This window comes from Bubalus kerabau, chromosome 3, assembly GCF_029407905.1.
Source record: "Bubalus kerabau isolate K-KA32 ecotype Philippines breed swamp buffalo chromosome 3, PCC_UOA_SB_1v2, whole genome shotgun sequence".
NCBI lineage: Eukaryota > Metazoa > Chordata > Mammalia > Artiodactyla > Bovidae > Bubalus > Bubalus kerabau.
This window is the reverse complement of record NC_073626.1, coordinates 34,863,494-35,126,985: the sequence shown is the minus strand read 5'-3', so window position 1 is coordinate 35,126,985 and position 263,492 is coordinate 34,863,494. Positions and strand designations below refer to the sequence as shown.

Below are 263,492 nucleotides of genomic sequence, written 5' to 3'. Positions count from 1 at the left end.
GCGACCCCATGGACTGCGGGCTACCAGGCTCCTCCGTCCATGGGATTTTCCAGGCAAGAGTACTGGAGTGGGGTGCCATTGCCTTCTCTGTATGAGGGAATGAGTTATCAGCTAATGAATGAACGCTGTCAAATGCCAGTTATCCACATCTCAATCCAGTTCTGTTGTTTTCTTTTAACTGTGTAATGTGACAGTAAAGAGCTTTCTTTATTATTTTTTTTTAAAGAAAGCTCTTTACTGTCACATTAAAGAGCTTTCTTTAATGTGATTTCTCTGTGAAAAGAAAACTACCAGGATAGATGGTAGTAAAAGAAGTAAAAATAAAGCCATCTGAGAAAGTGATGGCTCTTAAGCAGAAAATATGAGTTATGTACAAGGTTTCTGAGCAGTCTAAACACATATTTCATAACATGTGCGACAGAGACCTGCAATCAAAGATTTAGATACACTAGCTCAGCAGGTAAAAGTCCTATCAGAGAAGGGTGACAGCCTCTGTAAGTGAGGCTGCCATGTAAAATGTCCTGGAAATTGGTGTTAGTCATCTGTGAATGGTAAAGAACCTGCCAATGCAGGAGATGCTGGAAATGCCAGTTTGATCCCTGTGTTGGGAAGATCTCCTGGAGGAGGAAATGGCAACCCACTCTAGTATATTCTTGCCCTACAGTTTGTTGGGTTGCAAACAGTCGGATGCAACTGGGTGACTGAGCACTCGTGCACCATATCTGGGGCTCCTCTCATGCTTAACACCAAAAAAAGAATGCTTCCTTCCCCATTTCAAAAAGGGGAGTCTTATGACTATTTCTAGTCACTACAGCTGTGAATGCAAGCACCTTGTATTGCCTCTGGGAAATCAAGAAAGAGTAGTTATAAAATGCTTTTTCTTTCCTTGCTGTGGAACTGAAAAAGCTACGTGCTCCAGAAGGTACAGCCTGTCAGCCTGGGTCCTAAGTGACTGTGTGGAGCAGAGTACCAATTAAAACTCTGCCAGAGGTGTACACTTGGTCTTTACTATTCTGTGTATGAATTTTGGTTACCCATTGCTTTTGGTGTGATCTAAGCAAATATGAATAAAATGTGAATAGGTGTTTATAGCTCATTGGAGTCGATATATGCTAAATCAGGGATAGGTACACTATCAATTTTTCCTCTTCAATCCTTCTCTAATATTGAATAATTACTTTTATCAGGGGAGCTGGCCCCCAGGGTTAATAATTGGAAAACTCCCTTGCTTCCTCTTCACACCTGCCCTAAATATAATTCAACTCTCAACTTCATTCGAGCTAAAGGTTTGCCCCTCCTCTAGCTTTTGCCTGCTTCACGTGTGAGTCTTGCTGTGTGCCAAGGTGTGCCAAGTTTCTCCACATTCCTGGGCTTTACTCATCAGAGTTTACTCCTGTCTTGCTGGCCAACTGCTATTTCTGAACCTCTCCCCCAGGGTTTGGTATAAGAGGAGAAGAGCTTAGGGGAAAGGGCCACAGCTTTTCCCACTTAGGGCAAGATGCTGTTATCTTCAAAAGTTGGTTCTCTGTGGACTTGGAGGACTCACAAAAGTTGGCTCTTTCTCTCTTGTGTGTGTCACTGTTGTGGGCTTTTTTTTTAAGCTCTCTTACTGGGACCTAGGCAATGCCTCTCCTCTGGTTAACTGCCTATGACTCCTCTCTCCCCGCCCCCAAGTTCATGGCCTTCTGCAGGTTCTGTAAAATATACTCTCCTGAAGTTCCTTTCCTCTCAGAGCATCCTTCATGGGAAGGACCTTTTTAATGACTCCAAGTCATTTCCTTCTAGGTATACTTGTCCACAGGACAACTCCTGCATCTTTGCCCTACTGGCAAGGGCAGTGCAGCTCACTCTCCATGCAACCCACCTTACTCACCATCCCAGGAAAGCTGGTCAGCCAGCATTTTGCATATGGACGTCCTCAGGTGGGAGTTAGGACGTGAGTCCCTGTGGACTTTCTAAATCCAGGAGATCTAAGCCAAACATTCTGCAAGGTGCTAGTGGAGGTCTCTATCTCACTTGGCTCTGTGTGTGTGTGTGTGTGTGTCCGTGTGTGTGTTAGTCACTCAGTCATGTCCAACTCTTTGTGACCCCATGGGCCATAGCCCACTAGGCTCCTCTGTCCTTGGAATTCTCCAGGCAAGAATACTGGAGTGGGTACCCATTCCCTTCTCCATGGGATCTTCCCAACCCAGGGGTCAAACCCAGGTCTCCCACATTACAGGCAGATTCTTCACAGTCTGAGCCACCAGGGAAGTCCCCACTTGGATTTAGGCAAAGGGGAAAACCCCCCCTCTACCTCCCCACAATTCTAATTCCCTTATATTGATTCAGTGTGGATAATTATTAATAGTAATGCTGGCAGATGGGTTCACAGTCTCATCCCATCTCCCTTTGAAGTGGATGGGAGAAGAGGTTGCCTGGCATCTATTGTGTTGCTTTCTGCCTTTGAGACCTTGGCTGAAACTCCAGAGACAACAGGGAGCATCTAACTAACATCCTGTCACAACTCCTGTCTGCCATCAATTCAAGAAACTCTTATTAGGACTTCCCTGATAGTCCAGAGTACATCATGAGAAACGCTGGACTGGAAGAAACACAAGCTGGAATCAAGATTGCCGGGAGAAATATCAATAACCTCAGATACGCAGATGACACCACCCTTATGGAAGAAAGTGAAGAGGAACTAAAAAGCCTCTTGATGAAAATGAAAGTGGAGAGTGAAAAAGTTGGCTTAAAGCTCAACATTTAGAAAACGAAGATCATGGCATCCGGTCACATCACTTCATGGTAAATAGATGGGGAAACAGTGGAAACAGCGGCAGACTTTATTTTGGGGGGCTCCAAAACCACTGCAGATGGTGACTGCAGCCATGAAATTAAAAGACGCTTACTCCTTGGAAGGAAAGTTATGACCAACCTAGATAGCATATTCAAAAGCAGAGACATGACTTTGCCAACAAAGGTCCGTCTAGTCAAGGCTATGGTTTTTCCTGTGGTCATGTATGGATGTAAGAGTTGGACTGTGAAGAAGGCTGAGTGCCTAAGAATTGATGCCTTTGAACTGTGGTGTTGGAGAAGACTCTTGAGAGTCCCTTGGACTGCAAGGAGATCCAACCAGTCCATTCTGAAGGAGATCAGCCGTGGGTTTTCTTTGGAAGGAATGATGCTAAAGCTGAAACTCCAGTACTTTGGCCAGCTCATGCGAAGAGTTGACTCATTGGAAAAGACTCTGATGCTGGGAGGGATTGGGGGCAGGAGGAAAAGGGGACGACAGAGGATGAGATGGCTGGATGGCATCACCGACTCGATGGACGTGAGTCTGAGTGAACTCCGGGAGTTGGTGCTGGACAGGGAGGCCTGGCATGCTGTGATTCATGGGGTCGCAAAGAGTCGGACACAACTGAGCAACTCAACAGAACTGAACGAATGGTCTAGTGGTTAAGACTCTGCACTTCCAATGTAGGGGGCACAGTTTCGATCCCTGGTTGGGAAACTAAGATCCACAAGTTGCATGGTGTGGCTAGAAAAAAAAGAGAGAAACTCTTACTAAACTCTTATTAGACAGATGAAAACAGGTTACAGCTTTTACACACACACACACACACACACGCACCCTGTAGCAGACATATAGCAATGATAGATAGAACTTGAAAAGAGTAAAGCAATCTAAGCTTTAAAACATCACCTCTGTGAATTTGCTAAAGTCATAGAGCCCATGGGCTCTGAAATAAGTCTGGAAGCAAGGGTAGCAGTCAGAGATTTGTGCCTCCCAGGAGGTGGGGGACCTGGGACGGATTTTCAGCTTGAAGCCAAGGACACCCTTGCAAGCTGAACAAAACTATTGTCAACCTTCTGCTTGGGGCTATAGCCTTATGAAAAGCTGTATGCTGAGAGGGTGGGACAAAAATGTTGACAGTCTTTAGATGAGAACTGAGCCTAGGCACTCCCTGTGAGTGGAATGGCAATAGTGTGATACTCTACATATCAGTAATAATGAAACAGAGCAGGACCCTACGGTCTTTGCCCCCCATGTCCTCTGCCTGCCTTTTGTCTGTGGAAAAACTTAGGCTAAGAGTAAGTTTAATCAGAGAAGTGAGTACATGCAGAAACAAAGGAAAGCAGTCAAAGAAGACCAAATAATAATAATGTACTAATTGAGCATAGTTAAGGACCTTTAGTTCCTCCTCAAGGGCTGTAGAGGAGAAGGCAATGGCAACCCACTCCAGTACTCTTGCTTGGAAAATCCCATGGACAGAGGAGCCTGGTAGGCTGCAGTCCATGGGGTCGCTACGAGTCGGACATGACTGAAGTGACTTAGCAGCAGTAGCAGCAGCAAGGGCTATAGATAATGCTCTGAGCCATATCTATATGGCTTATAGATGATCTGTCTTATAGATATTAAAACAAAAACCACCACAATATTGTAAAGTAATTAGCCTCCAATTAAAATAAATTAATTAATTAAAAAGAAAAACAGCAGGTGGAAGAAGCTAACTGCATGATAATTAGGCTGTACCCATGACATAAGCTGCTACAATTCCAAGAATTGGCTTCAAGAAATGGGAACAGATGAACCCTGGAACTGAAGATTAACTGTACCTAAAATAACCAAGATGATGCTGGTAAGACCACCAATGACCAATTTGAAGATGACTATCAGAGCTGACTGTGCTTTGTGTACGTAGCCCCCTCTCCGGGTCTGTAAAAGCTCTTACCCACTGCTTGTGGTGGAGGGAGGTGGGCAGTTTGCCTTTGACAGACGTCTGCCCTTCCCCAACAGTTGCTGGCATCTGAAATAAAGCAAACTTTCCCTTCCACCAGCTTGGCCTGTTTATTGGTTTTTGAGTGGGGAGCAGCTGACCCCACTTTTTGGTAATAATTGTAATTAGAAAGCATGATATTCTGTTAAATATGGTGGATTCAATTCATGCCTTTGTCACTATTAAGTCCCTAAACACCACTCAAGTGACTGTAAAGGATTTTGTTTCTTTTTTAAGATATAATCTCATATATGCAGTGTGGGAGTGTGAGAGATATTGCCCCGTGGGGTTGATTTTAGTCAATGGGAGACATATTATTAGAAATGTAAACTGCTTGCTAACACACAAATAATACAACTTGAGCTTCAAATTTCGTAAGATATAGTTTTGTCTTCTCTGTTTCTTTAGCCCTTTTTATTGTCTAAATGACCATATGAAAAGGTGCTAAACAGTTATCAGAGAAGTGAGAAAAGATACAAAAAAAATTTCTAAAATAATTAAAACTTAATTAAAATTAAAATTTAAGGGGCATATAGCCATGGGAACTATCATACAGGGTTGATAGGCATGTAAGTTACCATTGCCACTTTGAAACATTGGCAATAATTTTTTCTTTCTTTTTTTTCTCTATCATGCTGGGTCTTCATTGCTGTGTGGGTTTTCTCTAGTGGTGAATTGGGACTACTCTTTAGTTGCGGTGCATGGGTTTCTCATTGTGATGGCTTCTCTTGTTGCAGAGCATAGGCTCTGGGCTCTCAGGCTTCAGTAGTTGTGGCTCCTGGGCTCTAGAGCACAGGCTCAATAGCTGTGGCCCGTGGGATCTGCAGCATGTGGGATCTTCCCGGATCAGGGATCAAACCTGTGTCTCCTGCATTGGCAGGTGGATTCTTTACCACTGAGCCACCAGGGAAGCCTGGCAATATTTTTTAAAGTTGAACATATACAGTGTGATCCAGCATTTCCTAAGTATATACCCATGAGAAATACCCACATATGTGCATCAAAAAGATAAGAAAAAGTTCTGGAAATGAATTGTGGTTATAGTTGTACAATATTGTGAATGTACTTAATGCCACTGGATTTTATATTTAAAAATGAATAAAAGGGGAAATATGTATGTTTTACCACAATAAAAATGACACACAAAAGTGTTCTCATGGAATTATTTATAGTAGTAAATATTTCAACTGTAGAATGAATACTGTAGAATTTCAACTGTAGTAGATTCATACAATGGAATACCATATACCAGTGGAAACGAAGACTATCACTAGGTGCAGCTATATGGATTTCACAGATACAATGTTGTACTAAAGAAAGCCACACACAAAAATACAAATTATATGATTTTATTTGTACCAAGTTCAAAAAGTAAACAAAATGAATTATGGTGTTTGAAGTCCAGGTAGTGGTTACATGAGGGGAGTTTCTGGAACCTTTTCTATTTCTTGATTTAGATGTATTCATTTTGTGATAATTCATCAAGCTATACACTTAGGATTTTTGCAGTTTTCTGTATGTTCAGTTCAGTTCAGTCGCTCAGTAGTGTCCGACTCTTTGGGACCCCATGAATCGCAGCATGCCAGGCCTCCCTGTCCAGCACCAACTCCCAGAGTTCACTCAGACTCACGTCCATCGAGTCGGTGATGCCATCCAGCCATCTCATCCTCTGTCGTCCCCTTTTCCTCCTGCCCCCAATCCCTCCCAGCATCAGAGTCTTTTCCAATGAGTCAACTCTTCGCATGAGCTGGCCAAAGTACTGGAGTTTCAGCTTTAGCATCATTCCTTCCAAAGAAAACCCACGGCTGATCTCCTTCAGAATGGACTGGTTGGATCTCCTTGCAGTCCAAGGGACTCTCAAGAGTCTTCTCCAACACCACAGTTCAAAGGCATCAATTCTTAGGCACTCAGCCTTCTTCACAGTCCAACTCTCACATCCATACATGACCACAGGAAAAACCATAGCCTTGACTAGACGGACCTTTGTTGGCAAAGTCATGTCTCTGCTTTTGAATATGCTATCTAGGTTGGTCATAACTTTCCTTCCAAGGAGTAAGCGTCTTTTAATTTCATGGCTGCAGTCACCATCTGCAGTGATTTTGGAGCCCCCCAAAATAAAGTCTGCCGCTGTTTCCACTGTTTCCCCATCTATTTCCCATGAAGTGATGTGACCAGATGCCATGATCTTCGTTTTCTGAATGTTGAGATTTAAGCCAACTTTTTCACTCTCCTCTTTCACTTTCATCAAGAGGCTTTTTAGTTCCTCTTCACTTTCTGCCATAAGGTGTCATCTGCATATCTGAGGTTATTGATATTTCTCCCGGCAATCTTGATTTCAGCTTGTGCTTCTTTATGTATGTTAGGGAGAGGGATAGATTGGGTGTTTGAGGCTGGTAGATGCAAACTGTTGTATTTAGAATGGATAAACAAGTCCTAATGTATAGCACAGGGAACTATATTCAATATTCTGTGATAAACCATGATAGAAAAGAATATTAAATATGTATATATATATATATATATTTTTTTTTTTTTAAACTGAAATCTCTGGAGTCCATCTACCCTGACTTCTTCAGAGCGTGATTGTATGTTGATCCAACCCTCTTAACAACTGGTCTTCCAATGAACTTTCCTGATCCCATATTCTCCTTTGGTAGTATTTCAGCTAAGTATCAGAAAAATCCAACCAGGTTCACCATTCCTGTGACATATAAGGCTGGAGAAAACAATGAAACTGTCCTGCCCTCCCTCCTCAAGTTTACATATATGGAAAAGCACACAGATGAAGCTCCCCTCTAGGAAATACTCTCCCAGAAAAACCTAGAAATAAAGTTACTAGTTTTACAGGCAGATGAAAGCTTTTCTATAGTATGATTTTTAGCAATAGCGGTCCAGTAAAATTAAGTGAAATGGTAGATCAAATAGAAACTTGAAGACAAGAAGAAGAGCAGAAGCTGAAAAACAATTATTTTATGGTACTCCTATTACTATTCAAAATTTCTTAAGTTGGAAGGCCAAGTTTAATACAGAACTCTTGGAAATGTTTTTAAATGAATGAAAGTAAAGGAACAAGCAGGAAAAAGTAAATTAAGTGGGAAACAGCTGTTTGAAACAGATCATAATCCTGACACAGCTAATATCCAGTTCTTGGAGGATGCTGGATACAGCGTGGAGGTAGATGAGTCACTTGTCCAGAAATTAAATGACTTGGATCCAGAGGATAAGGAGGATGATCCAGACTACAATCCTGCTGACCAGAGAGTGACTTGACCAACTAGTAAACTATCCTCATCTTAAAGAGGCTTGACTGCCACAGCATCTATGTCTATGCTGAGGGTGTGTATTGATTTTCTTTTCTTTTTTTCATAAGAAAAAATAATTTTCAGGAAAAAAGTCTTCTGACAGCTTTTATCATTGAGCTTAATAAACCGACCTTAAAATTTCAATCAGTAAAAATAATAAACTCCAGGTAATGATATGCATGCTGAAATCTTTAAGAGTGAAATGTGCTAATATCTGTCATTTCCTTCCAAGTGAATAAAAAATAAGACCCTTGAAATCAATAGAAGAAAGGATGAATAAATGGAAAGTTGCACGATAAGGCAGATAAAGTAAAATCTTAACTGTAGAAATTAGGTGTTGAGCATTTGGGTATCACTGTACAATTCTTTCAACTTTTAAGTGTAAACATTTTCAGAATTAAGTAAAAGCCTCACCAGATTGTGAATCACCATATTGTACTTATAATATTGTACATCAACTATACTTCAATAAATAATGAGTATATAAACAATTCCTCTGTCCAAAACTTCATTAGATGCTGATAAAGTGATTTATAGAGAAAAATGTATAGTTCTAAATGTTTATATTACAAAAGAAAAGTTAAAAAAATTGCTCGGCTAAGTTTCCAGTTCAAAAACTAAAGAAAAAAACAAACACAATAACCTTGAAGAAAGAGGAAGAGTGGCAGTAATAAAAATGAAGGCAGAAATTAATTGAATACAACAGAGATGGTAAAAAGACAAAAGACGTTTCTTTAATCGTCTATACCCCAATACAAAATAACAAGTTTAAAATTTTTAAAAAGACAAAAGAAAGTTCTTTGAAATAAACAAATAAAACAAGCAAAACTAGCAGAATTGATTGATCAAGAGAAAAAAGACAGAGGGCAAGAAAACAATCTTTAAAAAGAGGGATTAAAAAAATGGAAAGATTAGCTCAGTTCAGTTCAGTCTCTCAGTCGTGTCCACCTCCTTGTGACCCCATGGACTGTATAGCCTGTTGGGTTCCTCTCTGTCCATGGGATTTACCAGGCAAAAATACAGGAGTGGGTAGCCACTCCCTTCTCCAGGGGATCTCCCCCACCCAGGGATTGAACCCCAGTTTCCTGTATTGCAGGCAGATTCTTTATTGTCTGAGCCACCAAGGATGATGGATAAGTTATAGCCTGGCTATCACTAACCCTCACAGTGCCTTTGTGAGAATTAGGAAAAGGTTTCGCCTGCAGGGCTTCTCTGATAGCTCAGTCGGTAAAGGATCCGCCTGCAATGCAGGGACCTGGGTTGGGAAGATCATGGGGTTGCAAAGAATCAGACACAACTGAGCGACTTTCACTTCGCCTGTGGGTGGCTGTAACCCTAACCTAGGGCTTGCCACTTGGACAGCTGGATGCAGGCTGCTCCCACTCACTCCTTGTCCAGATAAGCTCGTGCAGAAAACCACCTACACAACCATATTGTCCGTAGTGGATCAGTTTAAAAAGCTATGAAGCAATATGAAGAACTTTGTGCCAATTAATTTGACAATTTACACAAATGATTAGTTCCCATTAAAAATGCAATTTACCCAATTATATCAAGGAGACATAGACAACCTGAATAAACCTATAACCATTAAAGAAATTAAAGCGGTAGTTACAAGATCTGCTTATAAAAAGAGCGAAACTTTCCCCCCTATATTCTAGCATAATTAAACATCACTGGAATCATCTCTTTGCTAAAAGATAGATGTGATGCCGCTGTGAAACCATGTGGTTTTGGTGCTCTCTTTAAGGGTAAATTTGTAACAATCATCCTGATATCTTGGGTGATAACTTCTCTTTTCCTTTTCTGTTTCTTCATAGGTCAGTTTCAGTAACATTTTTTCTTTTGAAATATCCATTTCCTCTAGTTGTTCACATTTGTTGCCATATAGTTGCAAGTAACTTTCAACCTCGTTTGTGTTTGTGAGTGTATCTCTTTTCTTATTCCTAACCAGGATATTTTTGCTCTCTTTTTTTTTGCCCCCCCTAGCCAGCCTGGTGGGCTACAGTCCATGGGGTCACTAAGAGTCAGACACTACTGAGTGACTTCACTTTCACTTTTCACTTTCATGCATTGGAGAAGGAAATGGCAACCCACTCCAGTGTTCTTGCCTGGAGAATCCCAGGGACAGGGGAGCCTGGTGGGCTGCCGTCTATGGGGTCACACAGAGTCGGACACGACTGAAGCGACTTAGCAGCAGCAGCAGCAGCCTTTGACTGTGTGGATCACAATAAACTGTGGAAAATTCTTCAAGAGATGGGAATACCAGACCACCTGAACTGCCTCTTGAGAAACCTACATGCAGGTCAGGAAGCAACTGTTAGAACTGGACATGGAACAACAGACTGGTTCCAAATAGGAAAAGGAGTATGTCAAGACTGTATATTGTCACCCTGCTTATTTAACTTATATGCAGAGTACATCATGAGAAACGCTGGGCTGGAAGAGCACAAGAGGGGATCAAGATTGCCGGGAGAAATATCAATAACCTCAGATACACAGACGACACCACCCTTATGACAGAAAGTGAAGAGGAACTAAAAAGCCTCTTGATGAAAGTGAAAGAGGAGAGTGAAAAAGTTGGCTTAAAGCTCAACATTCAGAAAACGAAGATCATGGCATCCAGTCACATCACTTCATGGGAAATAGATGGGGAAACAGTGGAAACAGCGGCAGACTTTATTTTGGGGGGCTCCAAAACCACTGCAGATGGTGACTGCAGCCATGAAATTAAAAGACGCTTACTCCTTGGAAGGAAAGTTATGACCAACCTAGATAGCATATTGAGAAGCAGAGACATGACTTTGCCAACAAAGGTCCGTCTAGTCAAGGCTATGATTTTCCCAGTAGTCATGTATGGATGTGAGAGCTGGACTGTGAAGAAAGCTGAGTGCCGAAGAATTGATGCTTTTGAACTGTGGTGTTGGAGAAGACTCTTGAGAGTCCCCTGGACTGCAAGGAGATCCAACCAGTCCATTCTGAAGGAGATCAGCCGTGGGTTTTCTTTGGAAGGAATGATGCTAAAGCTGAAACTCCAGTACTTTGGCCAGCTCATGCGAAGAGTTGACTCATTGGAAAAGACTCTGATGCTGGGAGGGATTGGGGGCAGGAGGAGCAGGGGACGACAGAGGATGAGATGGCTGGATGGCATCACCGACTCGATGGACATGAGTTTGGGTGAACTCCGGGAGTTGGTGATGGACAGGGAGGCCTGGCGTACTGCGATTCATGGGGTCCCAAAGAGTCGGACACGACTGAGCAACTGAACTGAACTGAAAGTAACTTGATTTATATACACACGCACACACACACACATACACATATACACAAACATTCTCTAGACCTAACTGTCTTTTCTGTAACATCTCAGAAACCATGATGTGTTAAGAATAACAACATTAAACTAATTGTATGCACAGGAGTAAATAGGCCTGAAGGATCTCACCCTTGCAATAACAAAGAGTTTTCCTATAGAAATTCCAATTTAAAGTGTTATTCTGTCATTTAAATAAATCTTGATTTAAGACTGTAAACCTGAGTTAATCTAGCTTATTTTTTAGCACACTTGGTATCTATCCCAATAATAGACTAGCTATTTAGCCTAATAACAGATAGGTATTCCCTGAGGCTTCCTTCGTGGCCCAGCGGTAGAGGAAACTGCCTGCCAATGCAGGAGACGCAGGTTCCATCCCTGGGTCAGGAAAATCCCCTGGAGAAGGAAACAGCAGCCCACTCCGGTATTCTTGCCTGGGAAACCCCACGGACAGAGGAGCCTTGTGGGCTACAGTCCATGGGGTCGCAAGAGAGTTGGACACGACTTAGTGACTAAACAACAACAATTCACAACAATTCCCTGAGGCTAGCCATGTTTCCTAATTAATCCTCATTTCAATTTTTATTGCTTTTCTTCTTGTTGTTGGGTTTTTTTCTTATTTTGTATTTCTTACACATTTTTATTTTGGAAAAAAGTGAAAATTGTACAAATTGTAGAGCTTTTCCTGTTTTTGAGCAATTTGAGAGTAAATTGCTGTTACCCACCGCTCCTGAATACTTTAGCAGATGTTTTCCAAAATAAGGACATTCTCTTACATAACTCCAATTCAAAACAAATTAGCATTGATACATAAATACCATTTAATTCTCAGGCTCCTTTCCAGAGTCTCTAGTTATCCCCCAAAGATCCAGATCTCAATTATACATCATATTTTGTTGTCCTATCTCTTTAGTCTTATCCATCAAGAACAGTTCTTCAGTCTTTGCTTGACATTCCTAACCTTGACATTTTAAAAGATTACAAGTCTGTTATTTCATATCCATCAGTTTGGCTTTGCTGAAGTTTCCTCGTGATTGGGTTCAGATTATGCATCTTTGGATGGAACGGTATAAAAGGGACGAAGCATTTCTCTCATTGCATCCTCTCAGGTGGTGTAAGATTTCAAACATTCCCTCCCAGTACTGATAATGTCTGCTTCTGTTGCTTGATTAAGGTAGTGTCTACCAGGGATCTCCACTGCGAAGTTATTTTTTTTTTTTTTTAGTAATTAGTAAGCATTTTGTGGAGAGGTATTTGAAATTGTAAATATCCTATTCCTCATTGTACATTCAATTCATTTACATCACTATAGACTTGTGGTTTCCTATTCTATAGTCCATGAACAATAATCTGTTACTATCATTATCTCCATTAACTCATGAATGATTAAACAAGATGTAGTATACACATACAATAGAATGTTATTTGGCAATAAAAAGGAATGAAGTTTTGATATATGCCACAGCATGGATGAACTTTAAAAATATTATTTTATGAAATAACCCAGACACAAAAGGACATGTATTATATGATTCCATTTACTTTAAATGTCCAGAGTAGGCTGATCAATAGCAACATCAAGATTACTGATCATGAGAGACTGGGGAGGAGAAACAGGGAGTGACTACTATTAGGTTTATGGCTTCTTTTTAGGAGGATAAATGTCTCTGGAATTAGTGCTGATGTTTGCACAACTCTGTGGATATACTAAAACCATTGAACTGTAAACTTCAAAATAGGTGAATTTTACGGTATGTGAATTATATTTTGATAAAGTTGTTATTTTGAAAAATAAAGTAAATCTGCCCTTTTCCACAGGAGATTGTAAGGAAAACTGACTGTTTAAACTCTTACTGCTAAGCAGGAAAAAAAGTTCTTTTACTCAAAATTTATACCCTCAATCTTAGCCCTTTAATCTATAAAAAAAAAAAAAACACCTACAATTTGTTGGGAGAAAAATAAAGACCTCAGTAGAAAAATAAGCAAAATATATGAATGGGCAGTTCACAAAAGAGAAATATAATTGCCCCCAAAATGAATAAAACCACTAAAAGAAGATCATCAACACACATTGGATTGTGGTTTTGCGATCATTAAAAGAGACAAGCATTTTCAGTACAAGATTCCTTCCTGTCTTTATACTCATTTTCTCCATAATTCCCTATAATTGGCTTCTACCTCTCCACTTGACTGGAAATGCCCTTGGTCTCAAGACATCTCTCTCTATCTGAATACTGTACACTATTACTCTCCCTAGAACTTGCCACAGCTCTTGGCCTCCAGCCTTTCCTTCCTCAGGTGCTCCTCCCAGGCTTCTTCAAGTGTCATGCCTGCTGCCCTGGACCACTTCTTCATCTCTTAACTAACCAGCCCCTTCCTTTTTCTGCCCTCTAACTTCAGCCAACTGTAAGTGGACACTTCTATCGGGGCGGGTGGGTGAGTGAAGGCTGCTCAGCATCTGAGAATGTCCAATCTAATAAATCTTCTATGAAGCAGATCCTATGTTTCACTACAGAAGCTGAAAATGCCAGATACTTGCTCTCCCAGCCCCCTCTGGAAGCTGAGTGCTGGCCTTGACCTAGGCTGGGTCAAACAGACACAGCTATTTTAGACTTTGACTCTGGAGTTATTGGTGAAAAGCGGCAGAGTCAATGGAACAGAGTTCCTGGCAGCAGCAGCTTCCCGTTTCTACGGCAGTGGTGGCCACAGTGCCAAGCTCAGGTCCCTGCCTGACGGTGTCAACAGTGTGAGGTGCGACATCTAGTGGACAGTGGTGTCCTCACCAGACACCATTTACGGAGTGGTTTTGGCTGTGGTGATAGCTGTTTAGGCTCTGAGCCTGGTTTTCCAGCTTTCCCAGTGATTCTATGAGCTATTTTAGCTTAACTTAAAATCAGAGTCTATTTCCATTGCTTCCAACAGAGAACTCTGACAAATATAGCTTTTTAGAAAGCTGTCCTCGGTTCTCTCTTTTTCTATCCCACCTAAACCTACAGTTTTCTCTATATTTTCTAAGTTTCTATTGCATTATTAAAGAATCTGTGCAATTTAGCACATTATCATTTGCTGTACTTAAAATTTTCATTTTCACATGTTGTTTATGTATATTTATAAACCTTGTTGAGCCTTTAAATTAAGTTTCTCCAACCACATCATGAACCATGAGAACAATTAAAGGTGAATAATACTATAGCCTTACGTATTTGCTGATAGGAATGGGACAAACTGAAGATAGAGTGGTGAATGGCTGACAGGCCCAATGTTCTTGAGTAGTTGAAAGGGAAAGAGATCTTTCTTTCTTTTTTTATTTTTTGGACCACACCATTTTTCTGTGGGATCTTAGTTCCCCAACCAGCGATTGAACCAGGGCCCTCAGCAATGAAAGCAAGGAGTCCCAACCACAGGACCACCAGCGAATTCCCAAAATGAGATCTAGTACTCAAGTCAAGGGTTTGATCCCTGGGTCGGGAAGATCCTCTGGAGCTGGAAATAGCAACCTACTCCAGTATTTTTCCCTGGGAAATCCCACGGACAAAGGAGCCTGGTGGGCTACAGTCCATGGGGTCGCAGAAGAGTTGGACATGACCTAGCAACTAAACAACAATAGCTCGAGTCAAGGAGTTGGTCTTGGGAGCAGAGGAGGAGGGCAAGCAGAGTGTATGGGTATAGATGCTGTCAGTGGGTAGATGGCTGGTGGTTGCCTTCATTTTCTCTGTAGATTAGCAAGCAGTGCCATCAGCAGAGAATGAGAAGGGGAGAAAGTGTAGGAGGTTGGAGAAGTCACAGGACTGTCGTTCAGGATTGCAGTCTGGGGAATACGGCAACCTCTCAAGAGGTTCACAGTATGAATAATTTTAAGAGACTCAGTTTCCAGATGCTCAATTTACAAATGTTCTCTTCCTAAAATTGATCTGTTTTCTTAACCTTGAGGCTGAGAAAGACTGAGGGCAGAAGGAGAAGGGGGCAACAGAGTATGAGATGATTGGATGGCATCACTGACTCAACGGACTTGAGTCTGAGCAAACTCTGGGAGATAGTGAAGGACAGAGAAGCCTGGCGTGCTACAGTCCATGGGGTTGCAAACAGTCAGATACAACTTAGTGACTGAACCATAACAATAAGATGCCACCTGCCCTTCTTTCTGCCTCTTCTGATGTCTGTGTCAGAAGCTTTCTCTATCTCTTTTATACTTTAATAAAATTTTATTACACAAAAGCTCTGAACCATCAAGCCTCATCACTGGCCCCAGATTAAATTCTCCTCTGGAAGCCAAGAATCCTGGTGTCTTTTGTGGTTCAGCAGCAACCTTTCATCTTGGGGGCTTGTCCAGGATTCTTCAGAACAAGGTAAGGATGCTTGGAACTCTAGTTCTTCATTCTCCTAGTGAACATGTTTTCTGCTGTATTTCACTAACTCTACAGTGTGCTTGTGTGAATGTATGACACGCCCTGTGAGAAGCAAGTGAAGGAGCCCTGCTTTGCAGTTCCATGGTGACCTCATACGGCTTATGGCAGAAACCCTGTCAGGGGTTTATACCAACCTGCCAATGGGCTTCCCTGGTGGTTCAGATGGTAAAGTGTCTGTCTATAATGCGGAAGACCTGGGTTCAATCTCTGGGTCAGGAAGGTCTCTTGGAGAAGGAAATAGCAACCCACTCCAGTATTTTTGCCTGGAAAAGCCTATGGATGGAGGATCCTGGTGGGCTACAGTCCATGGGGTCACAAAGAGTCAGACACAACTGAGTGACTTCACTTTCTTTCTTTCTTTCTGCCCTTCCTCAACTGCCCTTCACCCATTTTACAGAACTCATACTTCTCACCGGCTCAAATCTCCCTATAGTTAGGCAGTGTAACACAGTGATTATGACTTCCAACTCTGGAGTCAGATTTCCTTGAGTTCAATCTCAGATCTGCTATTTATCAACTGTGGTAGCCAGTCTCCAAGACAGCTTGATTCCTGATATTCCTACCCTTGAGTTGTCCTGTACCTCACTGAATCAGGTCTGGTCCATGTGATTAATGTATGACTACGGAGGCTAGGTCATAAAAGGGCATTGCATCTTCTACCTTGCTCTTTTGAATGGCTTGCTCTTGGTAAAGCCAATGGAGTGATCATAAGGACACTCAAGCAGCCCTAGGAGAGGTCCATGTGGAGAGAAACTGAGACCTCTGGCTAACAGGCAGCACCCACTCACTCACGATGTGAGTGAACTGCCCTGCAAACAGAGTCCCTCATTCCAATAGAGCATTTAGCTACAAGAACCCCAGATAGTATCTGCCTGAAATCGAATAAACGACTCCCTAGGCAGAATCTCCCAGTCAAGCCATTCTTGAATTCCTGACTCACAGAAACTGTGGAAGATAATAAATATTTCTTGTTGTTTTAACTCACTACATTTGAGGGTAATTTTTTCCCTCTTTCTGGATTTTTTGTGGGGAGGAGGTTGTTGTTGTTGTTGTTGTTGTTTTGGCGCACCTAGGGAGGGAACTGGCATTTAGTTTAACCACTCAACCACAAGGACTAATTTTTACACAGCTGTAGGTAACTGTTGGTGGAGAAGGCAATGACACCCCACTCCAGTACTGTTGCCTGGAAAATCCCATGGATGGAGGAGCCTGGTGGGCTACAATCCATGGGGTCACTAAGAGTCGGACATGACTGAGCAACTTCACTTTCACTTTTCACTTCCATGCATTGGAGAAGGCAATGGCAACCCACTCCAGTGTTCTTGCCTGGAGAATCCCAGGGACGGGGGAGCCTGGTGGGCTGCCGTCTATGGGGTCGCACAGGTTGGGACACGACTGAAGCGGCTTAGCAGCAGCAGCAGCAGCAGCAGGTAACTGTTGGAGAAGGAAATGGCAACCCATTCGAGTATTCTTGCCTGGAAAATCCCATGGACAGAGGAGCCTGGTGGGCTACAGTCCATGGGGTTGCAAAGAGTCGGAGATAACTGAGCAACTTATCACAGATAACTGTAGGGCAGATTACTCGATCTCTTTGAGCCTCAGTTTCCTCATGTGTAAAATAAGAGTGATAACACAATAGAACCTGATTCAGGATTGTTATGAGTGTTAAATGAGCTAATATTTGTAAAGTGCTTAACACAAAAATATAAAATGTATAGATTTCTTAAGTTAAAATATATATAGTCTGTTCAACACAGTAATAATACTGGAAGATCTACATAGTTCAATAAGGCAAGAAAAGGAAGTAAAAGGTATACAGACAGGAAAAGAAGAAATAAAACTCTTTCTATTTGCAGATGACACAATATCTACATAGAAGATCTCAGGGAATCTACAAAAACCCCTAGAGCTAATAAGTGAATTCAGTGGTGTTTTAAGATATAAGGTAATTGCACAAAATTCTGTTGCACTTCTATAATCTAGCAATGAACATATAGAAACAAAATTTTAAATACAACACAATTTTCAATCACTCAAAAAAATTAAATAGGTGTAAGTCTAACATAACATGTATAGGACTTGTATGCTAAATACTCTAAAACACTGATGAAAGAGATCAAAGAAGATCTAAATGAATGGAAAGATGTACTGTTTTCATGGGTTGGAAGACTTAACATAGTAAAGATGTCAATTCTTCCCAAACTGGTATACAAGTTTAACATAATTCTCACCAAAAAGCAAATATTTTTTAATGTATACAAGAGTATTCTAAAACTCATATGGAAAGGCAAAGGAATTAGAATAGTTAAAATAATTTTGAAAAAGAATAAGTGGAAGGAATCACTCTACTTCAAGACTTATTATATAACCACAGTTATCAAGAATGTGTGGTATCAACAGGACAGTCTTTTTCTAAAGGCTTTCTTTTACTATATATTTATATATAGGAGAAGAAAATGGCAACCCACTTCAGTATTCTTGCCTGGAGAATTCCATGGACATTGGGGCCTGGAGGGCTACAGTTCATGGGGTTGCAAAGAATAAGACATGACTGAGCACAAGCGTAAGCACGCACACACACATATACATACATACATATATATATGTATATATTTTGGCCTTGCCAAGCAGCATGCAGGACTTTAGTTCCCTAACAAGGGACTGAGCCCACATCGCCCTGTAGTGGATTCACAGAGTCTTAACCACGGGACCACCAGGGAAGTCCAGAAGGACAGTCTCAACAAACGATGCTGGAGCAACTGGATATACATAGGAAAAAAAGTAAAAATTGAATCTCAATCTAAATCTCACACCTTAAACCAAAATTGACTCAAAATGTATCACAGATTTAAAGGTAGAACATGAAATTAATAAACTTTTAGAAGAAAGCACAGGAGAAAATCTTCGGGTCCTAGGGCCTGGAGAAGAGTTGTTAAACTTGATACCAAAAACATGCTCCGCAAAGAAAAAAGATCAATAAATTGGAATTCATCAATTTAAAAACTTTTGCTCTGTGAAAAGCCATCGAGAAAATGAGAAAACAAGCTGGGAGGAAATATTTGCAAACCATATATCTTACAAAAATACTACTATCTAAAATATATAACTATCTGACTCATTTGAAAAGACCCTGATGCTGGGAAAGATTGAAGGCGGGAGGAGAAGGGGACGACAGAGGATGAGATGGTTGGATGGCATCACTGACTCAATGGACATGGGTTTGAGTAAACTCCGGGAGTTGCTGATGGACAGGGAGGCCTGGAACGCTGCAGTCCATGGGGTCAGAAAGAGTCGGACATGAGTGCGTGACTGAATTGGACTGTACAGTAAAAAACAAATAACCCACTAGAAAGTGGGCAGAAAGCATGAAGAACTATTTCACCAAAGAGGATATACAGGTGACAAATAAGTATATCAGAAAAAATGTTCAACATCACTAGCCAACAAGGAAATGCAAATTAAGACTATAATGAGAGGAGAGGGAATTCCCTGGTGGTTCAGTGGTTAGGACTCCACCCTTCCACTGCAGGGGGCAAGGGTTCCTTGTTTAGGGAACTAAGATCCTCCAAGCCAGACAATGTGACAAAAAAAAAATTGGGCCTATTAAAACAGATAATGTTTTTAAATGATGATTCCTAACGCTAGTGATGATGCAGAGAAACTGAATTTCCAAATGTCTCATACATTGTTAATGAGAAAATAAAATGGTATAGTCACTCTGGAAAATAGTTTGGCATTTATTCAAAAAAACAAAGCATGTATTTACCATATAACAGAGGCTTCCCAGGTAGTGCAGTGGTAAAGAATTCACCTGCCAAAGCTGCAGACGCAGGAGACAAGGGTTTGATCCCTGGGTCAGGAAGATCCCCTGGAGTAGGCAATGGCAACCCACTGAAGTATTCTTGCTTGGAAAATTCCATGGACAGAGGAGTCTGGCAGGCTGCAGTCCACGGGGTCGCAGAGTGGGATACGACTAGCGACTGAACACACATGCATACACACACACACACCATACAATACAGCAATCACACTCCTATATGTTTATCCTTCTCAAATAGCAATTTTTACCCACGTAAAGCTGAGGCATGAACGTTCACAGCAGCTTCATTTGCAGTAGCCAAAAACTGAAAACAACTCAGATGTCCCCCTGTAGGCGAATGGTAAAACAAGCTATGGTATATCCATATCATGGAGTACTACTCAACATTAAAAAGGAACAAATGATACATAAAACAGCTTGGATGGATCTCAAGGGCATTATACTGAATGAAAAAGAAGACCATCTCAAAATGTCACATGATTTCATTTGTATAACATTCTCAAAATGACAAAATTACAGAGGTAGAAAGTTAATTACCAGAAATTAAGGACAGCAATTGGGGGTGCAGTGACTATAAAGAGTATCAGGAGAGAGATCTTTTTGGTAAGTAAGTAGTTTTGTATCTTGGTTGCAAAGCTGGTTACGCAAATCTACACTTGATAAAATGATATGAAACTTTATATGCATATAGTACCAATCTGTTTCCTGGTTTTGATATTGTACCATAGTTATGTAAAATGTAGCCATGGGGGTGGGAGAACTGAATGAAGGATACAGGGGATTTCTCTGTACATCCTTTGCAACGTCTTGTGAATCTATAATTATTTCAAAATAAAAAATTGAAAAAAATTCAACAGAAAAATGTGATTTAATTCCCTAGTGTGTAAAACTTTGTGGAACAAGAACAAAAGCATCCTGTTTACTCGGGGTTCTAGGTTGGACTTGCTGCCTCTTTCTGTCTTATACAGCAGGCGCTATGTATCCGCATATGCCAAACCCCAGATACAGACGGCCGAGGGCACAATGCCATTTTATACCAGGGACTTGGGCCTCCTTGGGTTTTAGAATCCATGGAGATCCTGGAACCAATGCCCTGCAGATGAGAGGGATGATTGTGTATGTTTCTGTCGTGGGCAAGCGTGATTACAAACAGGATATTTTGGCCCATGATGAGGTGTTCTAAATTCAGATATGTTGTGGAGTGTGGTTGCATGGATGGTAATTTTTACCCACCCATCTCCCCTCTTCTGCTTCCTGACTACCATCAGAGACCCTCCAGAGTGGAGGTCCTGTGAGAACAGAACAAAGAGAACGTAGGTAAGAAACACAGCAGATGACGTCACCTTATTTCATTCAAGAGTAAATTCATGGCAAGAGGGCATATATTCTCAATTTGTTTAGCATTAAACTTTGGAGTCCATCAAGGCTGTATATTGTCACCCTGCTTATTTAACGTCTATGCAGAGTACATCATGAGAAACACTGGGCTGGAAGAAGCACAAGCTGGAATCAAGATTGCTGGGAGAAATATCAATAACCTCAGATATGCAGATGACACCACCCTTATGGCAGAAAGTGAAGAGGAACTAAAAAGCCTCTTGATGGAAGTGAAAGAGGAGAGTGAAAAAGTTGGCTTAAAGCTCAACATTCAGAAAACGAAGATCATAGCATCCGGTCCCATCACTTTATGGCAAATAGATGGGGAAACAGTGGGAACAGTGGCAGACTTTATTTTTTTGGGCTCCAAAATCACTGCAGATGGTGACTGCAGCCATGAAATTAAAAGATGCTTATTCCTTGGAAGGAAAGTTATGACCAACCTAAATAGCATATTGAAAAGCAGAGTCATTACTTTGCCTAGAAAGGTCCGTCTAGTCAAGGCTATGGTTTTTCCAGTGGTCATGTATGGATGTGAGAGTTGGACTGTGAAGAAAGCTGAGTGCCAAAGAATTGATGCCTTTGAACTGTGGTGTTGGAGAAGACTCTTGAGAGTCCCTTGGACTGCAAGGAGATCCAACCAGTCCATTCTGAAGGAAATCAGCCGTGGGATTTCTTTGGAAGGAATGATGCTAAAGCTGAAACTCCAGTACTTTGGCCAGCTCATGCGAAGAGTTGACTCATTGGAAAAGACTCTGATGCTGGGAGGGATTGGGGGCAGGAGGAGAAGGGGATGACAGAGGATGAGATGGCTGGATGGCATCACCGACTCGATGGACGTGAGTCTGAGTGAGCTCCGGGAGTTGGTGCTGGACAGGGAGGCCTGGCGTGCTGCGGTTCATGGGGTCGTGAAGAGTTGGACACGACTGAGCGACTGAACTGAAACTTTGGAGTGAGGGTGTTGTCCTCACAGGGCCATTACTAATCTGTTTGTTTGTTTAAGATGCACTGATTTTTATTTATTCTATTTTTGGCTGTGCTGGATCTTCATTGCTGTGCTTGGGCTTTCTCTAGTTGGGGCGAGCTGGGGCTCCTCTCTAGCTGCAGTGTGGGGAGTTCTCAACGCGGTGGCTTCTCGTGCTGTGGAGCGTGAGCTCTAGGTGCCCAGGCTTCACTGGTGGCGGCTCATGGCTCTAGTGAGTGAGGGCGCAGTGGTTGCGGTGCACAGGCTTAGTTGCCCTTTCGGCATGTGGAGTCTTCCCGGACCAGGGACCCAGCCCGTGTCCCTGCATTGACAGGTGGATTTTTACCCACTGGACCACCAGCGAAGCCCAATTAACTTGCTTATTTTAATTGGAAGGTGAAGTATTTGACAAAGGGAACTGACTTTGCCAGTGTATTGAATGAGTTTAAAAGTACACTACAAGATCTGGACCCAAAAAAATGTATGTTTCAAATGTGTCAGGGAATTCCCCAGCGGTCCAGTGGTTAGGACTTCATGCATCCACTGCCAAGGACCCATATATAAAGATAAATATACATATATATATATATATGTATATAAAGATAAACACATTGTAATGTAAATCTTTAAATTGTTCAGTATATTATGATGACTTTACATCTTAAAAAAAAAAAGACTATCTTGCTGGGAGAAACTGCCCCAGCAAGATAACAACTTGCCTGGGCTTCCCTGGTGGCTCAGTGGTCACGAATTCACCTTCAATTCAGGAAACCCGGGTTCGATCCCTGGGTCAGGAAGATCCGCTGGAGAAGGAAATGGCAACCCACTCCAGTATTCTTGTCTTGGAAAATTCCATAGACAGAGGAACCTGGGAGGCCACAGTCCATGGGGTTGCAAAAGAGTCAGACGTGACTTGGCAACTAAACAACAACAAATAACTTGCTTACCAGCATGCCTTTCATGTGCAAACCAACTAATCCAGGGTTTATATCCTCAGTTACCTTCTTATCTAACTCTCACACACCAAAGCAATATTTCCCCTACCCTAAATCATGTCAGGTCTAAATGCCAGCTAACTGGAGACTAATCCTACAGCTTACAGCACACCAAAATTGTTCAAACTAGCCAATCTTAAACTGTTTCTCTTGCTCTTCCTTGCCTTGCCCATGCAAGTCCCTATAAGGGCCATGGATATGCTTGGCCCTCCCTCCTGTTCAACATTAGAGCCACCAGGGAAGCCCCCTATTATCCATCAGGGAAATGCAAATAAAACCGAAATGAGATACCATCTCACACCCATTAGTATGGGTAAAATAAAAAAAGAGAGAAAATAACAAACGTTGGCCAGGGTGTGAGGAAATAGGAAATCTTAGACACTAGGAATGTAAAATGGTACAGCAACTTTGGAAAACAATTTATCAGTTTTTTAAAAAGATAAACATAAATTTACCATAAGACTTAGCAATGTCATAATTAGGTATTTACCCTAGAGAAATGAAGGGTCTTCCCAGGTGGTAGTAGTGGTAAAAACACCCTCCTGCCAGTGCAGGAGACATAAGAGACCAGGGTTGGATCCCTGGGTCAGGAAGATCGCCTGAAGGAGGGCATGGCAACCCACTCCAGTATTCTTGCCCGGAGCATCCCATGGACAGAGGAGCCTGGCAGGCTACCGTCCATACGGTCATAGAGTCAGACACAACTGAAGTGACTTAGCACGCATGCAGACTAGAGAAATGAAAACCAATGTTCACAAAAACACTTTTACAGGAATATTTATATTAGTGTTATTCATAATAGCCAAAACTGGAAACAGCCCAGATTTCTTCCAGCAGATGAACAGATGTACAAAATGTGATCTATTCATTCAATGTAACACTATTCAGGAATCAAAAGGAAAGAACTGGGGTGCAAGATTGGTTCAATATCTGAAAATCAACTAATGTAATACATTCTACCAATAGAATAAAAAACAAAATTTACATGATCATCTCAATAGACTAAAGATGTATTTTACAAAACCCAACACCCTTTTGTCATAAAAAACTCAACAAATTAGGAATAGAAACTTCTTCAACCTGATAAGGGATATCTATGAGAAATAGACAGCTAACATCATACTTAATGGTGAAAGACTGAATGCTTTCCTCCTAAGATCAGGAAGAAGACAAGATATCTAATCTCACCACTTCTAGTTAATGTAGTAATGGAGGCTCTACCCAGGCTGATTTAGGCAAGAAAAAGAAATAAAAGGTGGGAGGCATAGTTCTTGAGGCGCTAGTCTGCTGTACTCCCCCTTTGCCTGAAAAAGAAATAGAACCACTGTTTCTTTCTCCTCCATAACTCTGTCTCCATATTTCTGTTTGGCATCGGAAGACAGAGAGCAAAGATTTTGACATCATTTTGCCTAATAGACCCCCGCCATCCTCTAAAGGAAAGCGACCTTGCAATAACAAACCTGCTTTTTGGTATAGCATAACTTCCTTGATCCACTTCATTTGGCCAATAAAAGTCTCATTTTGTACAGCCCCTCGGAGTGTGTTTCTGTCTGCTAGGTTGGATGCTGCCTGATTCATGAATTGTTGAATAAAGTCAGGAAGATATTTTTAAAAGAAAAAAAGGCATCCACATTGGAAAAGAAAAAAGCAACACTATTTCTATTTACAGATGACATCATCTTGTATATAAGAAATCCACTAGAAATTATTATAACTAATAAAAAGTTCAGCAAGGTTACAGGACACAAGATCACTATAAAAAATCAATTTTATTTTTATACTCCTGTACAGAACAATCCAGATGAAAGTAAATATCTATGAAAAAGTGAAATAGGCCAGTCTCAAAAAGACAAATATTGTATGATTCCACTTACATGAAATACCTAGACTAGTTAAATTCGTTGAAACAAAAAGAATGGTGGTTGCCAGGGTTTGGAGAGAGGGGTAGAATGAAGAGTTAATATTTAATGGGTCTAAAGTTTCAGTTTGAGAAGATGGAAAATGTACTGTCGCTGGTTAATGATTATGTAAGGGAATGTATTTAATACCCCTGAACTATACACTTAACACATGTAAAATGTTTTAACATAACTTTTATGTTGTGTTTATTTTATCACAATAAAAAGAAAAAAACGAATGAAGTACAGACACACGCTACAACTATTTGTAAACATTATGCTAAGCGAAAGAAACCAATCACAGAAGTCCACAGAGGAAGTTCCCTGGTGGTGCAGTGGTTAGGACTTGGTATTTTCACCACTGTGGCCCCGGGCTCAATCCCTGGATATGGAACCAAGATCCCACGAGCTGCATAGCCAAAAAACCCCCAAAGTCCACATATTATATGACTGCATTCACATGAAAATTCCCTGGTGACTCAGATGTTAAAGAATCTGCCTGTAATGCAGGAGACCTGGAAGTTGCCCTGGAGAAGGGCATGGCAACCCACTCCAGTATTCTTGACTGGAGAATTCCATGAACAGAGGAGCCTGGCAGGACACAGTCCATGGAGTTGCAAAGAGTCAGACACAGCTGAGTGACTAACACACACACATTCACATGGAAGGCTAAAATAAGGAAATCTACAGAGACAGGCTAGGACTAGAAATGAGGGGGGTGAGGGGAAATAAAAGACTGATAGCTAAGGGGCATACATGCTAAGTCACTTCAGTTGTGTCCAGCGCTGTGCTACCCTATGGACTGTCCCTCCAGACTCCTCTGTCCATGGGATTCTCCAGGCAAGAATACTGGAATGGGTTGCCATGCCCTCCTCCAAGGGGTCTTCTCCACCCAGGGATCCAACCTGAGGCTCTTACATTTCCTGTACTGGCAGGCAGGTTCTTTACTACTAGCGCCACTTGGGAAGCCCGATAGCTAAGGTACAAGGTTTCTTTCTTTTAACTGTGCTGGACAGCTTGCAGGATATTAGTTCCCTGACCAGGGATTGAACCTGGGGCCACCACCTGAGTGAAAGTGCCACTGGACCAGCAGGGAACTCCTACAAGGATTCTGTTTGAGGTGATGAACATATTTTAAAATTGACTATGATAATGGTTGAACATATCTATGAATACACACTAAATACCATTGAAGTGGGTGGATTATCTCTCACTAGAGCTGTTTTTAAGCCAACTTTTTCACTTTCCACTTTCACTTTCATCAAGAGGCTTTTTAGTTCCTCTTCACTTTCTGCCATAAAGAACTAAGATCATGGCATCTGGTCCCATCACTTCATGGGAAATAGATGGGGAAACAGTGGGAACAGTGGCAGACTTTACTTTTGGGGGCTCCAAAATCACTGCAGATGGTGACTGCAGCCATGAAATTAAAAGACGCTTACTCCTTCAAAGGAAAGTTATGACCAACCTAGATAGCATATTGAGAAGCAGAGACATGACTTTGCCTACAAAGGTCCGTCTAGTCAAGGCTATGGTTTTTCCAGTGGTCATGTATGGATGTGAGAGTTGGACTGTGAAGAAAGCTGAGCGCCAAAGAATTGATGCTTTTGAACTGTGGTGTTGGAGAAGACTCTTGAGAGTCCCTTGGACTGCAAGGAGATCCAACCAGTCCATTCTGAAGGAGATCAGCCCTAGGATTTCTTCGGAAGGACTGATGCTAAAGCTGAAACTCCAGTACTTTGGCCACCTCATGCGAAGAGCTGACTCATTGGAAAAGACTCTGATGCTGGGAGGGATTGGGGGCAGGAGGAGAAGGGGACAACAGAGGATGAGATGGCTGGATGGCATCACCGACTCGATGGACGTGAGTCTGAGTGAACTCCGGGAGTTGGTGATGGACAGGGAGGCCTGGCATGCTGCAGTTCATGGGGTCGTGAAGAGTCGGACACGACTGAGCGACTGAACTGAACTGAACTGAGAGCTATTTTTTAAAAAAAGAGAAACAAACTATTGATATATGCTACAACATTGGTGAATCTCAAAAACATTGTTCTAGGGACTTCTGTGGTGGCCCAGTGGCTAAGACTCTGGGCTCCCAATGCAGGGGGCCTGGGTTTGATCCCTGGTCAGGGAATTAGATTCCACGTGCTACAGCTAAAGATCCCACATGCCTTAGAGAAGCTTGAAGATCCCAAGTGCCACAACCAAGGCCCAGGGCAGCCAAATAAATAAATTAAAAATGAAACAAAACAAAAAAACATTGTGCTAGGTGAAAGAAGTCAGACAGAAAAGGCCACTTGTTGTATGACCCCATTTGTATGAAAGGTGGTTTTGGGGAAAGAAAAGCAGACGACAGGTTGTTTTGGAGAAAGAAAAGCAGATGACAGGTGGTGTGGGTAGGCCTAGTTCCTGTTCCCTTCCCAGCCTTAAGACTAGAACCGCTCCAGGGGACCACTCACACCGTGATCTGGCAGTGAGATGATGTGGGCAGAACAAAGCCTGGGTGTGTCCGGGGCCTTGCCCAGGTTCAGTCCTAACCACACTTGCCCCCTTGCCCTCCAGCAAATTTTCTTGCTTGCAAAGTGCAGGCAGAAAAGAGAAAGTGAGCCAAGAGGGGACTAGCAAGACCGAGCTTGGTGGTGGTGGTGGCGGTTTAGTCACTAAGTCATGTCTGACTCTTGTGACTCCACGGACTGGAGCCCACCAGGCTCCTCTGTCCATGGGATTTCCCAGGCCAGAATACTGGAGCAGACTGACATTTCCTTCTCCAGGGGATCTTCCCAACAGGGATTGAACCCAGGCCTCCTGTATTGCAGGCGCATTCTTTACCGACTGAGCCACCAGGGAAGCCCCCACAACAGAACCTACCGCCTTGGAAAATGAACACCTAGGAGAACTCTTCTTCACTCCTCAGAGCTCCTCCACTGCCCTCCTTTCCCTGCCCCCCTCCCGGGCACTCAGCTGCCTTTGCCCACCGCCACTCCCACCAGCTCCAGGAGGGTCTGGTGTGCTCAGCTTACATCAGTCTCAAAACTGAAGTCAGTTTTCAAAGTTGTAGAGTCTTTCTTTGGCTATTCAGGTCTCAGAAAAGTTGGTCATCCTTCCACTCTGTGGACTGCAAATCATCTAGTGACCAATGATTTCCTCCTCTCCCTCTTCAGCTCTCCTCTTGTTACCTAGCTGTTACTCCAACAGTTCCCCAAAGTGGAGGGAAGGGGACAAAATTGTACCTTTGGCCTCATTTCTAGAAACCATGGTGTAAAATTTCTCCAGAAAACTGGGTGGAAATAAGGGGCCACCCTTATAATTTCTTTTGGCTGTGCTAGGTCTTCGTTGCTGTGTGTGGGCTTTCTCTAGTTGCAGCAAGCAGAGACTATTCTCAGGTCGCCATGTGCCAGCTTCTCATTGCGGTGACTTCTCTTGTTGTGGAGCATGGGCTCTAGGGTGCACGGGCTCAATAGTTGTGGCAGATTCTTAACCACAGGGAAGTCTGCCAAACGATATTAATTGGAGGAATTATTGGTTTCAAATTATCTTTCCTTCTCTATCTGCTGCTGCTGCTAAGTCACTTCAGTCGTGTCCGACTCTGTGCGACCCCAAAGACAACCCACCAGGCTCCGCCGTCCCTGGGATTCTCCAGGCAAGAACACTGGAGTGGGTTGCCATTTCCTTCTCCAATGCATTAAAGTGGAAAGTGAAAGTGAAGTCACTCAGTCGTGTCCTACTCGTAGCAACCCCATGGGCTGCAGCCTACCAGGCTCCTCCATCCATGGGATTTTCCAGGCAAGAGTACTGGAGTGGGTGCCATTGCCTTCTTCATTCCTCCTCTATCTGGGAAAATGTAAATTGCTTGTTTGTGGCAGTCAGAAAGGATCCTATTGGTTGTATGACTCCTTGGCCAAAATTCTTACTGAAAATTAGGACCCTGGAGGGTTATGAAAATGAGGGGACTACACTCTGCACTACCTTCTCTGGATGGTCAGTGGGAACTAGAGCCTTTCAGATGTTCTTGAGCACCAAGCTGGCCATGGCTGGCAGTGGAAGGTGGTAAAGGAGGAGGAGTCATCTTTAACAGAAATGCCTCTAATGTTAACTGCCCCTCTATTCAGAAGTGGCCTCTCTAAACAGCCCTCCTGTCCTCTGATTCTTAGATTCCCCACAGTTAACTTCACACCAACCTGCTCATACCCATGCAATGAAAAACACTTACCTTTGTCTAGGATGACATATTTGTTTACAGTGACTAATGTAAACTTGCATGTAGCTCTGTAGTATTGTTTTGCTGTGTCCTGTATTTCTTGTAACTACATAATTAGAGTCCATGTCTTGATCAATTCAAGTTAAGATTTTTTTGGCAAAAATATTTTATTTTTGATAAGGAGGCACACAACTTCTGGGTATCTCTCCTTTTGTGAGTTAGCAGCCATTGATGATCAATGCCTAAATGATACATAAATTATTAGGGGGTGTGAAATGCACACCTTCACATCTTAATTTGTAAAAATAGGACCATTAATTTCACTTAAAATTTTTTTATTAATTTATAGTTGACTTACAGTGTTGTGTTAGGAGCATTAATTTCCGACATTAGAGATTCTAGGCTTCTCACTGAGATTAAAAGGGATAATCTTAGTTATCTGTTGAGCTACTTTTCTTTGGGTGCCGCACATACTTGTGTGAGGTGTTTACCAATACCATGCCCCTTAAGTGAAAGTCGCTGAGAAGTGTCCGACTCTTTGCCATCGGATGGACTATACAGTCCATGGAATTCTCTAGGCCAGAATACTGGAGTGGGTAGCCGTTCCCTTCTCCAGGGGATCTTCCCAACCCAAGGATCAAACCCAGGTCTCCCACATTGCAGGTGGCTTCTTTAACCAGCTGAGCCACCAGGGAATGCCCCTTAAACAAATCATAAAACTAAGATACAGAAGTAACCTGCCCAAGATCACTCTCCTAAAAGTTGGTGGGCTCAGGATTGAAGCTCAGGTCCGTTGAACTATCAAACGTATGTTTTTCCACTGCTTCCTTAAAAGATTCATTTCTTGTGTTACTACTCTAAGCAAGACACTTGCCCAGCAGCACTCTAAATTATTCAATTCTGTCAACAGTACTTTGGTAGTGATATTATTGCCCCCTTTTAATAATAAAGAAGCTGAGGTTCACAGAGGTTAGGTAACTTCCCAAAAGCCATCAGCCTTGGTGTAGGGAAGGAAATGGTTTAAGTGTCCCTAAGTGGCGCGGGTTCCATCCCTGTGTCTGGAAAATCCCCTGGGGAAGGAAATGGCAACCCACTCCAGTATTCTTGCCTGGGAAATCCCACGGACTGAGGGGCCTGGAGGGCTACAGTCCATAGTGTCGGGAAGAGTCGGACACGACTTAGGGACTAAACAACAACAAAAAGCGGCACGTAGCTCGCCCGTCTAGCTTCGCATAGCTGGAAGCTTTCAGAATTACTATGAAATGCATGTGCCTGCTTGTCAACAGTAAACATATGGGAGAGAGTACTCCAAGTGAGAGAGTATGGCTGACGCTGCGCTAGAGCTGAGATCAGTCCATTCGCAAGTGAGGCAGCAGAAGCGCACGTAAACAGCAGTACAACCGTGAGACCTGCATCAGTGCGCCTCGTTACAGAGAACCCCACAGAGAGCGGGGCGCACGCGCACAGAAGCCCTGAAAATGGGAAGGTCGGTGCGCACTTGGGAGGTCATCCCGCCTCTAGGGGGTGCCAAGCAAGCCTGCCCAGGGTCCCACGTCGGCCGCAGGCTCTTTCGCTTCCACCAGTGTTCGGGATTTCAGGATCCGGTGGAAAACAGCTTTCTCAAGTTAAACGTTCCGGATCTCTGGTGATGGGGACACAAGGAGTGGTGAAAAGCGGAACCCGGCTAGGGGACCAGTACAGAAAGCCGTCAGGTTCTGGGAGACAAAGCAACTCCCTTTCTACCGCTGAGGTAACGCAAGAACTGCCGGCGTCCAGATTCCGGGCTGAAGCAAGGGAAGGTCGCGGGGGTTCGTGGGCGGGGTTGGAGGCGGCGAGGTCCGTCAGGGGTCGCGCTGTCACTCTGGCTCCACCCCGCTTCCTGGTCGGCGTCCCGCCCCCTCGGGTGCAGGTTCCCAGCCTGAGCTGGGTCCTTGGGAACGTGGATTTCCCTCCTTCTGGAAGGGACCTTCCCTCCCTCCACCTTCTGCTTTCCCCGCAGGTGAGGCCTCGATGGAGAGGTTCCTGGCCCGGTTGTGCGGCACCAGCGCGTTGCAGCCGCTCCCGGTGTGGGAGGGGGACACCACCGGCCACTGCTTCACGCAGCTGGTGCTCAGCGCCCTGCCCCACGCGCTCCTGGCCGTGCTCAGTGCTTGCCACTGGGGCCACCCGAGGTGAGTAGAGACAGGTGCAGACATCTGTCCGTGTGTGCCTGCAGACTTCACTCGAAACCCACGTCTCCGCGGAAGTGTAACCGAAATAGTGAGGTTTCTAGGGAAAAAGGATTAAAATGTGGGCATTACCACTTTGCAGCATTGTGTCTGTTTGAGGGCAAGTTAACCTGTTTTCCCTGCGCCTCATAGCACTGTTAAGAAACTTAAATTAGATAATGCATTTAAGCATATAGTGCAGAGTCTGGCACATTTTTAAAGGCCCGATGCATGGTAGCAATCGTTACTCTTGTAGATTGTCAGATGCCCAACCACAGTTGTCATGAATTGGAGACGAAAGTGGGTGAACAGTGTTTTTAAGCCAAAAAGGTTAATGTGTGCTGAAGTTGTTGGACCAGTTTCTCACCCCTGCCATCTAGGAAACTTCAGTGTTTCTAGGCCAAGAAAAGCATAGGTATTCATCTGGAGAGGAAGTGGTAGGTAGAAGAGAAGAGCAAAATTAGAACCTTAATCCTTCCTCCATTTGGGGCTATAAGATGCAGGTGCCGAACTCACCTTGATTTTGTGCTTAGTTCCTGTATAGCTGGATATGGTAAAATTAATCTCACTCTGGCTACTGATAAGGCAGGAGGAAAGTCTAACTTGCCTAGTCTAACGGACAAATGCATCCTTACTTAACATGAGTTACAGGGATGGCGAATCCCTTCCTTGGGTAGCTTCAGATCTGCTTGGTCTTGGAGGAATCCTGATTTGTCCCTTATGCAGAGACAAAAGTCTGGAGATGGCACAGAGGGAGACCGACTGTGCTGAGACAAGTATCTTTTTAAAATGGGCATAGTCCCTTCAGAACTCACGGTGTAAGGAAAAGGCAAGAAAGACCAATATGTAATCCATAGAAATTATGTTTATCTCACTTCACTTAACAGACTCTTTGCAAGTTGCTCAAACGGGTAAGAGAGATCCAGAATCTCAGACGGAAAAGAATCTCAGAGGGCTTTGGGTCCAGACTCCTTACTGCTCACTGTGCTGATGAGAAAAATGAGATGCAGAGAAGAAGCGGCTTGCCCATGTTCATAAACCTGGTTAATGACCAGGCTTGGAGCCAGTGTACCAGCCTCCAAGGACTCACGATGTTTCTTATTCTGTCCCCGCATCTTAAGAAATAGAATTATGAAAGATTGACTTTTACTCAAATATAAACCCTTTTGTATAACTGTGATCACTGAACTTTTTAAAGGAAACTCCAAACATTTCACTCTACAATTAAAATTTTCAGTCACCCAGCCCTGCCAACAACAAAGGGAGTGTTTTTTAATGCAAATAGTTCACTCTTTTGTTTATTAAAAACATTTTTTGCAAGCCAAGAAGATACAGACAAAACTCAAAAGATGTTTTTCTTCAGCTAATGAGCTGCAAAAATGATCCACACCATTTTCTACAACCATTAGAGAGACAGAGAGTGGAGTATCTTGAGGCTTCAGCAAGTTTAAGCTATACTAATAGAGTATAGAGGCTGTGTGTAAGTCAAATTTTTATTCATCTAATAATGCTTCAGGTGAATTTAAGGGCTCTTTTTCAGTTTAGTTGAGTTGCTCAGTCATGTCTGACTCTTTGCGACCCAGGGACTGCGGCATGCCGGGCTTTCCTGTCCATCACCAACTCCTGGAGCTTGCTCAAACTCATGTCCATCAAGTCGGTGATGCCGTCCAACCATCTCATCCTCTGTCATCCCCTTCTCCTCCTGCCTTCAGTCTTTCCCAGCGTCAGGGTCTTTTCCAGTGAGTCGGCTCTTCGCATCAGGTGGCCAAAGTATTGGAGCTTCAGCGTCAGCATCAGTCCTTCCAATGAATATTCAGGACTGATTTCCTTAGGATGGACTGGTTTGATCCCCTTCTTGTCCCAGGGACTCTCAAGAGTCTTTTCCAACACCGCAGTTCAAAAGCATCAATTCTTTGGCACTCAGCTTTCTTCACAGTCCAACTCTCACATCCATACATGACTACTGGAAAAACCATAGCTTTGACTAGACAGACCTTTGTTGGCAAAGTGATATCTCTGCTTTTTTATACGTTGTCTAGGTTTGTCATAGTTTTTCTTCCAAGGAGCAAGTGTCTTTTAATTTCATGGCTGCAAAAGGGCTCTTTTGAGTATATACTTTTGTAAAAGTGAAAACTCACCCCATAGAGGTTATCTGTAGGAAATTTAGGTTGAGGTGAGGTTTGTGTGTGTTTTATTTGTTTGTTTTATAATTAGGGTCTTCATGTTCAGTACAACCTTAACTCAGAACTGTTTTTATTTCTGTGGTGAAAGAATGATCAGAAATGGTAGAGAAATGAGAAAATGGATTAGGTTAATCCAGGAAGATTTCCTGGGAGAAAAGACCATGAGTTCCAGGATAAAATGGGATGAAAATAAGGTATACAAGGCAGGAAAGGGAATTGATTCCCTCCGTGAGTGAGTTGCTGGAGGTCTCTCTGGGCCCTGAGTCAGCTGTGATGTGCCTTCTTTTCTCTTTCCCACCCATTGTCCCCAGGTATCCAGATTACACCCCACACTGCAGTCCTGGCTGGCGCCTTCGACTCGCAGCCTCTGTCCTGCTTGCCGTCTTTCCACTGCTCGACCTGCTTCCAGTCATTTTGCCACCAGGGGCAGGCCCAGGGCCCACAGGGCTTGAGGTGCTGGTAGGGGGCGTGGCGGCTGTGGCCTGGATCAGCCACAGCCTGGCCCTGTGGGTGTTGGCTCATGCCCCATATGGCCTCTCCCGGGGGCCCCTGGCCTTGGCTCTGGCTGCCTTCCTGCCAGCCCCGGCCCTGGTGCTGACCCTGCTGTGGCACTGCCAGCGAGGCACACTCCTGCCTCCACTTCTCGCAGGGCCCCTCTCCCGCCTGTGTCTCCTCATCCTGCAGCTGGCTGCTCTCTTGGCCTATGGACTGGGCTGGGCAGTCCCCGGGCGGCCATGGGAACCCTGGGCCCATGAGCCCCTCCTCTCTGAGGGCCAGGAGCCTGAGGTGGCTGAAGATGGGGAGAGCTGGCTGTCCCGCTTTTCCTACGCCTGGCTGGCACCGTTGCTGGCCCGCGGGGCCCGGGGAGAGCTCCGGCAGCCCCAGGACACTTGCCGCCTCCCCCGCAGGCTGCACCCAACCTACCTAGCCCGTGTCTTCCAGGTGCAATGGCAGGAGGGGGCCCGGCTGTGGAGGACCCTGCATGGGGCCTTTGGGCACTGCTACCTGGCTCTTGGGCTGCTCAAGCTGGTGGGGACCATGCTGGGGTTCTCAGGGCCCTTGTTGCTGTCCCTCCTGGTGGGCTTCCTGGAGGAGGGGCGAGAGCCACTAAGCCACGGCCTGCTATATGCCCTGGGGCTTACCGGAGGAGCTGTTCTGGGAGCCGTGCTGCAGAATCAGTATGGGTATGAGGTTCGGAAGGTGGCTCTTCAGGCACGGGGTGCTGTGCTGAACATCCTGTACCGAAAGGCTTTACAACTGGGGCCCAGACGCCCTCCTGCCGGAGAGGTCCTGAACTTATTAGGCACTGACTCTGAGCGGCTGCTCAACTTTGCTGGGAGCTTTCATGAGGCCTGGGGCCTGCCCCTGCAACTGGCCATCACCCTCTATCTGCTGCACCAGCAGGTGGGTGTGGCCTTCGTGGGTGGTCTGATCCTGGCGCTGCTGCTGGTACCCGTCAACAAAGTGATTGCCACCCGCATCATGGCCAGCAACCAGGAGATGCTACAGCACAAAGATGCACGGGTTAAGGTGAGGGGCTGCCTGGGGTCCCTCAGCCGTCCAGAGACCCCCCCCACCCCCAGCCTTCTGGTGCCCAGGTCTCCCATGCACAGTACCTGAAAGAGTGAGTGTGTGCTCTAAAAGTTAGGAGCTCAGACTAGAGAAAGACAGATGGGGTTCACATCCTGATTCTACCACTTACTAGTTCAATCACTTCAAACAAGTCACTTCACCTCGTTGAGACTCCCATTTCCTCATCTGTGAAATGAGGATAATCATAGCTTGCCTCATAGCACAGTTGGGAGGATCATGCAAGATGCTGCTCATCACAGTGCCAGTTACAAAGTAAACACTAAATTAATGTGGCCTGTTAGTAATATTATAGTATTAGCTTCTGCAGCCCTAATTGCAACCCTGAGAGAGGTGGGAACTGAGCTGTCTGGGCCCAAATGGGATTTTAGTGTTAGAGCCAGGATCCAAGTCTCCAGCCTCCTCCTCATCTCAGGTATGGAGTGCCCCATAGCCGCATGTGGAGGCCTAGGAGAACCCCAGCTGCCTCTTTGGGATGGGCTATGGGGAAAGGAGCAGCTGTCTTCCCTGCCTGGGCCAACTCTAGGTGTGAGGGTCTGGCTGAGTCAGTTCTGGAATGTACAGCGATTGTGGTACCTTTTCAGAGGGGATGGTGGGCTTTGGGTCCATATGGCATAGTTGTCCATCTCTCACTGGTATAGCTCCGAGTGCTAATGGTGAGGGGGTGTCCCTGATAGCTGGTATGGCATGGCCTTTCCCCCTACCCATGACAGCTACTGACCAGTCTCTAGGGCCCCCTGGAAAGGCTCCCAGTGCCTCCCTGGCTTGCAGTCTGGAGATGTTTGAATGTTAGGATCCAAGGAGCTTCTCTGGCCCTTGCCTATCTTACTTGTGTCTATCAGCCTGCCCAGCCCTGGGCTGTGGTGTGTACTCCTACAGGAATGGTTCCTATACCCAAGCTTTGGGGCCAAACTGGTGATCAGCCCCTGAAACCCACATCTTCTGGCTTTGGGAATGGTTCTTAGTCCCTCATCTAATGGATGGAGTGCTTTTACCCCAGTGTGGTGACCTCCCCCCACTGCCTCTGTGCTTTCCACCACTTCATCTTCTAAGAAGGTGGGGGGATTCCAGCTCCAGCCTGCCCCCAGCTGGGGCACAGGGGAGCTCCAAGTCCTTGACGTCCCATGCCAGGAGCCTGGGGGAGGCTGGGCAGAGGAGAACGCATGTGAGCAGCATCTCCACTTCTCACTGCTCTCTTGTCCCCGTCCCTAGCTCGTGACAGAGCTGTTGAGTGGCATGCGTGTCATCAAGTTCTTCGGGTGGGAGCAGGCGCTGGGGGCCCGCGTGGAGGCCTGCCGAGCTCGAGAGCTGGGGCGACTCCAGGTCATCAAGTACCTGGATGCGGCCTGTGTGTACCTGTGGGCTGCCCTGCCGGTCGTCATCTCCATTGTCATCTTTATCACCTATGTCCTCATGGGGCACCAGCTCACCGCCACCAAGGTGAGGACCAGGAATGGGGGGGTGGCTGCAGGGAGATGTGAGACAGGAGCAGAGGACCAGGAATGGGGGGATGGCTGCAGGGAGATGTGAGACGAAAGCAGAGGACCAGGAATGGGGGGATGGCTGCAGGGAGATGTGAGACGGAAGCAGCAGCAGAGAGACTGCAATGCAGTGGGGGGTGGGCCAGGGCCCTCGTGCTGCTGGGAAGGAGGAGAGGAGGGTCCCCGTCTGCCTTCTCCTTCCCCTACTGAAGGAAAGTTCTCTGAAGGGACCTTTCATCTGGGGCCTCGGATATATGACCCTTCCCTCTGCGAAGGAATTACTTCTTTTCCCCACCTCTTCCTCTCCAACTTCCGGTTAGGTCCCCTTAGCCTCATTCTGATGGCCCTGGGGGGAAAATTCATGATCCTGTGCAGGATGGATCAAATGCTGGGTCTAGCCAGGAGATGTTGCCCCTTAGAAATTCTGAGAAGGTCTCAGCTTGAGTTGGGCATGTGTGTTTATCAGGGAGTGACCTGGGTCCCTGGAGGATATCTGGGATTTCTGATATTCTTGGAGTGGCCACCTCTACCATCTGTAACCCAAATATCAGCCAGCTAAGCCCTCAGTTCTGTTGCTGCCTGTTCTCCCCTCCACAGACCTGTTTTCAGGGCCACCCATAGAGCAGGCCTTCAGATAATTCCTAAGCTTTAGGTGATGCTTCAACCCCTCCCCCCCACCTCTGACCCCACTTAGGTGTTCACCGCCCTGGCATTGGTGCGCATGCTCATTCTTCCCCTCAACAACTTCCCTTGGGTGATCAATGGCCTCCTTGAGGCCAAAGTGTCCCTGGACCGGATCCAGCGTTTCCTCGACCTTCCCAACCATGACCCCCAGGCCTACTACAGCCCAGGTAATGGGAAGCTAGCGGGCAGAACCTGGCACAGGGGAGCAGAGATCTGTAGCCCCTCGGTTGCGGTACACAGATGCTGCCAAGAGAAGCCAGAGGAGCAGAGTCTAGGTGGGGCAGGAGGTCATTTCCCTGGGGCGAATCCTCAGACCAAGACTGAGGCCAAACTATCCCTGGGCAGGTAGGTTGTGGACTAGAAGCCCAAGGTAAGTGGCTTCTTCCTTGTACAGATCCCCCAACAGAGCCATCTACAGCCCTGGAGCTACATGAAGCTCTGTTCTCCTGGGACCCAGTTGGAACCAGCCAGGAGACCTTTATCAGTCACCTCGAAGTGAAAAAGGTTCGTTGGTCCAATGCCCTAGGAGAGTCTCCAGACTAAAGAAAGACATGGAAGCTCAGTGACCGATAGACAAGGACAGAGCCAGTCATAGCAGCCAGCCCCTGTGGCTCTTATTACCAGGGGAAGACCAGAGAGGTTTTGGTGGGCAGGTTTGAATTGGAGAGGTGATGAGATTTTATCTCAAGATGGCACTTTTCTAACACCTAGCTGCTTCAGAGCAGTCACATCCATCCCTGGTCGCCAGACCGCTCATGTCCACCTAGTCCACACCAGCAATTGCATTTATCTCTCTCTGTCCTGCAGGGGCTGTCGAGTTCAGAACAGACCCCATAACTTGTCCAGCATCTTCCCCAGGCTGGGGAGCCCCAGCAGCCCCTTCTCAGAAGGATGTTGCAAATGGTTTAGATAATCCTCTGTTTAGCCTGGTGAAAAGGCATCACACCCTGTGACTCACACCGGGGCATACATCGTCAAAGGAGCACTTGTAAGAACGTTCCTGGCAAGACGGCAACTCCTGCTCACCAAGTCCTAAGATTTCACTCTCCCCTGACCTGTGTCCAACCCTTTGCCCCACAGCTCAACCCAGTGTTCTCCAGCGGTTCCTGAACCGCCTCAACCACATTTGGCTCACATTTCTGGCTTGGGCTACATGTTTTGTTTTTCGTCTTAGTTCAGGCAAGACAAGGCTGGAATTTTTCAAAGGAATTTTACTAACGTGTCAGTTGGGGCTTTTTTGGACTTAAGTCATAGAAACCCGCTGGAGCTAGCTTAAGCCAACAAAAATTAGTAAGATGGATATGGAGATGAATTGCAAAATCCACAGTCAAGCACCTGGGCAGATCTCGGCAGCAGCTCGGAGCCAGGCCTCGACTTGCCGGGCTGGTCCTTCTGTTCGCTCCTTCTAGATCTGCCTCCTTCTCTCTCTGTGGATCTGCTCTCCCCCAAACAGAAGTAGGCCTGCAGAGAGCCCTTCCACTTACAGGCCCTGGACAGAAGGAGGGAGGTTCCCAGGGATAGGTCTTAGATTGGTCTGGTACCCACTCAAAGACAGGCTCACCCTGGCTGCCAGGGTGGGGCATCACAGACAGCTGCTAGGATCCCGCCTTTTTCTAGAGAAGGAATTGTTTTCCTTTGTGAACCCACTCCAGTATTCTTGCCTGGGAAATCCCACGGACAGAGAAGCCTGGCAGGCTACAGTCCATGGGATCCCAAAGAGGGGGAGATGACTGAACATACAGACATACGCACAGATAGCTCCATGAATGTATGTTACAGCCAAGCAAGGAAGGGAGCACAGAAAATTTTAAACTGCAGGTCACAGAAATGGGCATCTGTGTAAACACTGCTTTTTGCCCTGAGCCTTTAGAAGTCTGGCTGCAGGTGGACTTAGCCAGCCCACTATGCAGGCCCCATAGTCTGCAGTCCTTCCTTCCCCTGTCCCCATCCTGAGTTGCCTGCCTCAGTGCTTTCCTGGAAAGTTCAAGGGCAATTTTCCTCCCATCTCTCTGGCACACTGTTCCTCTCCAGAGGCTCTTCACACAGTGAAACTGATGCTTCTCTGAGTGGAGAATAAAACACCCTGCTCCCCTGGGGCCAGCATTGCATCAATCACTGAGGCATACCTCAGTCTGTGGGCCGGGGAAATCTTTCCCCTCAGGCTTAACTGGGGCCTAGAGGGAAGCCTCCATGGGGTGACTGGCAGCCCAGGGCCTCTGGAGGGAGGCCTGACACTCATGCATATGGCTTCCTCGCAGGGAATGCTTGTGGGCATCGTGGGGAAGGTGGGCTGCGGGAAGAGCTCGCTGCTGGCCGCCATCACCGGGGAACTGCACAGGTAAGCAAGTGCCGGCACCCCCATCCTTAGTTCTGCCCTTCGCCAGCACCTCCCTGGCCCCCGCTACGTGGTAGACACTGTTTTAGGGGCCAGAGATGCCCAGATGAGCAAGACCTGGTCCCTTTCTTGGGAGAGTTTTCAGTCTGGAAAGGGAAAGGCAGTCAAGAGAGTGGGTTCTCATAACCATCACTGGAGAAGGCAATGGCAACCCACTCCAGTGTTCTTGCCTGGAGAATCCCAGGGACGGAGGAGCCTGGTGGGCTGCTGTCTATGGGGTCGCACAGTCAGACACGACTGAAGCGACTTAGCAGCAGCAGCAGCAGCAGCATAACCATCACTGCAGTGTTAGAAGTACTGTAACAGTGAGTGAAGGAATAAATGGAAACACCTGGCATCGGCTGCTCTCAGAGAGTGTGTAGGAAGGGATCCAGAGAGCAACAGGAGTGAGGGAGGGCCTACTTGTTTCACTGTGAGAGTGAACGCGTGCAGGGTGCTGGCCGCACTCTTTTCTGAGCACCTTGACCTTGACAGCTCTTTGACTGCAGTCAAAGAGCAATTTCTGCCCTACCGGTCCACAGGGGGCCTCCAGCCTCCTCAGGACCCCTCGACCTCAGTGACTGCCAATCCAGGGAGTCATGTGACATGAAGGGGGCCCCCGTGCAAAAGACAGCCATCAGAAGAAGCTTCTGAGAGGCAGGGGCTGGGCCGGGAGGGGACCAGCAGGGAGCCAGCCCCCCACACTGCTGGTCTTGGTCTCTGCAGGCTCCGAGGGCAGGTGGCAGTGTGGGGGCTGTCCAAAGGCTTCGGCCTGGCCACCCAGGAACCCTGGATCCAGTTTGCCACCATCCGAGACAACATTCTTTTTGGGAAGACGTTTGACGCCCAGCTGTACCAGGAAGTGCTGGAGGCCTGCGCTCTCGATGAGGACCTCAGTGTGAGTGCCTGGCCACCCGCTTCCCCATGTCCCGGACACCGCAGATCAGAGACTTGGTTCTTCGGGAAGGGGTTGCTTGTGCTCAGGCGTCATATACCCAGGACTGGCCGCCAGGCTATGGTCCTCGCAGAGTGACCCGTGTCTGCACAGCACCTGGCAAGGGTTGGGGCTGGTGACCAGGTGCTCCACACAGTAGCTGGGGAACTCTGAGGGTCTCTGAGACTAGGGGCGGGTTTCCCATGAGGTTTAGCTCTCTGTAGATCTGGCTTATGGTTCTGATTCAAGAGGCCTTCCCCCATCTCCTCCTGGAAGAGTCAAGGTCATTCTAGAGAAGTCTGGCAAGGCACTAGAATCCCTATATCCAGAATGCTGAATTTAGGGGGCATGAGAGTCCAGCTCTGTCCCTTGACTTTTCCCCGGCAGGACTGTGGTCAGCACCACCCTGTCCAGGTAGATGTGGAACATCCCTGGAAAGGAAGACCTTTGACTGACCGTGGGACATCCTCTGTCCACTTCTCATTTGCTTCTACCTCAGAGACATATCTCGCATGTCTCCTGGGTGCAGGGAACTGCTCTGAGCACTAAGAAAAAGAGGTGAATCACAAAGCTTTTCCCTCAGGGGAACCACTGTCTGGTGGACCACAAGTGCTTCCTCTGGCATGAGGATCCCTTAGCAAAGGAGACCACTCCCCAGGCCACAGGGAGGTTCGGGTACCTTCCTCCTCTAAAAGCCTAGGGAAGTTTCACTTTGAATTTGCCCATCTTCATCCTTGCCTGTGAAAAAGGCAGGGTAGTGAGTGTGACTACCTGTAGTCAGGGTAGTGGGTGTGGTTAAGAATCTGCATTCGTGTCCTGCCCTTTACTTGCTATGGAATGACCTTGGACAGTGTATGTACCCTGAGCTTTGGTCTTACCTGTGAAATGAGATAGAATCAACATCATAAGGTTGCTGTGGGGTTGGGTGAGAGGATGCATGTAAACTGCTCAGCACATAGAAGGTGTTCAACAGGGAGTTCCCTGGCTGTCCAGTGTTTAAGGCTCTGTGCTTCCACTGCAGGAGACACAGGTTCGATCCCTGGTTGGGGAACTAAGATCTCTCATGCCACAAGGGATGGCCAAAATAGAAAAATAGAAAGCGTCCAACAAATGCTTGTTGTTGCTGGAGTTGAGGTTTGCCCCCTCTGGCTCTGACACCCCAAATTTAAGTTCTGTCTCCTCAAACTCCCTGGCTCTCTCACCCCCACCATTTCTTCCCAATGGAGGGATGGGAAATGGGGCAGAAGGTACTGGGAGCTCACTGACCAACACTGGGAGGCCTGTCCTGTCAGATCCTGCCTGCTGGGGACCAGACGGAGGTGGGGGAGAAAGGCGTGACCCTCAGCGGGGGACAGCGGGCCCGCATTGCCCTGGCTCGTGCTGTCTACCAGGTGAGTTGAAGACAGAGGCGTCTGGAGCCTCAGGACTCAGAAGCTTGGCTGGGGGGTCAGGGGGTGGTGTGGAGATATTTCCATCAGCATCCGGTTTCTTCCCTCCCTCCTCCATGCTGCTAAGGTATTGGTCCTTTGGCCATCCCATCCTCCTTTTGCTGATTCAAGGCAGCATTAAAGACCCTTTGGAAAGCATTATGTGGCCTGAGGCACTAGAACCCAGCACAGTTGAGCATTTGGCCTCACTTTACTGGAGGCAAGTCCACCCTCTGGTCTCACTTCCTTCTTTACTGCTATAGGGGTAGCCCCTAGAGTTCCCCTCAACCCTCCTGCCTGACGGCCTCAAGATCACGTGCTTGGAGAGGTCTGGGTTCTGGCCAGAGGACCTGGCACCCAAGGTGTCCCCACCCCCCTCCCCAGGAAAAGGAGCTATACCTCCTCGACGACCCTCTGGCCGCCGTGGATGCAGACGTGGCCACCCATCTGCTGCACAGGTGCATCCTGGGAGCGCTGAGCCACACCACGCGGCTGCTGTGCACCCACCGCACCGAGTACCTGGAGCGGGCTGACATGGTGCTGCTGCTGGAGGCCGGGCGCCTCGTCCGGGCCGGTAACGTGGGCCAGCAGGCCGGGTGGGAGCCGGGCTGAGTGAGGGAGCCACCTGCCAGGGTGCGACAGATGGATCACCAAGGGGAGACTCGGCCACCCGCCCCATGTGTGTCCTGGGTCCCCCTCATCCTTCTGTCTGACGGGAGGCCCTCTCCTGCTGTCACAGAACTGGTGTGAAGGACAGAGAACAGGAGGGAAAGGAGCCGCGGATCTGGGACTGGGGGCTTGGGGAAACCTAGAGGCCCAGGGTCTCTGAGGGCAGTCTGATGTCCTCAGAGAAGAGAGTCAGGTTTAGAACAGTCATTTTATTTAAAAACAGATACCCGGAAACTCTGATGGGTTATTATCCAGAGGGACATGACCATCTGCAGGTTCACTAGATAGAAGCAGGAGGAAATGAAGCTCCAACAGTGTTAGGAGTTGCAGGAAGTATGAGGAGAAAGCCCAGCGGTAGTGAGAGGACTGGGTGCTCACAGGTGGCCATAACTCTCCTCCCAGGGGTGGACCTTTTCTGTCTCTGCTGATCCAGACACAGAGGGAGGGCCGAACTTGATGGTTCTGCTCAGGGTCTGAGGGTCCAGGGCAGAGGCCTGCTAGGGGAGGTCAGGTAGGGGTTCCAAAGAGCATGGAAGGTAGACTGGCTGACACATTTAGAAACACATAGACCCCTCCTAATCTCTCCTGCTGCCTTCCAGGGCCTCCCTCTGAGATCCTGCCGTTGGTACAAGCTGCCCCCAGAGCCTGGGCTAAGGATGGACAAGAGTCTGACCCAGGTATGGTCTGGGGGTGAGAGGAAAGGGCCTGCTCTTCACCACCACGCTTGTAGAGACAGGTTTCTAGGAGGCTTGCCTGTCCCTGAAAACACTGAGGTTTTCGGCTATCATCCTATAAGCTGAATTCCCCACCCCCACACACCCCGCCACTTCTCCGATCCTCGCAGCCACAGCCTTGTCCATGGAGAACCCAAAGAAGACAAAGGAGGGGCTGGAGGTGGAGGAGAGCGCATCTGGCCAGCTGCAGCAGGAGGAAAGCAAGAAGGAGGGCGCCGTGGCCTTCCACGTGTACCGCGTGTACTGGAGGGCCGTGGGCTGGGGCATGGCTCTTGCCATCCTCTTCTCTCTGCTCCTCATGCAAGGTAGGAGTAATCTCTGCAGGCCTTCATTCCCCTACCAGCCCTGTTGCCTAGGTCCCTGTCACTCCCCTCACCTTGTGCTAATCGTGACAAAGCCCAGAGGCTCACCAGGCGTGGGCAGCAGCTGGGACCAGAGGCACATCCCTAATTCTGAGAGGCCCGGTGACTGGCGAGGGGCAGGGAGGGTGGGCTCCGTAGCCATCTTCTGACCTGCCCGCAAGGCTGACTTCCCATTCTGCAGATTCAAGATCACACTCTCCCCAGAGCCGAAGGGTGACGGGCCCAGGAAAGACGCATGCACTAGGGAGGACACAGGGTGGTGGCAAGGTCGGGAGGGCTGGGGGCCAAGGAGGGTAGAAACCAGAGTCGAGGGCAGAAGAGGGTGTCTGAATGGAGCGAGGAAGGTGAGTCTGTCCGGCAGCTTTCTCTCTCCCATCCCCCAGCCACCAGGAACACAGCCGACTGGTGGCTCTCCCACTGGATCTCTGAGCTGAAGGCAGCCAAGAATAGCTCCCAGGAGGCGCTGGCCCCCACCAGGCTGGGCTCCGTGGGGCCGCTGTCCGCTCAGCTGCTCCTCTTCTCCCCCGGGAGCCTCTAGTGAGTGGCCGGGGCACAGATCTGGGGCTCTCGTTAGTTCCTGGGCAGGGAGTGAGCTGGGGGCTGGCGTTACAGGGCCTGTGTCTTCTGGAAGGTGGGGAGAGGTGGCGTGGGGGCAGGGAAGGGAACCCTGAGTGGCCCCACTTTTGGTTACCCACAGCCCCCTCCCCACCACCCAGCACCTCAGTGTTCCCACTGCCCAAAGCTGCCCCCAACGGCTCCTCAGACCTCCGTTTCTACCTCACCGTGTACGCGACCATCGCTGGTGTCAACTCCCTCTGCACCCTTCTCCGGGCCGTGCTCTTCGCGGCAGGCACCCTCCGAGCAGCTGCCACCCTGCATCGCCGCCTCCTGGGTCGAGTCCTCATGGTGAGGTGATGGGAGGGTGGAGGTGGCCTCAGGGGGGCCCTCCCAGTACCTGGGCTCTATCGGGGGTCCCGTCCCATCCCCCAGTCCTCAGGAGAAATCAGCTCCTCTCAGATGGGTGCAGCACTTGATACCTTGAGACCTGAAGAGACCAAGAGCAGAGCAGCTGCTGGGTTCAAACCCAGTTACTTAAGCCTATGGCTTTCTCCTCTGTAACATGAGGAGAAGAGACTCTCCCTGAGTCACTTCCAGTTGAACTTCAAGCTCAGAGGACTGAGTTAACTACCCCTTAGTTAACGTGAGGTCCCTTTTGCATTTTATTTATTGATCCATCTCTTTTTATCTGCAAACCTTGTTTCCATTTCCCCTCCTTTCCTTGATAAACAACCTTGTGAGGTATGTTTAGTATGTATCTTTTTGTTTGCCTTTTTACAAAATGGCTATATTTTGTGCCCAGGTAGTTTTATAAATGCCTGGAAAATCCCATGGGTGGAGGAGCCTGGTGGGCTGCAGTCCATGGGGTTGCTAAGAGTCAGACACAACTGGGAGACTTCACTTTCACTTTTCACTTTCATTCATTGGAGAAGGAAATGGCAACCCACTCCAGTGTTCTTGCCTGGGGAATCCCAGGGACGGGGGAGCCTGGTGGGCTGCCGTCTATGGGGTCACACAGAGTCGGACACGACTGACGCGACTTAGCAGCGGCAGCAACAGTTTTATAAATGACGTTCTTTTCTTACAGTTTTTATTTAGAGCTCATTTTAAGATCCATGCCTGTTGCTGTGTGTGTATATTGTCTGTTGCTTGCTCTATAGTACATTATGAGGATTCATCAGTACATGGAAAGTACTTAGCATAGTGCCTGGCATATACTGAGTGCTCAATTAGCAATTATTATTATTAACCATGTTGTTATTATTGCAAAGCTCTTTTTTTGTCTGGTATCTTATTAGGGCCTCCTTATAACCCTGTGAAATGAGTACTGTTATCCCCTTTCTACAGATGAGGAAACAGGCTCTGAGGGTGTATGTGATCGGGGCAAGCTAATCCTGTGACCTGGGCAAGTGAGTCCTGTGGCCATGAACCCAGGACTGTGTGGGTCTTTCCCTTGCCTCTCAGGGAGCAGCTGCCCACTGTCTGCCCACATCTTCAGGCTGTGAAGGAATTGATTTTATCATAAGCTGACATTAGGGGTGACATTCGCAAGTCCCTTTGACCTAGTTCCCTGCCTTAAGATAGGACTGTTCACCCAGTAAAGGCAGGGAGTTGGGAGACAGGGAAGGCAGGGAAAGGAAAAGGATTGTCTTTGAGACGGCACCTCCCAGTAATGAGTAGTCTAAATAGCTCCTGAGCCCCTGCTCCGTGAAAGGCAGACTCCCCTGAGCCTCTGACTGCTGTCTGTGCAGTCAGCTCCAGGATGTGTGCTTCCATTACCGTTCCCCTTTTGGAGATGAGGGATGGGGGCCTTGAGGAGAGGAAACCCCCTTGGCGGGGTCTCACATCTGGTAAGCAGCAGGGCTGGAATCAAGGAGCAGTCTGACTCCAAAGCCTGAGCCCTTGCCATGAGACAGCATTGACTTGACCGCTGTCCTCACCGCTCTGTCCAGCCACGAGCAGTCAGGGTGTTCCTCCTGACATCGAAATCGTACTCATGGCCTGAAGTCTCCATCTTCTGGAATGGGATTAGCTCCCTGCCCTCGAAAGCGGAGTAGGCATGTGTAGCACAGAGGTGGAGAAGGCAATGGCACCCCACTCCAGTCCTCTTGCCTGGAAAATCCCATGGACGGAGGAGCCTGGTAGGCTGCAGTCCATGAGGTTGCTAAGAATTGGACACGACTGAGTGACTTCACTTTCACTTTTCACTTCCATGCATTGGAGAAAGAAATGGCAACCCACTCTAGTATTCTTGCCTGGAGAATCCCAGGGACAGAGAAGCCTGGTAAGAGGCTGTCTGTGGGGTTGCACAGAGTTGGACACGACTGAAGCGACTTAGCAGCAGCGGCACAGAGGTAGGGGGTGGCCGGCCTGGGACACCAGCCAGAGGGACAGACAGCCTCAGGGTCCCCACCAGCCAGAGGGGCAGAGAGCCTCTATCATGCCCACCCTGGGGTATTGTTCTAAGCTCTTCCAGCCCCTCCTCAGTGCCCTGAACTCTGGGAACACTTTACCGCTTTCCTGTTCTCTACCTTGGGCCTTTCCCCCAAGCCCACCTTCCCCGGGGGCGGCCTCCGCGGCTTCTCTGCCTTGTCCTACCCTGGCCCAATCACATCTCTTCTCCCAGGCTCCGGTGACTTTCTTCGACTCCACGCCCACGGGCCGGGTCGTCAACCGCTTCTCCTCTGACGTGGCCTGTGCAGATGACAGCCTGCCCTTCATCCTCAACATCCTGCTGGCCAACGCGGCAGGCCTGCTGGGGCTCCTGGCTGTGCTGGGCTTCGGCCTGCCCTGGCTGCTGCTGCTGCTGCCGCCTCTGAGCATCATCTACTATCGCGTGCAGAGCCACTACAGGGCCTCCTCTCGGGAGCTGCGGCGCCTGGGCAGCCTCAGCCTGTCTCCCCTCTACACCCACCTGGCCGACACCTTGGCCGGCCTCCCTGTGCTCCGGGCCGCCGGGGCCACCTACAGGTGTGTGAGTGCCTCTTCCAGCCAGAGCCACAGGCGTGAGATGCTGGGATGGTCAGTGGGGGTGAAGTTGGGGTGGGGTGGCGGTGGATCTCAGGTCCCCTGAGAAGAGAAAGGTGGGTGATGGCACTAGGGGAGAGAGGAAGGAAACGGAAAAAACAGGTTAGTGAGGCCAAGAAGGCCCCCATGAAAGAGCACACTGGTTCCTCCGTAGCCCTGAGGCGAGGCCTGTGGGCATGCGGGTCAGCGCCAAGGAGGGGGTGTCCTGCAGGGAGGAAGTCTGGGCGGGCCAATGAAGCCACAGCATGGCCTCCTCCAGGTTTGAGAAGGAGAACCAGAGACTCCTGGAGCTCAACCAGAGGTGCCAGTTTGCTGCCAGTGCCACGATGCAATGGTTGGACATCCGGCTACAGCTCATGGGGGCCGCAGTGGTCAGCGCCATCGCGGGCATCGCTCTGGTGCAGCACCAGCAGGGCCTCGCCAACCCAGGTGCCATCCCAGGGCCCTGCAGTCTCACCTCAGAAGCCTGTTATTCCTCATCCCCCTCGACTACCATGACATCTCCCTTTACTGCCAAGGATTTTCACCTCTTGACCAGGGTTCCCTGTGAGGATATGTTGTCATTCTCAAGACCCCCATTTCAGAGTTGGGGACGCTGACTCTCGAGGAGTCCCTTGCCGGGTGGTGGTGGATCTGGGGCTAAACAGGTCTTCTAATCACCACCCGTGCCTGCTTGCCCCATCCTCAGCACCTAGTGCCCCACGCCAGTCCACCTGCCTTCTCCCTGTCCCCTGCGCAGCCTCCCCAGGCCCACCCACTGCCTTGCATCCAGCCTCCCGTGGGCCTGGCCTGGCTCCTGCATCTTCTTGCTTCAGTGCTAGCTTCCTTTACATGCCCGCAGTCCACAGCTTAGGGTTTGCCCATTCTGCCCACCCCCCTCCCTACACGCACCCCAGTGTCCAGGCCTCCCCTAGCGCTCTGTCCTCTGTCCCGTCCCCCAGGACTGGTGGGCCTGTCGCTGTCCTATGCCCTGTCCCTGACGGGCCTGCTCTCAGGGTTAGTGAGCAGCTTCACGCAGACAGAAGCCATGCTGGTGAGCGTCGAGCGGCTGGAGGAGTACTCCTGTGACCTGCCCCAGGAGCCCCGGGGCCAGCGGCCACAGGTAGCCCCAGCCTGGGTGCTGGCACCCTGAAGGCCCCCCAGTTCCTCTCCTTGTGCCCGTCACCAACTTTTCTCCACTTCTGTAGTGTCCCTTGTGATCTCCCCATTCTACACGCCTGTCCCCCATCCCTCCTAACTCTCCCCACCTCTCCTCTCACACCATCCGTCCCTCCCTTCCCCTCTCCAACCCATCCCTCCACCCTTCCCTGCATCTCACCCGTCTCCCACCCTCTCCCATGCATGGACCCCACCAGCTAGGCATCGGCTGGCTGAGCCAGGGGAGCGTGGAGTTCCAGGATGTGGTGCTGGTGTACCGGCCAGGGCTGCCCAACGCCCTGGATGGGGTGACCTTCCGCGTGCAGCCTGGAGAGAAGCTGGGCATCGTGGGCCGCACGGGCTCCGGCAAGTCTTCCCTGTTGTTGGTGCTTTTCCGGCTGCTGGAGCCCAGTTCTGGGCGAGTGCTGCTGGACGGCATGGACACCAGCCAGCTGGAGCTGGCCGAGCTCAGGTGTGGGGGAGTGAGAAGAGGGGACATGGCCACTGGCAGGGAGAGGAAGGCCCAGCCAGGAAGGCTTTAGATAAACACACAGCAGCCAGGGTGGATCAGGAGGTGAGACAGAGGGTGGGACAAGCAGGCTAGAATAGTGAGCTCCCTGCACTCAGGCCTGGATTCAAAGCTGCGGCCTTAAGGCTTTCACCTTCCCAGCTTCAGCTTGGACTTCCCAGCACACGATGCCTTCCACTTTAGACCACTGGTCACTATCTCCTGAATCAGAGCCTCCCAGGTGCCGTGCCCTGGGGCTTGGGACAGCTGGTGACCTGGGCCAGTAGCCCCTGGCCACAAGTGGCCTCATCTGGAGCCAAACATCCTCCCGACCAGATTACTCTTATCATTTTCTCTTAGTTCCATGACATGGGAAAAGGTAGGGGGAAGCGCTATCCTAAAGCAATTACTGACCCCAGGCCCTGGCCCTTCTCTCCTAACCTGTGCCGGCCTCCCCTTACGGCTTGACCAGAGAGCTCCTCAGGACCCGATTTCAGGCCTGCTTTCAACCTGGACGCGTGCCCTACCCAGTCACACTCTCTGGCCGTTCCTTGCCATCCACTGCTGTCCAACAACACGTGTCGGTGCCACACAGTTTGGCTTATGCATGTTCTGTTTTTGCCCCTCAGGCCTTTGGTTTCCTTGGTGTTCCTCATAGCACCAGCACAATCCTAGGTTCATGGCTGACCAAGCAGGGAGCAGGATGGGGGTTGTGATCAAGTCTTACCCCACGCTCTCCTGAAGGGCTGGACCTATAACTGAGACCTGTGCTGGGAGCAGAAGTGGTCACATCTCGAGCCTCAACCCCTGTCCCCCCAGATCCCAGCTGGCGATCATCCCCCAGGAGCCCTTTTTGTTCAGTGGGACCGTGCGGGAAAACCTGGACCCCCGGGGTCTGTATGAGGATGGGGCCCTATGGCAGGCGCTGGAGCAGTGCCACCTGAGTGAGGCGATCGAGTCCATGGGTGAGTGTCCTGTCCTTCGTGGTGGCGGGAGGAGTGAGCAGAGAGGGGCTGGAGGAGGCTTGGAACCCTGGGGTAAAGATGCTGTGCTTCACAGGTGGTCTGGATGGTGAGCTGGGCGAGGGGGGCCGGCGCTTATCTCTGGGGCAGAGGCAGCTGCTGTGTCTGGCCAGGGCTCTCCTCACAGATGCTAAGGTAAGCCAAGAGGGAGGGCCATTTGAGAGGGCCAGGAAGAAGGCAGGGGACAGGTGAGGGCTGAGGAAGTAGACTAGGAAGAGGTCTCAAGGGACCAAGTTCATTTTCCTTTTACAGCTGGAGGTGGGGAGCCATGGGCTGGCCTGGGCCAGACCAGGAGCTGGGGGCTGGAGGCTTGGGTAGCAGCCTCAGCTAACCCTCTTCTCCACTCTCCTCCCTAACCCTCCCCACACGCTCCAGATCTTGTGCATTGACGAGGCCACAGCAAGTGTGGACCAGAAGACAGACCAGCTGCTCCAGCAAACCATCAGCAAACGGTTTGCCAACAAGACAGTGCTGACCATCGCCCACAGGTGTGTGGCATCCAGAGTGAGAATCTAAATCAGGGGTGTCATGGATCCAGAGCCTCGCTTCCTTTCAGGGACCCCGGGAGTCAGGGCTCCGGAAATTCCAAGCCCTGTGACTCTCAGCTCCTCATTCTCTAGGCTCGCTCCTTGGAGTGCTCGGTCTCAGGGAACATGCAGCCCCTCCCCTAGCACAGAGCCCGCCGGGGGGCTGAAGCCTGTGGGGCAGGGGGGCGCTGTGCAGGTGGGAAGAGGAGGAAAAGGTCAGCCTTCTCTAGGGTGCTGTCTTCCATCCCCGCACTGACCACCCCCTCCCGTGCAGGCTCAACACGATCCTGAACTCCGACCGGGTGCTGGTGCTGCACGCAGGGAGGGTGGCGGAGCTGGGCTCCCCTGCCGCCCTGCGCACTCAGCCCCACTCGCTGTTCCAGCAGCTGCTGCAGAGCAGCCCTCGGGGAGTGCGCTCCTCCCCGTGAGGGCCCGGCCCCCACTGCCGATGGTTTACACTCCTCCATGCCTCTACCTCTCCCCCTCCTCCACAGAGGGGAAAGGGCGCCCTGGGCTCCTCTTCACAAGCCACTCCTTGTGCGGGCAGAGTCCTGTGGCTTCCCCAGAGGCAGGCCTCTGCTCTGGCGCTCTGGCATCTGGGACTCCAGGCGGACTTTTTCTGGCAAAGGAGCCCACGTACACGTCCATAGTTTTATTTGATAAAATTCCCATTTTTACATTCTGTGTATTAAAAAAATAATATTTGTGGCATGAGGCTGAGGTCCCTCAGTGTGTGTACCCCAGCTGAGGGGTGGCGAGAAAGGGCCACTCCAGTCCAAGCACCCTAGGAGGTGAAGGAGGGGCCCAGAAAGCTCCCACCTCCGTCACAGAGCGGTGGTCTTCCCAGGCTCGGGGGGCAGGTCAGGTGGCAGAGGGAGCCCCGCGGGCAGCATGCTAACCTGACACTCCTGGTCCTGGCGCGCTGGGGCGTAGTGTGGGGCAGGGTAGCAGCAGGGTCCAGGGGGGCAGAAGCCCCGGCGCCAGGCCCTCAGGGTCAGCAACACCGTGGACAGGACCAGGGCGGCAGTGACAGCCCCAAACACCACCACGGCCACCAGGCTGGGCTCGCCCAGCCCGGCCTCCTGCCGCCGCACCACCTCCTTCACGGAGATGCGCAGCAGGCCGGCGCCCACGCTGTGAGGGATGGGCCCCGTGGCGGGTACCAGCACAGCCAAGGTGGGCCCTGGGGGGCTGTCCGCTGTGGCGGCAGGACCCGGGACCGGTAAGACTAGCTCACAAGTCTTGCCACCATAGCCGCTGGGGCAGAGACAGTCAAAGTCATGGACCCGGTCCCGACAGCGGGCCCCTCTCTGGCAGGGGCGGCTGGCACAGTCGTCCAGGTTGATGGTGCAGAAGCGCCCGGTGAAGCCCTCGGGGCAGAGGCAGGAGAAGCGGTTGATGCCGTCCAGGCACGTGGCACCATTAGCACAGGGCCGCATCAGACAGTCATCCACGTTCACCTCACAGCGGGCACCCATGAAGCCCGCCAGGCAGCGGCAGGTGAAGTTGAGGGCAAAGCCCTGGTCATCCTGGCACTGCCCACCATTCCGGCACGGGGAGCTGGTGGGGGAGGCGGGGAGGGTGTTTTATCAACTGCCACCTGCAGGGTAGACCAGGTCGACATCCGGATCCCTGCTACCACCACCCCTCTCTAGCTGTGTCCCCTTGAGCCACTCTCTCTGAGCCTCAAATGCCTCCTTTAAAAATGGGATCAGAGCAGTACCCGGCTTCCCAGGTTGTGAGGGTTAAGTGAGATGGTCGAGGTCAAGCACGTAGCAGAGGGCCGGACCCAGAGTCAAGACCAAGGCGAGTGTACTGTTAGTGTCCTCTTAGACTCTTAGACCCGAGGCGGGAATGAGGACAAGTCCAGCCCCACAGGCTGTCTCCTCATTCACCATGAGGCCTAGGCTGCCGCGTGGGACAACTTCAGGGGCTGCACTCCAGCTTTCCTGGGAGGATGAGGGGGTCCTAGGCCCACAGCCTCCCCAACCAGGGAAGTCATGCAGTGATGTGTTACACCTCCAGCCCCTGTCAATTTTTGTCGTTGGAGAAATGGTTCAGATGGTGTCAAAAAAGCTTAGGAGCCCTTGGGATACTCTGGCAGACTGGGGTTTTATCCTCAAGTGTCCCCATGTGGTACGTTAGACCCTCAGCCCTAACACTGCCCCGCCACCCTCCTCCACAGTCCTCTCTCCTCCGTCGCCAGATTCTCACCTAACCAGGGGGCCAGCACTCACCCTGCCTGCTCACAGGGTCCGGCCTTGCGCTCACAATCACGCCCGTGGAAGCCTGGTGGGCACACACAGTGGTACTCACCGCCCCCGTCATACACGCACTGGCCTCCGTTCCGGCAGGGGGACTGCGTGGTACAGATGTGTTCATCTGCAGAGGAGACCGGGAGGGCTCTGGGACAGCCCCTCGCACGTGGCACCCAGACCTGCCCAGGCCCCACCCAGAGCTCTGTGGGGGTGGCTCATACCACAGTCCCAACCTGGGCGGAAAACAACACTGCATTTGGAGTCAGGAGGCGCCTAGTCCTAGCCCTGTCAGTCTGTCTCAACTTGCCTTTGGGTGAGTTGTATCTCATTTGTGGATCTCAGTTGCCTCATCTGTGATATGAGGACAGTTTCCTGCAGGTGTCTTACCTACCACAGAGGGTTGTGTTGAGGACCAGTTCAGATAACAGATAGCTATAAAGTCTACAACTATAAAATAGTACAGGCTTCCCTTGTGGCTCAGCTGGTAAAGAATCCACCTGCAATGCGGGAGACCTGGGTTCGATTCCTGGGTTGGGAAGATCCCCTGGAGAAGGGAAAGGCTACCTACTCCAGTATTCTGGCCTGGAGAATTCCATGGACTGTATATAAAATACTACATATTTGAGGGTTTGAGCCAGACACAAGAGGCACTCAATAAATAAGGATGGATGTTCCTCCCAAGACATGTGGGGCCCCCAGTCCAACAGCCGCCCTCTCTACTCCCCTACCTTTGTCACAGAACTTGCCTGCCCAGCCAGTGTGGCAGATGCACTGCCAGGGCTGGTGGCAGGTACCGTGCTGGCAGCCAGGCATTCTCACACAGCGCTCACAGTGCAGCCCCTCCCAGCCTGGGTCACACCTGACGGGGGGAAGCACAGGGTCAGGGCTCTGGGTAGAAGGAGGTGAAGACAGGGAGGAGGCAAGCTCAGAGCTTCCAGGAAACAGGAGACAAACAGGACAGCCCCTAAGGGAAAGCAGGCCTATCCTGGGTGGATAGAGAGCTGCGCCGGGTCGCCAGGCCACCAAGGCATCAGCGTTGCAGTTCTGGTTCTGCAGTCTGTCTAACCTTTCCAAGCCTCAGTTTTCTCATCTGTAACCTGGGGTGACACCTGGCAGGGATGGGTTGAAGAAGAAGATGAGGGACTTCCCTGGTGGTCCAGTGGTTAATCCACCTGCCAATGAAGGGGACACAGGTTCAATCCCTGGCCCAGGAAGATCCCACATGATGAGGAGCAACTAAGCCCATATGCCGCAAACTGAGCCCACGCACCCTAGAGCTTGTACTCCCTAGCAAGAGAAGACACCTCAATGAGAAGCCTAAGGACTGCGATGAAGAGTAGCCCCTACTTGAGGCAACTAGAGAAAGTCCATGTGCAGCCTGAAGACCCTGCACAGCCAACAACAAAAATAATCATTTTAAAAAAGAAAAGACATTAAGATGATGTCTGTTAAGTGCCCCTAGTACCATTTCTGGTATATCTGAGGTGCTTAGAAACATTTTCGAAAGAAGAGTGACCTTCAGAAGTCACCAGGACTATCTTCCTACCCTGATTCCAGGGCAAGGCCTGCTTCAGAGAGTCCCCAACACCCCCAGCCCCTCCAGCAGCTTGCCTGTCAGCTCATGTTTTTACATCCAGACACACTTTCCTCCTGCTGCAGAATTTACCCGACCCCTACCCCAGTGTGTCAGTTACTTAAATTCATCAAAGAAAGGCCCCCTTGAACAAGTGCATCTCCCCAGCAACCCTGGCAAAGCCTTTCTTTTCCAGGCTGAGCCAATTCTCCGTCTGTCTTATCTTTATCTCCTCCCCCTTGCCTCACGGCTCCCACTCTCCACTCTCCCTTAAGCTTCAGATCTTTCTCCTGGTATCTTGAAGAGGAAAGTTTTAGAGTTCCTGTATGAGACTTGGGAGAGTAAAGTGGGGAGCCGTAGTTAGAAGACACAAAGGAGAGGCAAGGCAAAGAGGAAGAGCTGCCCATCTGCCCTGTGTGCCACGGCTTTGAAGGGATGGGGAGGGCCGTAGACGTTCTGGGTCAAGCTTGGGGCTTGACTCGGTTGTGAGTATGGAGGCCTGGGAAATGGGGAGCAAAGGGTTTGGGACCACCGTGCTCCAAGGAGAGGTACCTGCAAGAGCCGTCAGGCGCGCAGCAGCCGTGAGCCAGGTCACAGAGGGAGCTGCAGTCATTGCCTACAAGAGATTGATGTGGGAGGGGTGAGCCCGGGGGTCAGGGTTCGGCTGCCTGAGATGCCGGGCCAGGGAAAGGACGCAGGGTCCCGGTAACTGGAGGGGCCCAGCTCTGGGGTAAGGTAGAACAAAGACTAATCGCATTCCAATGGGAAGTAAGTCCTGGGTGTCGCCAAGCCCGCGGTCGGAGCGGCTTGCATTGCCATCTCTGGCCGGCAGAGGTCAACGTGCGAGCGAGGGACGGCCGGACAGGGCCGCGACCACATCCCCCCGGGGGAGCGCTCACCTCTGGCAGGCTTTACGGGTGCCCCCAGGATGCACAACAGGCAAACGAGATGTAGGCAGCGGCAGCCGCTGGGCATGGTCAGCGCCGGCCCCGGGACGGACAGACGGATGGATCGCCGGACGTGTTGACACCTGTGGGATGGCATGGGCTGAGAGACGGCCGGACGTGGAGATAGCGGCAAGGATTCCGGTTCGGTTCCGAGTGACAGGAGCCGAGGGGGAGAGGGGCGTCCAGAAGGGAGAAAAAGGGTGGGGGAATAGTGCAGCGAAAGGGCGGGGGCGAGGAAGGTGTGAGCAGGCGAGGGGATTGGAGACAGAAACGCGGAGCCGGCTACGTGGGAAGGAGGTGAAGGATGGACAGCTCGAACGAGGTCAGGACGCAGGAAGGGCCGGGGCTGGGAACGCAATCGGCGACACGGGGACCCGGCGGCGCGCGGTCTCTGCCCCCGCCTCTGTCCCCCTCCTGTCTCCGCCGCGCTGGGCTCGGCCGCGGCGCGGGGCCTCGGATACTCAGCGCGCCCTCAGCCCGGCTTGTCCCGCGGTCCTCACCTCGGGCTGGGAGACTGAGCGCCTCGGGGCGCAGAGCGAGGCGGGATCCGACGGACTCCGCCGAAGGGCCAGACCGGGGCGCGGGGCCGCCCCTAGCGGGTTGCGTGGCCGGGCGCCCAGGCGGATGCCATGCGAGCCGAGCGCTGGGGAATCTGGGCCTCGAGGCGACCCGGAGCGGCTGCGGCGGCTCCTCGCACGCGCTCAGGCCGCCTGCCAGGGGCGGCGTGTGCCGGCGGAGCCCGCCTCTCCGCTCCGCTCCCAGGCTGCTGCCGCCTGCCCGCCCCCCACCCGCCCGCGCCCGGCGCCCCCACCCCCAGCGGTCACCCCTTCCTCGGGGCCTCGCGCTCCCCTGGGCCCCCGCCCACCGCAGTCACCCGACCTCTCCGAACCTCGCCCTCTCCGCTGAAAGGAGGAAATTACGGGAGGCTAAATGGGAGCCGACTGTAAAGGGTCGGCCAAGTGTGCGCAGCCTTTATTCTCCATCTCGCATCTCCGCCTTCGCGACCCGAGCAGCTCACCCCGCGCCCCACCTCTGCTCTCCCCAGTCCGCCGCCCATCACGCCTCTCAGATAAATCTCGCGCACGCTCAGGGCACACGACGCTCCCGGCCCTCCTCCTGTCACCAGCCCACGCCTCCTCCATTTGTAAATCCTACATCACCTGCTTAATCTGTCTGCTACTCTCCTCCTCCCCGCCGTCCGCTTCTTTCTCCCCTCGTGGCCATCAACAGCCTTACAGGGTTGATCCCTGCCTAGGTATTAGCGTGACCCACTCACCCACCCCTGCATCCCTCCTCCCGCCAGGTCTCTTTCCTATCTCTTTGCGTTCCGCTACCACTACTGGGAAGGTTCCGTGCACTGGGAACGTCCCCGGCTCTGTGTGCGCCCCAAGTTCCCTCCGCTGTACCCCGGACCACCCCCATTCTTGACCTCAAGCTGATCGTCGACTGCCCAAACCCAGAGCTAGACTGAGTGTTCTGTAGAGGGAGTGAGGAAGCTCTGTGTCTCCAGGCTAATGGCTCAGAGACCTCTGTCCCGGGAAAGGACAGGAAACCGTTTCTTGTTTGCCCAAGGCAAGAGAGCAGAGATCAGGACCACCTGTCCCCACCTCTAGTCCTTCAAATCAAGATTTGATTTCACCATCCTTAAATTCGTGGTAAGAAGTAGTCCCTAACCCGTGCAGAGCAGCTTTCTACAGACAACCCCCACAGGTCGGAGCCCCTGAACTAATTTTTCTTGCATTCTTCATTGAACGTAGCCACACCCACCCCATCTGCCTGGCCATCTTCCCCGAAACGCTGATCACTTCTTTCCTCCAGAGCTTTCTAAATTTGAGTTGAACAATGCCATAGCTCTGACCATATGTTTTACTATTTTTTTTTTTTACTGAAAAACTGCAAACAACCTATACTGTCCAAAATGATTGTAAACAAATTATGGTATACCAACACACTATGTGACTATTGAAAGTCACCTTTGGGAAATCTAAACACTTTTTTAAAATCTAAGAATAGATTAAGTGGAGGGAAAAAAGCAAGAAACAGAATGTGTCTCAATGTTGGCAGTGATTTTTTTCCCCCCAGATGATGGAATTACAGGTAATTTTTTCTTTCTTTTTTTTTTTCTAACTCATTCCATTTTATTGAAAGCAATTTCCGAGGAGCTTATCTGTTATGAAAATAACTTCATCCAAGCATTTATTTAATAGTTAATTAGCAGCATCTCTTTTTTTTTTTTGCTTCTATTTTTTATTTATTTATTATTTTTTATTTTTAAACTTTACAAAATTGTATTAGTTTTGCCAAATATCAAAATGAATCCGCCACAGGTATACATGTGTTCCCCATCCTGAACCCTCCTCCCTCCTCCCTCCCAATACCATCCCTCTGGGTCGTCCCAGTGCACTAGCCCCAAGCATCCAGTATCGTGCATTGAACCTGGACTGCCAACTCGTTTCATACATGATATTTTACATGTTTCAATGCCATTCTCCCAAATCTTCCCAGCCTCTCCCTCTCCCACAGAGTCCATAACACTGTTCTATACATCAGTGTCTCTTTTGCTGTCTTGTACACAGGGTTATTGTTACCATCTTTCTAAATTCCATATATATGCATTAGTATACTGTATTGGTGTTTTTCTTTCTGGCTTACTTCACTGTGTATAATAGGTAATTTTTTCTTATTGATGCTTTTCAACATTTCTCTTTTTCCCACAATGAGCATGTTTAACTTTTTCTTATTGTAAATGAAATTCAATAACATTAAAGAACTTTTAGAATAAAGTAAAAATTTGGGGAATTTCCTGGCGGTCCAGTGGTTAGGATTCGGCACTTTCACTGTCGTGTCCCCAGTTCAATCCCTGGTTGAGGAACTAAGATCCCACAAGCTTCTCTGTGCAGCCAAGAAATAAATGAATAAAATAAAAATTTAAAAGTCACCCATGATCCTATTTGCTTGATAAAACCACTGTTGTTGTTTGACTCCTTTTCCTATCCAGCTGTTTTTACCCAGAACCTGTAATGTTATATCCTGTTTTTTTTTTTTTTTTTTGACGCATCATATATCAATAGTTTTCAAAAGCTACACTATGGATACAATGTATAAAAATACAACTAATGAGAACCTACTTTACAGCACAGGGAACTCTACTCAGTGCTCTCTGGTGACTAACTGGAAAGGAAATCCAAAAAAGAGGGAATATGTGTGTAGCTGATTCACTTTGATGTACAACAGAAACAAACACAACATTTTAAGGCAACTATACGCCAATGAAAATTTTTTAAATAAATTAATTAAAAGCATAATTTTTATGGCTCCATGATAGCCTGTAAAATAGATACACACTAATTTATTTAATCTGGTATTCCCAGGTGGCGCAGTGGTAAGGAATCTGCCTGCCAATGCAGGAGACACAAGAGACACAGATTCAATCCCTGGGTCAGGAAGATCCCCTGGAGTAGGAAATGGCAACCTGCTCCAGTATTCTTGCCTGAAAAATTCCATGGACAGAGGAGCTTGGCGGGCTACAGTCCATGAGGTCGCAAAGAGTCAGACTCAACTGAGTGACTGAGCACACACAATTTATTTAACCTAGCCTTCATTACTAGATACTTAAGTTGTATTTACTTTTCACCATTATAGATTCTTTCAACAAATATTTACTGAGCACCTATCTGCTACTCGGAGAAGGCACTGGCACCCCACTCCAGTACTCTTGCCTGGAAAATCCCATGGATAGAGGAGCCTGGAAGGCTGCAGTCCATGGGGTCTCGAAGAGTCAGACACGACTGAAGCGACTTCACTTTCACTTTTCACTTTCATGCATTGGAGAAGGAAATGGCAACCCACTCCAGTGTTCTTGCCTGGAGAACCCCGGGGACGGGGGAGCCTGATTGGCTGCCGTCTATGGGGTCGCACAGAGTCGGACACGACTGAAGCGACTTAGCAGTAGCAGTAGCAGTATCTGCTACTAGAGAATCCCATGGACAGAGGATCCTGGCAGGCTACAATCCATAAGGTCGCAAAGAGTCAGACACAACTGAAGCGACTTAGCACACAGCACTCATGCAGCACGTATGTGTTACTACTCCATGCCAGACATCATCCTAGACACTGAGCTACAGCTCCAAGATAAAAAGTAGTGCTACAAATTTTCATATAGTTTTTTTCCATCTTTTAGATTCCTTCCTTAAGATGGAGTCTGAATTGATGAGTGACTGAGTCAAATAATTTGTGAAAAATAAAGAGTTGCTTTCCATGAATGAAATTCACTGGCAATCACTGATGAAACAATAAAGATATCTGAAGCTTTGGAAGTTGATGGCATCAGATTGTATCACTTACTACATGTTTTGAAGATTTTAGCACCTGGCATGTCACTCTCTTCACCCTTCCTTCTGCCAAATTCTTGGTGATTTTTTTAAAGACTTTTTTTTATGTGGATCATATTTAAAGTCTTTATTGAATTTGTTACACTACTGCTTCTGCTTTATGTTTTGGTTTTTTGGCCTTGAGGCATGTGGGATCTTAGCTCCCCAACCAGGGATCAAGCCTGTACTCCCTGCATTGGAAGATGAAGTCTTAGCCACTGGACCACTAGGGCAGTCCCTCTTGGTGATTCTTGATTCAGTACCACATAGACAAATTTTCCAATAAGCGTGATAGTCTATTTGCAAAGATGGCCACTACACTTCCTCCTGTCCCACATGACCTTTAGCAATGATTTTGCTGCTCCTCCCAGCAAAAGATGGAAGCCTATTTCTCAGGCTCTTGAATCTGAACTGGTCTTAGGACTTGTTTTGACTAATAGAATATGGTGGAAGTGACATTATGTGAGTCCCCAGAGTCTGGGTCCCAAAAACCGTTGCAGCTTCTGTTTGCTCCCTTAGAAAACTTCCAGTATCATGTAAAGAAGTTCAGTCTGGCATGCTGGAAGACAAGAAGCCCCATGAAGGAGACCTGAGATGCCCTGGTCAATATCCACAACACAGGCGGTCCTGTTAACTGCCTCAGTCAAGCTTCCAGATGATTCTAGCTCATGAATGAGCTCTGGCAAGACTAACAAGAACTGCTCAGCAGAGGCCAGCCATATTACCAGATAAACAGTGGATGAGCAATTAAATGGTGGGTGTTTTAAGCCACTCTGTTTTGGGATGTTGTTACTATAGCAATGCTGTTGTTCAGTCGCTCAGTCATGTCCAACTCTTTGTGACCCCATAGACTGCAGCACGCCAGGCTTCCCTGTCTTTCACCTTTTCCCAGAGCTTGTTCAAACTCATGTCCATTGAGTCGATGATACCATCCAACCACCTCATCCTCTATCGTCCCCTTCTCCTCCTGTCTTCAATCTTTCCCAGCAGCAGAGTCTTTTCCAAGGAGTCGACTCTTCACAACAGGTGGCCAAACTGATAAAACCAGCTTCCCATTTCCTTGATTTCTTCCTCTCCACCAATAAGAAGGATGTTCCCACCCAAATCTTGTTACTACCAATTGTTTCACACAGTCCATAATTTTAAGTATTACACTTTCCTATGACTAGATCCTCTCTTTTCAGCCCACAGTACCTGGACTCAAACAAGCACTTTTGATACTTAGGTTGTGTTTACTTTTTTTGCCATTATAAATGCATTCAACAGGGACTTCCCTGGTGGTCCAATGGTTAAGAATCCACCTACCAGTGCAGGGAACATGGGTTCAGTCCCTGGTCTAGGAAGATTCCACATGCCAGCAGGACAACTAAGCCCATGTGCCACAACTACGGGAGCCTTTGTGCTCTAGAGCCTGTGCTCTGCAATAAGAGAAGTCACTGCTATGAGAAGTTCGAGCACCGGAATGAAGAGTAGCCCCCACTCGCTGCAGCTAGAGAAAGCCCACTTGTAGCAACGAAGACCCAGTGCAGCCCCAAATAAATAAATTAATATTTTAAAAATACATGCATTCAACAAATATTGAATTTGGATCTATTGATTTGGGATCACTCATAAGGGCTACATTACAACTTTAGTGGGCCCTAAACACTTCGCCTGCATGAGCCTCTTCCTCCATGAGAGAATATTAAACGTTATATTTTATGATTGCCTTGGTATCAAGATAAATTTAATCCAGGCTGGATTCATTATTATATATTCATTTTTATTATATTCACTTTTTTCTTCTGATTTTACAGAAGAAAAATTAAATTAAAATATTTTGTGGGCTCCTGAAAGTATTGCAGGCCTTGGGCACTGTGCCTCCTGTGGATACGACTCAAGCGACTTAGCAGCAGCAGCAGCTCCTGTGGATAAGCTGGCCCTGTCTCTCATCCATTGATCTCATCTTCTTTTCAGCAGCCCCTACCCCCATCACAGCCGCCCTTCCCTCCTTACCCAGCTTTGATTCCATGATCTATCATGATAATCAGCGCCTTGTCTATACCAACTCTCTGGCCCCTCTCTCCCATCATATTCGTCTGGTAAAACCCCACTATGGTACATTCTACAGCCAACACCTGAGCGGCTGAATGTGGCTGAAAATAACACATATCTAGGCTGTCTGGTGTCACTTCATTTCATATCCTCAAGCACTCTTTGTGTTGAACACTCATGCTTCTGCTTTTCCCCAGTGCTGTGCACTCTCAGCCTCCTCGATGGTTATTTTTACTTTCTCATTTCTCCTCCAACTGCCAACCCCTCGGTTCCTCCTCCCCCTGCTGGTGGTCTCGCTTCCAACTTCACGAAGAAAATAGAAGCAGCCTGAAGAGAATTTCCACATGCTTCCTCCGCCTACCTGCATCTGTCTCCATATACTCACATCTGTTATCATTGATGCAATGCCAGTTCTCTTACACAGGTGAACCCCTCCCTCCACCTGGGCACTAGTTCCCCATACCTTCTTACCTGTGTTCCTCAGGGGCCCCAGCAGTTCTCCTCATCCCCTCTGCATCATCAGTCTGCTCTCTGTGAGCTCATTTTCATCATCCTGTTTCCCATCTTAAAATAAATGTTGTTGTTCAGCGACCAAGTCAAGTCCTACTCTTTTCGACCCCATGGACTGCAGCACTGCAGGCTTCCCCGTCCCTCGCCATCTCCCGAAGTTGGGCCAAGTTCACGTCCATTGAATTGGTGACGCCAACCAGCCATCTCATCTTCTGTTGCCCTCTTCTCCTGTTTTCTATCTCTCCCAGCATCAGGGTTTTTTTTCCAAAGAGTCAGCAACCTCCCTCCATTCCATATTCTCTTGCAGCTATGTTTTTTTTGGCTCCTCTTTACTGAAAATTCTTCAAAAACATTTGTCAACACCTACAGTCTTCACTTCATTTCCCCCCATTTTCTCTTGGACCCATGCTCTCCCCACCACTCCACCAGAATTCCCCTTGTCAAGGTCACCGATTCTATCGCCATTGTCAAACCCAATGGTTGCTTCTCAGTCCTCATCTTAGTGGCTCTGTGAGCTGCATTGAACATGGTGGTTCCCCGGGCCTCTAGGGTTGATCTCACAAGATTTTCTACCTACCGCAATGGCTGCCCCTCCTCAGTCTCCTTTGCTTCATCTTTCTAATTTCTTCCGCAGCCCCAGGGCTCCATCCTCAGACCTCTTCTCTTTTCCAGCTGCACCCACTCCTTTCATGATCTCATCCAGCCTAATGACTTTAAATACTAGCTGTAAGCTAATCACTCCCAAGTTTATATTTCCAACTTAAGATGTATCCTTAAAATCCAGACTCATGTATCCATCTGCCTACTCGATCGACATCTCCCGCTGGGATTCTCCAATAGGCAACTCAGAGTTAGCATGTCCAAAGACGGAGTCCTGATTTCAGCCCCAGATGGCTTCCTATGTCAGTCTCACCTGTATCAGTGAATGGCCAAGTGTTTTAGGCTAAAATCCTTGGCATCATACTTAACTCTCTTCATTCTCTCACATCCCACGTCCTGCAAATCCTGTTGACTCTGCCCTCAGCTGAGAATTTGTTCGCTTTCCACAATCTGACCTCTAACACTTGGGTCAAGCACCACTATTTACCGCCTGGATGGCTGCAACAGCTTCCTAATGGGTCTTCTATTATTGTGTAGCAGCCATGGTGATTCTGATAAAGTGGAAGCCGGCTAAATGCCATGTGGTTTCTAAATTGAATCTTGAAACAGAAAAACAAATCATTAGTGGAAAAACTGGGGAAGTCTGGATAAAGTCTGGAGTTTAGTTTGCACAAAGTACCAGTGCTGGCTTCATAATTTTTAAACAATAGTTTTGTTTATTTATTTTGGGCTGTCCTGGGTCTTCATTGCTGCACAGGCTTTTCTCTTGTTGCAGCCAGTGGGGCCTATTCTCTAGCTGTGGTGAGCAGGCTTCTCATTGTTGTGGCTTCTTTTGTATCAGAGCACAGGCTGCAGAGGTTGCAGGCTTCAGCAGCTGGGGCCTGTGGGCTCAGTAGTTGTGGCTCCCAGGCTCTAGAGCACAGGCTCAATAGCCGTGGTGCACAGGCTTAGTTGCCCTGCAGCTTGTGGGATCTTCCTGGACCAGGGATCAAACCTGTGTCTCCTGCACTGGCAGGGGGATTCTTCACCACTGAGCCACTGGGGAAGCCCTGACTTCATAGTTTTGACAAATGTACCACAATAATGTATAATGTTAATACTAGGATAAACTGGGTGAATGCTATATGGGAACTCGCTTTACAATTGTCCTGTAAATTGAAAATTACTCAAAATAAAAAGTTTGGGTTTTTTTGGTCATGTCCTGAAGCATGTGGGATCTTAGTTCCCCAACCAGATATTGAACCCACATCTCCCCTGCATTGGAAGTGTGGAGTCTTAACCATTGGACTGCCAGGGAAGTCCTTAAAAAGTTTATTTAAAAGGTAGAAGTCAGATTGTCACATCTCTGCTCAAACCCTTCCAATGGATCTCATCTGACCTTGTCCCCTACATTCCCCATCCTTGCTCTGCTCCAGCTAAATTGGCCTCTGTGTTGATCTTTGAACACATCAAGCATGTTCTCTGCCTCAGGACCTTTGCACTAGCTGTTCCTTCTGCCTGGAATGCTCTTACTCAGATATTTTCATAGTTCACTCCCTCATTTCATTCAGTCCTCTGTTCAAATTTCATTTTAGTAAAGAGGCCCTCCCCAGTTACACTATAGAATAACCCCGTTTCTACCCCAGGCATATTTCCATTCCCCTATTTAATTTTTCTCCATAATTCTTATCCCTACCTGGCCTATATATCTATTAGCATGTTTATATATTGGCTGGCTCTTTCCATTAGATTATAAACTCTGTGAGGGCAAGGGCTTTGATTTTCTTTTTTCTTTTTTGGCTGCACCTTGTGACATGTGGAATCTTAGTTCCCCAACCAGGGATTGAACCTGTGCTCCCTGCAGTGGAAGCATGGAGTCCTAACCATTGGACCACCAGGGAAGTCCATCACAGCCCTGCTCTTATCCTTGTGAAAACTGATTGGTATGGGCTATCTGGTGCTAATCAACTCTTGGCTTTGATTTCTGCTTCACAGTACAACTTAGTGGCTACTCTTTGGAAGACTTTGGGAACAGTTAGGCTAAAAAACGTGATGACTTTGGGGTTCTCCTAAGCCTGCCTGATTAGTGAGTGGCCTGTTTTAGAAGGGTGCCAGTAGACATCTGAGGTTCATTTCTGGCTTTGATCCCAGACCCTACCAGTAACTATTGCTTTAGAACACCCCAGTCTTCCAACCTTCTGGATTCCCCACTTTCCTGAGCATTTCCTTTCTGAGTACCAGCCAGTCAACCTCTCCTCCAGGGCCCCCAACCATGTGGATTCATCTTTCTTGGCCTTCCCACCTATCACTTTGGGGGCAGGTCCCCAAGTCCCCTTCCTCTCTCCCTAACCTCCTTTCAAACCAAAAGTTTTGTATATTACAAACACCAAATGAGGATGCAGAGACAAGAGAATGCGGAACAAGAGGAGAGCCTCATTTATTTGTACATTCATGGACCCACCCACAGATATTTCTCTTTCTTCCTGGCAGAGCCTAGCATGTGGTCAGGAGCTGGGAAAGGACCCCACACACTCAGTAAGCATCAGTCAAATGTGTGCATGAATTAATACGAATGAAAACAGATACTGGGCCTTGACCTCAAGTAACTGACAGTCTAGTAGGGCAGGCACACCCACTCACCACCCACACACTCCATGTAAACAGGGGTCTGGGTGCACCTGTACGGTTAAGACCTTGTGGAGGCCCAGGGGCATGCAGGCCTGACCCTTGTCCTCACCAGTTAAGGGACAATCATCTGCCTGCTTGTTCCGTCCTGCCACGGCTTCCCCAAGCCAGTTCTGGCCAGTCCACCGAGCTGGGGCTGCAGGGGGAAGCTGAGTTGGTGCAGGTAGGGAGTCAGGCGTGTTTGTGTAGTCCCACCCTTCGCTGGGGCTTTCTGCCAGCCCAGGGCCCTGCACAAATGCCCTCCCCCTCTGGCTGCTTCCTGTCCTCCACCCCTACCTCTCCCTCAGGAGAGGAGGAGTGGAGGCAGCTGCTCAAGGCCTGAAAACTAAACCAGCTATTGTGCCCCTCCTTTTGGCTTTGTTTGACTGTGGGGGAGGGGGAGGGGAGGGCTTATTATGTGCCTCAGGGGCTGGAGTGCCAAGACTCAGGCCCCAGATGCCATGCTTGGGGTATCTGGGATACCTGCTCAGGGAAAGGGAGGAAGCTGAACTAGGGTTGATGCTGACTGTGGGCTTCGGGGTTAGTTGAGAAGTGGCAGAGAGGGATGCTTTGCCTGCTGATGAGCCAAGTGCAGTCACAGGGCTCATGTCCACATGTCAAGAGAGGGGATGCCTCTATTTGGAGCCATGAGAGTGTGCAGTTCCTGTGCGCAAGTCTGGAAGGACAAGAGGCTCACCCACATCCAGAACTATGAGTGTAAAGCTCAGTGGCACCAAGTGTTCACACAGCACCCAGTGCCCATGAGGGGGTGGGGAAGATGACAGCCCAGGCAGGTCCTGCTCTAGCCCCTCCAGCAGCTGCTAAAGGAGCCATCCCCAGAGTTTTCCTTGAAGCCTCTGGGAGCTGGGCCCCTCTTTTCACATTTCATGTAGAAGCCCCAGTCACTTGATCTGTAGGACAGCATACACGTTCAAGGCCGAGTGTCAATGCACACCTGGGATGGATGGAAGCCCTTGTGATTTGGCAAAGAGACAGGGGGTGGTAGAACTATCCAGATGATGGGTCAGAGTGAAGTAGGGCCTAATGAGTGGGCCCCAGTGTGGTCCAGAAAGGGAGATAAGCTGTTGCTTCCACACCTTTTTGAGCTTCCCCAGGACTCAAAACCGAAGTCTGAGAAGGGAAGCATTTGCCTGAAGTCTGAATGTGGGAAATAAGCCCTGCCCTTAAGGAGTCCCAGCCTTAGAGCTGACTGTGGTGGGACTCCACCAGAAGCCAGAACACAAAACTCAGTATCATATAAAGATGTATGGGTTGTGTATTTAAAAATAACTTTTTACTAGAAATGTTTTTATTGTGGTAAAATATTTATGACATTTTCCACTTTAGCCAACTTTTTTTTTTAAAGATTAGTGGTTGGTTGCTGGTAGAAGTGGGAGTGGGGGAGATGAATAAACAGAGCACAGAAATTTTTTTTATTAAAAAAAAAATATATATATTTATTTGGCTGTGCCCGATCTTAGTTGCAACACACAGGACCTTTAGTTGTGCATATGAGCTCCTAGTTATGGCATGTGGGATCTAGTTCCCTGACCAGGCATTGAACCCGGGCCCCTTGCATTGGGAGCTCAGAGTCGTAGCCACTGGACCACCAGGGAGGTCCCTTTAGCTAATTCTAAGCGTACAGTTCAGCGGCATTAACACTGATTGCCAACATTCACCTTGTTGTACAATCACCACTATCCAGGTCCAGAATTTTTCATCTTCCCAAACTGAAACTCGATACCCATTAAACACTAACTCCCCCATTCCCCAGCACCTGGCAACCACCGTTCTATTTTCTGTCTCTAAGAACCTGAATACTCTAGGCCTCTCCTAAGAGTGGAATCATTGAGTGTTCGTCCTTTTGTGACTGATTTATTGTACATATTGCAGTGTCTTCAAGGTGCATCTGTGTTGTAGCATGTGTCAGAATTTCCTTTTAATGGCTAAAAAGTATTCCATTGTATATATATGCCACATTTTGTTAATCCATTTGTCCTTTACAATTGGGTTGCTTCCACCTTTTGGCTGTTGTCATAATCCTGCCATGCATAGCATTATTCTATATATCGGTATAGAAATATTTATTTGAGTTCCTGCCTTATCTTTAACAGTTAAGAGGCTTTAAGAATATTAAAGAATGCAAGATCCTATCCAGTTTCAAGGTCTTTAAAATTACATTTCTTAGCCTTACATCAAATTCAACATCCAGAGATAGGAAAAAAGACATTTAAATGTAATAAAAGCGTATCCACCAGGGTGGCAGCTGTGGTATTCTATTAATAGAAGAATTATGAAATGTGTATAACTTAAATCTAGGGAAGCAGACTAAGTTATGACCTCTTGAGGTTTTGAAAGCATTGTCAGAAAAAACATGTAAATGGAGTTTAGCATGTCTAATCAGGTCACAAACAAGAAGACAGCCTCCTAAAGTATTAGTAGATAAAGTCAGTTGCAACTCAAATGACTGAATATGTTTAAGGACCCGCAAGCTAACATAATAGGGACTTCCCATGATGGTGGCCCAGTGGCTAAGACCCCATGCTCCCAATGTAGGGGGCCTGGGTTTGAACCTTGGTCAGGGGACTAGATCCCACATACCCCAACTAAGAGTTTGCATGCCACAGCGAAAATGGAAGGTCTTGCATGCTGCCAACTAAGACTCGGTGCAGCCAAATAAATAAACATTTTTTAAAAAGCCACACACACCTGTTCATTTGCACACCCACAAAGAGAGGAGTGATGATGTCAACCAGTTCCTTGATAGTAAAAATAACTTTATCTTGCTTATGCTAAAAGTTAAAAACTCTGGAGGACTGTGACTTCTTTTCTTTTCAAAGATATGTTTATGTTTACTGCCACTTTCCCTGCTTACAAAATATAAACCTAAATAGTTTTTCAGGTTTATTTACATTAAATTTGTTTACCTGACAGTTCATGGACTTTCCTCTCCCTACGGAGCCCAAGACAATTTTGGGAAAGGTAGAGAGACGATCTTTCTTTTCTGTTTCTTCCTTCAGGCAGATTCCTTTCAGAACACAGTAAAAGTCATTTCAAAATAATCTGCTGTGGTCTTACATCACAAAAAATGTCACATTTTGAAAGTACTGTATGGGTAATTTTAAAATTATTTTTAAAGAAATATTTATTTATTTGGCTGTGCTGGGTCTCAGTTGCAGCCTGTGGGATCTTCCATCTTTCCTATGCCATGCAAACTCTTAGTTGTGGCAAGTGGGATTTAGGTCCTTGATCAGGGATCAAACCCAGGCCCCCGGCATTGGGAGGAAGGAGCCTTAGCCACTGAACCACAAGGAAGTCCCTGTATGGGCATTTAAAGGGAAACATGCAGAAATGTGGCTTCCCAGGTGGCTTAGTGGTAAAGAATCTACCTGCAATTCAGGAGATGCGGGTTCGAACCCTGGGTCAGGAAGATCCCCTGGAGAAGGAAATGGCAACCCACTCCAGTATTCTTGCCTGGAAAATCCCATGGACAGAGGAGCCCAGAGAGCTATGGTCCATAGGGTCTCACAGAGTCAGACACGACTGAGTGACTGAGCACACACGCATGCAGGAATGTACAATGATGTATGGCAAAACCCACCACAATATTGTAAAGTAATTAGCCTCCAATTAAATAATAAAAAAAGAAATGTACAATGATTGGGAACCCTTATTTGAAAAGCTCTGCAAGAACCAATATAATTGATTCATTTAGTATAAGTTTATTAAATTAATAACAATACAAAGTTGGATGGGATTGAAAAACATAGACAGGATGAGAAATAAGGATGGCTGATCTCTCCTTCCAGGGGCCTGGGAATCTCTGCTGAGGTTTTATTTGTTGTGTTGTTCGAGGAGTGAGTGCTCGAGGCCAGTTCCACCAAGGGACAAACCCGACTCCCAACCCTCGAGCCCAGGAAAGGGGACACCTCTCCACTCTGAAATGTTGATGAGCTGTGGAGGGGAGAAGGACAGGGGAGCAGATGGAATTCCTGGACAATTGTTCCGGCTGTCACCAGAGAAGACAGGCAGGAGGCAGCACGGATAATTTACAGAGGAACAGATGCCTAGGCTCCTCTAGCACCATCTGGCCAAAAGAGGCCTGGGCTTGGGGTGGATATTATCTTTAGATCTGAGTAAACTCCTCAGCCTCCGGCCCATCCTATTTCCTCAACCTAAACTGGAGCTTTCCCAGGAGAGCTCTATTCCCTGAGGACCTTGCTCCGGAGTTCTACCTGGCTCTCATCCTGCTCCCTCCCTTCCTTCCTGAGTCTGGATTCTGTCTTCACTCCCATACCGGATGTGGCCAAGTCTGGCCTTGGGGACCTGTACCTTCCATTTATGCATTTCTCTATTTTACAGTATTTTCAACCTCTTCTCCCCATCACTACATTCCAAAATTCCTCCATCACTTCTTTCCATGCTATTTATGCATTCCACAAACATTTATTGTGAGGAGTTTCCTGGTGGTCCAGTGGTTAGGGCTCCATGGTTCCAATGTAGGGGGCACAGGTTCGATCCCTGGTCAGGGAACTAAAATGCTGCATGCCATGCAGTGCAGCCAAATAAAATAAATAAAATAGACATTTATTGAGTATCTACTATGCCAGGCATTATTTTAGATCCTGGGGATATAGTAATGAATGAGAGAAAGTTCTTGAGCTCTGGAGTTTGCAGTATAGTGGGAGATGATCAACAAAGAAAAATATGTCAGATAATAGTAGGCAGGGTAAGGGAGCAGTGATAGTAGTAGTGTGGTGTAGTCTTCAGTCGCTCAGTCGTGTCCGACTCTTTGCAACCCCATGAATTGGTGTAGTGTTAGTCACTCAATTATGTCTGACTCTTTGCAACCCCATGGACTGTAGCTCGCCAGGCTCCTCTGTCCACAGGATTCTCCAGGCAAGAATACTGGAGTGGGTTGCCATGCCCTTCTCCAGGGGATCTTCCCAACCCAAGGATTGAACCCCAGTCTCTTGCATTGCAGGCAGATTCTTTACCATCTGAGCTACAGGGAAGCCCCAAGCGGGGAGTGACTGGGGATGTTGTCTTAGACAGAGTGGCCAGGGAAGGCTTCTCTGAGGTGGTAACATTTGAGCAGAGACACAAATGGGTGGGACTGTCTGGAAGTAGCCCATCACAGGCACAGGGAACAGTAAACCGAAAAGTCTTGAGGCAGATATATGCTTAGCACATGGGATGTTATGTTATTTATTGTTATGTTATTTATTTGTTACACATTTATTGTGAGCCACACACCTGCTAGGGTATGAAGATATAATCAGATTCAGGCTTTGCCCTGAAGGAGCAGCAAGTTTAGCAAGGCACACAAAGTGCAAATAAATAATTACAGCATAGGGTAGCTACAATGAAGTGTAAGTGGCTAGAAGAAGTGAAGTCGCTCAGTCGTGTCCGACTCTTTCCGACCCCATGGACTGTAGCCTACCAGGTTCCTCCGTCCATAGGATTTTCCAGGCAAGAGTACTGGAGTGGGTTGCCATTTCCTTCTAGTGTTAGAGATAACCAGCAAAAGCGCACCAAATCCAATCTAGGAAATTGGGGAAGGCTTCCTGGAGGAGGTGATAATCTGACTTGAGGGCTGAAGGAGGAGCAGGAATTCACAACGCAAGGGGAGGAGAGGACTTGCAATGGCGAACAGGAAGTCCCCGGCAGAGGTGGAAGATGAGGCTGGTGAAGGGGCGAAGAAGCTAGGTCTTGCCGATTTCCACGTGACAAGCTGAGAAGCTGCCTTTTACCCTTCGAGTGATGGGCAACCATTGCTACAACTCTCACTACATTTTTGTGCTGTTTTCCTCCCACTGTTTTTTGTTTTTCTTTTTGAATACCAGATCTTTCCCCACCCTTCTCGCTATCTCCCTAGTCCTGACAAGACACCGCCTTCCTTCTTCTGCAGCCAGCCCACAAAATCCTGCTTTTACAAAATCCGCGGCTTTCCTCCGGGTCCCGCGCCCCAGTGCCCCAGTCGGAGGCCACACCCCCATGGCCACGCCCCCGATGACGCGCGGCGCCTGGTGCGTGGGGATTCCCGTGGCCGTGGCCGCTACCCGGCCTGCCCCGCGGCAAGATGGCGGTCTGAAGGCAGTGGGCAGCGGCAGAAAGTTTGTTGTGGGATTGGATTAGTCGGGCTGGGAGCCTATCCTTGTAGGGGGTCGTGAGGATGCCAACGGGGAGTTGGGGCGGAGGGAGTAGCTCTGGGGTTGAGAAGAGGAAGTGGAGTGGTGGAAGGTTGGAGGCAGAGAAAAAAATGAGATAGGGATGGAGGGGAGGGGGCCTAGATTCCAGTGGTAGCCTTGGGGGAGGAGATTCCAGGCGGGGAGCCAGAAGTAGGTGTGCAGGGACGGAGAAGCAGAGTCACGAATTGGAGCGGAACTTCTTAGCCAAGAGTAAAAAGCCCGGAGCGTGGAGTGGAGGCCCTAGCGCAGGCTGGTGGGAGAGGAAAAGGGGTCTTTTCCATGGAGGAGAATAGTAGGGAACGGAGGAAGAGAGACCTGAAGGAAAGAGGGAACTAAAGCCAAACAAATGACCCTCCTCTAGACTTAGATCAGCCTTTCCACAGTTCTTATAGCAGCATCTGCCCCAATTTCAGCTGAAGACTCAGGGGCCCCAGGGATTGGAAGAAATCACAGTGCCTGCTTGGAAAGAAGAAGAGGTAGCGACTTGCCCCAGCTCAACCCCAGAGCGGGTAAGGTGGCTTCCGTTGACAGGCTGGCATGCTCCCTGGAAGCAGGATGCATGGGCTCCGAGTGATGCTGAAAATCATTTATTTTGAGAAGGGCGCGCTTCTCTAGAGGCTGCCTTTTGCCTGTGGTCCCTAAGTTAGTCTTCTGCTTAGATCTCACGCTGATTTGTTGAGAGTTGGGTGTAGTACTGAACCTTGTATGCCTTCACCTGTGCAGGCGAACGTGGTCAAGAGCCTAGATATCAGACTAAAAATATTTTAACACATCCCTGTCACAAGCAGTTTCCTTCATGGTCACTGTATTTTCTTTGATCTCCCCATCACATCTTCAGTTTGGTCTCCTGCCCGAAGTGGAGATTTGTGGGTGACAGATGGTGGGCAGTCATAAGAAAACAAACTTCTGGTTGGTGTCCATTAACCATTTAGGCACCTGCTGTCACCGATTCCTGAATTCATTCTTGCCACATGTCTGCCTCTTTTGATCTTTTCTTTTGGTAAGAAGGGCTCGTTTATTTGGGCTCGTGTTATTTGGGGATGTGGTGCCTAGGTTGGGTCAGAGGAGTGAGGCAGGCAGGTTGGGATTAGGGAGGAGAAACCCAGATCAGTTTATGGTAAGAGGTCAGGCTGACTGGTACAAAGCTCTGCACATGTTTTTCACATCATTCTGTTCCTGAGACCCCTGATATTTAAGAGTTGCTTTACAACCTGGAGCAGTGTGATGCAAGGAAAGGCTTGTAGAACTTGCCTTTTTCTCTTCTGGTAGTTTTTTTCTTCTTTCTTTATATCTTCCTATCAAACCACGTTAAAAAAAAATATATATATATATATATATTTTTTTTTAAGTTTTGGGGACTTCCCCGGTGATGCAGTGGTTAAGATTCCATGCTTCCAATGCAGGGGTCATGGGTTTGATCCCTGGTTGGGGAATTTAGGACCCACAGGCTATGTGGTGTGGCAAAAAAAAAAAAATCAGTTTTATTAGCAAAACTAACCATGGCTTGAGAGATAGTGGATTTGGGTTTGAGGAAAGAGAACAGGTTTGGAGGCACAGAGCGCAATGAGTATGGTTCCCACTTCTTTGATGCCCTTGGGTTATGCCTAAGCCAGAATTAGGAGCATGCTTCTTACTGGAACCTGTTTCATCATCTGCTGAAACATCTGCTCCATGGTTGGATCAGCAAGTCTGATTTGATCTAGGACTCCTTACTAACCATCTTCTGCTCCCTACTCTCAACCCATCCGTGCCCCCAAAAGTCTTACTCCAGGCAGACCAGCCTAAGTCACTGTCGCTAGACTAACTTCAGTACCTTCAGGTATCTGAAGGACTGGTGTTATTGAGCTGTGACTTCATTTCTAGAAGGTTGAAAACCTTCTCTTTCTGAGAACAATTTGTGGATGCCTCTAGGAGATTGTAACCAGCAAGGACAGTGTGGTGAGCCAGCACAGAGATTAAGAGCACTGACTCTGGAGCTAGATTGCCTGTCCAAATCTAGACCTTGCCATTTGTGACTCTGTGACCTTTAGATATTGCACAGCTCTCTGCCTCAGCTTTCTCATCAATCAAATGGAGATGGTTGGAGTACCTATCTCATAGAGTTGTGCGAAGGTCAAATAAGTTAGTACATTAGTGTATTTAGAACAGTGCCTGACATTCAGCATATATATTTGTTGTTATTACGCTGGCCAGATCTCAGCCCTAATTTCTGCTTCATGATTGAACTTGGTGTCTCTCTGTGGCAGACCTGTACTGGTTTGAGCTGCTCTCCTGTGTGAGAAGAAGATAGTATAGATTTTACATATAGTGAGAATATCCTCATTAAGCTATTTAAAGTGATATTAAAATGCCAGTGATTTCCTTGGCAGAACACATTTGAAACTGTGAGGCTGTGGAATTATCAATTTACCATCGAGTGATGAAGATAACAATAGTGCTTACTGAGCACGTCCTGTGTGCTGGCACTTTTGTAAGTGGATTAGTAGTTTCATACTGTTAGTATCCCCATCTTACAGAAGAGTAAATAGAGGTGCAGCATTGTTAAGTAATTTGCTCAGTATCACCCAGATAGTAAGTGGCAGAGCTGGCATTTGAAGCTAGGCAATCAGGCTTAAGCAGTCGAGCTTTTTTTTTTTTTTTTTTGCATTTGGTATGAAGTTAACTTTTAAATATGCCTACTGGCAATTTCTGTCTCTTGTTTGCTTGTCATGATGGTTAGATGTGAACCCATATTGTAGTAAACATTTTTCTGATTGTTTAAAAAATCTTTTAGGAGTTGAGCTCTTATCTCAGCTCTCCTCTTCCTCTCAGAGTTAATAACCCTTGCAGGCACTGGTGGGATTTCCCTGGTGGCTCAGTGGTAAAGAATCTGCCTGTGACGGAAGAGACCTGGGTTTGATCCCTGGGTCAGGAAGAACCCTGGAGGAGGGCATGGCAACCCACTCCAGTATTCTTGTCTGGAGAATCCCATGGACAGAGGAGCCTGGTGGGCTACAGTCCATAGGGTTGAAAAAAGTCAGACACGACTCAAGGGACTTAGCATACACACAGGGACTGGTGTGGGAGTGCCCTGTGCCATGTTCGCCAAATCTACACTCTCTCATCATGATTCAACTTGGTGACTGCTCTTTGGAAAACTTTGAGCTGGCTGGGGTGAGCAGACAGAATGACATCGAGATCCATTCTTAGCATGCATTGAATGTGTCGGTGTTTGTGTTATGGTTACTGACACGAACCGTTGAAGGAACCATAGTGTTAAACTCATAGACAGTCTACTTGCATCTTTCTTTAAAAAATAGCAAACTACAAAAGGGGAAAAACTGTTATTAACGTGAGAGGAAGTTGGAAAATTAAATGTGCTTCTGCTGAAGCTTGTGTTGTAGAGGAAGGCCCTGGTGCCACGCCCAGGTCTATTTCCTTTAAGCCAGGCAGGAGGCAGAGTGTGTGTAAGGATTGACTGACGACTGGCTTTCCTTTGCCCAGTATTTAAGACTCACCCTTTCCCTCCTTCTGAGTCATGCCCTGTCTATTTAACACATGCCCTCAGGGCCCATCTTTTTCTTTAGTAAATGACTCTTCACTCTGCCATCAGGGCAGGCACACGCCTGGGCTCATGGCGTCGGGGGCTCTGGACCTAGGACTTGCCCTGTGATGAAACTTTCTGTCTGTTGTGGCATAGCGCATGTGCTTTTGAGAGCATCTGTCAGTCTCTGCTCCCCTCCATCAACAGGAGCCACGGGCCTCAGGATGGTGTGCTTTAGCTTGACTGCGCTGCAGTCAGCATGCTGAAACGTGTTATCTCCGTAGAGTACATGTTTGTGTTTTGGTAGAAGTTCTCTGACTTCCTAAATTTGGGTCACATTTTAGCAAATGATTGAACTTCAGGGTGAAGGCTGATGGATTTTGAGCCAGTTCTCCCCTGTTACCATTCTCTTTTTGTTGTCTAAATCAGTTTGTTCTCATAACACCCTGTATTCATTTGTTATCTTTGAATCAAATTCCTTCACCTCCTTTTTGCTATCATAATTTGAGTGCCAAGTCCTATGAGTAAACTGGGTCTTCATTTCTCCAGTAGGATTCAGCCTCTTAACAGCTCTTTAAAAAAAAAAAATTATTTTTAAATTTTATTATTAGTTTTGGTTGCACTGGGTCTTTGTTGCTTTGCAAGGGCTTTCTCTAGTTGCGGGGAGCGGGGGCTGCTCTTCGTTTTGGTGCATGGGCTTCTCATTGTGGTGGCTTCTGTTGTTGTGGGACACGGGCTTAGTTGCCCTGTGGCATGTGGAATCTTCTCAGATCAGGGATTGAACCCATGTCCTCTGCATTGGCAGGCAGATTCTTATCCACTGTACCACCAGGGAAATCCCTTAACAGCTCTTTAAACTTACCTTGTTCTCTAGCTTCTGGGTCTTTGTACACGCTGGTTGTGCTGCATTCCAGACTCCCTTTTCCTTCTTTATTGCTCCTGTGGTCTCATTTTAAATGTCAGTTCCTTTGGGATCCCACTGCTCTTTACTGTCCTGTGCTTGCTTCTGTTTTAACACTTGGGCTGTATTGTAATTGCCTGTTTATTTGTCTGACTCTCACAAGACTGTAAGTGCCCTGAGAACAGACACTGTCTTACTCACTGTTGTATTCTGGCATTTGGGATAGTGCAGGGTAAAAATCCCATGGATGGAGGAGCCTGGAAGGCTGCCGTCCGTGGGGTCGCTGAGGGTTGGACACGACTGAGCGACTTCACTTTCACTTTTCACTTTCATGCATTGGAGAAGGAAATGGCAACCCACTCCAGTGTTCTTGCCTGGAGAATCCCAGAGAAGAGGGAGTCTGGTGGGCTGCCGTCTATGGGGTCACACAGAGTCGGACACGACTGAAGTGACTTAGCAGCAGCAGGGTGCATAAGAGGTGCTTTATAATGCTGTGGTGCATATAGAATGAAAGAAATGTGATGGGCAGTCTCTCCCTACTCTATCTTCCATGCTGCTGTAAAAATTTACTTTCCTATAAAACACGTATTGCCTCTTCCCTTTAGGCCATGGTTTCTCTCTTGTTTGGGATAGAGTCCACAGTCTTCAGCCCTGTGTGCCAGAAGGCCCAAACTCGACTTTCTAGCCTGAGTTACTGCTGCTCTGTTTCATCTGTCCTGTGTTTCCTTGCTCCTGAGTTTCCTACAGCTCTGGAACCTTTTCTGAACATTTGTTTACTTTTTTCTTCTTACTTGTGCATTTCAGTCTCTGCATCATGCTCACCTTTGTCTCTGAAACTCTGCTGACCTCTTGAGACCCAGCTTCTCTGCCACCCTGGATGAGAAGACTTCTCTGTTTTCCTTTCTTCCTCTTGGTCCCTACAGCACTTTGAACCTCTGTCCTGACACTTGTCTACCTGTTTACCTGTCTGTCTCTTTCACTGAGCAACAAAAAAAGGTGAGATTGGGGAACAGTGTCAGTGTGCAAAGGAAGTTTGTTGAGGCTTCTTCCCATCTTTTACGTTGAAATGACTCCTTTGATGGATTGTGACAAGCATGTGAAATTAGCAATGACTGGTGGATACAGGTGGGAGTGAGTAGGTGGCGGATTTGTTATGTAGTTAAGGCCGGAGATGACTAAATGGGGTGGGTTTTTGCTGCTGTTGTTCTTTTATTAAACTTTTATTTTGTATTGGAGTATGGCCAGTTAAAATGTTATGATAGTTCCATGTGGACAGCAAAGGGACTCAGCCGTACATGTGCATGTATTGGATGGGGTGTTTGAGGATCTGTGTTCCCTGGTATTTTGTGGACTGGAAAAATGTTGGGTGAAGCTAGTGGTCTAGGCTTTGAGAAAGCCAGACTTCTTGTCCCATTTTTTTTTTGCGGGGGGGTCACAGAACAGGCTTATGAACTCAGGTGCTCCCCAGAAATGAGGTGGGAGGCTGAGGGTCGCTGTCCATTCTTTGACTTTTTGTTTTCAGTATAGCTGATGGGAATAATTCTTCAGCACCAGTTCTGAACAAGCGCCAGAGAAGTTTGTTTCCAGAAGTCTAGACCTCTTAATTGTATAATGCCGGGCCGCACTCCAGTGGGAGTTTGCAATCACAGGAAGATTCGTCTGGATTCTTGGGAGGGCAGCCTTTCTGTCTGGTGTTTAACTCCCTGCCCCAGCCAGACGCCTCTCCTGTTTGCTCTCAGAGCACTCACCACACTGTGATGCAGGGGGGCTGTTAACCTGTCTCTCCCCACCCAGGGGTCTTTCTTAGGGGCAAGGTCATTTATTGAAGGCTGAGCGTTTAGTTAGCCCAACATAGGAGGTGCTGAGCAGTCCTGTTCCCAGTCTAGTCCTTTTTTAGACTAAAGCAGATAAGATCTATCTGGTGAAATTCTTTGAACTCTCAGGAAGGAAGGTCCTGCATAAACAAAAGGTGAATGTATTAACAGTCGAATTACTAATTATTTTCCAGGGTTGAGTTAATGTGGTTGAATGATCTAGGTGCTTGGCTTCAGCTGTCTCCCTCTTCAGCCTTATATTCTAACCACACATTGCTAAACCAGCCGGAAGGAGTTAAAAGAGGCACTGGAGTACTCACAGGTGTATTTTCTTGCTTAATTAGCATCTTAAAAAGGCTTTGGCTGCTGGCACCCTCTTTGTTATTCACCGAGCTCCTTTTAGTGCCTGCAGTCACCTGCTGGGTTTTCTGTGGTATCGCTGGTCCTCCCTTGGTGTGCTCCATGCTCACAGCCAAGACATCTTGGTACAGCCTTGTTCACGCCTAGAAGAACCACAGGGATGAAACCAGTAGTTAGAGGTGGATTGAAGTTTTCCCTGGGCTCTGCCCCTCATCCCTTGGTGTGGGGTGTGCACTGCAATGTGGCCCATCTTCATGATGGCATCTTGGCAGGAGTGATAAGCTGCGTTGTACGTTAAGCAGATTTGAGAGGAGATCGGATGAGTCAGCTGGACTGGATTGTGTTGTGTGCTTTTAGGCCTCAGAGGGACTGAGTCTGGTGAGGGTCCGTGAGTAGAAGAGTGAGACTTTCTTTGTTCGGTCTATCTTGTAAGTGCCAACTGTCTACTTGGTGACGTTTGGGATCTATCAAGGACACGGCCCCCTATTTGTGAAGCACTTTTATGTTCTCATAGTAAACTGGCAGAGAACTCCCAGATGGGGGTACTGCCTTGCGGAGAGTCAGCCTAGACCCGAAAGCCCTGGGCTTCCATTAAGCTAACCAGCAGGATAGAACTTTGCACTTATCCCCTTGGGTGCTGAGCAGTGGCCTCTTTGCCCCTTTCCAGGTGAGCCAGATGGGGAATTCGGTCTCAGATGTCTTTGAGGGTCTTTACATCCGGGCAGAATTGTCATCGTTTTCCTTGGCTCCCAGGAGAAGACAGCTTTCCAGGCTTTGAGCTGGAATTGGAAATGGAGGGTTCTGTCCCCTGTGTCTGTGGCCTTGGGCAGGTCTCTTGTCCTCTGTGTCACTTCAGAATGGGAGAATGCCACCTGTTCCGTGGGCCTCACTAAGCTACAAGGATTGAAGGAAATACAGCTGCAGGGAAAGCACTTCTGGGAGGGTACAGCACAGTGCAGATGGAGTGATTTGTCCGTTTGTCAAGGAACAGTGCATTTTCATCATAAACATGGTGTGTCACCTCATTGAAAATACCAACCGTACAGAAAAATCTACAAAATTTAAAGTAAAAAGACCTTCCCTTTCTTCCCCCACTGCTCCTGTCTAAGCCCTTTCCCAAAGACAGGGAATACTGTTAACCATTTATCCTGTATCCTTCTGATCATTCTAATGTATTAATACTTCCAGACATTCCCTATCATGTATTGCCTGTAAAATAAACACAACTTAATAGTAATACATATTGTTCTTCAGCTTGTTCTGCCCTCCTAACAGTTAACCCTGGGTGGGGCAGGGAGGGGGGAATTAGTCCCTGCTGGAGCCTTCGAGGAGCCCGGCTACAGCCTCCCGTCCAGCTTGGTGTGTTCCTGGGGGGCTGGCTGGCTCCTTGGGAGGGTTGGAGCCGCTTTCCCAGAGGTTCTTGCCACAGCAGACACCCTGCTTATCTCTGAGGGATTGTCTTTTATGCTGGGATGAAGTTTTCTGGTAGGAGAGCCCTGGAGTGGGAATCAGGATGGGTGCAGGCGTGATGTGGACACCAGCACCCCTGGCTCGCATGTGTCTCTCTCCTTCACTCTTCTTTCATCTCTGGCTGGAAAGGGTGGAGACTTACCTGATTTCTCAACCCCTGCTGTCTGAAACCTTGGATTAACCAGGTCACTTGCTGCTCCCCATTTGGAAAACAAACCAGACCCAACTGGTGCGTGTTTGTTTATTTATTAATATGTCTGTGTCGAGGATTCAGAAAGTAGTCTGCCCATGGCCATGCTTCCTTGCCAGTCCAGGGAAGAGGTCAGAGCCCACAGGAAGAGTTGGCGTCTTCTGTGCTGGATGGCTAGCTTACTCTTCCTGGTCAGGCTTCGGCCTTTTGACCTCCAGGGCTATCAGAACAAGGCGGGGAGCCCAGCGAGGGGGCAGTCGGGAAGCCTGTTGGAGGCTTCTCTTGCTTGTGTTCAGTGTTGGCCTGGGCTTGGGGGAAGCCAGGCCTATGTGTGGGGCCTGGGTGGTTTCTGTTGTCCCCTTCCTACCCCGAGGCATCTCATCAGACTGAGTGGGGGTTGTTCTCCTGCTTTTTCCCTGCCAGCCCTTCTCCATCAATCACAGCCAGTATTTGCTGATGTCTGTGCTGTAACTTTCCTGTCCTGCCTCCCCAGGGGTCGCATCTTGGCCAGGGCAGGGGGTCTCTGGGACTCCACTGCTGTGGCACATTTGCCTGGAGATCTCCAAGCCAGGGTGTGTCACTTTCCCTGGGTGATTCTGGAGGCTTCAGGGAAGAGTGTTCCCTGGGCTAGCTGTGTGAGAACCTTAGCCTTTCTGGGCTTTGCCATTCTGAGGGGGTGGGGGAGGCCCTCTCAGGGTCTGGGGAGCCTGACTGTGGCCTCGCCCTTACCCTTGCCCCGTGGGTTCCTTTGGGGCCAGCTCCCTGGGAAACACCACCCCTGGCCCTTTCTGCAGCTGAAAGGTGGCAGTGTGTCGCCCGTTCCCTGGGCTGGCATGGCTCCGGGCCGGGCACACACTGCCCCATTGTGCTGTGCTTTCCACGCAGCTCTTGTTGCAACCTCCGGTCCCTGGGCCAGTTCTCTCCCAGCGCCTTTCCTCGGAGCCCGTGGGAGGGGGTGGGGTGGACTCTGCTGGCACAGGCTTGGGCGAGGTGGCAGCTGCAGCTGTGGGTGGCTTTGTTCTTAGAAGCAGCTCTCAGGGCTGTGGTCCAGCCTGGCAGCGGTGTTCCGGGAATAGGTGAGACAGGAGAGCTGCCCCCTGGTAGCAGTGCCCCCTTCCACCATGGCGATGCTCTCTTTCTGTTGACAGCCGGAGAACCTTGCTCCCTGGGGTCACCAGCCGGGCTCACTGCTTGGCAGGGTGGGTGTTGTGCTTGCATGTGGCCTGCCTTCCAGAGGGGAGAGGCCCCGCAGGGTCTGGCGGTAAGTCTGGAGGAGCGTCCCTGTCGGGAGAGGGCAGTGTGTACCCTCGGGCATCCTGCAGCCTGGCATTCCTTCTGCTCTCTTTGCAGCTCCGGAGTTGGGCTGCTCACAGACCAAGCTGTCTGTTTGTATGGAGTGCCTGGAGGGCGTCTGCCACGAGTCTGGTGCTAACCGTGCTAACCAGGAGAGCTGGCTGGTTGGGGAGAAGACACTAACCCTGTGAGTCTGACCCGGGCCAGCTAACCCACCCTGAAGGTGCCTCCAGCCACGCCTCTCGTCTCCCTTCCTGCCCCTGGCCTCCTCCCCTCTGCTTACACCGAGCCATCTCCTCTGCGCGCTTGTCCTTACCACTGGGTTCCCTCCGTTTGCCCGGTCTCCTTGCCGTAGGTGGGGCTGTGCACAGGTGCCTGTCCACCTGCCAGCCGGCTGCTGGGCTCTGCCCCCATTCCTCCCCTCAGTCAGTATGTGCCTCTCAGTTCTCCCTTAGAACAGCATGTCTCTTTAATCTGCTTTTAGCACCATGGAGTTTGAGAGCATCCCTCAGCTACCGTGCTGCTGGTTTCATGCCTCAGAGACAGATGGAAGGAGAGTAGGAAGGGAATTTTCTGCTAGACTGGATAGTTTCCTCCCTTTATCAAGAGGGGAAGAGATGGAAATTCCTGTGGCAGTCCAGTGGTTAGGGCTCAGTGTTGTCACTGCCGAGGGCCTGGGTTCAATCCCTGGTCAGGGAACTAAGATCCCTCATGGACATAGCCAGAAGGAAAAAGGAGAAGATGATGTCCCCATTATTCCTATCCCAGGATAAGATTTGAAACTGCAGGTTCTTCTTGGGGACTGGGAGGTTGAGGAAAACCTTGACCTGGCTGTGAGAAATGGCCTGGACAGAGGAGTGAAGCTCTGTCTGAAAGTTGGAGCCCAGAACCAGATACCCATCTGAGATGTAGCTCCCGTTGGTGACCATTGCTCTGGGAGGTGGAGTGGGAGGAGTTGATTCCCCCACCGCCTTCCATGTCTGGAGCTTCAGGTGGACTTTAATCGAAAAGAGCTGGGAAGGGCGCCTTAGCCAGAGGGGGCAGGACCTGGCTCTGGACTCCACAGTGGGCCTGAGGGAGGCGTTGGCCTCAGCTTGCCATGGAAAAGTTCCCAACAGGCTCCCTCCTCCCTCCAGGCTGGGAAAGAAGGGGCGTCCAGAGGTTGCAGGAAGGCTGACTGCGCGGGGCGCCCTGGTGGTCTGCACAGGTAACTAGACAGACCCTGTCTGCCGCCTCTGGGGGCAGTGCCCGGGGAGGTGGGCGGAGTGTGGTGCACTAGATAGGGGGACCTGAGACCTGGAGGCCCTCTAAGCCGCCTCTGTCTCCCCTGAGCCAGGAGGCAGAGGGCAGGAAGCTGCTGGTGCCCACAGAGTGGGAGTGTGTAAATGAGAGACACTGTACAGGCTCTGCGGATGGTGTGGACCCTGAATAGAGAGTGAGCAAGCTGGAGGGAAAGGCTGAGGGCGGGAGGAGAAGGGGACAACAGAGGATGAGATGGTTGGGTAGCGTCACCAACTCAATGGACATGAGTTTGAGCAAACTCTGGGAGATGGTGACAGACAGGGAAGCCTGGCATGCTGCAGTCCATGGGGTCACAAAGAGTCGGACATGACTGAGCTACTGAGCAGCAGCACCCTGTGGCTTGGCTCTGACCAGGAGAGCAGAAGAGGCGAGGAGTGGCGGGTTGCTTCTTCCCGAGGGGCGGGCATGGGACGAAGGTCAAGTGCTGCTTCTGATCTGGGGCCTTCTGAGCACTCTGTTTGGTTGGGGGTTGGTTTGCTTGGCTCATCATCAGTAATCTTCAGCCCCTTTCCTCCTGTCAAGTGTTGGCTTGAACGAGAGGCCGGGTGGATGGACTTGAGGTATTTGCTCTGGCGGGAGTCAGGTAAGCTCTCACAGGCCACCAGCACTGGTTCTGAGGCCCCAGGATGACTCTGGGGAGAAATATTCCCACCCATTCTGGTTTTTTAAATACCTGTAGTCTATTCCGCTTAGAGTGGGCAGGGGGCCAGGTTAGGGCCGCAGGCAGCATGTCCCAGAAGGGTGAGGCTGTGCTTTCCCAGAGGGGTGGCAGGCCTGCCTGGGGGAGGGGCAGTGGGGCTGGTCTGGGCACAGACTGGCATCTTCCAGCCTTGTCATCGGCCCAGAGGAGAGCCTGCCCGGGCCCCACCCGTGTTCTGCTGGCTGCTTGCCTGCCACGCGCCCAGGATCGCTCAGGGCTTTGCTCAGGTATCTCGGGAACAGCTGCGCCGGAAACTGGGGGCCGGGGCTGGGAGGACTGAACCCAGGCTGCCTCAGTAGGATCGGCTCTCCGTGCGGCTGTTCACTGACAGTCAAGGGGGAGAGCAGCCATCCTGATTAGGGGTGGGCATGGGAAGGGTCCTTATGGGCAGTCTCCGGACCCCCTGCTGGCCCCCTTGGTTAGGGGGCTGGCCCTTGCACGGTGGAGGTTTGTGTTTCTTGGTCCTTAGTTGGAGCCAGAGCCCGGGTTTCAGAGGCCTGAGAAGCAGTTGGACCTGCACTGTGGAGTGTGTCTTGCCCCCGACCCCAACCCCGCAAGGCGCAGCTTCCTCCAGGCCTGCAGGGTTCAGAGACCACTTCACAGCTGAGGACCATTCCCACAGGGGAGGCGCTCGTCCCTGTGACCACATGCTCCTGTTTAGTGGTTCACCGGGGGCTTTAGGAAGGGCCCATATTTGGGTTTATTATTAATTTATATCCTCCTGGGGTAAGGCAGCATACAACACAGCTGGGGTATTCTGAAAAGGGGCCAGTTTTCCTTTCATTTTAAAAGCAGCAATGATTGCTGCCTTCCATTTGACTTTCTTTGGGTGAATTATGAAAGAAGAGCATTAGTTAATGATTTTTGTGATATGTATGCCTTCCCTGATTCAGAAGATCGGGTTCATTGGCCCCTCAGCGTCCTTCACTTGCTTGATTTCAGTGACAGCTGGGGACAGAGACATCAGTAAGTACAGAAATGCTGAGCCCAGATAAACTGCTGGGGTCATCATTTCTTAAAGAGAATGTGGGTGATGGAAGTCATGGAGGCAGGCAGTTTCTTTGGGTAGGCAGCTGAACTGTGTAGGGGGCAGGGGTGTAGTACAGAACTTGGGGGCTAGAAGAGACCTGGGGGGTGTGGGGGAGGGCAGAGTTTGAGCCACACCTGCTTTGGATTCAGTCGTCTCACTTTGCTCGGCCAGTGTCAAGGGGGTAACCCTCCGCTCGGCCAGTGTCGAGGGGGTAACCTCTGAGCCCTGAGCAGAGAGAAAGCTGGATGCTGGGAGCTCCCTTCCTCTCCTGCACCTTTGACTTTGCCCTGGGCCTTGGGCAGACGCACAGAAGGGACGGCAGAGGGAAGTAAGAGGGTGTCCTTGGCTCTTGGAATAGAACCTTTCACTGTTGCCTCTGCGGGTGTTTGCAGGGAGGAGGAGAAAGGATAGCGGTTTGGAGAGAATCAGATTCTGAAGAGGGCTCCTCCTCATCCTGCTCCGTCTCCAGCAGCGTCAGGACTGACTTCGGGGGAACCCCTGGTCATACCCACACACGTTCCCTGTCCACACAGGGGAGCGAGTCGGAGAGCTGGCCCCTGGTTCGAGAGAGGAGCCGCCAGCTCCTGGCATATATTGCTCCTTATATCTGCCTCTAATACATGCTTTGCTCAGCTGTTCAGTGGGTTCAGAGCACAGGTTCACTGTGCGTGCCGAGTCCCATTTCTAATGAAAGTAGACTTTGTTCTCTGGAGGCAGCTAATCATGCCCGTGGGCTGTAATCAGGGAGAAGGTATTTAATACAGGGCAGGCGGCAACAGGGGCCTGCGCTGACTGGCAGATTGCAACATGGCAATTACAAGGCTATCACCCCCTCCCTCCACCCCTCAGATACGGTGGAGTCCTCTGAGCTGCTCCTGAGTGAGTGAAGAATGAATACTCGGCAGGAGAGGGAGGAGGAGGCGGGGTTAGTGGGGATGGGGGCTGTGAGGAGAGCTGCTTTCCTTTCTCACCTTGCCTCCGTGACGCTGGGGGGGTGTCTCCCTCGACAGTGCCTGCAGGTGCCGCCCCGAGAGCCCCAGACCAGGTCAGCTGGGGGGATTGACTCAGGTCTCAGCCTTTCTCCCAGAAGGGCTTCCCTCATAGCTCAGCTGGTAGAGAATCTACCTGCAATGCAGGAGACCCCGGTTTGATTCCTGGGTTGGGAAGATCCCCCGGAGAAGGGATAGGCTACCCACTCCAGTTTCTGGCCTAGAGAATGCCATGGACTGTGTAGTCCATGGGGGTCGCAAAGAGTCGGATACCATCGAGCCGCTTTCACTTTCACTTTTCTCCCAGAGCACGGCTGTTGTCGCACAAACCCAGCCTGAGATGTGGTAGCCCACATCCTGAGTCTTCTGCTTCCAGTTCCTTGAAGCTCAGGTAGTTTGTGGTGAGGGGTGGGAGTGGGATTCTTCCTTGTCAGTTTCTAGACTTTCTAGAAGAGCCTTCTCGTGGAGGTGCCCTGGAGCCAGCGCGGCATCCAGAGGCTAAGAGACCTCAAGGGCTGTCTGCCCGCTCCTCGTGGCCTGTGGCCCATTTGGACTTATCCAGCCTTCCCTGGGGGGCTCTTTTTCTTGCTGTGGGATTAGGAGTCGACCTCGGGTTGAAACACTCCAAAGCAGCTTGGAGATCTTTGGGTGAAGGCTGTGTGCCAGGGAGGCGGCCTCTAGGAGCTGGGTCTTCCTGGAGGGGCTGCTCTGCTGCTTTGTAACCTGCCTCTCCGCTCCTCCTGTGACCCTGTTGCCCGGCTGCTGCTCCCCGTGTTCTCCAGTAGGCGTGGCGTCGCGCTCACCCCTGGGGATGACCTTCCCTGCAGTGCCAGCGGCCTGCCAGGCCTGTGTGTGCCTGTTCAGTGCTGGAACTGTGGTCCCCTCCAGGCTGGATCTGAGGCCCTTAGCAGACCTCAGGAGTTGGGACCAGGGCCCCAACATGCACTGGAATTTAGGGATGTGGGGCAGGGAGTGGCATGGAGTCTCCCTCCTGGACTTGTGTTGGGATCGCTGAGGCTCCCTGGTGGACTGTCCTCCCTAGCAGGGTGTGGCCTTCTGCCTCCCCAGTCGGGAGCCATGTCCCTCCCTGTGACTCCGATATGTATGAAAAGGGCGGGCTCTGGCTGGGGGAAAGAACCTCCAAAACCACTGTCATTCATCTGAGAGTCCTAGTCTGCACTTTGACCCGTCTCACTGCTAGCCACATCCATGCTACCTGTCCCCTCAGCAGGCCAGATTGTCTGTGCATGAAAGTCCCAGGAATATGTGCTGTGGGGCCGTGAGGTTGAGACAGGGCAGGATGAGCTCGTAGGACATGTGACAGCTCGAGCTGGGGCAGCGGGGCATGGAGGGAGGCCGCTGCGTCTCCTCACGGGTAGGATGACTAGATACCCGGGCACGGCAGTGTCCTCCGCCCACCGCCCACACCAGTGTCCCAGGGCTTGGAGGGCAGTGTGGGCGCTGGCAGGAATAGGGAAGGTTGGGGGGGGGAGGCAGAGGCCCGCTCTGGACTTCATGGGCACTCCTGGCTACCAGTATCTCTCACTCCTGTGGTCTGACTCTTCCTTTTCTAACATATACACCGCCCCCCCAACTTAGACCCTCTGAGTATCAGAACCCAGGTGTCCGGGCTGGCTTGGCACTTTCTGGGCCTGTTCCCCAGGCCAGAAGAGCTTCCACCCAGGGCCCCACTGAAGGGGTAGCCCCAGGGAGCTGTGGGGGTGACTTGTTTGCTCCCCCACACCTCAGGAATGTGCTGTCCCTTCAGGCCTGCCCAGATTCCTGAACAGGGAGTCAGCCCGACACAGCCCGCTGTGTGTGCCCTGTGGGGACACGCTCTGCCTCGCCATCAAAGGGCTGGAGGTTGGCGGCTCGTGCCTGCTGCCACACCCCAGAACCCCACGCCAGAGGCCAGGCTGCCCAGACAGAGGGGGGAGGCCACTCCTCTTCCCGCCCTCCCCACCCCCTCACCGTGCCTCCCGCCTCAGGCCCTGTTGGAATGTGACAGGAGCTGTGGCCAGGGCATGTCCCAACAGCGGGAACACACGCTTCAGCCCGCAAGGCTTCCCTCAGCCCCCAGCTCTGGTTAGGTGGATGGCGGAGGCAGAATTGTTGATGTCCGGAAGGCCACCTGAGGTTGCTGCCTCCACTGGTCCCTGTGGTAGCTGCTGCCCCCATGCTGCAGCCCAGCTCATTACAGGTGGGGGGGAGGTTGGAGCCCCAAGGACTTGGAGGGGACCTCACAGGCCACTCATTCCAGCCACCTCTCTGCAGATGAGAGACAAGCTTATCCAGTGAGGCAGGGACTTACCCAGGGCCACATCGTGTGTCAGAAGCAGCACTGAGCCCGGAAGCCAGGTGTCTCAGCTTCCCAGACTGGGGCTTCCTACACAGGCTTTCCCAGCCTGGGCAAATCAACACTGTGCCGATAATGCCTTGTTGTGGGAGGCTGCACTGTGCTTCATAGGATGTTAGCAGCAGGCCTGGCCTCTACACATTAGATGCCAGTACCACCCACCCCTGGTGTGACAAGCAAAAATGCCTTCAGATATTTGCCAGATACCAGGGGTGGGGAAAGGAAGGGGCTGGGGAAGACCCAAACCACTTGGGTTGAGAACCATTATTGCTCTAAAATGCTGCCTTTTCCAGTTCTCTCTCCTGGACCTTCCCCTCCTTCTCGCAGTCTGGGCTCCTCTGGAATCATTGCTAGGAGCTTTTTTTTTACCCCCAGCATCTTCTTGGGCCTCTCCTAGGCTTTTTCGTGGTGTTTTCTTCTGCAACCCATGTCCCCCAAATCTCTGAGTTGTTGTTTCTAGACTCTGAGAGGCCCTGGAGATGAACAGGACAGATACGGGGTAGGCTAGGGACAAGACAGCACCAGGCCTCTTCTGGAATCAGGCGTGTGGTAAGCCAAGAGCATGGCCACATAGACACACCTGTGTCTCCCTGGGCCGGGACGCCGTTCCTGCGGAGCCCGGTGCTTCCACTCCGGTCCCGCCTCCATGGCTCTCCTGCGTAGCTCTCCTGGGGGCACTGACTGACAGGCCTTGACACCTGGTTTCTGTTTTCTTCCCATCTCTGGTTTCAGGAGCTGTTGGCCAGAGGAAGTGGCTGGGCCGTGGGATGCAGAGAGCCGCAGGCTGACTCCCGGACAGCGGAACAGAGAGTGCTGCCGACGGACGGACGGTATGTTCGTGGTGAGGCCTGCGCCCCCCACTGGGCCCCCTCCTGGGGAGGCTGGCGGGTGAGGGGGCAGCAGGTGGCCCCTTTTGGTGGGGGCTGATGAAGAGAGTGCTGGAGGCCAGAGAGGCTTGACCTTCAGGGCCCCCAAACCTGGTGACGCCCCACCCCGAGGGGTCCAGGCTGGGCATACATCTCAAGCCCTTACTTTCTGCTCACAGTTTGCTTTAAAGCTAACATTAGTCGAGCATCTGAGTGCCAGCTTCTGTTGTTAGTGCTTTCCATAATCATTACAACAACCCTATGAAATTGGTTGTTGAAGTGAAACTCAACCCAGTTTGGAGTTGAGGAAACTGGTGTTTGGAGAGTCGCTCTTCCCTCTGCGGCGGCCCTCCCACGCCCGCAGGGGCCAGGGGCGGTGTGCCCTGCGCCCAGACCCTGGGCCCTGCCTTTCCCCTCATGTATTCCCACTGGCCCTGGACCCCTCTCCTGTTAACCACTGACCCACAGGCAGTGGCACACTGGAGCTGAGCACTTCAGATAACCCTGGGAGTGGCCCAGGCCCGTCTGCTTGCCTGGTGGCTCCTACCTGTCCCCCTTTTCCCTCAATTCAGAGGCCTTTTGCCACATCTCTGAGCCTCCTCCCTCCTTATTTCCCTCAGCAGGTTGAACAGCTCTCACCTCCCAGAATGACCAGTGCAGCCCCTGCTAAGAAGCCCTACCGTAAGGCACCACCTGAGCATCGTGAGCTGCGGCTGGAAAGTCCTGGCTCCCGGCCCGAGCAGGAGGTCAGCAAGAGTGGTCCCCCTGCCCCAGCTGGCAGCTGCAGACCTCTGAGGCGGGGCCTGGCTGTCCTGAGGGGGCATCTGGTTCCCCCAGTTGGGGTGCGAGTGTGGCGTTGCTGGTACCCGCTTGGGCTCTCAGCTGCCGCCATGCTCGTGGGGGGCCATGCAGACCAATGGGGGATGGCTGTGACATGTCCACACATCAGGAGCCCCAGAGTCTGTAGCGCAACCTAAATGATCTGTGCAGTATTATTCTTGGTGTGGGAGGCCGCCCATCAGACAGAGGTGTCTGACCTGCCCGGAGCCCGGGACTCTGGCCCTCCACTGGTGGAGCAGAGCTGTGCAACCTGCGGCCCTTCTGGGCACCTTTAGGGAGCTCCAGCTGCTTGCCCTCAGCCTAGCTGTTCTCCACTGTCCCCGAAAGGCTGACCTTTGTCCAGCTTTGCTTTGTCTGGCTGACATTTATCAAATATGTGCTCCCTGCTAGGAACTGCATTAGATTCTTAGGAGGCCTTCTTCAGGCAACCGCCAAACATTCTCCAGATCGGTGTTCCTCTCTCGTTAAGCTCTTGCAGCAGGAGGAGAGTTTATTCTCCTTGATACTGTGTCTCTACCCTGTTGAAGTTCATGGAGCACATTTGGAGAACTTGAGAGATGGCCAGCGTGTGCCAAGCGCCCAGGGCAGAAGTGCCATCCACGACTTGCCCATTTTGAATTCAGGAAACATTAAAAGGCCAGATACTGTGCGAGGTGCCGCCCTCTGGGCACCCCCCCAGTTTTGTAGATGTGGTCTCTAGGGTTCAACAAGATTAATGAAACCAGTCCAGGTGTCAGTGGCTCCCAGGTCCATAGTCCGGGCCACGCACCTCATTGTCTTGCCTGTGATGAGCGTCCTGAAGCTGTGAGGCCAATCAAATGCCACTCGACATTTCCCTCCTGCCATAGCGTGGGCTCGCTCTGCCTTGTGGTTGGCCGAGTTCTGGCCCTTGGGCTCGTGACCCGTGTGGGGGCTTGAGGAGGATGCTGCAGGAGGGAGAAAGCAGGACGAGACACTTCACTCCCCTCCGTCCAGGTTACCCCAGAGGCTGTCCTGCACTCGTGCCTCCCAGGGGGCCCACAGGGCTTCATCAGAGCTCTGGACCCTACTCCATCCCACCTGGCTTTGTCACTTCCCTGGAAAGTCTTCAGCCTTGCCTACAAGGCCCGCTAGGAGCCCATTGAAGAGCTGAGAGGCTCTTTAGCTCAGGGAGAGGTGGCATGGCCTCTAGGACTCAGAGGGCTTGGAGCTGGTGTGGGGAAGGGCAGGGTTGGAGTCTGGCGGCATGGGCGAGGGTAGTCTCGGCTGGTCCAGAAGTTACTAGACGGCTCCATCTCTGGGGGGCCCTGCAGCCCACTTGTGCCAGACACGTATGCTGCAGACATGACCCTCTCTGGGGCTGTTTGGAGGAGGTGGGAGTGAGCGGGAGGCAAGTGGTCCGGAGCCGAGCCTCAGGCTTCTGTTTTTTTGTGCACAGGAGCCGCTGACTGACGCGGAGAGGATGAAGTGAGTACCTGCTGCCCAAGAGCCTCCCTGCCTCAGCTCGGTCCCCTCAGCCCCAGGCTGTTGGTACCGTTGGGCTTTTCCTTGGATTAGGTAGAGGTACAAGTTGGGGGATTTTCGGGACTCTGGAAGGCAGCTTGACGTTTGGATATTTGTCCTGGAAAAACATGTGTTTGATGAGAACCTGGCATTAGGGAGGCGAGTGCCTCTGAGGGGCTGCTCGGGCGAGTCCCAGCTCCCGCCTCCCGTGCCAGCTGTCTCTCGCAGCCCTTTCCGTCAGACCCGTGAGGCCTCTGCAGAGCAGGGCCCTCCTGGGCTGGGTTTCCACGAGTTGAATAATGGAGCAGCTTGACTGTGCAGTGGAGAAACTGGAGCTGGGGGCCGGCTGGCTTGGGTTGTAACCAGAGACAGATGGCAACTGTGGCCCCTGCAGTTCTGTCTTCTCCAGTGAGGAGGGCCAACTGTCCCCCCTCCGTCCCCTCTGCCTTCCCCACCCTCCAGGCCCAGCCGTGTTCTCAGGGCCAACAGGCCTGTGGGATACACTTCCCTGGACTGCTATCACCCCTACTTCCTTCTGAATCCAGCCTGGGACTCCAGGGTGGCCCTTCCACCTCTGATGCCCCTCTGCCCTTGAACCCTCATCCTCCCAGGCTTTTGCAGCAGGAAAACGAGGAGCTTCGCCGGCGCCTGGCCTCGGCCACCAGGCGCACTGAGGCTCTGGAGCGTGAGCTGGAGATCGGGCAGGACTGCCTGGAGTTGGAGTTGGGCCAGAGCCGGGAGGAGCTGGACAAGTTTAAGGACAAGTTCCGCAGGTGTGGGACCGGGGGCTGGGACACGCATACGTGCATCTCCCCGTTCACAGGGGGTTGTTAGCCAGGCGTGGCCTCAGAGGTGATCCAATTCTGATGCGAAAACTGAAGTTCTGGGAGGGGCACCTGCCCAAGATCCCACATCAAGAAGGGACTGAGCAGGGTCTGAAGAGCGGCATCTTGACCTGGGGGTCTGCCTTGTGTTCTCTACAGGCTGCAGAACAGCTACACGGCTTCCCAGAGGACCAACCAGGAGCTGGAGGACAAGCTGCACACGCTGGTAATCTGTCCAGGAGGGCAGCTTGGCTGGCGCTGCACTCACAGCACAGCACGGGGCTGGGACTTGCCAGGGGGCCCCGTCCTGCCCTGGGCTCGGGAGGGGGCGGCTGTGGTGGGGAGGCGCCTGCCATGTGCCGTGCGAGTCAGGGTCGTCTCGATGCTCACACTGTTTCTCTTCTCTCGTCTTCCCCTCACGCTGCCACCGTTGCTGCTGTACTCTTCTCTCAGGCCTCTCTTAGCCACAGCTGGATTTTTGCAGTTGCGTCTGAGTTTGTGTGTTTTCTCCCTTGCCCTTGCCTCCTCCTCAGCTGAGATCTGGGATGGCTGGGGTCTGCCCCTTGCCCTCTGCCCACTCCTTTCCTGTCCTCATGGGAGGCCTGGTCAGCAGTCAGTGCCTCGCTCCTGGGGGCAGGTGGGGAGCCTGCTCTTGGCTTGGGCAGAGGTACTGATTGATGTCACCACTGAACACTCACAGCCTCTCAGCTGCAGTGGCAGCCAGCCCTGCCACTTGGAGGAAGGGGGCCTGTGGATCCAGTCCCTAAGCTGAAGATCGGAAGACTGTAGCTCCCTCCCTGCTTGACTAGATAATCTCCCAGGCGCCCCCAGCTGCCACCCAGCCCTGCTCTGTGCCCAGCCTCCTCCCCCTCACCCAATGGCCTGATCCTGGAAACAGCTTACATGCAGCATAGGCCTGAGCCCCTGGGTTTGCACTTCTTGTCTCTCAGGGTAGAAGCTCCCTCCCCTGGCGTGTAGAGCCCCTTGTGCGCCCTCCAAGGCTGGGCAGCTCTTAGACTGCTCTGGGCCCGGGTACCTGTCGGTCATGCTCAGAAAGCCTCTGCCCTACAGCCCGCCTGCACTGCAGGAGAAGTGTCCCGTCTTCTTCTGTCTACCCATCATCTGTCTCTACTCCATGTGCCTTGGCTGCCCTAGCACCTGTGGCTTCCTGTGTCTCTGGGCTGGGAGGAGGGGAGGAAGAGCTGGCTGGGGCCTGGGCTGGGTTCACTGTGAGTCTTGTGCCTCAGATCAAGAAGGCTGAGATGGACAGGAAGACGCTGGACTGGGAGATTGTGGAGCTGACCAACAAGCTGCTGGATGCCAGGAACACCATCAACAAGCTGGAGGAGCTCAACGTACGGCATCCTGGGGCCTCCCTGCCTGTGCCACTGTGTCCCCACCCCACTCCCCAGGTGGGGCCGGGCGCTGAGCTGCATCTGTGTCTGCAGGAGCGGTACCGGCTGGACTGCAACCTGGCCGTGCAGCTGCTCAAGTGCAACAAGTCCCACTTCCGTAACCACAAGTTCGCTGATGTGAGTAGCGTGTCCTCCCAGCCCGTGCCCGTCCACCCTTTCTAGGACCCCTCCAGCTCCAGTTTCAGCGCCTCTCTGTCCTGTCCTTGCACCTCTGGCTCCCCGCCTTTCTGCTTTGCCTTCCCCTCGCCTTCCTGTTTCCCCTCAAGCCAGGCAGCTCAGCCTCTGGTTGGTGTCCTGCATGCTCTCAAGGGCCATCACTAGGGGCAAGGTGAGGACTGGCCCTATGGGTATTTCTGGAACAGAGACGGGGAGAGGGTCTCAGTTTCCAGATCTGATGCAGGAAGGAGGGGGATGCCAGAAGTATGGGCCATAAGATAATTGAGAGAGCCCCTTGCTCTAAGGGGAAGCTCTAGACCCCAGAGCTGCAGCCTAGGGCTGACAGGGTCGACAGAAGGAGTGGGCCTTAGCACCAGTTCTGGGGTCACATCCTGGCTGTGTTGATCAAAAGCTTCAAGTCATTTCACTGCAGAATGAGGACCTACCTCGGTGTGCTGTGAGAACAGGTGATAGCAAAGTGCCCAGCACACTGTGAGGAGGGAGCCTTGCACACAGCAGCCTTTGTTTTTGCCCTGAAGCAAGCTGTCTTAGGCTAGGATCCTTCATGTCTCTTTCCTTCTCGTTCCTGTACCCCAGCTGCCCTGTGAGCTACAGGACATGGTTCGGAAACACCTGCACAGTGGCCAGGAGGCCGCCAGCCCCGGGCCTGCCTCCAGCCTGGCCCCTGGGGCTGTGGTGCCCACCTCGGTCATTGCCCGCGTGCTGGAGAAGCCGGAGTCTCTCCTGCTCAATTCGGCCCAGTCAGGCAGTGCCGGGCACCCCTTGGCTGAGGATGTCTTTGTGCATGTGGATATGAGTGGGGGTGACCCGGGTGACTCAGCTAGCCCCCCAGCCCCGAGCAGCCCCAGCCCCCAACCCAACGGGGAGTGCCATTCCCTGGGCACTGCCGGGGGCTCCCCAGAGGAGGAGCTGCCCCTGCCGGCCTTTGATAAGCTGAGCCCCTACCCAACCCCATCTCCGCCACATCCACTGTATCCTGGCCGCAGGGTGATTGAGTTCTCTGAGGATAAGGTGCGGATTCCCCGCAACAGCCCCCTGCCCAACTGCACATATGCCACCCGCCAGGCCATCTCCCTGAGCCTGGTGGAGGAGGGCAGTGAGCGGGCCCGCCCCAGCCCGGTGCCTAGCAGCCCTGCCTCAGCCCAGGCTTCCCCCCAGCACCAGCCCCACCCCGCCCTGCCGGCGCTCAGTGCCCCGGCCAGCTCTGCCAGCTCTGAGGAGGACCTGCTGGCCAGCTGGCAGCGTGCGTTTGTGGACCGCGCTCCGCCCCCGGCCGCTGTGGCCCAGCGCACGGCCTTTGGCCGGGATGCACTCCCTGAGCTGCAGCGCCACTTCGCCCTTGGGCCCACTGGCGGAGATGAGGTGCAGGCACCTTCGTCCCCACCTGGTGAAAGCGGGCTTCTGCTGCTGCCCGAAGCTGACCCTGGCTTTCCCAGGGAGGAGGACGAGGAAGAGCTGAATCTGCCCGTCAGCCCGGAGGAGGAGCGCCAGAGCCTGCTGCCCAGCGATGCTGGCACTGAGGAGGGGCCCAGCGCGCCTTGTGCTGAGGGCAGGGTGTGGGCACTGCCCAGCCCCAGCCGCCCCCAGCGCAGCCCCAAGAGGATGGGGGTGCACCACCTGCACCGCAAGGACAGCCTGACGCAGGCCCAGGAGCAGGGCACCCTGCTCCACTAGCGCCCGGCGCGCCTTCCGCCGCTGCTGCACTGGGACTGCGGGGCACCCCTGCCCTTGCAGCTCAGGGTCTCCGCCCAGCCCAGGCCTTTGGCCTCTGCTCCCTGCGTGAACAGGGTCAGGCCACACCAGGCCTTTCAGCTGCATTGACTGTAACTGGCACCAGCTGGCCTCGTGGTTTTTCCCTCCTGGAATATTTATTCTCCAATGGTAACGTGCAGCTGGGGCTCATGACCTTCCGGTCAGCCCAGATCGGTCTGTTCTGGGGAGCTGAGGCGTTTATTACACCAGTGTTCATCCTCCATCCTCCTTTCATAGCCACCAGTCTTTTTTTCCCCCCAGAGTGTAGGGGGTCATTGGGATTATTAACCTCTAAGTTCTAGTTTTTGACCTGTTTCCCTCTCCTTCAATCCTCTGCACGAGCTGTTGCCTTCAAGGGGCCTAGCACAGCAGGCCCTCGGGGGTGCGGGAGAGGACTGACTCAGGGCTCCTCAGATGTTCCTCCTCCCTCTGGAAGGGAGTAGAGGGTGGGATTCAGGGGCCTTAAACTGGGCTCTTGGTGAAGCCTGGCCCTGCTCCCAACCTTGGCTCTAGACTGTTACTCCCAGCACTGGGAAATTTTCACATCGGTAACTATTTTAAAATTAAATAAAATTATTTTACTGGAATGGCCTCATTTGTATCACTGACCTTCCTTTTCCAGTCTTCTCCCCATTCTTGGGTATCCCCAGTCCTAGTCATGTCCTAGTCTTTGCTCCTGACTCCCCCTGCCTCCCTCTGCCTGGGGCTTCCTTGGGCACAGAGCCTCAGGCAGGGAGAGAGTGTGCCTCAATTAACCTTGGCAGGGCTCTTGAGTCTCCTTGGGGTAGGGCTCAGCCAAGTTTGGGGGGCGCTTTACTTCACTTATGGTCCTTACAGGGCCTAAGGTGTCACCCCAAAAACCCAGGTCCTAGAAGTCAGAGACCTGAGCCAGACCTGTCTGAGACACTTGGGGCCAGTGGATGCTGCCCAGAACTTGGGCCACAGGGTGGCACTGCCACCTAGTGGTGTCTAGAGGTATTTCCAATTCCTCCCCTACTGCCATCCCCCAGTGACCAGAGCCACACACCAGGTTATAGAGTTCATAAAATCTCTTCCGAGCCAGCGGGCTGCAGCCAGAGCTGCCAACAAGTCCAGAAGCATTGCCTTGGGTTCCAGTGCCCCCGAGGGTTTTGTTGAGTCACAGCCTCCAGGGCCTCCCACCACACCACCAGGAGCTGCCAGAGCCCCAGGCACCACCCCCCATCCCCAAGCCCCAGGGTCTGACCCTGACATCTGGGGCAAAGTGCTGGAGACACAGATGTAATGATGCGCAGAAACAGTCACATCTCAGTCTCAGCCAACAGACTGTCCCCTAGTCCTGATGTCATTAGCACCATCTGAGAGCTGGGATCTGTGGAAGGCGGAGGGGTGTTCAGACCACTGTGCATCCCTCCTTGGGACCACAAACAAGTGGCCTAAGTTCCCCACCCCGTCTCCCTGGTCTCAAGCTTCCGATCAAGCCCTGGGGGTTCTTACCACTGGGGCCCATCCAGGAGCTGCTGCCCCTCTGGTGGGCAGCAGGCTCCCGGGCTCGCTCTCGTTCCTGGGTGTCACCAGGCCCTCCTGCCACCTCCTCCTCCTCCTCCCCCTCAGAGAGGAGGTCACAGATCTGCTGCTGCAGCTCCGGGCTAATGCTGTTCTCAGCCAACACCAGACTCCGCAGAGCTGTAGGGTAATTTTCTACCATGTCCAGCAGGGTCTGTGGTGGGGAAGAATATGGAAAAGGATGAATGCAGTTAATGTGGCTCCTCAGGCTCCAAGCTGCCACCCCTTCGGTATGTCCACAGGATATATGTTGAGGCTAACCTCAACCTCTGGTCCATCCCCCAACGTGAAGACTTCTTACCTGAGCTGACTGGTTGGTGAGCCCTGTGCCCTCCAAGTCTAGGACCTCTAAGGTGCGGCTGGAGGCCACAGCTACAGCCAGCATCCCTGCCACGTGGTCACCTGGGGAGACAGCACACACACACACTTACCTGCAGTCATTTGCGGGCCTGCTAACTCTTTCCCACAGCCTCCCCATCACCCTAAACACCTGAGATCCCACCCCAGGCCAGGAAAGGCTGGCAATTGGTAGATGGCCAGGAGGGGAGCATTGTGACTGGCTAGTAAATGGATGAAGCCAGCCAGGCCCCGGGGGTGGTGATGGATGCTCTGATCTAACTGTTGGTCAGCTGGTCCTCCACACCGGTGGCTCCTGTACTTCCACCCACAACCCCCTTTTTCCTTTGCTTCTCCAGTGTAGTGGTTACCATGGCAACTGATGATCCCAGGTTCTTGGAGGTGGGGTGAGGGGCGTGCTGAGAATCAAAAGGGACTTTTGTGAGCCTCACCCAGGGGGTTGTAATCCAGATTGAGGACGCGGACCTGGGAGCTGTGGGCCACAGCAATGGCGAGGCGGCTCCAGCCCTTAGGGGTGATGCCGGGGTTAGCGCTCAGTGTCAGCTCCTTCAGGCCTGGGCAGTCACAGTGAGAAGCCAGGATGGGCAAGGTCAGGCCCTTCTCCAACCCCTCCCCTACCTGGGGATCTTTGGGGTGTCCCTAGTGACTGACAGCCATGCCACCCCCTCCACAGAGCTTCAGGGACATTAGAGCCCCATGCCCTTCCTGCCTGCTGTAGCCTGGATTCCTGGGTCTCCATTCCTGCTCAGCTCCAACCCTCCCTCCTTGAGAGGATCTGAAAAACATTCTTACCCACACAGTTAGAGCCCTCTTCTCCAGGCCATGCCCCTTCCTCTCTGCACTTAGTTTTTTGCTTTTCATCAAGGCCACATCAGCCCTTGCCCTCAGCAGGGCCCCTGCTCACCAGACTTGGCCCCGTCAGGCGGGAGGAGGCCACATATGAGGTTGATGGCTTCATCACCCAGCATGCAGTCCCCCAGGTCCAGTGCCACGAGGGCAGGGTGGAGGGCCAGGGCTGGATTCAACAAGGCCAGACCTGCGTCTGTCAGAGGGCTCCCATGCAGGCTTGGGGGTAAGAGCAGAGAGCAAAGGTTACTGCCATCGTCAGCCCTATCTGTAAGGGGGAAGGGGCACCCTCCCTGATGGTGAGCCCTAGAGGTGAGAAGGACATTCGGTCACAGCACATGGGAGAGGCCCTGGGAAGGAAGAAAGTTCTAGATTCTGAAAGAATGCAGTTAGAAGAGGAATGTGGCTTCTTTTTGGGGGCAGGGACTAGGCTCCAGATCAGAACACAGAGAAGGGGCGTGTGGGGATGGTAATGGGCAGGGATCTAGTCCTCAGGGGAGGATTCCTTCTCTGGGGACAGAGCAGCTGCCCTGGAGAAGCCATTGGGGTGATCGGGTTAGGAGGTAGGTACATGGACCCTGCCAGGAAGAGGGTGGGTATCCTGTCTTACTTGGGGTGGGGCTCGTGTCACAGTGTGGAGATGAAGCAGGAGCTTGGAGGGTGTGGTGGCGGTATGGTCAGAGAGAAGAGGTGCGTGAATAAGGGGTGAGAAGGTAGGTCAAGTGCAAAGACAGGTACAAGGAGGTGTGGGAAGGAACAGGAGGTGGCAAGAGGAGTGCGAGGAAGGGGTGTGGTGCCCAGGACCCCCTTTCGAGAGAGCACACTCACAAGAGGGACTGGATGGAGCGGTTGGTCCGCAGCGCCTCCGCCAGCTGCTTGATGCGGCTGGGGCTGGATACAACGCCCAGGTTAAGGTTGAGTTGCGCCAGGGACGTGGCCCCGGCCAGGGCCCGGCAGATTCGGCCGAAGTCGCGGTCGCAGAGACGGCAGCCGCGCAGTGAGAGCAGGCGCACGGCGTTGTCGCGCAGGCCGCGGCAGATGTCCCGCACCTCGGCGCCTGACAGAGGCTCCCCCGAAATCTGGATGGAGCTGGGCAGCATCGTACCCACGGCTGGGCGGCCGGGGCCGGGGCCCGGGCCGCGGCCGAGGTTGGCGGGGCCGCGGGAGGGGTCGGGGCTGGGGTCGGGGCCCGGGCTGGGGTCGCGGACGCAGAGGGGGTAGCGGGGGCGGCAGAGGCTCAGGAGGCGGCGGCGGCGGCGGGGGTGGCGGGGGCGGCGGCGGAGAGGAGCGCCGGGGCCGGGACCGGCCGGGATTGCGAAGCCGCCGAGGTCGCCGGCCGGGCTGAGACCGCGCGGCGCTGGAGCTGGGACGGATCGTGTGGTCCGTGTCTGGGCGACGGGCCGGGGGCGCGTTCCGGGGTCGGGCGGGCGCTGCTCCGCGCTGGTCCTCGTCCCTCGCGGTTGTGGCGGCGGCTCAGGGACGTCAGCTTAGGACGCGCGGGACCAGTCTCCGCTAGGAGGCCGCATCTGCTCTCTCCCTTCCTCCAGCCCCGCTCCCCCTACCGCCTCGTAGGGAGAGCCCGAGGCGGGCAGGCCGGCGGGCCGGCAGGCGGGCAGCGGGCGGCGGGCTGCAGCTTCGGCTGAAGCTGCTGAGCCGGAGCGGGCGGCGGGTTCCCATGGCAACGGCCGCGTCACCACCGCTCGCCCCGCCCCCTGCCCGGCCTAGGCCACGCGGGCCCGCGAGGTTTGCGCACACTCGGCGTCCAGGTGGGGACGCCCGTCCCCTGGGTGTGGGGCCAGACGACAGGTGGAGAGTAGGTAGCTGGGTGGAAGCCTGGGTCGGGCAGGGGATGGGGAGAGAATACAGGCACGTCACGTGGAGATGGCGTTTGGACTATTAGTGTACTGGGTCCTTTTGCTCATTTTTCCGTCGTGCCTTCGCCGGGATCCAAGGCACGCCTCTCTCCCCGCCGCCTACCGGCTCCGCCATCCAGTTTCGAGGTCCCTAGGGCCCTTTAATCTGCGCCTCGCCCCGCCCGCGCGACGAGAAGCGCCGCGTGCGCAGGGATTCCAGCCGCGTGCCCCTTGTCATGATGGCTGCGGCGCAGCTGCGGCCCCCGGGGTCCCGTCCTGGCTGAGACGGCCTGAGTTGACAGGCCCAGTGGAACCTTCAAAGGGTCCTTGGAGCAGGTGAGCCGCGGGTAGATGTAAGGTGCTGGTGCGGCTCCTTTCCCAGGTGATCAGGGCGCTGCTGGTGCTCTGACGCTCTCAGTACCCGCAGAGACTGGAGTGGCCAAAAGGAAAGGGGTGCCAGGATGGCCGCCTGGAATGGCTTTGCGGCCGTGGATGGTGGCTGGCGCTTTCAGTAAGGGCACACTGCTTAACACAGGCAGTGCACTTACAACTTGGTTCACTGGTAACAGTGCATCCCGTATGGTCATATAGGGCAAACCCTAGGCATGTTTCTTAGTTCCCTTATTAGAACGGGGAAATGCTGACCCAGATTTACTAGGGTAATGAATTTTTAAAAATGAATCATACAAAGTAGTGAAGGGAGGCCAATGATCCTGTTCCTTCCATTAACCACCCTAAGTAACCCTGAGGTGGAACAGATTAAACGGCTAGTGGGGGTGGATGTGCTGTGTTTGGGGTGGTTATTGCTTTTAAGAGGAAAGACGACGAGAACTGAAGAAAGCTTTATTGCTCTGGCCCTGTATAACCAGGGCAAAGCCAACTCTGACTTCAGATGTGAGCTCCCACAGGAAGATTATCCTTACACAATGACCCAGGTGCCAAAGGACCTTGTCACGACATGGGGCTGCAGCTGGAAAGTTATGTCCATTGTCACTGCTCCACAGGCATCCCAAGGGTAACACGGAGCCCAGAGTCAAGTTGGGTGCACTGTTCCATCAGATTCATGGTTCTTGAGCTAAGGCCTCTGTGATGCTGCATGGATTCTCATTCCCTCTGCCTCGGGGACAGGCAGTCTTCAGTGTAGCTGATGTAGTCTGGACTGTCCCACTTGATTAATATTTTTGGCTATGCCATGTGGCCTGTGGGATCTTAGTTCCCTGACCAGGGACTGAACCCATGCCCCCTGCAGTGGAAGTGCAGAGTCTTAACCACTGGTCTGCCAGGGGAAGTCCCTGGGCTGTCTGACTTTCATTCTGCTGCATAGGGTATACTTAAGGGAGGAACATGTGACATGACCACCACTGACACACCAGGGAAGTGCACAGGAAGGAAGGTGGCGGGGAGGACCACTGGAAGGGGTAGCTGCAGGCCCAGACTTCAATCAATATTTTAATTACCAAGTCTATATTTAGCAAGACAACTTGGGAGAGATAAAGAGGAAGGAAGGGGTAGGTGGTGAGAGGGCCTCCGAGGAGCTGACCCACTTTCTGCACTGGCTGCAGAGCCCTGCAGTCCTGGCCAGGAGTTCCTGGCCTTGTGCTCCCAGAAGCCCGACAGGCATCGAGGAGATACTTAAGTGGCTACAGCTCTGTGGCAGCTGCAGACCCCATCAAAGAGACACACGTCATCAGTACTGTCCTTTAATCTTCCTCCGCTTCACCGCTGGGGGAAAGGGGCCGGCCGGGGATTTCAGGTGGGGTCAGTGTGACTGCAGGGTCACGGCGACAGCCCTGGCTGTGGCGTTGAGCACGGTGGTGGGAAGCCTGGCAGCAGGGAGTGCAGCGGGGATGTCTCTGGGGACCCTCTGTATGGGCGGGATGTTGGGGCCCTCCAGCGTGTCCAGGATCCCTGAAAGGAGGAGGATGCAAAGTGAGTGAGGGTTGGCAGGGCCCCGCCCTAGGCAGCTATCCTTCCCCTCCCTGCAGCCAGGCCCTCCTGTCACTCACCCTCTACCACCTTGTGGTAGGCAAAATGCAGATAGAGCAGGAAGAGCATGTGCAGGGTAGCCAGGGTGCCACAGAGGAGCAGCCGTTGTGTGGGGCCCACGGTCCGTGACACCAACACTGCCACCTTGGGCAACAGGAATACAGCTCAGAGGCCTGCTCCAAGCAAGTGGTGTGAGGAAGCCACTTGTACCCAGAGCAGAAGCTCTTTGTGGGATTGGACTTGAGCTTTGAGCTGTTTTCCCAACTCCCTGGTAGGGCAGCCCACCCCTAGAAACCTCCTGCCCAGCTTACCATGCGCAGGGTGGACAACCCACCCACCAGCAGCCAGAAGAGGTAGAAGAGGGCATGGAGGTGGATGTTATAGGTGATGAACAGGACAATGCAGTGTCCGAAGAGGCCGTAGCCCTAGGAAGGAGGATGGTGGAGAGGAAAGTCACTCAGACTGAGCTGGCCTCGTGGGGACCTTGAAAAACAAATGGTCCACTGGCCAGCTCACCCCATTCCAGACCCTGGGGCCCTAGGACAGGTGCAGACCAGAGCCTGGTTACTCTTTTAGATCACACTTGCCCACCACTGTGCTGGACTCCTTACCAGCAGTGCCAGCATCTGGAGCATGGTGATCTGCGCATTGCACAGGTAGGCGAGGAAGTAAATGAAGGACGAGACGCCTAGCCAGTAGCCGAAGCAGGTGCCAATGGCTGTGCCCATCAGGGTGCCCTCCCGCTGTGGGGTGAAGGCTCTCATTAGTTCTGTGAGGCCTCTGGTCTCAGTCTCGCCCAGGGTCTCCTCCCTCAAGGCCTCCTTCTATCCACCATGTCTCTGTGGGCAGCTTTCAACTCATTTCAGTCACCCCCCACAAAGTCCTCTGTCCTGCTTACGATAATGGTGTCAGATGTCTTCATCCCGTGGAGGAGGATGGCCACCAGCGTGAAGACAAGCATGAGAGGTCCGTAGAGCTCACCTGCGATTTTCTGTCAATATACCAACTCATTCAGGCTGGGGGGTACAATGGCTCTTCTGTTGATGTCTTCCCAGGCTTTGCCTGGTGGCCCCACCCTCTGCCCCAGTTCCTCCCCCGGCTCTTTCAGGCATGCTACGCGCCCCTACTCACCTGGGGGAAGCTGACCATCTTGATAGGGATCATGGATTCCAGGAGCCTGGGAGGGGAGAGGGAAGAGGAGAGCAGATGAGAGCAGAGGCAGCACTATGCCATGAGGTTCTGGAAAGCCTGATTCTTACTCATCTCGCTAACTGAAGAGAACATGCTGGATGCTAAGGAAGAAGAGGGTAGTAAAGACAGATGAACGAGGAAATCACTACCCTGCCCTGAAAATGCTTCCAGGAAGAACAGCCCTGACACTGTGCCGACTGATGCAGCAGCAACATGGAGAATCCATAGGGCCCCCTGGGCCTCTGGGAGGGCTTGACCATTTACCTATGTGACCTGTTCCCCTTTAAAAGACATGCAAACCTCAGCAGAGATGTAAAGATAAACCCCTGGGAAATGTTTAGAAGGAAAGTTGTCACTTGTGAGAACCAGGGTGCCCCTGCCTCTTCCTACTTATCATCCCTCCAGATACCACTGAGCATTTTCTTGAGAAATATATTTGAAGTGGTATTAAAATTCCAGGCAAGACAAACAGAAGTACCAAAAACTTCCCCACTTCTTAAGTGATTCACTAGTAATACCTTAGATCTTGACTGGATTTTACTTCTGAGAAAGCTGCCCTGTCCAACCCTCCAGCCAACCCTGGGTCAGGGGTCCCTCCTGGGGGTGTCCCTTCATGGCAAATGAGTGCCTGAGGGCTGCCCTTGAGTTAGGCATCCCATCTTGCATCTAAGGCTCCCAGACACAATTACTACAGCGCCTGATGCACAGCCAAAGCTTAGTAAATACTTGCTAAGTGGTAGTGGGTATTTGATAAGCACTAGTTGAATTAAAGGATGAACAAAGAACTAAGCCAAGATTAAATCCAGTTCTTGAAGTTATTCAACAACTATGTACTGATATTCAGATTCAGAGGCTGTTCTGGTCCTGAGAATCAAAAAGTAAACAAAACAGAGCCTGCTTCTGAGGAAGTCTTTGGAAAGAGAGACCCAGGAATAAGGAAGTACAGCACTGCTGAAATGTTCCTGTTAGCAGTGCAGAGCCCTACTGGAGCACCAGGACAGGACACACTGGGAATGGGGAGCAAAGGAAGTGACATTTGAGCCAAGCTTTGAGGGAAGAGGAATAGTTTATTAGATGGAGAAGAGGAGGAAGGCAGTGTGTTATCACCACGCCCTGTTCTATGACAAGAGGTATGGTGTGGCTGGGTCATGACGAGGGGAGTCTAAGGGTTTGATGTCCGGTTGTAGTTTGGATGTTAGGAGGGCAGTTTCTGTCAGGAGGAGGAGCCTCACCTGCTTCGCACCTGGGCTGGCTCCACATCAAAGTAGGGTCTCAGGATGTCGATGTTGGCATACAAGCTGAAGGCTCTGGAGGCTTGTCTCTTCCCTGCCTGCCACATCTATAGCAAGGAAGATGGGTGGGGTGGAAGGGTTCTGTCAAACTCTTGGCTCTATGCTCTGTTACTTATTTTTTATCTGATTTCAACATGGTTTGAACTGGACAACCTGGGGTGAACTTCGCCAACTCTAGAACCAGAGGTCTCCTGGGTATACTTTTCCACCTGTCAGGGAGCCAGTTGTGCTTACCTGATCAGCCACCTGCCGGCTCAGCTGTCCCTTAAAGCCCTTCATCCCCAGGAACTCCCCATCCTCTTCTTCAGCGGCGGCTGCATCAGCATCCACTTCTTCCTCACGCAGGCGCTGATGCAGCTCACCCATGTCCTCAAAGCTGGAGCCCGAGGTATCATCCATATTCTCCATGTCAATCACTGCTGAGCCCCCACCCTGTGAAGACAACGGATCCCAGAGTGCAGGGCCTTTCTGCTTCATGCAGTTAAGTCCTTCTCTGTTCACCACAAGGTCTGGGGCTAGGGGACAGGACTTGAAATCACCACAGATGATGCCACTCTCTTCCCCTCATTTGGTCTCAGAACCCCTGCTTGTTTGGTTCTCTGTTCTAGTCTGGGGAGCCTAGTCCCTGTCTTTTATACACGGCTTTTTCCTACCTTCCCTACTAAGGCCCCAAAGGGCTGCAAAGTGCCCATTTCCTTCACCTCTCCCAACCCCAAATCAAGGCTATGTGCACAAAGTGTGGTTTTGGCTAGTGAATCCCATCCACCCCCAAGTCCACTCACGCCTCCCGCCATGCCTGACTCCGACTGAGTTTCTTTAACTTGTAGAAAGCAAGAGCAATTGGGCCCAGATACCTAAGGCCTCTGGCTGGAGTACCAGTCCGGACCTTTAAGATCAGCCAGCACTAGTCCCACTGCCTTTCTTGTGCACGAAGACTCAAAAAAGAGAAAAAGTGTTGCAAATGGACCAGACTTCCAGGCTCTGAGGGAGAGTCCCCACAAGACTTCAGGACGGCTGCCGGCCCTGGGGCTGCGGGCAGCCGGAGCCGTGGGGCCATTACCTGGATGTTTTCTTCGAACCCTCCCCATTCCGGGCCGGCCCCGTTTCGGGCGCCGCCAGTCGGCGCGGCCGGAGTTGCCATGTCCCTCGAGGGCTCCCGTCGCTGAAGCCCGCGCTTGTCCCGCGCGCGGAGGAGGAGTGGGAGAGACGTGGGCCTGAGAAAGGGACAGGTCTAGGGACAAGAAAGAAAGGTACGATGGGTCGGAAAGCAAAAAAAGAGAAACCCGGATGTTTGGCTCAAACTGACTTCCGGTAGCTGGGGACGTGGACGGAGGCAAGGCACAGTCTCGCGATATTTAAGATTCTAGGAGGTGGTGCGTTGCTACAGAAACGGAGGCGGAAGACTAGTGCGCACGCATCAGTTAGGTACTCTGGTCACGTGGAGGAGTTGAAAATGGCGGCGGCCCAGGCTGTGGAGGAAATGAGGACCCGTGTGGTTCTAGGGGAGTTCGGGGTTCGCAATGTAAGTCTTGTGGCCTTCAGCTCGGGAGCAGAGTGAATCGGGGATGAGTTGGGGTCAGGGTGAGGACGGGCTTGGCCTCGCTGCCCCTTCGCGGACATTCTCGTCTCTCTTTGCTCTAGGTTCATACCACTGACTTTCCCGGTAACTATTCCGGCTACGATGATGCCTGGGACCAGGACCGCTTTGAGAAGGTGGGTGGAGCTGGAACTGTGGGATCAGACTTTGTGATATGAGCAACCTGTGCCTTAGAAGCTGTTCTTGTAATTTCCAAGGCGCAGCAGAAAAGGGCAGCTTGCAGCAAGCAGCAGAGGGCTTAGTTTCCCCCACCGGTAGTCCTAACCACGACCACAGGAGCCAGCAGTTAGGGCTAGAGTCTCTAGTACCTTGTCTGCCTAGTCAAGAAGGAATTCAGGCGAGGAGGCAGAAGGTACAGAGTAAAGTACGAAGTTTATTGAAAAGAAAAGTACATGTAGAAAGGCACATGGGCAGGATCCTCCCATGGGGTGCACACTCATCTCTTAGCCAAGATGAATCTGGAAGTGAAGGCTTCTGGGAAGAGTAAGACTCGTTATGGCCTGGAATTATCCTCTGACTTTTGACCCCAGGTAGCCTTTCTGCACTTGTGATGTATCTTCCTTATCCTAAAAAGGGGGAAGTGGAGATCCCTTAATCCTTACTCAGACGAGGGATTTTGCATTGCTTTGTCCTTGCTATAATTATTTCTTCAAGATGTTTACAAGAGACAAAGACTGTTTACTCTGTTTCTGTTGTTTCTTCCGTTTCTGGAGGGCAAACAGGAGGCTGAGAGTAAATTCCTCAACGGGAGTCTGTCTGTCTCCTACCATACTTGTGATGTGGGACAGGCTAAATTAAAGGTCCAGGTTCTTATTCTACCTGTCCAAAAGAATTTGGACAGGGAGTGCAAAAAAAAAGTCACACAGAGAAACTGAGGTGTTGAGAGAACAAAGAAGCAATTTATTAAGGAGTAGGGAAAGTAGGCACTCACAGAAGAATACGGGTGTCCACACGAGTGAGGAGCCCACCCGAGGGTCTTTCTAGCCCCCCTCCTTTATTTTAATTCCTTGAATGGGTGCGGGTTTCTTTGTTGTTGTTCAGTTGTGTCTGACTCTTTGTGACCCCAGGGACTACAGCATGCCAAGCTTCCCTGTCATTCAGTATCTTCTGGAGTTTGCTCAAACTCATGTCCTTTGAGTCAGTGATACCATCCAACCATCCTATCCTCTGTCGCCCCCTTCTCCTCTTGCCCTCAATCTTTCCCAGCATCACTTGTTTGCAATGAGTCAGCTCTTGGCATTACGTGGCCAAAGTATTGGAGCTTCAGCTTCAGCCTCAGTCCTTCAATGAGTATTCAGGGTTGATTTCTTTTAGGATTGACTGGTTTGATCGTTTAATCTACTTGTTGTCTAAGGGACTCTCAAGAGTCTGCTCCAGAACCACAGTTCAAAGGTATCGATTCTTTGGCACTCAACCATCTCTCACATCCATGCATGACTACTGGAAAAACCATAGCTGTGACTATATGGACCTTTGTCAGCAAAGTGATGTCTCTGCTTTTTAATGTGCTGTCTAGCTTTGTCATAGCTTTTCTTCCAAGGAGCAAGTGTCTTTCAAGGCTGTAGTCACTGTCCACAGTGACTTTGGAGCCCAAGAAAATAAAGTCTGTCACTGTTTCCATTTTTTCCCCATTTGTTTGTTATGAAATGATAGGATCAGATGCCATGATCTTAGTTTTTTGAATGTTGAGTTTTAAGCCAGCTTTTTCACTCTCCTCTTTCACCTTCATCAAGAGGCTCTTTAGTTCCTCTTCAGTTTCTGCCGTTAGGATGGTGTCACCTACATATCTGAGGTTATTGATATTTCTCCTGGCAGTCTTGACTGCAGCTTGTGCTTCAGCCAGTACTCTGCATATAAGTTAAATAAGCAGGGTGACAATACACAGCCTTGATGTACTCCTTCCCCAATTTTGAGCCAGTCCATTGTTCCATCTCCAGTTCTAACTGTTGCTTCCTGATCTGCATACAGGTTTTTCAGGAGGCAGGTAATGTGGTCTGGTATTCTCATCTCTCTAATTTTCCACAGTTGTGATCCACACAGTCAAAGGCTTTAGTTTAGTCATTGAAGCAGAAGTAAATGTTTTTCTGGACTTCTCTTGCTTTTTCTATGATCCACAGGATGTTGGCAATTTGATCTCTTGTTCCTCTACCTTTTCTAAATCCAGCTTGAACATCTGGAAGTTCTTGGTTCACATACTGTTGAAGCCTAGCTTGGGGAATTTTGAGCATAATCTTGCTAGCATGTGAAACGAGCTCAGTTGTGCAGTAGTTTGGACATTCTTTGGCATTGCTCTTCTTTGGGATTGGAATGAAAACTGACCTTTTCCAGTCGTGGTCACTGCTTAGTTTTCCAAATTTGCTGGCATATTGAGTGCTGCACTTGAACAGCATCATCTTTTAGGATTTTAAATAGTTCAGCTGGAGTTCCATCACCTCCCCTAGCCTTGTTCATAGTAATGCTTCCTAAGGCCCACTTGACTTCTTTGATTAGGGACAGTCTATTTACTATTGGGAGGATGGGTAGGATCTTGATTGCACTTTATAACAGCTTCTCTTGTGCGTCTGTCTCCTAAAGCCACCACACTAAGAGCCTTTTCCCCCCCTTAATTTTCCCTTGGAGTGAAGCACCAGGTGTGGAAGGTTGTACAGAAGCCTGTGCCTCTTTATTGCGCATGCTTGGCCAAGCTCTGTTGGGTTTCTAGTCAGGGTTTCCTATACAGGTGTCACAAAGTTTAATCAAGGCTTAATTCCTATTTCTGATGCCATTCCTCCATGCTTCATCATCTCATTCAGTGCAAAACAAGGAGAGGTGGCTTTGCCTTTTGCCTAATGTCTGTGTATGATGAGGCCAACATAAACAAATGACTCCAGTGTAATGCAGCAAAGGCAGCTGGAAGCAAGAAAGGATGATGGGGGTGGGGTGGAGGTCGGGATTTTTTTTTGGGGGGGTATCCCACACAGACACTTAATTCAAAATGGGAATGGGGAGCAGAGGTATGGAAGATTTCCTGAAGGAGATGACATCTAAGTTCAGCCTTGAACAAGGAGCAGAGGCTGAGGAGTGTCCAAGCAGCTCAGTGGTAGGCAAGACTGAAGTGTATTTTAGGCACCAGAGGTGCTAGGGAGCTCTGGAAGAGTTCTTAAGCAAGTAGGACCATATCTGCAAGTTTAGAGATGCAGGATTTGAGGCTTGTCCTGTGGGCTGTGCACAGTCTGTGACAGTTGCATAGGGAGGTTGAGGCTGAAGGCAGGAACGAAGGTTGTGACGATGAAATAGAGCACAGGGGAGATGAAAGGTCAATTTGGTGGTTGCTTGGATATGGGCTGTTCGCGGGGAGTGTAAAATTACTGCTCTGATGCGTGGTGGTCATTTAGCAATGAGAAATCAGTCTAGGGAAGGGGAATGTTGAGGCATTCAGTTTCCTGTGAGTGAAGTCCAGCAAACTGATTTTATATATAAAGAGTTGTTCATACAGATAATTGCTGAAACCATGAGCAGCGTTGAGGTCACCCTGCTGCTGCTGCTAAGTCACTTCTCATGTCCGAGTCTGTGTGACCCCATAGACTGCAGCCCACCAGGCTCCCCCATCCCTGGGATTCTCCAGGCAAGAACACTGGAGTGGGTTGCCATTTCCTTCTCCAATGTGTGAAAGTGAAAGTGAAGTCGCTCAGTCGTGTCAGACTCTTTACGACCCCATGGACTGCAGCCTACCAGGCTCCTCCTTGTCCATGGGATTTTCTAGGCAAGAGTACTGGAGTGGCTTGCCATTGCCTTCTCATGAGGTCACACTGGAGAGAGACAAAAACTTGGGAAACAGTAACATTTATATAGTAGGTAGAAGACTGTGAATTTAGAAGGATTGGTCAGATGAGGAGGAGAAGATTGATGCTCTGAAATCAAGGCAGCCGAGTTTGGAAATAGGCTTCTCTCAACAGTGCCAGGTGTAGCAGAGGTGTATAGTAAGATAAAAATTGAGTAGTGTCAACTGGGTGAGCAGTGTGTGAGCCTGTTCTTAGTAACATAGCCTCTGTGAATGTGGCTGGAAGCCATATTGCAGAAGGTTTTATTTTTTTACTTTTTAAGGAATTTGTAAAAAAGTGTTATTTCTGGTTGTGCCTGGCCTTTGATTCATGTGCCTGGGCTTTCTCTGGTTGCAGTGAGTGGGGGCAGCCCTCTAGCTGCCGTGGGAGGGCTTCTTATTGCAGGGGCCTCTCTTCCTGTGGAGCATGGGCTCTAGAGTGCCGGCTCAGTAGTTGTGGTTCATGGGCTTAGTTGCTCCATGGTGTGTGGGATCTTCCTGGACCAGGGATTGAACCCGTGTCCCCTTTGCATTAACAACTGGACCACCGGGGAAGTCCCTGCAGAGGGTTTTAAATGAATGGAAGATAAAAATGAAGGCTTTTCCAAAATCAAATGAAGGATTGGGGGAGAAAGTAAGGTCTAATGAGGGACATCTGGGCAAAGGGAGGTTTTTGAGGGGAATGTCAGGTCGGGGGAGGTATTGTGTATACAGAAACAGGCTTCATTTAGTGTTTCTCCTGTACCTTTAGAATTTCCGTGTGGATGTGGTACACATGGATGAAAACTCATTGGAGTTTGACATGGTGGGAATCGACGCAGCCATTGCCAATGCGTTTCGGCGCATTCTGTTAGCTGAGGTATCGGTGGGCACGGTGGCAAAGGTGGGGTTGTGGGGGGGGCTCACTTGGGGAATTGTCTCAAGTGGTGTTCTTGCAGTGTTGCTGAACATTCCTCCTGCTCATTCTTTGTAAACTTTTCATCATGTATCCTAGGATGAGGTCTCTGTCTCCCTGTATCTGGAGACGGGGGAGTTGATGGGGGGACTGCAGGGTCTCTCTCCTTGGGCAGGTGCCGACCATGGCTGTGGAGAAGGTCCTGGTGTACAACAACACGTCCATCGTCCAGGATGAGATACTTGCCCACCGCCTGGGCCTCATCCCCATTCATGCTGACCCCCGTCTTTTTGAATATCGGAACCAAGGTGAGGGTTTGAGAAAATGACATTTGGGGAAAAGTGGGGCTGTGCTCCTCTGAAAGAGATTCTGGAATTAGACTGCCAGTGTTTGAATCCTCTATTATCTACCTTGGGACCCTGTGTCCATTACCAATCTTGGGGTGCATCCATGCTCTTCTCTGTGAGAACACTTACCCTTGCCCTTCCTGTGTTTGCCAAGAGAATGAGAGGAATATGCCAGGCGCTGATGTCTCCGTCAGCGCTGAGAGAGCCCCACCTTCCCCCTTTGTGCAGGAGACGAAGGCGGCACAGAGATCGACACCCTGCAGTTCCGGCTGCAGGTCAGGTGCACGCGGAACCCCCACGCTGCTAAAGACTCCTCTGACCCCAATGAGCTCTATGTCAACCACAGAGGTGCACGCTGGGGGCTGCGGGGGGAGGGGGGCTTGCTCCCTGGTGGGCGCGTTTCAAGGGCTCAGGTGTGATGTGCTCCCCGCAGTGTACACCAGGCACATGACGTGGGTGCCTCTGGGGAACCAGGCTGACCTCTTCCCGGAGGGCGCCATCCGCCCGGTGCACGACGACATCCTCATTGCGCAGCTGCGGCCTGGCCAGGAGATTGACCTGCTCATGCACTGTGTCAAGGGCATTGGTGAGACCTTTTGACTACACTGTGAGCCATGATCAACTCTGCTGAGATGTTCCCAACAGGCAGAAAGCCGCTGGGCCTTCGCTCAGTAGCTTAGGGAATATGAAGTGTCTCCTCCCAGGCTCTGAGTGCCGTCTTTCCTCCAGGCAAAGATCATGCCAAGTTTTCACCTGTGGCAACAGCCAGTTACAGGCTCCTGCCAGACATCACCCTGCTGGAGCCTGTGGAAGGGGAGGCGGCGGAAGAGCTGAGCCGCTGCTTCTCACCTGGTGTTATTGAGGTGCAGGAGATCCAAGGTACGAGATTTGGGATGCTATGTAAGCCCAGCCCTAAAGCCTATTTCCTTTGAAGGTAGCAGAGAGAAATTCAAGTTGTGGGCTCATGTATTTATAATATGGTTTGTTTTCATTAGGTAAAAAGGTGGCCAGAGTTGCTAATCCCCGGCTAGATACCTTTAGCAGGGAAGTCTTCCGGAATGAGAAGCTAAAGAAGGTTGTACGGCTTGCGCGTGTTCGAGACCATTATATCTGTGAGTTTCAAGTTGAGGGTGGGGCGGTGGTGGTTCTTTGGTGCCGCAGTTTGCTGGAGGTTAGATGTGGAATCTAGCAGTGTGTGTAAGGCACGTTTCTCTCTGGTCCCCAGTTTCTGTTGAGTCCACAGGGGTGTTGCCACCAGACGTGCTGGTGAGTGAAGCCATCAAGGTGCTGATGGGGAAGTGTCAGCGGTTCCTGGACGAACTGGATGCGGTTCAGATGGACTAAGGCCACGCTGGATGGTATGGCTGGGATTGGATATTCCTGAGGCAAGCTGGAGACTTCAGGTTCTGCCCTGCCCCTGCAGGACTGCTGCTGAGAGCCCAGAGAGACTAGGGGGCCTGGGTTTTCTGGGGACAATTCCAGCTTTATTTCAGTCAATACATTTTGTTAAATGTGCCACAAAATGTGACTTTTATGCCTTTGTAAGGCCTTGGTGTAAATAAACTCACATCCAGACAAAAATCCTTTTCTTGGAGACCGTTTCTTCAGTTTCCATCCAGAAACATGGGGCCCCACCTCAGAAGAGATTTGGCATTATTTAGCAGTTAGGAATTTTGGCCTCAGACATGACTGCAGGTCAGGGCCAAGTACCTCTGAAGCCCCAGGAGAATGCCAAATGGGGGCACAAGCAGACCACAGAAAAACAGTACGTGCTGCTCACCTATTTCCTGGATAGGAATAGGTGAGGACGTTCCTGAGAGAAGAGGCTGTTCCATGGCAGTCAAGTCATGGTGCCATCGAGACGCAGGCAGGAAGAACAGTTCTCTTTTGACAGCCCCTCTGGGTTAGGTCCACCGGCCACCAGTGACACTTGAGGATGCAAGGACTACCTGGTCTACGTGTCATGGAGAGAAATCCTCCGGCTGGCGTGCTATTCTTAGTTCAGAGGGCGGGCCTGATGGAGAGGTCTCCTAGTCAGTTCCTCCTGTCCAGCCCCCTTGGCAAGATGCTCGTGAGGAACAGCGACCCTGGAGTATGTCACTGGCTTGAAAAAGGCAGATGGGGCCCTTTCTGTATGAAACTGAGATTTTTACTGACATGCAGATGTGCTTCAGTTAAATGTTTCTACAAAAAGGTTATATAAACAATAGAAAACTTCTAGCATGAAGTCACTGGATGTTAAAAATATTACAACACAATAAATACAACTATACCCTCCACAGCCCCACCACAGAGAAGAGTAGGCAGCTGGTAAATCTGGAGGGAAACATGCGGAGATGGCCTTCACAGTGGACAGGAAGCCCAAAGCACCACCCAGGAAGAGGGGACGGACCCAGCCTGTGCCACAGAGGGTGCTACGTGGACGCCAAGTCTTTTCCAGCTTCACCTCTTCCTGCCGCCGCCTGACCTGGGGCCACACCAGCTAAGAGCTGCAGCTTCAGTCCATGCTCTCACTGAAAAGCCTGGTCAGTGGATTGGGCTGATGCCAGGCCTGTGGGGAGCACGTGAACACTGTGTAGATTAACTTGATTCCCGCACCCCTGTCCCCTCTGCTTATAGGGCCATCCAGTGATGTCTAGAACAGACTGGAGACTCACAATATAGGCTCTGATGGGAAGGCATGTTTTTTTCTTCTGGAAATGGCCTATGAGGGAAGTGACCAGGACCCGAAAAAGACCATGAGATTTTTGAAGGCACCTGGACTCAGCTAGTCCTAGGAGAGGAGACCAGTGGCTAGCTGCTTGTCACAGATATAGCCTAGTTGGTCTGGATTTATCCTTGAATGCCAGTGACATCACATGACACTAGATAGGGTACTGTGGCTCTTGTGTCTGAGTGGACCCTGGGGGCTGGGGAAACAACACTGAGGATTCGTGGGGGGACAAAACGTGTGAGCTCTAAGGGATGTTAGAGCACTACAGGCCCTGGCCCAGCCCTGGCCCCTGAAGGGACGGACATTTGCTACTGTCCCCAGAGCTTAGCAGTGGCTCAGGCCACAGATCCCCTCAGGCGACCAGATTCTTGCTCAAAACAAAGTGGGAACTGGCCAAATTCAGTTCAGCACCTGACCCAGATACGCCCCTGGAGAATGGGGAAGGTTCCTGTCAGCCCAGCAGCAAGGGGGCTCAGTGGAATTCGCAACAACCCAGGAAAATCTCTGGCACAAGTAGTTCGGGGCTGAGCCCTTGCTGCAAGCCTGGCTGGCCGCAGCACTGGGTGCAGCGCCCCTAGTTACCACTCTGCACAGGTGTATGGCTGCCTGGGCGCGGGAGGGCTTGGGGAGAAGGGCCGCTCTGCTCTAGCTTTTCTCTCTGGGAAAAGGCAAAACTCCAAAGAGGATGGGAGATACCTGGGAAATCTAGACAGAATGGTGTAAGCCCTGACTCCCTCTCTTGATACTTGAGCACAATGACTTCCGGCCCTAAACAGGGCCCACTCTCTCCAGCTCCAGCCCTGGATCTCTTTCCAGGCTGACGACGGTGGAAAGTGAGGTGGCAGTGGAGAGGGGCCTAGAGATCAGCTACACAGGGGAAGAAGAGATGACAATAAAGGTTGAGGAAGGATGCGCGACAGCTTGATTTAGGGTTCAAAGATGGTGGCCAGGCCGCCCTCCTCGTCCAGCGCATCTGTCTCCGGCATTGGCTTTGGTTTTTTGAAAAGTGAGGGAAGATTCTTAATGTGAACTTCTTTCCGGAATTGCTCGCCCAGGGGTTTCTGTGGAAGACAGAAGAGAAAGAACCAATGTTGGGGCTCGAGTAGTAGGTTACTTTAGGGATTATCCTACCATAATGGGCAGGACCACAGCTGGTTTCTGAGGCGACTGCAAAGGTGGTTGGGAGCACTAAGGAAAATGTGAGACCTACCCCAATGCACCCAGCAATGAGGCGCTTGAACTGGTCCTTCCGGCGCTTGTCAGCCACTTTCTGCAGAGAGGGGTTCAACAGCTTGCAGTCAAACTGGTCCAGACAGTCCTTCTGAATTTCTGGAATCTGCTCCATCACAGCTCTTATCTCCAGGTACCTGGGCCGCTGAGAAGTAGGGATAAACCCACTCAATGGCATGGGTCTGGGCCCTGCCACACCCACGTCTCAGGGGCAGCACTAGCAACTTGACAACTGCCTGCGTTGAGTTTATTAAGGCCCAAGTGACTGGAAGCGGCCTGTGAGGAATCAAGCTGCAGCCATCCTGCCTGAAGGCTTTCTCCACTCACCAGCGCCTCATATATCTGGAAGGCCAGGTGGACCAGGGAAGCCATGCAGCCGTCGTGCTGCCCATGTGTCTGTAAGCCCTTCAGCACGCTGGTGAACAGCCATGTAACAGCATCTGCGAGCAGTGTCCCTGACAGCACCTGGGGAGACAGCTGTGCTCAGGGTGAAGGGGGACTCTCTGAAGGCCCCAGCACCCCAGTTCGCCCAACTGATTCAATCCCCATGACCCCAGCGTTTCATAAGGGGTGAGAAGGAGGGATGAGGAACCGTACTTGTTTGAGGAGAGGCCAGCAGAGCTGTGTGGTCGTCCTCTGGCAGGACAGAGTGTCCTTCCAGGCCAGGGAGTTGAAGGCCGTAATTAACAGCGCTGTACAAACATCCTAAGAGAAAAGGATGAAGGAATACAATGAGAACTCAAGCACAGTGTTCTCTATTATGCATCAGGGGTTAGCGTTTCACTAGGTAAGCAGGAAAATGACAAAAGCAGCTACTGAAGAGATGTGTTTATTTCTGCTATGTCTATCAGGCCATCAAAAACAGGAACCAATCAGTATAGAAAAGAAAACCTGTACAGGAAGGAGACAGAACCCAGGCTCGGGGAAGCTGAACACCGGGGCCTGGTGGCGCTGTGCCTGGGTGTTTATCTGAGCCTTGACCCACGCCAGCATCGTAACACTGGGGCCTTGTGCCTTTCCCATATGAAGAAATATTACCAAGATACCCTCCTGGTGGTACCAGAAAGTGAGTAAAGTGGATGCAGGCTCCCCAGCAGGGCAAGGAGAGAACCTCAACTGCCCCTCCACCCACCTCATGCTTCATCAGGCATTTCCCCAGGTCCGTAAGCTCCGCCATGGCCGAAGGGGCTACCTCTGTGGCCATCATCTCTTCATCTGTAAGCAGAGAGCAGAATGTTAAGGTTCATCCTTTCAGAACAGAGGCTGTCCTTTCTGACAGAAGCCTGGAGTAAAGCAGAGTGAGGATCCTGGGCTGACTGGTGGTTCTAGGTACTGGGACATCCCCTTAGGCTCACGAGAGGGTGTAGAAGCCTGGCCCATGGCAGATCTAGGGATACACCTAACTGTACACTTGCAAAACAATTTTTTCTGGACAGTTACTTAAAAAGCCACAAATGCTGAGGCTCTTTTATCATTGAACCAATATTTGAGCACCCACTGCAGCAGACACTGATTTACGTACTGGGGAATATAACAGCAATAGGACAAAATCCCTACTTACTGGGGATATAATAGGACAAAGTCCCTTCCTTGTTGAGAGTTAAGTTCTAGTGAGGGAGAGAGGTAATTGATAAAATATAAGTAAAACATGATGTCAGGTAGTGATCAGTGCTGGTAAGACAGAGCAGAGGAGGAGACCAGAGGCTGGCGTTGCTGTTTTTGATAAGATAGTCATAAAAGACACCCCTCAGAGGTGACATCTGAGCAGAGACCTGAATAAAAGCAACAATATACTGGGATGGTCCAGCATATAGTTAGGAGAACAATCATTCTGGATGGATTGATCCAGAATCTGGATAGAGGGATCACAAGTGCAGAGTCTCTGTGAGGGGATGGTGCTGGGAGAATACAGCAAGGGGGCCAGTACGGGGGAAAGCTACATGTATATGTACAAAGTCTCCTCCACACCAGCCTGCTAGGGACATGTTTTCTACGGGAACTGACCTGGTTACAGAAGTAACAGTATTGAGGAGAAGGAGCTTAAAGGCTGACCTCCAAGGGCTGCAACAGCCTCACTTACCATCTCCATCTGCAGGGGGAGCAGCAGTGTGGTCAGCACCTTTCTTTGAAACACAGCACACAGCTAAAGCAAGAAAGCAGCGTTACTGGGCTGATCATCACCAGACAACAGCCATCTCAGGCCAGTGGATCCCAAACTGTCTCTGGGCAGGCGAGGACGGGGGAAAGTAGAGGACCGTCCAGGCACAAAGTCGGCTTCACCAATAGAAACCGAAGCATCTGACCAGACTGTGTTCTGGTCCCTCTTCAAGTTCAATCAACTGGAGGGAAATTACAGAATGACCTAAGAGTAACTGACTGGGAGTGGAGGTCTCATAGGTATAATTGGTGTACTATGGATGTCAAACAAATGAACTAACCAAAAAATAAAAAGGAAATATAACCACCTGCATGTCCAAGAATTAAAAGTTTCCCCGTTTGACAAAGCTAGGAAGTTACTCCTACCATTAATCCAAATTCCTCCTGCTATTTGAACCACTTCTTCATGTACTGGCCTTAGTATGAACAACTACGATTCAGTTCACAATTCACAATGTGTCTTTAAGTTGACTTAAGGGCTACCTAGTCTCTATTTAGTTCATTATTTCTTATCAGTCTGTCCGTGTTGCTGCAAACATGTAGGTGAGTGACCAGCTGTTTTTCCAGAAAAAGGCCCGTCTTCGACCCCTGGTTCCCACGCCACTTACTGATCAGGTCCATGACTTCTCGGGTTAACATCCTCACCAGTTGTTCCTCCAGCATCTCTTGAGACTCTGGGTTTTCATCTGTCGTCTCATCTTCTCCACTGCACAAAATCAGGGACCAAGGCTCAAGGGAATGCAAAAGAAGCAGTGACCCTAGCCAGGCCCTCTGTGCCCACTTCCTTCTCCTGACTTCCCTGGTCGACATTCCACTCGGACGTTAGGAATGGGCAGCAGTGGACTTCCAGTGGTTAAGAATCCATCTGCCAACCCAGGGGACACAGGTTCGCTCCCTGGTCTAGGAAGAGCCCACATGCCACAGGGCAACTAAGCCCATGTGTCACAACTACTGAGCCTACACACCCTAGAGCCCACGCTCCACAAGAGAAGCCACTGCAATGAGAAGCCCAGGCACCGTAACCAAGGGTGACCCCTGCTCTCCACAGCTGCAGAAAGCCTGTATGCAGCAGCAGTGATCACTGAGGGGCATGATTATAATGCTTGTGACTATCCAGTTGGCTTGAGGGGACTCGATCAAAATCCTAAGTGGTAGGAATGTCTCAGCATTCACCTAAGGCAGCTGAAGGTACCCCCAACAAAAGCTTGAGCCGAGTCTGCCTGTCACAGGCCATCTACTGTTTCGGCTGAGCATAACTATAACCCACTATTTTAGCCCTGGGATGGTAGAATCCTTCCTTCTACCATTTAGGCTGAGCATGACTATAACCCAGTACTCTTCTAGACCTGGGATGGCAGAATCCTTCCTACCCTATGGCTGTCTTCTCTCACCCCAAACCTGGCTGCCAGCTCATCCATCAAGAAGAGATACTCCCTTACCAAAGCAGGCTCCTCTGGTTGATGACTTGCCATTTTTGGGAAAGCCTCTGGGAAAACAAAACAGAAATAAGCACTACACTGGGGGCAAGGCTGGAAAAGATAATATCTAAGGGCCACTTAGTGGTTAGAATTAGCTGAGGATGAGTCCAGGTAACAATTGCAGAGCCTTAGGAAATCCCACAAAGTTAAAAAACCAGATATGGTTTCTGTAACCTCTCCCAAGGTGGCTCAGTGGTAAAGAATCCACCTGACAATGCAGGAAACACGGATTTGATCCCTGGTCTGGGAAGATCCCCTGAAGAAGGAAATGACAGCCCACTCCAGTGTTCTTGCCTGGAAAATCCCACGGACAGAGGAGCCTGGCGGGTTACAGTCCATGGGGTTGAAGAGTGTTAGACATGACTCAGCAATGGAACAACATCCTCTCCCAAACCCGAGTGAAGGGCAGCATATCAAACATTTCTTTGCTTGGCAAGGATCAAGAGCATTTTACAATTCCTGAGTCTCTTCTGGACACACCAAATTCTCTGCCCAGCTGGTCTCCTTGCTTAATTCGAGTTGGGGAAACAGAACTCCGGAGCAGCACTCTGCTGACCACCTCTCCTCAGTTAACAGGAGGACAGGAGCAGAACCTGAGTCTGCATGTGCTCGGTGGGCAACGGAACCAGTTTAGTTCTTGGGTGAGCTGCTCTATGAAGTGCAGGGTTGGGGTGGGGGGCAGAGTGGGGCGGATGTGCAGCTGTCCTGGCAGGGATAACACTTCTGGGAGCTCTTAGCTTTTGAGACTCACAAGAGGCCACCCACTCTAAGAGGTCTCTGTGCTACCCTTTCCTGACTGATCTCTTACCACGTGGAGGTAGGTGAAAAGAGGTCCAAGGATGGGAGACACCAGGGCTTCATAGTGCTCCGGGGGACAGAAGAGCACCAGAGGCTTCACAAAGACCCATGCCGAGGCAGGTTAAGGAGCCTTAGCATACGAGCGCATACCCTGTTGTTCTAAAGCACGGCTCCCCTGTGAGGCTGGAACTACAATAAGCTCTCCTTCACCACTCTCCTTATATTGTAACTTCAGGGAAGAAAGACACTCCCCAAAACAAACAAATGAAAACAGAGAATCCGAATGAGAATGCAGTATGAGAGTGTGTCTTCAAAGAGAGGCACCCGACAAAGTACAGAAAAGGGATAAGAGCTTCATCTTCCATCTTTACAAGCAGTGGGAGGGTAAAGATATCTCTAAGGAGAAAGAGCTTGTTTCAAGACCCCCTGAACTGCTTTCAAGTTTTCCCTGCTGTTTACTTCAATCTTCTTGTCTTTTTAATGTGGTTACTGTATACTGAATAGGAATGATTCCATCCGTTTCACGCAGCTCAGCTCTGCCTCCTCTAGTGCCTGTGAACAGTTCCTGTCTTAACCTTCTGGCCCTTTGGGGGTTTTCCAGGGACTTTCGAAAGGATATGAAGCATGGGTCTGAGTCGGTAGTCAGGAATATTGTTCAAGTTGACGAAGGCGGAGCTGAGGAGCTGGGTGGCCAGGTGCTCCACAGTGTAGAAGTCCTGCTGCATGGAAGGGCCTGCCTTCCCGAGGATATGGAAACTGCAAGGGAAGATCACGGGCAAAATCAAGTCCATGATCTGTCACCACCATCCCTGACTCCCCTGGGAATCTCCTGTCTACGAGAAGACTTCTCAGCTAGAAAAGCAATTGGTTGTATTTCGTTCTTAAGAGAACTTCAGTTTAATCACCATCCTTTGAAGATGTGGACTTCATCTTCTATCAGAACTGAAAATACCAGCCCCCACCACTTTTAAGGAAACTTGTTGACAGCAGAGCCAGTTACCCCCCACCCCTGACGCCACAACCAGGACCCTGGCCACCAAACATGGCCGCCACCTCTAGCGTCCCACGGAAAGTGGGCTATGAGTAGAGAGGGCTCTGAGAACATGCATCCCCATCTTCTACTCTGATCTCATCATCATATGCACTGGAAATAGACCAGGTGGGCATTAACATATCAAGTCATGGCTAGGATTAAAGGCACATGTGACAATTAAAAAAAAAGAAAAAGGAAATCAGCCTGTTCATTTTGATTTGACACTAGAATCATCAGTCAAATTCTGTCTTCATATTACCTGTACACTAGAACGCTGGATCAGATGTAAAACCCAAGGCCATTCCTACACAGGGCGTGTCTAGGAGAAGAACACGAAAAGGCAGCATGGGTTCCTTACCAGTTTTCATAGAGGGTGCAGAAGAAACGCTGCATTCTTTCCAAGACCGTTTTGTAGACAGGAGAGTCATTCAGTTCCAGGAGAGGCTGAGGTAATCCTACAGACAAAGATGGGTCAGGAACCCGCTGCTGCACGGCCGAGGGCTCTCAGTCTACCAGCGCCCTCCGCAGGCAGAGGTGGTTTGGGGAGTGGGGGGTGGGATGGGGTGCTATAAATGCAAAGCAGCTAACCAAGTCTTCTACCAGCAGGAGACGCTAACAGCTTCCCTGAAGGGACTGTTACATTGCCTTTGCAGGCAAAGGTGAAAGCCATTTAAATGTCCAGGTCTGAGCACTCCAACTTTCGCCTGGGTTTCTCCAGATGGAACTTGTACCGAAGTACACAATGACAGCCTCAGATGATCTCTCCATAAAGCACCTGGAATGTACCCCTTCTAAGTCACAGAATCTCTTTTTCAAGCAAAAATTTATGCAAAGGGCCGAGATGTATAGCAGATCAAAATGAAGCCCATTTATCTCAAAGAGCTGCCGTAGAAGATCTGTACTTCTAATCAGAGGCAATTTTGTTTCCAGCCTTGCTTCTGGCTGGCAGCTGCCAGAGGGAATTGTTTACCCATTCTACTATGTTTTGGTCAGTCATACATTTCTACAGCACAAGTTTCTGGCTTACTTTGAATAACGGAAGTCGGATGGAAGAGGAATAGGCGGTGAAGCAAAACCTACTTTTGTACTAATAGTAAGACATTTCTTGGATGTTCTATCTTCACCGGTGTCTGAAACAGGGAGCTTAAGTAGTGGGGCCAAAGGAAATGGCCCAGGATCATTTAGGTCAAGACAGATGGGCCCTGGAAAGGGAAACCGACAGTCTTCTTGTCATTAAGTCATGGCTGAGGCACGCGCATTAGATTGCTTAATCATGGCCAGGCCCAGGCAGAGGTGACAGCCGGGGCAAGAAACACTGGGGGGGCTGTGATGGAGAGCCAGCCTGAACTTTCAGAGATCAGCACACAGTTTAGACAAGTCTATTGTCTCCAGTTCCAACTTCTAACTGATCACCCTGCTCTGTGCTCCAGCCACACGAGTCGCCTCCTCTTCCCTGGATGTATGGAGCTCTCTGCCTAATGCCTGGGGATCAGGATCTGCCATTATTGTCTGCTTAGAATGCTCAGCATCTCCTTTTGCTCCCCCAGTCTGGTTGGTTCCTGTGCATCCTAAGTCTCCACTCAGAGACAACCTTGTGACTCCTCTCCACGACTGGGTTGGGTCTTCCAATAAACCCTCTCTCCCAGTCACTTTCCTACACAGCACGTATCACGATTATGATTGTAAAGTCATTTCCTAATGGGAAATACGAGTTAAAGCAACATTCTGATAAAGGCGAAACTTGACTTAGAAACGATTCCTTTAAAATTTTAATAATAAATATAATATTTTACCGATTGAAGCTATTTAAGCTTAATTGTTTGATTACTTTTCCCCTTCCCCCTGCCCTCCATACAAAAGACAGGAAAGTAAGCTAATATCCTTCAGGTCAAAAAAACCATGGTTTATTTACAATCTAAATGCTCTAACATGTACCACCAGCTGGTAGCTAAAGCGGAGGAGGGGTAAATGTGGCGTGTGTATGCTTCTGGAGACCTTCTCTGCATGTTAAGATAATGAAGTGAATGCGTTTGTTTCCAGAGAGCCTGGAGGAATTCCAGATGTGCATTTCTGAACAAACTAGTGGTCAAGGTACTGCCAGGTGAGGAGAAACGGACACAAGGCACAATGAAGCTGCATTAGGGATAAGCTGAACTTCAAGAAAAAAAAAAAGATTCGGTTTCTTACCTAAAATAGCAGATTTTTCCACTTCAAGCATATCCAGAGCCCTTGTGAAAGGTTCTGCCATTTTGGCTAGCATTTCTGGTGCATATAACGTATTGTGAGTTCTGAAAAAAATAAGAATGCTGTGTGAACTTTCTTAGCCTGCTGCAGAAAGCAAGACTGGATTTTACCTTACAATTCAATGATGTTGCATTTCTACACAGACATCTTCCTGTCAGCACTATTCTTGGCAGAAGAATTTAAATGTTTCCCTGGAGAAGGGGTTAGACTTGAAGCTATTAAGTTTATCTGTATGGTATACAACACCTAACAGCAATCAACCACAAGAACCAAATTCTGAGAGAGCTGGACATCTCAGTCTAAAGCTGGAAAACAAAATTCTTTCAAATCTGAGACAGTGCCTGGGCGCTCTGTTTTCAGACTGCCAGTGACTAAGGATGAAATGTCAGGTGCACTGTGGTGCAGGACCACAGGCGGGAACAGACAGCAGGTAGTAATATACCGCCATCTTCAGGATTTTTTGTCTCTCATCCATCAGGGTGGACCCAACAATGTTCTGACAGCTGTTTAGCCTCCTAGAGGCGCATCTGCAATTTCTAACGTGAGCATTTCTTCCTCACCAAAAATGACTCACCTGAATAGTTATCATCTTTGTTAAGAGTACGGACCTGATCTGTCTTCCACAGCAACGGCACCCCTGAACACGACAGCCAGAGAGCACAGCTATCTATTTTTCTTTCAAAGGTTAATTATAAAAATTTCAAATGTACAGAAAATTCTAGAATATAAAATGGACCAGGCAGATTAAATATTTAAGAGGAACACTGAGGGACTTCCCTGGTGGTCCAGTGGTTAGGAAGCCATTGTGCATTGCAGGGGACCCGGGTTCGATGTGATGTGATGTGATGTGATGTGCTCCATCCCGTATGTGATGGAGCAACTAAGCCTGAGCGTAACTAGAGTCTGTGTGCCACAACAGAGATTCTACACGCTGTGGCTAGGACCCGACACAGCCACATGGATAAACAAATAGGTAACTTTTAAAAAGATGGACACGATTATTTTAGACCACGCTTATTCTTTGAAAACCTTCAATAATTTTTAAAAAACCTAACCACATGCATTCGTCACTACACTCCTTTAAAGTGCGTTTTTGTGACTGGCTTATTCCACTTAGCATCAAGTCAAGGTTTACCCATATTGTAGCATGTTGCAAAAACTCCCTCCTTTTTAAGGCTGAACGATATTCCATTGTAAAGATCACATTTTGCTTACCTACTCATCAACTGATGGAACACTCTGGTTGCTTCCACATTTTATGTAGCTATTGGGAGTAATGCTGCTATGAACATGGGCGTATAAATAGTTCTTTACGACCCATTTTTAATTCTTTTGACTATATACCTTGAGCTGGAATTGCTGCTTAATATGGTAATTCTGTTTCCAATTTTTAATTGTTTAATTAAATTTTTTTTTGGGGGTGCTGCACTGCAGGATCTTAGTTCTCTGATCAGGGATTGAAACTGGCCCCCCTGCAGTGGAAGCAGAGAGTCCTAACCACCAGAGAGCAGACCACCAGGGACTCCCACTATTTTTAATTTTTGAGGAACTGCCAAGCTGTTTTCCACAGCAGCTGTACTATTTTACATTCCTACCAACAGTGTAAAAGAGTCCCAATTTCTCCACATCCTTCCTAACACTTATTTTCTGATTTTTGGATAGTTGCCATCCTGATGGGTGTGAGGTTTCTTTCTTTTAGTTTTGATTTGCATTTCCCTAATGACTAAAGCCTTTGACTGTGTGGATCACAACAAACTGTGGAAAATTCTGAAAGAGATGGGAATACTAGACCACCTGACCTGCCTCTTGAGAAACCTATATGCAGGTCAGGAAGCAACAGTTAGAACTAGACATGGAACAACAGACTGGTTCCAAATAGGAAAAGGAGTACGTCAAGGCTGTATATTGTCACCCTGCTTATTTAACTTATATGCAGAGTACATCATAAGAAACGCTGGGCTGGAAGAAGCACACGCTGAATTTGCCGGGAGAAATATCAATAACCTCAGATATGCAGATGACACCACCCTTATGGCAGAAACTGAAGAGGAACTAAACAGCCTCTTGATGAAAGTGAAAGAGGAGAGTGAAAAAGTTGGCTTAAAGCTCAACATTCAGAAAACTAAGATCATGGCATCTGGTCCCATCACTTCATGGGAAATAGACGGGAAACAGTGGAAACAGTGAGAGACTTTATATTTTTGAGTTCCAAAATCACTGCAGATGGTGACTGCAGCCATGAAATTAAAAGACGCTTACTCCTTGGAAGGAAAGTTATGACCAACCTAGATAGCATATTCAAAAGCAGAGACATTACTTTGCCAACAAAGGTCTGTCTAGTCAAGACTATGGTTTTTCCTGTGGTCATGTATGGATGTGCGAGTTGGACTGTGAAGAAGGCTGAGCACCAAAGAATTAATGCTTTTCAACTGTGGTGTTGGAGAAGACTCTTGAGAGTCCCTTGGACTGCAAGGAGATTCAACCAGTCCATTCTAAAGGAGATCAGCCCTGGGATTTCTTTGGAAGGAATGATGCTAAAGCTGAAACTCCAGTACTTTGGCCACCTCATGCGAAGAGTTGACTCATTGGAAAAGACTCTGATGCTGGGAGGGATTGGGGGCAGGAGGAGAAGGGGACGACGGAGGATGAGATGGCTGGATGGCATCACCGACTCGATGGATATGAGTTTGAGTGAACTCCGGGAGTTGGTGATGGACAGGGAGGCCTGGCGTGCTGCGATTCATGGGGTCGCAAAGAGTCGGACACAACTGAACGACTGAACTGAACTGAATGATTAAAGACGTTCAGCATCTTTTCATGGCCATATTGGCCGTTGTATATCTTCTTTAGAGACATGTCTAAATGGCAACCCACTCCAGTGTTCTTGCCTGGAGAATCCCAGGGACAGGGGAGCCTGGTGGGCTGCTGTCTACGGGGTCGCACAGAGTTGGACACGACTGAAACGACTTAGCAGCAGCAGCAGCAGAGACATGTCTATTCAAGCCTTTTGCGAATTTTCATGAGATTATCTGTTTCTATATGTCTACCCTGCTCAGTGGGCTTCTCAGGTGGCTCAATGGTAAATAGGCCTGCTGAGCAGGAGATGCACATTAAATCTCTGTGTTGGGAAGATCCCCTGGAGGGGGAAATGGCAACCCACTCCAGTATTCTTGCCTGGAAAATCCCATGGACAGGGGAGCCTGGCGGGATACAGTCCATAGCATCACAGAATCAGTCGGATACAACTTGGTGACTAAAGCACCATCACTATCCTTTCTCAGTTACAAACTATTTTGACTTCTCTAGCTCTGCAATAAGTTTTGAAATTGAGACATCTGAGTCTCCCAATTTGGTGTTTCTTTTTCAAAACTGTTTTGGCTTTTGGGGGCTCCTTGCAATTCCATATGAATCTGAGGATCAGCTTTCTGCAAAACAAAACACTGTTGGAAATTTGTTTGTTTGCCATTCAGCCTGGGGGACCTTATTTCCCTGACCAGAGATCAAACCTGTGCCCCCTGCGGTAGAGGGGATGCAGTCCTGACCGCTGGACTGCCAGGGAATTCCACTGTTGGAATTTCAATAGGGACTGCATTCAACATTCAGATTGCTTTGGGTAATATTCCATCTTAATGAACTTGAGTCTTCCAATCCATGAATACAGGGTGCCTTTCCCTTTAGGTCATCTTTAATTCCAGGAATGGTTTTTAGTTTTCAGAATATGTCTTTCATATCCCTTGGTTAAATTTATTCCTAGATACTTTATTCTTCTGAATGCTATTACAAATGTAATCAAGTTCTTAATTTCCTTTGGGGATCCTTCATTGCTGGTGTATAAAAACACAACTGATTTTTGTATGTTGATCTTGTATTCTATAACTTGGCTGAATTTATTTATTGGCAATAGTAGTTTTTGTTTTGTTTTGGGTTTTTTTTTGGTGTTTTTTGGGGGATCTTCCATGAAATGGGAGAATCATCATTTGTGCATAGAGATAGTTTTGCTTCTTTTCCAATTTGGACACCTTTATCTCTATTTCTTATCTGCTTCTAGTACACAATGTTAAACAACAGTGGTGAAAGTGGACATCCTTCTCATGTTCCTGATGACAGAGGAAAAGCTTTATATCTTTCACCACTGAGTGTTAATGTAAGCTATGGATTTTTCGTAAAAATTATTTTCATGTTGAGAAAGTTTCCTTTTAGTCCTAGTTTGCTGTTGCAAAACAACACTGTTGACAGGGTGTTGGATTTTGTCAAATGCCTTTTCTATGTCAACTAAGATGATCAACTGGGTCGCCCCCTTTTTCTATTAATATGGTATACTATGCTGATATATTTTTTTAAGTTGAACAACTTCTCACTAAGGAGGTGGCACCACGGTACTGCACTTCTAACTCACATGCAGTGGAAGAAGGACTCAGTACATACTGCTCTGGTATCTCTGACTCCAGATCAGGTGTTCATAAGCAGGGTGTCCAACAAGCCCTAGTAATAGTCAGATTCCTAAAATACCGCCTTTCCTGACACACGTGCAAGTTAGAGCACTATGCTTCCACTATTAAGAGGAACTAATCACTGTTTGGCAAAGAAGAAGACAAGCAATAAAACTTTTAAGTTGTGCATGATCTGTACCTATCTGAAATATTCTTATCATCATCAGCTAAGAATGTAGCCATCATACCACAGGTGTATATTATTCAGCCACAACAGAGGAGAAAATCTTGCTCTCTGGAACATGATGGACCTTGAGGGCATTATGTACATGAAATACACCAGACACTAAAAGACAAATAGAGTATGATATTACATATGGAATCAAAAAACCCAAACACATAGAAACAGAGCCAGTTTGATGGGTGCCAGACGGAGATGGGGGTGGGGAAAATGGGTGAAGGTGGTCGGAGGCACAAACTTCCATTAAAAAGATGAGCATGCTCTGCAGAGGCGATATATACACACAGCGACCACAGCTAACAATGCTGTGTTATGTGTTTGAAAGAGAGATCTTACAAAAGAGATCACAGAGGGGTAAAAAACGTGTAACCACGTGAGGTGATGAAGGTAACTAAATCTACTGTGGTAACATTTCAAAATATATACATATATCAAACAAACAAAAAAGTATAATCACTAGGCTAACCAGGGCTTCCCACATACAAAGATTTCAATAAAACATTGCAGATATATGGAAACAATGTAACAAACTTCAAGTTTATCAGAAAAGTTGTTATTCTAACAGATAGCGAATGATAATGAACCTTTTGAGAACCAGAAAATTCTATCCCCACATCTATCTTCCATCCAACCCACTAAGAACAACACTGTCCGGTGGAAATAAAATGTAAGTCACGTAAGCCATTTAAAATTTTCTAGCCAGCCAAACTTGAAAAGTGAAAATAAATAGCTTAAATTAATTATATTGTTATTTAACCTGACACATAAAAAGAACATCATTTCAGTGTTTGCAATATAAAAATTAATGAGGTATTTAAATTCTTTATGTACTAAATTTCTGAAATGTGGTGTGTTTATCTCAATTCAGACAAGCCATGTTTTAAGTGCTCAGCTGCCAGCTATGTGGCTAATGGCTACCACACTAGACAGTGCGGCTCTAACACCTTTGATTATCAGTTGATAAGGAATTAAAACAGGAATTTTCTAACAAGGAGTTAATACAGAAACTGGCAGAAATGTAAATTAGTACAACTTTTGAAAACTATTTGATTCACTCTATGAAAGCTGAAAATACGCACACCTTATAAACCAGGAAGTCCATTCCTATATGTAGGATTCTATTCCTACCCAACACAAAAAGACATTTTTAAGAACATTAATAGTAATAAATGTTCTTTGTAATAAAAAAAAAAGATTTATTACATTCTTTGTAATAAAAAAAAAATGCTGGAAACTACCCAAAAGTCCACCAGCACTAAGTGGATCAATGAGTTAGAGCATACTCACACAATGGAATACCACACCAGCCATGGAAACGGACAAGCCACAACTATACGCGATAACGTGGATGCCCCCACGAACGTTGATACTGAGCAAGAGAAGCCAAGACACAAAGACTGCATGCTTCTGACTCCATTTATTAAAGCTCCCCAAACCAGATAAAGTGTTAGTTAGAAGTTGGAACAGTGGTCACCCTTGAGGGGCAGGGAAGGACTGAGAGGCACTGGGTAAGGTTGTTTATTGATGTAGGTGCTGATTACATGGAGGTGTCCAATTTGTCAAAATTCCTCTGCCTGCACTCACAATTCGTGTCCTTTTCTTATGTGTATCTGTACCATTAACATGATACTTCAAGATAAAATTTATTACAAAAATAAGGCAAAACTTTTAACAGCGCCAGTGGCACACTTCTCAAGGAATCTCACTACTTCGTAACTACAGTCAACATTTTTCAAAATACCTTTTGATTGACTTTGGGATTTTCCAAAAGCATTGAACTCTCTGACAACTGTCTTGTCTCCTTGCCTGACCAGGGGTGCACCCTATTTTCAAGTCTAGGTTCCTACCACAGGGACTCTGGCCACAGGCCTAAAAAGTCAGTGAGTCTCCTGCCGCCTGACTTCATCACTTTCTTATTTCTCTAAGCTATAGAAGATGCTTCTGGTCTTAGAAACATATATATGGTAACAAACCTTTCCTTGACTAAATATTCTACTACCCTCTCAACTTGCAAGCCATACTTCTTTGAAATCTCTTTTCTCCTTTTGAAATCAGAACAAAATATTATCTATTTCCACAGACATGTCCACAATGACAACTTGTTCAGACACTCCAGCCCTCCAATTTGGTCAGCATTAACTTAAAACCTTGGATTCTGTTGCCAGCAGAGCATCCCTAAGACATGAGTGATTTGGTCTGCCCAATTGCGCCTGTGGTCTTACACCACAGGGTAAGAGGCCAAAACGCAGTGGAACAGAGCTCTCACCTGAACTCAGAAACACTATAAGATGTAAAAAAGCAATCACATTTTGCTTTGGTCAGTAAGAACTGCTTCTCTCCAGAAGCTTTCTTACACTGAAGAGACTATCTATTCCTGGATCATCAAACATATATCAAGTAATCAGTAAGTCTAGATTTTGTGTGTCTGGGGTGAAACCCTAATTCTACATTTTAACCAAGCTCTCAGGTGACTCCTGATGCTGCTGGTCTGAGGACTCAGCTTTGAGAAATAAAAACTGAAGACCCTGCTGTGGAAGAGATGCCATGCGTTCCTTTGGCATGACTGGTCCAGTTGAGAGCATAGTCACTACTAATAAATCCAGATGAGCTCATGTGAACATCTAACCCAGAAAAGCACCACTACAGAAAGCAACTGTCCTGCTCCCAATGAACAATTCCCTTAGCGGCAACATTTTAGACTAAAGAAAACTTGGTAGGGAATGAAGTTTAAAGAAGTAAAAGAACTCAGGGGGCGCTCAAAATGAGAAAAGCCATTTTGAGATTAGAACCCATGGATGTGTTCACTTGGAATGCAGGACTTAGACAAGGGAGAGCCAATGTTATTTTTAAAAAAGAAAAGCCCTTCCAGAAAGAACCAAGACTTAATCTCTCATTTACCACCAAATGGTCTGAAAAAATATAAACAAATTAAGCTTTGGAGATTTGTCAGGTAAAGAGTCTTAAATATAACAGAGAAAAACCCTTAGTCTGACTCACCTTATAAGGGCAAGCAAATTGTCAAGAAGTTTCAGGATCTGTTCTGTGCAGGGGTTACGGAATATTGGGTTCCCAGTGGGCGTATAAGCCACCACAAATCCCCCAGCTTTGGCCTCTTCTAGGTCAGTGGGCCAGCAAGTTCGTTTCATAACACCCAGGATGCTATAAACACAAAAGCTCATCTACAGAAAAACAGAACATGAGAAGTAAACATAAAAGGGGAAGAAAAGACCACAGTGCTATTAGATCTTTGCAAGATTATGGGGAAAGTGACACAAAAGTTGGAGAGAAGGAAAGATGCTCCCCAGCCCCCACCATTCTTGTTTCTTTCTTTAAGGTCAAGTCCAAAAGGGACCCATTCAATGCCATCTTCAAGACCAGTGGTAGGTTCCAGAAGCGTCCCTTTCACAAGGATGTCCTAGAGGCTGTGGTGACCCTCCTGAGGACCCAAAGGTGGCCTGGACATGCTTCAGACGAGACTCGGCACATTCAGGGTGGAATGGCGGTAGGCTGGACATGCTTCAAAACTGTTTACCCTAACAACATTTCATATTGGTTTTGAGTTGGTCTTGCACCCTTGAGTTTAGGCCTTCATAGGTTTGCCTTAATCCTCACTCATAGTACTTTCCATCAACTGACAACTTGCCAGGTTAACTAATAAGATTTTTTGCCATAATGGAGCCAAGAACAATGCTCATTTGAAAAGCAAAGAACTGGAAAATCTCAGGTTTGCAAGTCAGGCCATCATTTAGGACTTTACGCTGTGTTGTGTTTTTGTGCTCAGTCATGTCCAATTCTTTGCAACCCCACAGACTATAGCCCGCCAGGCTTCTCTGTCCACAGAACTTTTTGGGCAAGAATACTGGAATGGGTTTCCATTTCCTTCTCCAAGGGATCTTCCCGACCCAAGGACCGAACTTGTGTCTCCTGCATTGGCAGGTGGATTCTGTACCACTGTATCACCTGGGAAGCCCAAGACTTTACATGCCAGTGAGCAAAGGCACGGAGAACCCACTCTGCTGACGAAGTTCTGACCTGCTTCCTCATTACACCTTTAGTCCTCTGAGCTACTTAGATATCCTTAAAATCAAAATAACGGCTTCATAAAAAGACCACCAGCTCTGTTGTGAGAACTAACTCAAGAATTCAAGACCAAAGAAAAGAAAGGAGACATTCAGGGAAGCGGAGGCTCCCAGATTTTTCAGTCGTATACAAAAAATCTCCTCAAACCTGGATGAATGACAATACCCTACCTCTATCCAAGGCTAACACACCTTCCCACTCCCAGGAGAAGCTTACTTACTCGTGCTCGGTTTAAGCCACAGGGATCCTCCAGGCCCGGGTCACAGTTTTTCCGATCGGCGCCCACGTAGGCAATAAAAGCATCGACATCTGAGAGCACTCTACAGGTTGGCAGGGGAAAGACAAGTTACACCGTGATTCTAACCAAGGACAGTTACTTCCTCAAGAGATGATAAGCTGGATTACCTGAACCCCAAAGAGCAGTTGTTACAGTGAGAGGAGTCTAATCATGTTCATTGTCAGCTGTCATGTGAGGATTTACTACAATTCTCTTCCGCCTTCTAAATGTGACCAGTGACACTTGAGGAATCACAGAGGATGCAAACTTGAAGATGCTGTGTGGGCACAGAGGGCATCCGTGCAGCTCCTACTTGCACGGCCCCCACCAGCTGTTCCCACTTCTTTACATGTGCTGGGGCTGCAGCCTGACACCACAGCAGACCTCCCTCCGGGGCCTCCTGCCCCACCCTATCGATCTTTATTCATTTCCTCTCTGTTCTGCTACCTCTGCAGAGCAAGGTGGTATTTTCAGCACTCCACTCCAAGACTGCCTTTAGACATCCTCAGGTATCACCAGGAGCAAAGAGAATGAACAAGCCATGACACACATTGCAGCGTACCGCTGCCTGATACCTCCATATCCTATGCCCGACCCCAGGCTCAGCTCTTGAAGCGTGGGTGCTCAAATGCAGTGAAGGTCAAGCGCAAAGGCTCTCCTCTACCTGTGCATGTTTTCAGAAAGCCAAATGCTGGCTACAGGTGCCATCAGCTCCTCGAGGAACACCTTCTGACGCTCATAGTTCTTGAACTGGTTGCTGATGAGAACTAGGGCTTCCATGAGGGCACACTTCTCCATCTGTGTCAGGAGCAGCTCGTTGGAAAGGAGCTGCTTCACGTGGTTGTACAGCATGTCGAAACTGGGCTGTATATCACAGGGAGAAAAACCCAGAGGTGGTAAAAGTCTGATTCTCAGTGAGTGTGGGTCACTCAAGGAAGGTAAAATGAGGACAAAGACACTCCCAAAATAGTCAGGCCAGTAAGACTGTCACTTGATAACTAAATTACAACACTCTTCTGTTGCCTGAACAGGCAAGGCAATGTAGGCTTCAGTATTTGGGGAACTGTGCTTTCCTCGTCTGTAACTAGGAAAACCATCTCTCTCTCTCTTTTTTTTTCCATATTAACTTTGACAGTATCTTCATGGACAAAGAAAAGGAAAGTATACCCATTTGAATGCAGAGTTCCAAAGAATAGGAAGAAGAGATAAGAAAGCCTTCCTCAGCAATTAATGCAAAGAAATAGAGGAAAACAATAAAATGGGAAAGACTAGAGATCTCTTCAAGAAAATCAGACATACCAAGGGAACACTTCATGCAAAGACGGGCTTGATAAAGGACAGAAATGGTATGAACCTAATAGAAGCAGAAGATATTAAGAAGAGGTGGCAAGAATACACAGAAGAACTGTACAAAAAAGACCTTCATGACCCAGATAATCACAATGGTGTGATCACTCACCTAGAGCCAGACCTCCTGGAATGCAAAGTCAAGTGGGCCTTAGGAAGCATCACTACGAACAAAGCTAGTGGAGGTGATGGAATTCCAGTGGAGCTGTTTCAAATCCTGAAAGATGATGCTGTGAAAGTGCTGCACTCAATACGTCAGCAAAATTGGAAAACTCAGGAGTGGCCACAGGACTGGAAAGGCCAGTTTTCATTCCAATCCCAAAGAAAGGCAATGCCAAAGAATGTTCAAACTACTGCACAATTGCACTCATCTCACACGCTAGTAAAGTAATGCTCAAAATTCTCCAAGCCAGGCTTCAGCAATACATGAACCATGAACTTCCAGATGTTAAAGCTGGTTTTAGAAAAGGCAGAGGAACCAGAGATCAAATTGCCTACATCCGCTGGATCATGGAAAAAGCAAGAGAGTTCCAGAAAAACATCTATTTCTGCTTTATTGACTAGGCCAAAGCCTTTGACTGTGTGGATCACAATAAACTGTGGAAAATTCTGAAAGAGATGGGAATACTAGACCACCTGACCTACCTCTTGAGAAACCTGTATGCAGGTCAGGAAGCAACAGTTAGAACTGGACATGGAACAACAGACTGGTTCCAAATAGGAAAAGGAGTACGTCAAGGCTGTATATTGTCACCCCGCTTATTTAACTTATACGCAGAGTACATCATGAGAAACGCTGGGCTGGAAGAAGCACAAGCTGGAATCAAGATTGCCGGGAGAAATATCAATAACCTCAGATATGCAGATGACACCACCCTTATGGCAGAAACTGAAGAGGAACTAAACAGCCTCTTGATGAAAGTGAAAGAGGAGAGTAAAAAAGTTGGCTTAAAGCTCAACATTCAGAAAACTAAGATCATGGCATCCGGTCCCATCACTTCATGGGAAATAGATGGGAAACAGTGGAAACAGTGAGAGACTTTATATTTTTGAGTTCCAAAATCACTGCAGATGGTGACTGCAGCCATGAAATTAAAAGACGCTTACTCCTTGGAAGGAAAGTTATGACCAACCTAGATAGCATATTCAAAAGCACAGGCATTACTTTGTCAACAAAGGTCCATCTAGTCAAGACTATGGTTTTTCCAGTGGTCATGTATGGATGTGAGAAAGCTGAGCACCAAAGAAATCGATGCTTTTGAACTGTGGTGTTGGAGAAGACTCTTGAGGATCCCTTGGACTGCAAGGAGATCCAACCAGTCCATCATAAAGGAGATCAGTCCCGTGTGTTCATCAGAAGGACTGATGTTGAAGCTGAAACTCCAATACTTTGGCCACCTGATGTGAAGAGCTGACTCACTGGAAAAGACCCTGATGCTGGGAAAGACTGAGGGCAGGAGGAGAAGGGGACGACAGAGGATGAGATGGTTGGATGGCATCACTGACTCAATGGACATGAGTTTGAGTGAACTCCGGGAGTTGGTGATGGACAGGGAGGCCTGGTGTGCTGCGGTTCATGGGGTTGCAAGGAGTAGGACACAACTGAGCGACTGAACTATGGACAAAGATCAGTTTGTTTTATATAGCATCTGCCTACAATGCGGGAGACCCGGGTTCAATCCCTGGGTTGGGAAGATCCACTGGAGAAGGAAATGGCAACCCACTCCAGTATTGTTGCCTGGAAAATCCCATGGATAGAGGAGCCTGGCAGGCTACAGTCCACTGTCCATGGGATCGCAAAGAGTCGGACACGACTGAGCGACTTCACTTCACTTCTTCATATACTTTATAAGTACATAAAGCAAATAAAAAGGTGGGGGGAGAGGGAAAGAAACTGACAGACAGACATAACTACTGTGTATTCAGAGAAGAAATTTTTGGTTAATTGTTATCTGAAGTAGTGCTAAACTTCTTATAGAAACCCTCCAAAAAAGGTTAGGGTTTGCACCTGGCTTCTCTCAAGACTTGCATATTACTTGGCAAGGTGGTTAAGAACATCACATAGTAGCGTAAAGAGGTGTACAATGACAGGGACACTCCCATACGGAAGAGAACTATTCATTTTGAGATAATATGTTTGCATATTTAACTCCACTAAGAAGGAGAAGGGGCCTCCCAGGTGATGCAGTGGTAAAGAATCTGCCTACCATGCAATAGACACAGGTTCAATCCCTGGGTCGGGAAGATGCCCTGGAGAAGGAAATGGCAACCCACTCCAGTATTCCTGCCTGGGAAACCCCACGGACAGAGGAGCCTGGCAGGCTATAGTCCATCCAGTCACAAAGCGTTGGATACAACTCAGTGACTAAACATCACCACCACCACCACAAGCATGAGAGGAAGAAGACACCAAGTCCAGAAAACATATACTAATACTTTTTCTTAGCAAAGCTAAAGTTCCTAGTTTTCCCCTTATGTGAGGTATAATTAGGGGTGGATTTACAGGGAAATGTACTCAAACTGGGCATGTGTCAGTGGCTCCTTGACCACAGTCAGGGCTTACCAGCACAAGCTGGGGGTAGTCACGACACATCTTGATGATGGAGGAACACGCGTGTCTCCTTACATTCCTCACCGCCCGGGTCCTAGGAGCCTGGGAAGAGATATTTGATCAACTTCGAGCCACTTTAAATATAATTTACAGATGCTGCAGAGAATCATGTAAGTATCTCCTTCAGAGGCAAACACAACTTTCGTAGCTACAGGAACATAATGAAATGACATTCATACTTAGCATGAATGAACCCACACGTTTACTGCCTGCCCTAGAGTGTCTCTAGTGCCCAACACCACATTATATGACTATCTGTCTCCTGCCTTTATTAACCCTTTTTGCTTACAGAAAAAAGCTAGACTAAGTGCTGGGTATTTACATTTTTGTTCTTAAGAAGTTATAATTTGTAGGCTGAATGAATGGTCTTACCTTACTTTCTTCAACAATTTCAAAAGTGACAGATGAAAACAGCTAAGGGAAAGAAAAAAGGTCATTCATCAGTACCAAATGCATAAAGTATTTAAAAATAATACTTACAAAAATTTCAACAAAATCCCCAAAGTGCGAGTAATATGGTAGCAAAAGAGTTTTCAACTGGCTTTACAAAGTCTCAGGTGTTCCCTTCCTCAGATAACTGGAAGAGGCTTGATAGTCGTAATTTTGCCATCAAATATTTTACAAATAAAAAGTTCACAGAACCCCTGAACAATCCAGGCCATCACCCAAACACTCAGCCAGGGTAACATCGCTCCCCTTTTTATTAAAAGTTGAGTGGTGTACGCTCCCTGATTCCATTTCACAGCTCCCCACTGAATCCACTGTGGTGGAACTGCTGCTCTAGTCACTGTGATGGAGCAATGCTCTAACAGAGGCCTGATCGAGGAACTCAATGACATTTTCCAATTCTTAGAGAATTTCTGCAGCAACAAATGAGTCTGTTTTGAAGTCTAAAGTCCTCCTGGACTTGGTAACACATTTTCTCTCTGGTCATCCCTTTCTTCTTCTTTGAGGGCTCCTCCCTCGATGGTGATCACCAGGATTCTCTGCTTAAGGCCATGTCCAACTCCACATACATCTCCTTTGCTAAGGCTTCATCTCCACTGTGGAGGAGAGCATGGCAACCCTCTCCAATATTCTTGCCTGGAGAATCCCCATGGACAGAGGAGCCTGGTGGGCCGCAGTCCATGGGGTCGCGAGGAGTCAGACACGACTGAGTGACTAAGCACACACACTGTCTATACTGTTGGCATTTCTATCACGGCTATGCCTTAATTTTATCTCATTAATTCTCTGAGTCTAGACTTAATCTCAAATAGCCAATTCGGTGTGACACATCTCTACCTAGAAACTGTATGTATACTTCAAACCTAGTCTTGCAAAACAGAGCTCACCCCTTCTTTTCCTTACTCCTACCCTCCTCCTGGTCCAATACTCTCACTCAGGTGGAACTCCAATTCTCACTGATCACCTAAACTGGACCCCAGAAACCTTCCTCTTACACATCTCCTCCCAACCTGCCAGCACATGCGGACACCTCCTCCTTCAGGTTCTCCTCTGTTCCCCAGTGTGTGCGTCTACTAACCGCGATGCCACGGGGGCACCACGCCTGTCTGTGTGCATTTTCTCTCCAAACAGAGGTGCTTATGGACAAGGCTTTCCTTCTCGCATGGTTCCTGCTCCACCGTAAGTACAGAGTAAATATTTGATAATTGAATAAACAACTGTTTTTTAGCTTATCTCATATATTTATACAAACAGTTACAAAAATAATTAGCTTAGAAATGGCAAAATAAAGTTTACAAAGGAGGGGGAGTTTACCTTAGAGAAGACCTGGGGCAGGAACTCTGGTCTGTAGGTGACAAATGGAAACAGTGCTGAGACGTTAGTGAGGACACAGGACAGGATGAGGGGGTCCTTGGTGTCAAAGTTCAGAACCATCTGCAATAGCTCTACTCCATCAGTAACAGGAATTTCCTGGATGCAGACATTAAAGGAGGTTGCAAGAACTGAAACCGCTTCTGTTAAATTTCCTTCACACTCTATAATTACGGCTGCCAAATATGTTTTATATACTGCTTCTTAACCCTTAAAACAATCTAAGCATTACACCATGTTATTAAAATTTTCATAAATGATGCCACCATTATTAGGGCTGCAGCACCACCTACTACTGAAAACTGAACAAACTCAGAAAGCCATCATTTCTAATTGAAGTGATGTAAAAGCAGATGAAGTCAACGATCCTAACATCTAATTTGTTAACATGCCATTTATGTGAAAAAGCAATAAATCTCACTTATCGTCAAGGGACTCAGATTCTTTCGATAACTAACCTAGAATGCACTAGGTTAAGATGAAGTGAAGCCGCTCAGTCGTGTCCGACTCTGTGATCCTGTGGACTGTAGCCTACCAGGCTCCTCCGTCCATGGGATTCTCCAGGCAAGAATACTGGAGTGGGTTGCCATTTCCTTCTCCAGGGGATCTTCCTGACCCAGGGATCGAACCCAGGTCTCCCGCATTGCAAGCAGACGCTTTAATCTCTGAGCCACCAGGGAAGCAGGTTAAGATGATTACCCCTCAAACAAGTGATCCAATTATTTTAATCTAATTAATGTAATTAATACAGTATATGCTGTTATCCAGATAATTACACAATTATCTTTAACATTATAAGAGATGGGTGATAGGTGACATGAAGTATAGAAAAGCAAGATCTACTTAATCAAATTACTTAGCAAAGAGGGACGCAGATCGGCCATCATGAATTTCTGGCCGATCTGCCATAAACTGAAAAGGTAATTACCATAAATCCTAATGGTAATTATCTCTCCAAATTTTCTGATTCAAGGCTTCTATCACTGTCCTCCCTGTAATCGTTATCCTGCTTGTGGTTCACTGTACTATCAGGCTCATCTTATTATGTACAAATGAACACTAAACCCTGCAGGGCTTAAGAGTCAGAGAGACCTACCTGGTCCCAACTCTGCTATTTATTAACTATTTGACCTTGAATACGTTATTCACCTTCTCTGAATCTCAGTTTCCTCTTCTGTGAGATGCACATTCACATATTTTCCCATCTCCCTACCAGCTTTAAAAAGATCAAAATTATTATGCAACCAGCATGGGAAACAAGCACTTACTTCTTTGTCTAGCGTTCGAAACATCTGGTTGATCACACTTTCCAAAAAAAAGGTCATGGCTTCCCACTGCACAAATGATGGTGAGAATATGGAGCAGAGGCTGCTTTCTCCAGTTCCAGCTGTGGGGGAACAGGATTTTAAAGACACATACACACACACAAGCGCTATAGGATCACAGAAGACATCGAGCCAGTGGGGCCTCAGAAACCACTAGGTAATTTCACAGTTGAAGGAACAGGATAATCTAACCCTGCTCAGCCAGGGAAAAGAAAATGATGAAAAGCAGAAAGGGGTCCTTATCCTGCCTCCACCTCTAAAAATGAGCTATCCGGATTTACCTCTGTGAGCCTTGTCTGCAAAACCAGTTTGACTATTGAATGAGAATATACACATAATCATCGAAACCAGTGCCTGGCCAATTAGATAATTGAGAAATACTAATTTCCCCTTCCTTCCCCTTTATAATCTGTCCATGGGAATCTAAATAAAGATATCTAAGACCATAAGGAATCCCTCCAACAAGGAACTAATAACAAATATACGAAACTCTGCTTCACATCCAGCAGTCTCATGACAACTATAAGGGCTGTGTGCAGATAATGGTGCCCATCTCCAAATTCACAAGTATCATCGAGGCACATCACTCAAACAGCACGGCACAGGCCAAAGGAATCACAAATTACTTTTCCTGCTACTGCACAGTGCTCACATTTACTAGCTTCATCTTGCTACACAACCTGTTCAGGCCTCCATGAATACTGAAGCTACTAATAGATACCAGGGACCTTCAGAATAAATTGCGAATACACAAAACTGAATGTCCCATGAACGTCAAGTAACTAGTGTACTTGCTAACTGATCACAGCATGGAGCTTTTCCAAAGCAGTGACTTAAACCCTTCCCTTAAAACCCTCTCACCCGCCGCATGCATTCATAAGATGACAGACAGAAGATTCAGAAAAGTTACCTGGCCTGCGCTTTCGGGTCGAGGGGGCTTATTTTGATTTTACATAAAGTGACATTTCCCAAAGACTTGGAGAGGAGTTGAGCAATATGGGAAACCCCTGCACTGTTCCTGCTGAACGTAACAGGCCATTCTTTTCCAGTTTAAGAGAAATGCTATGCAAGAACTTGGTTGAAAAGCTTTAAAAAGTTAGGTTGGGACATGTTGTTAACACAGTGCCTGAGGTAAAATAGTAAAATGAACAATAAACAACTGGTTGACTCTGTTAGAAAAGAAAAATGAAGGCAAAACTGACAGGGTCATGGTTTTACCCTAATTAAAACAGAATTAGAATCTGCATTACATCTGTCTTCTCTGCCCGTGTCTTCCAATGAAAAGGCTCTCTCTCTAGGATGGGAGTGGGCAGTGAGCAAAGCTATTTCTGAACACTACTATCATAATGTATTGATACAGATGGGGCTCAGAGGTTTATTTCTACGCAGTTTGGATAAAATACTTCACTAATGTTTGGGGGGAACAAACAAAAAAAGTCTTACAGTTCATGGAGCCAGGGTCAATAGAAGTTGAGAGCTGATACTTCAGCCACTCCCCAGCCATCTGGAAGCTAGTCTTGGGATCCAAACGACATGCTAACCTTATTACCTCTCCTTGTTGGGCCCGAGAGGCTGCCAAGAGAAAGACATGAAGCAAGGATCAGCGTATTGTAGATACTTAGGTAATGTTTATTCATTTATGCACCCCAAGAGAAAAATAATCAAAAAGATTCTGTTTTGAAGAAAGAACCTAACAAATGTTCACTAAAGCTTTGTTAACAAATCTAAAAATTTTCCAAAATAAATTCTAAGAAGCTGTCACACCAGCTAAATCCTCTAAGCGGCAAACCAAACAGAAACTCCCCTTTCTGTTGGAATTAAAAGATCAAGTTGGTACAGATGTAAAATGGTATGGCTGCTGAAGAAAATGGTCTGGCAATTCCTCAAACATTAAACATGGAATTACCATATGATCTAGTAATTCCCTTCCTAGGTATATACCCTAGAAAAACAAAAATATACGTTAACTTAAAAACTTGTACATAAATGTTACAACATGATTCTTAAAGCCAAGAAGTGAAAACAACTCAAGTATCTATCAGCCTATCAACGGATCAATAAAATGTGGTATACTCATATAATGAAATATTATTGGCAATAAAAGAAATGATAAACATTACATGATCAAAGTACTGATAAACATTACAATATAGATTGTTAATATATTACACTAAGAGAAAGACAGGAGTTATCAAGACAATACACTGTATGATTCTATTTATATCAGATGTTCAGAATAGGTTAAATAAAGAAAAATAAATGGGTGGTTTTCCAGAGGGATACGAGGGTCGGGAGATGACTGCTAATGGTTACAGGGTTTCGTGAGATCAAAAAGTGTCTTAACATGGACTATGGTTGTAAAACTGAAAATACACAAAAAAACCTCCACTGCATTGTATACTATAAACGGGTGAACTGTATGATTAATGAATGATCTCAGAAAAGTTGTTATTGAAAAAAGGTGGGGAGAGGAGGTGTGGAACCAAGCTATAGAAAACCTAGAACAGAATTAGGAATTGTGAGCTTTCCTTCTCTCTTTTAGAAAAAAAGACCTACAAAGTAACATGGTATTAATGCTAATATATTTAAAAAATCAAAGCGCCTTACATATGGTTACCATCTCTAAACATCAGTGTCCAAAGAAAGTGTGCATGTATGTGTTTTAAGAGAACACCAAGCCTGGAATGAGTGCAATCCCAGCGCCCTCTGCAATGTGTAACTGGAGATTAAACAGACTGCTGTCCATACTTGGGGAGGGGGGACTTCCCAGGTGGCTAAGCAGTAACGAATCCACCTGCCAAGCAGGAGACATGGGTTCGATCCCTGGGTTGGGAAGATCCCCTGGAGAAGGAAATGGCAATCCACTTCAGTATTCTTGCCTGGGAAATCCCATGGACAGAGAAGCCTGGCGGGCTCTAGTCCATGTGGTCGCAAAAGAGTCAGACACACGACCTGGTGACTAAACAACAATGACAACAACATCCAGACTTGGGGCTCTATAACATAGAACCCCGGCTCATGCACCATGACTCAATGCTAGATGCCATGCTGAGACTGCTGGGAAAAACTTCAGGCCAGTTCACTCACAGTTGAAGAAAGCATTGAAGTCCTCATCGCTATCAAAATCAAATCGAGAGTATTCACAGCTAGGGCTGTCAGTTTTAGAAGGAAAGCCCATCTGGAAACAGAAAGATAATTGGGGGAGGGAATGAAAATGGACCCACTGAAAGAGTTTTCAATTTTAGGAGCTCAGAGACCTTTTATTTAAGAAGAGCTAAGGTTTACATGAGTTAAGGGTTTTATGATAAATAACTGCTTCTGGTCTACACCAAGTCCACAATTTGTTCCCAGTTGGAATAGTCCTGGGAGTTGCAGAAAGAGAACATTTTTATTTGATACTCTCTTTCAAGTTTCTTATGGAAAATTAAATTCTGAAATCAGTTTAAGGTCTTCGAGTATAAAAATGTCTCAAAATAAAGTGCTAATACAGCAAACAATAAGTAGAATTGAGACTATTTGTCTTCTTAAATGTTGAACCCTGGGAATAAGCATGGGACTTTGTGTTTCATTCAAAAAGCACCAAAGACCACGACGGCAGAGATCTAGAACACAGTGCGCTACCTGAATCCCTTGAGGGAATAAGAGAATCCTTGAAGGGGTCCCATTCTCCGATGTTATAAATCAAGACTAAGTATCTGTCAGTTGCCAAGAGCCTTGAGGAGACCTCCGCATGTTCATAAGCAACTCTCGACTGAGGGAGTGAGCAACCTGCTTCCACTCTCCCTTTCTTCTCATTCACATTCCTGACTCTCATTTGGCCTTCAGAGAGTCAGATATTCACTTCCTTTGGGCATCGCCCTGACTCCACCCTCCGTTCTGCTTTTAGCTTCTGAAAAGCAGTGACCACATTTTATGGTCACCGTCACTGCTCTCATCTTCCTAGCACTCGGCTCAACACTTGGCACCTAAGTGCTCGCAAATATCAAAGAGTAGACACAGTAGTGAGGAGACATAATAACGAGCTTTCTTTTTAAGGAATCAAAGACTAATATGCCTAAGGAAAGGATCTCAGTGACCACAGGGCTGTCAGTGGTGCCATCTAAGTCTTAAGATGTGTATTCACCTACATTCTACTTTAGGATCCCACTGCATACCTTGACCAAGTTAGTCATAGAAGCACGCAGATATTTTGGTATTATTGCTAATAGTAAAGGGTCTCGGGATAGGATCTCATGTCGAAAGAGGGCTCCCCAAGTCATCTGAGTTGAAGAGCGCAAAAACTAAAGGAAAAAAAGAAAAACACTCGGTTTAAGGATTTAAGTTTTATATAACCAAGACTATTACTTAGCTCAGCAATTATCCACTATATTTTTCCATGGAAATTAAGCTCCTGTAATACTTCGACTGAAACTGTCCATACTGGAGTACATCAGCAATGACTGGTCACTATGGACCATACAGTAAAAGCAAGACAGGCTGTGGGTCCCGTGCAATACCCAGAGAATGAGCTGAGCTCTACCACTTTCTCTTCTATGCAAGAAAGCATACAGACGCCTCAGGATGATACTACAAGGAAAATCTTGGATTGGATGAAGTTAATTTTGTAATAACACAATTAATCAGACTTTTTTATTTAAAGTATGTTTAGTAGCAAATTACCTGAGCAACACCTCACATCTGATTGAGCATTATCAGAATGGTATTACCTGAAGGGGTAATTGCTGATCTAGACTGCAAAAGCTAACTTGGGAAGAAGATACAGCAATTCTCTTAATGAAATACCACTAGAGTAATTCCCCAGGATCTTAAGAGTCACATTTTATATGTGAGCTGCTGATTATTTCAGGTCATAGCACTTGATTTTAATTTACTAAAATTTTGATTAGTTATTGCCATAAAGTTTACCTGACTTGGATGAGTTGTGAAAGCAAGAAAAGATTCCAGGTATTTTCCAAAGTTTGCTGGTATTTGTACATCAGAATCCACACCCTGTAGGACAAAAAGGCCGCTATATTAAAATGCTGATGGGGAGGTCAGGGTGGAGAGTGGAGTAAGACAACTTATCTCCTCAAAACTTTCAGTTTTGAAAGGACTTTATTATACTTCCTTGTGGCCTAAGGAAGACATCATTTCAAGGGCAAAACCCCAGAAAAGCTGCTTTACCTCAATCATCATTAAAATCTATTCTGTGATCAAACAATAAAACAAAAGAGCATTCATGGACTTCCTGGTGGTTCAGTGGTTAAGAATCCACCTGCCAGTGCAGGGGACACAGGTTTGATCCCTGGTCCAAGAAGATTCTACATGCCTCAGGGCAACTAAACCCGTGCACCGCAACTACTGAGCCCACTCGCCTAGAGCCTGTGCTCTGCAACAAGAGAAACCACCGCAATGAAGAGTAGCCTGCTCACCGCAACTAGAGAAGACCCTTGCACAGCAATGAAGACCCAGCACAGCCACAAGTAAATGAATAAAAAAAAAGAATATTCATTTCAGAAATCACTTATTTCTTCAGACCTGGTCTAGTCACATTTCTGTGACTCAACCTATTAAATAATCCCTTGATGGTACACATCTTACGCCTGAAACTTCTATCCCCTCAAGCCATTCAAGCCACCAAAAAAGGCACTGATATCAAGTACAAAAGTCTGTACCAACATTCGATCTTTGAACATGTAAGAGAGTTATTTTCAGGTCAATCAGACTAAAGATTTTTTTTTTAATGATTCAATAATATATCCTTTAATTTGGGAAAAGGGTTCTTTATTCGAATCCATGTTTCATGATCTAATAGGACTTTAAAGGGTAAGGCAACAGGTAGACTGAAGTTTTACAAATTCCAAAATGAAGAGAAGCAACACTGATTTTATTGAATAACAGATGTGAATATTTACTATAGATATTAATAACTGACATTAAATAAATCTCTATCATTCAAATTCAATTAAGATAATTTAATCTACAGAATTATAGGAAATAATCTGTAGGGCAATGTTCCCTCAGGCTAAAGTCAAGGGCACGTGTTACCCCTTACACAAATACAACTTTCTAAATCCTGTCCTCAGATGGCCTTGAAACCCTCCACAAAGTGCTCACCAACAATGCACACAGCTGGTTGCCCAGGGCACGCAGCACCTGACAGAGTCTCTTCAGGAAGACATAGTGTTTTTCGACTAAGCCTCCTCCGTCCGCGGTCCTGTGAGACGAGAGAACAGTGAGATTAGCAGCACATCAGGAGCACCACAGATATTCCCCTGGAATGGACTGTATGTGGTCTGTGCTCCAGTATTCAAATTTCAGGTGATTGTTACTGTTGAAAAGAATAATAAAAAAAAATCAACCCCCAGACTGCCTACCAAACACTGAAAGATGGATGGGGAAGAGGGTTCAATGCAATCTTATCCTTTAAGAGGCACCCTAATTTGGGGTATTATATGGTACTGGGGTATTGTGGAATAGTAATGTAAACTCTAAGCACGACTCCACAAAACAATGCATATAAGAAACTACATGAAAAGACAGTGATACCTAGGAAGGACTTGGATCCCTAGGGAAGCATGTAGTAATTCCTTAAAACCACTGACAAAATCAAAAGGACTATACTCAAGAGAATGAGGGACTTCCCTGGTGCTACAGTAGATGGGAATCCACCTGCCAAGGCAGGGGATAAAAGTTCAATCCCTGATCTGGGAAGATTCCATATGCTACAAAGCAACAAGAGAAACCACTGCAATGAGAAGCCTGTGCATTGCAATGAAGAGTAGCCCCTGCTTGCCACAACTAGAGAAAGCCCACACACAGCAATGAAGGTCCAAGTACAGCCAAGGATAAATAAATAATAATTATTATAGAGACAGAATGAAAAGATAAGTGATAGGCTGGGCGAAAATATTTACAAAAGACATATTTGATAAAGACTATTATACAATATACACAAGAACTCTTAAAACCCAATAAAAAAACTCTGATTAAAAAATGGGCCAACAGACACCTGATCAAAGAAGATACTCAGATTGGAAATAAACATAAGAAAAGCAGCTCCCCATCAAGTTGATATCAGGGAATTGCAAATACAAAAATGATAGCATTACACACCTATCAGAATGGCCAAAATTTGTAACTCTGAGAACACCAAATGCTGGGGAGGATAAAGAGCAACAGGAACTCTCATTCATTGCTGGTGGGAATGCAAAATAGTTCAGCCACTTTGAAAGACAGTTTAACAGTTTCTTATAAAACTAAACATACTCTTACCATATGATTCAGTAATCACATTCCTTGGTAACTACCCAAAGGAGCTGAAAACATCTCTATACAAAAATCTACATATAGATATTCACAGAAGCCTTATTCATAATTGCAGAAACTTGGAAGCAACCAAGATGCTCTTTAGTAGGAGAATGGATAAACTTTGGTACATCCACACAATAGAATGTTATTCAGTGGTAAAAAGGAATGAGCTGACAAGTCATCAAAGACATGGAGGAACTCTAAATACATGATCCCGAGTGAAAAAAACAACTTGCAAAGGCAACACACAAGACTTTTGACAGTCCCTTGGACTGCAAGGAGATCAAATCAGTTAATCCTAAAGGAAATCAACCCCGAATATTCATTGGACGGCCTCATGCTGAAGCTGAAACTCCAATACTTTGGCTACCTGATGCAAAGAGCCAACTCATTAGAAAAGACCCTGATGCTGGGAAAGACTGAAGGCAGGAGGGAAAGGGGACATCAGAGGGTGAGATGGTTGGATGGCATCACCAACTCGATGGATACGAGTTTGAGCAAGATCTAGGAGTTGGTGAAGGGCAGGGAACCCTGGTGTGCTGCAGTCCATGGGGTCACAAAGAGTCGGATACGACTCAGTGACTGAACAACAACAATACAACATCCTGCTGCTAAGTCGCTTCAGTCGTGTCCGACTCTGTGCGACCCCACAGACGGCAGCCCACCAGGCTCCCCCTTCCCTGGGATTCTCCAGACAAGAAGACTGGAGTGGGTTGCCATTTCCTTCTCCAATGTATGAAAGTGAAAAGTGGAGTTGCTCAGTCATGTCTGACTCTTTGCAACCCTGTGGACTGTAGCCTACCAGGCTCCTATGTCCATGGGATTTTCCAGGTAAGAGTACTGGAGTGGGTTGCCATTTCCTTCTCTAATACAACATCCTGCTACTGCTGCTGCTAAATCACTTCAGTCGTGTCCAACTCTGTGTGACCCCATAGACAGCAGCCCACCAGGCTCGCCCATCCCTGGGATTCTCCAGGCAAGAACACTGGAATGGGTTGCCATTTCCTTCTCTAATACAACATCTTAGAAAAGGCAAAATTATGGAGAAAGTAAAAAGATCAGTGGTTGCCAGGGATTGGGGTGGGAGAAGAAAGAACAGGCAGAGCATAGAAGATTTTAAGGGCGGTGAAGAAACTCTTTAGGATACTATAATGATAACGCTGAAACCCACAGCATGTACCCATAAAAGGTAGAACATAATATGTGTAACATAATGTATAACACATTGTGTGTCACTGTAAGTTCCTCATCCGTTGTAACATCCATCAGATCATAGAAAAAATAAGAGAGTTCCAGAAAACATCTACTCCTGCTTTACTGACCACGCCAGAGACTTTGACTGTGTGAATCATAACAAACTGTGGAAAATTCTGAAAGAGATGGGAATACCAGACTACCTTACCTGCCTCCTGAGAAACCTGTATGTAGGTCAAGAGGCAACAGTTAGAGCCGGACATGGAACAAACAGACTGGTTCCAAATTGGGAAAGGAGTACGTCAAGGCTGTATGTTGTCACCCTGCTTATTTAACTCATATGCAGAGTACATCAAGTGAAATGTTGGGCTGGATGAAGCACAAGCTGGAGTCAAGACTGACAGGAAAAATATCAATAACCTCAGAAATGCAGATGACACCACCCTTCTGGCAAAAAGCAAGGAGGAACTAAAGAGCCTCTTGATGAAGGTGAAAGAGGAGAGTGAAAAAGCTGGCTTAAAACTCAACATTCAAAAAACGAAGATCATGGCATCCGGTCCCATCACTTCATGGTAAATAGATGGGGAAAAAATGGAAACAGTGAGATACTTTATTTTCTTGAGCTCCAAAATCCCTGCAGATGGTGACTGCAGCCATGAAATTAAAAGATGCTTGCTCCTCAGAAGAAAAGCTTTGACAAGCCTAGACAGCATATTAAAAAGCAGGACACTACTTTGCTGACAAAGGTCCATGTAGTTCAAGCTATGGTTTTTCCAGTAGTCATGTATAAGCTGAGCACCGAAGAATTGGTGCTTTTGAACTGTGGTGTTGGAGAAGACTCTTGAGAGTCCCTTGGACTGCAAGGAGATCCAACCAGTCAATCCTACAGGAAATCAGTCCTGAATGTTCATTAGAAGGACTGATGCTGAAGCTGAAACTCCAATACTCTGGCCACCTGATGTGAAGAACAGACTCATTTGAAAAGACCCTGATGCTAGGAAAGATTGAGGGCAGGAGGAGAAAGGGAAGACAGAGGATGAGATGGTTGGATGGCATCATGACTCAATGGACATGAGTTTGAGCAAGCTCCAGGAGTTGGTGATGGACAGGGAGGCCTGGCGTGCTGCAGTCCATGGGGTCACAAAGAGTTGGACATGACTGAAAGACTGAACTCAACTGAAGTTCATCAACTCTAACAAATGTATCACTGCTGTGGGGGGAGGTCTATAATGGAGAGGCTGTGCATGTGTGAGGGCAGGGAGCATATGGGAAATCTCTGTACCTTCCCCTGAATTTTTCTGTGAACCTTAAACTGCTCAAAAAACATAAAGTCTTTTTTTAAAAGACTGTATTAGAAACATTAACTTGGTGTCTCATTTCTCCAAGTCATTAGTTCAGATGAATAATCACTTAGGTGCTATTTTAGAGTGCAAATATCTCTTTAAATTAAAAAGAGAATTTTTTTTTAGTGGCAAAACCTGACCTAAAATGATTTCACACCAACAAGAATTAATCAGGACTGGCTGGTGTGGACAGCAGCCATGGAGGCAGTACACTATAATGCAAAAAGCATGGGCCTTGGGGTAAGAAAGACCTAGGTAGGTGCTAGTGATGCTGAAAGGCAGTGTGGCACCACGGTTTCTGGTGCTGGCTCTCAAGTCTGACCACCTGGTCTGAATTACAGCTTTACTAACCAGTACCAGTGGCACTAATGGAGATGGGATACGTCAGTGGGAATGTCATAATCTTTAGGGAACTAAGAAATGGGACTTGGAAACAGTAACTAAAGTGGCTACCCAAAAGACACAGTATTCATTTAATTAACAAGCCTCCTGAAAAACAGACCTGTAGTATCCACAGGAAAGAAAGCCATCATAAAATCTGTGTTAGAATGGACAGTGAGAGAGTTCAAGTGATATATATGTGTTTTAACATCTTTTCATTTGTCCTTGGCACCACAAGTGAAGAGTGTGGAAGAACAGTGGGTGCTGTGACAGTCTGCACCACTTAGAATCCAGTTCTACCTGACTCCTGGGTTAAGAGACACAGATCAGGAAACGCTTTAATATTTTCCAGAGCAATTAGAAGAAAATAAGCACAAGCCATTATTTCAAGACCTAGAATGTGTTTACAGGTTGGTGGAATGTGAGTGGGTGCTAAATCAACAGCCACAACTTATTTCCAGCAGAAGGTCTTCAAAAAGGCTAAACAGTCCCTTTAAGAGTGCCTGATTTTTCTTCTAAAAACATAGGGCATTCCTGGTGGTCCTGTGATTAAGAATCTGCCTTCCAATGCAGAGGACATGGGTTCCATTCCTGGTTGGAGAACTAAGATCCCTCATGCCAACTAAGCCTGCGTGCCTGGACTAGAGAGCCCACATACACTGCAGCCAGAGAAGCCTGCACGCTGCAATGAAGATGCAGCATAGCCAACACACACAGACACACAGACACACACAGACACACACACACAGCAAAATAAACCATAAGAACTTCACACTGTCCTTAGAATAAAGCTCAAACTTAAAACAAAACCCAAAAAAACAGTTGACTGACTGCCAACAGTCAGACAGGAACTTTGGATATATCCAAATAAGATACAAAAATGACAAAGAAATTAGAAATCACATAGAAAAGTAGACACTCACTGTGCAGCGGAGAGTATATAATGCATGGCAACATCTCCAAATAAGACCATCAAGGGCTTCCGGTCTTCCAACTTGCCCTAGACCCAATTTTAGGGAAACACAGGTAATACAAACTATGTTACTAAAGACTTCTAAGTACTAACAACTTCTACGCCTATATAATCAAATATACTGACTTCCTAATTTTCACATAGCCCTGGGGCTAACTAAACACTGGAAAAAGGTCAACTCTTTAAATTGAAATCTAGATAAGACGTATTTTAAAATGTGTTGGTACTCCAATTAAATAATTGAATAAAAATTAAATATGCTGGGTAATAATGATGATATGAAAGCAAATTACACCTAAACATAACATTCTTCATGGAGAAAAGTCATGATCTCATTTGTTAGCCAAATCAGCTATAAAGTCAGTTTAGTCACCTTCTACGATTCTCTGACATAATACTATGTGGGTTTTAACATGACATTTATATAGTTTTTTAAATGTGAAGCACCAAAACCCACAAACGTTTCAAGACCCACGTAGCCCTATACATCTCTGTATATCCTGCCAGTGGATTCCTAGAATACCGGCAAACTGTTGTGCAAAAGGCTGGAGTCAAGTAAAAGAAACAAAACACCTAACCCTTTAAATGCCTTTCACCACAGCATAGAGTGGAGCACACACAGGCATCCCTCGGAGGCTGAGGATCCGAGTCAGCCTGAGGTGGCAACTTACTTTCCTGCTGACCGCGATGAGAAGACACTCCGCTGCCCCCAGCTGAAGCTCCTGTTCATTCAGGAGCAGGCACAGCACCTCCAGGAGTTTGCAGTTCTCAGCAGTAATGTGACTCATGGGCACCCAGTCAATGTAGCCTGCCAGAGTGTTCAGTGCCGCGACTCCTACTCGACAGTTTGCTTGGGCCTGCATGAAAAGAAGTAACTCTTAACCGTTAAGTCCTCACTAACAGGCAAGAAAGCTGTGGTTATACCCAACCTCCTTCTGTTTTCTAATTCTAAAAAGAAAACAATGGAAAAAAAATTGCTCATGCAACAGTTACTGATAGGCAACTCAAAGGTTTTTTTCTGATACACAATCATTTCTCAGACAATGGTGCTTCAATATCCGTCAATAAGACCACATGGGCATATGTGGTCATTTTACGTCCTTCAAGAAATCTCAGATATTATAATTTTAACTCCCTTTCACCATAGCTCAGTGATCAAATAAACCAAGGCTGAGGGAATTCCCTGGTGGTCCAGTGGTTAAAACTCTGTGGGTTCGATGCTGAGGGCATGGGCTTGATCCCTGGTAGGGGAACTGAAGCTCCTACAAGCCGCACAGCATGGCCAAAAACAAACAAAACAAAACAAAACAAGGCTGAGGTCACCCTCCACCAGGTGTATGCATCCCCGTACCCAAAAGTCTCAAAAAAAGCCTCCTTCCAGCTAAACAGAGAGGTCTTACCTTTGACTCCTGAGAATTATCTGTCTTCTGAAAGAAAAGAAGTATAAGGATCCAATGTTTTTAATGAACAAAAGGCTGTGTAATAACTTTCCACCCCCATAATCTAGGCCCTCAAACAACGATTTTCAAATAGACTCAACTTTTAATTTTGGAACAGAAGACAACTTTACTAAGAACACATAACTGATATTCTCCAGAGGACAGGTTATTTTAGTTTTAGTAATAAGACAGAAGGTTAATATTTAAAGAGCTTACATAAATTTATTAGAACATTAAGATCCAAAAAGACAGTTTCAAAGCGCAGTTCACAAAGAAATACAACTAACAAATGAACAATGGAAGCAGGCTTCATTGCTATTGATGAAAAGAAACAGTTAAAATGTAAGTATTAGCAATTTTTCCATATTAAAAGACACAAATTATAACTGGCAAAGGTATACTGAAATGATGTAATGTTAGTGGAAAAAAGCAAGAAGCAAAATTAAAATGAGTAGTACAATTTATGACCATGTATATATGGACATAACTGTAGGAAAACCACATATACAAAGAATATTAAATGCTAAATAGACCAAAATAATGTCTGTTCAGTATATTAAACAATTTATAATTTTATAAGCAGGAGTAGCAACTCCTGAAGTACTTGAAAACTTACCACCATCAGCATCAGAAAAGATTTGTTTCATAATTCTTTTTTTCAACTTTCAAAAGGTATTTTTTCTAACAAAGAACTAGTATTAAGCCTTCACCAGCGGTGACCAAAGACGGGTGTTAATGGGACAGAGATGAGTAGAACCCTTTCACCAGTATCTACTGATGCTGCCCAAGAAGGAAAAGGGATCCAGGCAACAACAGCCCAGGCCAGCCTTGACCCTCTACTCCCACAAGCCTGCATTCCCATTTGGATCCTATTCTGCCCCTGGAACGAGTGCAGGGCCGGGGGACAGACAGAGAGAGTGAGCCTACACATCCCATCCTAGTTCACCATTCAGCCTACTGCCCAGGGCAGGGGAAAGGATGGAAGCAGAGAAGGAACTACGAGCCAATAAGAAGCTGCAGGTACGAGAAACGTCCCTGGGTATGCTCTGGTCCTGGGAGCCTGGCTTAACAGATGGAGAAAACAGAAACTGAGGCTCAAGAAAAACACCAGTGGATGTTTTTCTAACTTGTGTCACCCTGCTCTAGCATACTGGCTAGATGTCTAGGGCATCAAAGCATTCATAATTTGTTCATTTCTCTTAGGGATTAAATCTCCTAGGGCAAAATAAAAATAATACCTCTTTCACCCTCAATACACATAGGTTTTTTCAATTAAAATACTTTTGATATTTTCTTTTGAAAAATCCTGGGGAGCTATTTTGGGGGAAAGAGTCCATTCTAGTAAAAAGGATGGGGCTTGAATTCCCCACAATCATTAATCAGGGGATCTTCAATAATTACTCTCTGAAAATTGGTTTCTTCATCCATAATACGAAGACGATAGTTTTTGACTCAGGGTTGTTTTTGAGGATTAAATAACATGTAAAGCATGAAAAAGTATATAGCATAATATTAGATACTCATTGTGTCTCCCTACCCTGACAGCTAACAATACTTTGTCTTATCATTTGTGTTAGTATTCTAAAGCTCTCAAAATAAACTTAAGGAAGCTGCTGAGGGCAGAAAAAATAATGAATCTTAATGAATGCTATTTGTGTGAAATAAACATGTATGAGGAGTCTAGATTAGGATTCTGAAACCTCAATCCTATTGACATTTTGGGTCAGATAATTCTTTATTATGGAAAACTGTTCTGGGCACTATAGGATGTTCAGCAGCATGCCTGGCCTCTACCCACTAGATGTCAGCAGCAGCCCCTAGGTGTGACAACCTGGATGGCAAAATTGCCCTCCCACTGAGAAGCACTGACTAAATTTTAAAAAATTTAGCTTCATTTTTACACTAAATCAGGAATTTTCTTTTCTAATAAAAGGGAATTATTTTTTCTAGTATGTTCGGAACTCACTGACTTGAATCTCCTAGAAAATTAATTCCAGTTTTTCCTGTCATCTTTCTGTTTTGCTTATAAAACAGCCTTTTCTTTTACTGACCTGAACACCCTAGTTCCTTGCTGCAGGATTAACTTCAAAACACACACAAACCCACTCATATCAGAAAACAGAACTTGATGAAAGGTGGGGGGTATAATCGGTATCCCTTACCACTTGTTGGTACTTGTTTACATTTTCTTGAAGTGTGTTAAGGAGAAAACTGAAGATTCTTTCCATGTTCTGGGTTAATGTTTGCTGGATATCCCTTCGTCTTTGAGGGGGTAGTGTCTGAAAGGTCACTACATCCTCTGCCAGCCGCAAAAGAATGAACATCACTAATTCAGTCTGCGTTTCCTACACCAACAGAAAGAAGGTAGTTAAATATGCTTTTTTTAAAAGTGGGGTATGTATAGTTGATTTACAATATTGTGAAAACATGTTTTGCATCATAAATATGACCCAAGGCTCTTTTCTGCTGACAGGACAGACAAACCAGAAAAACTCAGACGAGCAAACAAAAACAAAACCCTGAACTGATACAGCTGTACTGCATACCCCTTGTTTGGAGAGAGTGTCCAATTCTACTAGCATGTCAGGCCAGTGCTGTGGCCACTCCCGCTTGATCATTTCTACTACAATTCGAGACAGAACATCTTTAATATGGTTCTCCTCTTCCAAAATGTTCAGTGTTCCCTGCAAAAGAATAAGTGACATCAAGAGGTTTGCAAGACTGAATTCAAAGGAAAAAACTGGGCTGTAAGAGTGTGGAAAACTTAGGAGCAGGCCTACTTTCAAACTAAACCAACCAACCTGTTCTCCATGTCTGAGTCACCTGTCCTGCATTCTCACTGATCCTTCTTCCCTCTTAAAGCTTAACAGAGGGTTGCATCAGCTAATAAAATGGCTGTCACACGGAGCAAGGAAGACATCACTGTTCTTCTTTACAAACTGAAGAGACTTTCATACTATTTCATTTTGTATGAGTGCCAGAGTAGAAGAGTATAGAAATAAGGAATACATTGAAAGGCTGATAAAGTGAGAGATTCAGGAGCAACTGAATATTTTCCTAATAGTTCTAGGTTTAGAAAACACAGGAAGACCATTACTGGGACTCTCTTCTCAAGTCTGGTATCAAGTTTAATGGATTAAGATTTCTATCACATCTCCCCAGAATTAACAAAATATAAATCCTAGGTAGCTAAGTTAATAATTTTGAAGGGAATTTTTTTTTCCATCAAAGACACTAGACTCTGGGGATGAAAGGGGTATGAATTCCCCTTTTCATGTCCTTTGTTAAAAAGAACATAAAGGCTGTGGATTCTAAATTTGTACAGTTATAGTCAAACTCCCAAAATAAACTCATTTAGCCTATTTTTTTATTGCTAGTAACATAAAATAATTCAATTTAAAATAAAAGGAAACAAACAGCAAAGTGAAATCTAATCTATAACTGATTAATCTAAGACTTTTATTCATTTGTTAAAAATGTTTACTTATCTCTACCCTGTCTCCATAATCTAAAAAATAGAAGTCAACACATAAAGGATTAATTAAACCAAGTAAATGGGATGAACTGTGATTTCCAGTGATGGTGGTTCTTTTTAATTTGAAGGTAACATTTAATATTATATAAATATTTAATATTATGTAGAACCAGTGAATTTTTACACAAATGCTACACTGGAAAAGTCACACTTTGTCTAAACTACCTTGTAAACCCAAGTCTTCCAATCAACCATTCCTTACATTTGCGATCAGCTCCATGACACTGTTCTTCAGATAGACCTTCTCCAATCGAGACATGTTGTTCCATCGAAATCTGGCCACCAAAATGCATAAAGTCAACAGAGCAACATTAGAAGCCTTCTCTTCAGGACAGATTAGCTTTGATTCCTATGTTAAAATTATGCTGGTGATTTTACTCAGAAATTCTACTGTGGATTTTGTATCCTTCAAAAAATGGACAGAAACAGTCCACATTTATTCAAAATGCTAAAAGCAAAAAGAGTTTAATATAGACAGTGACCCATTAATTAGAATTCAGGTAGGATCTGTGCACAGATGAGCTTTCCCCCTTGATTTTATTGACAGACCATAAGCAAATACATATCTGGGACAACTACAACAATGTAGTTGGTTTTCAGAAACTAGAATCTGATAGTACTGACTCCCTTTCTAGACTTGCTTTGTTCAGTCACTAAGTTGTGTCTGACTCTTTGCAACTTCATGGACTGCAGCACACCAGGTTTCCCTGTCCTTCATCTCCTGGAGTTTGCTCAAATTCACGCCCACTGAGTCAGTGATGCTATCTAACCATTTTAGGCTTAGAAGGTAATAACAGCACAATTCCAGAAAAACTGTGACTAAATCTTAAAAGCTGATGGATTCTTCAGATACGCAGTAGGGGTAGGAGACTCAAGTTAGAATAGGTTTTTAGTTATTCTCATATAATCCTGGTTAGAATCCTGCCATGCACACTCAAAACTTAAGGAAAAATAAATTAAAGGCAGTGTCTTTCTAGTGTCTAGTCAGGTATTTATTTATTTAGCTGTATTTATTTACAGGTATTTATTTACCTGTAAATAAGGTATTTATTTACCTGTACACCACATTATTATAGGTATTTATTTACCTGTACACCACATTATTATAAAAAGACTCTGAGGTTGGTGGGCATATATTAGGAGCTCAATAAACGCTAAGTGATGTGAGCTAATATTTGCAGAGTGCTTAGTATGTACCATGCACTTTACACAGATGAAGAAACTAGGGAAAGGTTAAGTTCTGTATGAGAGCTCCCAATAGGCTGTGATGACCTCTAGGAAGCATTTCTTTCTGCCTGGAGATTGCTCTTTTCTACTCACCTAAAGACTATCTCTAAGAATAATATAAGAAATAAAGATTTGCTCTCTCACATACTTGACAACGTGTTCCAGGATCTGAAGGCCAAAATGTCTGACGATGGCAATTTGTGTTTTCTCAGCCAACCGCAAACCACAGGGGACACAGACAGGGCACTTTTCTTTAAACTCCTCACAAAACTGAAAAAAAGAAAAGTTAGTGTTTCCCTTAGGAGCCAAGAGAAAGTAGGACTAGGAAAAAAACAAAACTCCAACCTGAGCTATTGTTTTAAGTGGCAAAATTTAGATAAATATTATATAAAGGATTATTTTCACTTTGATAGTTCCAGTGCAATGGCCAATTAGTGTTGGAAAAAATAAATAATGTGACCTATATGAGTAAAAAACTGTTAGCGATAAACCCGAGAAGCACATGGGGGTGAAATGACAAATACTAGGGTTAAAAACCTTTGGTTGGGGGAGGAATAAAGCAAATGTGGAAAAGTCTTTACAACTGCTGAGTTTAGGTGATAGGTATACACAAGATCATTATAGCATTCTACTTATGCTATTTCATAGTAAAACAACAAACAGAACCCAAATACTTCTGATTCCAAATCCTATGGCATACATCTATACATTGTAAAACTTCCTCCAAGTGATGCTCACTCTACTTCATGAAATTACATCTCTTAAAACACACACAGTACTGTTCCAGTGGTCATTTCTCATTGCCCACATACATTGTTTGATGGGGGAATAAACTCAAATCGTATCAGCATCCCCATTTGTTTTGTGTTAGCTTTCCCAATTTACACAAGAATCAGTCTCAGTAGTAGAGAATCTGGCAGTCAAGAAAACTACTTTCAGGAAACCAAAAACCCCTTGCTAAAATGCAAAATAAGTGGTAGAAGTTCACCTTTGCGCAAAATAGTCTAAGAATATCACACAGTAAAAAACATGGGGGTGGGGGGTTGAGAATTAAGCCAGAAATATCCAAGACACAGAAGTGGGTTAGGGACAAGTGTAGGGATGTAAGTAAAAGGGCACTAAGAGAGGCTGGAGCTCGGTTAGGGCGAGTCAGGAGAGTGTGTCAGCAGGAAAACGTTTAGTGAGGGAGACTATAAAGAATGTGGCCGATGTTGGGGACGGGTTGGACACGTGCTCCACGGGAAGGAGATGGGATGCAGGAATGTGGGGGTTAGGGGAATAAAGTGGGTTCAGCCAGCTGTGGAGGGGATCGTGGTGCGGAGAAGAGTACACAGAAGCGGGGAGAGGGGGAGGAGAGGGCAGTGGGGAGTGTCGGTGAGAAGAGACGGCTACAGAAGCAGGGACCAGAGCGTCCCGGGAAAAGGGTAGGCGCGGCGAGCAAAGAAGGCGGGGAGTGGGAAGAGGCGCGGAGAGCTGCAAGGGGGAGGGCCCCCCAGGGTTGGGACGGAGGTCCAGGGGCCGCGTGGGCGGGAGACGGCCAGCGTCGTGGGCTGCGCCGGGACGGCTGAGGCTGGGGGAGGGTCTCGGGGCAAGCCCGGGTCGCCAGAACTCAGATACCTTGAGGGCTTCTAGCCGGTAACGCTGGGTGGAGCTGGGGTCCATCATGATCGTCACCGCTTTAACCAGCTGCTCGCACAACGCGTTCACTCGATCCATCGCCATGAGTAGTGCCACGCACCACGAGCGCGCAGCACCGCAGTCCTGGGAGCACGAGGCACGGACGGCTCCGTTGGCTGGACCACACGCTGGTACCGGGCCGCGGCGGGCCGAGGCGGGGCGGTGAGGAACAGGAGGAGGAGCGTGAGCCGCCGAAGATCCAGCCGGGAAAGAGCCGGCGCTGCGCACGCGCCCGACGTGCCAGTGCGCATGCGCCCGCGGAAGTGGCGGCTCCCTTATGACGGTTGCTCCTTGGTGGGCGGAGCGAGAGACTTTGGGGCCGTGGTACGCAGGCGCGTCAACGGTCCCCGGCGGCGCGCGCGCTGTGCGATTGTCAGGAAGGCGGAGTGCCGGTCGCGCTGGCCAAGGCTGGACCCACCCGACTGCGCTGGCAGCTGCCTAGGCGAGAGCCGTCTGCGACTCTCGGTTCTTTTCTCCGTCGTTACGGGGAACAAATCTGCCTCGAAACCGACTGATCCGTTCCCAGAAAGGGGACAAATATTCAAGACCGCTTTAACGTCCTTCCAGTGGACACCTAGCCCAGTCTCGACGGCGTCCGCGGGTGGCGGTTTTGCCAAGTGTCGTCACATTGGTAAGAGAATTTAGAACAGTTCGGTATCTCTGTTTTTAGACTTTTCATGTTGCCTTGGCTATTGGTTGTATAATATAGCAGTGATTGAGGACAACATTGGACCAAAATTGCAATGAAGTAGAAAGCGTTGCTTACAGAAAAGGCCCTCGTATTGCCTTTTAAGAGAATTTTTCTTGTGGGGAAAAATGGTAGCTCTTAAACTTCCCTCTTCACTTGTACTTGTTTTCCTTGGCTGTGTTATCACCTGATAGGCACTAAATGTGTTTTGTACAGATCTTGGTAAATCGAGATCGTTAAAGATGAGGAATTGCAAATACCGAAGGTTTGTACAGTTTTGGTCATTTGAGGTGTTTGGTCATTTGAGGTGTAGCCTAATCCTTATTCCCAAAGGAAAGTTTTAACATAGAGTGTGTTTTACTTTTTATCTTTAAAAAGCTGTTGCTTTCTCCAGCAAAATACGTAAACTGAAAACTAAAAGAGTTAAAATCTAAATATCCATTTTTGGTGTTTGAATATTTAGGAAATGTTTGCTGTACTTAAATCACTGCTCCCTGTTCCTACTCCACTTCTAGTATTTGTATCTAATATGGTACTTAGGGGTGTGTGTGTGAGACAATGCATTTACTATTTTTAATAGGATGTAAGTCTGTGTGTGTATATGTGTGTGTGTGAGAGAGAGAGGCATTGCATTTACTGTTTTTAATCCGATGTAAGTCTGTGTGTGTGTGAGACAATGCATTTACTATTTTTAATCCAATGTAGATCTGTGTGTGTATGAGACAATGCATTTGCTATTTTTTAATCAATATTAATCTATTCGAAGACTACACAAAAGCCACTTCAGGGCAAAGTGATTTCTGGTATGTTATGGTTTAAAGTATTACATTCTGCCTGTTTTCAGTGAGTGGAATTTGTAAGGAATTAATGCCTTGACTCGGGGAAAGCAATGGCACCCCACTCCAGTACTCTTGCCTGGAAAATCCCATGGACGGAGGAGCCTGGTAGTCTGCAGTCCATGGGGTCGCTAAGAGTCGGACACGACTGAGCGACTTCAATTTCACTTTTCACTTTCATGCATTGGAGGAGGAAATGGCAACCCACTCCAGTGTTCTTGCCTGGAGAATCAGGGACGGGGGGGGCCTGGTGGGCTGCCGTCTATGGGGTTGCCGAGTCTGGACACGACTGAAGCGACTTAACAGCAACAACAGCAATGCCTTGACTACTCTGATTTTTTGAAGTCATCATTTTTCCCCCTAATCTTTAAGCTTTGTAGTAGCATGACACTTTTTTCAAGGTGAATGTTAATTTTTGACACTTAAAAAAAAAAATACAGTTGAGTGCTTACTCAACTGTAAAACCTGTGTTCTTTCATATTTAAATCATGAATTACTGGTATCTCCACAAATATCTTGTTTACATTAGGTCAGTGGTTTCCAATCTCTGCTGCGCGTTAGAGACTTTTAAAAATTGCGATGCCCATGTCACACCCATACTGATTAAGTTAGATGTCTGGTAGTAGAAGCCAGAAATCAATAGTGTTTAAAGGTTCCTAGGTTATTCCAATCTGTAGTAAAGTTTGAGAGCCACTGCTTTCGTTTACTAAAGCCTTCTTTCAGATTTCTAACAATGTTAAATGAAAACATTAGCCTCTGTCAACAGTTTATAAGGTTTGTTCTTTCAATCTAGCATCCATACCTTTACGTATGTCTGTCTACAAATAGTGTGTAGTATTTTCTTTTTTTTTGTCTTCTTTTTGTCTTCAAAAGTTGAACATGAATAGATAGAAAATCAGCATTAGAACACTACAAAGTAATTGTTACAGGCGAGATCCACTGATGGGTGCTCAGAAGTTCAAAATTTGAAGAGAAATGGGGTATGTGCATAGTCTCAAAGTATCTCTTCTAAGAAAGGAAAAAATAGTAACTACAGTGAGAAATGTAGCAAATACTGTCACTATTCAATGATATGTTTACCATCACTAGTATTAAGACATAGTGACATCATGTACCTCCAAACATGATACATGACTTGAGAAAAGCAGAACACTTCCACAGTGTTCTTGCCTGGAATGCATAACCTCAGTCTTATCAAGAGAAAACATCAGGGCTTCCCTGATGGCTCCATTGTAACGAAGCTACCTGCCAATGCAGGAGGCACAGGTTTGATCCCTGACCCAGGAAGATCCCACATGCCTCAGAGCAATTAGGCTGGTGTTCTAGAGCCCAGAAGTCGCTGCTTCTAAAGTCCATGCACCTAGAGGCTGTTCTACGCAACAAGAGAAGCACTGCAGTGCGAAGCCTGCGCATTGCAACTAGACAGTAGCCCCCACTCAACAACTAGAGAAGAGCACAAGCAACAGTGAAGACCCAGCACAGCCAAAAATAAATACAAAATTTTTTTTAAGGAATTTATTTAAAAAAAGGGGGGACAACATCAGACAAACCTAAATTGAGAGATGTTCTCAAAGCAACTGAGTAGTTCCCTTTGAAACTGTCACGGTCATGAGAAACATGAAATGGCACTGATTGGAGAAGACTAAGGAGATGTGATGACTAAGACTGGATCTTAAGCTGGATTCTGGAGCCAAAAATGGACATTAATGGGAGTAACTGGTAAAATTCAAGTAAAGTTTGTAGTGTGAATATTATACTAATGTTCATTTTTTAGTATCGATAATTGTGCTGTGTAAAATGTAGCATTAGGGGAAACTGGGTATGGAGAACCCTACTATGTTTGCAACTTTTCTGTAAGTATAAAAGTTTTTCAAAATAAAGAGTTTTAAAATTCACATGAATGCTTTGACACTATATATTATTTTGTGCTTCTCTTTACCCTGAACTTATATTTGAAATTTGTCTGTCCATTAGATTAACTGTTGGCTTTATCCCACCATTGATGTACACTGTAATTTGCATTTGTACATGCAGTTTGCATTGATGTACATGTAATTTGCATTTCCCTATGCCTAATGACACTGAAAAGGCAGCGGAACCAGAGATCAAATTGCCAGCATCCACTGGATCATGGAAAAAGCAAGCAAGTTCCAGAAAAACATCTATTTCTGCTTTATTGACTAGGCCAAAGCCTTTGACTGTGTGGATCACAATAAACTGGAAAATTCTGAAAGAGATGGGAATACCAGACCACCTGATCTGCCTCTTGAGAAATTTGTATGCAGGTCAGGAAGCAACAGTTAGAACTGGACATGGAACAACAGACTGGTTCCAAATAGGAAAAGGAGTACATCAAGGCTGTATATTGTCACCCTGCTTTATTTAACTTATATGCAGAGTACATCATGAAAAACGCTGGGCTGGAAGAAACACAAGCTGGAATTAAGATTGCCGGGAGAAATATCAATAACCTCAGATATGCAGATGACACCACCCTTATGGCAGAAAGTGAAGAGGAACTAAAAAGCCTCTTGACGAAAGTGAAAGTGGAGAGTGAAAAAGTTGGCTTAAAGCTCAACATTCAGAAAACGAAGATCATGGCATCCAGTCCCACCACTTCATGGGAAATAGATGGGGAAACAGTGGAAACAGTGTCAGACTTTATTTTTTGGGCTCTAAAATCACTGCAGATGGTGACTGTAGCCATGAAATTAAAAGATGCTTACTCCTTGGAAGGAAAGTTATGACCAACCTAGATAGCATATTCAAAAGCAGAGACATTACTTTGCCAACAAAGGTCCGTCTAGTCAAGGCTATGGTTTTTCCAGTGGTCCTGTATGGATGTGAGAGTTGGACTGTGAAGAAGGCTGAGTGCCGAAGAATTGATGCTTTTGAACTGTGGTGTTGGAGAAGACTCTTGAGAGTCCCTTGGACTGCAAGGAGATCCAACCAGTCCATTCTGAAGGAGATCAGCCCTGGGATTTCTTTCTAAGGAATGATGCTAAAGCTGAAACTCCAGTACTTTGGCCACCTCATGCGAAGAGTTGACTCATTGGAAGAGACTCTGATGCTGGAAGGGATTGGGGGCAAGAGGAGAAGGGGACGACAGAGGATGAGATGGCTGGATGGCATCACTGACTCAGACGTGAGTCTGAGTGAACTCCGGGAGTTGGTGATGGACAGGGAGGCCTGGCGTGCTGCGATTCATGGGGTCGCAAAGAGTCGGACAAGACTGAGCGACTGATCTGAATGACATTGAGCCCATTTTCATGTGCCTGTTGACTATCTGAATATCTTTTGTAAAGTGTTCAGTTCTTTGTTGGGGAAATGGGTATTTTTTTAAAAGCTTTTAATGTTATTATCCTTCTAAAGTTGTATCAATTTGTTATTCTCCTGCCAGCAGTATATGAACATGCCTGTTTCATTCTTGTTAGTTTCCATGCTCCCATGCTTATGGTAATTCGACAATGAAAGAATGGAAATTCTTTGGTGATTTAGATTCAATATCCTTTCTAACTGTTCATAATATATTGTCTTACAGAAAAATGACTGATGGAAGAGACCGGGTAGTTGCTCTAGTGGACATGGACTGTTTTTTCGTTCAAGTGGAACAGCGGCAAAATCCTTATTTGAGGAATAAACCTTGTGCAGTTGTACAGTACGCATCATGGAAGGGTGGTGGGTATGTATCGTAGTTATTCTTATAACTCTAAACTACGGTTTTAATTTCTGAGAATACATGGCACTATGCTAGGTCCTGTTTTTGAGAGTTCTGAACTGCTGTGTTTGAGAATGAATAGTAGTATCAATGGGACTTCCTGGCAGTCCAGAGGTTAAGACTTCATTCCAGAGGGTATGGGTTCCATCCCTGGTCAGGGAACTAAGATCCCATATGCTGTTGTGTGGCCAAAAAGTTTAAAAAAAATAGTAGCATCAGTGGCCAAAAAGTTTCTACCATTATGTTTATAACCTAGTTGTCATGAAATTTTATGATCATATAATATTTTTGCTCCATGGCCAAAAAATAGTAGCATCTGTGATCAAAAAGTTTCTATTATGTTTATAACCTATTCATCATGCTGAATTTTAATTACTTTTGCTTATGATCATGTAATGTTTTTGCTCCCCCTTTTTTCCTAACCTTAGAATAGTTGCAGTAAGTTATGAAGCTCGTGCATTTGGGGTCACTAGAAACATGTGGGCAGATGATGCTAAGAAGTTATGTCCAGATCTTCTACTGGCACAAATTCGTGAGCTCCATGGAAAAGCTAACCTCACCAAGTAAGAAGAGAAGATGGTTTAAGGGGAGTGGAGGAGTTGGAATCATTTCATGAGGCTAGGAACTGATGTTTTCTAATTTGTTTTGTGTAAATGACATCTGAAAAGGTTCCTTTCGGTCAGCCAACTTTTCAGTGTGAAATGAAAACAGATTTTAATATTATATTTTAGGAACAGTTGAGAATCATTATAACCTATAATGATGTCTACCCTTAATACCTTTTCAGTTCCTTAAATGTTTAAAAATTGGTTATTGTAATTAAAACTTAATACCAGTTCCCATGTTCTCAGGCCAAAAGTGTGAAATTTTTCATTGGCAGTGTCTCTTAAATTTCACATCGTTATAAGGTAAATTCTAGTATTATCCACCCCACCCCTCCCCACTCATTCCTACACACACACACAGATGAGAGGCAAGTTTAGAGAGGTTAAATAATTTAATTTCACACAGCTAAGAAGTAGAAGACAGGATTCAACTTTTTTTCAGATCCCCACGTTCTCACAGTATACTATACTGTGTGTGGTGGTGTGTGTAGGGATCATGCTTTGACTTGGGACTTGAGATATTCCTGAACTCACCTATCAGAAGTCTAAAAGTGGAGTGTCATAGCCAACCTCGCATTGGAATTATTGCCAGAAAAGAAGACAGATTTAACTGAAGATTAAAACTATTACTCTAAAGTAGAATTAATTTAGCTAATGGACATATGTTACATTGCATTGAATAGAATTTTATGCTGGCTGGGAAAGACAGTGTCATGTCCCAGAAATATAGTTGACTTCAGAGTGTGATTTTGAAAAGCCACATGCCACCAACTTTATACTGGATCATTTATTTTACCCTTAAAATCTTCATCAAGTAATGAACAAAGGCAGTTTTAAAAAATTTAAGAATATGTTTATAGACCAGAAAGTTATTAAGACCTGGATAATTTAAAATTATTTTAATAGTTAACTTGAGATGCCACATTATAAAAATAAAAATATGATTTGCAGAAACATATATATATGTATATATACACACTAAGTTTTTCAAGTATTTGTAAAAATACCTTGGAGTAATTTACTCAAGTCTATGAAGGAACACCAGCTACTGCAAAAGAGCATCCTTTCCTTGGTCTGTATGTATGTGAGTATATTATGCTGTCATGCTCTTAGGTACCGGGAAGCCAGTATGGAAGTGATGGAGGTAATGTCTCGTTTTGCTGTAATGGAACGTGGCAGCATTGATGAGGCTTATCTAGACCTGACCAGTGCTGTGCAAGAGAGACTACAAAAGCTCCAAAATCAGCCTATCTCAGCAGACTTGTTGCCAACCACCTGCATTGAAGGGTTTCCCCAAGGGCCTACAACAACAGAAGGGACTGTTGAGAAAGGTACTTCCATAGCATCAGTATTGCTTCTGCTTCCTGCCTTTGGAACCTGCTTTGCTTGGTCACACTGCTCCTTCTTGGATTCAATGAAAGGAAACTTAACCTACAACGGGAATGAATCTCAAGGACTCACATGGAAGGATATACAAATTCTCTTATCTTTCCAGGTATATGGATATTGAGAAGCTGTGAAATCTGTAAAATCAAGTTTCTCCTTAAGCATAACTAGGGCAGGTTAAAGTTATCAGTAGAAGGCTGACTGAGCACTTCCATTATTTGTAGGTTAATGTATAACTTGGTTCATAAGAAGGGTGAGCTTTTTTAAGGGGACCTCAAAAACAGAGTTGAGCTACTCACAGGGTGATGTCATCAGTGAGCTGCTCAAGGCCTCTCATTTTATTTGACTTATTTTACTCCTTTTCCCTTCATAGTGATTCCCCTCACTCCCTTCCTACCCCACAAACCCTCTGGCATTCACTTACATAGATCTTCTTAAACATGTATATGTCTTTACAAATTGTACAGTGTTGCTTTGTACGTGTGCTTTTAATTATTTTTGTTTATTTAGTTACTTTATTTGATAATTATCATTTTTTCATTTATTTTTTGAAGTGTAGTCAATTTACTATTATATTAGTTTCAGGTGTACAACATAGTGATTCAATATTTTTATAGGTTATATTCCATTTAAAGTTATTATAAAATAATGACTATATTTCCCTGTGCTGTATCCATTTATTTATTTTATACACAATAGTTTGTAACTCTGAAACCCCTGCCTCTAACTTGCCCCTTCTCCTTCCCTTTCCTCACGGTAACAACTAGTTTGTTCTCTACATCTGAGTCTGTTACAGTTTTGTTGTATTCATTTGTTTATATTTTAGATTCCACATATAAGTGATAACATACAGTATTTGTCTTTCTGTGACTTAATGTGTACTTTTAAAACTTGTGCTTTTATATAATGTGTGCTTTTATATAATGTGTCCTTTTAAAACTTGTGCTAGAGTTTTAAAAGCACACATTATATAAGTGAAAAGATGTTCAACATCAATAATTAGTAGAGAAATGCAAATCAGAAATACAATGAGGTATCCCTCATACCAGTCAGAAGGGCCATCATCTAAAAAATCTCCAAATAAAAATGCTGGAGAGGATGTGGAGAAAAGGGAACCCTTGTACACTGTTGGTGGGAATGTAAATTGGTACAGCCACTATGGAAAACAGTTTTGGAGGTTCCTTAAAAAACTAAAAATAGAACTACCATATAACCCATCAATCCCACTTCTGGGGTATATACCCAGAGAAAACCATAATTCAAAAAGATACATGCACCCTAGTGTTCATTGCAGCACTATTTACAATAGCCAGGACATGGAAGCAACTTAAATGCCCATCAATAGAGGAATGGATAAAGATGATGTGGTACATATATACAATGGAGTATTACTCAGCCATAAAAAAGAACAAAATAATGCCATTTGTAGCAGCATGGATGGACCTAGAGATTGTCATACTGAGTGAAGTAAGACAGACAAATACATGATATGTGAAATTTTTAAAAAATTGATCTTTTTGTGTGTGAAATAAAAAAAAAAGAGGTACAAATGAACTTATCTACAAAACAGAAGTAGAGTTGATGTAGAAAACAAACTTGTGGTTACCAGGGGATAAGGAAGGGAGGAATAAGTTGGGAGATTGTAACTGACATATATACACTACTATATATAAAATTGGAGAAGGCAGTGGCAACCCACTCCAGTACTTTTGCCTGGAAAATCCCATGGATGGAGGGGCCTGGTGGGCTGCAGTCCATGGGGTCGCTAAGAGTCAGGCATGACTAAGCAACTTCCCTTTCACTTTTCACTTTCATGCATTGGAGAAGGAAATGGCAACCCACCCCAGTATTCTTGCCTGGAGAATCCCAGGGACAGAGGAGCCTAGTGGGCTGCCGTCTATGGCGTCGCACAGAGTCGGACACGACTGAAGTGACTTAGCATTAGCATATATAAAATAGAAGACAAGAATGTGCTGTGTAGCACAGGAACTCTACTTAGTACTCTGTTATGGCCTATATGGAAGAAAAATCAAAGGGTGGATATAGGTATTGATACATGTATAACTGATTCACTTTGCTGTATACCTGAAACTAATACAACTTTGTACATCACCTATACTCCAATAAATTTTTTTTAAAAAGATGCAGTTGAGTATAAACTGCATTAATTTGCCATGAAACAATGTTAAACTTGTGCTTCTTAATTACAAGATCATGTTATGGTACTATAGATCTCATTCTTTTTAATTTTCTTTCATTGGTGGTTTTACAGATCTATCCATGTAGCTGTATTTATGTGTAATTGACTGCTTTAAAAAAAATCATTTATTTTTGGGGGGGTGCTGTGTCTTCATTGCTGTGCGGGCTTTTCTCTAGTTGCAGCGAGCGGGGGCTGCTCTCTAGTTGTGGTGCATGAGCTTCTCAGTGAAGAGGCTTCTCCTGTTGTGGAGAGTGGGCTCTAGGGTGCATAGGCCTCAGTAGTTGGGGCATGTGGGCTCAGTGGTTGCGGCTTCCTGGCTCTAGACCACAGGCTCAGTAGTTGTGGTGCATGGGCTTAGTTGCTCTGCAGCATGTGGGATCTTCCTGGGCCAGGGATCAAACCCATGTCCCCTGCATTGGCAGGCAGATTCTTTACCACTGAGCCACCAGGGAAGCCCAGTTGATTGCTTTTAATTGCAGCACAATCTATGGTATGGATCTACTATGTTTACAGACCCTTCTGTTTATATGATGAATGTCCTTATTAGTCCTCTTTTGGACCTATGCAAGGGTTTCTCTTGAGTATTTTCAGGAGTGGACTGCTAGATCATAGGGTATAAACACATACTTAGTTTCACTAAATATTGCCAAATTGGTTTCCAGAATTGCTATAACAATTTGCCTGACCCCTGACAGTACACAAGAGTTCCCATTTCCTCCCTATCCGCACCAGCAATTGGTATTACCTGATAATTTTAAAATGTAATGGCTACAAAGGTGTACTTTATATTTTGGGGCTTGTTTTAACTTATATTTCTCAATTTACTAATTGAAGTTGAGCTTTTTTTTATATACTTGTTAGCCAGTTGAGTTTCTACTTTTATGAGTTTGCTTATTTATAATCACCCAATTTTCCATTGGATTTCCTGCCCTTTTTGTCAGGGGAGAAGTCTCCTTCTGTATCCTAATTGTTGGTTCCTTGTCTGTTTTTGACACTTCAAACATCTTTTCTCAGGTCTGTCATCCATTAACTTTATTTATACTGTATTTTGTTGAATGAATTCTTTTAGTCCTTCCATTTTTCACCTTATGGTTTGTGCATTTTAAGTCTCATTTTAGACATTCATTTCACCCAAATGTCTGTTCCTAAAGACAATTTTCTACATTTTCTTCAATTTGCCTTATAGCTTATTTTTAGGTATTTCAACTATATGGAGTTTACCATTTTATTTGATTTAAAGTAGGAAGCCACCTTAATTATTAATCTTTTAGTGAGTCAGTTTTCCCAACAATTATTTATTAATAATCCATTTTTCTCAACTTCTCATATATCAGTTGTTTCTATAATAGCCCATTAGGGTCTCCTTTTGCTTCAGAAACACATTGTTTTTATTAGTTTGTGGTATGTTATAATATTTGATAAGGACTCCCCTCTACTTTTGTTTTTCAAAATTGTCTTGGCTATTTATGGACCTTTATTGTTTGGTATATGTTTTAGAATGCATTAGTTGAATTCCTCAAGAAATTCTGGAAGTTACATTGAATTCACATTTTTATTTATTTTTTAAACATTTATTTAGTTAGGTGCACTGGGTCTTAGTTGCGACATGTGGGATCTAGTTCCCTGACCAGGGATCAAACCTGGGTCCCCTGAATTGGGAGCTCAGAGTCTTAGCCACTGGACTACCTGGGAAGCCCCTGAATTCACATTTTTAGAAAGGATAGTATCTTAGTGTTAAATCATCCCATCTATAAACATTTCACCATTTTTTAGGTCTTCACTTATGTACCTTTTAGTGATTTTTATTTATTTTTTAAAATGCATTTTGTTGAAATGTAGTTTTTTAAAATTTTTGACCAGGCTGGGTTTGTTACTGTGTGGGCTCTTTAGTTGCAGCCAGTGGGGGCTACTCTACAGTTGCGGTACACAGGCTGCGGTAGCTTCTCTTGTTACAGAGCACAGGATCTAAGGCGCGTGGGCTTCAGTAGTTGTGGTTCCTAGACTCTAGAGCACAGGCTCAGTAGTTGTGGCACAAGGTCCTAGCTGCTTCTGACCAACCAGGGATTGAACCTGTGTCTCCCACATTGCCAGGCGGATTGTTCACCATTGAGCTACCAGGGAAGCCCTGTTGAAGTATAGTTGATTTACAGTGTGTTAATTTCTGCCATACAGCAAAGTGATTCTTTAAGACACATATATATATATAAAATTCTTTTTCATATTTTTTCCATCATAGTTTATCACAGGATATTGATATAGTTCTCTGTGCTTTACAGAAGGACTGTGTTGTTTATCCATTCTATGTATTGTAATAGTTTGTATCTGCTAATTGCAAACTCCCAATGCATCCCTCCCTGCTGCCCTTGGCAACCACAGGTCTGTTCTCTGTTTTGTAAGTCTGCTTCTGTTTTATAGACAGTTCATTTGTGTCCTACTTTAGACTCCACATACCTTTTAGTAATTTTTAAATTACAATTTTTATCATATAATTATGATTATTTCTGCTTCTTCTGAAATCTGGAATCCAGTAGGTTTCCCTTTTTCTTTCTCATCTAAACCTTGATATACATAAAGTGTGTAAATTAAGTGTATACTTGACTGATTTTCACAAAGTAAACCCACTTGTATAAACAGAACCCAGATCAAAAAACATCAGAACTCTAGAAGCCACATTTGCTTGTGCTCCCAGTCGTTCTCTGTCCCTCTCCCCTCTCCTATATAACAACTGTCCTGATTTCTATTTAACTTACTTTTGAAGTTTCTAAAATTGAAATTATGCAGTATATACTTGAGTCTGGCTTCATTCATTCAATATTGTCTTTGTGAGTGTCATCCATTCTGTTGTATATAGTTGGGTTTGTGTAGTATTACATTGTATGAATATACCACAATTTACCCATGGATATTTTGTGGGTTTTTTTTTCCAGTTTTGGACCACTAATAACAGAGTTGCTATGAATATTTTTGTAAATATCTTTTGGTGAACAAATGTGTACATTCTGTTGAGCATGTGACTGACGTGCTCAGTTGTGGGGTTTGCCTGTATTCAGCTTTAGTTTGTCTGTACTCAGTGTTAGTAGATAGCCCCAAAAGTTTTCCAGAATGGTTGTACTGATTTATAATTCCACTAGCAGTATATGAGAGTTCTAGTTGTGCCACATCTTTGTTAACCTTTGCTTTTTTCTCTTTTGTGTTTTAACCATTTTGATAATTGTGATATCATATATGGTGATGTCATATTATGGTTTTAGTTTGCATGTTCCTGGTATTAATGAAATTGAGCACCTTTTTGTAAGTGACCATTCTTTCATGAAGTGTCGGTTTAAACACTTGCCCATTTTTCTTGATTGTCTTATCTCATTCATCTATAGGACTTCTTGATGTATTCTGGATATGAATCATTATCAAATATATATACTGCAACATCTTATGGTTTGTGGCTTTTCTCTTTTTAAAAATTTTTTGGCCATGCCAAGTGACATGCAGGATCTTAGTTCCCTGCCCAGGGATCGAATCTATGCCCCCTGTAGTGAAAGCCCAGAATCTTAACCACTGGACTGCCAGGGAAGTCTCAAGACTTCTTCTTTTTTTGAGGAAGGCCTGTATTGCTATGAACTTCCTTCTTGAGACTCCTTTTGCTGTATCTCAGATTTTGTATGGTTGTGTTTTGTTTTTATAATACTTAAAATAATTTAAGTTTTTTTTAAGACTGTATGCTCTTTTAGACCTGTTGAAAGCTATGGACCCTTGCTTGTCTCAGAAAAATACTAAGTCACTAAGTCACACAGTCCGACTCTGTGTGACACCATAGACGGCAGCCCGCCAGGCTTCCCTGTCCATGGGATTCTCCAGGCAAGAACACTGGAGTGGGTTGCCATTTCCTTTTCCAATGCATGAAAGTGAAAAGTGAAAGTGAAGTCGCTCAGTCGTGTCCGACCCTCAGCAACCCCATGGACTGCAGCCTTCTAGGCTCCTCCATCCATGGGATTTTCCAGGCAAGAGTACTGGAGTGGGGTGCCATTGCCTTATATAAGACAATTTTGCATGCAGTTTTCAGGAGATTTGCAGACCCTCTCAAAACCTACATAGTTCAGAATAAGAACTATTTATTACTTATTACATTGGTTTTGTGGGAGGCAACTCATTGTTGAAGAGCTCTCTGGTGAAGATGATGGTGCATACCTTTGTTGGTGGTCAAATGTTACTTCAACTCAAATGGTTGTTCTATACCTATCTTTATTACATTTTTCTATAAAATGCCAGTGTTTTAAAGAAGTCTTATTTCTGTATGAGGAAATAAAAGGTATTTGTATATGAAGGAACAAGTTGCTTTATTGTGTCCAGTTTAAATTTTAAGCTTCCAGATGCAGTGATAACATCTTATTATTTAGAGTGTTCAGAATAATACAATGTCTAGGAAATGATTTACGGTGATATTTCATATCATACTCCTGAGTCTTCACATGATGTATGCAGCCAGAAAAAATCTGATAACAGAAATTAGCTGATCTAAGTGTATATAATCTCCCAGAAGTTATTTTTCATGAATATGACATATATTTCAAAGCTAGGAAAAGAATCCAGGTATCTGATGTTTTGGTACTAAAGTTCCCATTCAGCTTTATCATCCTGCCTCTTAATGGGTCCTATTTACCCATTTGCAACTTTGGGTTTTCTGTTTCTGAAATAGTTGTGTGTGTGTGAAGTTTAAGTAGTATGATTACTTAAAAATAATACTCAAAAATTCCCAGAGTGAAAACTTTCCCTTTGGGGCCTCTTTGTAACTGGTTTGTGTCAGCTAAAGAACTCCTTTGTTTTCTCCTTTGCTTCCTCTTAATTCATTTCTTTCTAAGCAAATATTGAACATGTGAATGTGTATAACAAGAAACAGTTGTGTAGCTGTATTAATATAAGAAAATTATAAATCTACTGTCAGGGACTTCCCTGGCAGTCCGTGGTTAAGACTCCATGCTTACATTGCAGGGGCTATGGGTTCTATCCCCTGGCCCATGTGCTGCCCAGCTCAGCCAAAAAGAAACAAAAAGAAGATAAAAATAAATTAATATTAAAAAAAAAAAAAAATCAGCTGCCAAAGTTGAGAGCTGTAGGAGTTGGGATAGACTCCTTGCAGGCTTTGAAGAAGGAAGCTGCCATATTGCAAGAGGGCCTTTGGAGAAGCCCCCATGTCTATGCTTTGAGAGCTACCCTCTGCTGACAGCAAGCAAGAAAGGAGGACCTCAGTCCTACAGCCATAAGATGATAAATTCTGTGAACAACCAGAGGGAGCTTGAAAGTGAAAGTATTAGTTGCTCAGTCGCGTCCAACTCTTTGCGACTCCATGAACTGTAGCCCTCCAGGCTCCTCTGTCCATGGAATTCTCCAGGCCAGAATAAGTAGCCATTCCCTTCTCCAGCACATCTTCCCAACCCAGGGATCAAACTGGTCTCCTGCATTGCAGGCAGATTCTATACCATCTGAGCCACCAGAGCTTGGAAGGTACTAAGCTCATGGCACAGAAGAAGGTACACCAGTTATTAGTATAAGGACTTCTCTTTTGTATTAATAGTTATGGATCCTAGAGTTGTGGACCATAGCTAGAGTTTATCAGTTTAATCCTGAAGTTTTGGCACAAATTACCAGTGCTCACTCGTATAACAGTTCTAGTCAACATTGTATTAGAGGTTCAAGATGATGCAGTCAGTACAGGAAAAGAAATAAAAGATGTGAAGGAAGAGTGAAATAGGAGACATGGCCATGTTTATAGAAAATCCTAAGGAATCTACCCTCCCCCCACTCCCACTAAAAGAACCTAGAATAATTGAGTTTAGTAGGGTTGCAGGGGACAAAGTCAATGTGCAAGAATTTGTAATACTTCTATATATTAAAATGGGAAGTTGAAATTTAAAAAGCAATGGCATTTTTGCAATAGCATTAAAACCATGAAATTATTAGAAATATATCTAACAATATATGTGGAAAAAACAGTTCAAGATATATGCAGGTCAAGCCCCAAGCTGATCTACAGATTCATTGCATTTTCACCAAAATCCCAGCAGGATTTTATAGAAATTGACAAACTGATTCTAAAATTTATATGGAAACGCAAAGGATGAGGAATACTCAATTTTAGAAAAAACTAATTTGTAAAACTTAACACTACCTGATTTTAAGAGCTAACTCTAAATTTATGGGTACTTCCTAGTGATCCAGTGGTTAAGACTTTGTGCTTCCACAGCAGGGGGTACGGGTTTGATCCCCTGGTGTGGCCAAAAACAAAACAAAAGTTAAGGTGGCACAGGCAAGAATGGAAGAAATACGAATAAAATAGAGTGAGTTGCAGTGGGTATGTGGAATACGGTGAAGTGGCCTTGGTAACTAGATAACTGCAATTGTGTTAGTTGCTCAGTCTTGTCCGAGTCTTTGCGACCCCGTGGACTGCAGTCCACCAGGCTCCTCTGTCCATGGGATTCTCCAGGCAAGAATACTGGAGTGGGTTGCCATTTCCTTCTCCATAGATAACTACAATGAAGGGGAGTAAAAGAAAAGTCAATATTAGATTTTAAACCTTTAAGAGAAACAGGAAGTTGTTTGGGAAAGAGAACCTTTGAGGAGGAAGATATAAAGATTGACTTTAGTAGCATTTTGTTCGATACTTTAATGAAAAATTCAAAAATTTAATGAAAAATTTTCTGTAGGGAGGTAGAAATAAGGGATTAAAGTTTAAGAATTTGGGAAAGGAGCTTAAGATTTGCGTGTACTCAGCATAAGCAAATTGAAACATAAGCCAGTACCAGTTCACCGAGAGAAAAGGTATCTACGAAGAAAAAGAATGTTACTCAGTATCCACAGTTAGGGCGTTAGAGGAGGAAGACGGGTTAGCAAAGCAGAGAAACAGCAGTTGGAAAATCCTTCCTTCTATGTGCTCCTCTTCCTCCTCCTCCTCATATATATGAGCCTTTATTCTACCTCTTCAAGACACTCTATTTTCTTGCCTTGTTCATAGCTCATTTGTGTGTGTGTGTGTGTGCTCAGTCGTGTCCGACTCTGCAACCCTTTGGACTGCAGCCTCCCAGGCTTCTCTGTCCATGGGATTTTTCAGGCAAGAATACTGGAGTGAGTTGCCATTTTCTGCTCCAGAGGATCTTCCTAACTCAGGGACCAAACCCACATTTCCCACATCACCTGTGTCTCCTGCACTGCAGGCAGATTCTTTAACATTGAGCCATCAGGGAAGCCCTCACTTCAGCCTCTTTAAACCAGCGTGTATATGTCTTAACTTTCTTGTTACATAATACTTTTAAAATGCTTTTCCAAAACTGACTAGTCCTAAATTGGATAATAAGATATTTTCAAGGCCGTAAGTACAAAGCTACATCTAATTTAAATAGTTTGTCAAGAGAATAAATCTTCTAGTGGTGCTGATTAGATTTAAGCTATTCAACTGGAACCAGCCTCTAAAAATACAGAAGTGCTAACTTAAGTTTATACTGAAGCGTGAGATAATTCTGAATAATTTCTAATTGAGTAACTTAATAGAATTCTTGGTGGCATGCAAGGGAAGTTGGAGGAAGAAAGTTCAAAACTGGAGAGAGAAAACAGAAGTACTTTTAAATCATTGCTCATAAAAGATAATACAAAATATTTGTTGGTTATTGGAGCTTATAAGGTTCAGCCTAGGCTGGAAATTAAGGCTGCTGGACTTGGTATGAGAAATTGATCTCTGTTGTGATACTGAGTGGTCTTCTAAAAACATATTTAAAGTACCTGAAATCTAAGCATTTCTGCATTAGATAACACAATTAAATAAAACCCTGATTTAAAAAAAAATGTCTACCTGTGACCTCTCAACTTTTTCAGAGGAAAGGCGAAAACAAGGCTTATTGCAATGGCTTGATTCTCTTCAGACTGAAAGCACCAGCTCTCCAGACCTACAGCTCACTATGGGAGCAGTGATTGTGGAAGAAATGCGAGTAGCCATCGAGAGGCAGACCGGTTTTCAGTGTTCTGCTGGGATTTCACACAATAAGGTGAAGGCTAATAGTAGATTTCAAAGAGAAACATAGATATATCTGTAGTTAAACACAGGGATAAAAACAAACACAAACTTAAAACAACAACAATAAAACATAGACGGGATAGATATGAGTGGGGCATTTAAGATTTTTTTTATGTGGACTATTTAATAGTCTTTATTGAATTTCTTATAATAATGTTTCTGTTTTATGTTTTTCTTTTTTTGACTTTGAGGTATGTAGGATCTTAGCTCCCTGACCAGGGATCAAACCCACATTCCCTGTGTTGGAAGAAGTCTTAACCACTGGACCTCTAGGGGAAGGAAGTCCCTGCATGGGGCATTTAAACCATTACACATCTTTGAAATGGGTTCCTCTTTAAACTTCACATTGAAGACAAAAACCTAAGTAATTCTTCAATGTGAGAACTGACATTGCACATGTACTTTCCTAAGAAACAGGCTGAAAATTTTGCTGGAAATGGTTATTTACATAGTTGTAGCCACAATATTTCCTTAATGATTGAACTATCCAAAGAAAGGAGGAAGCGGGAATTCCTTGGTGATCCAGTGGTTAGAACTTGGCTGGGGAACTTTCACTGCCCAGGGCCTGGGTTCAATCCCTGGTTGGGGGAACTAAGATCCTACAAGCCAGGCAGCGTAGGCAAAAAAAGAGACTAGTCTTTTTATTTTATATATGAACTTATTCCTTATCTTTTCACTTGCTGAATATTCTAGTATTATCTCACTTCTTCTGTGGTGTGACCTAGGTATTCTCTGCTTTTTTCTATTCTTTCTAATTAAAGTACAGTTTGGCCTTGGGATCTTCATTGCCTTTGATCTAGGCTTAGGGTGGTAGCTGATTTTCCCTGGTTACTACCTTCTCTCCCTTCCTCAAGAAGAGGAAAGTTCAGCACTGTGCAGCTTGCAGGATCTTAGTTCCCTGACCAGGGATTGAACCCAGGCCCTCAGCAGTGAAAGCACTGAGTCTTAACCACTGGACCACCAGGGAATTTCCAAGGAGAGGAAAGTTGCCAAATTAGCCAGTAGAGTTTTGGGAGGTTTTTTCCTGGTTAGGTGGAAAGAGAGGAAACAAATCTCAGTGTAGTAATTTAAACTAAATATGACCTAGTAGAAGTTTCAGAGAATTTCTCCCATGAATGTGAAGTGATTTTATATTTTTTCCTACCAATTATAATTTGTGAAATGATACCACTGAAGTACCTTATTCTTTGAAAAGACTTCTCATGGGTGTTTTTCATTTTGAAGTCTTATTTAGTATAAGATGTTTGCTATTGGATGATGATTTTGAGCCCAGTCTTTGTCACAGATACTAAATGATGGTAATCTGTATTAAACTGGGACTTAAAATGGACTGACCATTAATCAAGAAATGTCTATGTCTCTAAGTGGGGTAGGGCAAAATGAGTTTGTTTCAGCATTTTCATATGGACACACTAAGAAATGCCTCTTAAGTCTCTTCTGTAGCTTCTTTGTTCTTTACCCTCTTGAAGTAGGAGAACCTTAAGGAACAGATGGGTGGAAAAAACTACTAAAGAAAAACAGAATGGAAGATGTGGGAAGAACAATGAGGATAATGATAGTGGGTCATGTTTTCCACTGTGGATGTTGTTGGACACCCAGGTTTGGAGATGTCTTGAGTTTCTGGTTCTGTTTTTGTTTTTAATGTGGAAACCACTAGTTACAGCCCTTAAGCTGTGCCTTGTGTGTGAATGTGGGTATGTGTGTATATTAATATTCACCGTGTGTGGGTGTTGACAGTAATGAGGTTTTTATGCTTCCCATGCTCCAGGTTCTGGCAAAACTGGCCTGTGGATTAAACAAGCCCAACCGGCAGACCCTGGTCTCACACGGGTCAGTCCCACAACTCTTCAACCAAGTGCCTATTAGCAAAATGTAAGTATTCAGGGAGCACCTCAGATTCCACTCCTCTATCTATGTGAAGGCTCTCTCTAGTTGTAGTTTCTTCTGTTCCTTAAGAATTGGAGCCAAGGAAAACAGGTACCATGGAGACAGGAGGGAGATAACAGAAAATTTTGCAAACACACTGAGATTTCTTTTCTTAATGAACCTTCAATTCCGGATTATCTGTGGAAGATAATTAATCCTGAATTTTAAAAAATGAACTGATTTTTAGCCATACGTTTAACTTCCTTCTAGGTTTTTTATTAAAACCTATTACTAAATAACAAATAGGAATTTTAATTCTTTCCTTTTTTCTAATATCGTAGCAAGCCATTCAGGGCTACTGAATTGTTCCCAAATAAAATTAATAACTAGGCTGTGCATACCAATTGTGTGTCCTTGACCAAGGGCTTATAATATTGTTGAAGGGACAAGATATAACTGTTCAAAGCAATAAAGTTCCGTAATCAAGAGTGTACGGAACTGCTAAATGAATTGTACAGGGAGTCACCAAAGTTCATAAAAGTCATCTGAGAAGGACTTATAAAAAGGGCATGGGATTTTGTTTTTAGATTTGGCACAATTTGGAGTCAGATGAGAATATAAGAGAAATACCAATTTAGAGAATGTTTTGAACACAAAAAAGGAGAAAGTATAAGGTATTTTCAGTGAATGGGACATGACCTCGTACCATATTGAGGAAAATAAGTAATGGAAAAAGGACTGAACAGATAGGTTAAGGACAGATTATTAGATATCTCAAAGGCTAGGCTGAAGAATTACTATATTCTTAAATACAAAAGGTTTTAGCTATTGAAGGGGGTTTGTTTTGGGAGGTGGAATTTGAATCCATAAATGGGACAGTAGATCCTGTACAATTGAAAAGTTTATATAGTTGATTTGATAACCACTTAATGAATTGGCCCTTGTGTTTATGCTACGGTTACTCCTATTCCTAGGCCCTAACTCCCAGAGTATTGAATTCCCAGTCATCTAGTCTTATTCTAGAAAATCAATAATTTACGGAACCACTGTGTGTTATCATTTTCCCTAAATCTTGGAGAGCTGCTTACACAGACAAAATATTTTGTATCTACTGCTAACCAGATATTGATGATGTTACTTACAAATTTATTGTCTTTTGTTGTTAGCCGTAATCTTGGAGGAAAACTAGGGGCCTCTGTCATTGAAATCCTGGGAGTAGAATACATGGGAGAGCTGACCCAGTTCTCTGAATCCCAGCTCCAGAGTCATTTTGGGGAGAGGAATGGGTAAGTGATTCCTGATACTGTTCAGTCATAACTTTTATGGATATGTTAAATTCAAATATAGACAAAAGCATCAGGTAAAATCTAGACCTATTAGGTTAACATTCACTCCTTGAAGTAACTGCACTGATCCTTTTGCTTTAAAATATTAGATCACTATAGCCTATCAGTCTAGTTCCCCCTCCCCCCCCATGTACCTAACTAATTAGGTTGGTAGAAAGGAACTCTTACTTTGAAGCTTGGTTATATACGTGTACAAAGCTGCCGTTATTCCTTTAAGATCCTTGTATTTAGGCTTAGTAAGTACCAAAAAAGCTTGGGGATGTGAAATCCTGTAGCTTGGTTGGTACTTTTCCAAAAATATAAATGATGACTTGACCTTAGAAAGCATAATCAGTATTCTTCTCCTGAGTAGTTTATTGTACTGGAATTCATGGGGAAGGGCAAGATTCTGTGATGTACTTAATTTTGAATAGATTTTTCCTTTTTCATGAAAGGGATAAAAGGTTTAGTATCATATAGGTATTTTGTTTTAACAAGAATAGTCATTTGCTTTCACCTTAAACTTTTGTGTTGGTTTTATCAGATCTTGGCTATATGCCATGTGCCGGGGGATTGAACATGATCCAGTTAAACCCAGGCCAATAACCAAAACCCTTGGCTGCGGCAAGAACTTCCCAGGAAAAACAGCTCTGTCTACTCGGGATCAGGTGGGCAGACATTCCTGACAGAACATTGTCTCTTTTAAGGGAACTGGTGGGTAGGTTTTGGTAGCTGTGAAAACTTAGATGGAACCTTTATGCTGTAAAATATGCAGGAAACAGAAGGGGTTTTGTGTTGAAAATTGATGAGTTTCACCTGGGATTTTTATTATTTCTTTTCCTTTCTTCATCTAAAAAGAGCTAGAATGGAACTAACTGAAGTTTGAAATGGAATTACTCATTTTTTGGTAGATGAAAACTTAGGAAGCCAGGATATTGTGCCTCTGGTTTGTGTCTTTTTTCTCAGAGCTGGAACATGCCTTAAGTTTACCTTATAGCATGTCAGCAAGAAAAGAAAGTGAAAACTCTTAGATTAGGGCAGCTCAAAGTTCTGAAGATTTCTATCATCTGGTGATCCTTATGGGGGAGACTTTGTTGCACACTTCCATTTTGGGGAGAACTGAACAAAACGACCATTTTTGCATGCTGAGTCGCTTAAGTCATGTCTGACTCTTTGTGACCCTATGGGACTATAGCCGGCCAGGCTCCTTTGTCCAAGGGATTCTCCAGGCAATAATACTGGAGAGGGTTGCCATGCCTCCAGTATCTTCCCAACCCAGGGATCAAACCCATGTCTCTTAGGTCTTCTGCACTGGCAGGCGGGTTCTTTACCACTAGCGCTACCTGAGAGTTCTATAATAAACCTAGAGTCTTTAAATGAAAGATTAAAATCTCAATACTTTTTTTAGGTGCAATGGTGGCTTTTGCAATTAGCCCAGGAACTAGAGGAGAGACTCATCAAGGACCGAAATGCTGTAAGATTTTCTTTATCGCTTGGGTGAGCTTTGGGATATAAATATCAGTATGGAGTAGAAAGAAGATACAAAAATATACCAGCTAGAAAACGTTAAGAAATCTTTTATCTTTTCCCATAAAACTGCTGTAAAACTCAATATAATTTTCAAAAACCTCGATCTGTGAACTGCTGACTACTAGATCTTTGAAGACCTGACTACTCCTGTCTCCCTCATTACCATTTGCTTTTACATTTTTGTATATTATCTAAATCCCACTCCAACTCTGAATACACAGTGGATCTTCATCAGAGTACAGAACTGTTAAGCAGGACATTTAGGGATTGGACTGTAAATTATTCAGCTTTAACACAGTCCATGTGACAAAGAAGTATTCAGTTTTAGAGACAGAGTCTTAGGCAAAGATTAAACATATTAGTTTATCTTCTCTCTTTAAAAAAAAAACTATTGATACATATATATATATATATATTTATATACCATAAAATTCACCCATTTACAGTATAAAAGTTCAGTAGTTTTCATATATTTCAGAGTTCAACTATTCCATAATCAATTTAAGGACATTTCCATAACCCAAAAAGAAATCCTGTACCTGTATTAGTGGGTACTAATCCTGTATTAAAGGGTACTAATAGTTATTCTGCAAGCCCTAGGCAATTCTAGTTTGCTTTCTGTCTGTATAGATTTACTATTCTGGACATTTCCTATCTGTGCAATAATCTTATATGTGGCCATTTGTGACTGGCTTGAAATCTTTAACATGTTTCCAAGGTTTATTCATATTGTAGCATCTATCAGTCCTTTATTCCTTTTTATGACAATAATATTCTACTGAATGGATATACCACATTTTATTTATCAGTTCATCAGTGAATGGATATTTGAGTTGTTTCCACTTTTTGGCTATTATAAGTAATGTTGCTGTGAACATTCATGTACAGATTTCTCTGTAGACATGTTTTCCCTTCCCTCGTATATATACCTAAGAGTAGAATACTGAGTCACATGGTAACTCTGTTAGCACATGAGGCTGTTGCTGCACTATTTTATACTCCAAGCAATGTAAGAGGCCTGTAATTTCTCTATATCTTTATTGTTTAGTCGCTAGGTATAAAGTGGTTTTCAGGTGCGTATTGACTATTTTCTGATTTTATTTGGAGAAATACCCGTTGAGATCCTTTGCCATTTTTGAAATGAGTTGTCTCTTTATATTGAGTTTTAAAACTTTTTTATGTGTTCTGGATACAAATCCCTTGTCAAATATATAAGTATTTTCTCCCATTCTGTGGATTTTCTTTTCATTTTCCTGATGGTATTGCTTGATGTGTCCTCTCCTGTTGAAACATCAACTGTATACTGTCAGGAATCATCTGTAATTAACTGTCTGCCCCTTTTTAGTGGAATTGGTGGTAAATGCTTGTTCTTTTGTTGTTTTGGTTTAGTCACTAAGTCATGTCCAACTTTGCAACACATGGACAGTAGCATGCCAGGCTCCTCTGTCCTCCACTACCTCCCCGAGTTTGCTCAAATTCATCTCCATTGAGTCAGTGATGCTATCTTAACCATCTCATCCTCTGCCACCCTCCTCTGCTTTTGCCTTCAAGCTTTCCCAGCATCAGGGTCTTTTCCAATGAGTCAGCTCTTTGCATCAGGTGGCCAAAGTATTGGAGCTTCAACTTTAGCATCAGTACTTCCAATGAATATTCAGGATTGATTTCCTTTAGGATTGACTGTTTTGATCTCCTTGCTGTCCAAGGAACTCTCAAGAGTCTTCTCCAGCACCACAATTCAAAAGTATCAATTCTTCAGTGCTTAGCCTTCTTTATGGTCCAACTCTCACATCTCTACAAGACTACTGGAAAAACCATAGCCTTGACTGTACAGATCTTTTGTTAGCAAAGTCAGGTCTCTGCTTTTTAATATGCTGTCTAGGTTGGTCATAGCTTTCCTTCCAGGAAGCAAGCATCTTTGAATTTCATGGCAGCAGTCACCATCTGCAGTGATTTTGGAGCCCAAGAAAATAAAATCTATCACTGCTTCTACTTTTTACTCATCTATTTGCCATGAAGTGATGGGACCGGATGCCATGATTTTAGTTTTTTGAATGTTGAGTTTTAAGCCAACTTTTTGCACTCTCCTCTTTCACCCTCATCAAGAGGCTCTTTAGTTCCTCTTCACTTTCTGCCATTAGAGTGGTATCATCTGCATATGTTGTTGATATTTCTCCCGGCAATCTTGATTCCAGCTTGTGCTTCATCCAGCCTGGCATTTCGCATGATGTACTTTGCATAGAAGAAGGGTGACAATATACAGCCTTGATGTACTCCTTTCCCAATTTTGAACCAGTCCATTGTTCCATGTCTGGTTTTAACTGTTGTTTCTTGACCTGCATACAGATTTCACAGGAGGCAGGTAAGGTGGTCTGGTATTCCCATCTCTGGAAGAATTTTCTACAGTTTGTTGTGATCTACACAGTCTAAGCTTTAGCGTAGTCAGTGAAGCAGAAGTAGATGTTTTTTCTGGAATTCCCTTGCTTTTTCTGTGATCTAACAAAGGTTGGCAATTCGGTCTTTGTTCTTCAGTAGGTAACAAAGAGGTTGTGCTATGGGCTTATTTGAAGTTGCCCACTAGGTGTCGCTCCGTGCTCATCTCTCTATCCTCTGATAGTCTGACCTCATGTCCTGTCATTTCCCCCACGTGCTCCATTAACAGCCTCCACTCTGCTGGCCTCTTCCCTGTTTATTTAACACACCAAGGAAATTTCACCTTCACTTCCTCCCCAGTTCCTCTATCATATCAGCAGCCTCCATCACTCTCTGCCTTACTCGGCTTCACTTTGTAGTCGTTTCGATTACAAGCCTACTTATTTATTATATGTAGCTCCTACTACAAGATATGATCCTCCAGAGCCTGGACTTTATTTTGTTCTCTCCTTTATCTCTCGATAGTGCCCGATACAGTTATAGTTAACTGGTTTTAGTCAACAAGGACTTCTCTGTAGTTGCGAATTTGTATTCTCTCCAGATACATACAAACCTGAATAAGCTGTCTTTACAAAATGCACAAAAATACAAAATGTATTTTTACCTAAAAATTAGTTGCTACTTTTGGTTTATTTGTCTTAAGTATATTTCTTCTCACTGGAATCTTTTGATTTTGAGGGGTCCCTGTGTATACTTGTCACCTTATTGCCTCTTGGCCTTACTTTCTTAGTTTGCTTTGCATCAACAGGATTCATATACTTAGATTTCACTGAAAAGTGAGTCAGTGATCTTGCTTTCTAGAGGCAAGCTCACTACCTGTGTATCTTCTATAGATGGGCTGTAAGGAGGTGATAGTAGAAACTTCTCTTCTTGAGCATGAGAGCATCAGAGAGGTTAAGAAGAAATCCACTACTCAATCCTGACCCCCTTTCAACGACTTACATGAACTCTTCCTTCAGTCACAGAATATAGTACTATAGACCTTTGTATAATCTTCCTGCATGGATACCACAAAAGAACATTTAGGAGAAACCATTTTCATTTATTCTGTCAAATATCCTAGATATTCTAATACTCCATCACCCAAATTATGTCTTCTCCAGTTACTTATACTCAGAAACAGCACAAATATTTTAAAAATTAAACCCTATTTCCAAACCATTATGCCACCCTGATTCTTTTCTCTCACACAGTTCAGTATTAGAATCCAGCTGCTCAAGGTAACTTTAGTTCTGTTTCAATCCTCTTACACCCACAGAACGACAGGGTGGCCACTCAGCTGGTAGTGAGCATGCGCATACAAGGAGACAGGCGTCTGAGCAGCTTGCGACGCTGTTGTGCGCTCACCCACTATGATGCTCACAAGATGAGCCATGATGCATTTGCTACCATCAGGAACTGTAACACTTCAGGAACCCAGACTGGATGGTGAGTTTACTTCTAGCTCATCTTCGTTTGAGACTCATACCCTGTCTTTATTTAAAATTAGTATATAAGCTTTCCAGTTAGGGTAGGTTCTTTGTAGCAGGACCTGTTACAGAGAGGGGTGGTCATGCATTAAGGGAAAGAACACAGAAGAAATACCAGAAACATGGTTCAGCCTCTTTGTCTACATTTGGTGCCTTCCAGTGCCCAGGGATAGGTTTGAGAGGCAGACTGAACCAATACTACCCTTTCTGATACTAATTTGTTATAGTCAGGGAATGACCAGTTCTACTTGGAAATGCAGAACAAGTCTCAGAGAACTTCCCTCTTAACTGTCTGATTATTGTATTTTAAAATCATCCTTCTTGATAATGACAATGAGCTGTATTCACCAATAATCTCTATCTCATCCCAACTCAGTTACAAGCACCACTGGTGTAATACCAAATGTCATAATAATAAATTTCACTTCAGCTGGCCATTAAAAAGAATCAGCTCTATATGGAAGTATGTTCATTTACTGTTCAGATAGTAATGATTTTTTCAGTATTGGAATCCTATTTAACATAGCCTCTTAAATTGTAAAAGTATTCCAGATTCACAAGGTAAATATATTAATAATATGTGAGAAAGATAAACTGGTTGTTTAATATAGATCTACATTAGAGATTATAAAAAGAAAAGTTTAGTTAGCCATCTTAAATTATTGCTTATCTGAATATATTACTCTCTAAAGTTAGAGTCTTTGTAATACTTAGAAGACTGACTTACTTAAAGAATACTTACTTCTTGGTATACTTGTTATTTACAAAGACTAACAAGAAGTAAATTATTCTAAGTAAAGAATGAAGACTGTATTTATTTTCAAATATTGAGTGATTTTACTGAACCAAATGAAAATTGTGATACTATGTTCACATTAAGCCTTATCAACTGACAGATTATAACAAATTTCACCAAGAGTATAAAATATTATATTGGCAGGGAAGCATAATAGTATCTTATAAGACTGTCTCAAAGCATGAAAGAGAATAGTGAGATACTGTCATAATAATCTTAAAATAGCATTTACCCTTTACCTCATCGAGGGACTAAATCTGTATATAAAAGCACATTTTCATCTTCTGAAATTCAACTTATGTGAAAATTTATTTGGGTAATGAGATATAATGAGAACTTTATGACAGAAATGTCTTGAAGTATTTCTAGAAATTTCTAGTATTTCTGAGACTAGGCTAGGTAATCAAAAGCAGTTGTGAAATTTCATTTTCTAGATAAATTCCAGAGTTGAAAATCAAGAGTTCAGGTTCTGTTTAAAAACTGCATAGAGCATTTTTTTTCAAGTCTTTCCAGTCTAAATATTTTTAAACTTTTTTGTAGCTCTAGATAGTGTCTTGCCTCACCCATGAATTTCAACAGCTGTGCAGCAGTATCATGAAAACAGTAAACCCACTTGTCAGGGGAGCCAACTTACACATCCTGCTTGCTGGGTGTTCACCAAAGCCAGTGGTTCTCAGGGTGTGGTCCTGAGCATCACCTGAGAACTTGTTAGAATGGCAGATTCTCCACCCATCCCAGGTCTGCTGAATCTGTATTAACCCAATATACCTCAAAGTTTGAGATAGTGATAATTTCCTTTTGTGGCAGAACCAGAGTCCCAGTCATTTAGAAACTTAATGTGTGACCTGCGGCTAATCTATTCTTTCACTTTCTATACAGGTCCCCTCCCCTTATAATGCTTTTCCTCTGTGCTACCAAATTCTGTTCCTCTACCCCTTCACCTGGCCCAGACATCACCACCTTCTTGAGCAGTGACCCAAGTTCTCTGCCAAAAGTGCCAATCACCAGTTCAGAAGCCAAGACCCAGGGAAGTGGCCCAGCGGTAACAACCCCTAAGAAAGCAACTACTACTCTGGAATCCTTCTTCCAGAAAGCTGCAGAAAAGCAGAAAGTCAAAGAAGCTTCACTTTCTTCTCCTACTGCCACTACACAGGCCCCCATGAGCCCATCATCCAAGCCCTCATTACCTTTTCAAAGCAGTCATACTATGGGAACCGAGCCCTTCTTTAAGCAGAAAAGTCTGCTTCTAAAGCAGAAGCAGCTCACTAATCCTTCAGTTTTCTTCCCTTCACAGAAGCCACAGTCCAGTCCTAAAGAGTTACCAAACTATTTTCCAACAGAGAATCCAGATTGTGCCCCTGACTGTGAAAAGATGTTGAAGCTAGGATCCCCCAAAACAACTCCCACAGAGATGGATTTGGCCCAGAACAGCCTCAGCAGCCTTGCTTCTTTAACTTCCACATCTGCTCTGGAGGTGGCTCGGAAGGCAACTATGACCTCCAGTTTTCTGGCTGCTGAGGACCAAGTGCCCTGCGAGAAGTGTGGCTCTCTGGTACCTGTGTGGGACATGCCAGAACACTCAGACTATCACTTTGCATTGGAGTTACAGAACTCCTTTTTGCAGCCCCACTCCTCAAACCCGCAGGTTGTTCCTGCCAGTTCTCCTCAAAGCAAAAGAAATCCCAAGAGCCCTCTGGCCTCAAATAATAAACGGCCCAGGCCTGAGGGCATGCAGACACTGGAATCATTTTTTAAGCCATTAACACACTAGTGCTGCCCTCAGGCTTGCTGCAGGGTGGTAATATTTTATCTGGAACCTGGGAGGTGGGAATAAGTTCACTTCTCAAGGAGACTTATAACTTCATGAAATTTTTAATAAGAAAAATAATCCAGATCTTGAGTTAAGGCTCCCATCTCTTTGTAGGCATGGATTCAAATCCTATTGGTGATAAGGATGTAAAAACTCATTTTTCAGATCATATCTGTTTTTTTAATTGTTAGTCTTTCACTTTTCACTTTCATGCATTGGAGAAGGAAATGGCAACCCACTCCAGTGTACCTGCCTGGAGAATCCCAGGGACGGGGGAGCCTGATGGGCTGCCATCTATGGGGTTTCACCGAGTCGGACATGACTGAAGCAACGCAGCAGCAGCAGGGAAGCAGTGTCAGTTTAGAATGCCTGAGCCTTGGAGCCTAAGAGATCTGGTTCCAAACCTGGCTTTGCCTCTTAGAATATGTCCTCAACCAAGTTACCTTGTCCAGGACCTTGTTACTCCCAGTGCGATTTTGAGGATCAGCAGCAACACAAGGGAATATGTTCTCCAGCCTCATCCCCACCCCTGCTGAATCTGTGTATTAATGAACTTGAGAAATGAATTTGATCTAGAAAATAATAACTGTCCTCTGGGCAATGTCATTTCCTTAGACCCTAAATACACATTTAAAAGGGAAGTGCTTGGGCCTTCAGGGTCACTGCCCCCTGTTTAGCTCTTTCCTATCGAAGTGTGAATATTTATTTAGCCTAGGGTTTTAAATGAATTATTGTAGCTTTTTGCACTTGTCTGTTTATATTACTGTATACTTACTCTGCCTATGTGTGTGGCTGTCAGCTGTGGCTTTTCTGATGTGGGACATGTTGATTACACAGAGAAGCCAACCAAAGGTGAACTGAGTGATGGGGGCATAAGGTACATGTACTCAAACCAGTACTTTTAGGCTTATTTTAGCTTATTTATAAATTGGGGACCTATAGTTTGAAGGGGGAACATTTGAAAACCACTGTGTCTAGCAAATTAGTTCTTCCTCCAAAAATACTTTCCACTTTTGTGTTAAGTATCTAATAAAAGACAGTACTTACCATGTACATGGCTCTTCCTTACCAGATCTGTAGATTTCTTAAAGGCAAGACTTCTTCACAGAGACTTCCCTGGTGGTCCAGTGGCTAAGACTGCCGTGCTCCCAATGCAGGGGGCCCAGGGTTCAATCCCTGGTCAGGGAACTAGATCCCACATGCTGCAACTAAAGATCCCACAGGCAGCAATGAAGACCCAGTGCAACCAAATAAATATTTAAAATGGGAAGAAAAAAAGAAAAAGAATTCTTCACAGTGCTTTGCACACAATAGGTCCTTGATATTCAGTGGATGAATATAGAGTGAAAATTTTAGGGTTAGGGGAACTAACACTAAAAATGTACAGACTACTACACACTTTTTCATCCTTCTCAGTGCTGTATCAATGCAGAGTGCCTCACTAGTTTGTGGAGATGTCTCAGTATCATTTTCTAAAACTTCCTTTCTTAATCTAGGGAGAAGTTTGAAAAGAAATCTCCTTTGGGTGCTGTACAGATCAAGTTGAACAAATTGTTAACACTTCAGTAGACAGGAAGAAGTCATACAGAAAAGCACTGTGGTAGAAACTTTGGTTCCAGTGGCCTTCTAGAGGCCAGGAGCGGTCCTGGGGGGAGGGGAGAGGGAGCACTAGTGAAGAACCAACAAGGCCACACCGGAAGCACACCTTGGTTTCTTGGGGATGCAGACAGATGTGCAAGGGCCAGTGTTGGGCAAGACCTGTAGTACCTTCATGCTGACTGCAGCCTTCCCTCATAGCAGTTTATGAGCAGCTGTACAGAAGGAAGTAAAGGGTTTTTAGTTCCCAACACCAGTAGGAAGTTCTTCAACCACAGGCTTCTTAGTAGCCAGTTAAACCAGCGATATTTAAAAAGCAGCCAAGGGACTGTGCTTCCCCTGCAGGGGGTGCAGACTTGATCCCTGGTGTCAGGGAACAAATGCTTCATGCCATGAGGTGTGGCCAAAAAGGGCAGCGAAGCCTGAATGGTAGGGAGGCTCGCTTTAATCCTCTGAAGGCAGAATACCCCTGGGACCATAGGCCACATTTATTATTAAATTTCTTTTGCAAGGATCAGTACTGCAAATGTAGTCCCTGTTTTTTGCACTGGACTTTAACCTTGAGCCATATTTCTCCTCCCATAGAATGTGGTAGTCAGGTACTCTGAACACAAACAGGAAGAAGACAGGTTTCAGTGGGTAGCCTTCAGCTCCAAAAAGTCAGTTTAGACTATAATATGAACCTCACTACACTTTGCATTGCTAGGAAAAGAGTAAGGATCAGATTGCCATGTCTCTTAAGTTCTACCCATCACTACATAGCTGGCATGCTTATCTCCAAATCTCTGACGGGGCAGTCATCAGCCTCCTTATGTAACCCTGTGACCATGAGCAAGTGGCCAACCCCTCAAGTACAGGGTGGGTACCTGTTTTAGCTGGAAAGGTGACAATTTCACTTTCTATTCTGCTCAAAGAACTATGCAAACCAAGCCAGAATACTAAGTCACAGCACTGGAACACTGACCGCAAGTCGGGGAGAGGAAAGGACGCACGGTGTACAAGAGGCCATATGGGTTCTTTCCCCCATCAGGGCTTAGCAGCATAAGGGTTTTGCTTTTCTCTGATCCTCGAGAGGAATTCAGCTCTGGAAGATGAGCCTGGGGCTTAAACATAAGCACGGTGTGTTCAATAAAACATTTTTATTCTGTACAATATATATATGTGTATTTAAATATATGTATGTATGTATATATATATATTTATATATGCAGAGAAACCTCAACCAAATCCCTGAGTCCATGGGAACCCAGGACACTAACAAAGGGAAAGGAGGGAATCCATGCCCTAAGGAGTAGGAAATATGGCAACATCTTTCCCTTTCCTCCAGGTTCCCTGCAACAGAGGGAAAGGGATGCTCACTGCAAACAACTAAAACAAGAGAGGACTTACACGGGGCCAGAGGGGAGGTGAGGGTGTGGGACGGGGAGCTGTGGTCAGGGAAAGTAAAACATCCTGGTTGATCCAGCGTTAAAATCAACAGATCACTGCGGAGGCAGGACAAGACTTACTGACATGCAGCTGGCCTTCGGTTGGCCAAGTCTTAGCTTGGCGGCCCCACACCTGGGCCAGCACAACAAATAGCACCTGTGGGGCCTTTGAGAGGAGAAACCGGGGACGTGGCCCTTGAGTGAAGAAGGGAAGGGGGAGAAAGCCGAGGAGCTGGCCTTGTGTCTTGGCACAGGGTGGGAGCTCTGCCTTCACTGTCCCTGTGCCTTTTCTTCAGACCCTGGGCCACCGGATGGCCCGGAGCAGAGGTCTTTTGTCCACAGTCAAGTAGAGGTGGGCAACTTACATGGCCTTGAGAAGAGGTATAGAAAAAGGAGAGCTTTCGAGGACCACCCCCAGCAGTTGTGACAATTCCTGACGTGCAGGGACCACACCAGTGGATCATGCCCAGTCCTGACAGTGGGGCCGGTGTGGCGGTGGTCAGCTCCCTCTGGTAGACAGGCCGCAGGGTTGCCAGGCTTGGTGAGCCAACCAGGTGAACACTAGGCTGCTGAGCACTGCCCTGAATTCTCCTGTCTTCTCCCTCACGACTGACTGCCCCTCCCTGGTCATACCTAGATTGGCATGTCTCCAGAAAAGGTGGCAGGGAGCAGGCAGTGGACAGCCCCCTCTCTCTAGCCTACTAACACACAGAGCCGCCAGCGTGGGGGGCAGCATGGCCGGAAGTCACCTTTTGTATTGTAGGGACAGCAGAAGAGCTGTGCCCGCTTGGAGTTCAGAAGCCCATGTTGGCCTGGGCCTCTCCTGCTGCAATGGCTTGCACATCGGTGACATGGCCGATGCCCTTGGTGACACCCTCCCGGAACAGCAGCTTGGCGCCCACCTTCAGGTACTCTGGGTGTTTCAGGAAGCGGAAACGTACCACTGCCTTCTCCCCTGTCCGCAGCTTGTCCTGCAGCAGATACACGGTCACTGGCCCTGGACCATGCCTCTTGTCTCGACTAGTCTTGGCCCTCCACCCTCGAGGGTTGAGCAGGCATCTACCCACCCCGAGTGGGGCTTTGTCCCCTTGGAGGGATAAGGGAGGTCTCTGAGTCTGGGGACACGCTTCCCTCCTTTCTGGACGCAGGAGAATTCTGACTGTTCCCTGGGAAAACGGGGGCATGGCTGGGTCCCCTCACCTTGGCATGGATCTTCTCCACCACTGCTGTCTGGCGTACGTTGCCCACATGAACTGTCACCTGGAAGCCTCGCCGGAAGGTGGTGGCATGGAACAGCAGGACTATCTCTGCCTCGAACACTGAGCAGATGGTGGGATTCATCTCTGGGCTCACCATCACCATGCCCTGGGGAGGCAGAGCCCTCACACTCAGGAAGGGCAGACCTCACATTAGTGTCTCCTCCCTGGCCGCCCTCACACTCTTTACAGCTTCCTCTAGGACTTCAAACACAAAGACCTCAGAAGACTGAAAACCCTACTGAAAACCCTTCTCTTTAAGGAGCCCTCCCTTACCCACCTGTGTCCTCTAACCCTTCTAATGCTTGGTATTTTCAGAGTCCTAGACACTAGGGTTGTGACACAATGATTCACATTTAGTGAGTATCCTAAGCCTTCTCCATACCCAGACAGTGTCTGTCCATACCCGGACAGCCTTCTTGGGTTAGAGACCATGTTCCCTCTGAGTTCCCCTGAAGCACCTTTGATGCTTCTCCTTTAAGCAGCCAGCCTCCCAGGCACTTTTCTTTGTGTTTTCTCTCCAACCCACCCTTCCACCTCACCTTGCGAAGGAGAGCTCTGTCAAAGTCCCCGAGGGCCAGCGTAGCGGCCTGACCAGCTCGCAGCACACGACAGGCAGAGCGGTTGCGTTGGATGCTGCAAACTCTGAGCTCCAGGAAGCAGCCGTCATCCGTGGGGCCCACCACCAGCTGGTCCCCCTCACGGCAAATCCCACTGCAGCCCAGAGGGCAGGAGGCACAGCGTCAGCCTAAGCCCCCCACGTACTTCTCTACTAGGTCATTCCCTTCTGAGTCCCTCAGGTGGGGGAGAAAGACGTGGGGGAGAAAGACCCCAAATTGTGACTCAAAGCTAAGGAGATGACTGCCTTGCCCCAGTCCAGACTGAAGGCTCACACCAGCAGAGCCTGGCAGACAGGGACCTCCTGGCTTAACACTGACCACCTGATTCCTGAAAGAGCAATCATGCCCTTGGGCAGAGTTTCAGGGGACCTTGTTTCCCTGGTGGCAATGAAGTCAGCTGAATGCACTCTAGGTGTCTTCGTGGGGTCAAGACCCAGACTTCCCCCTACAGAGGCCTGAAGGGTCCTAAGAAGTGGCAAGTTTCTTCCCTTATAAGCCAATTTATGGGCTTTCTCCATCTCCTCTGATGGCAAAAGCCTCATCTACAAACAAGCACATCTGTTCAGCACCAGGGTGGCCTGTGAGCTATGATGTTTTCAGGTCCTTGGGTGTGTGAGGGCTGAGTGGGGTAGATAACAAGAAAGGCAATTCACCTGGAAAGCGTTCCTCCAACAACTGTGCCCACTTCTGGTACCGTGTAGATTTCATCCACCTGAAGCCAAAGAAGATTCTATCAAGGGCTGGCAGCTCCAAAACCTCAAAACAGACTCTGGGCTCGGGATTAGTCCCTCCTAGTTCCCTGGCTGACTGCCTGTCCAGATGGCCAATTACCTGGAACTCTGTCAGCTGCTGCATGAGCTCCTCCTGCTCTTTGCTATTGGTGAGTGGAGGCAAAATATTCAGAAAGACTTTGAGCAGGTCCAGGCTTTCTCCAGACACGCTGGACAGTGTGAAGATAGGGGTGATGCTGTAGAGGGAGGCAGGGAATGGGCAGATGAGGAAAGTTCCAATAGGAGGCAGTGGCTGGAGCCCCTACATGGAAAGGCAAGCCTCTCTCAGAGTGGACAGGGGCTGCCCTCCTATCTGGTAACCATCTCAGGAGCCTGGGGCCTCTCTCTCTGAGTTTGGCACGTGAGACCCATCCCAGAGCCCAGGGAGATGGCAAACGTCTGGCACAGCACTTTGCCTCTAGGCTTCCAGGGGTCAGCAAAGCTGGTTGGGGGAAGGATCCAGCCTTCAGCAAAGACTCCCTCCCACAATCCCAACCTGAAAAACCACAGAACTGAGCTGGAACTGGTCTGGTCTGTAGGGAAGGGGAGGGGTACCCCATGCTCCGGGGCCCTGTGGTGGCCTTCCCTGAGGATTCTGGAGTGGGAAAGCCTTACTTGGGGGACTGGGCAAACTGCTGTGCAGCAGTAACGGCATCGTCCTCGGAGGTGACCAGCATGGGAACCTTGTGGCAGCCAGGCTGCTTGAGGACCCGCTCTAGCTGGCGTACTGTCCTCTCCACGGTGGTCTTGGCACACAGGTCCACCTTGCTGACCACGATGAAGAAGGGCACTTTCAGGGCCAGTGCCAGCCCCAGGTGTTCCCGTGTGGTGCCAGCTGCTCAGAGAAGGCGGGCAGGAGAGTCAGGATTCGGGAAGGGGGAGAGAGCGAGAGGAGAGGTGGTCTGGCTCCCAGATGTGGAGGGGCGCAGGGAGAAGAGTGAGCCCCGCCCCTGCACCGACGCCTCTTACCGATCCCAGTGTTTGCACTGACGAGGAGCAGGGCGCAGTCGGGGCAGTAGGAGGTGAGGCCGAAGATGGTGGTGTGCAGGTACTTGTGGTGGCCTGCCAGGTCGATGAAGGTGATCATCTTGGAGCTGCTCTCACAGATCTCTTCTGCCGTCCGTGAGTCGCTGTAATTCACCACCTGGCCCAGAGCCCCGGGCTCTCAGTGCCCCCAGCCAGCCTCCCAACCCTTCAAGAGCTGCCAGGGCCTAAACCAGTCCCTGGGTAACCCTGCTTCTTAACCCTGAGCCCCACTGAGGATTTAGTTCAGTTGATTCCCTGTTTGTTTTCTAAGGAGGTCACAGCGGGTTCAGTGTCCTCAGGCCTTCCTTCATCTACACTACTCCACAACGTCTCCACACTCTGCCCTCACACTCTGTCCTTCACCACTACCATCCCATCCTCAGAGTCTGGTCCCACTGGGTCCCGGTGATTGCATGCACCTCTCCCTTGCTGTTAAAGCCCAGGATCTCGAAGCTGATGCTGGAGGTCCGGCCGGACTGAATCTCATGCAGGTGGCGGAAAAGGTTGAGCCGAGCCCGGCCCCGCCCATTGTCCAGCTCTCCCTGGGTCAGGACTCCAAGCAGAGTTGACTTCCCTGAGTCCACATTCCCCAGGACAGCCACACGGAGGTCCAGGAACTGCAGATGAATTGTCAGAGGTCAGGTTCCAACCCCTCAACTCTGTTCACTGAAAGGTCAAAAGCAGCGGCAGGGACTTCCCTGGCGGTGTGGTGGATAAGAATCTGCCTGCCAATGCAGGAGACATGGTTGATCCCTGGTCCAGAAAGACTGCATGTGCAGGGGAGCAACAAAGCCCAGGAGCCAAACACTGTAGCCTGCGCACCTAGAGCCGGTGCTCCGCAACAAGAGAAGCCACCAGGATGAGAAGCCCATGCACCACAACGGAGAGTAGCCCCCGCTCACCAATTAGAGAAAGCCGGTGCACACCAACAAAGACCCAGTCCAACCAGAAAAAAAAGGCATAGGCAGTCTCTGGGGACCAAATCTCAGAGTCCCAGGCCAGGGAAGAGTCTGCCACCATAGGACCTTTCCAGGGAGCAGGGGTGTGAGAAGCAGGAAGGGGTGGGGACCCACCTGTTGGTTGTCAGGAACCTTTCGTACTAGCACCTCGGTGATCTTCCGGGGTGTGTCGCTATCGTAGTCCACTTCTCGCTCCCGGAGAACAGTGATGTCTGCCCCGACTCTGTCACAGCAAGGCCACACTGCCACATCTCACCTGTGCTCCCCATCCCCCTGGACCCATGGCCTTCTCATACTTCCCCCAGAGCCCCCAACACCTTACTCCACTTCCTACCCGCCTCCAATCTATGCATCCACAGCTCCCCTGACACAAATGAACCTTAAGTCAAGGGGCAAAAAGCCTGGATCCAGGGAAGAGGACCCCAGAAAACTAACCCTCCCCACTTCAGCCCTTTGTCCAGAGAAGGCAGGTCTTGGGGATTTAGGGAAAGGAGGACCAAAGGGAAGCATACTTCTCTGCCATCCGGTGCAGGGTCTTGAGGGAAGCCCGCATCTCCTCCTCAGCCAGCCCCACCAGCAGCCCATTGTCCTCTACCCCAATCTGGTAGACGGCCTCACCACGGCCCTCCTGGAGCCGCCACTTCATCTGGGTCACCAGGTGCTCAAAACGATACTGGGATGGATTCACCAGCTTCAGCTTAGGGCAGGTGAAGTATCATGAGAAGAAAAAGTCAGACATGTTCCTCCTGACCCCACAGGTTCCCCATCTGTCCTGCTGCAAGGACCAGGGCCTTCCCTTCCCTCTTAACCACCCTCATCCCTGACCTCCTCGGACAGCGTGTCCTCTTCCAACAGAATGAGGTACAGAGCCCTTACTCTGAACCACATCTTTAAATGACTGCTGCTGCTAAGTCGCTTTTCAGTCGTGTCCGACTCTGTGTGACCCCATAGACAGCAGCCCACCAGGCTCCCCCGTCCCTGGGATTCTCCAGGCAAGAACACTGGAGTGGGTTGCCATTTCCTTCTCCAATGCATGAAAGTGAAAAGTGAAAGTGAAGTCCCTCAATTGTGTCTGACTCTTAGCGACCCATGGACTGCAGCAGTAGAGAGCATAAAGTTAGAAGGACCATAGAAAATCATCCCACACCAAGGATAACCTGCCCCTCCCCAGCCTAAGACTCACTTTATATTCGATGTTTCCATCTTCAGCCTGAAAAGAAACAGGGAGCTGTTACCACACACTGTCCAGACCTAACCCTTACTTCCCCGATTCCCACTGGGATTCAGGCAGCTACCTTAAGAGAGCAGGAAGCATGAGCTGCACTTGTTTAGGCAGGTGTCTGTCAAAGGTCATGGCAGACCAGCCCTGTACTCAGTTCCAGGATGACCTCTCTGAAGGAAAGGCCTCCAAGAACAGTCAGTCATCCATCTAAGCCAGGAACGGAACCCTGAGTCCCTCTTTTTTGGTTCACTGGCAGCATGCTCTTCTTAGATGCAACATCACCCTCTTTCCTTCCTTCTAGGGCCTCAAATTTCTGTCCCCACGTCTGTGTCTTCTCCATGTCCAGGCTGTGGAGGCCGTTCTTTGCCACTGGTCTGAGACACCATTTCCTTCCTGCCCACCCTCAGCTGATGACACCAAGAGTAAGAGGTTGCAAGAGGTTTTGGAGCAGTGCCAGAGGGTGAGCTCAGCACTGGTCACTACAAACCCAGTGAGAGAGGAACCAGGTGAAGGAAGAGTCAAGTCTCCAAAGTTGCAGTTGAGATGAAGAAACTCAGAAAAGATAATGAAGGAGGCAGACACCACAAAGCAGACCACTGTGGCCTTTCCCCTTCTGCCCCCTAGCCCTCGCGCCCCAGCTGAGGTGAAATCTTGAGTCCATCATGCCACCCCCTCCCCTTTCCTATATCAGATGACCCAACACAGAAGTATCCTATTGCCCGAGCCTTCCCCTCTCAGGTGCAAAAGGATATGAGATTTGCCTGTCCTGCCAGTCCTGTATTTCTGCACTCCTCCTCCCTGGCCATTTCATTTTCCTTCTCCCCTTCCTGTCATCATTCCATCCCTTCAAGGCTCTTTGACTCTCAGGCTCTTATAGGTCTTCACCCATAATCGCATGGGAGTGTAAAGGAGACCTTTCCCCATCAACAGAGACTTTCCTTTTTATCATTTTGCTGGAGATGAAAAATTAGAATGAGTGGCTTCAGAACACTGATACAAGGATGATGGTCTAGGCTAAAGTTTCTCAAAGTGTGGTCCCAGGACCAGCAGCATTCGCATCACCTGGGAACTTGTAGGAAATGCAGATTATCAGGGACACCTTTGACCTACTGAATCAGAAATTCTAGGGGTGCAGCAGGTGATTCTCTAACGTGCTCAAGTTTGACAACCACTGGATGAGGCTCTTCTCCTGTGTCCTCCTTTTCTATAGAGGGACAAAGTAGCAATTATTGTCTGCCTTAGGGAACAGCTGGAGCAGGAAGATGGAGGCTGTCCACACTTCCTCGTAGGACAGGCAAAGGGCGGGAGGACTTAGCCTGAGTGTTCTCTGCTTGTGTTTGTGTGTGTGGAGAGGGAGGGAACATATTGCTCTTTTCCCGGTACTCCTCTCCTCCCTGGAACAAGTTTAGAAAACTCTAACTCCTTACTTCCCGGGATGCAGTCTCCTTTCCTTCAGTTGCACAGGAAAAGGGCTTGGGCATTCTACTCTGCTCTTCCCAAGGGATGCGGATGGGAACGCCTTTCCCCACTTCACCTGGAGTTACTTAGATCAGAATGGGGAGATTCCCGCCGCCCTCCCAACTCTTCCTCCCCAGGGTCCTAACACAGGAATGGAGGCCCAGTCTTTCTGTCCCTCCTCCCTGGGGTCCTTGGACCGGAAAAAACGGTTCTCCTCTTCTCGGGGGTCTATGACACCGGAAGGGGGTACTACTTCTCTCTGTCCCGCCTTCCTGGAGTCCCGGGACCGGAAGGAGTGGTTATCTCTGACCCCGCCACTTCTCAGGTGCTCACCTCGGGGGGCAGGTACGGGGGGTTGTTTGCTTTGCTCCCTCTGTTCCTTCCGTTCTTTTTCTTCCCCTTCGGGCCACCGCAGCTGCTGCTGCCGCCGGTGCCCCTAGCCTTGAGGGTTCCGCCCACGGCCGGGCCCCCTCCGGGCCGGCAGCAGCCGCCGAACAGCTCCGATACCCGCGAGTCCATCCGCCGCTGCCGCCAGCCCCCCGCCCGGCCCCTCCCCCCCGCCGCCGCTGCCGCGGACTCCGCCGCCGCCGCCGCGCCTACTGCCACGGCCGAGTCGGGCCAGCCAGAGGAGAGCGGGGTGGGGCCCTACGGAGGCCACGCCCCCGCATCCCCTGGACTCCGGGTCGCGTCAGAAACAGCCGCGGAGCACTATGGGATATAGAGTCCTCAAGCCTAGGAGCTCCCTGGAAAGAGCTCGCCGCAGCCCTACAACTCCCAGGAGGCATCGCGGCGCAAGGGGCCGCGGGTGGCTTCTAGGCGTAGGCAAGGAGCGCGGCTTTGCGCGCAAAGGCCTAAGGGAGCTGTAGTCTGGTTCCAGTCTCCGAGAGCTGAGCGGGTCTTTTCCAGGGGCCTGGAGGTGGGGCAGTCACTGGAGTCGAGGGAGCTTACATAGAATCTAGCCTTGTAGGCGCTTCTGGATTTGGCCCCTTAACGCGATCGCAGACAAGATGTTTTGGACCTGGAGAGCTGAAGAATTCAGGGCGACTTGTCCCTCCAGCCTACTGGCTCTGCCCATGCCTCAGTTTCTCCCTCAACGGCATGCGTGCCTTCTGGGTGAGTCAGGACCAATGCCAGGGCGGAGGCGGATGGTGGTTAGCCTAATTATGGCTTTTATTGTTACGATGATTATGCCACCTTTACACAGTAGTCACTGCTTTATTACCGGGCTGGCACCCTCTGGGGGCTGGTTTTAGCAGCCCGACACACCGCGGTAGCCCCGACACTAGGCCTGAATCCATAAACCAGCCCTGCCCTGCAGCGAGTGCCCGCAGCGAGTATTACCCCTCCCCTTTATTTTGAAGCAGAACCAATCCGGGAGAACCGAGTTTGGTTTTAAAACAACCAGGGGTGTAGGAGGGGCCTGGCCCCTACTTGGGCGGGGCTGGGGCTCGGGTTACGTCAACCGCTGCGAGGGCGGGGGAAGTTGCCTGGAATAGAAACTTGGCAAAGGGCCCAGGGGACTGCTGACTTTTGACTTTCTTGCCAAGCTGTCATCTCTCTTGCTCTTTAGGGCTCTTGCAGTCAGCAAAGAGTAAACACAATCAGTGACATAAACCAGTGTACAACACACTAGAAAGGCAGAGTGGAGAAGCAGTTGGTGTTGCTGAGCTGGGAGTCAGGACGCCAGAGTTCAGTTCCCAGCCCCGTGGCTGTCTCGTGACTCACCACTCACCCATTGTATGTCCACTTCTCTTCTCTTCACAAACAGCGAGATCCTCAAACGCAGCCTAGAAATAAACCCTTCCTGCAGACCTCAGTTTTCCTTGGAAAATTAGCACCAGTGGCTTACCTCTGGTGATCCTTGCAGAGGTTCAGACCTGCTGGAGTCCATGGCTTTCTCCCCAGGACCACAAGGAGGAAGGCAGGTTACTGATCAGGTAGATGCTGTCCACATGGCATAACTCCCCAAACCGGTGAAAGCAGAAGGACCAAAATCTGCAAAAGGGCTTAGCAGACCCAACCAATTATGGGGCCTTCAAGCTGTGACTTCTGTATCCTGTTCAGCTAAAGGAAGGTTATGTTGCAGACAGCCAGGGACACAACCCCACCAGGGAAACTGCTACTTAGGGGCTGAGTGAGACAGCTGAAGAAAGATGAGGATTGGAAGCGAGAGCTAAGACTATTCCTCCAACATTATCACCACCACCACCACCACCACTGGGCTCTCTTGATAACCAGGGTCTGCTGCAGTCACCTGATAACACTTGTACTTTCATCATCACAGATCTTTCAGCTGTCCCCTACACAGTTTCACTTCATTCTTTCCAATTCCCTTCTTTTAAGAGATGGAGTGGGATAGCCCATTCTGATATCCGATCTTATACAACCTGGCTTACCGCAGACAGGAGTAAAGGCTGGCAGAGGAGTAGGAGGAGCAGGGATGTCTGCCCAGGAGGAGATCAGGGTCCTGGAAGATGGAAGGTGATATGTGTGTTTAGTTTCCTGGAAGGGTTGCTTATGAGGTGCTTATGAGGTGGTTGCCTGTGGGGTAAATAATGGATGTACACACGCAGACTTTTTTCCTGGTACATAATTAGTCATTCATTCTTTATGTATAGTATCTTTACATACATTTTAAAGTCAGATTTAGCAATTCTTTATATTTTCTTGGTTTTGTGTCATGTCTAGGCCAACCCCACTCCTAAATTATGAATAATTCTCCAGTATTTTCTTCTAGGAGTTTTGAGGTTTATTTCTATGTTTATATGTTTAATTGATTTGGAATGTATCTTTATGTAGAATGTATAATGGGAACTAATTCTTTTCCCCTCCTAAATGCATAGGGAGTTGTTTCAAATTATTTGCTTCTAAGAGTCAGCCTCATCATTGCTAAGACCTATATACATATTGATACATTAATCTGTTTCTTGACTGTCTTCCGTTTCATTTATTCCTAAGCCAATACCACAGTATTTTAATCATTATGCTTCTTATGGAGTGTTTTGATCGCTGGTCCCTGTTTCCTGAAACACACTTGTTCTCTTGGTCTCTATCACCTAACACTTGTCTATTTTTATTACTACTTCCCTGGATATTGAAAAGCAGAGACATTACTTTGCCAGCAAAGGTCCGTCTAGTCAGGGCTATGGTTTTTCCAGTGGTCATGTATGGATGTGAGAGTTGGACTGTGAAGAAAGCTGAGCACCGAAGAATTGATGCTTTAGAACTGTGGTGTTGGAGAAGACTCCTGAGAGTCCCTTGGACTGCAAGGAGATCCAACCAGTCCATTCTGAAGGAGATCAGCCCTGGATGTTCTTTGGAAGGAATGATGCTAAAGCTGAAGCTCCAGTACTTTGGCCACCTCATGCGAAGAGTTGACTCATTGGAAAAGACTCTGATGCTGGGAGGGATTGGGGGCAGGAGGAGAAGGGGACGACAGAGGATGAGATGGCTGGATGGCATCACCAACTCGATGGACGTGGGTTTGAGTGAACTCCGGGAGTTGGTGATGGACAGGCTTGCTCTGATTCATGGGGTCGCAAAGAGTCGGACACAACTGAGCAACTGAACTGAACTGAACTGGCTACTCAGTCTCCTCCATAGACCCTTTTTGTTTCTGCTTATCCCCATACATTAGTGTCTTCAGGATCCTTGCTCATTTTCATTGTATACAACCTCCCTGCTGATGACTTTCACATACATATTTCTGCTCCTCATGGTGTCCCTAAATTATCTCTTCACTGTCCAATGGAACAACAAACTCAACCTATCAAAAATGGAACTCATCTTTTCTCCTTACCCATACCCAATAAAACTGGCCTTCCTCTAGTGTTCCCTCCTTCATTGAATGGCACAACTGGCCATAGAGTTGCTGAAGTAAAAAGTCTGCTTATCTTTTTTTTTTTTTTTTTTTTGCTTATCTTCTGGACAGTCTCTCACTCTCCCTCCTCTTCCTGGGATCAACCACCTTACTCACTGGACCTCCTAAATATCTATAGGGTTCACCCAGTTCTCTCCACCCCACTGTGACTACCCTAGTTCAGGCCTCTCTCACCATGTACTGGGGTAATTCCAATTGCTAGCTCTGACTGGTATCTGTGCCTCCTCCTTTGTCCTCTCTGTAATCCAATCTCCCCACTGCAGCCAGTGTAGAGGTTAAATTTTTCAGTATAAAATGTAAATATAACCATGTCACTCTCCTACTTAAACCTTTCAAACGTTCCTCCATCCCCTTACAGGAACAAATTCAAACTTTTTAATATGGCTTAAAAAGCCTTCCTTACTATGATTTGGCTTCTGTTTGTCTACCACAGCTTTAATACTTCCTAAGCCAAACTCTTTTTATTTCTTGAATTGAGAATGCTCTTGTATCTCAAGGTCTTGTTAAAAAACAAAATTGAACTGAAGATTTGAAGATCTAATTGGCTTTATTTAACAATTAAATAAATGAATCAGGAAGTATCTCATCGAGTAAATACAAAGGCACTCTGAGGGGCTGTACAAAATGCAAGACTTTTATAGAAATGGAGGCAGGATAATGAGGTTATTAGCAAAAGAAAGGGGAATTCCATTTAGGGGGAATGTTGGGGGACTTATCTTGCAGATTACCTCACTAGCGCTGAAATGCCAGACTGGTTAGTTTAAAATTCCACTCCAGGAGAAGCTGAAACTCCTACTAGATTAGGAAATGAGTCTTGGTGAGATTTAGCAGAAGTGAATCCATTTGGGCCTTGTTTGTTTTTAACAGTCTCCAGGACCACCAGACCCTCCTCTTTACCTTTACTCATCTTAAAGATCAATTTCCTCTTGGACCACTCCTCACTCCCACCTCCTCTAGGTTAGGCGCTCCTGTTCTCCGCGTCCACTGCCCTTGTACACCTTACTGTGTAATTCATCACACTGCATTGAATCTATAGGCACTGAACCCCTTGAGGACCCCTCCAGTCGCTGGCTTCTTCGCCGCAGAGACTCCAGCACCTAGGACAGGGCCTGACACGAAGTGGGTGCGTAGCGAATAGAGGACGCAGGAAAGAATGGATGCGGGCGAGTGGGTGTCCTCGGAAGGCAGCGCCAAGTGGTTGAGAACCCGCGGTTTCTCTGTGGGAGGAGGGCTCGACGGACTCGCCGAAGGGTGTTACGAGGGCTCCGCTCCGCTCCTTAACAGGGCTCAATTCCCCACCCAGAGAAGCCTCTGCTGTACAGTCGCGGCGCCCCTCCCACTTCCGGGCCAGCAGAACAGGAAGTGGAGGCGCGGGCTTCCCATGAAGCACCGCGGGGCGCCTATTCAAACCGAATGGAGAACGGGAAGGAGGTCGTGATGGCGGCCCCGGAGCCGGAAGTGCAGTCCCCGGCTACAGTCCCTGGTAAGGTATAGAGTCCGGAGCTCGAGGGGTTTGTTTCCTCCCTGCCACGGCTCCCTCCAGTCATTTAGCCCGTAGTCGTGTCACTAACCCGTGTTCCTTGTCCCGGTTTCCCGTCGTCCCTCCCAGCTCTGACTCGGCCCCTTTGACTCCATCGCCCCCGCGGCCCTGGATTCCATTGGTTCACTCTCCTCTTTCTTCGCGACGTGTTCTGGGCCCTGCTTGACACCGCTTTCTCTCAACTCATTTTCCCATATCAGGGCCTCTGCTTTCTGAGCAGATCTTCAGTCGCTGTCTCCGATATTCCCGCCACCCGGTCCCCCCAAATCCTGCAGTCTCTTACTTAGACAACTGGGATCTGGAACCTACGAGCAGCCTCCCAGAGGGGAGTTTGCGGAGGGAATCCGCGTGTGTAGGCGTGTGGCCTCAGCTGTGGTGGCTGATGTCGCCACAAGGGATGGGAAGACTGATTTTGGCCTCTTAACTTTTTCTCATCCAAGTTCTAATCAGGCCGGACCCTGTTTAGCTTTGGAGAACAGAGGAGATCGGGCTTCAGGGTGCTATGTCCATAGACCTTTTAAGTTTTTCTTTTTTCTCTCTTGTCCCTCTGTGCACCTACTAGATTTGGAGTGGTGTGAGAAGTTGGAGGAAACTCAGGACCCCCAGATAGAGCTACTTGAGACCACCTCCACCCAGGAACCTCCCAACCCTTTGGAGCCCTTTCGTCCCAGAGACTGCATGGTGCCAGTGGTGTTTCCTGGGCCTGTGAGCCAGGAAGGCTGCTGTCGCTTTACTTGTGAGCTTCTAAAACATATCATGTACCAACGCCAGCAACTACCTCTGCCCTACGAACAGCTTAAGCACTTCTACCGAAAACCTTTTCCCCAGGTAGGCAAAAGCTTTGGGAGAAAATTGGTGAGTGAACTTTGTGGCTATTAGATGGTGGCAGGTAAAAAGGGTGGTCAAAGGAACCTTCACGCATGTCAGCACAAGCAGCTGTAAAGGATGTTTCAGCCCTATGGCTTCAAACCTTTCCCACTCTAGTCTGGGTAGTCAAAGCCTTCCTGCTTTTTCTCTTGTTTTCTTTTTCTGAAACTCCTATTGTGTGTTACATTTGAACTTCATGAAATGATCCTCTCATTTTAGTGTATTTTTCTCTCCAAATCCTCTTTTCTTTGTTTCTGTTATACTTTTCTTCCTTGAGTTTATATTCTTACACTTAAAGTAATTTTTTGGCAGTCACAGTCTTAAGAACTTTGTCTTAAAATTTTTATTTTTTAAATTTATTTTGACTGTGCTGGGTCTTAGTTGCAACCTGCAAGCATCCCTGAACAGGGATGGAACCCGGACCCCTGCATTGGGAGCTCACAGTCTTACCCACTGGACCACCAGGGAAGTCCCACATGTTCCTTTTTAATTTTATCCTGTTTCCTGTCTGTATGAACTTTTCTTACTTGTGAGTGTTAATTACTGTGTTTTTAAAGTTTTCCTCTGTCCCTTGCACTGTCTCTGTTCCAGATTCCTATTTGTTTTGGTCTCTTTCACAGTTGAGGTTTTTATTTGGTGTCTGAATATTTAAGAATAAGTCATTGAAAGTTCTGTGTGCGTGGCTGGCCCTGTGAGCTAGCTGATAGACTTAAAGGACACTGGGTGGGAATGAAGTGGTAATGATAACGGGAAAGATGATTATTTGCTCTAATAAAGGTGATTTTGGAGTTATCTTTCAGTTAAACATGGTAAACTGAACACGTGTATTTGTGCTTCCACCTGATACACTCCTCATGAGAGAAAAAGGAAGAAAGAAAAGAGAGAAAGAATACTTCCAGAACATTGTGTTTGGGTGGGCAGGCCATCTGAGGGTCCTGGGCTTCCCAGGGGGCACTAGTGGTAAAGAATCTGCCTGCCAGTGCAGGAGACATGAGAGATGCAGTTTTGATCCCTGAGTTGGGAAGATCCCCTGGAGTGGAATGGCAGCCCACTCTAGTATTCTTGCCTGGAGCATCCCATGGACACGGGAGCCTGGCAGGCCACAGTCCCTAGGGTCACAAAGAGCTGGACATGACTGAAGTGACTTAGCACGCATGCGCGCCTAGGGTCCTTGCATAGGTGTTGACTCAGTCCCCATGTGTTCACTTTTGTGTTCTGTGGTGCTTAAGTGAACAACTCCTGGGCCTTTTATGGACTTCTTCAGTGTGGTTTTGCTTCTCAGGGGAGTCCCCTCTGACAGCACTTGGTATTCAGCTCTCTTGAGTGCTTCCTGCTTCCTCTCTTCCAAAAATTTGTTGTTGTCTTTAGCCACTGCCATCTATTTTTTAGTTATTTTTGCCACTGGGAGTCCTCTTTCTCTCCCCTCCCTTCCTGCTTCCCTCCCCTCTTTCTTCCTCTCTCCCACCCACTCTTCCATTTCCTTCCTTCCTTCCATCAGCTTGCCATGTTTTTGGTTTTTTTTTTTAATTTATTTTTTATCGAAGGATAATTGTTTTACAGAATTTTGCTGTTTTCTGTCAAACCTCAACATGAATGCCATGTTTAACTGGAGGATGAACTCCAGAATTTATTAGACCAAATAATCCTTGGTGGGGCTTTTTTTTTTTTTTTTTTTTTTGGCTGAATAATTGCCAAGCACAGGCTCTCTAGTTGCCCTGTGGCATATGGGAATCTTAGTTTCCTAAGCAGGAATCAAGCTCTCCTCCTGTGCGTTGGAATGTGGATTCTAACTACTGGACCACTAGGGAAGTCCCCAGTCCTCAGTCTTGTCATTATTTTCAGCACAGCAAAAGCTTACTACCTGCCATGCCACCGCATGAGTATTTTAGTATTTTAGTTGCTAATTTCTGGATGCTTCAGTACACTGTCTTTGCTGTTCTGAGTGGGGAAGAATTATAATTTTGTACAAAGAATCTGTTTTCCTTTTTGATACATTTCCCTGTGATAAAACCCAGGGTCTTGAGTGTGGCGGTTCACTGAACTGGAGTTCCAGTCCTGTGAGTCTGCTGTGTCCCAGCATGGTTCTTCAAAGGGCATTAGCTTTCATCTATCTTGCAGACCTTCTCTGTCACCATTCTTTGTCCTCACAGGCAGAGGATGTGGTGAAGAAGAAACCTCGGGCCACTGCTGAGGTGAGCAGCAGGAAATGCCAGCAAACCCTGGCAGAACTGGAGAGTGTCCTCAGCCACCTGGAGGGACTCTTTGCCCGGACACTAGTCCCTCGAGTGCTGATCCTCCTTGGGGGCAATGCCCTCAGCCCCAAGGAGTTCTATGAGCTTGACTTGTCCCGATTAGCCCCCAACAGCATGGACCCGAGCCTGAGCACGGCAGCTTGTTTGCGCCGCCTCTTCCGAGCCATTTTCCTGGCTGACGCCTTCAGTGAGCTGCAGGTCCCTCCACTCATGGGCACCATCGTCATGGCACAGGGTCACCGCGACTGTGGAGAAGATTGGTTTCGACCCAAGCTCAACTACAGAGTGCCCAGCCGGGGCCACAAGCTGACTGTGACCTTGTCCTGTGGCCGACCCGCCATCCCAGCTACAACCTGGGAGGATTACATTTGGTTCCAGGCACCAGTGACACTGAAAGGCTTCCACGAATGAATGGGAATGCTCATCCATCGTGCACACAGTGGCTAAATTATCTTTCCCCTGGTGGCACCACGTCACCCATCTCCTGCTTGGAGCTAGTTAATTCCTGGTGAGAGGAAGGTTCTGTCCTTCTGGCTGCCTGCCCCCCCTTAGACTTTCTGGTGGACTGATGGTATGGCTGGGGTTGTAATCATCATTGGACAAGCATCTCTTTGAATCACAGGCTGGTTTTCCCAGAGGGTGCTGGGTCAGGTGTTTCTTTTGGGGGCTGGAAAGCAAACATGGGCCCACAGACAGGCTCCCTCCCCTCCCCTCCCCTCCCCGCCCCTCCCCTCCCCGCCCCGGTGGGGTAGGGTGGGGAGGTGACCCTTCTTAGCTTTTTGCTGTGGCTTTTCAGAATTTTTAACAGGGACATAATGTGGATGTGACTCATGGACTTAAATATATTATAAAATGAATGGATTCATATTAAATTTTCCTGAAACATTTTTGGCTTAAAGAGGCTTAAGGCTAGAGTAATCTTCTCCCTTGGTCTCTTAGGCTTCAGCCTTCCATGATTTCTTTTTTTTCTAATAGTTCTTTCTCTTCATTATTCCTGGGCCAATATGGGAAGTTAAATGACTTGGCCAAGGTTCTTTAACAGTTTGATAGCAGAGTTGGGACCAAGAATCCTCATCAGCTAACTCCTAGCCCAATGTTCTTTGCTTGCCCCATGTTGGGTTCTGTGACCCTTAGAGTATGTGTACCCAAAGCAGAGGTCACACAGCGGGAGGGACCTGAGAAAAGAAAACCAAGAGAGTCTTTGCAAAGCCTGATTGAACCATAGGCTAAGACATCGGGTCTGCCCTGTAGAGTCACTTCCGTGAGGCCAAATGTCCCTTCTGGAATTCGCCCTGCTATCTCCACTGCAGTTGCATGGTGGCTGCTGGCAGTGACTGTTGGCAGTATTGTCCTCGTGCCATCCCTGCGCTCCTGCCTGTGGCCATTCCTCCTCAGCTGCATCTGTGGCTTGGCCATCCTGATCCTTACTGTTATCCTCTCCAGCTTGGTGCTGTCCTGACCACTGAGCACTGATGCTCTTTGTCCCTGAGAACATCTACTTATTTCTTGGAAGCAAGTTGAAGGCAGAATCCTCACCCTGCTGGTGTTGGGGATAGGTGTGTGGTGTATGTGTGTGTGTACAATATATACTATTTTTTATACTTTAAGAAAACATGGAAAATAGTTTATATTTTATAGTAGGTTTTAAGCACTTTACATACATTATCTAATTTAGTAACCTTACAGATTTCATAATATTGTCTCTGTCTTATAGATGAGGCTTGGGGAGACTGAATAACTTGTGTAAGTGTTGAAACCTGGATTCAGACCCAGTCCAGCTGACTCCAGAGGCTGAGTGCTTTACACTGTGCTGTGCATTCTGTGTGATTTTACTCTGAGATGATTAAACAGGGTTTGCCCTGCTGAATTTGGAAGCATTGGAAAGCTGTGGGACTTCATCTCTGGCTTCAGATTGTGTTTCCTGATGTGGAACCTGCCACTTACTGGTGCTAAGTAAATACAGAATCAATGCAAACAAAAGGTTTGAGTTCTTTTCTGTGCTGTGTCCACTTGAAGCATACTCCGCCAGCTTGGACTCGCCACTGTTTTTGTGTCTGATAGTACCTTACAGAAGAGGAACAGGGCCATGTCTCCCACTCGGAAAGGGACAGGCTGAGGGGTCAACTTAAAGGGAGGGAGAATTTTGAAGAAGGGAGGTGGAAGACATTAAGGCAAGTCTGATCCCTCAAGTCCTACTTTAAAAAACCTTCACAAACAATGTCTAGACAATCAAAGTTAATTATCCAGGTAATTTAGACACTTCTTGGCTTGGCATTGGGGCCCAGGTCATTCTGATTTCATTAATCTGCTCCAAAGGAATCCAGAAATTAAAAGATCAGTTTGTCAACAAATATCATCTTCCCTGACAACAAGCCTCCTGAGGCACCTGTTTATCTCTTTTAACCTTGGCTGGGCACTCCAGAGATGCATGTGAAGAAATTGTATCTAGCCCAGGGAGTGAAGAGCCCCAGCTTCAGTGGGTCAGGCCTTTCATCTGTTGCTACCATTTGAACCTAAAAGCAATAGGCGTGGGACCTGAGGTAGGTAAATGTAGGTGGTAGGGAATGTGTAGCTGTTGATGTTGTATATGAAAATGTTGATCGGGAAGTGTAGTCCATAAACTCACATTTTGTAACCTTTTTTGCACCCTCCTTTCCCAGGGTGTGGCCCTATATGGTCCCCCGTTGCCTAGCCAGCCCCTCCCTACCCCCACACACTGGAGTCCTAACCATTGGACCTCTGGGGAATCCCCACTCCCCCTTCTAGGTCTTTGTTTGCCACTTAGCTGAAACAATCCTATGAAAGGGAAAGATAAGAGCCATCTGTGAAGACTGAAGACAGTGGAATAGATGGACCCCATTCGGTAAGACCTGGTTCTGGGGGGGATTGATTGTCTTGGGAATTTAGAGCCAGGAAGATCTTAAATTCTTTTCTTAGGGAATTCTGAGGCCAAGAAAGGACACGAATGGAGTGAAATAATATAGCTAGTCTTACTGTTGTTTTTCTTCCCAAGCCCCCATTGCGTATGTTATACAATGAGGACTCAATAAATGTCGACTGTGTGGAGGGGTTTTAGAGGAAGCAAAATAGCCCTGGAATTGGGCTAAATTGGGACCTCCAACTTACCACTGTATCCTGCTTATTCTGGGGTAAAACCATGCCGTTGCCGTGACAACTGAACACCTCCCATCACCCAGTGGGGAAAGGAAGCAGGAGGGAGCAAGTGTACGCCCAGGCTTTTTGGAAGCGCTCCTTGGCAAGAAGGGCTGGCTGGCGGGCGGCCCCAGAAGGCTAGCCTGCAGAAGGTCAGGTGGGTGAAATCCTGCTTCCGGTAGGGTGGAGGGGCGGGGCTTTGGGTCTCCATGGACACGGCTTCTCCTAGCAACCTGGCGGGCGTTAAGCAGAGCCGCTGGCGCGATGGACGCGGAAAGCCTCTTGCTGTCACTGCAGTTGGCGTCTGGCAGTGGGCAGGGCCTTAGCCCGGACCGTCGGGCCTCGCTACTCACTTCTCTCATGCTGGTTAAACGTGACTACCGCTTCGATCGGGTCCTCTTCTGGGGCCGCATCCTCGGCCTCGTCGCCGATTACTACATCGCTCAGGGCGTGAGCGAGGACCAGCTCGCACCGCGCAAGACCCTGTACAGGTGGAGAGGGCGCCCCGACTGGCCAAGGCCGCAGGGGGATACTGAGGGAAGGGCTACCGGGCCGGGAAGGGGCGAATGGGAGGTAGGACCTAAAGGGGCGGGTTCCAGAAAGCGAGCGGGTGAGATCTGAGAGAGCAGCCCCAAGAGGACACCTGGGGAGAGGCGCCAGAGAAACTTAGAGGCTGATGGCTTAATAATGGAAGCAGGGCAAGAACGGAGGAGGGGCAAGATGAAAGCTTCCGGAGAATGAAAACCCAGAGTAGGAGCCCTGTGGTGGACCTAGGTTTCCAAAGAGAAATTTTGGAGAAGGGTCCAAACTAAAGTTTGGCTTTAGTTTGGAGAAGGGTCAGAAGCCTTGAGGAGTAGCGGGGAGCTCTTTGGAAATGGGGCCTGAAGCATTTGGGGTGGAGGTGTTGGCTCATAGGAGGCACTCCAGGAAGTAGTGAATAAATGTGGAATGGAAGGGAAGGGATTTAGAACTGAGGAGATTTTCCTGGACACTCCATTTAGGACCATCCACCCTCCTTTTGACTACCCCGTTGATGGGGAGCTCCCCATCTTACAAGCGTTCTGTTCAGGCTGAAGAAAGTTGGAGACTTCATTTATCTATCCATGCAGCAATCCAACATTGACTGAATTTTTCCGTGCTAGACCTGGGGTTAAAAAGATGGCTAAGACTCTCCCTATCTCCAATTTATTCACACCCAGCAATTACAGCAAAGCATCTGAAAACTAAGACAGAGGTGTACACGAAGGGGAGGCAGGGTGCGACATTCTCCTGGAGAGCATCTTTTTTGTTTTTTTTGCCTTCAAGATCTCAGCTTTAAGATCTTTATTCCTTTTGCATTTTTTGGTAAATTATTTTAATTGGAGGCTTATTACTTTACAATATTGTAGTGTTTTTTTGCCATACATTCACATGAATCAGCCATGGGTGTACATGTATCCCCCATCCTGAACCTCCCTTCCCACCTCCCTCCCCATTCCATCCCTCTGGGTTGTCCCAGTGCACCAGCCCTGAGCACCCTGTCTCAGGCATCGAACCTGGACTGGCGATCTGTTTCACATATGGTAGTATGCATGTTTCAATGCTATTTGGAGAGCAATTTTAAATAAGATTACTGAAATCTGAGAGATGACCTGGAGTTCTCCAGGAAGGAGCTGGGGAAAGGCATGCCAGTCAGAGGGAAAAAACTGCAAACTTGCTGGCTGGAGCTCGCTTGGGGTGTTTGGGAGAACAGAGGGTAGGCAACCAGGACAGTGGCAGCCTAGGGTGTTGTTTGTCCATAGGCTATGCAGAGCCACTGAGGGCCTTCAATCAAGAAGAGCCTGCTCGGACCTGAGTGGGCAGAAGGGTCTGGAAGTGGGCGAGCATTTGGATGTCTGTTGCAGACTGAAAGGAGGAAGGAATGGAGGGGTGGGGTTGGAAAGATTTCAGTGGTAGAAGTGGCAGGACTTGCAAATAAATGGGGAAAGGTGAAGAGGAGGTCAAGGTTGATCCTTCCTTCCATCTCAGGCAGCTGGGTGAGGGCTGATGCCATGCACTGGGAAAGAGTTCAGGAGGTACTAGGGGAGGCCCAGCGAGTTTGGTGTCAGGTGCCGTGGGGCAGAGTGGTAAGGAAGCATACTAAAGTATGGATCTGGAGTCCAAAAGAAAAATTTGGACTGAAGATAGAGATTTGAACTTTACTGTATTCCAATAAGTTTTTATTTCTCTAGCACCTAGTATGTGCTAGGCATTGATCTAGACATGGGGAATTCAGTGCTAAAGTCCTTGTCTTCATGGAATTTACATTTTAGTGTGTGTGTAGTGGGGAGGGAAGGCAGACAATAAACACACACACATATACTGCATATGCTTAGCATTGGTGCTAAGTGCTAAGGGAGACATGGAATACAGGGTGGGGTACTATTATAAAAAGGGAGATCTGGGATGGCCTCTCTCAGGAGGTAACATTTGAGAAGAGACCTGAGGCAACTGAGTGAGCTATGTGTTTATCTGAGGGAAAAGAATTCTAGGCAAGTGCAAAGGTCCTGAGGCAGGTGTGTGTTTAGTGTACTTGTGGGATCCTGTAGAGGCTAGTGTGGCTAGAGAGGAGTGAGTGAGGGGGAACCACTGCACAGAATGAGGTCAGAGAGGCCGAGACAGTCATGCAGGGCCCTGTGAGTGCTTGGCTCAGTGGGAGGTCACTGGGAGAGTCTGCACAGAGTCACAGTCTAGCTTAGGTTTTCCCAGTTGGGTGGGGACCAGACCAAAGCGGGAGCAGGTACGAACATGGGGAGACCAGTTAGGAAGCTGCTGTGATATTGGGTGAGAGTAGGTGGTGGCTTGGATGAGGGTGGAAGCAGTGGAGGTGGTGAGAGGTGACTGGATTCGGGGTGTCCACTAGGGAGTAGCTGGGGTTCTGGGAGTCAGGTAGGTGAGACTGTGGAGACAAAAGAGGGCTGAGAATAGATCCTCGGAAACACTTAAGGCACTGGAGAGGAGGAAGGGGAGGTGTCAAAGGAAGCAGACATGGAAATGCACGTGTTGGCTTGTAGGTCCCATGGCTGGCCTTCAGAGCAGTTTCTTGGGGTGCCAGGGGTGGAATCCTGGTGCAGTGGTCAGAGTGAAAGCGGGGTGGGAAGGAAGGGCTCTGGCAGGGCAAAATGTTCTTGATTATGGTCCAGAGTTGGGGAAGAGGAGGGAGGGGCAGGAAAGGGGCATTGCCCAGAGGGGCATGGATTTGAGGACTGTTAGTTTTATAAAGCTGGGGTATCTTCATGTTGTGAAGGAGCCAGTGGAGAGTGAAGTGGGGAAACAGAGCAGGCTGGGGATGTAGGTGCTGGGTGGATGAGGGAGGAGCGGGCGGACACCCCTCCCGGCAGGGTGTGAGAAAGAAGTGACTGGGCTGACGATGCCCCTGAAGCTCTCAGAGGAGGAGAGCTCCCGGAGCCTGGGCCGGGAGAAGCGTGGGGGAGATGGCTGTGTATCAGCTCAGCAGGCAGGCTGAGCATGGCTGTGGGCCCTCTGGAGCAGAGGGATCTGAAATTAAGGCAATTCAGCTTCCAGAAACTCATCTGTGGTCTCACAATCCAGCTATGTAGGAAGATGCTCTTGGAATCTTGGCAGACTGAAGCTTTTAAGAAATTAAGTTTTATGTCATCACATATGGGGTGGGGTACACCACAGGCTCTTGCAGTTTCTAAGGGGGAAAGGTGTGACTCCCAACAGCCTTTCTTGGGCCTCAGCCCTTTGGGAGAAGGGGCAGGGGCAGGACGCTGGAATGAGAGGAGTTAGAATTGGGGTCATGTGGATGTTGTTGGCAGCCTGAACTGCATGGAGTGGAGCCTCCTGCCTCCCGCCACAAAGGAGATGGAGACACAGACGTCTGTGGTGAAGGGTCGCTTCATGGGGGACCCCTCCCATGAGTACGAACACACTGAGCTGCAGAAGGTGAACGAGGGTGAGAAGGTCTTTGAAGAAGAAGTCGTGGTGAGTGAAGACAGGAGGAGGAGGGCCTGAACACAAGGGGCTGGGCTGGTGGACACTGGTGGCGGCAAGCACGGTCATTATCACAGCCACTGGGGCCACGGGGCCTGGGGCGCTGGGTGTGCTCGGCCCTGGGCCTCCGTGCCGGCCCCCTCGCTCCATCCTTATGGCCCTAGGACGCTGGTGCATTGCCTCCAGGGGGTGGAGAGGAGGAAACCTCTGTTAAGTCACCTGCCCAGCATCACATCACTCCTGAGTGATGACAAGGTGGCAAGGGGATGGGCAGCTCTCGGGAGAGCTGGGTTATGGGCCGGGGCTAGGAAGAAGCGGTCTGTGCATTGCTCTGGGATCAGGGGGTGTGCACAGGTGCTTATATTTTTGTATAGATTTGTATTTTACTAGGTAACACATTCAGGCTTCCCAGGTGGCCGTAGTGGTGAAGAACATGCCTGCCAATGCAGGAGACATGAGATGCAGGTTCAGTCCCTGGGTTGGGAAGATCCTCTGGAGAAGGGCATGGTAACCCACTCCACTATTCCTGCCTTGGAAATCCCATGGACAGAGGAGCCTGGCGGGCTACAGTTGATAGGGTTGCAAAGAGTCGACACGACTGAAGAGACTTAGCACACACACACACACACACAGATAATACATTCACTTGAAACTGTTAGCAGCGATTACTTTTAGGAGATAGGATTATGGGTGGTTTTAATTTTCTTAGGTATATTATAAAATATCTCCATATTACCCAGATATTCTACAGTAAGCATGACAGCTTTTATATTTTAAAACAGCAAAATAAGCAACATTAAAATATGGGATTGCATGGTTGGAAAATAACCCAATTTCTGAAAATAGACAAACCTGTGATTCAAAATCCAACCTTTGCCCTTGAACGTGGGTGAGGCCAGATGTCTGGGTCTAGGTCTGTGATGCTTCAGCTGCAACCCCTTGCCTGCTGGACAAACTCTACAGCCTCTGTTTTCTCTTCTGTAGAACTGAGACTTGTACAGGTTAAATGAGGTGCCATTTTTTTTGGCCTTGCCATGAGGGTTGCGGGATCTTAGTTCCCTAACCAGGGATTGAACCCACGTCCCCTGCATTGGAAGCACAGAATCTTAACCATTAGACTGCCAGGGAATTCCCAAGGTGATGTATTTAAAGCACCCAGCCTAGACACTTATTAGTTTCCATCTTCTCCTTTGTAAACAATTCCAATCAGCAGCCCAGGGGAAATATGTGGCTGAATGACTCTGGGGTCTCCCAGTGACTTTTTCCCTGTCAAGTGCTGTTTTCTCCCCAACATCTCTATGAAGTCCTTTTGTTTGGGTTGGGGTTGCCCTTGATACTGATTCTAATCAAATTTCATCTGTGTAAACATGTTACAGTATGGGGTGATGTTTGAGAAATGATGTTAAGTCAAAGAGCAGGACAAGAAACTATGTAAACTGTAATTCTAATTTTCCTTTGAATATAGGCATAGGAAAAAAGAACAGAAGGGATTATACCAATGTGTTCTCAGCGATTACCTTCAGCAGGTGGGATTATGATGGCTTTAATTTTCTTAGGTATATTATAAAATACTTCTCTATCACCCAGGTATTCTACAGTCAGCATGATAGCTTTTATATTTTAAAAAGGCAAAATAGGCAACATGATGACAGAATGGTTTGTTTCTGGACTGGTATATAAACCACTGTTAATGGTGTCTGCTCCCAGTGAGAGCAACTGGGGGACCAGGAATGAGATGAGACACTGCTTTTTATTATTTTTTAAAAAAAGTTTTAAATATCGTACTCCCCAGCAGTACGTATTACCAATTTAAGGATGGGAGGAGGGAAGGCAGGCAAGGGCTTCACTCATGGTGAATTTCCATGCACCTGGCATCTCTGCGTGATGACCCAGGTCAGATGGACATGCAGGGGGCCCTTGCATGAGGCATGACTGACTGGGCACAGCACCCCAGCGGGGTAACTTGTTTTCCTGTCTCCTCAGTTCCAGATCAAGGAAGAGACACGCTTGGTGTCCGTTATTGACCAGATCGACAAGGCTGTGGCTGTCATCCCCCGAGGCGCCCTCTTTAAGACCCCTTTTGGACCTATCAATGTCAATCGGACCTTTGAAGGTAAGTTCTCTTCCCAAGCACAGTCAGACACATGTCTGGGAGTCCAGGGGAACCTCAGAGAAGGAATAACTGTTGCCACATCACTTGGGAGGAACTGCCGAATGTCGTTACTGGACCCTGACTCTTTTATGCCTGAGTTGAGAGAGTGTCTGGCCACCTGGGTTTGGGGGTGTGTGCGGGGCTGGGCTCCCCACATTTCTCCATGCTCCTCCTCCGTAGTCTGTTCTCGTCGCAAGGGCCGAGCTGAGTTCTGGCTGAGAGAACGCTGGTCCCTTTCCACCCTTCAGTTCCCCATCAGTAGCTGACTGAACCCTCTGCAAGCCCCTCCTTGTGGTCTCCAGTCAGAGAGGGAGGGGACTGTGGAGCTTGGGGATGACCATCCCTTCCTACCTGCCGCCCCTTTGTAGGACTGTCCTTGTCTGAAGCCAAGAAGCTGAGTTCTTACTTCCACTTCAGGGAGCCTGTTGAGCTGAAGAACAAGACCTTGCTGGAGAAGGCTGAGCTCGACCCGTCCCTAGACTTCATGGACTCTTTGGAGCATGACATCCCCAGAGGTAACGGCCTTTGGTTACTTGGAGGACATTGGATATACCCCCAGGTCAGAACAGTGGGCCATACCACCTGCCATTCCCTCTTAAGAGTGGGACCCACGGCCTGGGTGGGAACTGGGAGTTCAATATGGGGCCTTGAGTAGGAAGCTCCTCCAGGGCCCAATACAGGGCTCAGCTCCAAATGTTTGCAGACAAAAGGATTGTCTTCCAGGTGCTTCCACAGACAGGAAATCTCTCTTGATTTTTATACCAATCTTGAATGAAGGCAAGTTGGGAATTTCCCCCCACCAAAACATCCCTGAAAACACTAGCCGTATATACATCTTCACGGTTGGTTTCGGGGTTAGATCCAGTGCTTGGCACACAGCTGGTGCTCGGGGAGTAGGTGCCGACTGGCCTGCAGAGGGCCACCTGCTAAGGAAATGAGTTCTGTACGTCTGCTCCTGCTAAGTGTGCTTTTAAATCATAAAACATACAACTTCAGAGGCCTTCTTGTGCTTCAGGGCCCACCTGGCCCAGGCACACAGCCGGCAGTTGGTGGGGGTCAGAGACCCCGGTTCCTCCCTGGGCTCCACCAGTAGAGATGAACACATCCTTGGAAGATGCTCTTGCTGGGCTCTGCATCCCAGGACAGGCGCCAGGCTCTGGGCATTCAGGGGCCACACCTAAGGCACTGCCTCAGTACCCCTGCTTTTTTCCCTCCCCATGCTTGGTGTTCTGAGAGCTGGAGGGATCTGTTGTTGATGGCAAAGACAGTGATACTAGGAACTACTCATAAAGGCAACGGCACTGCTTACTGTGTGGCAGGCACTGTGCCCAGTCTTTCCCATGCCTCATTTTTTTTCCTTAGTTCATTTTAATCTTCACAGTTGATCTGTGAGTTAGATACTATTATATCATTATCCCCATTTTACAGATAAAAAAACGGAGGCTCAGAGAGTTAAATCCAAGGACATAGTATGTGTTAAAGCATTAGACTCCAAGGCTCTGGCCTTAATTGTGGTGTCAAACAGATGGTGTTTTCAGTGGATGATGGGAATCGCGGGACAGTAGTCACCCCCATCACTAGGGGGAAACATTTCTGAGGAGCAATGAGCAACCCAATTGGGCTGGAACTCAGGGTAGAGGTGGGACGGCAGTAGTCGTTAAAACACAAGGGCTCTGGAACCAGAAAGCCTGCGTTGGAACCCTGAATCTGCTGTGTACTACCTGGTCACCTCAGACAACTCCCTCAATTTCCTTGTGCCTCAATTTTTAGAAGGGGAAAATTGATATTTTCTACCTCATTGGGTTGTTATGGAAATTAAATGAAAAGCAACACATATACAAAACATTTATGATAGTGCTTAAGACATTAAGGACTCAAGTAAAAATCAGTAAGTATTACTGATACTGTTTTCAGTAGCAAAAGGCCTTAGAGGGGGGTTGGGCAGGCTAGGGAGGGCCCAGAGGGCCAAAGGGTAGGAGGGTTTAGTTGCTCAGCTGTGTCCGACTCTTTGTGACCCTATGGACTGTGGCCCTCCTCTGTCCATGGGATTTCCCAGGCAAGGATACTGGAGTGGGTCACCATTTCCTTCTCCAGGGGATCTTCCTGACCCAGGGATCGAACTCACATCTCCTGCATTGCAGGGAGATTCTTTACCACTGAGCCACCTGGGAAGCCCTAGGAGTAGACCAAGGCAGTAGGAGCTGCAGATCTGTGGTAACAAGGCAGTGGCGCATGAGCGGATGCAGAGGGGCAAGCCAGGGCTCCGGAGGCCGTTTTGGGGCTACTGCAGTGCCGCGGGGGCCGGGCCATGGGTCACAGGTGGCTAAGGGCTGCCAGCAAAGAGTGGCTACGCTGGCCTCCACCACACGGGGGCACCAGAGTCAAGCTTCCCTGAGCATAGACTGGGGATCCCGGACCCGGCAGGGAGATGGTAATAGAGGGTGAGAATTTCTTAACCATCAGACACACTTTCCAGATTCCCATTACCTCCTCCAACTCTGTGCTCCCCACCTGACTAGGGGCTGGAGGGGACTGCACATCCTTGGTTGGTAAAGGGAGTTAGGAACACTGTGGTGGTGGGACCCAGTGCCAGGGCCTGCGTGGCCGACTGAGAAAAGTCCTCTTAGCACCCCTAATCTGGGGGCAGCAGTCCCTCCCCGATTCGGAGCATGGCTGGAAAGCTCTGCCCAGTGCGGACTTCTCAGCCGTGGCAGCAGGGAGCCCAGGGCCAGTGGATGAGGCTCTCCCTTCAGAGTGCTGGGTGACTGTGGAGGGCGGGGGATGGAACAAGGGGGCCTCCTCCCCACCCCCCCGGAACCTAGACTTCTTGCACTTACAGTGGGCCTCAGGGCTGAGAGATCAACTGATGATATGACACCCCAGTTCCTCCCCGAATGCTGCCCGTCCTTAGTGCTGGAGCCTTAGGAGTGAGGGACTCCCGGAGTCTCCTGTGTCTGAGCGCCGGAGGGGAGAGATGCTCCTGGCCTGACTTTGGGAAACTCCACAGTTCTGGGCCTCCAGCTCCTCTCCTCCCACAGCCACCACCAGAAAGCCTGCAGGAAGTCTGGCCGGGTTTTACTCAGGATAGTTTGGTGGGGCCTGTGGTATGGCGATGGAAATATGGCTGGCTGGGGGAGAGCAGACACTCTGACTCTGCTCCCAGACTCCTTGCAATATCTGCCCCTGAAAGAGCAGAAGGAGCTGCTGGGAGGCTGCCCCACCAGGCAGACAGTAGCCAGAATGGCTGGGTTGCTAAGTGAAGCAAAGTCTCAACGATGAGTTCCCTGAGGCACCAGTACTGGTCGGAAGGATGGGATCTGCCCAGATAGGATCAGCTTCCTTTCTGGGTCTGAAGCAACTGTTGAGGGGAACTCTGTATCACCTGTGAGCAGGAATGGGTCAGGCAGTCCCTGAGACTCCTGCTCTCTGTGGCCACATGGATTGGCCAGGCGCTCAGCAGCTGGTCCCTGGACCACCCTCGGCTGGAGAGAGGATGTAAGAATGTTGCCTGGAGCCGTTTGTGGCCTCCCGAGCCGTCCCACTGTGCCATGGGGTCTGTGGAGTTCTGTGGGAGTAGGGCTTTGGCAGCAGAAGCATCCTTCTGGCAGACACAGGGCAAAAGCCAAGAGTAGGTGAGACATGGAGCACTAAGTCAGGATGCCAGATTTCTGGGCAGTACTCTGCTGTTCAACACTCCTTAACCTTCTATGCTGTCAGCAAATAGCCACTGAGCAGCTAGTACGTCCCAGGGACAGGAGATGCTGCTGTGAACAAGGCACCATCCTTGCCTCACAGGCGTTTGGGAAGATCAAACTAAACAGAGGATGTGAAGTGGCAAGGTAGAACAGCAGGTGCCGCATAGGTGTCCTGGGAAGCAGAGCATGCGGGTGGAGGGCAGAGCGCCTCTCTCTGGGCTGGAGCAGAGATCTCAGGGACTGCCGGCTACGAAGCAGCGAGGGCTCCAGCACAGTGCCCAGAGTAGGCAGCAGAGGGCAGCAAGGGGCCTGCCTGCCTGGAAAGCAGCTTTTAGTAAGTGATGGCTGGGAAGAGGTGGGGGATAGGGGAGACAGCACTGGAGAGGGTGGGCAACGCGGGGTCTGGGATCAGCCCTCTCTCAGAGGGGGCAGGTGGCACCTCCCTTCCAGTCCAGTGGAGGTTCAGGTGACAGGTGCTCGGCCTTCTGCACCAAGGGGCTTGGCCTTGCCTATCAATAAGACTGGGAACTCTTTGGCGTGTCCCCGCCCCCACCCCCTCCCATGTGCTGTGGCCCTGGTGTCGGGGACTGGTTGCTCTGAGAAGGGGCCTGTGGCCATTTTTGTGTGTGTGAGACAAGTTGTGCGGTGCTGGTCTGAGTGGATTTAAGCCATTTACCGCCCCTGGACAGCCCTGAACTCCAGCCTGGTCCACTCTCCTCCTCCAACTTAATCTCAGAACTTGGCTGCCTTTCTTTCTGGAGGGCAGGGGAATGTAACTATGATGAGCATCTCCCAGCCTGAGCTTCCCACACTGGCAAGGTGAGAGAGACCCCAAGGCCCAGGAAGACTCCTGCTCATGCAGGAGGCCCCATTCCTGGCTTACCAGCTTGTATCCCACCACATCCTCAGAAAAGAGAGCTTGTGGAGAAGACTGGCTGCCAGGGGGCTGGAGGGAAGGTCTGGGGAGACGGGAGACAGCATGGGCTGCTTCCCCTCGAGTCCCATTGGCGGCGGCTGGCTGGGCCCAGCCTTGCCAGCAGCTGCAGTAATAAAAGTGGGTGAAGGTGAAGCAAGAGCCTGGCTTCCCAGGTAGATGCTACGTGACTCCTGGCACATTGAGAGTATGTGTTTCCTGGGCGACAAGCTGAGCCAGGGACAAGGAAAGGACAGAAGTGTGACAGGAATGCAAGGGAGGGTAGGAAGTAGTGTCACTGGCTGGCCAGCCCTGCACATACTACTTCTGTACTCTGCCAGCACCCTGGGCCTGCATGGCACAGATCCCCAACCCTAGTGGGGAAACCCTGTTTCTCCTTGCTCTTGCTTGGCTAGTGTAGGGGGAGCCCCTGATGAGCCTGGCCCCTCCCCCACCCACTAGAAGCAAGAGGTGGCCAAGCCCTAGGTGGGCAGGCTGGTACCGGGAAAGCCAGGACCGTCCTTGCTCAGGGTATGCCAAAGCGCTGGTGACAGGGAACTGTTGAGTGTGTATGGATGGGGGACTCCAGTTCTTTCTCCAGGGCAGCATTTGGCCCAGGGTGGGGGGGAGGCGGCGGGGCTGTAAGCTGCCTTCTTCGGGTGGTCAGAGCCTGACCTTTTTCAGTTCCAGGGGGCTGTGGCTGTGGACTCCTGGAGCAGAAAGGGACTCCCCAGATGCTGCTGCGGGGACTGGCACAGGGAGCTCACAGGGGTTACCTTCCGGGGGTCTGTGTTCTGGCCAGAAGCTGCATACGGTGTACTGGGAACACTTTGTTCTGTCACACCCCTTCTCCTGTTACCCCTAGGCCATCTGTTTTCTGGAATGAATGACTAGCAGAGCAACAGGCTAAGGCTCCAGAACCTGCAGGCAGGTTTACGAGGTGGAAGATCTCAGGGATCCAGAGAGGCATGCTGCAGGAGCTGGGGGAGATACTCCCCATTTCTCTGACCACCCCCACCCTCCCAGGCAGTGCCCAGTCAGAGCTCTGGGAACCTAGGGACACTCTTCTTTCTCGATGCTATCTGGCTGGCACTGAGGGGGCCTGGGGGAGTGGGGTCAAGCCTACACTGTAGCTTCTGCTTCATCACCTCACCCTTGGCTGGTGGTGCTTGGTGCAGGCCACCGCAGAGTGCTGAGGTGGCCCCTGCGTGGGCACCCCCCAAGCAGGTTAAGGCCACCAGACTACATATACCCCAAAAGCTCTAGCTTTGACCTGGGCAGGTGCTGGAGCCCTGAGATGGGCTGAGCTGCCATCAGGGCAAAGGGTGCCTCGTGGTCAGGTCTCCTATAATCAGGGTGGCCTCTGGTGGGTGGAGCCTGAGCTCCAAGGCTGCTGGGTGTGGAATGACCGGGGTAGGCCATGGTTGGAGGAGGCCTGGGGGCAGCGACGCAGCGGGAGCCAGGCAGCCGGGCTGGGCTGGCAGCTGATGAAGGCCTCGGCGCAGTTCTCAGTGCATCACTGGCTGGTCCAGCACCAAAACCTTCAAAGCATTTGCCTTTCTGGCAGGGGCTGGGGCAGAGCTGCGGCTGGGCTGGGAGAGGCCTCGGCGCAGGGGAATAGAAGCTCCAGATCTGCATCCAGGGGCGATTTTCCCAGGCTCCTTCCTCCCACACAGCGGCTCCCTCCCTTGGTTCTGGAGCTGTATCAGGCCCTTCCCGCCAAGTCCTCGTGGCTGCACAACTCAGCCCCAGGCTGGGCTGCTCCCGTCTGGGGAGCAAAAACCAGGGCAGAACCCAGGACAGACAAAGGCTCATTAGCTGTGGCCCAAGTCCCCTCCCACTAAGGACGGCTCTCAGTCTACCAGCTGCCAGAAAAGGGCTATTGAGCCGGAGGCCTGAAAAGGCCACACTTTTATGTGAGCCTGGGCAGGTCTCATCCACCTCAGAGTTAAGCTGCTGGGCCTGGAGCAAAATTTTGCAAGAGAGGTGAAGCACACCAGGACAGCAGGCCACCAGCGAGCCCGAGTGCAGGGAAGAGAGGAGCCTGGCGTCTCCCTGGCCTAGCCCCAACCCCACTCCGCCTGTGCATGGGTGACCCAGCTTCCTCCCCCATGCAACCTGTCACTGGACTTGCTGACAGGAACAAAATGGACTGCTTTGAGTTCCACCTCTTTTCATTTCCTTCGCCCTCCCTCTGGAAGTGGCTTTAATGAGCAGTGAAATGGCTCAAAGGCAATCAGGAGGAGTAAAGCGCTGGGATAATTAAATTGTCTTCCCCTTTCCCAGTGGAACCTTCACACTCAGGCCTGGCTGCCTGGAGCTGGGGTTTCCGCACCCCCGGTGGGGCTCTGCCCCCATGATGCCCAGGCCTTGTCCTCTGCTGCTTCTTCCCCACCCCCCAGGGTCTTGGAGTGTCCAGATGGAGAGGGGCAACGCCCTGGTGGTGCTGCGCAGCCTGCTCTGGCCCGGCCTCACCTTCTACCACGCTCCTCGCACCAAGAACTATGGCTACATCTACGTGGGCACCGGCGAGAAGAACCTAGACCTGCCCTTCATGCTGTAGGCGGGCCGCCCACGGGGTGTGCAGAGTCTGAGCAGTATTTTCATAAAGGCGGTGAATCTGGTCGGTCTGTTCTGTGCTGCTTCCCTCCCACCTCCACCTCCATCTGGTGTCCAGGCTGAGGAGAGGCCCAGCTCTAAATAGAGCAAGTGGCAGAGGGCTGGAATGTGCTAACAAGAGAGAATGGTGGGAGGAAACGGCATGAGGGAGGTGACAGCCAGGAGACCTCTGAGGAGGGCAGCTTTTTGGACTCAGAAGAGAGCCGCACGTAGGCCGGGCAGCCTAACGAAAAGCCAACGGCTGTCAACAGAGAGGAAGGGAACCTGTGTGGCCGTGAGCTCCGCTCGGTGCGCCCACGTGGCCCACCACCAGAGCCCAGTGACTGGCCAGAAACGGGCTGAGCCCCCCACGCTCCCCAAGCAGCGAGCACACACCCAGCGGGGGAGCACAAGCCTGGTTTATAATATTCCTTTGGACAAAGGGCCAGTGCTCCAGCCCTGAGCCCAGGCCAGTCATGAGACCACTGCAGCTGCGCAGGGTCGCCTGCCCCAGCTGCCCCCAGCTCCCAGCACCGTGGTGGTGCAGGTCCTGGGCACTGGAGGAGACCTGCCACCCCCCATGCCATCTGCACTGGAGGAGCCAGGCCGCCCTGGTGGGATGGGGTGGGAGTGTAGGACAAGCTCAGGCTCTCAGGACGCCCTGCTCTCAGTCAGTGATACAGCACCAAAGGCCTGCCCGTGTAGGAGACGTTGTCCTTCAGGAGGGGGGACCCCACAGCCATGCGCACCTTGTTCCAGCGGTGGCCTTTGTTGTAGATGGGCTTGACGGAGCGAGGAGACCAGCGGGTCAGGTATCTGTGGGGGGAGGATGGGAGGCAGCCATGAGGGCTGGTAGCCCAGGATGCGGCAGAGACCATGGGCACAGGCCCCTCGGGCTGAAGCTGCACTTGGTCAACCAAACACTTTCACCAGCTTTCCTTTCTTGAGGAGAAGGGGCTTTTCCTGGGAGCAACTGCCCAGTGTGCTGTACACAGATGGGCTGGGCTCTGGCAGCCGCATGCGTGTGTGGCCACGTGCTCGCCTGTCTTTATGAGTTGCCAGTGTGTGTGCGTGTGTATCTGCTGGGGGAGGAGGCAGAGGAAGAGGCTACTCAGAGAGCAGATCGGCCCTCTCTGGCCCAGTCGGGAGAGGAGAGGCTGATGTAAGGACTTGGAGGAATCCCTCCCTCTCCCCCACTTGGCTCACTCCGCCACCCCAGCCCTCAGGGAACAAGCCTGGGCAGCCACAACTGGCGGAGGACCCCTGACCCCTGACCCTCAAGCAGGCCATGATGGGAGCCAAGGGTGAGGGCCCGTGGGTGCAGACATAGCCCAGGAAGGTTCATGTAATACGAGCGGGGATGGGGAAAGATGGCTGCCGCCCATAGTCCTTTGGCCTCCTTTGGGGATGGCAGGGCCCTGACAGTTCCGGGAAGAGTGGCTCATGCCGGCTAAGACTGGGGTTTACTCTGTTCAGAACAAAATTTGGATCCTATCCAGAGGCCCACCCTTCGTCCTGAAAGCTCAGCCTCGGCAAAGACCAGGATCCTCCCCTGCTTCCACACTAGGTTAGGGCTCAACCCAGTGCCTCTAGAGACCCTCCCCTGAGAAGTTTTAATTAAAAAAATGAATAACCATGGCTGAAAATTTTTAGATAAGAGTGAAAAAGTTAAAAAAAAAAAAAAGGAGTGAAAAAGTGACTGCTAATGTATACATTTCAACTGAGCTCCCCTGGACCTCTATTTCCTGAGCTCTGAGAGGAAGGGAAAGCTGTAGGGCTACACGCCACGTGCGAGGTGGGCAGGCAAGGGCTTCCACCGACCACTGGGTGGCTGTCAGCCCCCAGCAGCGAGGTCTCTGTGCCGTGAACTGGCCCCAGAGCCGCCTCTGCTGTGGCTGGTGGTGCTGGGACCTGGCAGGGTCCTATGCTGGTGTCTCCCTGGGTTCAGAGTGGGTGGGTGAAGAGGTGGGATATGGAAGCAGGCTCCTTGGGATTGAAGATCCTGAGGCACACCAGGCTCTCCAGAGTTGCTGCCCTATTGCACCCCTCCGCCCACCCTGTCCCTCCCACCCTGGAGAGACCCTGGGAAGCTGGGCTTCGGCTGGCCCTGGGCCTGATGCCTGTGCCACAAGGAGCAGGCAGCTGCTGTGGAGGGGCTGGCCTCCGGTCAGCTCTCTGGGACCACTCCAGCTCTAAGAACCAAGGCTCCCTGCTAATTGAGCTCCTTCCTCCTACCTCTCTGGAAGGGGCAGGGAAGGAGATGGCACAGCTTGACAATCGTCAAGTCCCTAGTTGTAGCCAGGACTCCCTCTCCTCCCCAGGAGGGCCTTTTGCAACCCCATGAGCCCCCACAAGCCATCAATCCTGCATCACGATGATGGACACCGGATATACGGGAGGGAGCCTGGCTTTGCTTCAGAGGCTGAGGGCAGGATGGATTGTGTCCTCAAGCCTGCTGCTGTTTCTTAACACGCTGGAGTGGGGGTGTGCTCAACTCCCAAACGGTCCACAGCATAGAAAGACAAGAGGAAGTCAGTATGTCCTGTTCCCCCAGGGCTGCTGGCAGATGGCCCAGCTGGCAGCGCAGGAGGTGCAGGTGGAGATGGGCAAGGGGCCAGGGTGCTGGCAGGGAGTCAGTGAAGACCCAGCTCTGGCCCTGCACCCCCAGCCCAGCAATCTAGAGCTGGTATCTGCCTGGCCTTCCATCCTCCATTCCTCGGTTCTGTTGGGGGTCAGCCTAAGAGGTTTGCTGGGAGTGGGGGAATCTTGCTTTGCTCTACCCAAAGAGTGCAGTTCTAGTGACATTAGGACAGGCTGAAGGAGGGGCCATTGATGGGAGGGAACAAGGAACACCAACATCAATTTTACAGACCTGGATCTACTCTCAATAAGAGAGTACTGTAGTTCTACGAGTATGTAGTGTGGTAGTGTCAGAGACAGCTGTTTGAGTGTTAGACAGGAACCTGTTCCTACACCAGAGGGGGCCACCCTGCTCAGGCTGAAAGGCAGATTGATTGATTCTAGGATCTAAAGGCCTTTCTCTCCTGTTCCATAAAACCTCAGGATCTCATGGGATGCCATACGCAGCTGAGCAGATTGTTAACTGTACAACTCTAGGGAGAACATTCACAATCTAGTCTATATGGATGCTGCCTTCAAGTTTTACAGTATATGATCTGATAGCTCTATACGGTGGCCCTACCCCGGAGAGCCCTCCCATTTCTATTTCTAAAGTCTCATTTTGCCCTTTAATAACCCCAGTGCTATTACTGAAAGTTTGTAGAACTGCTCTGACATTCCCATAGCAACCCAGTATGATGTCATAAACAGAGGATTAGCACATTCTAATGCCCAACCAGCAGATCTTCTTACCCTTGTTACCCATGGGCTAAGTGCCCTGCTGGGAAGGGACAAGGAAAGACGCTGAGGCCGGCAGAGGGAGAGTAACAGAGGCGTGCACAGTGGTGGGACTGATGGGGTGGCGGGGTGGCGTTCAGGCTGGAAGGGACGGAGTGCTCCAGCTTTCCTGAGCTGCAGGATGAGCTCCAGGAGCTGGCCTCCCCAGCCCAGGTCTGTGTACCTGTTGAGTCGCGGTCTGGTCTTTGGAACAAATCCTTCAGGAAGCTTGGGCCTGTGATTTGGGAGCAGACCTGAATGGAGGGAAAAGCATTTAAGACGATGGTCTCTGCACTCCCTCTGCAGCTCTGGGGACTGAACAGAAAGCCCAAGGGGGTAGGAGGCTGGCACTAGGGGGCGAGTATAATGCAGTCTCTGGACACACACTGTCCTTTCAGGAGGGGCCCGGAGGTGTGGAAGGTGTAATGGTGCCCACAGCCCCCTGCCCCCTCTGCCCGAGGGCCCTTTACCTGCTCGGTGGGCCATCTTCACACACTCCTCTATCTTGCGGTGCTCTTCCTGGCACAGCCCAGTGATGCTCCGGGGCAGCATGCCCCCATGTGGCCGGATGAACTGACTGAGCAACAGAACATCCTAGTGGAAACGGAAACAGGAGAGGAGGATCGTGTGGATGGGTGCCGGCTGCCAGGGAGCCAGGGCCAAGTGGCCTGCAGGGTAGGCTGCTGTAGCTGGCATTGTAAGGGGCTGACGCCACCCTGAGAAGCGACCTGAGACCATTCCCTCCACACAGAGCTCTGCACTCAGGCCCGCTGCCTCCACTGCAACAAGTTCAGTCCCAACTTAGCAAGATTTCCTGGCCCCATTACCAACCCCAAGAGTTCTCAGCTCCTCTGAGACAGTCTTCCGACAGACTTGGTGAGAGAAGGGGAACTTTTCAAGGTTAATAAGCTATCATGCACCCACAGTATCTCTCCTGGTGATGTTATCTCTTTGGGTGACGTAGGGGGTATGTTATGTATTTACACACAGGAGGGAAGACCTGTACCATTTCCGCCCCCAAAGTCTACATATGACAGGCTACACACCACAGCCCAGAAGACATGTAGAGAGCCCCTCCACCTTCTGCCATGCCCTCTGAACGAAGCGCCAGGCAGCAATAAGCTGAGGAGGATGAGGTCAAGTTGTAAAGTTAAATCCCACATCTTCTACGCCCCCTGTGCCCAGATGTGAATGGATTCCTGGGCTTCCTTTGAACCATCAGACTGCTTTGGATGAGTCAAGGAAATAATGACAAACAAAGCCAGCATCCAGAGAGACCAAGTCCACTCCCAACTCTCACAGGATGGCAAGGGTTAAAGAAAAAGTCTCCCACACCACCCCCAGGGGCCTGACATGCCTGTCTCCACAGTCCTGGTCCTCACACGGATTCGCTGCCCTGGCAGGCGCCTCGCTGTATAACTGTAGATTTGCTTTAATCACTGGTCAGCTCCTGGGGGACCCAGGCCCCCAATTCCCACCCCTGTAATCCTCAGAATCTGATGAAAAGAACTTGGACTGGATTATCTGGGGATAATACACGGGGCTCACAGCCCCAGCGCTGCCCCCACTGCAGGCTGCCAAGGAGGCTGACAGCTCTCTGCAGCGCAGAGTGGCGCTGTCCTGAGCAGAAAGGGGTGAAAAGGAAAACAACTTCTCCAGCCTTTACCTTGGAGGGGATTGGATTTCTTCTGCTTCATAAACAGAGCCAAGTCCATTTCCTGGAAACGGCTGGTAGGAAGAGTACCCCGCAGTGGTCAGGCAGGTGTGGGTTCCCCTCCCCATTCACAGCTGGGATTCTAGGTATGGCCAGGACCCTACAAACTTCCATGTCAAAGAAGCTGAGAGCGCTGCCTGTGGCCTGCAAGTTCCCTGCTGCTCCAAGTGGCCATCAGCAAAAGGGGGGGGACAGGGTGAAAGAACACCTCCACCCCCCCACCCTGGGGTGGCGTGAGGCCAAGGCTCCCAGCCCAGGAGATTAGTTGGGTTGTTCTGTTCAGATCCCATGGGCATGTGGCCTTTCCTGCTCTCACCACCTGACTGGGATCTCTGCCCTTAGTCATCCCATTCCACAGAGGGGCACAGGGACAACGTACAGGTCAAACTGGCCCAAAGCCTGAATCACCTGAAACCTAAAAATAGGGTGCTTAATGTCACCGGCAGAACTCTGAAGGACAAGTATGTATTTCTCCAGGGCTGTGTCCATCCCCCAGGCCTGCCCCATCTCCAGACATGACGCAGAATAGCAGCTGGGACTGGCGGCTCTGCCTGGGTTTCATACCCCAGAATGCATCCCAGCTCTGCTACTTTCTAGCTGTGTGATCTGAGGCTGGTGCATTAACTTTGCCATGCCTCAAATTGCCTCCTCTGTAAAACAAGGATGAAAACAGTACCTACTTCACCGGGATATTGTGGAAACAAAGTGAATTATGCCCCTACCGTTGTTTGCCCTCATCATCTCTCCGTGAAACAACAGCTCTAGGAGAGCTACAGCAAACAGGGGCCCCTGTAGCTCCAGTGGGAAGAGAGTGAAGTGTCCCCAGATCACAGTGAGGGCTCTCAAGACACGCCCTCATTACACAAGGAGGAAAACCAAACCCAGACTCTGATTCTATCTCTTGGGAACACAGCCCTACGAGACTGGGCTCCAGGGCCCTGGTGGTCTGAGCTGCCTGCAACCAGACCAGGAACTGAGTCAGGGACTCTCCACCCTGGTGGCACATTAGAATCACCTGGGGAGCTTTAAAAAATAATGATGGCCGGGCTCCATCCCAAGTCAGTGGAATCATCTAGGCGTGGGGTCTGAGCATTTTTAAAGCTCCCCTGGGATTCATGTATGGCCTGCTTTGAGAGCTGCTGGACACAATGCTTCTGTCTTGGTGGCTCCATGAGACGCTTGTTAAGCCCACGGGGAATGGGAGCTCCGAGATGCACAGACTCACCTCATAGCTATACTTGTGCTTCAGGTTCCAGCGGCAGATGGGGCATTGGCCGGAGGGGTTGGGAGGATTTGGACTTTCCTTGGGAGTCCCTGTGATTCGGCCTTCAATCTAGGAGGCAGAGAAAGAGAGCTGATTAGGGGGAGAGTTGATGATGAGTGGAGACCCCGATCTTTGAGGAACCCCCAAAAGCTGGTGAGGCTTCCTCTCTAGAGGCCTCGGGGCAGCAACTAATGGGCCTCTCTGCCTGAACACAGCTGCTTGACACTGGGTCTCAGGTGGCCACAGAGCTGGGCGTGGTGACCTGCGAGGGTAATAGAAACTGAACTTAATGCTGTGGCAAGAGAAGAGGTGTGTTGTATCTGCTGAATGCTAGCTTTCCATCCTCAAAAAGACAAAATCTCCAGAACTTTATGCTTCCCTCCCCCTGCTTTGGGAAAAAGCAATCCAGGCACATGGTAAAAAGTTTCAAACTGCACAGGGATGTAGAGTCCAGAGGAAGTCTCACCCCTTATCCCGCATATCCTTCTTAGCAGAAACTGCAGTTTCCAGCTCTAACAGAGGTAAGTCTACGCCAGTGGTTCTCAACCAGGCCTCCCAGGGGACACCAGACAATGAAACAATTCTGATCGTCGCCACGGGGGTGGGTCCCTAGAGCCTAGCAGGGAAGCTGCTGATAAGCACCCTATGACAGACAGGCCAGGCCCCCACAGCAGAGAGCCAGCATCTAAAACACCAGCAGTGCTGGGCCAAGAAAGCTGCTCTAGGCCTATACGAGCAGACAACTGTGTGCACGGCCCTCCTCCTCCAAGAGCGCACAGCGGGGGACACAGTCCCCTGGCTGCCTCCTCTCAGCACTCTGGATGCCACCTTTCACACCCCACTTGGGCCAGGTATGAAGTGACCTCCGCCATGGCTGCTGTGTCCTGTGACACAGCCTTGGAGAGACTAAGCGCAATAAACCAGTGACCTGGGCGTCAGCTCCAATTGCAGGAGGGGGAGGTTAGACAGCCTTGCTGATTGAGGCCACGGATTATGAGAGTGAGGCTGGGCCAGGTCTGAGAGGCTTTGGGAGGGAAGCAACTCTCCCAGGGGAGAAGTGGCAAAAGGCAAAGGAGCTGGCTGCGCAGGGTGCTGTTACTACCGCCTTTCCGGCAATGCCACCCCAGCGATGCCAGAAATGGAGCCAAGAGCTTGGGAAAATGGGCAGGTGTATGGAAGGTCTTGGGAGGGGGTCAAAGTGGGCCTGGGCGGGGAGACCTAACATTTACACACTCCTCACTACAGGCCTGGCTCTGTGCTGATAATGGTCCACATGGATCATCTCATTTAACTCCACAGCCTAGTGAGGGCAGATTCATGATCTTATTTTACTGATGAAGAAGTGAGACTCTGGACAATGAGTAATACCCAAAGTCAGCCATGGCACTGCCTCTCCAGGCATGGCTAGGCTCCCTCCCCAAGGGCTCTCATGGGACCACATGCCTCTGAGTTCGTTCCACAAATAGCAAATTCATGCCCCACAGGAAGAACACTCTGCACACACAGAAACCCAATGAGTTTCTCTCTACCAGCATGGAGTTTACAGGGTGAATGCTTGTTTCAGTTTGGGATAAGGGAACTATTCTTAAAGGGATGGGAGTCCCTAGAAAGAACTGCCTTGAGGTCTTAACCTCAAGTACAAAGATTGAGGGGGAGCCTTCTGGGGAAGACCCAAAGAGGGAACCCTAAGGGCTTGTCCTGGGGATAAGAAGGCCTTGGGGAGGGCCGTGCGTGGCTAGCTGCCAGAGGGTTAAATCCCTGGTTGACATGGAAGCCACAGAGGCTTCTGGGAACTCTGTGGAGTGGTTGAGGATTTCCTGGGAGGCACAGAAGGCCATGTGAAAACAACGTTGTCTTTTAGGGATTATAGGATAATCTAGGCCCCATGACTCCCTGAGGAAGGGAGGTGAGATGGGCCCAGTGAGGGTGGGGGTTGGGGGTGGAGTAGAGGGAGTGAAAAGCCGTCTAGCTTTCTCACCACCAGATGAGCCGGGGCGCCAGCTATGAGCCCAGGGCCCAGAAAGTGTCCCCTTCGCACTGCCTCACTCAAGGTGTAGCTTAGTCATTCTAGGCAGAAAGGAAAGAGACAGATCCAGGCTCCTGGCCTGGGGTCAACTCTCTAGCCTTGCCATTGCCTTAGTTTCCCCTTTGGAAAACTGACTCATCGCCCGCCAAAAAACACAGCAGCAAATACTTCTGAGCCCGTGTCATACAAAAGGCCACTCTAATCAAGTAACAGACGCTTCAGTCCAACACAGCGACTATTCCTGATTAACCACACTCTCGCACACAGGTTGAAAATAGTAGATGTGGGATTTATGGTCACAGAGGGAGCAGATCCTGAAGCCAGTCCAGCTGGGGCTCCTACCCTCTCTCAGAGGAGCAGCCGGGCAGCTCCAAGTGGTACAGAGATTAGAAGTGGCCAGCTCGACAATACTTACTATAGTCATCTTCCCTTCTTGGATCTCCACCACTATAGAGATAAAGGGGAAAAATTAGGTCAGCCATTTAATAAGGAACAGGGAGTTTTAAATAATAGCTCAAACCTTACACACGAAGGAAGATGAAGCGCTTTGTCTGCACCTCCCACGGCCCTCACTCGGAAGCGTGCAGGATTTGCTGCCCAGGGCCCAGCTCTGTGCCCTGCAGGCTGTGTGCAGCAGTGCTAAGTCGCTTCAGTCGTGTCCGACTCTTTGTAGCCCCATGGACTGTTGCCCACCAGGCTCCTCTGTCCATGGGGATTCTCCAAGCAAGAATACTGGAGTGGGTTGCCATTTCTCCTCCAGGGGATCTTCCCGACGCAGGGACTGAACCCATGTCTCCTGTGGCTCCTGCACTGCAGGCAGATTCTTTACTGCTGAGCCACTGGGGAAGCCCGTAACGTAGGGGCTTCTGCAAAGCAGGAGACCCCAATTTGATTCCTGGGTTGGGAAGATCTGCTGGAGGAGGGATAGGCTACCCACTCCAGTATTCTTGGGCTTCCCTGGTGGCTCAGCTGGTAAAGAATCCGCCTGCAAGGTGGGAGACCTGGGTTCGATCCCTGGGTTGGGAAGATCTCCTGGAGAAGGGAAAGGCTACCCACTCTAGCATTCTGACCTGGAGAATTCTATGGACTGTATAGTCCATGGGGTCACAAAGAGTCAGACACGACTGAGCGACTTGCACTCTCACTTTTCCTGCAGGCTGGGTGGGGGGCAAATCCAGATGCCCATATCATATCACCTCTCTGAGATTAAGAGTCTTCCCACTGTTTCTGCCTTTCTAAGCCAAGATTTATCTTGGTTCCATCCAAGGTACTTGGCAAGATCTTGCCCTACTGTGGCTAGCAATCGTGGCTTAAGAGCTGAGGGGTTGGGGGTGGACAGAGGCCATAAAAAGACCTTCAAAAGTACCCATTGTATGTGTTCTCTCATGAAGAGAAACCAGACAAATGTGGTTCCTGACCCTGACCAGTCTGAATCTAAGATGCAGTACCCAGGGGCCCCACAATGGGTAATAATGAGATCAATTCACTCTGAGAACATCTTGAGAGCCTTGTGTTAAAAACCTGTACAAAGGCAGCTATCTCTCCTCCCTGCAGGGATGCATTTTGTTATCCACACTGGAGAGGGAAGAGTGACAGGAACGAAGGGCCTGCAGGTACAGGGTTGGGGTCCGGGCAGACTTTCAAAAAGAGGACTGCAGAGTCATCCTGAGAGGGATTCCCTCAGCTCTTCGCCTATTTAGGAGTGAGGCAATCAGAAAAGAACTCAAGGGCAAAACAATTTCATTGCATGCATGTCAGGCTGTACTTATATCCTCTTATTTAACCAGGATGCAGAAAGACAACTTCAACAATATCCTAAGGGAGAACAAAGCTCATAACCCACATTTGGCAAATAAAATCAAACAGAAGGTTCTTGGAGATTCTCCCACGGTCGCCCAGTTTCTTCAGGAAGAGAGAAGCCGTGGCTTTTAGCACAGGAGCTGGCACGCTGCAGATGCTCCATAAATGCTAGGGAGCAAAACGCTGGTTGTGATGCCCTTCTGACTGCTAATTACTGTAAGAGAAAATGTGAGTGCACACAGCTATAGCTAGGCTGCAAATTGTCTCCCCAAATGCTAAAATCATATTTTAACAGCAGCTTGGCTACCACAATTAGTTCTACTCAGCTCTGGTCAAGGAAAGAAGCAGTACAGATTAGAAAGAACCTAAGGTTAACTTTGTGAATCTAATGAAAGTTACGGACCTCGCCCTAGAAACATGTCCCTCGGTGTACACACAATTAGACATGGATTACAGGAAGCTCACAGACCCCTGCAGCTATGTAGCTAAATGGTAAGACTGGTTTTCCCTCAGTGGTGGCAGGAGGTGATTTTCTAAAGTTTCTAAAATAAACATGTACTTCTTTTGCAATAAAAAATATGCAGTAAAAACAGAGAGGCTAAGGGAAAAAAAGTGAGGCAACTCGAACCCACCCGGAGGCCCACAGCAGCATCTGTGATCACTGAGCTCTGTGACTGACACCAAATTGGACCCAGACTGCCTGGAACTATCCCCCATTCGTTTTCTGGGCACGGCCATTCATAAAGACCCATTACTCCAAACAGCCAATCTGAGAGCCCCTCAATTGCGACTCCACACACACAAGGGAGTGACAAGTGGCCAGAAAGGCCCCGAGGCTTTCTCCAGAGAACGCTACAGTTACTAATCAACTCAAAGACAAACTAAGCTCTCCCTAAGAGAAAATGCGTGACCCCACGCACGGATCTACTTGTTCCCAAGAGGCCAGCCTAAACGGGATGTGGGTGAGACTCAACCTGGTACTCAGTCTGGAGGCCAGCACGCCTGCAGGGGGATGGTCACTGCGCTGCGTCAGCTTACAAGAGCATCGGGGCAGGAGGGCCGAGCCCTAGCCCAGCTGGGCACCCAGGAAACTTTGCAAATCTGCAAAAACCAAGTTGGAAGAGGGACGGAGGGTGACCCAGTCTGAGCAACGGCAGGTGAGGGGGGCAGCACAGGTTTTTACGAATCCCGATAGGAAACAAAAGGAGACCTACTCCGGAATCACTTGAGTCGGCGTGAGATTAGCGCCCTGAAGTGAAGCGGACCAACATGTGCTTCCCCTCTCCGTGGAGGCACTTGGGTCCTAACCATGAGGTAAATAAGTCGAGCAAAACACACATCACTCCCGGCAAAGAACCAAACCCTGAAGTCATCCCACTGGCCCCTGGAAGAGAGATCAAAGTCCATGGCAAGCTCCACTATTCATAAGCTCCCCACACAGCAACTCTGAGCCAGTGAATCATCTCACTATAAGTTAGCGGGTAAAACAATAGGCAGATGCTTATCTCATAGAGACAAGATTTGTCAAACGAGGAGGAATGACTTGAGAACTCATATGGAACTGAGACTGATCAAGGCAGTATCTCAGTGCAGGGGCTGAGGGCCCACTGGAGCCTGAAGCCCTAGTAGATTTCAGGCCTCTCAAAACAGAGATAGGAATCAAAACAGTATTGCTTTTCAGCATGCATACAAAAACATGTCAAAACCAAACAAAACCTGAGATTCATTTTGTCCCTGGCCTCCTCTCCATTCAAGAGAAGTGGGGGTGGTTAAGAAAAGCTGGACTAACAGGAGACCATTAGTCACTGATTGAAAACTTGTTTAGAAAAAGATGGAATTGCCCTTGTGTTCTGAGATCTGGCTGGATTAAGTAAACTAAAGAAGCAGTTTTCTAAACCAAGATAAAGGGCCAAGATCTTACACATCAAATAATCTGTGCCACAGGAGGCAAGGCATTTGCTGAGCAACCGTGGAGTGTACGACTGGGCTCCACCCACCGTGGAGAGCTCCCCTCTAAGAGGAGACACAGGCTTTGCCCTAAAGGAGAAAAGAGAACTAAACCAAGCATGGGAACTTCACTCTAATAAAGTCCATGCCTCATAAAGAGGTCCTTTGAGTACTTCAGTAAATACTCGCCTAGGATGGAGTCCAAGATAACTGAATTGTAAGTCTAGAGCAAACAGCATCACGGTGGGTGAGATTGCAGTGAGGCAAAAAGACCTCGATGGCCACACAGACAGACAGAGAGAACTGCGGCGGGATAAAGGCCCACCTGTTAAGTAAAGAAGGAAGTGAGGGGAGATGAATGACAAGGGCTGGAGGGAACTGCTGCAGGAAGTGCCCAGAGGACCGACATCCTTCTTGGAAAGGCTCCATGGAAAGCAAGTCCCAAGCAGAACACGAAGGGATGGAGTAACTGAATGGCAAGGTGGCTACAGGGCAGCACCAACAATCTTACACAGCACGCTAGCAAGTGTGGTCATTCACTGCTTTTCTCAAACCTCTTCCTCCCTCAAGCACTGCTCCCTTCTGCTCATCTTTAACTCTGCCACAAAGGTTTTCTGATTCTCTCACCACCTACCCTTTCCTTTTCCCTTGGACCTGAGGGAACTTCCCTCTGCACTATCCTTCAAAGGAGGAGTCTCACTGCTACACAAAAATCTTTCTCCTAGCAGGTTACTCTGGACCATGTCTTTTGAATTCTTTAAAGCCCCCAACTTGCTCACTTCTATCTCAAAGCTTTTAGTTACAGGGCTGTCCATCCTGCAAGGCACATCCTTTTCTGAAATGCTAGGTCCTCCAGAAAGCTCCCTTAGCTAACTGGAAAAGAAGAAAAACATTCCCTTCAGCTTTTACTTCTTTCAACACACTCTGCTCTGAGGATCTGCCAGATCATTACTGTTCATTTAGAAAGGCATATGTGTTTATTACTCTTGTTTTAAACGCTTTCCTTCACAAGGGCTCTAAGAGTGACAAGGCAGGAACAAGGTCTTATCTCTGCTAGGTCTCACGGTGTCAATCATGAAATTAACTCCAGCAAGTTAACTGATAACAGCTTTTAGGGAAGGAGGGAGCTACCGGGAAGCCCTGCTGTGGAGTCCCAAGGTGGTGTCACTGGTGGAGAGGGAAGATTGCTGGCCCTACTTCTGACTCCAGCACTTACTAGCTGTGTGATGCTGGGCACAGCTACTGAACACCTCTGGACCAGATTTCTTCATTTGTAAAAATGCCAGAAATAACCACCTTTAAAGGTTGTTGAGAAGACTGAAAAGTGTATGTGGAAAACCTAGCAGAGTGCTTGCAGCAGGCACCTAGTAAACCACTATTTCCATTTTTTGCCTTCCCTTAAGTCCTGCTTCTTCCATAATCATCTTTTTTGGTTCTGTATGTCCTTCTGGTCAAAGATCAGACCAAGCTTTCACAACAGCAGCAGGACTGGTATTTCAGGCCAGGTGGTTCTTTGTTGTGGGGGGCTGTCCTGTGCACAGGAAGATGCTTAGCAGCATCCCTGGCTTCTACCACCACACATCAGGAGCACCAGCTGTGACGACCAAAAATGTCTCTGGATATTGCCAAGTGTTCCTGAGAGAACAAACTGCCCTTGACTGAGAATCACTGCTTCATACAGAGAGCTTCTACAGGCAGGAGCAGTAGTGCTGAGTGCCCACGAACTCTGACTAAAATTAGAGTACTATCGTATCAGAAAAGTAGAAATGCTTGAATGTTTTCAGCAAGACGCCAGCTCCCTCTTTGTGACTTTAAATTCTATATATACAATCAGTTCAGTTCAGTCGCTCAGTAGAGTCCAACTCTTTGCGACACCATGAACTGCAGCACACCAGGCCTCCCTGTCCATCACCAACTCCCAGAGTTTACCCAAACTCATGTCCATCGAGTTGGTGATGCCATCCAGCCATCTCATCCTCTGTCATCCCCTTCTCTTCCTGCCCCCAATCCCTCCCAGCATCAGGGTCTTTTCCAAATGTATACAATATTATTCCTCAAATATACCAGCCAGGACCAGTCAAAATTAGCTATATGTGTAATTCTTTTAGCTTTACACATAATGGATAGAGTATCAAGAGAAAGTTGTTGGTGTTGTTTTTAATTTAAAGGCTTTGGAGATAGGTGGTTCTCAAGAAAAGTATAAGCTAAGCTAATGCCTTCAACTAAGATCACATCAATTCAATTATTTGGCTTTTAGGTCTGACAGTAACACAGAGAAGCTACCAGGTATTCATGGTGAGGAAGACTTGAAATATTCATCTCATCATATAGCCATCTCTCCAACTGAAAAATTCAAATCTCAAATACTCCTTTGTTAAAAAGACAAAACTATTCCTTTTTGCCTATCCTCTGGGAACATAGCAAAGAACTGTTTTCAACTTTTAATTTAGAAATGGATATGTGCATTGTAGTTGTTAATGTTTGACACTTGGTAGATGTCATCAAAAATGATACAGGCATGGAATTCCCTGGTGGCCCAGTGTTTAGGACTCCGTGCTTTCACTGCAAAGAATCCAAGTTTGATCCCTGGTTGGGGAACTAAGATCCCACAAGCCAAGTGGCGTGGCCAAAAAAAAAAAAAAAAAGCTATGGGCATATGCCTATTTTACAGCATAGGAACACATGAAACAACTTTCCAGTCCTTTTTACCATCAGCGTGATCTCTTTGGCATCTTTATCAATGCATTAGTTCATCTAACACTAAGGAGGCAGTACCTGGATTTTGTTTTTCTTTCTAGCAAATGTTCTATCTTCCCTTCATAGCTAAATTCTTCAAACACCTATTTCCATTTCTTCATTAATTATCTCTTTAATTTTCCCAAACTGGGTTCCTTATCTGCCATTCTACTGAAAACTTACAAAAGACTTTTTCTGAGACAAATCCAATGCTCCCCTTGTTAGGCTCTTTTTTTTTTTTTGGACTTTTATTCTTCCCCTGGTAAAATGATCACCATTTTCCCCTGGATATAGCTCAGCTTTAGTTAAAGGATATGCTACTCCAGATCTTAAACACACACACACACACACACACACACACAAAACCACTTCTTTGCACATCACTTATCCTTTCCTGCTTCCAGCAGTGCACAAAGGAAGGTTATGTACTGAAAAGAACTTTCCATTTTCTGCCAGATTCCATCCTTTTATGAGCCTATTAAAGATACACCCCCTTCAGGAAAACTTCCAATTCAGTTTGCTGTTTCCAGTAACCAAATCTCTCTGAACATGTGCTTAGTCGCTAAGTCATGTCCATCTCTTTTAGGATCCCGTGGGCTGTACCCACCAGGCTCCTCTGTGCACAGGATTTTTCAAGCAAGAATACTGGAGCGGGTTGCTATTTCCTTCTCCAGGGAATCTTCCGACCCGGGGATCAAACCCGTGTCTCCTGCATTGCAGGATTCTTCACCCGCTGAGCCATCGAGGAAGCCCCAAATACCTAATACCTAAATTGTATTCATTGGAGAGTATTGCATCATCTCATTAGAACCTAACTTCTCAGGAACCCCTTGACAGTTTGAAGTATAGCACTTCGCCTTCAGTAAGCTCTCAGTTCAATGTTAGGCTGCCTTTCCAGACTAAATGAAAAGCAAAACCACCATCCAGGATATGCCTGTTTCAGCTGTTCAATGGCCTTTCCACATTGCCTTCCACCTCTTAGACTAAGGGTTCGGGCAGTGAAAGCTGCCATCAGATTATAGCATTTCAGATGAGAAACTGGAAAAGGAGGCCCAGGGGAGGGTATCCAGCTGACCTTCCCTGATAGCGCAATAATTCTTTAGTGAAGGAGGCGGCGGTTCGAAGAATATGGAATAGAGAATTAACATCCAGTGCCTGCGTGCGTAGGTGCTAAGTCGCTTCAGTCGTGTCCGACTGTTTGTAACCCTATGGACTGTAGCCTGCCAGGCTCCTCTGTCCATAGGATTCTCCAGGCAAGAGTACTGGAGTGAATTGTCATACCTTCTTCCAGGGGATCTTCCCGATGCAGGGATCGAACCCATGTCTTTTATGTCTCTTGCATTCCCAGGCCCTTAACAAAAAACTTTTCTGAACCCTAGAACAAGTTTCTATTCTGCTCCTAAATAAGCAAGGCTTTCTCTCCGACCTTCATCCCCCTCGCCCCACTCCCCGCCAGCACCCATGAGGACACTCACGATGGGTGAGAGATCAAGGAAACAGCATCAGGGTTCCGAAGAAAACTACTAGCATTCCCGGAGCGCAAACATCTCCGAGGTTTCAGAATCGCGCGAAGGAAAGGGAGGGAGGGACGCATGAGGGCAGAAAGAAGCAGCCTTCGTTTCTTCTCTTCAACCCTTGGAGGTCACCAGGACCCAGCACTCACCTTCCCTGAACCCGCGGGCTGGTGGCCTAGCCCAGCTGGTCACGATCGGGCCTGTCAACAGCCCTCTGAGAAACCGTCCACAGCCGGACACCAGCACATTGAGGGCCGCCATCTTGAAAACTATCGCTGACCTCTTGTGCACTTCCGCTTCCGGAACGGGGCGCGCGCGCAGCCGCAGTAGTGGGCAGGAAGAGTGAGTCTTGTGAGCGTCTAGCTTCGTCACTCTTGTCAGTTACTTCGATTTCCTCACCTCTCCAGCTCTGAGCAAAGCAAAGTTAATGTATGAAGCCTGTGCTTCATTTTGAGAGGCTGGGGAGGTTTTTAGCTCCTGTCTGCCAGTCCTCGAAGTCTCCAGGGTCGCTTTCGTTCCCTGGCGGACTTCTTCTGTAAAATTACATGCACTATCTTTATTTCTTTAAAACTTTTCTTTACAAGTGAGATGTGGATTTTCAGCTTCTTGAGGCTGCGCCTAAGTCTGTACCATAGAAGTTGAAATGGTTAGGACAATGATTCTGGAATATCAGGTATCCCACAGATCTAGGATAGAATACTCGCGCCCCAACCGCACCCCACCCCCGCCCCAGGGTCCCCAAGCTGCGCTCCCCTCACCAAGGGGTCTTTCATTCTGGTAACTTGACGCTGACCTTTTGCCCCAAATCCTGAAAGATGATGCTGTGAAAGTGCTGTACTCAATATGACAGCAAATTTGGAAAACTCAGCAGTGGCCACAGGACTGGAAAAGGTCAGTTTTCATTCCAATCCCAAAGAAAGGCAATGCCAAAGAATACTCAAACTACCGCACAATTGCACTCATCTCACACGCAAGTAACGTAATGCTTGAAATTCTCCAAGCCAGGCTTCAGCAATACGTGAACCGTGAACTTCCAGGTGTTCAAGCTGGATTTAGAAAAGGCAGAGGAACCAGAGATCAAATTGCCAACATCCGCTGGATCATAAAAAAAACAAGAGAGTTCCAGAAAAACGTCTATTTCCGCTTTATTGACTATGCCAAAGCCTTTAACTGTGTGGATCACAATAAACTGGAAAATTCTGAAGGAGATGGGAATACCAGACCACCTGACCTGCCTCTTGAGAAACCTGTACACAGGTCAGGAAGCAACAGTTAGAACTGGACATGGAACAACAGACTGGTTCCAAATAGGAAAAGGAGTACGTCAGGGCTGTATATTGTCACCCTGCTTATTTAACTTATATGCAGAGTACATCATGAGAAATGCTGGGCTGGAGGAAGCACAAGCTGGAATCAAGATTGCCGGGAGAAATATCAATAACCTCAGATATGCAGATGACACCACCCTTATGGCAGAAAGTGAAGAAGAACTAAAGAGCCTCTTGATGAAAGTGAAAGAGGAGAGTGAAAAAGTTGGCCTAAAGCTCAACATTCAGAAAACTAAAATCATGGCATCCGGTCCCATCACTTCATGGCAAATAGATGGGGAAACAGTGGAAACAGTGGCTGACTTTATTTTTCTGGGCTCCAAAATCACTGCAGATGGTGACTGCAGTCATGAAATTAAAAGATGCTTACTCCTTGGAAGGAAAGTTATGACCAACCTAGATAGCATATTAAAAAGCAGAGACATTACTTTGCCAACAAAGGTCCGTCTAGTCAAGGCTATGGTTTTTTCAGTGGTCATGTATGGATGTGGGAGTTGGACTGTGAAGAAAACTGAGTGCTGAAGAGTTGATGCTTTTGAACTGTGGTGTTGTAGAAGACTCTTGAGAGTCCCTTGGACTGCAAGGAGATCTAACCAGTCCATCCTAAAAGAGATCAGTCCTGGGTGTTCATTGGAAGGACTGAAGTTGAAGCTGAAACTCCAGTACTTTGGCCACCTCATGCGAAGAGTTGACTCATTGGAAAAGACTCTGATGCTGGGAGGGATTGGGGGCAGGAGAAAAAGGGGACGACAGAGGATGACATGGTTGGATGACATCACTGACTCAGTGGACATGGGTTTGGGTGGACTCTGGGAGTTGGTGATGGACAGGGAGGCCTGATGTGCTGCAGTTCATGGGGTCACAAAGAGTCGCACACGACTGAGCAGCTGAACTGAACTGAACTGAAACATTTCTCAGGGCTCAGCTCAAACTTCACTTCCACATTAGTCTTCCTTAACCTCCCTGTCATTGGTTCTATGCACCAGATATCTCTCCGTCTTAGTTGTTGTTTTGTTAGTTAAGTCGTGTCTGACTATTTGACAACATGGACTGTAGTCTGCCAGGTTACTCTGTCCATGGGATCGCCCAGACAAGAATACTGGAATGGGTTGCTGTTTCCTTCTCCAGGGGACCTTCCCAGACTGGGGATTGACAGGCGGATTCTTTACCATGGAGCCACCAGGGAAGCCCCCTCCATCTTAGTACCCTGTTCAATTATAGTTTTGTATCAATTTGTGTAATATGTGTCTCCCCACCAAACTGTAAGCTCCGTGAAGGCAAGGACATTGGTTTTGTTGTTGACTCTCATGTCTCCAGCATTTAGTACAGTGCTTGACACATAATGAGTGCAATATATATTTGTTGAGTGAATAAGTAGGACCTATTTTCTACGGCTTTTGTGAAGGTTAGATGAGATAAAAACATAAGTGCTCAATAACCATAATTTATTAATAAGGCAGTTATTGAGATGACTGTGTGCTAGGTACTTTTCACAAGTTTGACATACTTGTCTAATAATGAAACTTATAGTACCAAAAAGAAAGCTCAGTTTTCTATCTTTTGGATTTGCAGGATGAACAGAATATTCCTCTAGAGCTGTATAAGAAAGGAAAGACATTTACACCTCAGTTCTTCCATATGGTGGTTAGAATATTATTTTCCACACTTGAAGGGGGATTTTCTAGTTATCCTAGTCTGATTCATACATGGGGAAATAAGGCTTATTAAAAGGCAGAGCATGCTCTCTGATGAGGGGAGGGAAGGAGTCAGTCTTCCAGTTAGGACTCACACTGGTGGACTAAGATGATGCAGAGCAGCTGCTGTATGGGGTACTTGAATGGTATCAACTAAGAGGAAAGAAGGGAAAATGTGGCACTGGGTTTCCTTAAAGCGTCACATTCAGAAAAGACAGGTCCCAGGAAGGAGGAACTTGAGAGAATGGTCAATCTAGGAGGTGAGACAGACACATGGATTAGGAGTGGAGCAGAGTTTGGTGCTGTGGTGTTGGAGAAGACTCTTGAGAGTCCCTTGGACTGCAAGGAGATCCAACCAGTCCATTCTAAAGGAGATCAGCCCTGGGTGTTCTTTGGAGGGAATGACGCTAAAGCTGAAACTCCAGTACTTTGGCCACCTCATGCGAAGAGTTGACTCATTGGAAAAGACTCTGATGCTGGGAGGGATTGGGGGCAGGAGGAGAAGGGCATAACAGAGGATGAGATGGCTGGATGGCATCACTGACTCGATGGACATGAGTCTGAGTGAACTCTGGGAGTTGGTGATGGACAGGGAAGCCTTGTGTGCTGTGATTCATGGGGTTGCAAAGAGTCGGACACGACTGAGCGACTGAACTGAACTGACAGAGTTTGGTGGTGTGTATGTCTAGGTGTTCTAGCCAGGGCAGGAAGTCCTCAGCTGTCCTGGTAGCTTCTACTTTCCTTCTGTACAGATGACCTTGAACCCTTCCTGCTTGTACCACACCCCGTGTTTCTTTACGAGTCCCCAACTTCTGCGGATCAACTGGGACCAAGGCAGTAACAGAGCCCCATCCAGGGTTTGTTTTGGACACAGTGATTCAAAAGATTTGAATGTTAACCCTCTCTTTGTTATCATATCCTAATTTAATCAAAGTTTATTAAAAAAATAAACTTGTATTTTCTACAATAAGTAACATGTGATCATTGTAAAAAATGAAACAATGAAGAGAAAATAAATAGCCATAATCCAGACATAAGCATTATTTGCATTCAGCAAAATGAAATAATACTGTGTGTTTCCTTTGTCTTGTAATGTCTTCTTTTTTTGATTAATATTTGGCTGCGCTGGGTCTCTGTTTCTTTTTGAGTGGGCTGTTATCTAGTTTCAGTGAGTGGGGTCTAATCTTTATTGTGGTATGAGGGCTTCTCTTTGTGGTGCTTCTCTTGTTGCAAAGCACAGGCTCTAAGCACACAGGCTCAGCAGTTTGGCACATGGACTTAGTTGCTCCTTGGCATATGGAATCTTCCCAGAGTAGAAATCAAATCTGGGTCCCCTACATTGGCACGCAGATTGTTATCCACTGCACTACCATGGAAGTCCATATTTATTTATTTCACTGTGCTGGGTTTTAGTCACAGTATGTGGACTCTAGTTCCCTGACCAGGGATTGAACCCAGGCCTCCTGCATTGGGAACACAAAGTCTTAAGTACTGGACCACCAGGGAAGTCCCTTACTTTTTGTGAATCCATTTGTAATTAGTCTCTATGTGAAAAAAGAATTTTGTGAGACCAGATTTTGCTAAGAGACTAGCCTTTACCTAAAAAAAATTGTTATTGAAGAAAGTATACAAGTTATCTACAATTGATGAATTTCCACAAAGGGAACACATTACTCACACCAACAAGTAGAACATTACTAGCATTCCCCTAGTGTCCCCTTCCAGACGCTACTCCCTACCCCTCACCAAGGTAATCATTATCCTGACTTTTAACACCATAAATATTTTTCCCCCTGCATTTGAACTTTATAGAAATTGAATCTCATGTAGCATGTACTCTTTTGCATCTACTTTAATCTGCTCACCAATGTCAGGTTTGTAAGATTCACTCACATTTTTATTATACATTGTCATCATCATCCATTCTTATTGCATATAATGTTCCATTGTGATTATGCTACAATTTACTTATCCTTTCTTTTGTTGATAAGGTTTAGATAATTTCCAGTTGGGACTGTTACAAATAGTGATGTGATACACATTCTTCTATATGAGTTTTGGTGAATACAAGGGCAAACTTCTCTTCGGAATATATCTAGGAGTGGAACTGTTGGCTTATAGGGTATGTGTATACTCAGCTTAAGTAGATTCTGTCAAAAAGATTCAGTTTTTTAAATTAAATTAAATTTTTAAGTTTTTGGCTGTGTTGGTTCTTTGTTGCTTTGCAAGGGGTTTCTCTAGTTGGTGGCAAGCAGGGGAACTCTTTGTTGAGGTGTGCAGGCTTTTCATTGGGGTGGCTCCTCTTGTTGCAGAGCACAGGCTCTAGGCACATGGGCTTCAGTAGTTGTGGCACATAGACTCAGTAGCTGAGACTCAAGGGCTCAATAGTTGTGGCCCATGGGCTTAGTTTTTCTGTGGCATGTGGAATCTTCCCTGGCCAGGGATTAAACCCATGTCTCCTGCACTGACAGGCGGATTCTTATCCGCTGCATCACCAGGGAAGTCCAAACAGTTTTCCATAGTAGTTTTACTGATTATGGTTTTCCCACATCCTTATCAAGATTTGATTTTTTTTGGTACTTTTTATCTTGGCCATTCTGGTGAGTACAGAGTAGGTTCTCATTGTGTATTTAATTTACATTTCTCTGATGCCTAAATGAGGATGAGTCACTTTTCATATATTTACAAGCCATCTAGACATCCTCTTTTGTAAAGTGTCTGTTCAAGTCTTTGGCCCATTTTATGTTGGGTTGTCTTTCTTATTGATTTGCAGAAGTTCTTTATATACTCTGGATACTTGTCCTTTGTTGGATGTATGTATAGCAAATGTCACCTCCCTCTCTTTGGTTGCCTTTTCATTCTTTTACATTGCAGTTGACCCTTGAACAATGTAGGGGTTAGGCACCAATCTCCATGCAGTTTAAAATCCGAGTATAATTTGTAGTTGGACCTCTGTATACAGGCTTCCTTCTATAGGAGGTTTGTTCATAATCACTGTTCCATATCCATGGAACCAACCAACCAAGGATTAAGTGGTACTATAGTATTTATTATTGAAAAAAATCTGCATGTGAATGGACCTATGCAATTCAAACCCATGTTGTTAAGGGTCAACTATATTTAAAAAATAATAATTATATTTATTTATGGCTGTGCTGGGTCTTTGATACTCTGTGTCGACTCTCTAGTTGAAGCCAGTGCGGGCTACTCTCTAATTGCAGTCGGAGTCTTTACCAGCTGAGCCACAAGGGAAGCCCAAGAATACTGGAGTGGGTAGCCTATCCCTTCTCCAGGGGATCTTCCTGACCCAAGAATCGAACTGGGGTCTCCTGCATTCCAGGCAGATTCTTTACCAACTGAGCTATCAGGGAAGCCCAGTTGCCATGCTCATGCTTCTCATTGTGGTGGCTTTTCTTGCCGTGGAGCATGACCTCAAGGGCATGCAGGCTTCAGTACCTGTGGCACATGGGCTCAATAGCTGTGGCTCCCAGGCTCTAGAACCCAGGCTTAATAGTTGTGGTGCATGGGCTTCGTTGCTCCATATATGGGATCTTCCTGGACCAGGGATTGAACCTGTGTCTCCTGCATTGGCAGGTGGCTTCTTTACCACTGAGCCACCAGGGATGTCCCAACTGTGTGTGTGTGTGTGTGTATATATATATATATACCAACTGTATATATTTTTTGATAAGCATTGTTTTTAATTTTAACATCATATAATTTATCAGGTTTCTTTCCTTTGTTGTTGGCTTGTTTGGTTTTTATTCACATTTTTTCCTCATCAAGGTCATGAAGATGTTTTCCTATGTTGTCTTCCACTTTTACATTGGGTCTTAAACTCATCTGGAATTCTTTTATTATGTGGTCTGAGATTGGGATTAAGATTCATTTTTTTCCCCATGGCGATATTTAACTGACCTAGCATCATTTATTAAATATATTATAATTTCTCCCACTGCATTTTATCTGATATAGATCTATTTCTGGAATCTCTGTCTCTTTTTCTGTTTTTCATTGTCTGGAAGTGCCATTACTTGCTTAATCAATCCCCAATTACTAGGCATTTAAGTTGTTTTTTTCCCTGCCTGGTGCTGGGTCTTAGTTATGGCACACAGGATTTTGTTGCTGTACGCTGGCTCTCAGTTGCAACATAGAGGATCTAGTTCCCTGGCCAGAGATGGAACCCAGGCCCCCTGCATTGGGAGCGAGGAGTCTTAACCACTGAACCACTAGGTTGTATTTAATTCAGACATATTTTTGAAGACCTATCCCCCTACTCCAAAAATAGCATCTTTTTTTTCATTAGTGAGTTGAGTTCCCAGTTGTTCCCAGTTGAGTAGGTTGTGGCTTTTGTCATGATTGTTTTTTCAAGTATAACTGTACTATGGGATATAATGGAGTGAGGGCCCTTCTCTGGGGGGCTGCAAAATGGTAGCTGCCACCCAATGGGGAGGTCCTTTCAAGAGTCAGAGGGCTGTTGGCAGATTCACTCTCATGCATGGGAAGGAACTCTTTCCAGCTGCAATAGCAACCCTGGAACAGGCCACCAAGACGCCTCACTGTGTGCACACGTATGAGAGAAAGGAGGCCGATGAACAACTCCTTATCCTGACACAATCTTCTGTCCACCTCCTCTTCCCAGGAACCCAGCCCCCTTGCTTTCACCCATTTTCCAAGGTAATCCTCCTTCTTTCCTCTGGGGTTCTTCTTGGACCCTAGATCTTAAACCTGGAGAGAACTCAAGTCCCAAGTAAACTGTCCTAATGAAGATGTTCAGGGAAACATTCATAACAGAGGAGCCCAGGAAAATGTTCATTTTGCCAAGAAAAACTTGCAGCAGAGATGATCTGTTTGGTCTCAGTGACTTGCTGCTGGCCAATGGGATAGCCGGCTCAGGTCAGAGCAAAAGCAAGCGTTAGGAAGCCCTGGGTGGGTCAGCCTGTCTATGGCTTCGGGGCTGAGGAAGTCCTGGTCCCAGCTGTAGATGAATGTGCTTGCTCTTTCAGCCTTCCTCCCACCTCGCCCAGGAAGAGGGGGCCAGAGCCAAGAGCCACACAGATGTTCGCTGTGAAGAGGCAGCAGCTGCAAAAAGGCTCAGGAAAGTGGAGAGAGCTGATAGGGTAGAGACAACGGTGGGAGGGGGGCCGCGTGAGCAACTGGGAGAAAGGGCTGGTAGAGCGAGGGACAAGGGACGGTCCTGTTTGCTTTTCCCTAATTAATGTGGTTTCCTTACAAATCCCCCCACTGATTCCAGCTGGTCAACTCAACCATAACAACACGTGGCCTGCCTGGGCCAGGAGCTGAGGCTGCTGGCCTCCTCACGAGGGTCTGGTTTCCTCTGTGGCCGCTGCCCCTCCTCCCCAACTCGCTTTGTGCAGATGAGGGAAGGGACAGCACCCTAATTGGGGCTGGGGGTGACACCCAGGGACTGCTGGCTTTCAGCTCGCCTGGCTGCTCACCTTGGTTTCCTATGACCTTTAAAAAAGGGCACTTCTCTGCTTGTTTGGGCTGCTGCTTCCAAACAGGTATGGGTGGGGGTGGATGGGGAGACCTTGGACAAAGAACCTCTTGCTCACTGATGGCCTCGCTACCTACAGGTGTGCCCTGATTGACGCAATGGCCCTGGGAACTATCGGGGTGTGTCCTCACTCATTCAGTGTTTTCCAGTGTTGTTTCATTTCCTCATTGGGACTTTACTGTGTCCAAGTTATTCATCTTATCCCCTATTCCTTCTTGGATTCGCTTTGCCAGCAAGTCTCAGCTGAGCAGCTACTATGTACCTTTTGTGAACAAATGATTACATGCCTCAGGGGAACACTTTTCAAGGATAAAAGTTCTTGTTTGATAAATATGTTGTCATAAACTGGATGGTTAACCGGAGCTTGTTTGCTTTCTCTTCCTTCCCCCATCTTTCCTGCAAAAATTCTTAAAAAAATAAAAATAAAACACACATTCAGGAAATGTACATAAAACTTGACTGTGCCATATAATAGATTAATTGTAAAGCAAAACTGGTTTATTTCTATGCTAGATCACTTGGCATGCTGCTACCCTGATATGGATGGGGGAGAAATCTAAGAGAAGTGGGATTTGCGGGAAGCAGCTTTAAGCACCCTATAACCTTTCCGGAAAGTGAGATCAGAGGAAGGCAACCCCAAAATAGAACTGCCAGAGGAGGGAGAGTGGGCCTGCAGTGCCCTTTATGTCCAGTCTTCAGGCCGAGGCCAGGAGACATGCCAAGCGAGTGTATCCTAGTCTGGACCCCCAGCACTTGGCTGGCATTCACCTCACTCCATCTTCAGCCAGTGGTGGGGGCCAGTGAGACCCACTCCACTCAGTTGCCACCCAAACCAAGCAAGCCCTGGCTGTGACTGGGCATTTCTGCAGTGGGCTGGATGCTCTATCAGAAAAGGACTTCATATCCCTGTCTGGCTGAGAAACTCATCAAATTTCTTTCTCCCAGTGCCTCAATTCAGTTCTTGTACAAGGGGAAGGCTTTTAACCATTTAGAACACTTTGGAATTATTGGCACATTTTTGCTGATGGGTATAAAATAACACCTAGGGAGATGCTGTCCCTGTGTGCACTGGGAACAGCTACAAAAGCAAAAGGAAGGAGCTTCAGGCTGAAAAACAGGCTCTCCTCTAACCAACGGGCAACCAGAAGTCAGTACTCCTGCTCTCTGGACCTCAGCTTCGCCGTCTGTGAGGAGTCTTGTCTGGTTCTAGGATTCTGGTTCTGTGAACACTTCTATCTTTGTAACCCAGAGTGGTAGAGTTCAGTCTTCAGTCCTCACCCCGCTCTCTGCTCTTTTAGAGTCTCAGCCACTTTCACCCTCGGCTTTCACTTGAGGCTGATAAGTCCAAAATCCACAACAATGCTTTTTTTAACATCTTTTGGGCCATGTCAGGGATTGAACCGTTGTCCTCTGCATTAGAAGGGAGGAATCTTAACCACAGCAACCCACCTTTGAGCTCCAACCTCTGTCTCCAACTGCCTACAGAAATTTCTATTTAGTTCTTCTGAAGGAGATTAAATATGCACCCTCTCTAAGCAGGGCCACGTCATGCTCAGTCGCTAAGTCATGTCTGACTCTTTGTGACCCTGTGGACTGTAGCCTGCCAGGCTCCTCTGTCTATGGGATTTTCTAGGCAAGAATACTGGAGGGGGTTTCCATTTCCTTCTCCAAGGGATCTTCTTGACTCAGGGGTTGAACCTGCGTCTCCTGCACCTCCTGCATTGGTAGGCAAATTCTTCACCACTGAGCCACCTGGGAAGCCCAAGGCACCACAGCCTTTCTCATAAATGCCATCAGGGCTGTTGGTCTCCCTGTGGCTCATATAGTCACCATTGACTGCCTTCATCCAATTTCCAAAGTTTTCATAATTTTCATGAATTTCAAAGTTGTCTCATGATTTCCTCCTCTTCCTTAACATTTAAATTTCCACCATCTTCTAATGCCTCAATTTGCCCATCCGTTTCTCCATCTCCAGTCTACTCTGCTATTTCTGTCTGATTTTCCTAAATACCCCGATCAGTTTCCTATTTGATGGTATCTCATTGCCCACAGCTGCTACCTGAATTTGCATTTTTAAGGAAGATGAAAGTCTGAAAACTGCTGACTAAGGAAATAGAATCCCAGCTCTGAGGCTCGACTTGAGGGGCCTTCTGTGATATGCCTCCCCTCCCCTGCCCATTCTTCCTCCCTCTCCTCCCACACAGACTCACAAAACTTACCTCTGCTCAGGGCTTCCCTGGTGGTCCAGTGGCTTAGACTCCTTACGTCCACTGCAGGGGGCATGGCGTTCAATCCCTGGTTGGGGAACTAGATCCCACATGCTGACACTAAAGAAGAGATCCTGGGACATCCGTGGTCCCAGGTTGGAAATCTGCCTTCCAATGCAGGGGACTCAGGTTCCATCCCTGGTTGGGGAGCTAGGATCCCATTTGCTGTGGGGCAGCTAAGCCCTAGGCCACAATCAGACAGAAGCCGGCCAAAGATCCCTCGTCACAACTAAGATCCAGTGCAGCCAAATAAATAATTAATATTTTTTTAAAAACCCACCCCTGCTCATTTCCTTCCCTTGTCCACCCCATCATGTTTCTCTTTGGGGATACCCTCCCTCACCTTCTAGTCAGAAGCCCCACCTCTTTCAAAGCCTGGCCCACCCCTCACCTGCTTTGTCAGGACTTCCTCCATTTGATCTTTCTGCATTCTCTCTCACCCTTTCCTTCCTGCCGCTCCAGTGTTTGTCTGACTTCTACCTCTGACTCCTTGCTGCTGCTGCTGCTAAGTCACTTCAGTCGTGTCTGACTCTGTGCGACCCCATAGACGGCAGCCCACCAGGCTCCCCCGTCCCTGGGATTCTCCAGGCAAGAACACTGGAGTGGGTTGCCATTTCCTTCTCCAATGCATGAAAGTGAAAAGTGAAAGTGAAGTCACTCAGTCGTGTCCAACTCTTCTCGACCCCATGGACTGCAGCCTACCAGGCTCCTCCGTCCATGGGATTTTCCAGGCAAGAGTACTGGAGTGGGGTGCTGTTGCCTTATCTGACCTCTGACTCCTTAGGTACATGCTATTCCACATTAGACAGGACTCTCTGAAATGTAAGTGACAGTCATCCAGTTTGAAGAAGAACATTTCCTACCTTTTATATTTATCTTTTTAGATTTTTTTTTTTTTTTTGGCTGCACAGCTTGTGGGATTTTAGCTCCCCGACCAGGGATGAAGGTCCTCAGCAGTGGGAGCCTGGAGTCCTAACCACTGGACCACTAGGGAATTCCCCATTTGCTACCTCTTAGAACCAACCCTGGCTGGAGAAGGTTCAGTGGGGCCTCGGGACACCTGGAGCCAGAGACTCAGCCACCACCAGGCTCTTCCCCTCCTGCTCTTGTCTCTGTTTCTCTCTGTACTTTGCCTTAATTCTCTCATCGTTCTCTCCTTGAGAGGCTGCCAGTGGTTCCCAGCCTTGAGGCAGGGATTGAGTCACTAAGATTGGCAGGCCCCAGTGGAACTGTATGGAGAAACTGCAGGAGAGGCAAAAAGGAGTTTCCCCAAAGAAGGGAAAGAGAAAGGGAAAGTACTAGAGAGAAAGACCAACACATGGTCACCACTGTGTTAGTTAGAAGTCAGGTCAGCTACACACGGCAGAAAACCCCAAGCAGCAGTGACTATTAGATGATAAGATAGCCAAGGACTCTGAAACCAAGCTCCTTCCAGCTGGTTGCTCTGCCACCTCTCAGTCCTGGATGATGGCTTGAGCTCCAGCCTTTCTGCCTGTATGATCTAGGGAACAGAAAGGAGAAAGAAACAAAGAATGATTTGGGAATTCCTTGATGGTCCAGTGGTTAAGATTCCAAGCTCTCACTGCTGAGAGCCTAGGTTCAATTCCTGGTTGGGGGACTAAGATCCCATGAGCTGTGTGGTATGGCCAAAAATAAGTAAATATTTTTTTAAAAAAGATAGTCCAACTTCCTGCCATCCTTGAAAGTCGCCTTCTGGAAGTTGTACATGCTTTAGCTTATATCCCTTGTATTGCCAGAAATAAGTTCTATGGCTATAGCTGAATGGGCTTCTGGGAAATATCTTAATTCTGAGCAGCCATGTGCACAACTAAGAGTCAGGAGTGCTGTTAAACACAAAGGGAAGGAGAGAAGGGATGTCAGAGGACAGTGGATGTGCCATGACCCTAATCCACCAGGGGCTTTGAGGGGGGCATTTCCCGCTAATGGGGTGCCCTTTTCTACACTATGGTGTTTAAATGGTTGAAAGACAATCCTGGCACCCAAGTCTGTTTGGTCTGATCATCCTTAAGTTCTATTTTTCTCCCCTAAGTTCCAGACCTCAGAGTTCTGGTGTGCAGCTGGGGCTGTCAATATCCTCCTTAAAATGAGATGCTCTAAGCTGGACCCAGTGTCCCAGATGTTGTGTGACCAGTTACAAGATATAACCGAGCTCTTGGTACCCCCATTTCAACACCCTACATCTGTTAAGGTCCCCAGATTGAGACAGAATGTGCCTGGCCCAAGGGGCTTGTTGTCCTCTAACCTCATGCTCATCCTGGTGTGGCACCTCACTCCATAATCTGCTCCTCTGCAGACTGACCCCAAAGCAGGAGGGGCTTCCCAAGCATCTATGCCATCTTGCTCTTGCAAAGCCTTCATGTAATATCTTAACTGTCAGTTGGTGGATCTGCTTTCCCCTCCGACTTCTGCCAGGTCAGAAGCTGTGCCCTCTCCACCCTCCATGTCCCCCAAGAAGCAGTCTTTTTTTGTCTCCCTTCGGGTAAGTGTATTTTCTTAGATAAAATACAAGATCTCTCAGAGCAATGGAAACCCACACCCTGCGTTCAGAGTATGTCACAGATTGGGTTCCTGAGCAGTGGACTCAGAGGCAGAGGTTAGTATGCAGTGGGTGTTCTAGGAGTACTTAGTCGATCTGCTAAAGGGAAGGAAGGGAGGTTGGACAGAGAGAGGGGTCAGGCTGCAGTGGGGCTCAGTGAGCTGCCCCTGCCTCTCACAAAGAGTTCCAGTGCTGGGGTGATCCTTCAGGGTGACTCCAGCTGGGACAGGAGGGCCTGATCTTTATATCCTCATGACAATCAACCATCGGGGGTGGGTAATCTCCGCAGAGGTTGGCACCTCAGGTATTTCTGTCTGCAGCACTCTCAGCAGCTGAAAAAATCCGCCCTTTATTCCTGAAGTAGGGACTGGACAACGCCTCATGGAGTCCGTCACTGAGTGGGAGGCCTTCAGGCTTAGAGTTGCCACTGATCAGGTGGGTCGTTTGGGGCCAGTCCATTCATCTCTCTGAGCCTCAGTTTCTCCTCTTGTAAAAACTGATGTCTGGGGAATCACCAGGTGAGGTGCGTGGAGAGTGATTGGATACAGGAGTAGCTCTATTCAAAGGCTTGATTTGAATCCAGAGGCCATCCCCAGGTCCTCCCATAAACCCCTGATCTTATCTTTGTTGCTGTGGACATTATCAGAGGGCATGATCACTTGGGTCCTAGGCCAGGGATGGGCATCTAGGTCAGAAGAGGGCAACTTTAGGAACCAACTGGCAGGAGCCCCTGGGGAGCTCTACCGTTTGGAATGGTCTGGTGGGAGGTAGGCAAAAGCCACAAAGTGCTTGTCAGAGATTGAACGTTTGTGTGTTCCTCCACCCCAAATTTGTAGGTTGGAACCTTAACCCCCAATGTGATTGTATGAGAAGAGAGTCTTTAGGAGTTGATTAGACTTAGATGAGTCCTGAGGGTGAATCCCCAGTGATGGGATTAGCGACCTCATAAGAAGAGGAGACATCAGAGTTTTCTCTCTGCCTTTGGGGCTACTGTGAGAACGGGGCCATCTGCATACCAGGAAGCGAACCCTCACCAAAAATCATAGCTGTTGGTTGGCACCTGGATCTTGGCCTGCCCAGTCTTCAGAGCCATGAGAATGAAATGTCTGGTTTTGAAGCGGTTCAGTCTGCGGTGGTTTGTCACAGAAGCCCATGCTGAGTAGGATAGTGTGAGTGGGAGGTGGGGAGGGAGATGACCGAGAAATCCGGGGCTTCACGGCTTATAGGCAAGTCACCTGGCTCTCAGGACTGGGTCCACCACTGGCCGCGGCACCTGGGGCATGTCCCTGGGCTGCTCTGGACTCCAGGGACCTCATGTGTGTGTGTTCAGTCTCTACAGTCCGACTTTTTGTGACCTCCATGGACTGTAGCCCAGCAGGCCGCTCTGTCCATAGAGTTCTCCAGGCAAGAATACTGGAGTGAATTGCCATGCCCTCCTCCAGGGGGATCTTCCTAACCTGGGGATTAAACTCATGTCTCTGTGTCTCCCGCACTGCAGGTGGATTCTTTACCACTCAGCCGCCAGAGAAGCCCCCCAGTGACCTCATTGGAAACTGAGAGGTGGGGTGTGAACCTCTGAGGTCATCTCCGACTTGATGAGCTGAAGTGCATCATTTGCACCTCCATCCTGGGGCTATGATGGGAGAGAGGCTGGGAGCCAGAGAGCTAAGCTTTCTCTCTTCCTTCACGCTGGCCCTGCTGTCCCTACAGAAGCCACTGCTGGCCCCTCAGGAAACCTGCCCTTGTGTAGAAGCGGGGTGGGGTAGAGGTTGGAAGCTGCTGTAGGCAGTGAGAAAACTGCAGGGCCAGGAACGGGCAGCCACAACAGCCCCTCTGCACTGTCCTTCCTGGCTGCTGGCAGCCTCTGGATGAACTTTGAGTCTAACAGTTTCTGGGTGAATTGATTAAAGTCAAGGGTATTAATAATAAAAAAATGTAAACTAGATTTTATCAGTGACACAGATCTCGTGACCACGTGCTGTGTGCTCTTGTGTATGTGCGTGCTGGGAGGGCGGAGATGTCTGTCAAGTTTGGAAAAAGGCCACCTTTTCCTTTGGCTCCATTTCCTTTTGACCCCTGAGAAGATTTTTGGTTCTGTTTAGCACCACAAGCCACCAGGCCTTGGAACGTGAGAACGCAGGGGAGGCAGTGAAGCCAGGCTCTCTGCTCAGTCCTGGGGGTGTTGGAAGGCACCCCGGGCACAGAGTGGGGGCGGATGTCTTCTCTGCTTTCTCCTTTCTAGCCCATCTGACTTTTCACATTGACCTATGTCCCCGCCACCTTCTTCTCTGAGAAGCTTCACGTGGGCTTGAGTGGAGACCGGGCGACGCATGGGATGCTCTTAGAGGGGCCCTTCCAGGCCAGGTTGGTCCTGGGATCTCCATGGAGACCGTACCACAAGCCCTTGCCCCCGAAGACCTGTGCATGCCCCCCACCTCAAGCCTGCAGGCTCCCAGAGCCAAGGGTCTCTGACTGGTGGCAGCAGTCCTGGGAGGCAGGAAAGGGCAAGCAGAGGGAGTTCCTCTTTCTGGAAGGACCTCCCAGTTCCAGAGCAGTCTAGTGACTTGCCCAAAGTGACACAGAAAGTTAGAGACAAAGTCCAAGTCAATCAAGTGCCCTGACATCTAGAAAAAGAGGCGTTGTATTTGCTTTTTCTGGTTGGGAGGTGGGAGGGGCTGGAAAAAAATCTTTTAGGCTGGTCAGGTAGTCCTGGGTGGTAGAATATTCCTTGTGGTCCTCCCCACGGTGCCTACTGCTAAGAAGTGCCTACTGTGCACCCTACCCCCTCCAATCTGCCCAAGGAGCTGGTAAGGGGGAGAGAGCAGAATCCAGAAAGGAAGGAGCGAGAGGCCAGAAGGGGGAGGCCGAAAGGGAGGAAAGGGCTTGGGGACAGAGGGAGCTGGAGAATGAGCAAACAAACTGTGTCCTGGAAAACAACTTGTTTCCCCTTTCCAGGCTCCCTGCCTGCCCCGCTGGAGGCGGTGATTTAGAATAACGAGCCATAATTTGATTACGTTCTCTTCCAGCCTCGCAGGGTAAACAAGAATCTCCCGTGGAAGGAAGGGACACGCTGCCCAGGCTCTGGCACACTCCCCAGGGCCTGAACAGGGGTTCCCGCTCCTCCTGGGTGCACCTGAAACACGTAGTTGAACGGCTTCACCCCGCCTCCATTTTCTACCAGGGTTTACATTCTCCCATGTCTCCTGCCCCTCCTCCCCTTCTTCCTCTTGGCCTGCCCCAGTAAGGTCCTCACCCTGAAGCCTGCATACCGTGTAAATATTTAAACCCATCTATTATTTCCTGTTTATTAGCAGTGTAAATCCTGAGTTCATTCATTGTGCATCTGTCTCTCTGAACCGTCTCAGAAGAAAAGGCCCGAAGGCAGGGCCGTGTGTCCACCCTTCCCTGGGAACAGCCTTGCTCGGGCCTGTGGTCAGGCGTATCACCAATTCTTTAAAAATGCGCTTTTACTTTTTCCACATTTAAATATTGTGGTCAAATATGCATAATATAAAATTTATCATCCTAACCGTTTTTTTAAGTGTACAGCTCAGGTGTGTACCGTACATTTGTAATGTTCCACTGTCGCCACCGTCCATCTCCAGAACTCTCTTCATCTGCGGATGAAATTCTGTACCCATGAAGCACCGATTGCCCGTTCCTCTCTCTCCCCAGCCCCTGGCAATCATCATTCTGTTGGATTGGCCAAAAAGTTCATTCAACTTTAAGTACAAATAAAAGACACCTTTTCCATTTTCACTTAGAACTGTATTGAACAATGTATTCATTAACTTGAAGCAACTTTTTGGCCAAGCCAATCCTTTCTGTCTCCCTGAATTTGACGATTCCAAGTATCTCACATAAGTAGCATCATACACCATTTGTCTTTCCGTGACTGGCTTATTTCACTTAGCGTAACATCCTCAAGGTGTGTCCACCCTGTGGCATATTGCAGAATTTTCTTCCTTTAAGGCTGAATGATATTCTTTTGTATGTATACACCACATTTTGCTTAGCCATTCTTCTCTCGACAGACACTTGTGTTGCTTCCATGTTTGAGCTGTTGTGAATAAGACTGCTTTGAACATGGGTGTACAAATAAGCTTTTTAAAAAAATAATAACAGGCTGGTTCCAAATAGGAAAAGGAGTACATCAAGGCTGTATATTGTCACCCTCCTAATTTAACTTCTATGCAGAGTACATCATGAGAAACGCTGGACTGGAAGAAACACAAGCTGGAATCAAGATTGCTGGGAGAAATATCAATAACCTCAGATATGCAGATGACACCACCCTTATGGCACAAAGTGAAGAGGAACTAAAAAGCCTCTTGATAAAAGTGAAAGAGGAGAGTGAAAAAGTTGGCTTAAAACTCAACATTCAGAAAACAAAGATCATGGCATCTGGTCCCATCACTTCATGGGAAATAGATGGGGAAACAGTGGAAACAGTGGCTGACTTTATTTTTCTGGGCTCCAAAATCACTGCAGATGGTGACTGCAGCCATGAAATTAAAAGACGCTTACTCCTTGGAAGGAAAGTTATGACCAACCTAGATAGCATATTCAAAAGCAGAGACATTACTTTGCCAACAAAGGTCCATCTAGTCAAGGCTGTGGTTTTTCCAATGGTCATGTATGGATGTGAGAGTTGGACTGTGAAGAAGGCTGAGCGCCAAAGAATTGATGCTTTTGAACTGTGGTGCTGGAGAAGACTCTTGAGAGTCCCTTGGACTGCAAGGAGATCCAACCAGTCCATTCTGAAGGAGATCAGCCCTGGAATTTCTTTGGAAGGAATGATGCTTAAAGCTGAAACTCCAGTACTTTGGCCACCTCATGCGAAGAGCTGACTCATTGGAGAAGACTCTGATGCTGGGAGGGATTGGGGGCAGGAGGAGAAGGGGACGACAGAGGATGAGATGGCTGGATGGCATCACTGACTCGATGGATGTGAGTCTGAGTGAGCTCCGGGAGTTGGTGATGGACAGGGAGGCCTGGCGTGCTGCGATTCATGGGGTGGCAAAGAGTCGGACACGATTGAGCGGCTGAATTGAACTGAACCTATTATTGATTGCTTACTGTGTGCTTGGGACCACACAGACATAATGACTTAATTGTCACAGGTACCTCCCAGGTGGCAACAATTCTCTCCACGAGGCTCTGGAAAGCCAAGTAACTTTACCCAAGGTGAGGAAAGGGGAGAGTGAGGACCACCATCTGTGTGTGCTCCAGCCATGACCCCTCACTGCACTGTGTTGATGATGGACTTGAAGAAGGAGGCTCAGGGTATGTTACCCACCCTGCACCCCCAGAAAGGACTGGCACTTTCCCTGAGTCTCTGCCCAGTTTGAGAATCCATCCTCCAGTTCACAGGATTCAGCCAGGCCCGTTTCTCCCTCTGGGCTGCGCCTTAGCATCCGCTGTGGGGATTTAAAGCAGATGGGCCCCTAGGCATCAGTATTTTTCTTTTTTTTTTACTGGCCGTGCTGCAGTGTCTTAGCAGGATCTTAGTGCCCTGACCAGGGATTGAACCTGGGTCCACGGCAGTGAAAGTGCCAAGTCCTAAGCACTGGATGGCCAGGGAAGTCCCCATGCATCAGTCCTCTTTTTAAAATTTTAATATTTTTTGAGGTATAATTGACATGTAACACTATATTCGTTTCGAGTGTACAACATGATGATTTTATATTCGTATATATTGTGAAATGATAGCCACAATATGTCTAGTTAACATCCATCTCCACAGAAAGTGATCATTTTTTTCCTCTAATGAAGACTTTTAAGATCTGCTGTCTTAGTGACTTTCAAACACCCAGGCATCAGTCTTTGAAATAACCTCCCCAAGTGCTTCTCGATGCCCTCAGGGTTGAGAAGCACTGGGTTAGGAGAGAGGAAGAAGGATAGACACTCCCACCCACTTCAGCCCCTCGGTCTTCCCCTGTGTCCCCACCCGCTGCCAAGGGCCACGAATGCCCCAAGTCCAGTGGCTCAGAACCTGGGGCTGCCTCCTCCCCTGCCTCTAGAAGTTCTGTGTAGCGAGTGTCCCTCCTGCAAAGGATGGCCTGGATACAGGGCCCTACGGGAGCCTGGGATGGACCCATCAAGCCCAGCCAGACTCCAGAATAAAAACAGCTGTTGACAGTCCACAGGCTGCTGGCATTTTTGTCCCCTCCCTGGGGGTGAAGACAGTGAAGTGGAGGGCAGGGGTCAGTTCATCATTAGCAGGGTGGGGAATGGAGGGAGTGGGGTGTACTGGGGCCCCATAGGGCGGGTCCAGGGACATCATCTTCTCTACCCCCAGGCTGTAGCACATCTCCCTGATGCAAGCCCCACCCACTGCCCCATCTCCCTGAGCTCCTGTTAAATCCAGGGTGGTGTCTGGCCCAAAGGATTTCTGGGTGGGGCTCTGCCCTAAGGTGTCCAGCCTCAGGGGCTGCTTGGTGGGGGCACACGGGGGTGAGCGGACTCTTTCAGCCTGTTCTGGATCTCTTCTTCTGAGCCAGCCTTGAGCCAAGAACTCCAAGGTCCCTCTGGGAGTAGCAGTTGGCCGGCTTGGTTTCCACAGCAACGTGGAAGATGGGGGCAGGGGCACAGCAGAAGGACATCCGCCTTGGGCACTGAAAGACTTGGGTCTGGCCACTGCTGAGCTTCATAACCTTGGGCAGTCACATCTCAACATCTCTATCTGCATTATAAAGGGGCTGGCCCAGATCCCTGCTTCTCAAACGCTCTCCGTGTTGGAATCCTTTGGGAGAGCCTTAAAAACTACCCTTAACTGGATTTCATCCTCAGAGATGCTGCTGATCTAATTGGTATGGGCTGTGGCCTGAGCACTGGGACTTTTACAAGGTCCTTAGTCAGGACCCACTGACTAATGGCAACCCACTCCAGTATTCTTGCCTGGAGAATCCCATGGATGGAGGAGCCTGGTGGGCTACGGTCCACGGGGTCGCAGAGTCGGACACGACTGAACGACTTCACTTTCACTTTCACTAGTCAGTGTTAGTCGCTCAGTCGTATCTGAGTCTTTGCGACCGCGTGGACTGTAGCCCAACAGGCTCCTCTTACAAGGTCCTTGGCAGATTCTAATTTACACTCAAGTTTGAGAACCTGTTCCAGATAACTTCTTCCTGACCATGGTCCCATCATGATATCCATAGAGTGAAGTGAAGTATTAATCGTTCAGTCGTGTTTCTGACTTTTTGTGACCTTTTGGACCAGAGGTGACTCCAGCTGCCTACCTGTCTGGCTGTCCCTAAGGACTGCATGACTCCATACCTCTGTGTCAGCAAGAAGTGCTTGTGTCTTTCCAGCTGAAGTTTATTGCCTCATTGGTCCTGCAATGGAGGAAATTCATGTTTTTGTGCTGAAGTCCCAGGCAGTTTACAAAGTTACAGGTTACACATGGGGTATCTTCTTGGTGCATCAATTTCCTAGAAGATATTAGGAGAAATATTATGATTCACCTTGTAAGTAACTTAAGACATTTAAACATATATACTAACAGATATGTATAGCTATATCCTGGAGTAGAATGCAAAGCTCACATATGTTTGGAGCTAAAAGATTAGATGTCAAAGTCAGGAGGCATTGGCCTGCCATACTCCCTGACTTGAATGACAGTTGGAGGAAAACACTGGAGAAACCTTGAGTCACTCTATGCAGGCGAGGAGAAGCATTAACTCCTGACAGTTCAGGAAGGCTACCTGGAGGAGGCAGCATTTCAGGGAGCTTCTTGGAGAGAGGGGAGGAAGAAAGGAACAGGTTGGAAGAAGGGCATGGCTGGAGCTCTATAGAACCTGCAGCAGGAATATAAGCTCAGACAATGTCTTTCTTGCCCTTGGCTTATAAATTTGAGAAAGTCCCCAAAGATCCATCCAATACACACCACTACCCTAGTCCACACCCTTGAGGCCAGATCACTGGCCCTTAGCCGCCTGCCTGGAGCAGCTGGTGCATGATTGCAACACGAAAACCCTTGTCTTGGCTTTAGAGGCTGCTGCTGAGTCACTATTGCAGAGGTAGCCACTGACCACCCAGGCAGGAGAGCAGCCCAGTTGCCTCAGTGTTCTGCCATTTCCTCCAGCCTATAGGCTCTGGTCTTCCAGCCTTAGGGGCTTCCCTGGTGGCTCAGACGGTAAAGCGTCTGCCTGCAATTCGGGAGACCCAGGGTAGATCCCTGGGTTGGGAAGATCAGCTGGAAAAGGAAATAGCAACCCATTCCAGTACTCTTGGCTGGAAAATCCCATGGATGGAGGAGCCTGGTAGGCTATAGTCCATGGGGTCACAAAGAGTCAGACATGACTGAGGGACTTCACTTCACTTCCACCCTTAGAGAGACCCTTGGCACTGTAAGGTCAGGAACAGGCTTGGGGAAGGAGAAATTCTCTCTCTGTTTCTCCTGTAAAGTCTGTCTGGCAGACTGCCCTTCACCCTTCTCACCCTCTTCCCCTCCCCAGTGGCTGCCAAGAGATTGTGTACAGAGCAGAGAGACCATGGGAGGGGCACTCTGCCCAGTGGTGAGGGTGCCTCAGGGCCTGAGCCCTGGGTTCTCTGTTCTGCAGCCTGGCTATCAGAGAGGGGATCATGAGCCTCGGATGCCACCAGCTTCTTGGCAGAGGGGCTGCTCTTTCTCCTTGGTGACTGGGCCAATGATGCCTGGGGCGCACTGAGCATCCTCTCCAGGCAGGAGGACTGACCTTCGTTTCTGTTCATCCCACCCCAGGGAGGTAGCCCGGAGTACTTGTTGACTACATGGACTGTTTGTAAATTTGTTATTTATCCTCCATTGCATACTAAGTGTCCAGACAGTGCCATCCACATAGTAGGTGCTCGGTACGTATTTATAGTATAAATAAAGGGAGCCTGACTCTGGATTTGAATGCCCTTGCTAGATACTGTGGGACTTGCTTCATCCTGTAAAATGATGAGAGTCGTAGAATCTACTCCCCAGGACTGACATATATAAAACCTTGAGGCAGTCCCCAGTATATGCTAAGCACTCAGTAAGTGTTTGCTGTCATCTTCAATCTCTCACCTTATTTTCCAGTCTCTCCTGCCCCATGAAAGGCTCTCTTTGCTCTCCTCTGAGCTGCTGCTGGAGATGTGGTCGATAGCAACGGGGACCAGCGGGCCTGGCATTTGCCACCTTTGGGGCCGAGGACAGCATCCAGACCAGCCATGTGTGGGGCTCTCTTCCTTTCTCTACCCTTCACATGCCTGCAAAATGTGGTTCGAACACACATCAATGGAGTCTTGCTTGGTGTGAAGGGCAGGAGGGGCCCGCAGATCATGAGGTTGACAATCAAGGGTTCCCCTTTCGGATCCCTTTTTTTTTTCCCTAACAGAATGATCTTTCTAAGCCACAAAGAAGACCCTGTCACGCCCTTGCTTACAGTCCCTCCACGGTTCTCCGTCTCCGGCAGCATAAGCCCAGGACACTGCAGGGGCCCGAGCAGCTCCCAGCCCTCTGCTCCCCCCGCCTCTCCATCTTGTCTCTAGCTGTTAGTCTTGGGCTCCACAAGCCGGTCACCCCAGACGACCTACCCTCCCCAGCTGGCCCGCAGGCTCCCACAGTATAAAGCATATGCTCTCCAGAGAGAGTCTGGCCTGGCCGCCACACAAATGAGATGGCCTCAGAGCTGCCTGGAAAGCCCATACCCTCCCCTGCTCCCCCGACCTCATTTATTATTTTCTTTCAAGGTTCAGCTCAAACATTAACTCCTTTAAGTAGCCTTGACTGACTCCTGCATCCTTCGCGTATTTCCTTCTCAGCATCTAACTGATGAGGGCATGTGCTTCCTTTGAACAAGGCACATAAATGCCACAGGTTCCCCCCACTAGATGGGTAACTTTTTCATTTTTTTTTTTTGAAGAAGAAGTTCTTTATTTTATTTTGGCCACGCAGCATGTGGGATCTTAGTTCCCCGACCAGGGATGGAACCCATGTCCCCTGCAGTGGAAGGGTGGAGTCTTAACCACCAGCCTGCCTGGGAAGTCCCTGGATGGGCCACTTCTTTGTGGGCCAGTATCCCTGGTGCCTAACTTGGGACTTTCAGCGTGGCAAGCCCAGGGAAAACTTGTGGGAGGAGAATGAACAGATTTCTTGGGGTGTGTAATTACTGGTACACATCAAAGCTGAGAGTGGCTGTACCACGGGAGGGTGTGGGCCCTGCTGATGGGTTGGGACGCATTTGGGAGCATGGGTAGTTGGCGGGAAGGCTCAGGCCACTCTGGGCTGGGGTTGGCAGTCTGGGAGCTGGAAGGCCCAGGCTTCTTGTCTCCTGCCCGCTTCCTGGAAGCCTTGTCGGGGCCTCTGGCTGCCAGGCAGGGATTTGGGGTCAGATGGATATTTGTCTCTCTCCTTGTATGAAGGAGCTGTGACGCTCTCACTTTTAATCTCCGGCATGGGTGGCTGCTCCAAGCAGTAGCCCCTTGAGTGACCTCCAGACACAGACTTCTGCCCTCAGGGCTCGCAGCTCAGGTGTGGATCAGAAGAGGGTGAACACCTTGGAAGGTGATATTATCCAGCCCCTGGCCTCCATGCAGGCCTAGACTGAGAGTGGTCCTCCCTTCACTGGAAAAACTTCTGTAGAGGGAGATTCTATAAGGCCTTTTCTCCACCTCTTAACCCCACGCTCTTGCTGGGCTGAGCCTTTCCATATCATTTGTGTGGTGGTCAGGCCAGCCTCTCTCTGGAGAGCATAAAAATTGTGGTTATTTATTTATCCTGATGATTTTTAAAATTGTATTCATTAATAACCATTTATCATGTCTCTGTGTATGTGCTCAGTTGCTTCAGTCACGTCTGACTCTTTTGCAACCCCATGGACTGCAGCCCGCCAGGCTCCTCTGTCCATGGGATTTCCCAGGCAAGAATACCAGAGTGGATTGTCATGTCCTCCTTCAGGGGATCTTCTTGACCCAGGGATCGAACCTGTGTCTCCTGCATTGCAGGCGGGTTCTTTACTGCTCAGCCACCTGGAAAGCCCTTATCACATTTCTACTATAGCTAATTTTTATTGAATATTTATAAGGTGCTGAATACACGGATTTTCTGGCTTTTGTTGTTGTTTGGCTGCACGGTGAGGCATTTGGGATCTTTGTTCCTTGACCAGAGATTGAACCCATGTCTCCTGTAGTGGAAGCGTAGATTTGTAACCACTGGACCACGAGGGAAGCCTCGAGACAATTTAAATAGTTGGGGACATATGCTCTGGGTTCCGGAGAAGGCAATGGCAACCCACTCCAGTACTCTTGCTTGGAAAATCCCATGGACAGAGGAGCCTGGTAGGCTGCAGTCTATGGGGTCGCTAAGATTAGGATACGACTGAGCGTCTTCACTTTCACTTTTCACTTTCATGCATTGGAGAAGGAAATGGCAACCCACTCCAGTGTCCTTGCCTGGAGAATCCCAGGGACGGGGGAGCCTGGTAGGCTGCCGTCTATGGGGTCGCACAGAGTTGGACATGACTGAAGTGACTAAACAGCAACAGCAACAGCTCTGGGTTCAGACAGTGGTCAAATCCCAGCTGTGCCACTTGTTAGCTGTGATGTTGGGCACCTTTCTTCATGGCTCTGTGCCTCAGTTTCCTTATCTGTATAATGGGGATAATACAGGGTTGTTGGTAGTTGGTAAGGTTGTGGTAGAGCTTAAGTGAGTTAATGCATGAAAAGCTTTTAGAGGAGCACCTGGCGTGTAGTAAAATGCTCAATTCACATGAGCTGTGCTTATTACACAGCCACTGTGTAATAATAATAACACCTTCCTGTTCCAGATCTGGCCTGTTTGTCGTTCACGTCCACACACTTACCTCACCAGACCAATTCAATCTGACAGACATTTCCTTGCTGTGCTCTCTGTGTGAGGTCTGAGCCGTCCTGTGCCAGGCATTGACGGAGGAACAGATGTGTTAAGTTGGAGTTCCTGTGCTTAGGATGCTGTGAATCCCCTGGACACATGAGGCTGGAGACAGAGGATGAATAAGACAGGTTTCGCCCCCAAGAAACTCACAGTCCAGATGGGAGGCTGGTGTGGAAACAGACCTGGCTGAAAAATGAAAGGGCCATTGAATATAGAAGCTACAGCCACTTTTTCTGCTTTCTAGGAATGTACTATGTTTCATCTTGAGGAAGTGGTTCTTTTGTGGGGAAAATACAGCAATGGGACCTTTGGGTGAGACAGGCCTGGCCTTGAATATGTGAAGATGAGGTCAAGAGGGAAAGTTTTGCATGTTAATCA

General features: G+C 47.9%; 12 protein-coding genes, 3 long non-coding RNA genes, 1 other non-coding gene and 1 pseudogene across 48 annotated transcripts; 9 read left to right on the top strand and 8 right to left on the bottom strand.

Moving 5' to 3' along the window:
* The first annotated feature begins 1,853 nt into the window (after positions 1–1,853).
* Positions 1,854–8,030, top strand: LOC129647223 (RWD domain-containing protein 1-like; annotated as a pseudogene).
* Positions 8,031–30,650: 22,620 nt separating this feature from the next.
* Positions 30,651–51,171, top strand: ABCC10 (ATP binding cassette subfamily C member 10). 3 transcript variants are annotated; one of them, XM_055571341.1, is made up of 22 exons: positions 30,651–30,783; positions 31,033–31,204; positions 33,735–34,953; positions 36,226–36,453; positions 37,189–37,345; positions 37,573–37,682; positions 39,437–39,516; positions 40,279–40,450; positions 41,779–41,877; positions 42,298–42,487; positions 43,182–43,259; positions 43,427–43,621; positions 44,062–44,215; positions 44,395–44,584; positions 46,863–47,206; positions 47,523–47,692; positions 48,205–48,365; positions 48,619–48,872; positions 49,728–49,873; positions 49,968–50,065; positions 50,306–50,418; positions 50,732–51,171. In XM_055571341.1, the coding sequence occupies exons 2-22, from the start codon at positions 31,044–31,046 to the stop codon at positions 50,883–50,885; spliced, it is 4,473 nt and encodes a 1,490-aa protein (XP_055427316.1). In that variant the 5' UTR covers positions 30,651–30,783; positions 31,033–31,043; the 3' UTR covers positions 50,886–51,171. The 3 variants fall into 3 exon arrangements, 2 of the variants coding, with proteins under 2 accessions (XP_055427316.1, XP_055427317.1); XR_008711527.1 differs by lacking the exon at positions 50,732–51,171 and having other exon boundaries at positions 49,952–50,065; XM_055571342.1 differs by lacking the exons at positions 30,651–30,783; positions 31,033–31,204 and having other exon boundaries at positions 33,697–34,953; positions 37,528–37,682.
* Positions 51,095–63,242, bottom strand: DLK2 (delta like non-canonical Notch ligand 2). Of its 6 annotated transcripts, XM_055571361.1 has the most exons (7): positions 62,727–63,242; positions 62,111–62,203; positions 55,188–55,318; positions 54,841–54,904; positions 53,444–53,574; positions 52,695–52,839; positions 51,095–52,017 (listed from the first exon to the last, which is right to left on the bottom strand). In XM_055571361.1, the coding sequence occupies exons 2-7, from the start codon at positions 62,143–62,145 to the stop codon at positions 51,282–51,284; spliced, it is 1,242 nt and encodes a 413-aa protein (XP_055427336.1). In that variant the 5' UTR covers positions 62,146–62,203; positions 62,727–63,242; the 3' UTR covers positions 51,095–51,281. The 6 variants fall into 6 exon arrangements, with proteins under 6 accessions (XP_055427336.1, XP_055427341.1, XP_055427339.1 ...); XM_055571366.1 differs by lacking the exon at positions 62,111–62,203; XM_055571364.1 differs by lacking the exons at positions 62,111–62,203; positions 62,727–63,242 and adding an exon at positions 56,266–56,372.
* Positions 63,243–71,432: 8,190 nt separating this feature from the next.
* TJAP1 (tight junction associated protein 1) lies at positions 71,433–95,459 on the top strand. Of its 16 annotated transcripts, none has more exons than XM_055571354.1 (15): positions 71,433–71,508; positions 71,997–72,092; positions 76,812–77,003; positions 80,990–81,102; positions 81,192–81,321; positions 82,271–82,341; positions 88,244–88,341; positions 89,001–89,123; positions 90,635–90,663; positions 91,311–91,472; positions 91,683–91,749; positions 91,977–92,006; positions 92,771–92,878; positions 92,972–93,055; positions 93,692–95,459. In XM_055571354.1, exons 8-15 carry the CDS (start codon positions 89,025–89,027, stop codon positions 94,787–94,789), a joined length of 1,677 nt encoding a protein of 558 aa, XP_055427329.1. In that variant the 5' UTR covers positions 71,433–71,508; positions 71,997–72,092; positions 76,812–77,003; positions 80,990–81,102; positions 81,192–81,321; positions 82,271–82,341; positions 88,244–88,341; positions 89,001–89,024; the 3' UTR covers positions 94,790–95,459. The 16 variants fall into 16 exon arrangements, with proteins under 16 accessions (XP_055427329.1, XP_055427328.1, XP_055427325.1 ...); XM_055571353.1 differs by having other exon boundaries at positions 88,998–89,123; XM_055571350.1 differs by having other exon boundaries at positions 88,244–88,352; positions 88,998–89,123.
* Positions 82,957–84,219, top strand: LOC129645868 (uncharacterized). Its single transcript, XR_008711528.1, has 3 exons — positions 82,957–83,019; positions 83,265–83,363; positions 84,030–84,219. It is a non-coding gene; the product is annotated as an uncharacterized LOC129645868 (long non-coding RNA).
* Positions 95,460–95,699: 240 nt separating the features above from the next.
* Positions 95,700–98,715, bottom strand: LRRC73 (leucine rich repeat containing 73). The gene is made up of 6 exons (XM_055571368.1): positions 98,444–98,715; positions 97,674–97,834; positions 97,201–97,323; positions 96,714–96,814; positions 96,344–96,566; positions 95,700–96,218 (listed from the first exon to the last, which is right to left on the bottom strand). Exons 1-6 carry the CDS (start codon positions 98,713–98,715, stop codon positions 96,148–96,150), a joined length of 951 nt encoding a protein of 316 aa, XP_055427343.1. The 3' UTR covers positions 95,700–96,147.
* Positions 98,716–100,899: 2,184 nt separating this feature from the next.
* Positions 100,900–105,228, bottom strand: YIPF3 (Yip1 domain family member 3). Of its 4 annotated transcripts, none has more exons than XM_055571327.1 (9): positions 104,998–105,228; positions 104,172–104,369; positions 103,878–103,984; positions 102,586–102,631; positions 102,353–102,445; positions 102,066–102,197; positions 101,766–101,879; positions 101,475–101,598; positions 100,900–101,376 (listed from the first exon to the last, which is right to left on the bottom strand). In XM_055571327.1, exons 1-9 carry the CDS (start codon positions 105,076–105,078, stop codon positions 101,228–101,230), a joined length of 1,044 nt encoding a protein of 347 aa, XP_055427302.1. In that variant the 5' UTR covers positions 105,079–105,228; the 3' UTR covers positions 100,900–101,227. The 4 variants fall into 4 exon arrangements, with proteins under 4 accessions (XP_055427302.1, XP_055427306.1, XP_055427305.1 ...); XM_055571329.1 differs by having other exon boundaries at positions 101,153–101,376; positions 101,475–101,627; XM_055571331.1 differs by lacking the exon at positions 101,475–101,598.
* A 66-nt stretch (positions 105,229–105,294) lies between these two features.
* POLR1C (RNA polymerase I and III subunit C) lies at positions 105,295–113,987 on the top strand. 3 transcript variants are annotated; one of them, XM_055571333.1, is made up of 10 exons: positions 105,295–105,459; positions 105,579–105,650; positions 110,085–110,192; positions 110,404–110,536; positions 110,804–110,923; positions 111,009–111,161; positions 111,305–111,454; positions 111,571–111,687; positions 111,801–111,933; positions 112,858–113,987. In XM_055571333.1, exons 1-9 carry the CDS (start codon positions 105,391–105,393, stop codon positions 111,917–111,919), a joined length of 1,041 nt encoding a protein of 346 aa, XP_055427308.1. In that variant the 5' UTR covers positions 105,295–105,390; the 3' UTR covers positions 111,920–111,933; positions 112,858–113,987. The 3 variants fall into 3 exon arrangements, with proteins under 3 accessions (XP_055427308.1, XP_055427309.1, XP_055427307.1); XM_055571332.1 differs by lacking the exon at positions 112,858–113,987 and having other exon boundaries at positions 105,296–105,459; positions 111,801–112,156; XM_055571334.1 differs by lacking the exons at positions 110,085–110,192; positions 112,858–113,987 and having other exon boundaries at positions 111,801–112,156.
* On the bottom strand, positions 112,703–157,631 carry XPO5 (exportin 5). The gene is made up of 32 exons (XM_055571340.1): positions 157,357–157,631; positions 155,888–156,009; positions 154,715–154,787; positions 153,524–153,661; positions 153,140–153,322; positions 150,939–150,965; positions 150,210–150,395; positions 149,489–149,565; positions 144,454–144,553; positions 143,263–143,346; positions 142,512–142,637; positions 141,445–141,535; positions 139,801–139,929; positions 138,301–138,419; positions 136,976–137,131; positions 135,587–135,628; positions 135,167–135,256; positions 131,921–132,120; positions 131,200–131,299; positions 129,897–130,078; positions 122,172–122,272; positions 120,343–120,439; positions 119,557–119,707; positions 118,962–119,045; positions 118,115–118,161; positions 117,284–117,381; positions 116,599–116,661; positions 115,651–115,733; positions 115,116–115,223; positions 114,846–114,983; positions 114,499–114,663; positions 112,703–114,349 (listed from the first exon to the last, which is right to left on the bottom strand). The coding sequence occupies exons 1-32, from the start codon at positions 157,459–157,461 to the stop codon at positions 114,215–114,217; spliced, it is 3,600 nt and encodes a 1,199-aa protein (XP_055427315.1). The 5' UTR covers positions 157,462–157,631; the 3' UTR covers positions 112,703–114,214.
* Positions 157,632–157,908: 277 nt separating this feature from the next.
* POLH (DNA polymerase eta) lies at positions 157,909–187,180 on the top strand. Of its 2 annotated transcripts, XM_055571322.1 has the most exons (11): positions 157,909–158,047; positions 162,482–162,622; positions 163,087–163,221; positions 164,377–164,594; positions 174,707–174,876; positions 176,674–176,777; positions 177,938–178,057; positions 178,641–178,764; positions 179,505–179,570; positions 183,315–183,484; positions 185,201–187,180. In XM_055571322.1, exons 2-11 carry the CDS (start codon positions 162,486–162,488, stop codon positions 186,090–186,092), a joined length of 2,136 nt encoding a protein of 711 aa, XP_055427297.1. In that variant the 5' UTR covers positions 157,909–158,047; positions 162,482–162,485; the 3' UTR covers positions 186,093–187,180. The 2 variants fall into 2 exon arrangements, with proteins under 2 accessions (XP_055427297.1, XP_055427298.1); XM_055571323.1 differs by lacking the exons at positions 157,909–158,047; positions 164,377–164,594 and having other exon boundaries at positions 162,484–162,622.
* On the bottom strand, positions 175,800–175,872 carry TRNAE-UUC (transfer RNA glutamic acid (anticodon UUC)). Its single transcript has one exon. It is a non-coding gene; the product is annotated as a tRNA-Glu (tRNA).
* Positions 187,181–187,286: 106 nt separating the features above from the next.
* Positions 187,287–198,449, bottom strand: GTPBP2 (GTP binding protein 2). 3 transcript variants are annotated; one of them, XM_055571325.1, is made up of 12 exons: positions 196,799–197,030; positions 194,969–194,995; positions 194,298–194,482; positions 193,900–194,008; positions 193,246–193,443; positions 192,770–192,944; positions 192,416–192,635; positions 191,862–191,997; positions 191,684–191,742; positions 190,953–191,124; positions 190,355–190,519; positions 187,287–187,942 (listed from the first exon to the last, which is right to left on the bottom strand). In XM_055571325.1, the coding sequence occupies exons 1-12, from the start codon at positions 196,982–196,984 to the stop codon at positions 187,901–187,903; spliced, it is 1,674 nt and encodes a 557-aa protein (XP_055427300.1). In that variant the 5' UTR covers positions 196,985–197,030; the 3' UTR covers positions 187,287–187,900. The 3 variants fall into 3 exon arrangements, with proteins under 3 accessions (XP_055427300.1, XP_055427301.1, XP_055427299.1); XM_055571326.1 differs by lacking the exons at positions 187,287–187,942; positions 196,799–197,030 and adding exons at positions 188,852–190,125; positions 198,315–198,449; XM_055571324.1 differs by lacking the exon at positions 187,287–187,942 and adding an exon at positions 188,852–190,125 and having other exon boundaries at positions 196,799–197,028.
* Positions 198,450–198,698: 249 nt separating this feature from the next.
* Positions 198,699–206,984, top strand: MAD2L1BP (MAD2L1 binding protein). Of its 2 annotated transcripts, none has more exons than XM_055571336.1 (3): positions 198,699–198,946; positions 202,448–202,713; positions 204,903–206,984. In XM_055571336.1, exons 1-3 carry the CDS (start codon positions 198,940–198,942, stop codon positions 205,413–205,415), a joined length of 786 nt encoding a protein of 261 aa, XP_055427311.1. In that variant the 5' UTR covers positions 198,699–198,939; the 3' UTR covers positions 205,416–206,984. The 2 variants fall into 2 exon arrangements, with proteins under 2 accessions (XP_055427311.1, XP_055427310.1); XM_055571335.1 differs by lacking the exon at positions 198,699–198,946 and adding an exon at positions 201,634–201,828.
* Positions 200,959–201,529, bottom strand: LOC129645861 (uncharacterized). The gene is made up of 2 exons (XR_008711524.1): positions 201,243–201,529; positions 200,959–201,140 (listed from the first exon to the last, which is right to left on the bottom strand). It is a non-coding gene; the product is annotated as an uncharacterized LOC129645861 (long non-coding RNA).
* A 1,437-nt stretch (positions 206,985–208,421) lies between the features above and the next one.
* On the top strand, positions 208,422–221,455 carry RSPH9 (radial spoke head component 9). Its single transcript, XM_055571337.1, has 5 exons — positions 208,422–208,648; positions 211,958–212,123; positions 214,116–214,245; positions 214,653–214,799; positions 221,295–221,455. The coding sequence occupies exons 1-5, from the start codon at positions 208,422–208,424 to the stop codon at positions 221,453–221,455; spliced, it is 831 nt and encodes a 276-aa protein (XP_055427312.1).
* A 436-nt stretch (positions 221,456–221,891) lies between these two features.
* MRPS18A (mitochondrial ribosomal protein S18A) lies at positions 221,892–238,193 on the bottom strand. The gene is made up of 6 exons (XM_055571339.1): positions 238,037–238,193; positions 230,306–230,337; positions 227,826–227,933; positions 225,357–225,480; positions 225,071–225,140; positions 221,892–222,306 (listed from the first exon to the last, which is right to left on the bottom strand). Exons 1-6 carry the CDS (start codon positions 238,146–238,148, stop codon positions 222,162–222,164), a joined length of 591 nt encoding a protein of 196 aa, XP_055427314.1. The 5' UTR covers positions 238,149–238,193; the 3' UTR covers positions 221,892–222,161.
* Positions 238,194–251,585: 13,392 nt separating this feature from the next.
* On the top strand, positions 251,586–253,214 carry LOC129645862 (uncharacterized). 2 transcript variants are annotated; one of them, XR_008711526.1, is made up of 2 exons: positions 251,586–251,686; positions 252,750–253,214. It is a non-coding gene; the product is annotated as an uncharacterized LOC129645862 (long non-coding RNA). The 2 variants fall into 2 exon arrangements; XR_008711525.1 differs by lacking the exon at positions 251,586–251,686 and adding an exon at positions 252,333–252,420.
* Positions 253,215–263,492: the final 10,278 nt, after the last annotated feature.

Excerpts from the sequence above, each read along its gene's own strand:
- GTPBP2 (XM_055571324.1), bottom strand. The coding sequence starts at position 196,984 with ATGGACTCGCGGGTATCGGAGCTGTTCGGCGGCTGCTGCCGGCCCGGA. Across the intron at positions 194,996-196,798 it reads CCCCGTACCTGCCCCCCGAG|GCTGAAGATGGAAACATCGA; the intron begins GTGAGCACCTGA and ends GTTTCTTTTCAG. Across the intron at positions 193,444-193,899 it reads AGGTTCCTGACAACCAACAG|TTCCTGGACCTCCGTGTGGC; the intron begins GTGGGTCCCCAC and ends ATTCATCTGCAG.
- POLH (XM_055571322.1), top strand. The coding sequence starts at position 162,486 with ATGACTGATGGAAGAGACCGGGTAGTTGCTCTAGTGGACATGGACTGT. Across the intron at positions 178,058-178,640 it reads CATTTTGGGGAGAGGAATGG|ATCTTGGCTATATGCCATGT; the intron begins GTAAGTGATTCC and ends TGGTTTTATCAG. Across the intron at positions 179,571-183,314 it reads TCATCAAGGACCGAAATGCT|AACGACAGGGTGGCCACTCA; the intron begins GTAAGATTTTCT and ends TTACACCCACAG.
- TJAP1 (XM_055571348.1), top strand. The coding sequence starts at position 81,233 with ATGGAGTGCCTGGAGGGCGTCTGCCACGAGTCTGGTGCTAACCGTGCT. Across the intron at positions 89,124-90,634 it reads GCTCCCGGCCCGAGCAGGAG|GAGCCGCTGACTGACGCGGA; the intron begins GTCAGCAAGAGT and ends TTTTGTGCACAG. Across the intron at positions 93,056-93,691 it reads GTAACCACAAGTTCGCTGAT|CTGCCCTGTGAGCTACAGGA; the intron begins GTGAGTAGCGTG and ends CCTGTACCCCAG.
- YIPF3 (XM_055571327.1), bottom strand. The coding sequence starts at position 105,078 with ATGGCAACTCCGGCCGCGCCGACTGGCGGCGCCCGAAACGGGGCCGGC. Across the intron at positions 102,446-102,585 it reads AGATGGTCAGCTTCCCCCAG|AAAATCGCAGGTGAGCTCTA; the intron begins GTGAGTAGGGGC and ends GTATATTGACAG. Across the intron at positions 102,198-102,352 it reads AGACATCTGACACCATTATC|CGGGAGGGCACCCTGATGGG; the intron begins GTAAGCAGGACA and ends TTCACCCCACAG.
- MAD2L1BP (XM_055571335.1), top strand. The coding sequence starts at position 201,759 with ATGGAGAACGGGAAGGAGGTCGTGATGGCGGCCCCGGAGCCGGAAGTG. Across the intron at positions 201,829-202,447 it reads GTCCCCGGCTACAGTCCCTG|ATTTGGAGTGGTGTGAGAAG; the intron begins GTAAGGTATAGA and ends TGCACCTACTAG. Across the intron at positions 202,714-204,902 it reads ACCGAAAACCTTTTCCCCAG|GCAGAGGATGTGGTGAAGAA; the intron begins GTAGGCAAAAGC and ends TTGTCCTCACAG.
- MRPS18A (XM_055571339.1), bottom strand. The coding sequence starts at position 238,148 with ATGGCGGCCCTCAATGTGCTGGTGTCCGGCTGTGGACGGTTTCTCAGA. Across the intron at positions 225,481-227,825 it reads AGCACAAGTATAGCTATGAG|GATGTTCTGTTGCTCAGTCA; the intron begins GTGAGTCTGTGC and ends CGTTTCCACTAG. Across the intron at positions 225,141-225,356 it reads GAAGATGGCCCACCGAGCAG|GTCTGCTCCCAAATCACAGG; the intron begins GTAAAGGGCCCT and ends CCCTCCATTCAG.
- DLK2 (XM_055571361.1), bottom strand. The coding sequence starts at position 62,145 with ATGAGGAGAACTGCTGGGGCCCCTGAGGAACACAG. Across the intron at positions 54,905-55,187 it reads ACCCGTAAAGCCTGCCAGAG|GCAATGACTGCAGCTCCCTC; the intron begins GTGAGCGCTCCC and ends AATCTCTTGTAG. Across the intron at positions 52,018-52,694 it reads GGACCCTGTGAGCAGGCAGG|CTCCCCGTGCCGGAATGGTG; the intron begins GTGAGTGCTGGC and ends CTCCCCCACCAG.
- LRRC73 (XM_055571368.1), bottom strand. The coding sequence starts at position 98,715 with ATGCTGCCCAGCTCCATCCAGATTTCGGGGGAGCCTCTGTCAGGCGCC. Across the intron at positions 97,324-97,673 it reads GCCTGACGGGGCCAAGTCTG|GCCTGAAGGAGCTGACACTG; the intron begins GTGAGCAGGGGC and ends GTGACTGCCCAG. Across the intron at positions 96,567-96,713 it reads TCACCAACCAGTCAGCTCAG|ACCCTGCTGGACATGGTAGA; the intron begins GTAAGAAGTCTT and ends TCCCCACCACAG.
- ABCC10 (XM_055571341.1), top strand. The coding sequence starts at position 31,044 with ATGGAGAGGTTCCTGGCCCGGTTGTGCGGCACCAGCGCGTTGCAGCCG. Across the intron at positions 40,451-41,778 it reads CTCTCGATGAGGACCTCAGT|ATCCTGCCTGCTGGGGACCA; the intron begins GTGAGTGCCTGG and ends CTGTCCTGTCAG. Across the intron at positions 42,488-43,181 it reads CGGGCGCCTCGTCCGGGCCG|GGCCTCCCTCTGAGATCCTG; the intron begins GTAACGTGGGCC and ends GCTGCCTTCCAG.
- RSPH9 (XM_055571337.1), top strand. The coding sequence starts at position 208,422 with ATGGACGCGGAAAGCCTCTTGCTGTCACTGCAGTTGGCGTCTGGCAGT. Across the intron at positions 212,124-214,115 it reads TCTTTGAAGAAGAAGTCGTG|TTCCAGATCAAGGAAGAGAC; the intron begins GTGAGTGAAGAC and ends CTGTCTCCTCAG. Across the intron at positions 214,800-221,294 it reads GGAGCATGACATCCCCAGAG|GGTCTTGGAGTGTCCAGATG; the intron begins GTAACGGCCTTT and ends CCCACCCCCCAG.
- XPO5 (XM_055571340.1), bottom strand. The coding sequence starts at position 157,461 with ATGGCGATGGATCGAGTGAACGCGTTGTGCGAGCAGCTGGTTAAAGCG. Across the intron at positions 143,347-144,453 it reads ACCAGCTGTGTGCATTGTTG|GGTGTGGATTCTGATGTACA; the intron begins GTGAGCACTTTG and ends TTTGTCCTACAG. Across the intron at positions 119,046-119,556 it reads TGCTTCATATCCTTTCGAAA|CCTCTGGTGCTCTTCTGTCC; the intron begins GTCCCTGGAAAA and ends GTCTTTGTGAAG.
- POLR1C (XM_055571333.1), top strand. The coding sequence starts at position 105,391 with ATGGCGGCGGCCCAGGCTGTGGAGGAAATGAGGACCCGTGTGGTTCTA. Across the intron at positions 110,924-111,008 it reads GCTCTATGTCAACCACAGAG|TGTACACCAGGCACATGACG; the intron begins GTGCACGCTGGG and ends TGCTCCCCGCAG. Across the intron at positions 111,688-111,800 it reads TGTTCGAGACCATTATATCT|TTTCTGTTGAGTCCACAGGG; the intron begins GTGAGTTTCAAG and ends TCTGGTCCCCAG.